Source organism: Mustela erminea, chromosome 6, assembly GCF_009829155.1.
Source record: "Mustela erminea isolate mMusErm1 chromosome 6, mMusErm1.Pri, whole genome shotgun sequence".
NCBI lineage: Eukaryota > Metazoa > Chordata > Mammalia > Carnivora > Mustelidae > Mustela > Mustela erminea.
Genome location: NC_045619.1, coordinates 6,656,484 through 6,935,621, shown reverse-complemented (window position 1 = coordinate 6,935,621; position 279,138 = coordinate 6,656,484). Strand labels below are relative to the sequence as shown.

General features: G+C 50.0%; 8 protein-coding genes, 3 long non-coding RNA genes and 2 pseudogenes across 37 annotated transcripts in view; 7 read left to right on the top strand and 6 right to left on the bottom strand.

Moving 5' to 3' along the window:
* Nucleotides 1–71,981, top strand: part of MEI1 (meiotic double-stranded break formation protein 1) — a 77,902-nt gene extending 5,921 nt beyond the window's left edge. The window contains exons 4-31 of one of the 13 annotated variants that reach the window (XM_032346110.1): nt 762–835; nt 2,166–2,271; nt 2,806–3,009; nt 4,626–4,756; nt 10,714–10,828; nt 11,539–11,655; nt 13,026–13,125; nt 13,248–13,382; nt 16,998–17,112; nt 17,988–18,079; nt 19,157–19,298; nt 22,116–22,227; nt 24,482–24,542; nt 25,548–25,566; nt 28,239–28,375; nt 34,656–34,803; nt 42,003–42,278; nt 48,365–48,530; nt 49,866–49,970; nt 51,669–51,779; nt 52,306–52,466; nt 56,280–56,361; nt 56,548–56,723; nt 67,917–67,998; nt 68,456–68,562; nt 70,612–70,743; nt 70,930–71,080; nt 71,779–71,981. In XM_032346110.1, coding sequence (XP_032202001.1) covers nt 762–835; nt 2,166–2,271; nt 2,806–3,009; nt 4,626–4,756; nt 10,714–10,828; nt 11,539–11,655; nt 13,026–13,125; nt 13,248–13,382; nt 16,998–17,112; nt 17,988–18,079; nt 19,157–19,298; nt 22,116–22,227; nt 24,482–24,542; nt 25,548–25,566; nt 28,239–28,375; nt 34,656–34,803; nt 42,003–42,278; nt 48,365–48,530; nt 49,866–49,970; nt 51,669–51,779; nt 52,306–52,466; nt 56,280–56,361; nt 56,548–56,723; nt 67,917–67,998; nt 68,456–68,562; nt 70,612–70,743; nt 70,930–71,080; nt 71,779–71,849 — 3,428 coding nt within the window. In that variant the 3' untranslated portion in view covers nt 71,850–71,981. Of the gene's footprint in view, nt 1–761; nt 836–2,165; nt 2,272–2,805; nt 3,010–4,625; nt 4,757–10,713; nt 10,829–11,538; nt 11,656–13,025; nt 13,126–13,247; nt 13,383–16,997; nt 17,113–17,987; nt 18,080–19,156; nt 19,299–22,115; nt 22,228–24,481; nt 24,543–25,547; nt 25,646–28,206; nt 28,376–34,655; nt 34,804–42,002; nt 42,279–48,364; nt 48,531–49,865; nt 49,971–51,668; nt 51,780–52,305; nt 52,467–56,279; nt 56,362–56,547; nt 56,724–67,916; nt 67,999–68,455; nt 68,563–70,611; nt 70,744–70,929; nt 71,081–71,778 lie in introns of those variants that run through there. The other 12 variants (XM_032346109.1, XM_032346107.1, XM_032346115.1 and 9 more) reach the window with 12 other exon arrangements.
* Nucleotides 21,399–29,016, bottom strand: LOC116592709. The gene is made up of 3 exons (XR_004286589.1): nt 28,998–29,016; nt 27,288–27,289; nt 21,399–21,479 (listed from the first exon to the last, which is right to left on the bottom strand). It is a non-coding gene; the product is annotated as an uncharacterized LOC116592709 (long non-coding RNA).
* On the top strand, nt 38,946–39,426 carry LOC116592707 (annotated as a pseudogene).
* Nucleotides 71,982–73,017: 1,036 nt separating the features above from the next.
* CCDC134 (coiled-coil domain containing 134) lies at nt 73,018–88,593 on the top strand. Its single transcript, XM_032346104.1, has 7 exons — nt 73,018–73,179; nt 74,920–75,038; nt 75,880–76,001; nt 76,200–76,284; nt 78,300–78,481; nt 78,765–78,836; nt 86,189–88,593. Exons 2-7 carry the CDS (start codon nt 74,936–74,938, stop codon nt 86,312–86,314), a joined length of 690 nt encoding a protein of 229 aa, XP_032201995.1. The 5' UTR covers nt 73,018–73,179; nt 74,920–74,935; the 3' UTR covers nt 86,315–88,593.
* A 3,004-nt stretch (nt 88,594–91,597) lies between these two features.
* On the top strand, nt 91,598–151,409 carry SREBF2 (sterol regulatory element binding transcription factor 2). Of its 2 annotated transcripts, XM_032346101.1 has the most exons (20): nt 91,598–91,997; nt 101,439–101,510; nt 116,768–117,226; nt 118,179–118,360; nt 119,046–119,192; nt 120,857–121,078; nt 122,319–122,433; nt 122,656–122,837; nt 125,141–125,333; nt 125,953–126,134; nt 128,385–128,664; nt 131,227–131,396; nt 138,983–139,151; nt 140,417–140,534; nt 141,316–141,425; nt 142,799–142,931; nt 145,349–145,517; nt 147,623–147,808; nt 149,249–149,360; nt 149,697–151,409. In XM_032346101.1, exons 1-20 carry the CDS (start codon nt 91,613–91,615, stop codon nt 149,915–149,917), a joined length of 3,807 nt encoding a protein of 1,268 aa, XP_032201992.1. In that variant the 5' UTR covers nt 91,598–91,612; the 3' UTR covers nt 149,918–151,409. The 2 variants fall into 2 exon arrangements, with proteins under 2 accessions (XP_032201992.1, XP_032201993.1); XM_032346102.1 differs by lacking the exon at nt 101,439–101,510.
* Nucleotides 151,410–153,188: 1,779 nt separating this feature from the next.
* SHISA8 (shisa family member 8) lies at nt 153,189–159,093 on the bottom strand. Its single transcript, XM_032346103.1, has 4 exons — nt 158,090–159,093; nt 155,559–155,689; nt 154,704–154,868; nt 153,189–154,243 (listed from the first exon to the last, which is right to left on the bottom strand). The coding sequence occupies exons 1-4, from the start codon at nt 158,623–158,625 to the stop codon at nt 153,849–153,851; spliced, it is 1,227 nt and encodes a 408-aa protein (XP_032201994.1). The 5' UTR covers nt 158,626–159,093; the 3' UTR covers nt 153,189–153,848.
* Nucleotides 159,094–168,058: 8,965 nt separating this feature from the next.
* Nucleotides 168,059–169,955, bottom strand: TNFRSF13C (TNF receptor superfamily member 13C). Of its 3 annotated transcripts, none has more exons than XM_032346092.1 (3): nt 169,713–169,955; nt 169,113–169,433; nt 168,059–168,747 (listed from the first exon to the last, which is right to left on the bottom strand). In XM_032346092.1, the coding sequence occupies exons 1-3, from the start codon at nt 169,855–169,857 to the stop codon at nt 168,566–168,568; spliced, it is 648 nt and encodes a 215-aa protein (XP_032201983.1). In that variant the 5' UTR covers nt 169,858–169,955; the 3' UTR covers nt 168,059–168,565. The 3 variants fall into 3 exon arrangements, with proteins under 3 accessions (XP_032201983.1, XP_032201984.1, XP_032201985.1); XM_032346093.1 differs by having other exon boundaries at nt 169,113–169,352; nt 169,713–169,951; XM_032346094.1 differs by having other exon boundaries at nt 169,113–169,349; nt 169,713–169,942.
* Nucleotides 169,956–170,050: 95 nt separating this feature from the next.
* CENPM (centromere protein M) lies at nt 170,051–188,683 on the bottom strand. Of its 5 annotated transcripts, none has more exons than XM_032346100.1 (6): nt 188,542–188,683; nt 187,924–188,003; nt 186,790–186,897; nt 184,425–184,504; nt 183,229–183,320; nt 170,051–170,673 (listed from the first exon to the last, which is right to left on the bottom strand). In XM_032346100.1, the coding sequence occupies exons 1-6, from the start codon at nt 188,596–188,598 to the stop codon at nt 170,566–170,568; spliced, it is 525 nt and encodes a 174-aa protein (XP_032201991.1). In that variant the 5' UTR covers nt 188,599–188,683; the 3' UTR covers nt 170,051–170,565. The 5 variants fall into 5 exon arrangements, with proteins under 5 accessions (XP_032201991.1, XP_032201988.1, XP_032201989.1 ...); XM_032346097.1 differs by lacking the exon at nt 170,051–170,673 and adding an exon at nt 177,994–178,811; XM_032346098.1 differs by lacking the exon at nt 170,051–170,673 and adding an exon at nt 177,994–178,811 and having other exon boundaries at nt 186,790–186,882.
* A 16,095-nt stretch (nt 188,684–204,778) lies between these two features.
* SEPTIN3 (septin 3) lies at nt 204,779–231,259 on the top strand. Of its 5 annotated transcripts, XM_032346074.1 has the most exons (12): nt 204,779–205,048; nt 208,490–209,897; nt 216,517–216,708; nt 220,119–220,247; nt 220,670–220,751; nt 221,702–221,839; nt 223,231–223,348; nt 224,247–224,342; nt 226,196–226,292; nt 227,357–227,408; nt 227,686–227,779; nt 229,921–231,259. In XM_032346074.1, exons 2-12 carry the CDS (start codon nt 208,577–208,579, stop codon nt 229,984–229,986), a joined length of 2,385 nt encoding a protein of 794 aa, XP_032201965.1. In that variant the 5' UTR covers nt 204,779–205,048; nt 208,490–208,576; the 3' UTR covers nt 229,987–231,259. The 5 variants fall into 5 exon arrangements, with proteins under 5 accessions (XP_032201965.1, XP_032201969.1, XP_032201968.1 ...); XM_032346078.1 differs by lacking the exons at nt 204,779–205,048; nt 208,490–209,897 and adding an exon at nt 211,723–211,746 and having other exon boundaries at nt 226,193–226,292; XM_032346077.1 differs by lacking the exons at nt 204,779–205,048; nt 208,490–209,897 and adding an exon at nt 211,753–211,996.
* On the top strand, nt 219,100–219,236 carry LOC116594520 (annotated as a pseudogene).
* A 986-nt stretch (nt 231,260–232,245) lies between the features above and the next one.
* Nucleotides 232,246–233,522, bottom strand: LOC116592695. 2 transcript variants are annotated; one of them, XR_004286585.1, is made up of 3 exons: nt 233,210–233,522; nt 232,653–232,781; nt 232,246–232,478 (listed from the first exon to the last, which is right to left on the bottom strand). It is a non-coding gene; the product is annotated as an uncharacterized LOC116592695 (long non-coding RNA). The 2 variants fall into 2 exon arrangements; XR_004286586.1 differs by lacking the exon at nt 233,210–233,522 and adding an exon at nt 232,903–233,073.
* On the top strand, nt 233,117–269,954 carry WBP2NL (WBP2 N-terminal like). Of its 3 annotated transcripts, XM_032346082.1 has the most exons (9): nt 233,117–233,248; nt 250,323–250,431; nt 250,691–250,832; nt 251,044–251,136; nt 256,399–256,506; nt 259,591–259,727; nt 259,816–260,096; nt 264,722–264,856; nt 269,884–269,953. In XM_032346082.1, the coding sequence occupies exons 1-7, from the start codon at nt 233,187–233,189 to the stop codon at nt 260,035–260,037; spliced, it is 873 nt and encodes a 290-aa protein (XP_032201973.1). In that variant the 5' UTR covers nt 233,117–233,186; the 3' UTR covers nt 260,038–260,096; nt 264,722–264,856; nt 269,884–269,953. The 3 variants fall into 3 exon arrangements, with proteins under 3 accessions (XP_032201973.1, XP_032201971.1, XP_032201972.1); XM_032346080.1 differs by having other exon boundaries at nt 259,591–260,096; nt 269,884–269,954; XM_032346081.1 differs by lacking the exon at nt 269,884–269,953 and adding an exon at nt 269,719–269,872 and having other exon boundaries at nt 259,591–260,096.
* Nucleotides 266,297–269,732, bottom strand: LOC116592696. The gene is made up of 3 exons (XR_004286587.1): nt 269,572–269,732; nt 269,093–269,262; nt 266,297–266,437 (listed from the first exon to the last, which is right to left on the bottom strand). It is a non-coding gene; the product is annotated as an uncharacterized LOC116592696 (long non-coding RNA).
* Nucleotides 269,955–279,138: the final 9,184 nt, after the last annotated feature.

The following is a 279,138-nucleotide window of genomic DNA, read 5'->3' as shown; positions in this document are numbered from 1 at the left end:
CTATGAAGTTGATACTATTATTATTTCCCACCAGAGGAATTAAGAGTCTTATTTAAGATGCTATAGTTAGTTGCTAGAAAAGGGAAATCTATACTATTGAGTGTGCCATAGTTCTGTTTTCTAGTATATAAAGGAGCAAACTGTGAGGAGGAAAAAAGTAGAGAGAGTATAAAATAGCAGTTTTCAACCTGAGCTTCAAAATAGACTCACCTGGGTAGCTTTAAAAATACCCAAATGCTTAGGCTCTTTCTCTAGAGCTTCTGATTTAATTTGTCTAGACTGGGAGTTGAGCATTAATATATTTTTTTGTTTTTTTTGTTTTGTTTTGTTTTGTTTTGTTTTTTAAAGATTTTATTTATTTATTTGACAGAGAGAGATTACAAGTAGGCAGAGAGGCAGAGAGAGAGGAGGAAGCAGGCTCCCTGCTGAGCAGAGAGCCCGATGCGGGACTCGATCCCAGGACCCTGAGATCATGACCCGAGCCGAAGGCAGCGGCTTAACCCACTGAGCCACCCAGGCGCCCTAATATATTTTTTTGAAACTTCCTAAGTAATTCTAATGTGCAGCCTAATTGTAAACCACTTATATAAAATGATAAAGAAGCCAGGAATCCTTTGGTTTAGATTCATACACACAGTTTAGGGATATAGAAAAGACTATACTGGTAACACAAACAAATGACTTTGAGTAGAAGGGCTATGAAAGGCGACGTGTGGGCCAGGAGTTGTCTTCTGGTTACTAATGCTATTGTGTCTGCTCAGTCCTTATCCAGCTTACAACTCAGCTGAAGTTAGAGCAGATCATTCATTGCCTGCTGGATGAGTGCCACAAAGAGGTCAGTAAATATCTGTGGGTTCTTGAGTACCCCTCAGAATCCTCAGAAATCAGAGCTGTGTGCAACCCTCTTTGGATAGATAGTTGGGGAGGTTGGAATACATAGAGAAAGGGATCTGCGTGATCAGTGAGTCAGTGGCAGAGCCAGAGCTCAGGCTTGGGCCTTCTGATCCTGGTCTGCTACTGTTTGTAGCTTCCCTCCTTCCCCTTTCAGTCTTCCAAACGCTGTGTTTGTGCAGTGAAGTCCCATCTTTCTGACATAATCACCCCATGGGTATTTTCCATGTCCAAGTACAACATAGATTTTCTTGATCAATTTAAGGAAATATGTTTACTATGTCTTGGCTTGCTTGGTGTTTTTATTTGGTTTGAATTGTATACAGTATTTTATACTAAAGTCATTTGTTTTTATCAGCATCTAAGGCAGGCACTGAGTAGGTATATTTAACCTGCCTCTTCTTCAAGGTAGTCAAAGATACCAATTTAATAAGTAGTTTTTGCACTATGTTTAAGATTTAGAAATAATATCAGAATCATTTTTTAAAATTTTTTACAAAAGGAAGATATATGTTTATTTTAACACCAAGAGCAAAATGCAATTATAAATTATACTAAATTATCATATTATAATTACTCTGCATGTGATTAATATATCAGGTTGAATTTATAATTATATATATCAATACTTATCACTATGACAGTGCCATTTAACCCTTTTGAGCACTTTCCATATGCTAGGCACTGTGTTAGGTGGTTTACATGCAGTATCTCATTTAGTCCTAACAACATTTTGAAGTTGGTACTATTATTATTTCCCACCAGAGTAATTAAGAGTCTTACTTAAGATGTTATAGTTAGTCACTAGAAAAGGGAAATATATACTATCAACTCTGCCTATAAACCATTAAGCATAGGGACTGGCAAATAGAGTTCAATAATGATTATGATAATGATAATGTATATATATATTTTTAAATTAAACTAAATTTAATTTTAATTTTTACTTTTATTTTTTTTCACTTAGCCAGAATTCTGTCTTTATGATGTTCCCAACTCTCACCCCCCAGTTTCTGGCTGTATAGGAGACAAAAAATATGCTAATTTTAATTCAGTTTAACTGTCATGTACTGAGCTAGATATGAGCACTCAGAGAGGAATCTGACTCTGAGCCTTTCTCCAGGGAGATAGACACTTATTTAAAGAGGCTAATTACTGATTGTATTGAGAGACACATACAATATAGGCTTTGGTCTGGATAGAGCAAGATACATTTTGGTGGGACATCTGTCCTGATCCTAATTTATGGAGTGGAATGTGTTCAATTTCTATAGCTGTGTAACATGCCCTCCATGAGAGGCAGCCTGGCCACCCTGACCCTTCTTGGCAAGTTGGTTGATGCCGTCCCTCCCCTGGCAGACAAACTTGTAATGGAGCACAGTGAGTGACCTCTGGGGAGGAGCTGCTACTACCCTTTTACCCGGTTTGATCACACTTCCATCTGGGTGGTCCATTCAGTATATACACCTGGGAAATCATTACTTTCCTTCTCTAGGATTTAATTTTCCCATCTGCAAAATGTACTCTATGTTGGCCAAGTTGAAAAAAGTATTTCTTGACTCTGATCTTGAGTCATTTTGATTCACTATGTTAGTACAAACTAATTAAATACTTATTTTGAACCTTCCTTTGGGTGAAAGGAAGAATTAGTTCTGCAATATAGAAGTATTTTTTTCTATCAGTAAAAAGCAAATAAATATCTCACAGACTGTTTACCCCAGGGTAAGTCACTGCACTTCTCTAAGATTTGGTTTTCCCTTCTAATTAAGTACCCAGAAATCATTTATTATGGGGGATTATAGGGTATTGCTATTACTACCCTATTGGGCATAGTAGTCTGGAGTGTCATACAGCAGTTGACATACAGCTGGCATACAATTGACATACAGCAGTTTCATACTATTTTATGGACAGGTGACCTGATGGAGCATCTGTTGAGAGGTTTAGTGTACCCCAATGAAGGGGTGCAAGCTTCTGTCTGTTACCTCTATGGGAAGCTGTACTCCTCACCAGTGGCTGCTGAGATACTTTCGGGCCATTTCCGGGAGAAGCTGTGTCCTCTCTTCCTTTCTACCCTGGATGGTGCCCAGACAAAGGAGCTACAGATCAACTGTTTGGGTAAGATGTAGGTTTGGAGAGAAAAGAAAGAACGCTTTTGAGGTTTTGCTCGAGGACTTGAGATGTTGGCTCTTTAGTGGTGGGGAAGTTTGGTGCCTTATAAAGGGTAGAAGTCATGGGTTTGGAACATAAGATCCACAGACTGTGAGACATGACTAGAGTTGGTGTGGCATCTTAAAAATTTTTGCCTTTGGGCGCATGGGTAACTCAGTTGATTAACCATCTGCCTTCTGCTCGGGTCCTGGGATTGGCTCCATGTTAGCTCCCTGCTCACTGGGGAGTCTGCTTCTTCCTCTCCCTCTGTCCCTCCCCCCACTCATTCTATCTCCCTCACACTCCCTCTCTCAAATACATAAATAGAATCTTACAAAAAGAAAAAAAGAATGTTGCCTTTGGAAGAAAAAGAAGAAAGTGGCACAACAATTTTCTACCTCTGGTTTTTACTGCCTGTCCAAGTGTGTCCTGTTTTTTGCTGCCAAGTTATTCTTCACATTGCACAGCTCGCATTCTCTCAGTTTCCTATTTGAAAAATCTTCTATGGTATCTCTGGCCTCCAGGGTGATGTGCAGGTATTTCTACTTGTTATTTGAGGCTCCTTAGGAGCCCCAGTGTACCCATTCAGCCTCTTCTGCTGCTTCCTTACTTAGGTACATAAGATCTATCAAATGCTTCTGAGTAGGGAGCTTTTGCTTTTTGAACAGAGCACATGGCCACTATGATTGGAGACTGGGCGAGGGCCTGTTCCTAAGCAGGATCTACAGGGAAAAACATAGTCTAAGTGACAATAGTTTCTTTTCACAGTTTAGGCCAAGAGCTCTGTTATGAACAGTCCAGTCACACATAGTGAGTATTCATTTTGGCCCAGGCTCTGGGCCAGGCTCTAGGGTCATAAAGATGACCAAACCCAAGATCTGTTCTGAAGCAGCTCATAGTCTAGCATAGAAAACAGACGTGGACAATTAGAGCCCAGTGTGGTAAGTGTTGCCATGGTGGTGGTATATAAAAGTGTGGGATTCTGTTCAACATTGGGTTAGAGGTCCTTGCCAGAACAATGAGGCAAGAAAAAGAAATAAAAGGCATCAAAATTAAGAAGGAAGAAATATAACTGTCTCTGCAGATGCCATTATTTTATATACAGAAACCCTAAAAACTTCACCAAAAGACTGTTAAAAACTAATAAATGAATTTAGTAAAGTCACAGGATATAAAATCAGTTTTTTTTTCTAAATGCTAATAGTGAATTATCTGAAAAAGAAGTTAAAACAATCCCATTTATAACAGCATTAAAAATAACAAAGTACTGGGACACCCGGGTGACTCGGTATGTTAAGTGCCTGACTTTGGCTCGGGTTATGATCTTACGGTTCTAGGAGCCTATAAGCTCTGTGTTGAGTGGGGAGTTTGCTTCTCCCTCTACCCCCCACCCCTACTGCTTGTGCTCTCTCAAATAAGTAAAATCTTAAAAAAAAAACCACAACAACAAACAACCCACAAAATACTTAGGAATGTTTAAGGAGACATGAAGAAGTTTCCAGAAGATGTCTGAGGGGCTTCCTTGGGTGTACTCTGGTACCCATACTCCTCTTGCCTCACCTCCCAAAACTTTCGTTTTTTAGGTTTGTTGAGGCAGCTGCTGAAGTATGATCTCTTTGTGTCCGTGATCATGAACAAGTCTGTGCTGGCGGACAGTACTGAGGGTGTTGAGGGGCCGCCAGGAGAGACCTCATTGCCTTTGGTGCTCAAAAAGGTGATTGTCCTGTGATTCCTGGTCTCTAGATTCAATAACAAGGGAAGCCAAATGGCTCCTGGCCCTTGAATTTCTACTCTCTAAGGTTTCCAAGGTGTTTTCTTCCTGGCCCAAACAATATGCTATTAGAGTACTGGAAGTACAGTTGACCCTTTAACAACCCAGGGGTTGGGGCACTGACTACCCCTCCATACAGTTGAAAATCCACATATAACTTCCAACTCTCCCAAAACTTAACTACTAATAGCCTGCTGTTGATCAGAACCCTTACTGATAACAATCAGTTAACACATATTTTGTATATCTATTATATTCTTTATTCTTACATTAAGGTAAGATAAAGGAAAGAAAATGTTATTAAATAATTCATAAGGAGGGTCACCTGGGTGGCTCAGTGGGTTAAGCCTCTGCCTTTGGCTTAGGTCATGATCTCAGGGTCCTGGGATGGAGCCCCACATTGGGCTGTTTGCTCTGCAGGGAGCCTGCTTCCTCCTCTCTCTCTGCCTGCCTCTCTGCCTACTTGTGATCTCTGTCAAATAAATAAAATCTTAAAAAAAAATTCATAAGGAGGAGAAAATATTTATAGTACTGTATGTATTATTGAAAAAAATCCATGTGTAAGTGGCCTGTGCAGTTCAAACCCATATTGCTCAGGGGTCAACTGTAGGTTTTATTTCAGTTGTGAGTTCTTATATACACATCTTCTCCTTAACATCTAGGTTGGCTGATAATGCAGAATACAGGCATCAACAGAAACAAAGCTATCTCGGTTATTTTAGGGATAAAGAACTTGCTAGAGCCCTCTTTCTCTGGACCCTGCATTCCTTGAGCATTATTAATCTGTCTCTTTCACCCCATACAACCCAGTGCTCCAGCCATATGTAACTTCTCCCTGGCCCTGCATGTGTCAGGACATCCTGTTTCTGTGCCTGTGTAGATGCTCTTCCCCTTTGCCTTAAAACCTTTCCCCTCTCCTTTGTCTATTGATTCCTCAAGGCCTGTAGGGTTCCCTTGTCCTCTTGGTTCCTTTAGGTAGAGTGTACCTTATGTCACAGCACTTACTTCACCGTATTGTGGTTGTTCTACTGGGAGTTTATTTAAGGCAAAACCTGATTTGGCTGTATCTCTCTGCAGTGCTCAGCACAGGGCTTGGCAGAACTACTTATCCTCATCTGATAATGGGGATATCACTAAATGACCAGATTGTGGGACTCCTTCTGCAGGAAGGAGGAGGAGCTCTGATCAGAAGCGGGAAAGGGCAGTTGGGGATAGATAAGGTAGGTATTAAAAAGCCAGCGTAAATTGCTCCTTCTTGTTTCTCTGGGATGCCTCTAGAAAGGTCCACTCAGGGCCTGTGAACTCTGAAGAGCAAGTCCTATGTCTCTGAACCAGAAGATCTCATATTAGGTTCTTTTCTGTGCTTATTTTGTTGCTCCATTAGGGAGTCCAAGGTAACATCTAGTTAAAACATTTGATCTCAGGCTCAGCAGGGCACAAGCTCTTATGTCCTCACAGTGCACCAACAAAGCACAATGGTGGCAGGGACAGAGATTAGAGCACTTCTCCAGGGGACCGGTCTTTGTAGAGATAGGAATCTTGGTTTCGGGTTCCTCTTCTCCTTTCACGTATGGAGACTGTTCCTCTCCTGACGATTTTGGATGATCAACATATTTTACTACAGCAACCAGCAAGGCTGCGGCTACGGTGAGATACGTGAGGCACTTGCCTCAGGTGTAAAATTTAAAGGGATGCTAAAAAAACTCAGCAATCAAGATAGATAGTATTTCAGTGCAGTATTTTTTTTTAATCAATGCAAAAAATTCATAATGAACAAAATAACAAAATTTTAAATAAAGAGAAGACTGACATGAATTCTTTTACGTCTGTTCTGGCATTTTTGTCAGAGTCTAATGCTACTCCTTCCTGTTTTGGCTGATAATCAATGTATTCTTCCAAAATTCAGGTCCCTAGATATATATTGTCAATGTTTGTGTCTCTGCTGTTGCAATGTTGATTCATTCATTCAGTCAGATACATACTGAGCACCAATTTGATATGTCAGTCACTGTGTTAGGCACTGGGAATATCGTGGTATATAAATAGATGAGTTCCTTGTCCTTGTATGGCCTAGTGGGGAAGGCAGGTTATGAACAAGTAAATAAAAAAGCAAAGTAACTCTTAATTTTGTACAAAGGAAATAAAGAGGAAATGAGATAGTGAGGGAGTCCAGGCATAAGCTGAGTGGTCAGGCAGGGCCTCTCTGAGGGTTGATGCTTGAGCTGACACTTGAAGAATTAAAGTAAGCCAGTGATCAATTATACCTCAGTGAAACTGAAAATAAACAAACTAACAAATGAATAAATAAAATAAGTAAGTAAGCCAGTGATATGAAGAACAGGTAGAAAAGCATTTCAGGCGGATAGAATAACAAATAAAGGCCAGAAGAAGGGGGACGTTTGATGTGTTCCAGAAGCAGACGGAGGCCAATGGGATGGATGGTGGGTAGAAAGTGAAGTGGCCAGAGATGAGTCTAGAGATTAAGCAGGGAAGATCGTGCAAGTCCTGATGAGTTATGGTAAATAATTAGGACTTTTTAAAAAAAGATTTTATTTATTTTACAGCGAGAGAAGGAATACAAGCAGGGGAAGTGAGAGAGGGAGAAGCAGGCTTCCCCCTGAGAAGGGATCTCAGTGCAGAGCTCAATCCCAGGACCCTGGGATCATGACCCAAGCCAAAGGCAGACGGTTAACAATTGAGCCACCCAGGCACCCTAGGCCTTTTTTCTTTTTAAAGATTTTATTTATTTATTTGACAAGGTGGTGGGGAGCAGACAGGACAAGCAGAGGGAGCAGGAGAGGAAGAAGCAGGCTCTCTGCTGAGCAGGGAGACTGACTGACATAGGGCTCAATCCCAGGACCCTGGGATCATGACCTGAGCTGAAAGCAGATGTTTAATTGACTGAGCCACCCAGGTGCCCCAATTAGGACTTTTTAGTCTATTTTAATTTTTCCTTTTTAAAATATTTATTCATTTGAGAGAGAGAGGGAGAGAAAGCACAAGCAGGGGGAGAGGGAGAGGGAGAGGGAGAAACAGACACCCCACTGAGCAGGGAGCCTGACACACGGCTTGATCCCAAGACCCTGGGACCATAACCTGAGCCAAAGGCAGATGCTCAAACATGAGAGCCACCCAGATGCCCATAGGATTTATTTATTTATTTATTTTTAAGATTTTATTTATTTATTTGACAGAGATTACAAGTAGGCAGAGAGGCAGGCAGAGAGAGAGAGAGAGAGGAGGAAGCAGGCTCTCCACTGAGCAGAGAGCCCAACGAGGGGCTCGACCCCAGGACCCTGGGATCATGACCTGAGCCAAAGGCAGAGACTTTAACCCACTGAGCCACCCAGGCTCCCCTTTATTTATTTATGTTTTAAAGATTTTATTTATTTATTTGACAGAGAGAGAGAGATCACAAGTAGACAGAGAGAGAGGAGGAAACAGGCTCCCTGCTGAGCAGAGAGTCTGATGAGGGGCTCAATCCCAAGACCCTAAGATCACAACCTGAGCCAAAGGCAGAGGCTTAACCCACTGAGCTACTCAGGTATCCCCTAGGATTTTTTTTAAAGGATAAATTTTCATAGTTAAGTTTGTGTATGATGGAAAAGTAGGACTGGAGTGTTTTTTTTTCAACATAATAAGGAATATGCACTTTAAACCAAGAATCATTGTTTTACTTAAGAGTTGAAGAGCATTTTTCTAAGATTTTTTTTTCACATTTTAGCAGCTCTGAAATTGGAAGACATTTTACCATCAATAGTGTGTCATAGTTTAATTATAGCTCTTTTTCTTTTAGTGGCATATAAAATAATGGTTTGCCGTACATCAATAGCATCTTGAAATACATGTCATTTCTTATATAAAAGAGAACAAGATAAAGATTAAGACTATTTAGAGACTCTTTCACCTACTAATAGCAAAGCTGGTCAATTGTGTTCTTTTTTAAGTCTGACATGACTGAGATGGGTTTATTTAAGCTTACAGCCCTCAGATAGGTCTCTACCAGGTATGAGCGTGACTTGGTCCTTTTCTTCTGAAGCTCTAAAACCAGACATACTCTCTTTTGTCTCATGTTATATGTTCTACTCACCATTTTCCCATAGGAGGCCAGTTTCTCCTACACTTGACACAGTTGCAGTTAACCCTTTCCCTGATTTTTTTTTTAAAGAAGGTTTTATTTTCTTTTTTTTAAAGATTTTATCTATTTATTAGAGAGCAAGTGTCTGGGAGGGAGAGGGATCTGCAGCAGACTGTACATTCAACGCAGAGCCCAGTGTGGGGCTCAGTCCCATCCCGTGAGATCATGACCTGAGCCAAAACCAAGTCGGATGCTTAACTGACAGAGGCACCCAGGTGTCCCCTTTCCTTGATTTCTGAAAGTGTCATGGGACTCCCAATAGGTATGGTGTTCAGTAGGAGTTTGGATGTTACTCAGAGTATAATGGAAATTCACTGAAATATTTTTTAAAAGATTTTTTTTAGGGGCGCCTGGGTGGCTCAGTGGTTTAAGCCTCTGCCTTCGGCTCAGGTCATGATCTCAGGGTCCTGGGATCGAGCCCTGCGTCGGGCTCTCTGCTCGGCGGGGAGTCTGCTTCCCCCTGCCTCTCTGCCTACTTGTGATCTCTCTCTGTCTATCAAATAAATAAATAAAAATCTTTAAAAAAAAAGATTTTATTTATTTATTTGACAGAGAGAGAGAGAGATCACAAGTAGGCAGAGAGGCAGGCAGAGAGAGAGAGGAGGAAGAAGCAGACTCCCTGCTGAGCAGAGAGCCCCATGCAGGACTCCATCCCAGGACCCTGAGACCATGACCTGAGCCAAAGGCAGAGGTTCAACCACTGAGCCACCCAGGCGCCCCAACACTGAAATATTTCGAGTAGAGAAATAACCTAATCTAAAACTTTAGTGGAGAGGCATTTCTCCTGTAGGAAGACTCCTAGATTTGGACGTGGCTGACCTGGGTTTCTGCCTTAGCTTTGCCACTTATTAACTGTGTGGCCTGGAGCGCGTGACTTAACCTCCATGAGCTTTAATTCCTCCTTCTGTGGGTTGAGAGTCTCCAAGACCACCCCTAGGTTCAATGATTGCTAGGAGGACTCAACAGATAGTCATACTCATGGCTCTTATTTAATACAGATGCAAAGCAAAAAGGATACAAAAAAAAATCAGCAAAGGGAAAAGGCCTATGTGGTAAAGTTCAGGAAAACTAGGTACAGGATTCTGAGTCCTCTCCCAGTGGAGTCAGACAAGGAGGCACTTTCTTCCTTTAGCAATGAATTGTGGCAACACATGTAAGATGGGGCCTGGCAGGGAAGCTCATTAGAGTCTCAGTGCCCAAAAATTTTATTGGGGGCTGACTAGTCACCTTGGTCCCCTCTACCTAGCACATACCAAAATTCCAGACTCACAGAAGGATGGCAGGTATTCAGCGTGTAGGCGCCAGTGTTTGTACAGAGAGTAGTCACAAAGTCACTATTATTGGTTCTGGGAGTGGCGGGTGCTCTCCTGAGATCCAGCTTCCCAAATCCATTCAGTGACAAACTTTGCAGACAGCCATTTCTAAGGATAACAGCCTCATGCCTGCATTGTTAGTTCTTTTCAGCACACTCCGTAAAGTGAGACTCACAGTAGAACGGTCCCTTGTTATCTTTCAGGCTTGTTGCAAGCTTCAAAACCAGATGAGGGCTGTGAAAATACTTTTGTCAATGAAGGCCCAAACCCTTCTTGGTGATGGCTTTAGTGTTCTTTGATGCCATTATGTTCTTTTGTTCTGTTTCCCACCCGCTGTTCTTCATAGAGACCCCAATCCTTAATCTGTAGCTTTCCCCAAGCACCACCCTTGTGTCTGATGCTGCATGGCCCTCTGTCACTATAGCACTTTTTGTTGCCTGTTTCTCCAGCTTCTCCTCTCTAGAGATGAGACTCTGCAGGTGGCCAGTGCCCACTGTATGACTGCAGTACTGGTCCACTCCCCACTGAAGCATGCCCCAGCCTTCATCCATGCCGACATCCCAGGTAGGGAGCTCCTTCTAATCTTCTCTTCTGAGGACCCCAGAGTTCTGACTGGAGACCCTGGAGTCACAGCAGCAGCAGCTGTCCTATTGGGTTTTTTTTTTTTTTTTTTTTTTGATAATGCGTACTGGAGAGAGAGGTTGATGGCAAGCTCAGTTGTACAGGATACACTCTGAGAATAAGGCCTCATTAAGTGAATCCTTTTGCTACAGATTCCTTATAATGACCTTGACCATCTAGGGGTAACACCTAGTGTGGAGTGATGGAAAGATGCCGCATTTAGGTCCTCAACTTGGCTGCTTCATGGATAAGGAAATTGAGGATCAGAGAAGGGAAATAATTGGTGTAAACTTATAAGGCTAGTCACAGGCAGAGAAGGCTATGCAGTCAAGCCTCTCTGGCTCTAAAAACTTTCTGCATCATGCTGTTACCCACCCTGGGCTTTAAGAGACCCGAGTTCCAGTCGAACCTCTGCCATTGACAATAGCTCTTTCTGGGTCTCAGTTTCCTCACCTGTTAAAAAGATGACGTTAGACCATAATCCTGAGGTTATTTTCCAGGTTTACCTGTGAATTCATGATCACATCTCATGGAGGGTGTGTGTGAACAGATGTAATAGGTGTGAGATACTGAGTAGTCCAAACCCCTACCTTTAGTGACGGGATCGTGGTCACATGACTGTCATTTATTGTTTTCTCCCCTCTCCCGGCCAGAGTTCCTCTTTGAGCACCTTTCCTCTTCCAGCGAAGTGCTTGTCTGGTCCAGCTACAACTGCTTGATACTTCTGGCAGAAGAGCCACTCTTCTTTTCCAAGTGCCACACGGTGTATGGTTGGTAGTGGGAGTCCTACACTAGCTCTGGTAGGGTGGTGGTCAGTACTTTTTTTTTTAAGTAGGCTCCATGCCCAGTATGGAGCCCAGTGCAGGACTTGAACTCATAACCCAGAGATCAAGACCTGAGCTGAGATTAAGAGTCAAATGTTTAACTAACTGAGCCATCCCACACACCCCCAGTGTGATCAGTACTTTGAAGGTTAGTAGCAGTAAGAAGGATGGGGGACTGGGGCGCCTGGGTGGCTCAATGGGTTAAGCCGCTGCCTTCGGCTCGGGTCATGATCTCAGGGTCCTGGGATCGAGTCCCGCATCAGGCTCTCTGCTCAGCGGGGAGCCTGCTTCCCTCTCTCTCTGCCTGCCTCTCCATCTACTTGTGATTTCTCTCTGTCAAATAAATACATAAAATCTTTAAAAAAAAAAAAAAAAAAAAGAAGGATGGGGGACTAGCTTACACCTTGGAGGCAGTGCTGGGTCTAGTCATTCCATCAGCCCAAACTCATTACCAGATTCCATATGCAAGCAGGGACATCCAGACAGTTCCCACTGCTGATTAGAAGAAGTCTCCTTGTTTGGCAAGAGAAAAGTACTCCTATTAGCCCCTGAATGAATTCCTCCTGTACCTTAAGAATAACTTTACTCAGCCTTGGATTCAGTCTTTTCCTGTCTCCCAGGTATGTGTCCATCAGGTTAGTCCCTAAGTTTAGCTGATTCATTCTTTCATAGTTTTTTGAAACTGTCCCTTCTTCCTTCCTGGTGGTATTTTTTTTTGTCTGGGACTTTTTACATCATGTCTGGATTTTTAGACTGGATACATTTGGTTATTCATTTTATATTCTATGTTCCTGTTCTGTGCCAGGCACCAGGCTGGGACTTAAGAGATTTAGTGATACCTAGAATGTGGTCCCTGTCCTCTGGAAGGGGAGAGAAATGCAAACAAGCCAATTAGGGCTCTGCCAAAGGGAAGTATAGGAGGTGTGGGAGCTCACTGGAGGCCCATAGCTCTGCCTGAATGGATTAGGGAAGGCTTCCAGGAGGAGTGGAGGTCTGACCCGCTTCTTTGAGAAGGAATGTAAGTGTGTCTAGCGGAAAAAGGGACAACTCAGTCAGTAGACATTTACTAAATACTTTAAGTACCAGGGCCTGTGCTATGGCTTGTGCTGAGTTTCGGGGAGACAGAGATGAATCAGAGAATGGCCTGCCCTTGAAGATCTCACAGTCCCATCCCCTCTGTTCAGTCGTGTCAGGGCCCCTCCATGAGGGGCCACCAGCAAATATGTGCTGTCCACAGCCTCTCACTTCTCCTGGGCAGGCAGTGAAGGAGCTACCAAGCACTGATTCCTGGCCTCTGTCATGTAATTTTGAGATAGGGATCGAGTCAGTGGTGAGGAGCCTACAGGGAAGCCTCCGGATGAACAACACAGAGCTGCATAAGCAGGGTCTGCTGCTTTTTGCTGAGATCCTGACTCGGTGAGCAAAGTGATGGGGTGTTGGGCCTGTAGGGGCCAGAGTGGAGAAGGAAAGAAGTGTTTGTTCCTGGCTGTGCCCATGATAGGCATTAACTTATTCATTGATCATTTACCATTTCTCAGGCAGCCAGAGGAGATTAAGCTGTTTACAAGCTCAGCCATGTGTAGAGATGCTGGCCGTGCTCTCCAAGAAGCAGTAAGCAGCCCTGTGCTGGAGGTGGCTGCTGAGGCAGTGAAGGCCATTTCTGCCTTTCTGAGGTGAGAGACCCAGGCAGACTGAACTTTCCACCTCTGTATGCCCCGTGGGCCAGGTCAAGCCAGGGAAGCTTCCAGGCAGTACTTGTCCTGTAGGTCAGGGAAATTTTCTTCAATTTTTTCTTTCCAATACTCTATTTACTATTTTGTCTTTCTGGAGCTGCTATTCAAATGTTGGATCTGGACTGGTCCTCTAATTTTCTTCGTTTTCTGACAGTTTTACATATTTTTGTCATTACGCAGTAGTTTCTGGGAAATTTTCTTGACTTTATCTTTCAACACTTCTACTGTGTATGTTATTTTTGCTTTCATATTTTTAATTTGGAAGAGTTCTTCCCAATTCCCTACATGTTTTTTTTTTTTTTTAAATTTTTAAAGTAAGCTTTACATCCAATGTGGGGCTGAACCTCATAATCCTGAAATCAAGAATCGCATGTTCCACTGACTGAGCCCGCCAGGTGCCCCACTTACATGTTTTCAAATAACATTTTATTCTGTTTGTTCCATGGATATAATTTTTTAAACATTTCAGTCTTCTGTTTTAGTCCAGAATTTCCCCCTTTTTCCTTTCTACAAATTTTTCTTTCTGCCTGAAATGCTCTTCCTTAAAATCTTTGCACCACTGGCTTCTTCCCATCATTCAGGTCACATTTAGAGCATCTTTCCCTAACTGACCTATTAGACTGTTATAGCACCTACCAAACATTTGAATAGTTCTTGTTTATTCATTCATTTTGTGTCTGTCCCCACCATAATATAATGTCCAAGTGATCAGGGACCATGTCAGTTTGCTCACTACTGTATGCCTCACTCCTGAAAGCGTATGAATGAAAGATGTTCAAAATAGATGGTAAGATTAAGTGATCCTAGGGTCAGGATGGTAAAGTATTCCTTAGCAAGATGCCTGATATCTTGAAAAAAAGTAATGGAGAAAACTTATATTTATTTATGAAATAACTTTTACTTTATTTCCATGTTTTCCAAAAATCTAACAAAGTAATATATTCAAATAATAAAAAATAAAATATTTATTTTTATAATGAAAAAGAACAGTTCCCTCTCCCAGTTTCTAAAGAAAACAAAATGTAACTCATTTTGGTTTTAGTTCTGGTGATTATCTCCCTGCACCTAAACAATGTGCTTATAATGCTGTCACTTTATCAATTTAGGACATTATTCATTGAGTCACCCATAAGAAAGACCAAGATTTAGATCCTATTATTTTGTCTTCTCTACATTTCTTTGGCATTTTTGCTAATTAATATTTAATGTCTTCAAATCTTTAAATGGTATACTTAAAACTTGTATTTCTTGTTCCCTCAACTTCAAGTAGTATCTTTGACTCCCTCCTTGATTAGCTGAGTATATTAGCATCCAACTTTTCCTTTCTCCTCCCCACCTTCTCCTTCTCAGTGTTAGTCAGCTGTACCTTTAATTTTACATGGTAAAGGTTGTTAATATTTATAGTCTCTTCTGTAACCTTATTTAAGTCTTTGTGATTTGATTGTAGGTGGGGTCTAAAAATGGAAACATAAAATAACATTTACATTACAATGACTTCAATCTGTCTCTTTTCCCCCTCTTCCCCCCCCTCCAACCCTGATCTGAATCTCTAAATCAGGGGGCATGAATCCCAGTGAGGGGGAGATGAGTTAACTGACAGGGTATCAAAGGCACAGAGGCAGAGCAGTGTCAGTTAGAGGTGCCCAGGTAGAACTGGAAGTCTCCCAGGAGGCCAGTGCTTTGGGGGATGTTTGAGCTGTGCTAAGAGGGATGAGAGAGATTTAGGTTTGTGAGTGGGAAAGTGTAGGGATCACTTAGGGTACAGTAGCTAGTCTGGCCAGCAGGTTGTGTGAAGGAGAGTAATACATGAAGAAGCTGGGAAAGCAGGTTGGGTCAGAATTGTGGAGAGTGCTAAGTAGAGGGCTGGTTATTAATCTTTAGATGATTTTATTTTTCATGTTAATTTCCCAGAATATTTACTGAAGTAGTCCCTCTGAAGTATAGTGGTTCACTGGGTCTCTGGAAAGCCCAACCGGAAGGAGGAACGAGGAATGAGAACTGCTGAAAAGAATTTAAAGAAGGTGGACCCAGGGCTTGACAATCTGTAGGACAGAAAGTTTAGAGCTTCTAGAAATGAAGAAGGAAAGGGGAAATCAAAGCTTAACTATAATACAGTGAACTGAGTGCCTGTTAGAAGGCTCAACAGATCACTCTCAGTGTTCCAAAAAGGCCCAGAGATGAGGGTTGACATAGGTTTCCCTTTAGTTACTGCACTGGATTGAATAGCATCCCTCTAAAAATTCATGCCCACCTATAACCTGTGAATGTTATAACCTTATCTGGAAATAGGGCCGTTGTAGAGACAACTGAATTAAAATGAGGTCATACAGTGTTGGCTGGTAAATCCAAAGACTGGTGCCCTTGTAAGGAGAGGGGGATTTGGACATACAGTGTAATAGACACAGGGAAGATGGCCTTGTGAAGAAGAGGCAGAAAGTGGAATGATGCAGCTCTGAGGCAAGGAATCACAAGGAATGCTGGCAACCACCAGTAGCAATGAGGCAGGACAGGATTCTTCCCTAGGGCCTTTAGAGGGAGCCAACACCTTGATTTTAGACTTCTATCTCCCAAAACTACAAGAAAATAAATTTCTGTCGTTTTAAGCCATGTGTTCTGTGATAATTTGTTATAGCATTCCTAGGAAACAAATATAGCTACTTTATACCCTGTCGAGTGGTTATTCATTCATTTAACATCTTTTTACATTTATCGTCAGTTTATAATGCATCTAGTTCTGTTCAGGTAAAATGAAAAAATATAGCTGGGCTGGTCTCTGGCCTCTTGGGGCTCACAGTTAGACTAATCTATGACTCTTGCCTCCCTGAATCCATGGAATATGAAAGTTCAGATGGACCCTAAGTGTTACTTTCCACATTTATGCCACACTCAGAATGATTAAATCTCCAAAACTAGTTTCTAGTCTTTGCTTATAATTTCTAAGAATGGGGAGCTTGCTCCACCTAGAATTTCCCCTTTACCTCTCTAGAATTTGACTCTTAGGAAGTTCTTCTCTATTCTGAAATAAAGTCTGAGTCCTGATAATATTTCCCTGTTGATCGTGGTTTTCCTTACCAAGGTAATAGCAAATTTGATCTCTCTTCCCCAAGAGAGCTTATTACTAATTTGAGGGTAGTGGCCATTACATGTCTTCATGCACCTTCAATTCTAGATAGTACTTCTTTCTCCTCCATGAGAAAGCCTTCTGTCTCCTTAATAACACCAGTGATAGTCTCAGCTGTCATTTACAAGGGCTTACTATCTATTCAGCATTGTCATAACTTCTTGGCATACATTATCTAATTTGATCCTTAAAATAATTCTATGAGGAAAGTGCTATTACCTCTCATTTAATAGATGGCAAAACTGAGGGCTAGGGAAAGTGAGGACTATGCAGTGTCACGCAGCTAGACAAGTGTTGGAGCAAGGATTTTTATTAGATCAGATCCTAGACTCATGTTCTGATTCATCACGCTGTCTCCCATTGCCTAAGAACATGCAGGTATCTTGGAATCCTCTTACCTTACCCGAAGCTTGCCTTTGTCTCTCTGGCTGCAGGAAGGACCATCAGAGTGTCCCACCTGTGCAGTACAGGGAACTGCGGGCCTTGCTTGAAGCCATGCTGAGCCGCTGTGCAGATTTTTCCCAGACCCCGCTGAACAGGAGGCCCCTGGTCAGTACGCTGCACGCAGCCTGTTTCTTCTGGAGATCATGCTATGAGGTGTTTTAAGAAGATAATTCCCTTACCTTTGTATGCCTCTTTATAACTTTTTCTCATGCAAAAACATCTATAATGAGATGTTATTTTTCTCCCCTAATGGCAGAGCTATGAATCTGCTTGATTGCTGTCCTCGTCTTTGCAGATTTGGACACTGAAGCCATAGGGTTAAATACTTTTTCTCTAAGGTCTGAAACTTGCGAGTGTCTGAGTTTGGATAGTAAATCCCAGGGTGTTTGTAACCAGATCTACTATACTATACCACTTTGTCTTTTATATCATCTAAGCAGTTATGGTAAACATGCTCACAAAATTATTTAAGGCTGGGTTCACTAGAATCTTGCAAAGTATCTGACCAATGTGCAATGTGTTGGAATTGTTGGCTTTTAAGGGCACACCACTTAAAATATCAGAAAGGATATGGGTAATGTGAATGCTGGTTATGTCTTTCAAAATTAACTTTGGAAATTAAGCTTATCATACCTGATGGAGTGGGATTTTTGTGTGTTTTGGAGCAACTGATATGGGCATTACAGCCAGTTAAGTTAATGTGCACCAGCTTGTGACAGCTTTCTGCATATAATAGAACAGAGCCAGTCCTGTGGTTCACAGGGAGACAGATAGCTAATGTTCCCCCTGCTGCCATTTTTTAAAGAGCTATTAGATGACTAGATTTGTGAGAATATAACCAAGATCCCCTGGGAAGTGTTAGGTGTATGGGAATGCCAGACTCCAGCGGGGAAGGAAGAGGTCTGTGGTCCTCCAAGCACAGTTTGGGACACAGAGTAGGTACTTGACTAATAGATGCTCCTCTCTCCTTCTCACTTCAGGGCCATGCCTCCAGCAGAGATTCAGAGAAGTCCATTCTTCGAAGGGGAAAGTTCCTTCTGAGCACTCTGGAGGGATTTAGAAATGCCTGCAGGTGAGGGACTGACCTTTTGTGGTCTGAGGCAGTATTATGGAGGGTGGAGGTGGAGAAGAATCAGACTGAGGATGAAGTTCTAGAAGCAACACTTGATTTCTTTCTTATTTTTTTAAAGATTTTATTTATTTATTTGACAGACAGAGATCTACAAGTAGGCAGAGAGGCAGGGGGAGAGAGAGAGGAGGAAGCAGGCTCCCCGTTGAGCAGAGAGCCTGATGCAGGGCTCGATCCCAGAACCCTGAGATCATGACCCAAGCCGAAGACATAGGCTTTAACCCACTGAGCCACTCAGGCGCCCCGCAACACTTGATTTCTGATGCTTTGCTGCATAATGAGAGCAGCTTGGCAGGGGCAGAGGTTGGGGATGTGTGTGTGTGTGTGTGTGTGTGTGTGTGTGTGTGTGTGTGTGTTTGTGTGCAGGGGTGTGTAGAGAAGGTTTGAGAAGGAGGAGTTAGAGTAGGAGGTCTCTAAAGATTCCCTCCTGGTGAAGTTTTTGTTGCCCTACAATGAGGTTCTGTCTCATTCAACTTTGTTACTCTTCCCAAATAACTTTGCCCAATAGGGAAACACCTATTTATAAACAAGCTGAATGCTTGTTGGACTAATTTAATTTACAGTAGCAAGTGTCTGTTGAGTCTACTCTATGTCAGGCCCGTGGCTAGACAGTGGGAGTAGACAGATAAGGTCAGATTGATTCCTGCCCCCAAGGAGCTTACAGTCTCTTACGGAAGAGGCAGTTTTGTGTATATATGTAGGAGTCATTAGGTTGTCACAAATCTGGGGAAGGCTTTCCCGGCAGAGACCAGCATCGTAAAGGCAAAGAGATGTGAAATAGCAAGTGGCATGGTGTGTTCAGGGAGGTACATGTGATAGGTCCTGTACTATGGGAGAGGGGGTCGGGAGTACACAGCTGCATGGGTGGCCAAGGACCGGGTGCTCTATCATTGAGGCCTCTTGAATTTTCTCTAATCTAATGATGGGGATACTTTCCCAGAATTTTAAGCTCTGGGAGGATGCCTCTGACCTTTATGTTGCATAGGTAGTAGTTGATACCCTCACATGTTGATTTCTTAGGTTGGCTGTGGAATTCCAGAGTGAGCCTTCAGCCCAGGAGAACCCATTCACAGCTCCCAGTGCTGAGAAGGAAGACACTTTGGAGGACTTCTCAGAATTTCTTCTCACTGCCTGTGACTCCCTTTGTATCCCCATGGTGATGGTAGGTTCCCCTGAGCCACAGATAGCATGAAGTTTGGGTAGGAGAGGGATGTGAGACTGAGCCAGGCCGAGAGACACAAGGTTGCGGGTACTCAGCTAGACCTTCTGAGGGTCTTAGTGCTATTGTTCTTCAGACACTTTTCCTTTGGTTTTAAAAACAAAGTGTAGGGGCACCTGACTGGCTCAGGCAGTGGAGTGTGCGATTCTTGGCCTTGGGGTTATGGGTTCAAGCCCCATATTGGGTGTAGAAATGACTTCAAAAATTTTTTTAATCTTAAAAAAAAAAAACCAAGCCCCCAAACCCCAAAGTGTGGTATTTCATTGTACATTAACAGATGCCTCTCAAGAAAAAGTAGAAAGCAGTAGTAATAGAATAAATAAGCAGTGTTTATGGAGTGATAGATGCTTCGTATTCATTACCTAATTTGGTCATCCCAGTGACTGTGTGAGATGGGTGCTATAACCACCTCAATTTAAAGATGGGGATTTCGGGGCTCCTGGGTGACTTAGTGGGTTAAGCCTCTGCCTTCGGCTCAGGTCATGATCTCAGGGTCCTGGGATCAAGCCCCGCAGGTCATGATCTCAGGGTCCTGGGATCAAGCCTCAGGTTATCTGCTGAGCAGGGAGCCTGCTTCCCTTCCTCTCTCTCTGCCTGCCTCTCTGCCTGCTTATGATCTCTGTCTGTCAAATAAATAAATAAAATCTTTAAAAAAATAAAAAAATAAAGATGGGGATGTCACATTCCAATAGTCATAAAGCAAGTGCATGACAGTGCTGAGATTCGAACCCATGTGTCCTTAGGATCAGTGAAGAACAGTGGTGAGGGTCTGTGATTCAGGCTTCACCAAGAACACACACGTATTCTGTAAATGAAATTTGGCCACTCTGAAGAGAGACCTGGTCCGAAAGAGCTTCGTTTTGAGCTGACTTGAGATGGAGGTTGTAGGAAGAGCTGGGTCCAGAGTGTCTGACTGCTTGGCTGACTTTGGGTGAGTCCTGTCTTCTTTGAGGTGAGCCTGCAGAGTGCCTTTTAGTCAGGGCACTTCTGTACACCTACTGGGAACAGTAGGTGGCAGCAGGGAGGCATCCTCTGGTTCTGGAGGTGGAGACCTCTTGGAAGAAGCCTTTGAGCCCGCATGCGTGGGTCTTCAGGTGGGTCACGTCAGGAGCCGTGGACTGCAAGCACGTTCTGATTGGCACTCACTAGCAGTAACACTTGGGCAGTTTACGTTGGTTCCTCATCTGCTCTGCCCTTTTCCTATACTTACAAAGTGTTGAGTCAGATCTGGAACTGGATAGACTCTAAATACCATACTTTGGCGTTTGGGGGCTTAGGGTATTTTTTTTTAAGATTTAAAAAATTTTTTGAAGTAATTGGTAGAATTATATTATTCTTGCTTTCTACTTTTCTATATTTTATACACTTTTCTTTAATGAGCATGTATTACATTTCTAAATAAAAACATTTTTTGTGGAGCGCCTGGGTGGCTCAGTGGGTTAAGCCTCTGCCTTCAGCTCAGGTCATGATCTCGGGGTCCTGGAATCGAGCCCCACATTGGGCTCTCTGCTTGGTGGGGAGCTTGCTTCTCCCTCTCTCTCTCTGCAGGCCTCTCTGCCTGCTTGTGATCTCTCTCTGTCAAATAAATAAATAAAATCTTTAAAAAATTTTTTTTTGTTTAAAAACCAAAGGAAATGTATCTATAAGAACCATGTCTCTGAGACCCCATCTTTTACAGGTAGGAAACTGAGACACTGAGAGGGGCAGGGTTAACTAACCCCTGGGCACGAAGTGACTTTGTGCAGAGCTTAATCTGGAACCCAGGTTTGTCTACTCTTAATCCAGAGCTCTGTCTGCTCTATCGGGCTGCCTCATGACTGGAGTATTCACAGAGGTCACATGAAAAATAAATGTGGGGCACTTGGGTGGCTCAGTTGGTTGGGCGACTGCCTTTGGCTCGGGTCATGATCCCACAGTCCCAGGACTGAGTCCCACATCGGGCTCCCTGCTTCGCAGGGAGTCTGCTTTACTTTCTGACCTCTCTCCTCTCATGCTCTCTCTCTCTTTCTCTTAAATAAATAAATAAAATCTTTTTAAAAAAAAAAAAAAAGGAAAAATAAATGTGAACAAGGTGCCTGGGTGGCTCAGTGGGTTAAAGCCTCTGCCTTCGGCTCAGGTCATGATCTCCGGGTCTTGGGATCGAGCCCGCATCAGACTCTCTGCTCAGCGGGGAGCCTGATTTCTCTCTCTGCCTGCTTCTCTGCCTACATGTGATCTCTGTCTGTCAAATAAATAAATAAAATCTTAAAAAAATAAATGTGAAGATAGTTTGCAAACTATATGATTATTATTGATGGCTATAGTCATAGAAACTTGGGTGTCAGTGAAGGGTGCCTGGCTGGCTCAGTCAGTAGAGCATGTGGCTCTTGATCTTAGGTCATGAGTTCAAGCCCTATGTTGGGTGTGGAGCCTATTTAAAAAACAAAAAAAAGAAAGAAACTTCACTCTGCATTATAGTTTAGGAAGTACTTTTTTACACACCAGATCTTATTTGTTTCTGGGAGCTAGGTCTTGTTATTACTGTTTTATTCCATTTGGTACAGAGAGACCCAGAGAGGTAATGTGTCTTATACAACTTATAAGTGGTGGATACAATCCTTGGATGCAGGCTTGTGATTTCAGGCTCCCTAGCTTTTCTTGTGCCCTTCAAGTGAAAGGGTTTAGTTTATTGTTGCTAGATTTGATGCCAGTTTTGCTGATGCTTTGTTCTTCAGAGGCTCAGTCCTGGTGGGCTGTGTTCTCCCTCCTGGTTCTTTGCAGAGGCACTCAGAGCAGGCCACCCACCCAGACTTGATGGAAGTTTTCCTCTCGATTCTGCACAGTCTCTTTGTCATCGCTCCCCACATGAAGGAGAAGTTCTCCAAGAAGCTCGGTAGGCATCAGGCAAGTGTGGAAGTCGGGAGGGAGGTGGGTGCCAGAGGATTCAAAGAGAGCATAACCTGTGGGCAGGAGGTTTATGTGATCACTCAGAGTCAATATCTATATTCTTCCCAGTGTTGAGTGGAAGGCAATACTATCCAACAACCAAAGGTACTTAAAGTAAATTCTCGGATTTATTGCTGTTTCTCTAAGAATATCAAGGAGGTTCCAGTTCCAGTCCCACAACACACGTCTTTCCACGTTGTTCTCCATACTTGATATTCCCTCAGACTTCTCAAGACGTTTAGCATCTCTGATGCCTGAGTGCTGAATGTCAGAAGTACCCCCAGTCATTGTGACACCTGAAAAACGTCCCATAGACTTCCAGATGCCTTCTGGGGGGGACTGGCACTCTGTGTGAAAGCTGCTGTCTAGCTGTACACTGAACTGCTTTCTTATAATTGAACCCCAGTGGTTCTTTTTTTTTTTTTAAGATTTTATTTATTTGAGAGAGAGGTAGTAAGAGAGAGCATGAGCAAGGAGAAGGTCAGAGAGAGAAGCAGACTCCCCGTGGAGCTGGGAGCCCGGTGTGGGACTCAATCCTGGGACTCCAGGATCATGACCTGAGCCGAAGGCAGTCGTCCAACCAACTGAGCCACCCAAGTGTCCCAAACCCTAGTGGTTCTTGATTCCTTCAGCCTTTTCCAGGCTTTCTTGCATCTATTTATTTTTTTCTCTCGCCAGTCATTTTTTCCCTCTCAAGTGTAAAGCTTCCTTTCTCACTTGTCCAGTTGTTACCTGTAAATACTTCAATCTGCTGAATAAGCCCAGGAGTCAGAGTTAGAGTCTCCTTTATTTTCCTTAGTATTAGTGATGGTGAGAATGGGAAGGGGAAAACAGCCCAAAGCAGAAAGGGAGTAATAATTAATAACTAATGACAACTAACATTTATTACACTCTTACTATTGTCAGACGCTGTTTGTTTGTGTGTTTGGTAGAGATAGAGATTGAGTGAGAGAGCATAAGCCAGGAGGAGAGGCAGATGCCCCGGATACTGGGGGTTTTTTCCCCTTAAGATTTATTTATTTATTTTAGAGCACAGGTGAACAGAAGGAGGGGACGAGGGGTGGAGGGAGAGGGAGATAGGCAGACTCCCTGCTGAGCAGAGAGCCTGCAGGTCTTGATCCCAGGACCTTGAAATCATGATCTGAGCTGAAATCAAGAGTCGGATGCTCAACTGACTGAGCCACCCAGGAACCCCTGTCACATAGTGTTTCAAGTGCTTTATACATATTAATTCATTTAGTTCTCAGAAAAACCCTAGAAAGTTTGTATTATGATTATCTTCATTCTACGAAGGAGCATACTGAAACTCAGAGAGGTTGAATAATTTACCCAAGATTGCACTAGAAGTGGTGTACCCAGGATTCAAACTCAGGGAATCTGACTCTGGAGCCTGCCTTCTGATTTTTTTTTTTTTTTTTTTGCTTCCTGAATTTTTATGCAATGCTTGCCTCTTATCATTATCATTTAAAGCCTTGCCCTTTCTTCCTGTCACATAGCATATAGTGGAAGGTCTACCACAGAGGAGTAGCCAGGGCTCAGTCATGGAGGGCTTTGTTGGCCATGTGAGAAATTTGGACTTTATCCTAGGAACTTTGAGTTTTAAAAAAGAGGAGTGATAGGCTCAGCTTTCTGTTTTAGAAAGATTCTTTTTGATTTGGTGTGAACCATGAGTTAGAGGGATGCAAGACTGGAGAAAATAATTCAGACTCTTGTATTTATTTATTAAAAAGATTTTATTTATTCATTTGTCATAGAGAAGCGAGAACAAGCACAGGCAGACAGAGTGGCAGGCAGAGGCAGAGGGAGAAGCAGGCTCCCTGCCAAGCAAGGAGCCTGATGTGGGACTCGATCCCAGGATGCTGGGATCATGACCTGAGCTGAAGGCAGCTTCTCAACCAACTGAGCCACCCAGGCATCCCTCAGACTCTTGTATTAACTCAGGTTGATGATAGGAACAAAGACAGTGTTGAGGGGTGTGAGACAGTTGGATGTGGGGCAGAAAGGAGAGGGAATAGCTCAGGGTAATGCCTTGGCTTGTGGCTGCCATCGAGGTGGATGGTGCTGATTTTTATTGAGAGAAGTCTCACTGGGAGAGGTTTTGATTTGGGAAGGCAGTAGAGGATGTGATCAGTATGGGCCGGGATGATGATGTAATAAATCTAGTTTAAACTGCTTTCTGCTTGTTTCCCACTTCTCTCAAGCTTCCTCATCTTTCATACGACTAACCCTGGAACTGAAGGCCAGATTCTGCAACAGCCTGAGGTATGTCTGCTCTCAGGGAAAATTGGTGGCCAAGGGGCCAGTGTCCTTGACTGGACAAGTGGAAATTTCTGACTGGTTTAGTCATTGAACTGTGAGGGGATTGACACAGTGTCAGAATTGCTCAGCAGCTGGTGGTATGAATCCGACATGCTTCTGTAGCTTTTATTTAGTCTGGTTCTGCTGAGACATTCATTCTGTGTGACACGTGGATGGGTACCTGTTACGTCAAAACTGGAAAGGCTCTTGGTGATCATTTGTCTAACCCCTCATTTTACAAATGGGGAACTGGAAGCCCTTGAGGGTATGAAAGAAGTGTCCACAGAGAGTCATGTCCTCATTGCTGCCAGCCCAGCATTTCCAGAGGAGAAACTCTCTTGTTCAAAATACAGACTTTAGTCTGTCTTGTTAATGTTTCTGAAGTAGCCTTTTCTTCCTTCCCATTTATGATTTGCCACCTGTCTCTGCATTTATTTGGCAGATCCCATTTGTTACTGCCTACAACCTGCAAGGCGACCACAGTGCGGTGTTTAGGTCTCCTTGCATATCTCTGAATAGAACACCAACTTTCAGGAGGGGATACAAATACAAGGATCCATCCAGATTCAAAGTCACAATTTTGGATGTGTGTAATTAAGGAGATCTTAATTACCTGTCTTGGGTTCAATAGCTTCCTTTCCCCCCTAGTACTCCCAAGCTCTTTCCTGGTCTAGGAGCACTTGTTTTTGTTGCTATGTTTTGTTAAGTCAGAGTTCAGTAGCCTTCCCTGACTTGTTTTTTCAACTTTGAATTTTAGTCAATGCCTATGTGTCAACATTATAGCTGTGGCAGCAGGTTCCATATTAATTATTCACAGCTACATCCAGATTTCTTCTTTCAGAGCCGTGGTTAGAATTTCATTGGGCTTTGGCACAAGGCAGTGGTGCCCCAGTGTATGGCAAGGATAATGCTGTCCCAGCCAAAGTCACAATGTCCTCTCTTGTTGTCTCTTCCTTTCCACCCTCTAAGTCACTCAGCCCTAAATCAGGTATGTTCCAATTTCCTCTACTGCATGAGCCTCAACCTCCTCTCAGCTCCAGAGAAGACAGGACCACCTTCCCAAGAAGGTAAGATGCTGCGGCTTGACCACTCCTCAGGTCCGTGGTGATCTTTTTACAGTCTGGATACCTTTGTTGATTGGCTGGGTAGTGAGTTAATATCACAGTAATTATGACCTCTTTGCTATAAGCTGCCAGAGGAATCACGGAATCATGGAATGGTAGAACTAGATACTAACACTTAGGGAGATGAGATAATAGAATTAGAAAACAAAAAAATCCAAGGTTGCTGGACCCTTAGACTCTAAGGGTTGAGGAAGACTCCAGAGCTTATCAAGTCCAGTTCCTCATCCAGGCCATCTCCTCTGTAACATCCCTTACAGCAGAACTTTCGCTCTCTGGTTGTTACCTCCAGAGACTTCTGTTCAAAATACTTGAATGGCCTGTTCCATTTCTTTGTTTCTTCATTCATGAAATATTTCTTGAGCATCTACTGTGTGCCAGGCTCTTTCCAGGTGCTGGTGATAGAGTCCTAACATCCTGTCCTCATAGAATGAGAGAGGTAGACAATAAACACATAGATTCAATGTCAAAAATGAATAGGGTCTATGAAAACAATAAAACTGGACAAAAGGATAGAGGATGGTGGAGGGAGAAGATACATGTTGGATATGTGGTCAGGGAAGGCCTCTGTGAGTAGGTGGCATGTTCGCAGAGGTCTGCGTAAGATAAAGGAGGCACATGGAAGAGTCTAGGCCGGAGGAATAGCAGATAGAGGGCTGAGAGCTGAAGTTTTTCCCTCTCCTGAAAGTCACTGAGCTTCTGCTACATGCCGGGAGGCCTCAGTGCTGCTGTGGATATGGTGATAATTACGACATGTTCTCTGCCCCCATGGAGTCCCTCTATCCTAGACTTCTTTTGGTATAACGTAAAACAATTTAATCATTGTCTTATTCATTCATTCATTCAGCAAATATGATACCTTCTTTGTGGTACTAGCTGTGTTTCCTCTTTTTACATTTATGAAGATGTGTCATGTCCCTCCACTTCCCAAACCTCACTCCTTCTTTTCCTTTTTCTCCAGCACTGTGCTGAGAGAGACCGAATCTCGGGTGAACATTTTCATTCCTTCCAACTGGCTTGGTTCCCAAGTCTCTCACTGTAGCAGCCACTCCTCTCCATGTGGTGTCCTGCTCTTTGCCTGTTAGGTGTGGTCTGACCTTCAGAGACACTAGCACAACCACTTCTGCCATGGTTGACGCCTAAGATTACGTTGGTAGCCGCGGCACAGCACCTGTTGTGCTCACTGTGCTAGTCCTCCTGCTGCCTACAGCATCCTCTTTTGGGGGAATAGGAGGAGCCCCACATATCTGCCTCCTTAGACAATGAGGCCTTGTCAAATCTGAGTACCAGGAAGAACAGCAGGCCTTACTAACATGCAGACTGCTTATATATCAGGAGAAAGGGTGGGTGGATGTGTGGAACTCTAGCATATTACTTTCATTTTTACAATAATGATTATAGTGTGCTTTGGTACAAAAATCACTAAACTTAGAATTAGGAGAACTGACCTGGCTCTGCTGTGCATATTCTCCATCCTCATCCTCCACATGGCCCTACGTCCACTGTACTGGCAGGACAGACCCTTCTCTTGACCTCTGACTTGGCCTCCTGCTTTCAGTTTCTTATCCTCCAATTGGTCTCCATCCACCGCTGGAAAGATCTCTCCAAAAATCAAGTCTTACCGTCCTAACACCCCAGCCTTCAGCTGGTGATCCCCAAAGATCAGTCTGTGGGACACTGTCAGCAGTGATGAAGGTTCCTCTGATCCATGGTGAAATGTAAAAAGTAAGGGTAATATAGTGAATTTTCTATAAAGTTGACTTTATTCAAGTTTAAGCTCTGAAGTCTTTTTCTTTATACTCCTGGTATTAAAATACCCTTTCTTTTCTGAAATAGAGATTTCATAGGAGATCTATTCTCAGGATAAAATCTAAATTCTTGACTCAGCATTCAAACTACAAATTACGTTACATCATTTTGGAACTCTCGACACTCCACATCTGTTCATCGCTGGTTTGGTCAGACGGAATTCCTTGCCGCACCCTGAACATGTCCCCTTAAGCCTCTGGGCCCCTGAACCCCTTTCTTCCCATGCCTAGGATTCTCTGCCCTCACTTTTCTGCCTGATTTCTGCATACCTTCCACAGTTCCCTCCTTTTTGAGCTTGTCCTCCCCACCCCAGGTGGTATGAGTCACGCTTGAATGGGACACTTGATCGCACGTCCTATTAACTGTCTGTCTCATTATCTGTCTTTTCTCAGCCACCAGCTCTGGGAGATAGGGCCTGTGTTTCACAGCCGGGCCCTGTCAATGAATGAATGAATCAAGGATTGTATCCATGTTCTTCCACAGTTTAGTGGAAGAACATCTTTAGTTCATCTTCATATCTTTAGTCTCTCCTGGAAGGTTGAAAGCTTTATAAAGGACTAGGAGACTCTGATTTCCTTTTATCCTGCATGAACCCTGCTACCCTGTGTAGTACCCTTCATGTAGGCAGGTATTTATGTGCTGATTACCTGCTCTTATGTGTTTTCTGTGTGGCTTTCTCCTGCCTCTTTCCTCTCCAGAACTCTCTGTAGCATCTGCCTTCCTGCAGCAGGGGCTGCCCCAGATAAGCAGCAGGAGCCCTGAAAGCCTCGCCTTCCTGTCAGATCGCCAGTATGTGGAGGGAACTGCTCGCCAGAGACAGTACAGCACCTTGCTCCTCTTCTACCTGGCCTACATCCATGAGGATAGGTCAGTGTTTGATGCCAGTGGCTGGCAGTGGATCCTGGGACCCACATCTGTAGCCCAGTTTAGTTTGATAAATATTCACAGAGGCATCTACTCCAAGCCTGGTGTTGGGCACTGGGGACACAGAGATAAGTGAGAAATGGGTTTTATTCCTGAGGGGCTCACATATTGGAGGAGGGCTAAGGCAGGTGGGTAGTTACAGTGTAGAGAGAAGAGGCCTAGAGTGCTAATTAGAATTTTTTGGTATCCTTAAAAAGTATTGTTTGTGCATAGAAAAAAAAAATAGTGGTTGGCTTTGGTTTTAAGAATTACTGAACAGAAATTATAAAAAAAAAAAAAAAAAAGAATTACTAAACAGGAGGTTCCTGGGTGGCTCAGTGGGTTAAAGCCTCTGCCTTCGACTCAGGTCATGGTCCCAGGGTCCTGGGATCAAGCCCCGAGTTGGGTTCGCTGCTCGGCAGGGAGCCTGCTTCCCTTCCTCTCTCTTTGCCTGCCTCTCTGCCTACTTGTGGTCTCTGTCAAATAAATGAATGGAATCTTTAAGGGAAAAAAAAAGAATTACTAAACGGGATTGCCTGGGTGGCTCAGTCAGTTAAGTGTCTGCCTTCAGCTCAGGTCATGATACCTGGGTGTTGGGATTGAGCTCTGGGTCCCTGGGGTAGGCCCCAGTGGGGAACCTGCTTCTCCCTTTCTTTCTGCTCCTCCTCTCCCTCTACCCCTCATTTCCCCTTTCCCCTTTCCTCTTGTACCTCCCCTCACCCCTCTCCTCCCTGCTGTTTGCACTAGCTCTCTCTCTCTCAAATAAATAAGTAAAATCTTTTAAAAATTTACTGTGCAGTTTAAGGGGCTCCAGGGTGGCACAATCCATTAAGCATCCAACTCTTGGTTTCAGCTCAGGTCATGATCTCAGGGTCCTGAGATAGAGTTCTGCATTGGGCTCTGTGCTAGGCATGGAGCCCTGCTTAAGATTCTCTCTCCCTCTCCCTTTGCCCCCTGCCGCCATCTCTTAAAAAAAAAACAAGCAAATTACTGTACAATTGATTAAAATTTCAAAATATAAAGACTGTTCCTTAAGCTTAAAAAATAATTGTATTGAGGTAAAATTCACACAACACAAAATTAATCATTTAAAGTTAACAGTTCAGTAGCATTTAGTATATTTGCAGTTGTGCAGCCACCACCTCTCTTGTTCCAAAATATTTCCATCACTCCAGAATAAAACCTCATACCCATTAAGCATTCACCCCTGTGGGTGAAGATGTCCAGCCTCATGTGTTATTAGTATCTGAGAGTTTAGTTGTTGTTTTTTTTTAAGATTCCCCATATAAGTAAGATCATAAAGTATTTTTCTTTCTCTATGACTTATTTCACTTAGCCTAATGCCCTAAGGTCAATCCATGTTGTTATAAATGGCAGGAATCCCCCCTTTTTTTTGCTGTATAGTATTCCACTGTATGTACGTATCATGTTTTCTTTATCTGTTCATCCACCAGAGGACATGCAGGTTTTTTCCATGTATTGGCCTTAGTAAATAGTGCTGCAGTGAACATTGTGGTGTGGATATCTTTTTGAGTTCAGAAGTAGAATTGCTGGATCATATGGTAGTTCTATTTTTAATTTTTTGAGGAAACTCCTTTCTTTTTTCCATAGTGAGTGCACCGATTTACATTCCTACCAACAGTGCCCATGTGTTCCCATTTCTCTACATCTTTGCCAACACTTGTTTTTTTCTTGTCTTTTTGGTAATTGCCATTTAACAGGTATAAGGTGATACCTCATTGTGGTTTTGATTTTTATTTCCTTGCTGATTAGTGATGTTGAGCATCTTTTCATGTACCTATTGTCCATCTGCATGTTTTCTTTGCAAAAATGTCTATTCAGATCCTCTATGCATTTTAAAATTGGACTTATTTTTTATTTTATTTTTTGCTATTGAGTTGTAGGAGTTCTTTGTATATTAACTTTTTAAAAAGATTTATTTATTTATTTACTTGACAGACAGATTACAAGTAGGCAGAGAGGCAGGCAGAGAGAGAGAGGGGTAAGCAGGCTGCCCGCCAAGCAGAGAGCTCGATGTAGGGCTCAATCCCAGGAACCTGAGATCATGACCTGAGCAGAAGGCAGAGGCTCAACCCACTGAGTCACCCAGGCACCCCTAGATACTAATTTTTGTCAGATATATGATTTGCAAAGATTTTTCTCCCATTCAATAAGTTGCCTTTTCATTTTGTTGATGGTTTCCTTTGCTTTGCTGACGCTTTTTAGTTTGAAAGAGCCGCATTTGTTTATTTTTGGTTTTGGTAGAAGCTCTAAAATAATCATCCCCCAAACAGATGTCAAGTAGCTTACTACCTATGTTTTCTTGTAGAAATTTTATGGTTTCAGGTCTTAATTCATGTCTTTAATCCATGTTGGTCAGTTTTCGTGTATGGTATAAGATAGTGATCCACTTTTATTTATTTATTTTTGCATGTGGCTGTGCAATTTTCCCAACACCATTTATTGAAGAGACTGTACTTTTCCCATTGTATATTTTTGGTACCTTTGTTGTAAATTAATTGACTGTATATGCATGGAGTTATTTCTGGGCTCTCTGTTCTGTTCCATTGGCCTATGTGTCTGTTTTTTTTTTTTTAAAGATTTTATTTATTTATTTGACAGAGAGAGATCACAAGTAGGCAGAGAGGCAGGCAGAGAGAGAGGAGGAAGCAGGCTCCCTGCTGAGCAGAGAGCCCGATGCGGGACTCGATCCCAGGACCCTGAGATCATGCCTGAGCCGAAGGCAGCGGCTTAACCCACTGAGCCACCCAGGCGCCCCTATGTGTCTGTTTTTATGGCAATACCATGCTGTTTTGATTATTGTCCATGTGATTCTTTGAATGTTTTTTTAAAAATTCATGTAAATATGCAAGTAAAATAGTTGCCAGCATTAACTACTATTAGGTGCCCTGTGTGAACTTGTCAATGCATCAAGAAACACACATATGCTTCTTTTTTCCCAGTATACAGAATGAGATATTATATAAAGTCTTCAATTGGCCCTTTATTTATTCTTTTAAAAAGATTTTATTTACTTATTTATTTTAAAAGATTTTATTTATTTATTTGACAGACAGAGATCACAAGTAGGCAGAGAGGCAGGCAGAGAGAGAGGGAAGCAGTCTCCCTGCTGAGCAGAGAGCCTGATGCGGGGCTTGATCCCAGGACCCTGGGATCATGACCCGAGCTGAAGGCAGAGGCTTTAGCCCACTGAGCCACCCAGGTGCCCCAAGATTTTATTTATTTATTTGACAGAGATCACAAGTAGGCAGAGAGGCAGGCAGAGAGAGAGGAGGAGGCAGGCTGAGCAGAGAGCCCGATGCGGGGGCTCGATCCCAGGATCCTGGGATCATGACCTGAGCCAAAGGCAGAGGCTTAACCCACTGAGCCACCCAGGGGCCCCTCAATTGGCCCTTTAACCTAACAATAGATCTTGGAGATCTCTTCATGTTAGCTCATGTATTAATACGTCTGCCTCATACTTTTAGTAGCTATACAATGTGTAAATTATACCTATCATCCATTTTATTTATATTTCTTAAATGAACATTTTACTTTGGGTAGTTATAGATTTATACAAAAGTTGTAAAGAATACAGAGAATTCTTCACTAATTTTCTCCTACTGTTAACATAACTACAGTACATTTATCAAACTAAGACACCAACCTGGTACATTAGTATTTTTTCCCAATTTTTTATTGTGGTAAAATACACAAACATAAAATTTATGTCTTAGCCATTTTTAGTGTACTGTTCAGGGTTACTAAGTGCATTAATATTGTTGGTCTACCATCACCACCATTGATCTCCAGAACTCTTTTCTTCTTGCAGAAGTAAAATTCTGTACTTATTGAGTAACTCTCCATTTCCCCTTACCAGCCCTTGGAAAGCACTATGCTACTTTCTGTCCCAATGGTTTTAACTACTCTAAGTGCTTCCTGTAAGTAGAATCACACAGTATATATCTTTCTGTGACTGGCTTATTTCACTTAATGCGTGTCCTCAAGATTCATCTCTCCTATAGCATGTCAGAATTTCCTTCCCTTTTTATGCTGAATAATGCTCCGTTGTATGTATATACCACATTCTGCTTACAGATTTGTCCATCAGTGAACACTCAGATTGCTTCTGCATTTTGGCTTTTGTGAATAATGGTGCTGTGAACTTGGGTGTACAAATATCAGTTTGAGAACCTGTTTTCAGTTCTTCTTTGTATGGACCCAGATTGTTGGAGCATCTGACAGTTATAGTTGTAATTTCTTGAGGAGATGCCATGCTCTTTTTCACAGCAGCTGTACTTTTTCACATTCCCACGAATGATGCACAAGGGTTCCAATTCCTCCACATTCTCATCAACTTCTTATTTTCTGCTTTTTGATGGTGGCCATCCTAATGGATGTGAGGTTATCACCTCATAGTTTTGATTTGCATTTCCCTAGTGATTAGTGATGTTGAGTATCTTCCCATGTGCTTATTGGACATCTGTATGTCTTCTGTGGGGAAATGTCTGTTCAAATCCTTTGCCCATTTTTGAATCAGCAAGTTTTATTGTTGTTATTGAGTTTTAAGAGTTTTCTATTTACTCTGGATATTAATTTCTCATTAGATACATGATTTGTAAATATTTTCTCCCATTCTGTGGGTTGCCTTTTTACTCTGTTGACAGTATCTTTTGATACATGGAAGTTAAAAACCTTCATCAGTCAATTTGTCTGTTTTTCGTGTTATTATCTGTGCCTTTCATGTCATATCCAAAAAAATCATTACCAAATCTGATGTTGTGAAGTTTTTGCTTTATGTTTTCTTTCAAGAGTTTTATAGTTTTAGCTCTGGACCCATTTGGGGTCTATATTCTTTTAGATCATGTTAGGTGAGGGAGTCACAGTCATTCTTTTGTATATCTAATTTTGCCAGGACCATTTCTTTTTTTTAAGATTTTTATTTATTGGGGCACCTGGGTGGCTCAGTGGGTTAAGCTGCTGCCTTCGGCTCAGGTCATGATCTCAGGGTGCTGGGATCGAGTCCCGCATCGGGCTCTCTGCTCAGCGGGGAGCCTGCTTCCCTCTGTCTCTCTCTGCCTGCCTCCCCATCTACTTGTAATTTCTCTCTGTCAAATAAATAAATAAATAAAATCTTTTAAAAAAAAAGATTTTTATTTATTTATTTGACAGATATATATGTATAGAGAGAGCACAAGTAGGCAGAGCAGCAGCCAGAGGGAGAGGGAGAAGCAGGCTCTCCACTGAGCGGGGGGTCCAATGTGGGGCTCAATCCCGGACCCTGGGATCATGATCCGAGTTGAAGGCAGCTGCTTAGCCAACTGAGCCACCCAGGCTCCCCGCCAGGACCATTTCTTGAAAAGCCTGTCCTTTCCCCCATTGAATGGTCTTGGCATTCTTGTTGAATTTCACTAATTTTTCATTTACTGTCCCTTTTCTGCTCTAGTACCTTATGTTGTGTTTAGTATTACCCAATTTAAAATGTTTAATTTTTTTAAGAACTTAATCTGATAGATGAGAGATATCCATGGTGGAAAATTGAAAAGATATAATAGGGTATATGCCTTTTGTATTTTACTAAAAAAAGTCATTCCCCTTCTCACCCCTATTACCCTTGCATGTACAAACATAGACGAATCCCTTCCCCAGAAACTAACCCACTGAACATACCAGTTTAATGATTAAGAGGAGTGGACTGTTGGCCAAAAAATGGATTGCTAAACCCCAGAAGTAGCATCCTTCTCTTTAATAGTGCTATTCTAGCTGGCAGACGCTTCATCTTCTTTTTTTTTTAAGATTTTATTTATTTATTTATTTGACATGCAGAGAGAGAAATCACAAGTAGGCAGAGAGGCAGGCAGAGAGAGCGGGGGAAGCAGGTTCTCCGCTGAGCAGGGAACCCGATGTGGGACTTGATCCCAGGACTCTGAGATCATGACCTGAGTTGAAGGCAGAGGCTTAACCCACTGAGCCACCTAGGCGCCCAGACACTTCATCTTCTAGTTGTGAGTGAGGAATCTCCGGCCCCTGACAGGGATTTGTACAAAGCATAGAATCTTGTGCTATGCATGTATGTCTAATTTTTGTAACTATATGTAGCATGTTCTTTGTGCAAGGTGTCATTAGGCCATTGACAGGTTGGGGCAGAAGGACAGAAGGCAGAGGGAGGATGTGGTAAGACAAGATGTGACAAGGCAGGATAGCCATCTCTGTCTTTTTCACTTAGACTCTCCTTGGTTGACAGGTTTGTCTCAGAGGCAGAATTGTTTGTGGCTGTGCAAAGCTTCCTCCTATCCCTGCAGGACCAGGGTGAGCGCCCCCCACTGGTGGTCTTCAGAGCCTCCATCTATCTGCTTGCAATCTGCCAGGACAAAGACGGTGCCCTAGATGAGGTATGGACAAAATACTTAGGGCCCTTCCTCTTCCTGCTCCACGCCATACATCAAGGCTCCTTGAGAGACCATGATGATATAGAGAGAGAAGGCAGGTGGCGGGGAGAGAGAGAGAGAGATAGAGAGGAAGAGAGGGAGAGGGAGAACCTTGATGGAATGGGGAGTGGGAGGAGGCTGACACATTGAGATTTAGTGAATTCTCTCAACAGTCCTGAGAGATAAGGATTATTATTTCCACTTTTTACAGGTAATAAAATCAAGGCTTAGGTTAAAGTAACTTTCTCTAGGTCACAAATTAATTGATGGGAGAGCCGGGACTCCAATTTAGACTTGATCACCTCCCAAGACACTTATCTTAGTACCACCTCTGGTTTGAGAAGGAGGAGAGCAGTGTGAGGTAGATCCTTCTGTTAACGGTTTACCAAACAAAGTGGGTTTCTGGGACCCAGAACATTGTTAATCAGGCTGATTTTGGATCGCTTTGTTGTATGTATACAAGTTTTCTCTTTCCAGATTCTTTATAAATTCTTATGGATCAAGGACTATATCTGATTGATCGCTAATCTTCCGCCTCTTTCACTGAAGATCGCTTCTCCTCCTTAGAGATGGACACTTCGACCTCAACCTAAGGATACTCTTTCTTCACTGGCTAATGTTTCGCCTCCTTTTTTTAAAGGGTTTTTAAAAATTTATTTAAGCAATCTCTACACCAACATGTGTCTCGAATGCGATCCTGAGATCAAGAGCCACATGCTTCTCCAACCGAGCCAGCAGGGCACCCCATTTTTTTTAATTCCTGTTGGGGCAAACATGATGTAAGCAGACCTGGTTTAATTTGAATGGAAGCAGTAAGTTGTAGTTGAAGTGCATGAGTTTTCAAGTAAGTTAGACCTAGATACACAATATTCCACTGTCTCTTTTTTGGAGATATTTAAAGCCATTTGTGATCATTGCCTACTATTAATTCATTAAGGGTTGCAAAAAAATAACACCTTAATTCTGTCATTCAGTCTTTGTTTATTAACTGGCATACTTGCATGAAAGGAAACTTCCTTTATCAACTACTCAGTTACTCTGAATGGTAGATTTTATAGGAAACATAGGTTGAATGTTTGGTTCTTTTAATTACAGTTTACAAGAAATGAACTGATTTTCTAGCATTCTACAAAAGGGACCAAAGAGATTTTTTTTTAGTGTCATTATGAATTCATGGATTTAAAAATATTTGATGTGTTTCAATCCACTCTAGTCATTACCCTTCTGAAGCTCCAATTGTCCTATCTTTGATCAGTGGAAGCCTATTCAGGGTAGATCCTGAGTGCTTTTGACACAACCCTAGTACTCTTTGGCAGAGTTTGGGTTTTCTACTATGACAAGATGCTTTAAGCTTGTATATACTTCCTGCTCTTCCATTTGCTTTTGAACCTACCCCAGTTAGGCTTTCAACTTTACCACATCTCTGGAAATGCACTTATCAAGGTCACCAGTAACAGATACATAAAGCCAGTAATCAATATTTGTCATTATCTTACTTGACCTATCAACAGCATCTGTTTTCTTTGAAACATTGCCTTTATTTGGCATCTAGAATGCTGTGTACTCCTGATTTCCTCCTACCTCTCTGGCGGTTCTGTCTCAGTGTCTTTTGCTGATTTTCTCTTATCTCCCTGACCTCCAAGTGTTGTCATGCCCCAGGGCTCAGCCTTTGATGCTTTTCTTTTCTCTTTAAATTTATTTCTTTAGTGATCTCATATAGTTGTATTTATACAACAATATTGTGTATTGTGTATTATGGCTTGATTCATGGCTGAATTAAAAAAGATGACTCTGGCTTCTAGGACGATAGACCAGAAGGGTACAGGGTGGAAGTGCAGAAGCCAGTTAGGAAGTTACAGCAATAATACGGACAAGAGATAGTAGAGGAGGTGGTGAAGAGTATTAACTTCAGATATATTTTGAAATGGAGCCAATAGAATCTTGGTGGATCAATATGAGTTGTAAGAATAAGAGAGAATAAAAGGATGTTTCCAAAGATTTTGGTTCTGATGGGGGCCAAAGAGTTGTACTGAAATACGAGAGGGAGTGAGCTGGAAAGAGAGAGGGGGTGGTGGTAAAGTGGCGTGCTGGAACTGGGATTATTGAGGAGCATGCAGTTCTTGGTAATGATAAAGCCTCGGGGCATGACCATGCACGGGCATGACTGGCTGAGGCAAGTGGAGGAGATTAGAAGGGAGAAAGAGAACTTAGAGGCCATGTTTTGGGAACTAGCGAGAGGGGAGCAAATATAGCCTTGATTGAGAGATTGTAGGGAAGACAGGTTTTTGGAAGAAGATCAAAGCAACTAGGTGAAGGGAACATTCAAAGAGGCACAGGACAAGGAATTTGCTGATAACTGAGTGAGTTCTGAAGGGCTCGGTGGAAGGGTTTTGGGAACTGGGAATGAGTAGGAAATGGGAATAGAAAAGGGCATGTTTTGAGCCAAATGGGATGATCTGGAAGTTCTGGGCTTCCTGAGGTGACTAATGTAAACAGGAGGAAAGGACATGATAGGAAAAGTCTGATAGTTTCAGGACAAATATTGGTGGTAAGATAGAATTTCAGGACCTCTCTCCATATCTACCAGTGGTGGTGTGGGAACTTCGAAGGAGCCCATAAAACTCTAGGCTTTCCCTCTAGGGTACGAATCCATAAATGACATATAACATGTTTTGCATGTTTAAAAATCATGTATAAATATACAAGTGGTAATTATAATCACAGCTTGATTTTTAACTCAATTCTGTTTTTCTATTTTTATATATTATTCATTTAGTATTTTTTGTTGTGGTAAAACACCCAAATAAGACTTATCATCTTAACCATTTTTGGTGTACAGTTCAGTGGCATTAAGTCCATTAGTTTTAGGCAAGTACCACCACTAGTCATGTCCAGAACTCTTTTCATCTTGTAAAACTGAAACTCTATACCCATTAAATAATAATTCCCCAATATGAATTGACCACTTGACATGTGTCACATGCCATCTGGCCTCCTGTCAGGGTTGGGGTGAATCAAACATGTTCCTTGCTCTCAGCACAGTTTGGCAGGAGAAGCAAAAAGGTCCTCTACAGGCAGGTAATAATAGCAATGAATGCTGTCCTGGAGCTGGAGGACTGACTGCTCGAGAGGTATGAAAACACACAGAGAAAGAGATTGTATCTGATTATGACATCAGGAGAGGCTTCATTGAGGAGAGAATTAAGATACAAAATGGACAGTTTCCCAGTCTAGCCCTTCAAGGAAGAAAGTCAGGTGTAGTGTGCCTTAGCTGAGTCATTTAGGAGACAGACTGGAGAGAAGCTCAAAAGGTAGACTTAAGTCTTTAACAATAATGCTCAAAAATGAAATTAGGAAAACAACTCCATTTATAATAGCATCAAGAAATAAAATACATTGGAATAAATTTAACAAAAGAAATATACTTCTGACTGCTGAACATTATAAAACATCATTGAAATTAAAGACCTAAACGAATAAAAAGACATCCTGTTTTCATGAATCAGAAGACTTAATAGCCAGTTAGAAGATTAAAAAAAAGTTCAGGGATACAACATACAGCATACTGACTAGAGCTGATGATTCTTTTTTGGGTATTTGGAAATTGCTGGGAAAGTAGAGCTTAAAAGTTCCGAACACAAGGAAAAAGACTTTGTAACTGTGTGAGGTGATGGATGTTAGCCAACCTTGTGATCATTTTACAGTATCTACATTTATCAAATCATTACATCGTGTACTTTAAGCTTACACAATGTTATATAGCAACTATATTTCAATAAAACTGGGGGGAAAAGACTTAATAGTGTTCAAATGGCAATAGTCCCCAAATTGATCTGTAGATTCAACACAGTTCCAATCAAAATCCCAGTTGCCCTTTTCTTCTTTCCTTCCTTCCTAAAATTCATATGGAAATGCAAGGGACCCAAAATAACCAAACAGTCTTGAAAAGAAGAATAAAGTTGAAGAGTTCACACTCCTTCATTTCAAACTAGAGGCATTAAGGGAGATGCTGGAGACCCAGGACCCAGAGCAGCTCTGAGGTGGTGAAAAATAGCTCTTCAAGTCCACAATAAAAAATGGCCTCCACTAAGACTACATTACAAAAAATGAGAAAGAAACAGAATGAAAAGACTGAAAAATTAGAAGAGGGAGAGCCTGAGAGTTTGTGGTGGATAAAATACTGGACCAATGTGTAGTGAATGGGAAGGTGCAGTATTTCCTGAAGTGGAAGGAATTTATAGACAGTACTTGGAAACCTGAAGGAAAGTTAGATTGTTCTGAGTTAATGGAAGTATTTCTTAGATCTCAAGAAGCTGGTTAAGAAAAAGATGGTACAAAAAAAAAATCTTTATCTGTCATTGAATCCGACAACAGCAAATCAGGCTTTGCCAGAGGTCTTGATCAGGCTGAAGAGTCAGTGCTACAGACAGCAGTGCAGACTTCATGGTTCTCATGAAATGTAGAGATTCAGATGAGGCAGACTTGGTGCTTGCAAAAGAGGCAAATATGAAGTGTTCTCAAATTGTAATTGCTTTTTATGAAGAGAGACTAACTTGGCATTCTTGTCCAGAAAATGAAGCTCAATAATTTTAAGAGGTTGTGTTGCTTTTTTATATATTTTTTTATATATGTACTTATGTGTGTGTATATGTATGTATGCATGTGTGTATATATGGGCCTTGGGTTTTTTATTTATTAGTGTGAAGAAATAACGTTCTAATGAAAAACCAGTTTGATAGGTTCTTTTTGAAGTATTGGGGGAGGGAGTTGGGGTTCTTTTGCATCTACTAGCACTGGTGACTTTGAACAAATATAAGCTTTCTGTAGTTGCTCCCTGCATCAGAAAATAATATTTGAGACCATGGTATATTATTCCCCTGCATTCAAGAACATCTTTTCTAGAGACCCCGGGGTGGCTCAGTTGTTGGTCAGCTGCCTTCAGCTCTAGGTCGTGATCCCAGGGTCCTGGGATTGAGCCCCAACGGCTCCCTGTTCCACTGGGAGCCTGCTCCTCCCTCTCCAACTTCCCCTGCTTGTGTTCCCTCTCTCGTCTCTCTCTCTCTGTCAAATAAATAAATAAAATCTTAAAAAAAAAAAAAAGAACACCTTTTCAAAATATTGGGCAAGTCTTCATAGTTGTTACTCAATCAGAATTTGTGTTTAAATCCCGTATGCCCAAGGACCATTCTGGGTTTTTTGTTTACTTGGGGGTTTTCAGTGTGTATACATAAAATTACATCGATAAATCGTTTCCTTCCCTCCCTCTCTATCTCCCAGCCAACTAGCTTTCTTTCTTCCTTCCTTCCTTCCTTCAATTCATTCTTTCACATTTACCAAAACAAAAACAGCATTTCATAACCATGGGTAAGCCCATGTTTCTGGGATGCCATCATTTTCAGCACTCTAAGAAATAAATCATTTAAAGTTAGATTGAAAATTCTTCTGAAACCTTAACCTTTCAAATTTTATAATTATTTGGGTAATTTAAATATAACGGAAGCAATTTAAATTGGACAATATAAAAGCAGCCATATCAGAATTCATATCCATATCTATAGTTAGAGAAATGCAAGTTTATTTACAAAACCTCTGAAAGGAAAATTTTTTTTTAAGATTTTATTTATTTGTCAGAGAGAGAGAGAGCGCGCGCACAGGCAGGCAGAGTGGTAGCAGAGGCACAGGGAGAAGCAGGCTCCCCGCCGAGCAAGGAGCCCGATTTGGGACTCGATCCCAGGATGCTGGGATCATGACCCGAGCCGAAGGCAGCCGCCCAACCAACTGAGCCACCCTGGCATCCCTGAAAGGAAACTCCTCACCCAAATGAGAAAACTAGATAAGTGCTGGTGTATTTTAATTAGGTAAACAAAACTTAGTTAAATGGACATTTAAAGTTTCCTTCTAGGGAACCATTCCTTTTCAAGAAGTTGAAATCTCTGTGCTGTATTGGATAAAAGGTCATGATTCAAGGAATGTCTAGACCTCATTCATGGAAACATAATCATAATCAGATGGTTAAAGATGTTGGCAGTTTAGGATCTTCTGGAATAAATGAGTGAATAGAATTCTGAAATCTAAATTCTTGACCTGCATGTTGTTTCTTTACCGCAGCTCATTCCTTGCATGTAGGCTCAGTCTTCTCAGTATTTGGGTTACTGGTTCTGCAGAAGCCAGGAAAAACAATAACTTTGTAGTAATCAGAATGTTATCCAACTATATATTGTACTTTATTGTGAATACTGGTAAATAGTCAAGAGTTTTATATTCCTTTTTTAAAAACCAGAATAAACAAGACTGTGTTTCTGACATAAAGATAGTCATCAAGATCAATGGAATAGACTTGACAGTCCAAAAAGAAACCCACATATTTTTTATAAGGATGCCAAGGCAATTTAGTGGAAGAAAGAATAGTCTTTTTCACAAACAGTGCTAGAACAATTGGATGTCCACATGCAGAAGTGTGAAGTTGGACCCTTATCTCATAATATAGACAAAATTAATTCAAAATGGATCAAAGACCTAAATGAAACAGCCCAAACTATGAAGTATAAAACTCTTAGAATTGCATATTAAGGATTAAACTTTGCTATATGTACAACGGGAGGAGGTAGGCTTTTGAGGGTTAATATATGATTCAACACACATGCCCTTTGCCCCCTCTGTGCCAGGTCCTATGCCAGGGGCACGGGTTAATCTGCGTCAGTTTCCTCAAGCAGCTCAAGTCTAGTGTGGGAGGTAGACACCTACACTGGTAATTACAACACTGCATAGTAAGTATCATTATAGAGCTGGGTTTTTCAACCCTGGCGCTATTAACATTTTGTACAACATAATTGTTTTCTGTTGGAGGCCGTCCTGTGCATTGTGAGATATTTAGCGGCATCCCTGTTCTCTCCCACTAGATGCCAGTAGCACTCCCTAAATCAAGAAAATAAAAAATGTAAACATTTCCAAAAATCTCCTGGGGAACAAAATCACTCTAATTTGAGAACCACTGTTACAGGGTGAGCACAATGAGTTTTCTTTCTCCTGGAGTACTGAAATGCCAAGCACATTTTTCCCTGTTACGTCTTGGCTATGTTTGTTGGGTTGTCTTGGGTCCTCTGCAAGATTTATTTAGTCCCTTTCTCTTCTTTCTTTCTTTCTTTTTTTTTCTTTGTCTCCAGTCTGTGGTCAGTGCCATCAGAAAATTTTTAGAGGACATCCCAGACCTGCACCTGGTTTATACCCACCACCCCCTCCTGCTCAGATTCTTCCTGTCGTATCCAGAGCTGATGAGTAGGTTTGGGCACCGTGTCCTGGAACTTTGGTTCTCCTGGGAAGAGAGCAGCTATGAGGAGCTGGATGATGTCCCCTCTGCTGGACAGTCCCCGCTTCCTGCCAGCTTAACAGCCCTGTTCCGCATGCTCAGAAGCAGCCCCAGCATCCTGCTCATTTTGCTAGTAGGTGACCACTTGCTGAGTGGTGGGCTCTTTCTCTCTCTCTGGGAGCTGGATTACTGGGGTCAGGAGGCAACTGCTGATGTTTGTGTCTGCCTCTGGATTTATCGACGTTTCCATGTGAACTGGCAGGCAGATGCCTGTTTTCTATGAATCCATACTCTTTTCTAAGTCTAATGGAAGTTTGTTCACTGAGAGATCTGGCCCTCTGTACTTCTCACGAGATAGAACTGTGAAATACTGACCCCAGTCACCATTCCCTCTCACCTCCCTGTCTTCTCGACATTAAACAAGGGCTTAATGTCAGAGGAGCCCCCTGGGGCATGTTAATGGAGATGGTTGATTATAGAGGGCTGTGCATTTTTTTTTTTTTTTTTTTTTTGCCATGACTCACAAGATAACATTATATGTGCAACACACTCCCTTGGGCAAACCCTAAGTAATCCCAAGTTGTCAGAAATTCCAGCGCTTTTTTTTTTTTAACGAATTAAGACATTCCTATAATTCCTATCAGGTATATCAGATAAGTCATCTAGCTGCCTATCATCTGCAATTTCTTTTTTAAAAGATTTTATTTATTCACTTGACAGAGATCACAAGTAGTCAGAGAGGCAGGCAGAGAGAGAGGAGGAAGGAGGCTCCCTGCTGAGCAGAGAGCCCGATGTGGGGCTCGATCCCAGGACTAACCCGAGCGGAAGGCAGAGGCCTTAACCCACTGAGCCCCCCAGGCGCCCCTCATCTGCAATTTCTAATACACTACCTTTAGCTCCATCTTTTCTTCATCCACTCAAGAAAGCATGTTGGAAAATAAGTTAATGAGAGTGACATAGTTTTATTATAGAGGTAACGGCTAGAATTTGTTATTTATTTAAAAAAGAAAATCATCTGCCCCATTTGACTTTTTTTTTTAGATTTTATTTATTTATTTATTTATTTTTATTTATTTGACCGAGAGAGAGACAGTGAGAGAGGGAACACAAGTAGGGGAGAGGGAGACGCAGGCTTCCTGCTGAGCAGGGAGCCCAGCGTGGGGCTTGAACAGGGAGCCTGATGTGGGGCTCGAACAGGGAGCCTGATGTGGGGCTCAAGCAGGGAGCCCGATGCGGGGCTTGATGTGGGGAGCCTGATGCGGGGCTTGATGCAGGGAGCCTGATGTGGGCCTCGATGCGGGGAGCCCGATGCGGTCCCATCCCGGGACCCTGGGATCATGTCCTGAGCCAAAGGCAGATGCTTAACACCTGAGCCACCCAGGCGCCCCCCTTTGACACTTGTATTCAGTGAGTGATTATTAGTGGCAGGTGCCCAACTGACTGCAGCATGGGAGACATTTAGTTTAAAACCACTGCTTTCAATGCCAACTCACCAACTTTGCCCTTCCCTAGTCCAGGAAGAATGACAGCCCGTTAGGGAAGAGTGGGGATTCCTTTGATGTTCTTAATCACCAACAAACATGGTTTATTGAGTTTTTTATTGGGCTGACTTTATTAGTGTGGTGAAAATGACACCTTCACGTTGTAGACCTCACTTCCTTAGGTACGTGCTTCTGTCCATAGTCACATATGCATGCACACGCTCCCCGCTCAGACTTCAGTCTTTGTCTTCCATCCCTGAGTTCTCAAATTCTTCCTTGGAAGAGGAGGAAAAGAGAAGGAATGGGCTAAAAATAAAGCTTCAGTTATAGAGGAGGAAGGCCAGGATGGGTGCCAGGAAGAGTAGCAATGGATGGAGTGAAGATACTGAATTTTCTTTGCGATGAAGCATTCAAGGATAGTTTCTCACACAGAGTAGGTACTTAAAAATATTTGCTGACCCGTTGAATCAGGGTTCTGGACAGAAGCCATTCTCTCTCTCTCAAAAAAAAGCAGATCTTCTGATAGAGATATTTATGGTACTTTTTTCTTTTTAAACAAAGAGATAGGTTTAGGTAGATTTCCCATAGGTCACAAAAGTTGAAATTAAAACCCAAATTTTGACTCCCTGTGTAATGTTCTTCCCAGTTAACTGAGCTAACTCTCAGAACAAGAGAGAAAACTACCCTGAACCAGTGTTCCATCTAACAGGAGAGCTCTTTATTTGAGCAACGGGATACAGGGAAGAACTGGACCTAGAGCCTGCCCCATAGGCCAGGGAGAGAATCAGACACAACAAACCAGTAGGACCTGTCCTAACAGTGTGGCAGTAAAGGTGAGGCAGAGTACCTGGTGGGCGGGGGGCAGAAAGATGTCATATATTGCAAAGGATTTGACAAGTGACAGTGTTGGGGAAGGGTCCTGCCAGGCCAGCACAGCAGCATGCAAGTTCTTACTGTGATTTAAGGACATTGAGTGGTCGGGTGATGTTTTGGAGCATGGAGGGTATGTCACAGGAGTTGAGGTTGAAGAAGCATAGGGAAGAGCAGGTTTTTAGAGGCCTTGAGTTTAGTTGTTCACTTTTTCTTTTATCATACATTTATTTTGTACTTACTAGGCACTAGTCATTCGGATTTGGTTGTTCCATTGCCACTGAGGAAATCGCAGATGCTTGTTTCATCTGTCACCGTATAGAGACTTCTAAAGCATCCCTGGGAAGGGAGAATCAAAGAGTGGTGAAGCTAGGAAGAAACCTCAGGTCATGACACTGGGCTATGGGAGTGGTAGAGTCTAAGCCCTGTAGGCTTACTTCTGATTGCTCCGGTTGTCTTCTGCTGGGACCCAGACGCTCACTGGTCCCTCCCTTCCCAACCCTTTCATGTTCATGTCCTTCCCTTTACAGCCAAACCCCTAGAAGTAGTTTTCTGCTCTCAAAACTGTCATCTCTTACTTATTCCTTCACCCATTGGCTTTTGCCCACATTGCTACTTGAAACTGTTCTTAGCAGGATCCACAGCAATGTTCTTGTGACTAATTACAGTGGACTTTTTGGTTCTCATCTTACATGACCTGTTGTTATTTCATGATTGTCCACTTTATTTTTTTTAACTTTTTTTTAAAGATTTTATTTGTTTATTTGACAGACAGAGATCACAAGTAGGCAGAGAGGCAGGCAGAGAGTGAGAGAGGGAAGCAGGCTCCCTGCTGAGCAGAGAGCCTGATGCGGGACTTGATCCCAGGACCCCGAGATCATGACCTGAGCCGAAGGCAGCGGCTTAACCCACTGAGCCACCCAGGCGCCCGATTGTCCACTTTTTATTGACACACTCTTGGTTTTGGCAATACCAGCTCTCTTAATTTTCCTCTTACCTCTCTTGGTGCTTCTCCCAGTCTCTTTCATAAAAAGTTTTCTTTCTGGCTAGTGCTTGGAAGTTGATGTGCCTCAAAGTTTTATCCTAGGTTCTCTTTTTACTCAGTGTCTTCTTTCTGGGCTGTGTCAATAATTCTCATGGATTTGGTTGCCGCCTGCTACATGCCGATGACCCAAATCTCTGTCTCCATCTGTGACCTTTCTCCTGAGCTCCAGACCCATGTAGCGAATCTTCTGTTTGACATTTCTGTCTAAAATGGAGCTCATTATCTTCCTCCCCCAAGTTTTCTTTCTCAGTCTGGGTCCTTCTAGGATGGTGATCCCTCCTTAGAGGAAGACTACCCTGCATCACTAGCTTTAAGGAGTGTAAGTACTTAAAGGAAATAAGCCAAAGAGAAAATGAATCTCAAGAGACCAAATTCTTTTTGTTTGTTTGTTTAAGATTTTATTTATTTATTTGTCAGAAAGAGAGAGAGAGAGAGCGAGAGAGCGTGCATACAAGCAGGCAGAGAGGTAGGCAGAGGCAGAGAGAGAAACAGGCTCCCTGCCGAGCAAGGAGCCCCATGCGGGACTCAATCCCAGGACCCTGGGATCATGACCTGAGCTGAAGGCAGTGGCTTAACCCACTGAACCACCCAGGCATCCTAAGACCAAATTCTTAGAGAGACTATGTCTCAGGCAGGCTGGGGCAGGCACTCCGCCCTTTATTGTGGTGACCCAGTTACTGTCCTTGGATGTGAACCACCCTCAGGAGCCTTGTGTTTTGCTCGCCTAGAGTTCAAAAAGAAAAATCTATCCCAAGGGCTAGATGCTACATAGGGACCTAGGAAGATGAAGACTTTTCTGAGCTTCAGTTTCCTTGTGTATAAATTAGAGATAACATGTAGATAAATATATGGGAATAATATGTGGAAAGAATATGTAGGGAAACACTCTTGTTATCCTGTACATAGTTAGACTTATCACTGAATCAGAGAGAGAATGGTAATCTCAGAACAGCTTATTAAGTTGCTCAAGGTCATATAACTAATAAAGGTCATGACTGTGATTGGAGCCTACAAGTTAATGAGCTTTTCACTAAATTAGATCCTGGAAACATCGGTGGTTAAAAAGAATAGCAAGGAACAACTTTGCTGTCTGTTTATACATATAATTCTTACCATTTCTCCCCAGCTTCTAGCCACAGGAGGGGAAAAGTGTCTAAAAATATGTGTTGGTACCAATTTCTGTTTTTGATATGGGTAATTAACAGCTGAAAACAAAGCTGTTAATTGCCACTCTTATCAATGGGTGGTCTTTCATGTAGGTTGTTTAAATGTGAAAAACAATGATGTCACAGAATCTCTGTTTCCTCCTTACTCATATCACCCTACTCCATCCCACTCAGAAATTTCTGGACAGCTCTGGGCAGGAGAGACTGCAGAATGGACCGTGTTCCATCCAGAGCCTTCTGCACTGACCCACACAGTGGGTTGCATTCTTTCTCCCTGGCATTCACCATAGCCACAGAAGGCTGTGTAGCCTTCTTCCTTTTGGACTGTTAAAATTTAACTCAGGGTCCTGAGGGACCAGCTCTCTAGCTAGGCAGCCAAGTGCTGGTGAAGGAGCAGGATCAGGGAATTGACCTTGGGCAAATCATACCCTGTAAAGTAAAATGGCTCTTGTAAATGAACTGAGAGTCTCCCTAGCCCTCCTATTCTGTGATCATCTCCTTCTAGAGAAGTTTTCTGAGTCCCTATATAAGGTGACAAAAATGAAGCCAAACTCATGCCTGTTTTTCCTTAACTCATAGCGTAGTAGATTTTATAGTGCCGCCGCTGTCTCAGCAGGCAGGCTACTTAATCTGCCTGTTTCCTCATTTGAAAAATTAGGGTGACACCTACCTAGAAGAGTTTTGAAGATACAAATAATCCATCAACAAACATCCAGCTGCAGTTTGAACACATCGCAGGACCTGACATTATTAGTCCATGGTTGAGCAATCGTTGTTGATTTATAGTTGTTTCTCTGGCAGCTGTGGGCGTTTGTGAAGAGCCAAGCCCAGATGCCCCGTGTCACCCAGTGATCAGCACATCTGGAGTTGTCTGGCTGGGTGCCCCGTAGCCATGTCTCTCTGTGTGTCAGCTGTCCTCCCTGGAAAGGGAATCTGTGAGTGACCTTGGCTGCATAGCACCCAGCATGTTAGCCTGTCCAAAGGAATTGGCTTGTTTGAGCTGGTAGGTGCCAGGAGCTATCAGTAGGATGGTCTCTGGAGTGGCTTCTGACTGGCTTTGCCTGTAACGTATACTCATTAAATAAAATAACTCTGAAAGCAAATAAAAAGCGATGTCCTTTCCTACCTTCTGAACCCAAGGCCTTTACAGCTTGGGGCAGAAATAGCCAGATGCCGTGGAAGAAAAGGGGCCTGACCTGGTCCTCGCTTCTCTTCCTGTGCCCTGAATCTGTCCTAACCCATCCTTTTCCTGCCCTGTGACATCTCCATCCCCCTCTCTTTTCCTCCCTTAAGGCACATTCAGGTCCCTTGTCTGAAATAACCTCTTCTTGACCCTAAAATTTACCTTTTCAGAGAGAGGCATCCTGGAAAGTAGAAACAACTTTGGGCTTGGAAGTAGATTCAAATCTTAGCCGTGCCACTTACTGGCTTGTGTGACCTTTGGCATACCACATAATCGCTCTGAGTCTCAGTTTCTTCCTATTTGGGATGGACCTTTTCAACAGATTAGTACATAATAGGTGACAAGCAAGGGAGTGCTCCCTTCCTCAGGTTCTGTGACACCATCATCCTGGGTCCTTCCCCAGTTTCTCTCTTTTTCCAACCTGTCCCCAACCGTGATGTCTTCTGAGCTCTGGCTTCCTTTTCTCCTGCTCAGGATCTCATCTATTCCAGCCCAGTGGACACAGCCCGCAAAGTAGTGATTGTCCTAAGGACCTTTTTGAGGAAGAATGAGGATGTCGAAGTGAGTGGTCTCATCCGAGGCCACTTCCTGCTGATCCTACAACAACTGTTGATGGAACATGGGGCCTCTCCCTCAGGAGGTTAGTCTGGAGCTGTCAGGGGCGTGTTTTGACCTTTAACTCAAGAGTGGGCATCTGTGCCCTGAAGAGGTCTGCTTCAGGAGAGAGTCAGAGTTTTCTCTGGAAAATAAAAGTCAGGCCAGTGTGGGAGCAAGCTAAACTTTACCTCCTTCCTCTCATCAGAGACTGAGCACTCAGCATACTTAATGTATGTGTGTGCGCGTATGGAGCACATGTGTTTATGTTTAATGTTTCTGCGTGTTTAGCATAAGTGGGTGTGTTCAGTCTATGCATGCATGTCCCCACCCAGCATGGCATGTGTTCAGAGCTGTTTCATAAGAATGGTAGCCCCCGTTTGGGAAGAAGAAAGCAGGAAATAATGGGGGAGGCCAGGAAGGCAGCAGAAGCCTGCAAAGGCTTGGAAGTGGGTGGATCTGAAATGTGTTAGAAGCTGCTAGTGAGATCCAGAAGGATAGTTTCCAAATCTGGAATGGGACTCCCCGGAGTCCCTGGAGTCCAGGAAGTTTGATGTTTGGTGCAGTTTAAAGACACTGAAAAGGTTGGTTTTGCTTTATCTTTTCCTATTTTTAAAAAGTTGAAATTTAAAATTTCCAAGCAAGTAAGAGGAAGTGGGAGGAGAACTGTAGTTCATTTGATCCAGTCCTGACTGAGCATGGAAGTTTTCAGATGAATTTAAGAGGGTCTAGAGGAGCTGAGTCCTTCCTTGGCAGGGAAGGATAAGTCACATCTAACTGATAATAATGTATAAGAGCCATAAGATTTCATGGAAACATAGTTGAAAAAATGTGGGCATTGAACTCAGATTTAAGTTCAAGTCTTGACCCTGCCACTAACTGGCTGTCAGAGCTTGGAGAAGTCACTCAGCCTCTCTGAGCTGGTTTCTTTTCTTTCTTTCTTTCTTTCTTTTTTTTATAATTTAAAGATTTTACTATTTATCTGACAGATCACAAGTAGGCAGAGAGGCAGGCAGAGAGAGAGGAGAAAGCAGGCTCCCCACTGATCAGAGAGCCCAATGTGGAGCTGGATCCCAGGACCATGACCTGAGCCAAAGGCAGAGGCTTTAACCCACTGAGCCACCCAGGTGCCCCTGAGCCTGTTTTCTTAACTGCAAAATAGAAATAGTCCCTATTTCACAAGGAGGATTAAGTGAAATATTAAATATCTGGTACCCAGCCCAGAGTTGGCACCCAGTTTGTCAGTTGCCCCTGTACTGAAGGAAGAAGGCAGGAGGTAGGAGTGAATCCCAGCAAACATTTACAGTGGGGTAGGACGTCTATTTGACCTTGAGGTGATCTGAGTATTAGGTCTCCTGACCAGCCCTCCTGTTCCTTGCAGCCTCAGGGAACCTGCCATTGCTCCTGAGCCTCCTTTCTTTAGTGCAGCTGAAGAACACATCAGAGCAAGAACTGGACAGCATGGCCATGAAGCTTCTTCACCAAGGTGCCTGGGCTTGGGACAGTGCCTGAGGGCCCAGGGCTAGGCATGCTCCTTTATTCCATCATTCAGCCTTTTGGAAGAAGCTAGTGGGTCACTGTTCCTGTGAGCTTCCTGCTGTGGGTGCTTTTAGATCTTTCTTTAATTGTACAGTGGGAGTGTTTGGGAAAAGAAACAAAAACGGAACATTGTATGACAGGCACGGCTCTGGAGTCAGGAATGCCTTGGTTTGTTTGTTCTCAGTCACTAGTTATGCAGCCTTGTGCAGTCACCTGGCTTTCGGTTCCTCACAAGTAAAACAGTAGTGCTTAGCTGATGTAGGGTTAAGATAAGGGAGAGCTAGAGGTCGAATACTCAAATGCTTGGCACACAGTAGATAGACCTCCAGTGCAGCTCTGTGCAGGCTCCCTTTTCTGGGCACAAGCTCAGTTCTCCCCCGCACTCCACAACTGACTCAGGATCTGATGATCCACGTCACAGTTCCCTAAGCCTCTTTCACCTGTACCCAGACCTCATCAGGACTTTCATTGCATTTCATTAATGCAGTTGCCACTGCATAGGTAGCATCCTTAGGAAGGTTTATTGAGGAAATACTGAAATCGATAGGAAAAATGGTGTGTCTTTAGTATCTGTGGACTGTCAGGTGCTCTGGCCACAGGTGAAGATGGTTCTTTCCTTGCCTGGAGCCCCAGCATCCTCATGAGATCAGTGTCAGACTTAAAAAGGGCCTTTAGGCCTGGCCTGGTGCTGGTCCTCCCAGCCGATCGGGTCACGTGTAACTCAGCTGGGAGGGAAGACTGGGACAAAATCAAACCTCTGTCAATAGGGCCTCTGGAGGGGATAATAATGACCTGAAACATACGTGTGAAGTATAATATACATTTATATATGATCCTTTTATTTGAGAGCATTGCGAGTAGAAGACGGGTGAGGAGAGGGCTGCTTATCTTGTTGGCCACAAGCCACTTAAAAGTCAAGTGTGATGTGGCCGCCAAAACAGTGAACGGAGACTTAGGTAGGTTTCATATTGAGGTGGTGTAGGCCAGGGAGCAAAGTGCCAAATCCCAGGAGGAAAGGGATATGTTCTGTAGATGTCTGCTCTACAGTGTAGTAACTACTCTGATGAGGGCTGGGGGAGCAATAGGCATCTAATCTTGCCATGAGAAGTTACAGAGGGCTTCATGGAGGAGGTGAACTTTGAGCTGAATCTCGATTGCTGAGTAGGAGTTAAGGAGTTAGCCAGATGTGAGGGTGATGTGAAAGAGAATATGGCAAATTCAGGGAACTTCACACTGATGTTGATGGAGTCCCCTGGAAAGGTGGTGAGTGCCCCATTGCTAGAAGATTTCAGAGGCTGGATCTTTTCCTGCTAGGGGTGGCAGGCTGACCTAGATGACCTCTGCAGACTCTCCAACCTGGAGTCTTCTCTGGCACCAGTGCTGTTACAGGATGCCTTTAGATCACATAAACTTGTGTAGTCTGTCCTGAGCTGCAGCTGTGGGCTGCTTGCCTTCAGGTTTGTTACTGTGTTCCTCTTCCTTGGCTGTATTACCAAGGACACTTAGTTTGAGCTTGGTCCCCAAGACTGACAGACTGACATCTGAAATTCTTATTAGAATAAGGCCATTATCTGTGAGAATTGTGAGTGCTGGTGTGCATTGAACCCATGAAGGGCTACATGATGGGGCCTGGGGACTCTTGCAGTGAGCAAGCTGTGTGGGAAATGCGGCCCCGCTGACGTGGACATCCTGCAGCCCGCCTTCAACTTCCTGTACTGGAGCCTTCATCAGACTACACCAAGCAGTCAGAAAAGAGGTGCTGAGGCCCCAGTGAGGCAATGAATAGGAGGGGTGCTGGGCAGTGTCTGTGGCCTTTGCTGCCTGTGGTTTTTTTCTGCTTGTGAAAATATATATCGGGAGGGGCGCTTGGGGTGCTCAGTTGTTAAGCGTCTGCCTTTGGCTCAGGTCATGATCCCAGAGTCCTGGGATGGAGGCCCACATCGGGCTCCCTGCTCTGCGGGAAGCCTGCTTCTCCCTCTCCCACTCCCCCTGCTTGTGTTCTCTCTCTTGCTATGTCTCTCTGTCAAATAAATAAATAAAATCTTAAAAACTATATATACATATGGGGAGGATGTCGCTGGGCCAGATGGTCATAAGATTCTTTCTGGTTCTGATAACCTGTGGTTCTAGAATGAAGCTGGAACCCATAGAGCCTAAAGCTGATCCTTTTGTTCATTTACCATGTGTGTGTGAAGTCCCCGGCAGGTGCTAACCATGATGCCAGCAGCCCTAGCAGGGGCTCCTGAGTAACTCATAGCCCTTACCCTGCCAATCATCTCCAGCTGCTGCAGTGCTCCTTAGTAGCACGGCCCTGATTGAGCTTCTGGAGAAGACTCTGGTACTCACCTGGACCAAGGGGGCCTCTCCCAGCACCACACTCCTTTGTTCCGCCTGGCTGCTCACTGCCTCCTTCTCTGCTCAGCAGCACGACGGCAGTCTGCAGGTGAGTCACTAGCCCGTGTGGCTCTGGGGCATGGGGTGGCACACAGAGGAGTGACAAAGTTCCTGAGTTCTGGTTCCCGCTCTTTGGCTTATTAGCTGGGTAACCTTGGCAAGATATTTAATCTCTGAGCTTCAGTGTCCTTGCCTACAGAATGGGGAAGAAGATGTCCATGGTTGTTGTCAGGTTGGTTTATATTAATTTATCATACATGGATAACCTTCATGCCGGGCTGTATTCTAGCCACAGAGGAATAAGAAATAAATACAGCACGTACCCCACACTTGGGAAACTTTGTATTGTAGTCTTTAAGCAAAGCTTTGAAAGGTAAGATTGTACCAGGCAGGGCGCCTGGGTGGCTCAGTGGGTTAAGCCGCTGCCTTCGGCTCAGGTCATGATCTCGGGGTCCTGGGATCAAGTCCCACATCGGGCTCTCTGCTCAGCGGGGAGCCTGCTTCCTCCTCTCTCTCTGCCTGCCTCTCTGCCTACTTGTGATCTCTCTCTGTCAAATAAATAAATGAAATCTTTAAAAAAAAAAAAGATTGTACCAGGCAAAGGCATTCCAGGTAAAGAGAGCAATTTGAAAAAAAGACACGAAGCTGCACAAATTTTGGACATGTGTACATATTTGGAGACTGGTGAGATACCATGTGACTAGAATGTAGGGACTGGCCTGTCACACTGGACAGGAAGGCAGAAGCCAGCCTGTGGCCTTACAGTGCTAGGTGGTAAGCCATGAAATGCCAGACATATGCAAGTTGTCGTTGTGATTGTTGGGAAAGGTGATTCAGGGAACAGGGGAACAGTGGACATATCCACAGAGCACCTCTTCCTCTCAATCCCTCCTCACCCCCTTGTATGGGACCTTCTCATCAGAGTGCCCTGCGTGAACTCCTGTATGGGCTGCTCCACATTCCTGTGTCTCCTTCCTAAGCCTGACTGCTGCTGGTGGATAGAAGCCATCTTCTAGCCTTTGAGGTGTCTTTGCCCTGTGCCCAGCACGGTGCCATTGAAGTGCCGGGCACATGCTCTTTTGTGTAGAAGTGAAGTCATTTTTAAAGTTTGGCCTCCAAAAACAAAAAACAAAAAACAACAAAAAAATAAAGTTTGTCCTCTAAAGTGGCATCAGGCTGTGGCAGATCTGTACTATAATAAGTCTTCTGGGGTTTGCCACAGCATTGATTGGGGACAGGAGCATTTTTTGCTTTTCTGTGTGAGGCTGTTGGGCCCACCTTTCCCCTGCAGTCACCTGCCTGTGTGGGAACCTGCACCGTGTCTCTGGCTCTCTGGTCTTCAGCTCACACCCAGCCAGTTACCTACTACCCACCTCCATTCTGAGTCCTCTCCACTGCCTTAATGGTTCGTTCTCCCCTCAGAAGTGGCCTGTTCGGCCTCCTGGTCCCTGGCCTTTCCCTTGCTCCAGATCTCCTGTCCCTGCAGCCAGTTTGGTTGCACTCTCCACAGGGCTGCTGAGACCCTGCTGACCTTGGTCCTTCTGCAGCCTTACTTTCTGCCATTCTACCCTTCTCTGTCCTCTGACCAACTGTTAGCTCCTCTCCAAATCGGCTCTGCTCTTTCTTTTTTTTTTTTTTAAGATTTTATTTATTTATTTGTCAGAGAGACGGAGAGCGAGAAAGAGAGCACAGGCAGGCAGAGGCAGAGGGAGAAGCTCTGCTCTTTCATATCTCCATACGGTTGATGATTTGACTGAGTGATTGATTCTTTTATTTTCAAAGATTTTATTTATTTGACAGAAAGAGACACAGCGAGAGAGGGGAACACAAGCAGGGGGAGTGGGAGAGAGAGAGAAGCAGGCTTCCCACCAAGCAGAGAACCTGACACAGGGCTTGATCCCAGGACCCTGGGATCATGACCTGAGCGAAAGGCAGACGCTTAATGACTGAGCCACCCAGACGCCCCTGAGTGATTGATTCTTTTTTTTTTTTTTAAGATTTAATTTATTTATTTGACAGAGAGAGAGAGAGATCACAAGTAGACAGAGAGGCAGGCAGGGGTTGGGGAGCAGGCTCCCCACCAAGCAGAGAGCCCGATGTGAGGCTCAATCTGAGTATCCTGAGATCATGACCCGAGCCGAAGGCAGAGGCTTAACCCACTGAGCCACCCAGGCGCCCCTGAGTCATTGATTCTTAATAGCCTTTATTTTTTTGAAGATTTTATTTTTTTGAAAGGGAGGAAGCCAGAGAGAGCACAAGCAAAAAAGTATGGAGGGGGAGGGGCAGAAGCAGGGGGAGAAGCAGGCTCCCCACTGAGCAGGGAGCCCAAAGCTGGGCTGGATCCCAGGACCCTGAGATCATGACCTGAGTCACCCAGGCACCCCTAATAGCCTTTATTTTATTTTATTAATTTATTTCTCTTTTAAACATTTTATTCATTAGCGAGAGAGAAAGCACAAGCAGGGGTTGAGGCAGAAGGAGAGGGAGAAGCAGACTTTCTGCTGAGCTGGGAGCCGGATGTGGGGCTTGATTTCAAGACCTGGAGATCATGACCTGAGCTGAAGGCAGGTGCTCAACCATCTGAGACACCCAGGCACCCCTATTTTATTTATTTTTTAACATTTTATCTCTTTATATTTTCAGTATATATGCTGCCAAAGCAAGCACTATTTATTTATTTTCAGAGAAGGAGAGCAAGAGCACACAAGCAGGGGGAACAGCAAGCAGAGGGAGAAGCAGGCTCTTCTGCTGACCAAGGAGCCCAATGTGGGACTCGATCCTAGAACCCTGGGATCATGGCCTTCTGCTGAAGGCAGCCGCTTAGCTGACTAAGCCACCCAGGTGTCCCAATAGCCTTTATTTTAAAGGTAGTTTTAGCTATACTGAAAGATTTAGCTAATATCACAGAGTTCCTGAATAACTCCTATACGGTTTCCTCTGTGAGCATCTTACATTAGTATGTCATCTCAATACCTTTGTACAAATTGGTTCTTCTGCCTAGAACCTGCTGATTCCACCAGCCATACATTTTTGACGAACTGCTTTGTTTCAGACTGTGATAGATCCAATACTGAAAGATTGAACTAATATCACAGAGTTCCGGAATAACTCCTATACGGTTTCCTCTGTGAGCATCTTACATTAGTATGTCATCTCAGTACCTTTGTACAAATTGGTTCTTCTGCCTAGAACCTGCTGATTCCACCAGCCAAACATTTTTGACAAACTGCTTTGTTTCAGACTGTGATAGATCCAAGCAGAGAAGTAATTCCTGCCTTGAAGCAGCGTATGTTCTGGATGAGGCAAGCAGAGCAGACTCAGCTTTGAACCCATGACTCCCAACTAACCCCTCAGTTTGGACAGTGCTTTGACTTTAAAGACACGTTCCCCCCTCAGCTGTTCTTCACAATAGTTCTGGAAGGAGTGAAAGCAGGCGGCATTGTTCCCGTTTCATACGTGAAGAAAGTGAGGCAGGCTGGGAGAGGAGCATTGGATTCCCCTTGGCCACATGGATAGCTAGTGGCAGAGCAGGGTTTTGAATCTGGGCTGTCTGGCTCTAGATCTAAGTTGGATGGTGGGCTGGAGTGGAGACTGAGTCACACATGAGGCCAGGGAGGTTCCCTGGTGGAAGGGTTCATTGACGATGGGGGAGATTTGGGAGAAGAAGGGTCCTCTATGTACAGGCTAATTTGCCTCCTCACATTCCTGAATCCAGGGCTGGTGGGCTCACAAGACTGTGTGGTCTCCTTTGTCCCTCTGGATGCAGTAGGTATGTGTGGGTACCTAGGAGCTATTGGGACCGGTTATTTTCTACTCAAGCTGCCAGAATGTGGGAGGTGTCCCCTTACCTCTGCCCTACCAGGTTCACCAGAAACTGTCCGTGGAACTGGACCAAGTATTGAAGGTCCTCAGCTTTCCAAAGAAAAAGGCTGCGCTGCTCTCAGGTATGGCCCCAGGGCACTCTAGCAGGAAAGGAAGAGCTTTTCCCTTAGACTGTGAGATGGGACCACTCTCCGCAGACCAGCCTGTGGTCACCCTATTATTATCTCCACTGTCTTCCCCCTGCCACAGAGCTAGGTGGGAGGTGAGGAAGGAGGAAGGAGCTGAGTATAAGGGGTTCTTGCTTTCAGCTGCCATCTTATGCTTCCTGCGGACAGCCCTGCAGCAAAACTTTTCCTCTGCCCTTGTGGCCCTGGTGCCTTCAGGGGCCCAGCCACCACCGGCCTCTGAGAACACTGTCCTAGCTCCACTGAGAATATCACAGGTGTTGTCCCTGGTCATTGGACTGCAGAACCTCTTGGTGCAGGTAAGGCCCTTGCTGAATGGGACCCTGTCAGTGGAGCCTGCTTCTCCCAGAACAACTGTAGGAAGAGGTAGCTGCTTGTCAGGAACCTGGTATTTCCTCCAGGATTGGGGGGATGGATTAATTGGGACTTTTAAAGTTATAGTGACAGAAATGAAACTCAAAATGGCTCATAACTGAGAAGGCCAGGGGTCAGCACTGGCTTCAGGCCCACCTGGATCCCATGGGCTCAGACAATGTCATCAGAACTCTGTCTCCATGTCTTGGTTCTGCATTTCTCATGGGATGGTAAGATAACCAATAGCAGCACCTTTCCAACAACAAGAGACTTTCTATTTCCTAGCAGTGGCCAGAACGGAATCTCATTAGCCTGGCTGGGGTAATGTGCCATTCACTGTGGCTGGGCCATCCGATGCTCTGATTGACCTGGCTTGGGCCAGTGCCCTCTCCTGTAGGCTGGGGCATATGGTCAGCTCTCCATAACTCTCGTAGAGTGAACATAAAAGAGGGATGGTTCTGCAAAGAAAACTGTTCACAGGGGCGCCTGGGTGGCTTAGTGGGTTAGGCCACTGCCCTCGGCTCAGGTCATGATCCCAGGGTCCTGGGATGGAGCCCCGCATTGGGCTCTGGCTCAGCAGGGCGCCTGCTTCCTCCTTTCTCTCTGCCTGCCTCTCTGCCTACTTGTGATCACTCTCTCTGTCAAATAAATAAATAAAATCTTTAAAAAAAAAAAAAAGGAAAAAAAAGTAAACTGTTCACAGAAAAAGGAGGAGTGAATTTCATGTAAGCCGAAACAGTAGATATCTACCTCATAGGGTTTTATGTTTCACAGCTCAGAGGACTTTTGGAGATCATTGTTTATCCAGCTTTCAAATGCTGGGAAGAGTGGTTGGGGCATGGAGATATGTCACTGTCTGCCTTTGAGGAGTGAGCATTTGGCTGTGGGCTGCCATGTAGACAAGAGGTGATAACACCATGTGGTCAGTTTGGGGCTAAAGGGACAACTGCACTGTGGGGGTCCCAGGTATAACTAATAGGCTGGTATAGGGTTAGTGCAGAGCTACCTGTCAGAGAAGGTTTCCTGAAGGAGGTGATTGAACTGGGCTGGAAAGACCACATGACTTGTCTTTCTTCCCCAAGGGCAGGGGGTTATCAGAAATGGCATTTATCTTGATGGCAGCACCATTTTGTTCTCTGGTATGGACTCATTCCCGGTTCCTGGCCTCCTGGCCTGTCTCCCACCCTTGATTCCCCGGGACTTTCTTCTAAGAAGGTTAGTGTGTATTATTTTCAAATAGGAGCCGGCCATCATAAGGTGACTGAAGCCCTAGATGTTTATGCTGTTTTAGTTAGACTTGGACTCTCTTTCCTTGCCCTTTGGAGCTTGTCCAAGGGAGACAGTCAGATCCAGTGTGATCTGATGGCAAGTCATTCATGGGACAAGAGGAGGGAGGTGCAGGGAGCCAGCAAATGAGTGAGACGAGTTGCAGAGACTTCTGGGGAAGGAAGGGGACCTTGATTTGAGTAGACTGTATTTGGTTATTGCACATTTATGATATGGCTGTTGATCGTGGGAGATTATATTCGAGGATTGGTCCCCACTGGACCTCTACACAGTATGGGGAAAGCTGGAAATGTAAGGAGATAGAGGATGCTCCAGGCCTGCGCTGCCTGTGCTCCGTGGCCCTGTGCTGGGTCTGTGGTTGCTGAGACTTGTCCTGCCAGCGTATCTGTGCACAGGGCACTTAGGCTCTCTGCTGTAAGTCCCCATTTCCATATCAGTCTTTCCCAGCTGTGAGCTCCTTAAAGGTAGGAACTATGTCTGACTAATCTTTGTGTCTTGTTCCCCTTGTGGGTTTAAAAAAATCAGAAATCAGATGAGAATCAAAACGTCAGCTTTATTTCTGGTAAACACTATAGGAGAATGTAGCTGGGACTTCAGATCATACTGGGCTTTTTTTTGGCCTGGAGTTTTTCATATACAGCAAGGTGAAAGACTTTTTGTGGGAGTCCAAATCTAACTAAAACAGCATACACCCACCACCTAGATTCTATCATTAGCATTTTAGTATACTTGCTTTATATCTATCCAAAAGAGCTTTTTTTCTTTTAATTAATTAATGTTTTTAAAAGAGAGATTTTATTTATTTATTTATTTATTTAAAGATTTTATTTATTTATTTGACAGACAGAGATCTGTCTGACAAGTAGGCAGAGAGGCAGGCAGAGAGAGAGGGGGAAGCAGGCTCCCCGCTGAGCAGAGAGCCTGATGCAGGGCTCAATCCCGGGATCCTGGGATCATGACCCGAGCTGAAGGCAGAGGCTTAACCCAATGAGCCACCCAGGTGCCCCTCAAAGAGAGCTTTTGAACCACCCTCTTTTCCCCCAGGCCATACCAGAAGCCCATAGGCAAGGAAATTATGTTTACATTATGGACACTTTGCCACCTGGCCATGATCTTAAGAGTTTAAGTTCATGGGAACATGACCTTTAATACCTTGATCTTGTCCTGCTGGCACATTAAATGTTAAGCTAACATTTTACCTATTAGATAAATCTCTCCTTTGGTGAGGAGGAGCCAGTTAAATGTGGGAGAAAAGGCAAATGCTTTCTCTCCAATGTTTTTGAAAAGGCCAAAGTTTCTATTTTAACATTCAGAACATAAGAGAAAAATTACTCCCTTATACTCAACATCCAGCATAAAGCCTTGCACCAAATTGGTATGTAATGTTTGTTGAATGAGTGAATGAGGACACAGAAATGAATACGTTATGGTTCTAGCCATTTAAGCACTCAGATAGTAGGAAATACTAATTACAATTAATGCCAAAATGACCTATTATTTGAATCAAGAAAGTCTCTACAGGAGAGTCGCATTCAAACCAGGCCTTGAGTGATGAAAAACTTTCCTCAAACCAGTAGCCTAAACACAAGGGGGTCAGTGACTTCCTGCAGCACCGTTACCCTTCAGCTCTCTGGCCCAAGAGCCTGGATGTCATTAGCCTGTGACACTCTTCTGTGCCTCCAGCAGTCTTTTTCTTTTTTAATCATGGTAAAATATTACATAACAAAATTAACCATTTTAATCATTTTCAAGTTACAGTTCTGTGGTAGTAAGTACGTTTACATTGTTGTACAGACACTACCACCTTCTTTCTCCAAAACTTCATCTTGTCAAACTGAAACTGTCCACATCAAACAGTAACTCCCCACTGCTCCCTCTCCCCATCCCTTGACAACCACCATTCTGCTTTCTGTCTCTATTTGACTATTTAACTATTCTAGGACCTCATATAAGTAGAATAATATACTATTTATCTCTCTGGAGGTTTTTGACTCTCCTCAGCAGTCCTGGGGAAGGTGAACCAACTGGAGTAACTCATGAATTCCTTATGAAGAGGCTACTGGGTCTGTGGGGGAGTTGCTCAGCCTCACAGTCACTGTCCCTGTCACAGCCTGGTGAACAGGACCGAGAAGCCCCTTCTTTCTTTCTCTCACTGACACATTCCTGAGAAATTCCCTGCCCTATTGTTTTCAGCCATAATGACCTTTCTGTCACTGCCCTTGACCCACGGAAGTATATGGAAGAGTCCTTTTTTTTCTCCGTCCTTCCCCTTACTCCAGGGCTGGAGCTAAACCTCCTTTGGCCCCTTCCATAGGTTTGCTGTTTAAAAATAGTTCTTCATTTGTTCAATCATTTATACATCCAGCAAACACTATTCCATAGAAATCCAAGGTCTCTCCAAGCAATCCAGGAGGTCTCATTCTCTCTCTCTCTCTCTCCTGAGCTCCTGGAATGGTTTATTCAACCCTGTAATAAGGGTGACATTTATCATATGTTATTATATGGTCAGTGGTCTGCATTTCTGTCTTCTGTAAAACTTTTAGGCAAAAGCTTCTGCTGCTTGCGGAGGTCAGAGGGAGCCTCACAGAGAAAGTGACATTGAATTCAGACTTAAACAGTGTCTAGGCAGAGGCAGAGGGAAGGGCATTGCAGGCAGGGAAGACAGCATGAGCAAAAGCACGTAATATAGAAGTGTGCAGTAGTGGGGGGGTGGCAAGAATTAGAAGATGACACTGAGGAGCTGGGCACAGACGACACCAGTCAGTGCCTTATGTGCCAGGCCAAGAAGTGTTGGGGGGAGCCATGAAGGGCTTCTATCAGATTGAGGGTTTTGTTTTTTTTTTTCATTTTATTACTTGTTCTTTTATTGAAAATCTTTAAAGAAATTCATATCACACGTGTTATATACAAAGTTAAGAAATAACATAATTTTGTTACATTTTTTTAATATCATGGAATGAAACACCTCTTTACCACATTTGGTTTTTTTTAACTAATGTGAATTTATATATTTTTTAAAGATTTTATTTATTTATTTGACAGGCAGAGATTACAAGTAGGCTGAGAGGTAGGCAGAGAGAGAGGAGGAAGCAGGGTCCCTGCTGAGCAGAGAGCCCCATGTGGGGCTCGATCCCAGGACCCTGGGATCATGACCTGAGTCGAAGGCAGAGGCTTTAACCCACTGAGCCACCCAGGCGCCCCTAATGTGAATTTATTATATAATTTTGTAGCTGATTATTACAGGTGAAGTCAGCTGATTTCTGTACTCCAGGTCTATGAGACTGAAAGCCAGGTTTTCCTATCTGAGCTCTTATCCATGGGTTTTATTAACATATAATGTATTATTTGTTTCAGGGGTACAGGTCTGTGATTCATCAGTCTTACACAATTCACAGTACTTACCGTAGCACGTAAGCTCCCCGATGTCCATCACTGGCCACCCCCATCCCTCCCTCCTACCTCCTCCCCTCCAGCAACCCTCAGTTTCCTCAGATTAAGAGTCTCTTGTGGTTTATTTCCCTCTCTGATTTTTTCTTGTTTCATATTTCCCTCCCTTCCCCTACGAGCCTCTGTCTTGTTTCTCAGATTCCTCATATCAGAGAGATCATATGATAATTGTCTTTCTCTGATTGACTTATTTCCTCTAGTTCCATCCATGTTGTTGCAAATGGCAAGATTTGGGGGGTTTTGATGGCTGCATAATATTCCATTGTATATATATACCACACCTTGTTTTTTAAGATTTTATTTATTTATTTGACAGAGAGAGGCATAGTGAGAGAGAGAGAGAGAACACAAGCAGAGGGAGTGGGGGAGGGAGGGAGAAGCAGGCTTCCTGCTGGGCAGGGAGCCTGATGCAGGGCTCGATCCCAGGACCCTGGAATCATGACCCAAGCCAAAGGCAGATGTTTAACGACTGAGCCACCCAGGCATCCATTCATCTGTTGATGGACTTTTAAGCTCTTTCCATAGTTTGACTACTGTTGTGGATAGTGCTGCTATAAACATTGGGGTGCATATGCCCCTTCAGATCACTACATTTGTATCTTTAGGATAAATACCCAGTAGTGCCATTGCTGGGTTGTAGTATAGCTCTATTTTCAATTTTTTGAGGAACCTCCATATGTTTTCCAGAGTGTCTGCACCATCTTGCATTCCCACCAACAGTATAGGAGGGTTCCCCTTTCTCTGCATCCTCACCAACAACTCTTGTTTCCTGACTTCTTAATTTCAGCCATTCTGACTCATGTGAGGTGGTAACTCACTGTGGTTTTGATTTGTATTTCCCTGATGCTGAGTGATGTTGAGCACTTTTTCATGTGTCTGTTGGCCATTTGAATGTCTTCTTTGCAGAAATGTCTGTTCATGTCTTCTGCCCATTTCTTGATTGAATTATTTGTTCTGTGGGTGTTGAGTTTGATAAGTTCTTTTTTTTTTTTAAAAGATTTTATTTATTTATTTGACAGACAGAGATCACAAGTAGGCGGAGAGGCAGGCTGAGAGGAAAAAGCAGGCTCTCCACTGAGCAGAGAGCCTGATGCATAGCTCTATCCCAGGACCCTGAGATCATGACCTGAGCTGAAGGCAGAGGCTTAACCCACTGAGCCACCAAGGCGCCATGATAAGTTCTTTATAGATTTTGGATACCAGTCCTTTATCTGATATCAGACTGAGTTTTTGATCACTGGCAACCCCAGTAGGGAAGAGGGGTAGGAGGGCAAAGCCTGAAGGCAAGGGGACTGTTGAGCAAGAGATTATTGCTGTGACTCAAGTAAATGACAGTGAGGTCCATTTCACACCCACTGGGATAGCTAAAAACAAAAGATAGATAATATCAAATGTTGTGAGAATGTAGAGTGAATGGAACCCTCACAGGTTGTTGATGGGAACGCAAAATGACACAGCTACTTTGGAAAACAGCCTGGAAGTGCTTCAAAAAGCTAAATGTGGAATTACCATATTACCCAACAATTCTACTCCCAGGTATTATGCCCAAGAAAATTGAAAGCATTTATCTACACAGATGCTTGTATACAGATGTTCATAGCAGTACTCTTCATAGTAGTTCCAAAGTACAAAGAACCCCAATGTTCGCCAGCTGATGAATGGATAAATAAATTGTATATACAAATGAATACTGTCTGGCCATAAAAAGTAATGAGGTAGGTAGTCACATGCTACAACATAGATGAACCTTGAAAACATACTCAGTGAAAGAAATCAGACATAAAAACAACGTATGATATGATTTCATTTAGATGAAATGTCCAAGATAGGCAAATCTGTAGAGACAGGAAGTAGATTAGTGGTTGCCTAGGACCAGGATTAGGGGGGCAGGGAACTGGGAATAACTGCTAATGAGTAATGAGGTTTCTCCTTGGGATGATGAAAATATTCTGGAATTAGATAGCTGCACAACTCTGTGAATATACTAAATGCTGATCTGTACCCTTAAAAGAATGAATTTTTTGGTTTATGGATTGTATCACATTAAAGCTGTTATTTTAAAAAGCGGTATCCAAGGGGAAAGAATGACAGTACTGCATAAGCTAGTGCGCTGAGTGCTGGTCCTCCTTGACGTCTCTGGGCCAAAGCAGCCACGTAGCATCAACACCGCTGATGGAGTACTGGGCAGCGTGTGGAGGATCTGCAGCTGTCTGTCTGACCGAGGTGGGCCAGTGCAGTGCAGTGGAAGGTGCATTGGCCAGAATCACAGAGATCTGCATTGTAGCCCCTGCGCAGCTCCTAACTCTGAAGGGTTAGCAAGTCAATTCAGTCTCTTATTGATTCTCAATTTCTCTATCTGCAAAACAAAAGGACTCTTTCAGCAGTAAGTGATTTGTGCCTCTTAGAACAGCTCCATTCCCCCTGGAATGGAGCACAGGAGAGATAATGTTGGTTGCAGTGAGAATGGACACAAGTGTCCAGGGTTCATCACGCTGGGTTACGTGGGGGAAAGAGGGCCCATTAGTAGCAGTGGAAGGGTCGGAAGAAGGGCTGTTGTCATTGGTGTGATTTGCATGGCACTGGAGTAGGGCAAAGACAGGCAAACTTTCCTTCTGCCTAGTTCTCAGAGGAACCACAGGACTAGAAATCTCTGAAGGTCTCCGGAGTAGAAATAAAGTAGGTTTATTCTGGTTTTCTTTGGAGATGGAGACCTTGGCCAGCAGGTGGAGCTGCAGGAAGACAGGCAGGGGCCTTTTTTCCTGGCCAGGACTCACAGAAGAGCAGGCCACTTTGGGAGGAATGGAGAAGAGTGTCTTGTGGCTGGGGGTCTCCAGCAAGAACGTCTGCTGGACTCCAGTCCAGCTGCTTCATCTCTGTGGAGGCTTGGGAAAGGGTAAGAGTGGGTGTGAGCAGGGAAGAGACAGTTATCCTTGTGCTCAAACTTGGCTTTGTGATTGGGGTGGGCATGGAATGTTGTTACCAGTTTGGAAATCAGTGAGGTTTTGATCTTGAGGATCATTCCTACTAGAGCAGAGGTTCATGTCAGGTTAATGTTCTCGGAGAGTGGAAGGTGGGGAGAACACTGACTGAGTGCCTACTCTGGGTAAGCACTTGACATATGTTGTTTATTCATTACAGTTCCTCTATAAGGGATCAGGGTTTTTTTTGTTGTTGTTTTGTTTTGTTTGTTTTTTTAAGTAGGCTTCATGCTCAGCGTGGAGCCCAGTGCAGGGCTGAGATCAAGAGTTGGATACTGAGCCACGCAGGTGCCCCTCATCTCAGTTTTATAGACAAGGAAACAGAGTCCAGAGATATTAAGTAACTTACCTGAGGTCACACACTTTTAGGTCAGAATTCAAGCCTAAGTCTTTTTGGCTACAAAATCCATTTTCGGTGTCTCAAGAAGTGCCTCTTGTGAATAGAAGCCATTGTTACCTGAGTAGTAGTACCTGGCTTTCCCAAGGCTCAGTGACCCCGGCTCCCCACACACCATTCAGCCAGTCCTCACTGGATATGTTAGGTAATATGGGCATGGGGTCAGAGAGTGGTACTGGGGCCACTTCTCCAGGTGGGGAAGCCAAAGTGTGCTGGCCTGTGGCTATGTGATCTTGCATACCTGGGAAGAGGCTAGAAATTCCCACTGGTTAAGAGTGAATTTTATTTTTTAAAAAGATTTTATTTATCTATTTGAGACAGAGAGAAGGAGAGGTAGCATGAGCAGGGGGAGGGGCAGAGGAAGAAGCAGTTTCCCTACCCAGGAGGCAGCCCGACAAGGGACTCGATTGGCTGGGATCATGACCTGAGCTGAAGGCAGATACTTAACTGACTGAGCCACCCAGGTGCCCCAAGAGTTAATTTTAGATTGGAGGAGAAAGGGCACAAAGCCTAGGGTTTTGTTCTAGACCTGCCATTTACTGATATGTATTGGTGTCTTCCAGTCAAGTATTTCTTCCCCCTGGACCTCATTATCTTAGCGCTAAAATAGGTGAGTGGATTAGCTCAAACACTTCAAGCTGTGTGCCTTGGAGGCCTAGGAGAAAACCCTGGAGTTGTTAAAAAAGGGGGGGTGTTTCCTCTGTTGTGCATTTCGTGAGGCTGCTCTCACCCATTATTGTTTACTCTGTGCCCAGCACTGGCTGAACACCGTATAGCCATTCTCATCCAACCCTCTCAGCAGCCCGGTAATTTTTTTTAATTGCACTCAGCAAGGGTAAGTTACCTTGGCTAGGGTCACATAGATGATAAGTGACTAAGCAAGGATGCCAATCTAAGTCTGTCCCATATTCTTTTTTTAATTTAAAATGTTTATTTTTTAAAAAAACACTTTATTTGGGACACCTGGGTGGCTCAGTTGGTTAAGCAGTTGTCTTTGGCTGGTTATGATCCCAGGGTCCTGGGAACCCTTGCTCAGAGGGGAGTCTGCTTCTCCTCCCTCTCCCTCTGCCTCTGTTCGATCTCTCTCTGGCTCTCTGACAAATAAAGAAATAAAAATAAAAAAAGAAAAAGATTTTAAAATATCAGTTTTTTTGAGATATAACTTATATGCAATAAAATTCACTGATTCTAAGTGTACAGTTCAATGACTTTTTTTTTCAGTTCAGTGACTTTTGACAAATAGTTTTATAAACACTACCACAACCATGATCGAGAACGTTTCCCTCACCCCAGAAAGTTCCCTTGTGCCATTTGTAGTCAATCTCTTCTCCTCATCCCTGTCCCTCAGTAAACACTAACCAGCTTTCTGTCACTGAATTTTCTGAATTCTGTCACTGAACTTTCTAGAATTCATACAAATGAAATCGTACAAAATGTGGTCTTGGGTGTTTAGCTTCTGTCACTTAGCTTAATGCTTTTGAGAGTCATTCATGCTGTCATGTGTGTCAGTACTAAATTTCTTTTTATTGGTGAGCAGTCTTCTATCATATGGCCATACCACAGCTGTTTACCCATTTACCTATTGATTTGGAACTTCCAGATTTTTGGCTATTATTCATAAAATTGTTGTTACTACTGAAGTACAAGTTTTTCTGTGGACATAGGATTTTATTTCTTGGGGGTACATATCTAGGAGTGGAATTGCTGGGTCAAACGACATACTTGGTTTCTAAGTGCGTAACAAGTTACCACAAATGTAATGGCTTAGCACCGCACGGTACTATCCCACAGTTCTCTCCATCAGAAGTCTGGGTGGGTTCGACCAAGTTCTTCATTCAGGGTCTCACAAGGCTGAAATCAAGGTGTTGGCCAGGCTGGGTGCTTATCTGGGGGATCTGGGGGAAAAAACCCATCTCTTCCTCTGGGGCCTCTCCCAGCTCTTTAAGGTTGCTCATGTTCCTCCGTATCCAGCCCCTCTGTCTTCAAACCACCCATGCATGCTGAGTCCTCACACCCCAGGCTCTCTGGTTCTGCCACCAGCCAGAAAAAACTGCTTTTCAAGGGCTGGTAGACGAGTTTGGGCCCAATCAATCCCTCTTTTGCCATATACCATAGCATAATCACAGGAGTAACATCTGCGAGCAGAGGTCATGAGAGAGTCTTAAAATTCTACCTACCATGTATGGTAAGTATATATTTATAAGAAACCATCAAACTTTTCCAAAATGACTTCACCATTTTACTTTCCCATCAAAAGTATATGAGAGTTCCAGTTGCTCCACATTCTGGCCAACATGGTATTGTCAGTCTTTTTAATTTTAGCTGTTGGTAAGTGTTGTAATGGTATCTCATGGTGGTTTTCATTTGCATTTTTCTAATGACTGATGATAATGAGATCATTTGGTATGCTTATTAGAGCATAAAATTTTGTTAGATGTAATGTTCTGCTTAAAAAAAAAAAAAAGGTGGAAACCTACTGGTTTAGATAAACTGTGAGGTTCTTATAGAGTCTATAATTTGTGAATCTCTTAGTAGAGCCCAGGGCTTAACTCCTTTTCTGAAAGTCTTCCTCTCTTCTTTTAAAAAATATTTTATTTATTTATTTGAGAGAGCAAGAGCAGGAGTGGGGCGGGAAGGGGGTGCACAGAGGAAAAGAGAGAAGTAAACTCCCTACTGAGCTGGGAGCCCAATGTGGACCTTGATTCCAGAACCCTGAGATAATGACCTGAGCCCAAGGCAGACACTTAACCATCTGAGCTACCCAGACACTGCTCCTTTTCTGAAAAGGTCTCTTAAATGTAGGCAGAATATAGGTAAATCATCAGTATAAGCACTTGGCTCTATGTGTGAGTTAGAGGTAAAAGCAACAGATATTTCTTGATTTTCTACATGGTTACAATCCCAAATCCGAAATTCTGAAATACAAATTGTTCTGAAAACCAGAATTTCTTTTCTTGGCTGGCATCAAAACTCATTGGTAGCAAAACCTGACACAAAGGGGTTTTATTTGTTCGTTTGTTTGTTTGCAGAAGGACCCTCTGTTGTCCTATGCCTGTGTTGGCTGCCTGGAAGCCTTGCTTGACTACCTGCATGCCCGGAGCCCAGACATCGGTAGAAACCTTCCCCATTCTTTGATGTTCCCATGGGGTGGCCAGCCCCTGCCATCCTTCTGTCCTAGACTCCCAACCTCTGTTTTTTGATACGCACTCATTTTGTTTAATTGTTTTCATAACATGCAAAGGCATTATAATGTCCATTATACAGATGAGGACACTGCAGTCCAGAGAGGTCAAGTAACCTGCCCAACCAAAGTCACAAAGCTCTGAAGTGGCACAGCCCTTCGTTCTGCTTCCCACAATAGTGGGATATGTGGTCTCCCTGAGCCAGGCAGCATAGGTGGCTAGAAGCGCAGGGAAGAAAGAAACTTCCAGTGGTCAATTTGTCCCAGGCCCTGCCACTAGCTAAGCAGCCCCTTTTTGAGACAATAAGAGAAAGTCCTCTTCAGCAATGTTCCAAGGCCTACAGAAAAGCAGCAGTAACAACCCAGGGTGACTGGTGTTTCCTATAGCATTCCATGTGGTCTCCCAGCCTTGGAATCGGTTTTTGCTGTTTACCCTCCTGGATGTTGGAGAGAGTTCCTTCCTCAGACCTGAGATCTTGAGGTTCATGACCCTGGTAAGTGCAGAATGGATGGTCCCGTGGTGTGAAGGATGTTATGAGCTGTGTGGTCCTGAAGAGGCCAGGTAGACGGGTAGAAAGCGGAGGGGCTGGGTGGGCCTTCACCGTCTAGGAGGGCTGCTCAGAGAATTCCTCTAAGTGCCCACATCTTCTCACCCCAAAAGACCCAGATACTCTTTTTTTTTTTTTAAGATTTTTATTTATTTACTTGACAGCTATATATGGACAGAGCAGAAGTATGCAGAGAGGCAGGGAGAGGGAGAAACAGGGTCCCCACTGAGCAGGGAACCCGACATGGGACCTAATCCCACGACCCCGGGATCACAACCCCAGATGAAGACAGGTGCACCCCAGATACTCTGGTGCACCCCAGATACTCTTTCTTTCTTTCTTTTTTTTTTTTTAAAGATTTTATTTTTATTTATCAGAGAGAGAGAGGGGGAGAGAGCGAGTACAGGCAGACAGAATGGCAGGCAGAGGCAGAGGGAGAAGCAGGCTCCCTGCTGAGCAAGGAGCCCGATGCGGGACTCGATCCCAGGACGCTGGGATCATGACCTGAGCCGAAGGCAGCTGCTTAACCAACTGAGCCACCCAGGCGTCCCGCAGATACTCTTTCTAATTCAATTGCACATGAAACATTGGCCCAGGCTTGTCTGCCACATCCAGATCCTGTGCTGGGGACCAAAGATGTCACCGAGCCAAATGTTCTACCTTTTAAGGGTCCCCCAGTCTAGAGAAGAAAATAGAAAAGGAAACTAATAGTTAAAACATGATGTTAATGAATACTGTTTTTCTGAAAATAAATTAATTTATAAAAAACAAAACAAAACAAAAAACATGATGTTATGGGGCGGCTGGGTTGGCTCAGTGGGTTAAGCCTCTGCCTTCGGCTCAGGTCATGATCCCAAGGTCCTGGGATTGGGCCCCTCATTGGGCTCTCTGTTCAGCAGGGAGCCTGCCTCCCCGTCTCTCTCTCTCTGCCTGCTTGTGATCTCTGTCAAATAAATAAGTAAAATCTTTAAAAAAAAACATGATGTTATTAGTGGCTCAGCAGAAGATATGCTAAGTGCCTGGCACACCATAAGTGCCCACTGAGTAAAGAACAGAGAACACTGAGTAAAGAACAAAGCTGTGAGCCTGTGAATGGTAGTGAAGTGGATCAGTGAATAAGGCAGTGATTGGTGTGGGAACACGGAGACGAGCACAGCTGACCACTGAATAACGTGGGGGTTAGGGGTGCTGACCCCGTTACAGTTAGAAATCTGCATATTAACTTTTGACTCCCCAAAACTTAACTACTAATAGCCCACTGTTGACTGGAAGCCTCACTGATAACATAAACTGTCAGTTAACACATATTTTTTGTGTTATGTGTACTAAATACTGATTTTTACAATAAAGGAAGCTAGTAAAAGAAAATGTTACTAAGAAAACCATAAAAATAAAAAACTTTAATAATACCGTATTTATTGAAAAAATTTGTGTCTAAGTGGACCTGTGCAGTTCACTCTCGCGTTGTTCAAAGGTTGACTATAATTGCTTCTGTCAGAGCCAGGAAGGAGAGGTGAATAAGGATGCAGTAAGCACTCAATTAATGCCTCTCCTGTTTTGATGAAATGGAAACATTCAGCAGGAAGGTAACATTTTAGCTGAGGTTTGAAGGATTAATAGGCAAAGAGGAGGAAAAGTGTTCCAGGCAGTGAAATGAAAATAGCAGGTCAACGAACACGTGGTGGTGTGTTTGGGTAACCATACACAGTCCTTTTTGGCCATGCGTGTTTTGTGCAGGTCCAAGGAGTGAGGGGAAGGGTACTGAAGAGGTCAGCAGGGCCAACTCTCTGAGTGTGTCACAGTGTGCCTAGTTTACACCTCTCGTCTATGACACAGCCCCACCTCTGCCCACCAACTCTGAGCTACTGAAGGCAGGGTTGTCTGGGCTTCAGATCTGTGCCCCCAGCCCAGGGCCAGACACAGCAGGGACACAGGAAATATCTGTGAAGAAGATGCCAAATCCCCGTGTGTTTGGGGCTTCTCTCCCTGGCCAAGCTCGTGCGGTTCCAGAGCAGCAGTGTCCTCTCTCACGAGGAGGTGGGTCATGTTCTGCAAGCCGCGGCTCTGGCTGACCTCTCTACCCTGTCGAACAACACACGCCAGGCTCTGCATGGCTTCCTCCTGCAGGTGGGTGGGAAGGGGATGCTGTGTAGCCACTGTAAGGCTAGACCCTCCACGCCGTCTTCTGTGCGGAGGGTGGTGGTTCTGGCCACAGCTGAGGGGAGATCAGAGTGCAGAGGGTGGAGGGTTGAGAGGGCCTGTGTGGAGTGGATGCTGAGAAGGACTGTATTCCCTGCCTTCTTCTCCCCCCAGGTCCAGAGCATGGGCCTCCTGGCTGATCACACCACGGCCCACACCCTGCAAGCCTCCCTAGAGGGCCTTACCCTGAGTAGCTCCTCCACCCAGCCACCCCTGGACATGCTGTATCCTTTCTTGCATCTGGGAGCCTTGGCCTGGGCAAGGTCACTCAGGCTATGGGAGGCTGTGGCATCATGCTTCAGAGGGGTGACACTGTCTACAGCCCTGTCCTTTAAAGCATCTGCTTCAGTGAGAATAATCGTGATAGCAATGACAACGGCTTACTCTTTTTAAGTTCCTACCAAGGACCACACACATTACTTGCACCATGTCTAATCCTCACAGAAGCTAGGGTGTTAACATAGATGTAACTTAGACCAGAGAGGTTAAATTATGTGCCCAGGATCACACAGTAATAGCATCAGGATCTGACCCCCATTTGTCTGCCTCCAAAGCCACATTACCAAACTCAGGAAGGAGCCAGTCCTTCCCCAAGAGCTTTGGAGAAAGTTGTGCAAATCCAGCAGATACAGGTTCTTCCCTCAGCCCAGTGGGGGGTGATGCCCCTGAGAAAGCCTGGGGCTGTGGGCAGTAGCTAGAGGCCCTCTGGGGGTGGTTGGGGTGCTCCAGAGACACTTCCGTCTGGGTGTTCAATCTGGTGCTTCATCCCCATCCCCGCTGGCTACCTCCCTGGCTCTCCTTCCCCTGTGCCTGAAACAGTTCCCTGGTGAATAGCAACTAGCTACCCTGGTGTTTGGGTCCCAGCTTTAGAACCCAGCCCGATCTTCCTAATGGCACCTCTGAGCACTGGAAGTGTAGTTCTCCCATGGGTGGCTCCACCTTTCTGCTGTTTTCCTCTCATGCTTTGCTGCCAGCTGCCTGGGAGGGGTGGCTGTATCCCTGTCCCACATCAGAGACTGACCTTCGTAACTTGAAGGCCCAGAAACAGAGAACTAAGACCTGGTGAAGAGAAAGGATTGTTGGGGAAATTGTTGGGGAAATGGATGACAACTGTAGCCATTAACTCCATTGTTGAAATGGAGTCAGGAAATAAAATGATACACTCACATGTCTCTGTGGACTCTCTAAAAACCTTTCCGACATGACTTGTCTTGTTACCCTGGAGCTGGTAACTGTCACTCAGACATGGACTGCTTCCGTAAGGAATGGATGGCCGCCTCAGGGACGGGGGGCTGAGATTTGTTCTGGTGACATGTAAAGAGCACCAGCCAGCTGCCTCAGTTGTACCCAGAAAAAAAAAAAAAAAAAACAGCCAGGCTATCCACGGGGCTGGAAGTGCAGAGAAAGGCCATGTGTATGGTACCCCTGTGATCCAAGTGCTCTAATCCAAGGTACTTTACCTGCCCCCTCACCTCACATGAAGGTGGAGAGGTGCAATTTCCAGGCAAGGAAGCTGAGCAGATCAAATCCTGTGCCTCGCTAGCCCAGCCCAGCTGTTCCCTGGCTAGAGCAGGTCCCTTGTGTTTTCCATGCGCCCTCCCCAGAGTTAGTATTTGATTACCGCGTGTGCAGTTCTTTTAAGGTCTGCTCTCCACAAATGTGCCTGCTTTTGTTCCCAACTCAGCCCGCTACGCCTCTGGCTCCTTGTCCGCTTGCCGAGCCCCCTGTCCCCCGTCCCCGACCTGGGTGCCGTAACTGGGCAGCCCACCCAGCTCCTCGGGTTTGGCCGTACAGACCATGCACAACACTGGTCTGAACTCCGTCCTAATGAACAGACAGGGAGGCCCCCGACGAACTAGGTTTAGAAGCTGGTGGACTGGAGAGGCGAGCAGGGGATGCACCAACTCCGCACTGCAGATGTCTTAAAAAAAAAAAAACAGTGCTAGTGGACCCACCAAACTGGTTGCGTCAACTACAGTTTAAAAGATACTGTCAGCTTATGAAAAGTTTCGGTCAGGGCCCCGGTCCGCTGACGCGCCCTTTGACTCGGGCCCAGACCCCACGCAGGCTTAACTTCCTCCAATCTGACCGTGACAGGGCGACAATCGCGCCCCGGTCACAAGGTGGGCGGGACAAGACTCGGGTTTGCCGCGCTGGGGACCGGGCGGGGCGGGGCCGGAAGTGAGGTCAGCGGAGCGGCCGTCGCGGCCCGCGCTCATTGGCGGGGGCGCGCTCGCAGGTTCCTGCGCTGCTGCTGGCGCCTAGTGTGAGCTTCCGCGCCTCTGCTGTTCGCCCCGTGGACCCCAGAGCCGGGCTGCACACCGACGTCCTATCCGCACGCCTCTGACCGCACTGACCTGCCTGGTAGGTGGGGCCGGGGGTCCAGGGAGGGCGGGCTCCTAGTGGGGCTGGGGGGCAGGGACCAAGGGCCCCCGAACCTGCTGCGGGGGCTAGCGGATGAGATTCTCGGCTCCGGAGTCTTCTCGTCGGAAGGACTCGTTGACTCCTCTAGGAGCCCCAAAAGCTCGGGTCAGCAAGCCGGGTCCGCGAGCCCACTACCGCCATGTCCCCCTCACAGAATGGGTTCAGAGCCTCGTACCCAGCCGGGAAGAGCGCTGGGAACGCACGGGACGGGGAGCGGGATTGAGAGGCAGGGTCAGTGGGAGTACAGTAGATAAAGCAGGATCCGCCTCCACGCCGTCTGCTTTTTCGGTTTCCCTTTCCCGCTTCTCTCCTGCTGCGGTCGTTACCAGCTGTCTGATTCCCCCTGGCTTTAAGTTCTGCCCTAGCCCGCCCGGGTCGTTCTCTTGAGTCTAGAGCGTGACGTTGGAAGGCAGGTGGTCCTGGGCGAACTTGGACTACTCCTTCCCGTCCTGGAAGCTTCAGTTGTCTCATCCTCAGGCACCAGGACGGTTCTCTGAATGACCTCTGCAGGCTCTGTCAATCACTGAGCGTCTTTCCCCTGGAGCAGGTGTCCTGCTAGTACAGTGGCAGCTTTGAGGTAGCCTTTGCTTATCTAGAATCTCATTAGCCTGGGAATAGCTGAGTGTCTTTGGACAATCACCTCACTTTTCTGTGTCTTGGTTTCCACATTGGTAAAATTGGGCAGCTGTCACCTGACCACTGTGTTTCATATTCCACCCTGTCAGCTCCCTTATCCTTTTGTGCTTGTTTTACAGGTTTATTGATTGTCCCTTTCCCCTACTGGGGACACAAGGACGATGAATGCAGTGATTTTTGTTTGTCTTAGACACCAGTGTATTCCCAGGTCTCAAACAGTGCCTTGAATGTGGAATTTAAAAATTAATTAGGGAATAGTGCTTGAGTAGGAACAGGTGTGGCTTGTGGTGCCTGTGGTTCCACAGTGAGTGAGTGGCAGGCAGCCTTCTTACCCAAGACTGTGCACTCTCCTTTCCTGCCCCAAAACCCTTCTTCCATTCTTTTTTTTTTTTTAAGAATTTATTTTTAAGTAATCTCTACACCCAGTGTGGGGCTCGAACTTAGAACCTCAAGATCAAGAGTTGCATGCCCACTGACAGAGCCAACCAGGTGTCCCCTTTCTGTTCTGATGACAGAAGTCAGAGAGGGAGGGAAACTGAAAGTTTTCACATCTCCCCTGACTGCCTGGGCTTCTGTAACTGGACATCTTCCTGGGGCCCAGGATGGGGTGTATTGAAAGGGAATGATAATGACCAGACCCCCCTTCCCCAGGCACAATGCCTCACCCAGTCCTTTCTCCCTACAGTAGGGAGAAACCTCTGTTTTACAGGTGAAAAAGCTGAGGCTCAGGCTGAGCAATTTGCCCCCGGGCCCACAGTCAGAGGCTGAGCCAGGGCTCCAGCCCAGAGCTCTAGACGCTGACCCTGTGCCCTAAGCGTTCCTATGTTGCCAATATTATCTATATATCCCTCCTACCATCCCACAGTGTTTATGGAGTGTCTGGTGGTCACAGGCTCCGGGCTGAGACTAGTGTTCCAGGGCTTCCCAAAGCTGGGTGCCTGGTATCTGGAGGCCATGGCATGTCGGGAAGTTGCTGTTCACCTGCACTCTTTATTTTATAAAACCAAGCTCTGGATCTCACCCCTCTCTGGGTTACTTTCCTAGTCCTAGGATCTTGGATATGGATCTTCTTCAGTTCCTGGCCTTCCTCTTTGTCCTGCTGTTGTCTGGGACAGGAGTCACAGGAACCCTGAAGACCTCCCTGGACCCGAGCCTGGAAATCTGTATCCTTTGCCATGGGAGGTGGTGTTAATAAGCTGTTTCTGAAGTTGTCTATAAACAGTCTTTCTGGACCCACAACCACTTGGATTTCAGGGTTGGAGCAGACCCAGTCTATGGGAATGGAAGAAAAGGTGAGGTGTTCTAACCAACACTTGATCGAGTCAGTTCTCTTCTAAACCTCAGTTTCCCCGTATGTTGAATGGAAAAAACAAGGCGTACTTGTTCTGAGGATTGTGCGTGTGCTTTGCATCTTATGGGGGAGACCCTAGGTGGAGACTTAGGCCCTGGCATCCTCAGCTACCTTGTCTGGGGCCAGACTCAGAGACACAAAGAAGAGTCAGGACCGGTCAGTCCGTGGCTTTGAGGAACTCACAGACCTCATGCTCTTCTCTTCAGTTGGCAGTTTTATGAACCATGGTTGGGGAAGAGGGTCAGGGAGAAACATGGTGGTGTGGCTTTTGAACTGGGTCTTGAGAGTACAAACTCATGGAGGGGTGGGGGGTGGTGGCATCCCAGGTGAAATGTACAGTGTAAGCAGAGAGGAGGTTCTGGAAATAGTGAATGGTTGCAGCAGGTGGCAGGAAGACCATAGGGAGGTTGGCAGGGAGCCAGGTGGTAAGGGTTGGATTCAGGGTGTCGGATATAGAATCTTACATGAAATGGATGCCTATGCCTCCCAGTTTGTCTCTTCCCTGGTGGTGGGGGACAAGGGGGGGTATCTCAGCCGTGGGCATCTCCGGCCCTTGCAGACACTTTCCGGTTGGGAATGGGCCCTCTGGACTGGGACCACTGGATCGTCCAGGCAGGAGTATGGGTGCCAGCCCTTAACTTCATGCTGCTCAGACAAGAAGATGTTTGAGGTGAAACGGCGAGAACAGCTGTTGGCACTAAAAAACCTGGCACAGCTAAACGATGTCCACCAGCAGTACAAGATTCTTGACGTCATGCTCAAGGGGCTCTTTAAGGTGCGTGTGGGCGTGGGGCAGCTCACGGCAGGCCCAGTCTTTGATCTGGGCACTGAAGGATGGGTAGGAGCTCCCTAAGGGCCTGGTGTTCAGGGAAGGGGGACTGTATGCACAAAAGATTTGAAATAGGGTTTAAATAAATAGGGCCATCTGTGAAGGGCTCTGCCAAGCCACTCAGCCTGGGTGGGGTTCCCTCAGGTGCTGGAGGACTCGCGGACAGTGCTCATTGCTGCAGATGTGCTCCCAGATGGGCCCTTCCCCCAGGACGAGAAACTGAAGGATGGTATGGTCTTCCCAATCTTACTCCCCACTCCTCCCCACCACCTTGACCTTCCCTAGCTGCTCCTTCCCTCCTATTCTCAACGCTTTTTTTCTCTGGAAGTATCCGCTTAGAACACCTTCCAAGGGGTCCCCTTGGGTATATGGATAATTAAACCATATTTCTCTGGTCATTTCTGGGCTTCAGAGCCAGTTTCTGGATATAGTTCTTTGTACTGTCCTGTGCTGGGGGCAAGGGAAACAGGGAGAAGCCTCTGCCTATGACCCCACCTTAGGGATTCTTGCCTTTTCTACCATCCTGACCCTTGCGGTAGAGAAGGCAAGGGTTGTTCCCGTTTATAGGAAAAAAAAAACCTAAATTCTATTGAAGAGAATGGCCAGTGGGGGCAAGTCAGAGTGCTCTTTACTGCTGTTTGAAAGCCTCAACCCCCTTAAATCCTTTTTGAGATAGGATGGGAAGAATACACAAGTAAAATAATGTCCTGTGTCCCTTCATCCACTCTTCTAAGAATTCTCCTGGGGTAATTCCTCCTCCCCATGTTAACCGATCATAGTCTAACAATCAAACTTGTTAGATTACACTGTCTGAGAGAGGATGGAAATAGCATTTATATATCAGATGGGGGGCACTCTACAAACACCACCTCGGGTCTCCACTCTAACTCTGAGGAAGGTACTATAGCCCCCGTTTTCCAGATAAAAAGAGAACAAGGGGTTTGCTCTTGCAAACCTGTAACCTAAGCTAACTCCTGAGTTCTTTGAGATTTAAGGCTGTTCTGAAACCCAGAGGTTTCTGTTCACCAGACTTGGACCCAACCTGGCATATCTTTGGAGGAGTCTGCTTATCTCTCTGTGTGTCCTGGCTGATGCTGGGAGAGTTGCCTGGGCCTTATCTGCAGGGATGGCTCAAACAGGAACTTCAGCGGGGCTGGGAGTATTCGATTTCATGGTAGCCTAGATGGGGGGAACCTCCCGCCACAACCACTACGGACACACTGACTTAGTCTGAATTGTTGACCAGAGGAAGGACGTTAGTGGGAAAACTGGTGAAATTCAGATAAGGTCTAATGATTAGTATCGATGTTAATTCCCTTGTTTAGATAGCTGTACAATGGTTACGTAAGATGATGACATTAGGGGAAACCAAGTCAAGGAATTTTGTGATGGAAGTCTAAAGTTATTTTAATATACATCTCAGGAGGCATTTGGAATAAAATAAAGGGGTGCCTAGGTGGCTTAGATGGTTAAGCATCTGCCTTGGGCCCAGGTCATGACCTCAGGGTGCTGGGATTGAGTCCTGCCTCGGGCTCCCTGCTCAGTGGGGAGTCTGCTTCTCCTCCCTCTGCCTGTACCCTGAGCTCATTTGTATGCATGCTCTCTCTCTCTCTCTCTCTCTCTCTCACACTCTCAAATAAATAAATAAAAACCTTTTTAAAAAATAAAAATAATATAAAATTGGAAAGATTTTTAAAAAAGAGCAAAAAGCCCCTCCTGTGCTCCCCAGTGATCCTAACAGACCTGCCCTTCACATGCAGTGTAGTTGTGTTAACACTGGGGCCTGGCTCTGGGTATCTGGAGGTCAAGTTGGGGAAGTCAGACCCAGCCACGCCCCACATGACACATGGGTCTTCATGTGCAAAATAGCACCCACCCCTCTGGTCCCCACCACAAATGAGATACAGGGGACAGAGCATGGCCCTTGGAGTCAGACCTGGGTTTGCAGCCCACCTTTGCCACTCACCCACCATCTGAGCCTCAGTTTCCCGTCTGTACAGAAGGAACAGCAGCCACATCTCCCTGGAGGTAGTTTTGAGTTTTGACTACCTAGTGGTCACTGGTGGACATAAAGCCTTTATAGCAGGCACTGCACACGTGGTCAGCCCCTGCAGAGAGCGGGCACTGTTCCCTTCTCTGATGAGTAGGCTTAGTGGGCTTCGGTTCCCTGAGGGGTGGCTGGGGTGGCCAGGCAGGCAGGAGAAGGACGTCTGCCCAGGCCACTCATCAGGATCCTCTCGCCAGCTTTCTCGCAAGTAGTGGAGAACACGGCCTTCTTCGGTGACGTGGTGCTGCGCTTCCCGAGGATTGTGCACCACTACTTTGACCACAATTCCAACTGGAACCTCCTCATCCGCTGGGGCATCAGCTTCTGCAACCAGTCGGGCGTGTTTGACCAGGGCCCCCACGCGCCCATCCTTAGCCTGGTAAGGACTGGCTGCAGCAGAGGAGGTGCGGGGGCCCTCTGCCTGGTGGTGTACCGCGAACCTCGCATCTCTGCCTTCAGTGGCGCTCGAATGTCAGCCCCAGGTTGTGGTTTCTGTGATGAGGCTCAGGGCACCCTGAGATCCTGTCTCAAGGGGTTCTGTGCTGACCTGGGTCTGTTCCACATCTGCCTAAGCCTTGGGCCTGGGTCCCACCGTGGAGGGAGTGGCCGTGGATAAGGAGTCAGGAGAAGGCAAAGGATGACTAACTCTTCCTCATCCACAGATGGCCCAGGAGCTGGGGATCAGCGAGAAAGACTCTGACTTCCAGAACCCATTTAAAGTAGACCGCCCAGAGGTAAGCTGCTGGAACCGATGGCCGTGTCTACTCTGCCTCTGCGGGGTCATGGGCAGCCAGGTCATGTAGGGGCTGGGGCACCTTGAGTGGAGCACGAGGGCTTTCGACTTGGAGCCAGACTAGTTTGGGTCTGGATGCACGTACCATCACTCGTTCCTTGGTACCTTTGGGCAAGCTGCTGCCCCTGTCCTAGCCTCAGGCTCCCTGTCTTTTCATGGGGTACAGACCCCAGCTGTCGGGGGGCAGTCAGAAGCTGTGAACGCACCATCCCTGTGTACACTAGGCATCCAACATCAGGTGGACACCGGGGAGGTCAGGCCCTGTTTCTCTGCCCTTGAGCCTCTGAGTGCTCAGCCTGGCTTCTGTCTCACATTCCTGCATATGCTTTCATCCTAGGGAGCTGAGGTGGGCTCTGAGGGCTGAGGCTGCAGGGTAGGGTCACAGATGGGGACACATAGCAGGGAGAGGAAATCAGAGGTGACAGGGCAGGGCAGCAGGGGCAGGAAAGGCTGGAGGACTGGACTTGTTAAATCACAGCCTCTCCTCTGGTACAGGGTGGAGTGTCAGGGTCCATGAGGGTCTAGGACTTTAGCAGCTCCTGCTTCATGGATGCTGATGGGTCAGAGACATCAGAGTTCATTGCAGCAAAAGCAATATGTAGGCTGTTGGCCTGGTCATGTGGGCTCCCCTTGTTCCCCAAGTCACCCAGGGATGACCCAGGAGCCCAGGCAGATACCATGCTGTGGTGGGTTTGCATGAAGCTGAAGAATACTAAGTTTGGGATATTCACGGCCACAGCCTTCAGAATGAATAGAAGCAGACCTGCTCTTTGGGGGAAGTCATCATGTCACCCTTCCAGGTTGTTCTCTGCAAGCTGTCCTGACAGAAGGCCCAGACAGAGTGATCAGGGCTCTGCTTTCTTGGGGAACCCGGTAGAATATGCAGGGATGCTCAGGGCCTTGGTCGATTGCCTCCCCCATAGTTCACCCCACAGCCCTCTTGGCTTAACTTAAATTTCCGCATGAACATGCGGTTCAGTTCTGATTGATCTCGGAGGTAGAGGCTAGCATCACATATGTTCAGTTTGTCGCGTACGGCCATTGGATTAAGGCTGCCATCAGCAGGACACTAAGCAGCGGGATGAAGCCAGCCTGCTGTGTTGATCTCAAGCCCCCAGTGTCACAGACTCAGCCAGCTATGATAAGTCTTGCGCGGGCCAGTAGGTCTGAGACGAGTCAGTTACCCATTACCATCCACGCAAGAGTTTAGACTGACCTGCTGATCTTTGATGTTATTGTCAGTAATTACAGGGAGCAGTAGATGGACCCAGAGCAATCCTTGTCCCCAATAAAGGGACATTCTTTTTTTTCTTTATTTTAGAATGTGTGTACATGCTTGTGCTAGTGGGTAGGGGGTGGGGTGGGCAGAGGGAGAGAGAGAATCTTTTTTTTTTTTTTTTTAAAGATTTTATTTATTTTTTTTTTTGACAGACAGAGATCACAAGTAGGCAGAGAGGCAGCCAGAGAGAGAGGGGGAAGCAGGCTCTCCGCTGAGCAGAGAGACCTATGCAGGGCTCGATCCCAAGACCCTGAGATCATGACTTGAGCCGAGGGCAGGAGCTTAACCCACTGAGCCACCCAGGCGCCCCAAGAGAGAGAGAAAATCTTGAGGCGGCTCCACACCCAGCATGGAGCCTGACATGGGGCTTTGGGCTCCATCTCACACCCTTGAGATCATGTCCTGAGCCGAAATCGAGAGTTGGTTCCTTAACCGACTGAGCCACCCAAGTGCCCCAGTAAAGAGACATTTCATGGCCCACTGTCTCCCACACGTTACTACTTGATTTGAGTCACCATTATATTATTGGCCTGAGCCCTGAGGGCAACGTCCCTACGGAGCTGCAGCCTCAGTTGCCCTATTGGCATAATGGAAGGTCACTCAGGCGTCGGGAGAAGCAGATGCATGTGTATCTGTCAGATTCAAACAGGCTGTGCTGCTGAGTATGTCTGCACAGGGTCCCTTTGGGAGTTGCCTTTGATGGCATCAGGCAGGCGCATTAGAGTAGTTCACTACTGACCATGTCCCTGTGAGTTTTCCTGTCACAGGGTTGAGAGTGAGACATCCAACAGCTGATTAGATTGTCAGCTGCAGCTGCCCCTCAGCTTGGGCAGACGCTAGGGTTGTTTGCCAGGTGGTGGTGCTGGATCTGAGAGACCAAGAGGAGTAATTGTTCCCTCCCCAGATGCTAAGATTGCTGCCACAAGGTCAGGATGTCACTTCCCAGGACATGTAATTTCACTTTTCTCCAGTCATCTGCTACTCTCACCTGGACCTTTGTTTTATTCAGAAGGGTCAGCTATGAATGGGACAAGGGCATTTTTACAAAACAATCAGAAACACATTGTATCTTCCATCTTGGGCCACATGGGCCACCGTAGAGGTACTTGGAGGGAGCATACTCAACCGAATGGTCGTTATCCTAATGATCTCAGGACCTGCTATCCCAACCAGCTCCTCTAGGTAGTAAAGCCAGAAATATGGAGCCCCCTGCCCCGTGCCCATCCACAGCGGCAGGTTTGCTGCCGCTTCCGGCACAATCCAGTACAACTGGGCAGCGGAGTCTTGCTCAGTGTTTTGATTCTGGTTGGTCTCATCAGAGAGTGGGCCTTAGGATGGACAACTGACCAACTGAGCTGGACTGTTAAACCGTCCACCACAGTTTGTTTCCATGGTTTGTGGCCCCAGAGAGGAATGGTTGATCTGCCCGTCTGTTGTCTTCTAAGTGGCAGGCCAGATGACTAGGACGCTAATGACAGTCGGTAGAAATACACTGTGCGTGGTGTTCAGAGTGCCATCTAAGCGAGGGTGGTGGCTTCACGTTTGGATCAATATCTGACTGGCCCTGATGGCATTTAGTCTTCCAGCATTGTCACTGGGACTGGATGGCCAGTAGACACCAGTGTCTGGGGTTCCCGAAAGCATCCCCAAGTTTGATGAGGACTGAGTGTGTGGTTGTGCTTGTGGCTGTAATTTATTACAGCAAAAGGATACAGCACAAAATCGGGAGAGGGAGAAGACTCATAGGGTGAAGTTTGAGGGAAACCAGGTGCCGACCTGCACGAGCCCTCTCCCAGTGGAGTTCCCCAGGAGCATACGTGGGACACGTGAGAAATTGCCTGTCAGGGAGGCTCATTAAAGACTCAGCTCGGGGTGCCTGGGTTGTTCAGTCGGTTAAGCATCTGTGTTTGGCTCAGGTCATGATTCCAAGGTCCTGGGATTGAGCCCGGTGTCGGGCTCCTTGCTCAGCAGGGAGAAAGGAGCTTCTCCCTCTCCCTCTGCTGCTCCCCCTGCTTGTGCTCTCTCTCTTTCTAATAAATAAATAAAATCTTTAAAGAAAAAATAAAAAAGACTCCGTGCCCAGAGTTTTTATTGGGAGCTGGTCACTTAAGCACCCTCTGCCTAGTACATTCTAGAACTCCCAGGAGGAAAGCAGGTGTCAGCATAAACCACATTGTTTACAAAGTAGGCTCAGTGCGCCACTCATTGATTAGGGCAGTGGGAGCCTCCCCCACCAAATCCAGGTTTCCAGACACTAGCCAAGATCCCAGCTTAGAAGCAGTCCTTTTGAAGACTAGCAGTGAGGCCAGCTATGTTAACTCTTCTGGATGGCACCATTAGCTCTTAATGTAGGTGAACGATCAGTGGACCCAGCATGAGTATTTAGGGGAACCTTTGAGTCAAGGGCCCCCTTGAACCAGTGGCTTTGCTTCAGGCGGCAGAATGGGGGATGGGGGTTTCCCTACCAGGGTTGCTGCTATCACCCTGTCACGTAACGTCCCTCGAGCTTGTCTGCTTCCGTGGCGACCCTGATAAATGGTCGGTGTAAGAACAGTCAGGGCATACCCAGCAAGAATATGCAGGGACACTCAAGGTCATGGCAGATTGCCTTTCCCAGGGAGGGGCACCCACAGAGAAGCCTTATAGCTGTGACACCAGCTCTCCTTGCCCCGTAGGTCATGAATGCCTCTGGCACAGGAGGAGGGTGAGACCATGAACCAGAGGGAACAGGTTCTAGGGTAGATGTCCTAGTGTGCTCTGCTTGGAAATAAGCATAGCAGCAACATCTGTGCCTTACTTGTCATTGGCTGAGGACGGTCTCAAGCTTTGACTCACTGTTTGGCCTCCAGTGTGGACCTGTGCCAGCAGCAGCAGCTCCCCGCATGCACTTCCTATGCCAGGGAGTACTGTGGGAATCCTCGCCTGCTGCTCACGTACCTGTCACTGAACAACCCCGCTGCCCCTGTCCAGACAGGGCTGGCCCTCTCCCTGCTCTTCCTGTGCTTATGGTCTGTTGGGGAAGGCAGCAGGGAAACAGTCCTGATCTTGCGTGATCACCACACTAGGGGAGGAGGGAAGCATGGTGAGCTGTGGAACTGCTAACAGGGAACCTGACCCTGCTGCAGCAGGTGGGAGGTGGAGATAAATAAGACTCTGGGATAAATAAGACTTGAGGGGTGGACCAGCCTGGGGAGGACCTTCCAGGCAGAGGGACTAGTTAGTTGAACCAAGGCTCAGAGGCCTAGCACCTGCATTTATCATTCCGTGAGCATCTCCTAAATCCCAGCCACTAAAGAAGCCACCGACTAGCCCTGCTCTCCTGGGACAGAGTCGATAAAAAACATATAATATAGTAGGTGGTGAAAAAAAAGCAGGGGAATATGGGTAAGGATTCAGGGATAAGGTCCGTGGAGATATAATTGCTACTTCATGTGACTCAGGCACAGAAGGTCTTACTGAAAAGACCCGAACAAGGCGAGGGAGCCAGCCGTCTGTCTGGGGGAAGAACATTCCAAGCTGAAAGAGCAGCAAGTGCAAAGGTCCTGAGTTAGAAGCATATTTGGGGGAGGGGAGGATGTGAGAAGATAAGGTCAGAGTAGGCCAGATCACAAGACCCTTTGCGGTGGGGGGGGGGGGGGTTCTTCTCAGGGGCTTTGGCATTTCCTCTGAGACACATGGAGAGTGGGGTAATGGGCTCTGACTAACTCCCTTTAAGGGATCAGCCTGGCTGTTGTGTGGGGGTAGTTTAGGGGACCAGGGTGGGAACAGGGACACTCATGAGGCTACTGTGCTTGTGCTTGTGCATGTGGGAGTTAACGGTGGCTTAAACCAGGGTGACAACAGTGAGGGTGGCGAGATTCTGGTTGTTTAGAAGACAGAGCCAATAAGATTTGCTAAGGAAGCAGATGTGGCATGAGAGAGTCATTAAGAAGGACTAGAAGACTGGGGCGCCTGGGTGGCTCAGTGGGTTAAAGCCTCTGCCTTTGGCCTAGGTCATGATCCCAGGGTCCTGGGATCGAGCCCTGCGTCAGGCTCTCTGTTTAATGGGGAGCCTGCTTCCTCCTCTCTCTGCCTGCCTCTCTGCCTGCTTGTGATCTCTGTCTGTCAAGTAAATAAATAAAAATCTTTAAAAAAAAAAAAAAAGAAGAAGAAGAAGAAGAAGAAGGACTAGAAGACTTTCAGCCTGCACACATTGGAAGAAGGGGGTGCTGTTTTCTAAAATGGGCAGACTGTGGTGGGACCGGGTTGAGGCCTGGATTGTAGATCAGATCTTTGTTTCTGGACGTGGTGAGCATCTGAATGAAGATGTCAAGGAGGCGATTGGAAATTCGACTCTAGATTGGGGGTTGAAGCTCCGGCTACAAATGCGAGTCATGCTGTGAAGGAAGGTACAGAGAGCCACGGCACAGGTCCTGTCCCATCACCCCAGGGCAGATAGAGCAGTGACCGGAGGGCTGAGGTCTGGGATGTGCCTGCAGGTAGATGTGGGAGCACGGGGGGGGGGGGGGGGGGGGGGGGCAGCAAAGAAGTCCCAGAATGACAGTCAGCGTGAGAGTAGAAACCGGGAGAGGATTGTTTCCTGGAGACCCTGTGAGGAGAGCGTAGCAAAGAGGGAGTGAGCAGCTTGTAGAATCTGCTGGAAGGCTGAGAAGCATGAGGCCTGAGAACCGGCCCCTGCATTTAGGATCATGGCCAGTAGCCATCAGAGATCCTAATACAAGCTGTTTTGGTGGAGTGGTCGGGACAAAGATCAGATTCGAGAGAGTGAGAGGCAAGGAGGTGGGCACGGCAAGCGCCGACTTCCTTCGAGGAGCTTCCTTTTCAAGGGGCGCAGACCAGTGGGAGAGTAGCTGCAGGGGGTGTGGATTCCGGGGGAAGTTTTCATCTGGTGGGAGAGACCAGGCGTGTTGACGGGGACAGCATGTCAGCCGGGAAGAGCTGGTGGTGCAAGGCCAGGAGCATGTCAGCCGGTGGGGAGAGGATCTGGCACCCAGGGGAAGGGTCGGCCTTGCCTCCAAGAGCAGCGTGGGCACAGAAGCAGCTGGGTTGGTGTGGAGGTGGGAGCTTGTGGACGTTGTCTGGTCAGTGCCTCTGTCCTCTGGCGATGGGGTTAGCGATAGGAGAGATGGAGAGAAGTAGGTGAGTTTGAGACAAACTTAGGAGGTACCATGAGCTGGGCCTTGGCCAAGGACTCTGTGCAGAAGGGGAGAGGTGGGGGTGCGGAACCCTGCTGTTGGCGAGGACAGGGACACTGGAAGAGGACTGGGTTTTGGGGAGATGGAGTCATGGCAAGTCTGGGGCACATCGGGGACATCCTAGCGGCCTTTAGATACGGAGATGCTGGTTTGAGCGGTAACTGACACCTAACAGAAGCCAGGGCTTCAGATGAGCGGGTCTGCGGAGAGCAGAGTGCCTCCCCTGAGGTCCTCCTCCCACCCTGGCTCGCCCTGGCTTCCTCTCTCCTTGCCAGGACCACCGTGCATGCACCCCGGAAGCCGTGAGCCTGGGCACTACCATCTTCTTTTCCACCCCCTTTCAGGCTCTGCCAGTGTGATGTCTGGCGCGCCGCTTCCTATGGCTGTACTCCCATTGCCTGGGCTTCTCTGCAGCTTGTTCCCCGGCAGTGGGACGTCTGTGGTCTCCTGCTCTCGCTGGCTGCCTTCCCCCTTCAGGGGTGTGGCGGGGGAGGGGGTGTCTGTGGTTGTCGGGGGCACTCAACCCCCTCACCCCGAGAGGAGGAGCCCCATGTAGGTTCACACCTCAGCACCTGCCCCTCTGCCTGGAATGTCCTTTTCTTCGCTCACCCTGTCTGCTTGGGGAGCTCCTGGTTATGTTTTTTTAGACCCTCTGAACAGCTTTCCCCAGGCTCATTGAACTGTCTCCTTGTCCGCGGGCTCCCTGAGGGCAGAGCGTGTGTCTAGGCCATCTTCCTGCTGCCACAAGCCCATAGCAGCCTGGCTCAGCGCAGACTCTTCACTGCTGGTAGACTAAACCAGACTGCTCTGTTCTCTCAGTTCATTTCCAGCACCGACCCTTTCCAGAAGGCCCTGAGGGAGGAGGAGAAACGCAGGAAGAAAGAAGAGAAGCGGAAAGAGATCCGAAAGGGCCCGCGGATCTCAAGATCCCAGTCGGAGTTATAGCCGGGAGCAGCCCAGGGCTCAGGAGGAGACCAGTCTGGAGGAAGAGACAGAGGCATCGACTGGTGGTGAGAGCTGGCCCATGTGAACGGGGAGGGGGCGTTTGCTCAGCCCCCGTGGTGCCGGCTCTGCGCCCTAACAGAAGTGACTGGGCCACACAGGGCTGGGTTTCCTTCCAGGGGCCTCCCTGGAGAGGGTGCCAGTGGGGTCTTCAGAGGATGCCATGCTGCAGATCAAACCATCTCCAGATGCCGGGGGAGGCTGGAAGGATCCCGGGCTGGACTCTCCCTTTGGGTCTGGACCACTGGCCAGCTGGCTGCCACCCTTCATGAGAAGGCAGCAGCATCGGGCTCTAAGCCACTTGTAGAAGTGCTGTGCCTGCTGCCGGTCCCACCGTGGCACTGAGCTGCCGGGCACAGGTCGCAGCCCTCTGCAAAGACAAAGTAAAAGCCAGCAAATCCTCTGGGCTAATGGAGGCTGGTTTGGGCCCCAGGGAGCTGGGAACCCTTTCATGGGGCAGGGACCTGGCAAAACAGTGAAGCAGGGGCTTGGTTTAGGTCTCCTCTACCCTTCAAAGCACTGTCCTTCATGAAGAAGCGTCCCGGGGTTTAGCCAGGGACTTTAGAGCAACATGATCTCTGTCATCAGATACTGGCGACAGTCCATGAACAGGTGCAGGGTAGAATCAATGTGTTGGCTCTGACAACCCTAGGAGGCCCTTGGGCTATGGGTAGGGGATGTGGCGACAGGCTGTAGCTCTGCAGGACGCTGTGCTTTGTCATGGCTGGGCTGCCCCAGGCTGGATTGGTCAGAGGGCTCCCCATGGCAGAGACCAGGGGACACAGAGCAGGGAATTAGGCCCTGAATGGGCAGCTACCCTTTAATCATGTCCCTCCCAGGCAGAGGAAGGAGAGGCTCTGGTGGGGATTCCAATTCAGTCTCTGACTTGCCAAGCTAGGTCGGCGTCTTTAAAGGGGAGAGACACATGACCATCCCAGAACCCTCCAGCACCCCCACACTGACAGAGTCCAAGAGAGACAGGAGTTTGTCTCAGCCCCTATACTTGCTAAGTGACCCTGGCGCAGCCCTTCTCTGCGCTGTGGCTTCATTAGCAAAACGGATTTGACAATGTCTGAACCCTCTCTTCTGCCCTAAACTGCTTCTCTGAGGCCGGGGCCCAGCTCCTCAGGGACAGATGTTTTCTAATGGTTTTTCTATCATCCTTTAGGTTTGCTGAGCATCTCTGTAGGCACAACAAAAGAGAGGGGCCCCATCTTAACCCCTCTTCACCTCTGTCCCATCTGGCGCCCCTATCCTTCTAGGCTCTCCATCTTGGATAATTCCTTTGTCTCCATCCTCAGATGGGCCCAAGTTTTCCCATCTGACACCTTCAAAGAAAGAAACGGAACAACTCTGCTCTACCTTTCTCTTTCTCTTTGATGCCACTAGTAACTGTGGTTACTAGTTCCGGAAACTCTGCCTCAAGTCTTAACTGCAGGCAGAGCCTTCCCACTTCCTTGTCAGGAGGTGTAAAGGCCCCAGGGCACTTGTCCTTCTTCCTTGCACCAGGGTTGGGTCCTGTGGGCAATGTGCCATCAACCAGATGCACCAGCCTGCATGGGAGTTGTGCTGATGGAGGTGGAGGCCACTGTGACCAGAGGGAGCAGTGGGGCAGGGGGTGGGTTGGTTCTAGTAACCAGACTAGACTAATGCCAGGGGTGTCCAGTGGTGGCAACAATGACATCTTTAGTGGTGTTTTCAGCGTGTTCTTGGATATTGTTCCTGTTTGCTGAGCTTCCAGGTCCAATCTGAGGCACCCCTGGAGGGTCTGGGAGCCCCCTGTATCCTCAGAGGCAGGGTTTTTCAACAGTGGCACTATTTACATTTCGGGCCAGATAATTCTTTGTTGTGTATAAGAGAATGGGTGTTCTATGTGTTGAAGGATACTAGTAGCATTCTAAGCTTCTGCCTACCAGATGCTAGTAGCAGTCTCCAGACATTACTAGATGACCCCACGGGCAAAATCTCCCTGGTCCACAGCCCTTGTCCCTCCTTATCCCAGCCCCACATCTTCCTCCTGCTGTCCTGTCACTGCTCCCAGAGAGATGTTGTTGGAACCTCTTTGAGATGATCCTTCCAGGCTTCTGGGCTGCCATGCTGTCCTGGTTCTCTGTCCTAAGTCTGAGTCTGCTCTGTCTCTTCCTGATTCTTCCTCTTTCCTCACCTGCCCCTTAAGTGAAGGTTTTTTGTTTTTTGTTTTTAAGATTTTATTTATTTGTGAGAGAGCATAAGAGCATGAGCAGAGGGAGGGACAGAGCAGAAGCAGACTTCCCACCGATCAGGGACTTTGATGCAGGGACTCCATCCCAGGACCCCAAGATCATGACCTGAGCCAAAGGCAGATGCTAAACTGACTGAGCCATCTAGGTACCCCCAAAGCATTTTTTTTTTTAAAGCTTAGTCTCTCCTCTCTGCTCTTTTCTTTTTGGGAGCTGCCTCTTCTGAGACCCCAAAGCTGATGGTACTTGCCCTCTTGCCACTGATAACACTCTGTCCTCATGTTTCAGCTTATCCAAAAGCAAACTTGTTTTACCATCCCCAAGCCTAATCTCTCTGTCAAACTGTGGGGTACACATTCTTGCCTAATCCTGGACGAAGTGACAACTACATCCTGAAAGATTGGGGGAGGAGGGAGAAAGTGACAGGCACTCTGAGCAGAGGCCTAAAAAGGGAGGCATCGAAGGTAGTGAATGAGAAAGCATATTCAAAGTTCACTTCTCTGCCCTGTAGTGATTGCCCCGTCTGTGGTAGATCTCTGGATATATGGTTGCCCGGTCCGTCCCTTTCCAGGTGAAGAACCCAGGTCCTGAGGAGTGACTTGTCTAAGGCTGCTCCATCCCCGAGAGTCGGACTCTGTTCTCCCACCCAGGGCACGGTGCCAACTGGAGGCGATGTTCAGTGAGTTGGGACCCAGGGCCATAGGGAGAATGCCAGTGTTTTGCTAAAGATGGGTGTGGTGTAGTCAGCTTTCTTCTGCAGTTTCTATAATTTTTTTAAAAAAGGTTTTAAAATTTATTTATTTGACAGACAGAGATCCCAGGTAGGCAGAGAGGCAGGCAGAGAGAGAGATGGGAAGCAGGCTCCCTGGCGAGCAGAGAGCCCGACGCGGGGCTCGATCCCAGGACCCTGGGATCACAACCTGAGCCAAAGGCAGAGGCTTTAACCCACTGAGCCACCCAGGTGCCCCTCTTCTGTAGTTTCTACTGAGCCTTCATTTGTTTCTCCTCCGGCCATTTTATTAGCACTGCAGCCCCTGGGCAGGTTCAGAGAGGAGCTGTGGGGACAACGCGGAGTGACAGGTGCTGTGCCCACTCACCTGACCCCCTGCTGCTCAGTCAGCCCTCTGCAGTGGCTTATTGAAGCTCTGGGTTGGGAGAGCACCAGACCGAAGTGAGTTACAGTAGGCGGGCAGACAGTCACCTCTCAGTGTGTGGGGGCCCTGTGAGAGGACTTGTCGAAGGTGGCACTGCCCAAGTCAGTGCTTGATCCCAAGCAGAGTAGCAGGGTCTGGTTTTCCATTTCAGGGTAAGACTAATTTGTATAGTCTGCATGTGAACAGTGAAGAAACATTGTCCTTTTTCCCCCAAAAATAAGTCACTGTTCTTTCTTATGTTAGACATGTTCATTAGAAGAAGTAATTTAAACAGTACTAAAATACCAAGAAGAAATAAAATTCAGCCTAAATCCAGCCACTCAGTAATCATGACGGACTCTCGGCTGTTGGGCCTCTAGCCCTTTAGCCCTTAATGTGAATACAGAGATCGCTGTTTTTTCAGTTACCATGGCTCTCGCGTATGGGCACGTTCTGTATATGTCAGGCCTTATCCCAAGTGCTCACTGGCCGCAGCAGCTCCTCCTGCCTCAGGGCCTTTGTCCTATCATCTGTTGCCCTGGCTACACCACATGTGATTCTTAAGAATTTTAGATTAAAAAAAAAAAGAATTTTAGATTTTATCTTAAATGTCTGAATCCTTGTTAGTTGCCTCACACCCAGTACTTTCCCTTGATTACTTGTACTGTTGTCTGCTTTTCACATTTGTTTAATGTCTGTTCTCATCACTACTGGAAGCTCCCTGAGGGCAGGAATTGCCTCTTTTTTGCCTGTCAGAAATGTTCAATAAATACTATGAAACGAATGTGCAAATGATTTCATTTAATCTTCCAAACTGAGAGGGCCCTATTTTCCCTGCATTTTAGAGATTTCAAAACTGAGGCTTAGAGCAGTTAAGTAGGCAGCCCAAGGTCACACTGCGTAGGTGGGTCCGCGTGTTTGCCCCCCAGGGTCTGTGTGCTCACCTCTGAACCCAGAGCAACAGCAATCTCTTAAGAAACCTACTTTTCCTTTTTAACAGTATACTGTGAGAGTTGTCCATAGGGAGACATTTACGTGCCCAATCTTGGCTGATGCCATGGTATCCCACTGTGTGGATGTACTGTGTTCATCCTCCGTTATGAGGCTTCCCAGCTCGCCCCAGTTACGGGGAGGACTGTGTGATGACCGTCTTTGAACTTAATATTTGCGCACTTGTTTGAGCGCTCATACTTTTATTCCGTAGGGTGCACTCCTGTTAGTCTGCACAGGTGTTTACGTCGCGACCAGCTGCAATATGGGGCAAGGAGGTGCTTGAAGGAGCGGGAATCTGCGGGCGGCGGGCTGCGCGTCAGAATCTTTGCGGCACCGTGAAAAGGCTCCTGTCCGGGTTACACCCCGGGGAGCCTGTGGTCCCGGGCGCTAGCACTGCTGCTGAACGTCTGCAGGCGTTTCTGAGCTACCCCCGCGAGGGCCGCCGGAGTTGGCGCGTGGCTGCGACAGGTGCAAAGGCGCGGAGGTTGTAGAACGCAGTCCGCGGCCCGCGCCCAGCCTCCATTTCCACCTTAGTAAGGGGCTTGCGAGGAACGCGACTTGAATGATCCAGACCCCTCCGGGCCGCAGTGTTGGTGGGCCAGGTTTGATTCTACCCGCTCTCCCAGGCAGACTGGGCGGGGGAGCAGCTGGAAAGATGACGTAATGTGCTCAGAGCTCGCTCCGGGGGCGACCGGCAAGCGGGGGCGGAGAGTGTTAACCCTTCAACCCCCAGCCGCTGGATGGAATAGCCTGTAGAGGCAGACCCAACGGAAAAGTGAGCGGCGCCTTTAAGCCTGGGGAGGAAGGTTGGGCTGAGGACCCAGAGGCGGCTTTTTGCATTTGCTAGGAGCCCGCGAGGGGTGGGGCCTCGCTATGCAAATCTAAGCTGCTGATCGATGACGCGCCATCACCCCACGCGCCGCTTCGCGAGCCGATTGGCCACGAAGAGCCTGGTCCCATTGACAACAAACAAGGGGGCGCGCGGCCTGTGGGCGGGGCCGCAGGGGGCGCGGGTTGGGGCGGGGGAATCCCGCCCCGCCCCTCCCGCGCGGCGCAAACATGGCGGCGGCTGGCACCGGCCGGTGAGGCGGTACCGGGAGGAGGCTGTCGGGTGTCATGGGCGGTGGCGGCGGCACCGCCCCCGCATCTCCCTGAGCGGGACGGTTGGGGGGGCCTCCGTGCCGAGCCGGGCGATGGACGAGAGCGGAGAGCTGGGCGGTCTGGAGACCATGGAGACGCTCACAGAGCTGGGCGACGAGCTGACCCTGGGGGACATCGACGGTGAGTGGTGGGTGGGTGGGTGGGTGGGAGTGCGGGGGCGCGCGGGGAGGAAGGGGTTACGGCAGCGCGCGGGTGCGCGTGCGCCCACCCCCCGCGGCCCTGGCTAGCGCGGGAAGAATCAGCACGCGCGGTCGGCCCGGCAGAACCCATCCCTTTGGAGCGCTCCGGGTTGGGCCCCCGCCCGGCTCTCGGTTCTGCGGCGCCGCGTGTCCGGAAGCAGAGCGGGGGTCGTGGGATCCGAGCGCTGAGGCGGGGGCGTCGCAAGTGTCCCGAGGGAGCGGCCTGAGGAGAGCGGACGGCCTCCGCCTCCCTCGCGCGCCTACACGCGCCGCCCGGGGTCCCGCTCTTCCGTCGCTTGAGCTCCGCATCGCACCTGTCACTCCCGGCCCGTCTGCGGGGGCAGCTGTGGGATCCCCGAAACCGGGTCCCCAGGTTCTGCGCTCTCATCTCTGGTCTTCCCAGCGTTGACCCGCGGCCAGGTCTCCCGGCGCTCAGGGAAACTTTGGGCAGGGAGCGGCTGCAGAAGCAAGTTGCTGATGAAGCGAGCGGTGGCGGCGGTGTGTGGGCGCTTCTCCCCGGGATGGAGACCCGGGCGCTCCTGCTGTCGCGCTGCAAAGGGAATTGAGCAGCGAGAATTTTGAGTTGTGGCCCTTCGGGGGACAGGCTGGGGAGCGGGTAGCCTTTGTTCAGGCGACCTTTATAGCGAAGTGGAAGAGCTGGTAGGAGTCCAGGGATTCTCCCTTTCGTGTTCTCATTTTTGCGACCATGGGAACCCAAAGTTTGGAGAGGGTCAGCTGCTTGCCCAAGGTCAACCAGCTGGTTTGAGAGCCCATTTCCTGGGCTAGTGTTTGTGTCACTGTATCAGGCTTTCACCTACCTGATCTTGGGGGTGAGGAGTTCAATGAACAGGTTAATAACCATAATAGTAACTCTCAGGAGCTGGGCTCTTTTGATGTTCTGATTCCCAGAGTACTGTTTTACTTACTCCTCACTACAGTCCCATGGAAGACTGAGGCCAGATGTTTGCTTGTCTAAGGTCACTCACCTTAGATTGCCCAGAACCCATGCTCTTAACCACTAACTCAAGTGCATTGCGCTTTTGAGTTTATAAAGTACAGTCATGTCCAAGATTTCATTACGGGCCTGCAGGCAGAAACGGCGGCTCCATCCCCATTGTACAGATGAAGACACTGAGGCAGCAGAAGATTCTCTTCCAGGGGAAGAGATAAGTGGCAGCAGCTAATTGAAAAGGATCTGCTTCTGTGACATTTAACCCCTTGGCTTGTCCTTGCCTTCTGTTTCTGGTCTTCCTGGCAGTGAACTAAGACCCTTTATTGAAGCACCAGGTCTAACCACAGATTTTTCCACTACGTGCTTCTAGATACAGAGATGTGTGTTAACAAATGGAGAAGAGTGGTTCTTGAAACTCAACAAGGGCCGCTAACGTGTTTTGAGCATTTATGTGGCAGGCACCGTGTTAAGCACTCCTACACATTAATGTTCCCAGTCCTTAACAGTTTCATCAGGTAGATAACGTCTGTTATACTGCTCTCATCACCTTTGAGATCCTGAAACAGAGGTTCAACATGGTTCGTTAACTTACCCAAGGTTACCTAGCCAGTAGGAACATCTGACTAAGGCTGCCCATCAGCAAGCTCCCATGAAGAAATTCCTGTGCATTTTGACTTCTCATTCCATAACTGATTCCTGTTTATCTTAATTTGTAATGTGTTAAATTTCCTAATGGTTAAGTATTAGCCTTTCCCCTGTAGATTTCTGAGTAAAATATATATTCTGGAAAAGACCACAGTGCTTTAATGGCTTCGCAGGTCCCCATACCAGACTGGGGAAAAAAATGACTCCCTGTCTTACAACGGTCAGCAAGCATTCAAGTGCCAGCTCTGGTCTCTGAGCTGTAGGGAACATGAAAGATAGGAAAGAGAATTTTATGGCCTCATGGAACTTAAGATCAATAACAATAAAACTGTAATGCTGAGTAGAGAATGGCTTACAGTAAGTGAAAGTCAACATTGAAGGAGCTTGGTAAAGACTGCCACACCAGGAAGACGACTCCAAGGAGGTAGCCTTTCATCGGGGTCTTGGAGCACAAGAAGGGTTGAGTGGGCTGAAGGCCAGTGATCTACAGCTACAAATATCCCTGTATTCTTACACATCCATTCCCCAGAATGTCAGCTCCATGAGGGCCCGGTCGTTCTGTTGGCTTCGGCTATGTTTCTTGCACTTAGAACTAAGTATTTGTGGAATGCCTGAATGAATTTAGTGACCTTGGGCTAGGGAGGATTCTAAGCTGTACTAGACACAGCCCCTGGGGTTGGGTTGGATCAGTTGCTTCTAGGAGCCAGTCATATAGGGAAGAGACTGGATATGAATACATACACTTACTTTGTGTGTGTGGTGGGCGGGGGTGGGGGGGTGGGGGGGGGTGGGGGGGTTGATATTTGCAACCTGGAGCTCTCATGCTTATCTCCAGGAAGTCCAGGAGGGCAAGAGTACTTCACTGGGCAACATCATTCTTGCTGTAATCCATGAGGGCCCTTCAAGGATGTGAGTCCAAGGAGGCCACATGCATTCATTTATTCAGCGCATCTCTTCGGTGTGATGGACAGAGTGCCGAGGGTCGCTTTGAACAAGACATACTCGATCTCTTCTCTCTCAGGGAACTTAAATTCTTGAGGGAGGAAACAAGCTGAGCAAATAACTGAAATGAACACTTCTGGCAGGACACATGAAAATAAAATAGGGGCACCTGCGTGGCTCGGTGGGTTAAAGCCTCTGCCTTCAGCTCAGGTCATGGGCCTAGGGTCCTAGGATCCAGCCCCACATCAGACTCTCTGCTCAGCGGGGTGCCTGCTTCCCCCCTCTCTCTCTGCCTGCCTACTTGTGATCTGTGTCTGTGAGGTAAAAAAATAAAATCTTAAAAAAAAAAAAAAAAATAGGGATGCCCGGTGGCTCAGTTGGTTAAGTGTCTGCTTTCAGTTCAGGTCATCATCCTAGAGTCCTGGGATCAATACCTGCCATCAGGCTTCCTGCTCAGCAGGGAGTCTGCTTCTTGCTCTGCCTGCTGCTCGTGCTCTCTCTCTCTCTCACTCTGATAAATAAATAAAAAAGTAAATAAACAAACAAACCCATGTTATAGAGAATAACCAGGGCAGATTAATTTAGACGGGGTAGGCAAGGGAGGCCTCTTGGTGGAGAGATGTGTCCTCTCTTTTTATATATATATATATTTTTTTTTTTTTTTAAGATTTTTTGTATTTATTTATCAGAGGGGGGGGGGGAGAGCGAGCACAGGCAGACAGAATGGCAGGCAGAGGCAGAGGGAGAAGCAGGCTCCCCGCTGAGCAAGGAGCCCGATGTGGGACTCGATCCCAGGATGCTGGGATCATGACCTGAGCCGAAGGCAGCTGCTTAACCAACTGAGCCACCCAGGCGTCCCCTGTCCTCTCTTTTTAAAGGGATACCCAAGTTGGGATTTTTATGTGATATATCGACATTTTAAAATGTTGGCTTAAAGTGGGTTTTGTTTGTTTTTTAAACATACTGTAGGGCCAACAAAGAAACCTGTTGTGTTACTTCATCTCCGGGGCCTTGTTTCATCGCAGGATGCTCTGTTGTCCCAGGTCCCAGGCCCCTGATGATAGATTATCTAGAGCACTTTCTTTGATGGCAGATAGCTGTGTTATGAGAAAGTGCCTTATGTATTGTGATAAAGCAGGTCTTCTGGAAACGCAAAAAGGTGAGATATTTTTCCACTGGAATCAGGAAAGGCACAGTGACGGAGGTGTCCTTCTCTTGAGTCCCAGAAGGGTGGGTGGCAGCATCAGCAAGACAAGCACATGGCAGAGAAGGATCAAGCTGCCTTGGAGACAAAGGGTTACTGGTGAGTTCTGGGACTCTATGGTGTGTGTAAGGGAAAGGTAGAAGATAAGTTCTGAAAGGTGAATTGGAGCCAAACCGGACATTCTTCATACCTGATGCGTATGTATTGTGGAACGCGGAGAGGGAGTCGCTGAGTGAGTATGGTGATGACACGTTCAACACGGATTTGAGGAACATTTAAGTGTGGTGATGGGCAAAGAAGATTGGAGTCAGGGAGACCAGCCAGGGGGAGCTGCAGGCATCCGGGTATGAAATGATGATAAAGAGGGCGATGGGGTTGGGAAGGAAGTGGCCACTATGCAAGTTGTTGGACATAACAGGATGGGGCCTCAGCAAAGACCTCACCTTGAAGGCAGAGCAGAGGCGGAGTTCTAAGATCCCATCCTGGCTTCGATCCTGGGGCATTGGGCAAGTTCCGAAGCCAGCAGGAAGAGCTAGTTTGGGGAGATGATAAACACTTGCCTTAACTGGGCAGAAATTGAGGTGCTGGTGGCTGGGAAATCCACTAGGAGATCAGAGGCCAGTACTCAGGAGAAGGTCAAACTGGGGATAGAGACTGAGGAGTAGTCACTGGAGGTGAGAGAAGGTAGAACTGGGAGGTCCGATCAGGTGAGGAAAGTGTAATAAAAACTACGGGAAGGAGAGCTTTTCAGGGAGTGGTTAGTGGATGATGGGGGTAGTGGCGCAGAGGACATTGGGGATGACAAGTCCACGAAAGAAGTCCTGGGATTTGGCAATTAGAAGGTCAGCATTTGACAGAGCAGTCAGATGAAGGGGTCCAAGTCTATATAAGCCAGAAAGAAGTCAGGAGTGCGTGGGTGATGGCAATCAGAGACAGCTGTTTCCTTTGGAGGAGGTCGAAGAAACTTTTCAGTGAGCTCATTTAACTTTCTGTCTTTGGGATTTGCCCTGTTCTAAACACTTCGCCCAAATGGAATCCTACATCGTGTGGAGACATCATGTTTCATGTATCCATCAGTCAGTTGATGGACATCTGGGCTGTTTCCACTTTTCGGCTGTTACAGATGAAGCAGCTAGGAACATTTGTGTGCAAGTTTTAGTTTGGGTGGAGGTTTTAATTTCTCTTGGGTTTGTATTTTTCCCTGGGCTTATAATAGCACTAGTTACTCACTAGCTTACTTTCCATGTCCTGGCAGTTAATTCAGCCCTAATTCTTGGAACGGAAACTCTCAGTAGGGTATTAGTTGCTTTTATCCTCTTGTCACCGTCTCTTCTGAAGCCCTCCCTTTTTGCCCCATCTGATGTTTGTCTGGCTCTACCATCCCACACTTATCATGGGATTACTTTAGCCATTACCCTGGGGGTGATATTGAGGCCCCTGTTCCCTAGTTGTTGTTTTTTTTTTTTTTACACCCTAGTTTTGATAGAGCTCATCCTCTGGTAGCTTCCTGGGGAAGAGTACATGAGAGGTAAATTTAGGGTGAGGGGGCCTTGTGTGTCTTAAAATATCTTTATTCTAACCTCACGCCAATTTGATAGTTTGGGTGAGTTTAGAATTTTAGTTTGCACCTAGTTTTATATCAGAAGTTTGAAGGCCTTGCCTAATTGTCGTCTCACCTCTGGTAGTTGAGAACTTGGATAGCATTTGCTTCCTGATCCTTTTGTGCCACCTGTTTTCACTTCTGGACGGTTATAGGATCTTTATCCTTGGTGTTCTGAGTTCCTTGGTGACATACACTGATGTGACTGAACTGTCAGTCACTGTACCTACTTGGGGGGCTCTGGAGGGCTCACTGTGTCAGACACGTGCCTTCATGCAGACCTCCTCATTCCCAGCCTGCTGAGGAACTTCCAGTTCCTGAGCCTTTGAGTAGCACCACCTTGTCCTCTGCTGTCTCTCCCTGCGGTCTGTGCCATCTCTGGCAGAGAGCGGGACACTACCTAGCATTGAACAGGTGCTCTGTAAAGGTGTGTCTCATGAAGGCTGGCCCTTCAAGCTCAGGGTGTTGTGTGGGCCCCCAGCCACGTGTCCCCATCAATGGGGAGTTTGGAGTGGCCGACCTGATGAGCCAGGCTGGTGTGTGGGGAGGGTGTGGCCAGCGCAGCCCTAGGAGGCTAAGGTAGGTGCCCAGAGAGGTGGAAAGCGACTGCACATTTCTCCAGTGAGTCATGGTTGGGGAAACTGCTCATTGAGGTGAAGCGCAGGTCTGCTTTTTACCCATGTGCAGATCTTTTTCAGGACATACACTTTGTTTTGACACTTGACTCTATATCACTGTTGCTCATGTATGGGTTGAAAGAGCTACTGTTGCTCACAGCTTATTTGCTTTCTACCTGATTTTAGCTCCTGATCTCAGCTAGTTCCATTTCTTGGGACATAAAAGTTTTTTGGGATTGCTCAGACCACTGAACCAGTCTCCTTGGGTTTCTCCTCCCTGGATCTCTTCGGCTGTGCCCTTGACAGACACTGTTCTGCATTCACACCCAGGTCTTGGGCCTGTTATTGAACAGTCTTTTCTGTCATTCTCCTACTCAGCTCATGTATTGGCATTTAAAAATATGTATTTTTGTGTCTATATCCACTGGATCTTTTCTCTCCTTCAGTTCACAGTTTAAAAAGTTCTTGAACAACTTGATTCAAAAAGGGCTTTCTGACTATCAGACTGTTTGTATCTTCTGGATTCTGGCTGAACTTTATTAATGTGTGCACAAAATGTTACATTTTCACGTACGGGTTCCTAGGTGTTGAAAGAGTTGACGTGGGATAGCCGTATAGTCCAGCGTAATCCACCCAAATAGGCAGGCCTTTGCACCTCCACCTCCCGTGGGACGTTTGGATCATTTGCATCTTTCCATCAGCATAAATTCTATTGTTCTGAACAGGTAGGAGCAAGTTATTTCAGAGTCCATCTGTTGGTGCCTGTTTCCCAACGAGGACCTTACATCACTAGGTGGGTTAGAGCTCCTACACACCACCATCCGTGGCCCTTCCAGTTTGGAAACTCTCCAGTACTAAACATGACTGTGATTACTGTGCTGGCTGTCACTTACTTGGAAAAGATCATTATTTCTTCAAAAAGGCAATGGGTTCACATGGCGAAATACAAATCTGTGAGAGGGGAGCGTGAAAAGTCATGCTCCCGGGCCTGCCCCCATCTGCTTAGCACCCACCGGCTCTACTTCCTTGCAAGTAATTCATTTTGTAGTTTATTTCTTTTTTGTTTTTTTTTTTTTTTAAGATTTTATTTATTTATTTGACAGAGAGAAATCACAAGTAGATGGAGAGGCAGGCAGAGAGAGAGAGAGGGAAGCAGGCTCCCCGCTGAGCAGAGAGCCCGATGCGGGACTCGATCCCAGGACCCTGAGATCATGACCCGAGCCGAAGGCAGCGGCTTAACCCACTGAGCCACCCAGGCGCCCCCATTTTGTAGTTTCTTTTACCTTCTTCAGAACTTCCTTAATACAAATATAAGAGATAAATGTAGATTTTTATATTTGCTGCCTTTTTAATTTCTGCACAAATAGGTAGCGTGCGACAAGCTTTGTTCTTCTGCACCTTCGCCTTTTCACTTAACTGTGTGTATTGGAGATCTTTCCAGTCTTCACTGCTGCGCGATTTTCCATGGCACGGGTGCCGGTCAACGCATTCATCCAATCCCTTTTTGATGGACATTTGAGAGTTTTTTCCAGGCCTGCTATTAAGAACAATGCTGGGGCACCTGGGTGGCTCTATTGGTTAAGTATTCAATTCTTTTTTTTTTTTTTTTTTTTAAGATTTTATTTATTTATTATTTATTGGACAGACAGAGATCACAAGTAGGCAGAGAGGCAGGCAGAAAGAGAGGAGGAAGCAGGCTCCCTGCTGGGCAGAGAGCCCGATGCGGGGCTCCATCCCAGGACCCTGGGATCATGACCTGAGCCAAAGGCAGAGGCTTTAACCCACTGAGCCACCCAGGCGCCCCAAGCATTCAACTCTTGATCTCACGGGTCTTGATCTGAGGGTTTTGAGATCAGGCTTTGAGTTGGGTTCCACTCGGGATATGGAGCTTACTTAAAAAATAAAAAAATAAAAAAACCCAAAACAGTGCTCCAGTAACTGGCTTCATAAATTCATAATTTCACGCATGTGCAGGTGTAAGTGTGGGATAAATGAGGGAAAGTGGGATTGCTGGGTCCAGGTGGGGGTGGGAATATCTACATTGGATGCCACAGAACCAAAGGGTATCAAACGTCTAAAAGGAAGGGGCAGGCACTAACATTCTGTTCTGGCCCGTGTGTTTGCAGTTTTGAGAAATCCAAGGAAGCTGCTGTCCACAGTGGATGTACCACTTTACACCACCATCAGTGTGTGGAAGAGGGTCTGATTCCCCTCAGTGTGCTGGCAGAGTCCAGAACCCTGGTCCCTTTATTCCGCCTGCCTTTGCCAAACGTGCCATTTCAAAGCTCACGCCACTCCCTGCGCTCCCAGTAATACACACATGCAGACCCCTTTGTCCCAGCTTCGTCGTGCCTCACTTGACTTTTCTGTATTCGAGACCACTGGACAGTCCATGGGTAGTGACCAGCTTTCTGAATGATCACCTCCTGGGTCTCAGATGTTCCCTTTGCTTGTCCAGGACCCCATGCTTGTGAACTCCGCCACTTTCGGTTTCTTGGAGTGATCCTTCATCGGGTTTGCTTGCTCTCTTTTCTTTTAAAATCACTCCTTGGGGTGCCTGGGTGGCTCAGACTGTTGAGCGTCCGACGCTCTCTCAGCTCAGGTCGTGATTTTCAGGGTTCTGGGTTTGGGACCCCGTGTTGGACTCCATGCGTAGCATGGAGCCTCCTATTAAAAAATGCTCCTTAATGTGGAGCAGTTCCTTATTTTCAGCTCTCCACTTTGGGGCACTTGAAAAATGATTTCTTGTTTTACATTGTTTTGCTGGGACTCTCTTCTCTGTCTGGGCTCTCTTTAATGTAGCTTCACAGTGGCAGCCCATGGAGCCCTGAAATTTCAGTGTGTCCTCTTAGAAAACATTTTGGGGACTTGCCCTCACTATAAACGGTGTTCTGGAAGTTGCTTCCTTTCGCTGTAATTCTCTTAAGACTACTTTTCACCAAAATCATCGGACATTTTAGGGAGTACCCCTTGTTCTGAATAGCTCCGTTCTCCTATTACCTTCCTTTGAACTTTAAAAGTCATTGGTGTTCTCTAGGATAAAGTGACTAATCTTTTTCTTTATTAGTTATTGACTGTCCCCACAGTCGCCTTTACTTTTCTGTCCTTCACCTGGTTTTGCAGTCGCTGTGTCTAGGCAGGCATGCAGTTGGGATCTTTACAGGACCTGTGTTATGCCGGGGTCTGGGCACAGCACTGGTGGGGTAAACAAGCAAGTGTGTTTGGCCCTTTACCTACATTGCCTCCTAATGTGGTTTTGCTTTTAATCCTTCCTCCCAGTTCTGTGGTGTGCTACAGACAAGAAACGGGCCCAGATTACACAATTTGTAAGTGATAGAATGATGACCTCACTCCAGACATGTCTAACTCCAAAACCCGTGTACTTTTCCTATATCTTGTGCTACATCTCTGTCTGATGTCATTGGACTTCCTGGTTGCAAACGCAAGCTGGTGTGGTGGACGAAGGCCAGAGAGACCCTGGATCCTCTGCTTAGGTACACATTTAGGGACATGTGTTTATCATGAGGGGTCTGCCGTGGACTTGAACTTCAGGTGACTTCCCCCAGGGTCCTGCAGCACTTCTCTGAGCCTTAGTTTCTGCTATAAGGTAGGGACTGGAGATGTCTACGTCACAGGTGCTGCAAGAAGAGAACAAAGCACATAGAAGGAAGAGGACAGGAACTGACATGCCCTTTTGACTGTATCTGAGAATGAAAGAGGAACTTCACTTCGCAAGTTGACTCTTGGGACCAAAGGGCCCTTTTTGTAATACAGTTTTGGAATGTTTATTTCTTCCTTTTGAAAGGGCTTTTGTAGGTGTGGTGCGCGGGACACAAAGGAGCAGTCACAGAGTACAGGGTAAAATGTTCCATTTTCGGACCACAGGATTCAAGGGTTAAATTTGGTTGACATTGTGGATTTGAGGGGGGGGGCGGTCATTGTGGAATTTTTTAGAGTAGCAGGATCCCAGAGACTGGAGCCTTCAGGTAAGGCTCTCTGGGGAACTTCTGTTTAGAAACTAATCCTAAACCATTGACTGGCTTGGAAACTGGAAAAGCACAGCCCTTTCTGCAGTACTTAGGCCCTTTGGAATTGCTAAAGAGTATGTGTCAGAATGTCCCTTATAATCTGGTTTCCGCATCTGGCGGGTGGAACTGGTCTGTTGGGTTCAGAGTCTGGTTTGGACCAGTGGTGAAAAGCCGGCTGCGAACCAGATGTAGAGCTGCCTTGTTCAACTGCTGTCTGCCCGGCTGGGGCCTTTACCATCCCACAGCAACAGGGGGAGACCGTGCTTCCGGCTAAGTGTGAAATTTATGGTGAAGCCTTGTAATTTACAAAAGTTGGGCATTTGTCTTCCTGACAGTGCTGTGAGGTAGATGGCTTACTTTTTATGCCCATTTTGCAGATGAGACACTGAAACAGAGAGATAAAATGAATTGCCCAAGATTTCCCATGCTGATGGGAGTTGGGAGTTGAATTTGGGGCTTCTAACATGGGTGCCCATACTCTTTCCTTCCCTGTGGGAATGAGGTGGAAGGTATCCTGACTCAGGAAGCCTGTCTTAGGAGACCCTGCTCTGGTCAGAAGTCTTTAAAAATTTTTTTTGAAACAACTTTTTAGGGGCGCCTGGGTGGCTCAGTGGGTTAAAGCCTCTGCCTTCAGCTCAGGTCATGATTCCAGGGTCCTGGGATCGAGCCCCGCATCGGGCTCTCTGCTCAGCAGGGAGCCTGCTTCCCTTCCTCTCTCTCTCTGCCTGCCTCTCTGCCTACTTGTGATCTCTGTCTGTCAAATAAATAAAATCTTTAAAAAAAAAAAAAACCACAAAACTTTTTAAACTTGTTCAGACCAGTTCAGCACGAATGAGTATCCACTATATTCACAGCAGTGTTAGACTCTTTGGGGTATTGGATATGAAGAAAACTGTCCCCACTTTCAGGGAGCTGACCTCTGAACAGCCGGATTTACAAAGTGAAATGCAGCAGAGACCATGGCAGAGATACAAACTCCAAGGGTTTTTTTGAGCACTGGCGAAGGGAATTAGCAAGATCTTCACAGGGACTTTAGCATTTGAGCCAACATGTGAAGGATGAGTGAATAGAACTTTAGAAAGGAAAAGTGTCAGGGTGTTCATTTTTGACAGAATTGGAGCAGAGTTGGGAATAATTTGGCATGTTCTGGGAACATGTGATTCAGCGTGGCCAGAGTACAGTAGAGAACTAAGGTTCTCAAACAGCGAAGTGTCTGAGAACCCACAGGTCTAGGGTGGCATCCAGGAGGGGCACCTAAGGAGTGGAGCGGTGGGATCAGAGGTTTCTTGTGGAGGCGCCTTGCAAGCTGGGCTCTTAAGCTAAGGGGGCGGGAGAGAGGAGTCGTGTTCCAGGCTCAGGGAACAGCCCTTTCGAAAGGCACTTGGGCGTGTGGGGTTGGCAGGCTACCATCCTGATAACTGTTGTTCCTTATCTTCCTCAAACACGGTTTTGGTCTGGTCCCTCCCTCTGCTGCGTCTGTGTGCTCTCTCTATCAGTCAGGAGTCTTGGTGATAAGCAGCTGAAACTGCCTCTGGCTAGCGTGAACGGAAGAGTTTACTGGAAGGACAATGGCACACGAACTGACCAGAAAAACAACAGAGCCAAGCTTGGAAAACGGGCCAGAACCAAGGGATGCTCAGCTGCAGAGCTTAGCTAAGGCGAGCCCTGGGGCTGCTGGGGGAGAACCCCGCTGCTTTCGGTGGCAAGAGTCATGCCCCTGATTGGGGGTCTGCGAGAATCCAGGCTGATTGGCAGAAAGCCTGACCTCCCACCAAGACCACCCAGTGGGGGTTCTCCACAAGGAATATCAGGGTCCTGGGGGGATGGTCAGCCAGATGACAGACAAACAACAAAAGTGGCAAATGTCCACTACATTTTCTGTGCCTCCCCTGGCCTCCACAAGAAGAGCCAAATGCCTTAGGGTGCCGTTAAGGCCTTTCCCAGCTTAATTGTAAGCAACAGCATCTGCCCTCTCTCTTCACACTCTCTCCATTTCAGCTGCTCGCCGGGCATTTCCTGGTGCTGTGGTTTTGTTCAGCCCGTTTCCTTTGCCTGCAGTAACCTTCCTTCTCTCTGACTCTTAAAACTCTTCGTCCCCTGCCTTCCAGCTCGGATCAGTCCTGTCTCTACTCCCTGACGGCCCTCTCTTTGTGAGGCGCTTGGCCATTCTTGTCCTTACCACACTGGATGGGAGTTGGTTGGCTTTCTCTGTCTTCACTGGGAGACGGGAGGTGGGAGGAGGACCAGCCCTTGTGAGTCCTGGCTCTGGGCCGGGTCCCAGGCGAGGTGCTCAGTGGCCTCCAGCGCCTCGCAGGGTAACCCACGGGTGTGGTGCAGGTGGGGGGGGGTGGGGGGTGTTGGTAGCATGACTTAATAACCTGCTTTGCAAGTATTTGTTTTGTCCTTAGTCTTAGGGAGCTTTGAGGGTGGCCGTGAGCGGAAGGATGGCATGGTGGGTTATTGGGGTCTTTCACCTCTGCCTGGCTGGCTTTGGGACTGAGCAGGGTTGAGATCCCCTGCTGTGGAGACTCTGCACCTGGGAGAGTCGGGAGGGTGGTTGCGCCTGATTTTGTGGACACTTGGTCACCTGGCGCTGTGCAGTGTGATGCCCTTGTCTTCCAGAACAGGACGGTGTGGGATGGGTTCCTGGGAGTCTCACTCTCCATCTTGCTCACCTTTCTGTCTCTTTCCAGGAGAGGGAAAGTCTTGCCTTGCCGTGCAGGGAGGGGCAAGTGACTAGCCGGAAATGCAGGCGGACCAGAGCTGACAGTCCTTCCCCTTCTCAGTGGGGGGTGTTGGCTCTCTTTCCTGAGTGAGGCACTTACGAAGCATCTCCCTGCTGCGGGGGTCTGTCTGGTGAATTCCCTTCGGTGATAGAACCAATGCATCTGTGCGGCGTGGTGGCTGAGAACTTGACCTCAGATTCCAGCTCCACCACCTGACTGGGTGACGTTAGACAAGCAGCTTAACCTCTCTGTGCCTCTTTTACCTTGTCTGTGAAGTGGAGGTGATAATGGTGTCAAAGTGTTGTGGAGATTAACTGAGGGAATCTGTGCAAAGTGCTTAGCACAACTGCTGACAACTAGTAAGAGTTTGGTAAATGTTAACAATTAGATACTATTTTTATTAGCACTGCCACTAATTGGCTCAGGTTTTTTCTTCTTAATTGTTCTCAAAGTCTCTTCTTTTTTTTTTTTTTTTAAGATTTTATTTATTTATTTGACAGAGAGAGATCACAAGTAGATGGAGAGGCAGGCAGAGAGAGAGATAGAGGGAAGCAGGCTCCCTGCTGAGCAGAGAGCCCGATGCGGGACTCGATCCCAGGCCCTGAGATCATGACCTGAGCTGAAGGCAGTGGCTTAACCCACTGAGCCACCCAGGTGCCCCTCAAAGTCTCTTCTTAACCTCTTCCTAAGAGCAGGCATTTTAAAGTAATAGGTGGAGTAAGAGGAACGGCCTTTCAAAGTGGGGCGCCAGCAGTCTGATGCCTCTAACTCGGTGTTGAGTAAGGGCTGCCTGGGCCCCAGGGTGGGGCGCTTGCCCGGTGTCCAACCTGGTTGCTGACTGCAGGGTTCTGAGCCCCGGCCGGAGGCTGGGCATGCGCAGGGAGGACATTCCGGAGAGGAAGGCCTGCAGTGTGGTTTTCGGGGACTTCTGGGGCAGGGCACTTGTGAGAAGAGCACAGGCTTGGGAAGAGGAAGGGGAGACTGCCACTCACTCAGCCACCTGCCTGCGACCATGTGCAGGCCATCCCCTCTTTGGACTTGGATTTATTTCTTCCCGTGTAACCACCGCCACTTCTCACGAACTTTTATGTCGGCCCTGTTCTCCGCGCTTTACACACACTAACTCTTTTTTCAAAGAGTAGCTGAAACTGCTGCCTCACAGGGAGATTGGAAGGTTACATACCGCAGTATGTGGGCGCGTGCCGGCGAGAACCACTGGGGGGCAGTGCTAATGGGGTTCTTCTCCAGTGGCGGAAAAATGTTTAAACTTCGCATATAAATATGTACTCACACACAAACAGTAGATAAATAGTAGTAAAAATCAACTACAAAAGATTCTTGGGGCGCCTGGTTTGCTCAGTGGGTTAAGCCTCTACCTTCGGCTCAGGCCATGATCCTAGGGTCCTGGGATAGAGCCCTGCATCCGGCTCCCTGCTCTGTGGAGAGACTGACCCTCTCCTCCTGCCTGCCTCTCTGCCTACTTGTGCTTTCTCTCCATCAAATAAATAAATAAGGGGCGCCTGGGTGGCTCAGTGGGTTAAGCCGCTGCCTTCGGCTCAGGTCATGATCTCAGGGTCCTGAGATCGAGTCCCGCATCGGGCTCTCTGCTCAGCGGGGAGCCTGCTTCCCCCTCTCTCTCTCTGCCTGCCTCTCCGTCTACTTGTGATTTCTCTCTGTCAAATAAATAAATAAATAAATAATAAAATCTTTAAAATAAATAAATAAATAAAATCTTTAAAAAGAAAGAACATGTACCTCTTGAAGGCTTTTAATTTTGTGTTTGGCACATAACAAACGCAGTTAATGTTTGTTGAATGCATGTCTTAACTGATGTGTCTTTATTTGTTTTGTATTTTTCAAAAGATTGAAAGAGACTTCTAGAAAAAGCAGAAAGTCTCATTTGGAGAATAAATGTAATCATTTGAGTAGGAAGGAATGCTCACAGAATACAAATAGGCAGGCAAAAATATCTCTCCCCTGTTCCCCCAGTGAGTCAGTTACATGCATGCTAACCCTGAGATTTTTTAATCTTCCATTAGCATTGAACTTAATATTGGAAATAATGAGATGGATTACATAAGCACCCCCATCTATACCACACCCCTCAATTCTCCTTACTTTATTGTCACTCCATGTCTCTCTCGCATCTCTCTCCCAAGTTGTGATGAGCACAAACGTAAAATCCAGGCAATGTTGTTTTATAGGGAAAATAGTATGCATAGAGGAGAGATTCAGATAAACCAAAATCTGATCTCAAATCAAATCTCGGTTCAGCCACTTTGTAATCTTATGAGGGGACTCAGGCAAGTAATTTAATTTCTTTGAATCTTATTTTCCTCATTTATTAAGCAAAGGAGTAATACTGGTCTTAGAGTTTATATAAAGTACTAAGTAGGTATCAGTGAGAGCTATTATTATGTTGTCCATCTAGAATCACTGTGAAGTAATTTCTTTTTTTTTTTTTTAAGATTTTATTGATTTGACAGACAGAGATAACAAGCAGGCAGAGAGAGAGAGAGGGAAGCAGGCTCCCTGCTGGGCAGAGAGCCCGATGCGGGACTCGATCCCAGGACCCTGAGATCATGACCTGAGCTGAAGGCAGTGGCTTAACCCACTGAGCCACCCAGGTGCCCTGTGAAAGTAATTTTAGTCATAACCACCTGTGTACTTTTAAATAATACATAAATGTGATCTCTGATTCTCTTCATTAGTTGATGAAGTTCTCCAAGTTTTGTTTCAGCTATTTTGATATTATCCTCACAAGTCAGAATTCACTTTTTTTTTTTTTAAAGATTTTATTTATTTATTTGAGAGCGAGACAGTGAGAGAGAGCATGAGCGAGGAGAAGGTCAGAGAGCGAAGCAGACTCCCCATGGAGCTGGGAGCCTGGGGGAGCCCGATCCCAGGACTCGATCCCGGGACTCCGGGATCATGACCTGAGCCGAAGGCAGTCGTCCAACCAACTAAGCCACCCAGGCGTCCCAGAATTCACTCTTAAGTATGTGCCCAGAATACTTAATGTGTTTGTGATGTTGTGGGGTTCTGGGGAAGCCAGCAGCCTCCCCTGTACAAACTAGCAGGAGCAACTACTGGGCCAGAGAGGCTCCCCTTCCTAGAGCATTGTTGGACTACTTGCTATGGTATTTCCTTCTTTGATAAGGAGAAAGACCAGGTTCATCAGCATGAGCTGATCATGCTGACAGAACCTGACATGATTTGACCCTGACTACCTGCCCAGTCCGGGGTCCTGCCAGTTGCGCATTCTCCTCAGCAGCCCACTGTGCTAGCTCTATGCTTCCAAGCCTGGGCTTGTGAGATCCCTGGGCCTAGAATTCACATTGGGTGCCCATCAGCCTTAGTCTAGCTCCCTCAAGAAGCTGCTCCACTTACACCTGCCCTGTGTCCTCCTTGCTGCTGTGATTATGTCACTTTGACTAACTCATTGAGGTCAAGGAGGTTTTTTTATCATCTCTCTAGGCCAGCACACAGTGGGTGCTCAACAGGCTTAAATCCTTTTGCATTTACATACCCACTTCACCAAAAGTAGAAGCTTTACAGAAATTGCAGATTTGTCCAGATTTTCCAGGATAACCTGGATTTCAAAAATATCTTGTCCCATTGTGAGGTGATATGTCCCTTCTAGTTTTGGTTCAGAAAGCATAATTGCCATTTTGACAGATTGCGTGAAAGTTGCTTTGGGAAGCACTTCAGGGAACTGATGCCAGTTTTTTAAACTGCCAGAGTGGTTAATGGTTGAAGAGGTACAGGGGAGTGGAAGATTTTGTCCATGCACTTGTGAATTACAAAATATCAAAAAAACATTTAAAAATATAACTTACTATATTTAATGTGGCAAACTAAAAACGTTTATATGTGAAAAACCTACTCTTATACTAAGACATCATCAGCACATATCAGAGATTTATTAACATTATTAGTGAAAAAACCATCAAGATGACAAAGCTGGGGATGCCTGGGTGGCTCAGTTGGTTAAGCAGCTGCCTTCGGCTCAGGTCATGATCCCAGCGTCCTGGGATCGAGTCCCACATCGGGCTCCTTGCTCAGCAGGGAGCCTGCTTCTCCCTCTGCCTCTGCCTGCCATTCTGTCTGCCTGTGCTCGCTCTCTCCCCCTCTATCTCTCTGATAAATAAATAAAATCTTTAAAAAAAAAATGACAAAGCTGGGTCAAAGGAAAAGGTAAAAGAGGTATTTATGTAGTTTTTTAAAAAAGGATGCAGGAATAAGATTGCAAATTTAGTTGCAAAACTGGTTACTGTCTTACAGGGCAATAAAAATAAAGCTTTCGAGTTTATCTTTTTTAAAATTGTTCACAGCTTACCAGTTTTCTATTACATGAACATCTAACTTTACAGAATGTGGGTCTGATCTGTGGTAAATAGAAAGTCAGACAAATTTATGTTTCTAGAGCATCAGATGACCTTGATGTAGTCAGCATAGACATGGCTACCTCTAGTATGACTCTAAAAGGACATTTTTTCTTTTGCCTTATTTTTAAGTTTCAGATAATCCCCTCTTTTCTTCTTTTTCTTTTCTTCTTTTTATTTTTTTTTCAGAGAGTGTGTGCTGGTGTCCTTTGGGAGTGGGGTGGCAGAGAGAGAGAGAGAGAGACTTAAAAGCAATCCCATGCCCAGTGCAGAGGCAGGGCTCAGTCTCACTACCCCGAGACCGGAACTGACACCAAGAGCGGAATGCTTAACCAGCTGAGCCACCAGGCTCCCCTCAGATAATTTTTCTTAACAAATAAATCACAGCTGGTTTCAAGAGCTCAAAGATGGCCGGACTGAGGTAGAGAAGAGTCCCGGTGGAGAGTAATCCTGAAGTGGTTTTGAAATGGAATTGTGAAACTCAGATGGGAAGAGAGGGTGGAAAGAGCAGGAAAGGTGGGGCACGGGAGTCACAGAGAAGGCTCTGTTCCCTAACCGCGCCAAAGGCATGTGCAGAAAGGGGTGTGGGTATTTTCCCCAGGTGAATGATGAGCTAAGGTGAGTGGGAAGTGAAATCCCTTGGAGTGGGAGGGAGCAGTCGGTAGGAAGCTTTGACGCTTGTGTTTTAGAGATTTGATTTGATTTGAAAGACTGTTGGACCAACAAGATACTCAAAGACGACAGTTGTTACTGGGTAGGAGGTTGCGGTTGAAATCAAGGCAGAGTATGGAAGTTAAGCGAGGAAACTCTGCTACCGTGAAGGGAGACCTGCCAGAAGTTCATAGTAAACTTCTGGCAGAGGAAAGAAGCAGAAAGAGCAGTTGAAGGTCGTGCTGAAGATCATTGTTCTGGTTGAAACTGGGAGCTGCTCTGGGAATCTGCTGTGCGGGACAGAGGAGGCAGGACTGGCCAGCTCAGCTGGGACTCAGGCTGCCCCTAACAGCCAGCCGGGTAGGCAGGGAGAGAGCCAAACAGAGCAGACCAGAATGCCATTTGAGAATGACTCCGCTTCCTTTTGTGCTTTCTTTGTCTCTTAATTTTCATCTATCTCGTTACGTAATATTTGATACATGCAGAGATACATTAGTGTGTGTTATGCAACACACGTGTTTGAGAACCCCACCTCCCTGCCCAATTTTCCTTTGTGGTTTCTTTGTAAGTAAAAAGAGTTTACTCATCCCTCGCCTAAAACATAGGATGCCTGAGTCACTAGTTTGCCATCCGGTGTCATTCAGCCCTCCTCCGGACTCCCTGTCCCCCAAGAAGGTGACCCAGAATTCCCTTTAAGAACATGATGCTATCCCTGTGCTATGAGCTTCTTAGCAAATGGGCCCCCTGGTGTTTGGAATGGTTTTAGGCACCAGTTTGCCTGTTAACCATTGTCCCTATGCTCCTTACAGTCTTGCATTTCAGGGTTTCTGCGCAGAAGGGTGTAGTTGACAGCCCAGCTTCTGAACTGCTCTTCTGGTGACCTGAGGGGGGATAACTAATTTTTCAGGTCCCGAGAAAGCAGTGGGGATTACACATAGCAAAATGGTGGAGAAAAGAAAAGTTACCTCACTATTGACCCTCAGGCTTGATACTAGTCTGCATTTGATTTTTTTTTTAAGATTTTATTTATTTATTTGACAGGCAGAGATCACAAGTAGGCAGAGAGGCAGGCAGAGAGAGAGGAGGAAGCAGGCTCCCTGCTGAGCAGAGAGCCCGACCACTGAGCCACCCAGGTGCCCCTTTTTTTAAAAACAAATCCTAGGGAAGGGTAGGAAGGAAGAAGGGAAGATAGGATCATCAGCTTGAATTCAGGATACTTGTTTCTTTCTTTCTTTCTTTTTATTTTTTCCAGGATACTTGTTTCTTAAGAAGCTTGCTTGTTGGGAATAAACTTTTGTGCTTATCTCCCTCTCAGTCAGTGGTTGTGGTCCATCTGACTCCCAGCAGCCTACAGACATCACATACCACATTTATTCAGTTTTCTTATGTTGTTGGGCAGGTCTGATGTGGGGCAAGATTAAATAAACAACACTCCATGAAGAAGGTTTAGGTGACTATCCTAATCTTGGGGATGCGGGACCTTTTCAGTATAACACAAAAACCATGTAATATCATTACACAGTATTAGCATTTGTGTATAGGCAGTTCTGCTGTAACGCAACGTATCTGTTCCTAAAAATCCCCACACTGAGCAAAATTGTAATGCAAACCACAGCGTGTGAGGGAGGTGGGGTTTGGGTAACAACACGCAAAATCTTCAGCGGTAACAAAAAGAAAATAAAAAGACTGGAAGCTAAGAACCTAATAAAACAGCTCAGTTTACAGATTCTTAGTGGGTAAGAAACACAGAAATACCCCAACAGATAGGATCCCTTACCTTAAAAAAGACCTAAGGTTTGCTCGTGGAAGTGGGCGTTAGAAGTTCTAGCTTCCGAGCTCCTGTGTAGTGATGGGCGGAGGGCAGTCTACAGTCAATGGGAAGTTCTGGTCCCGATGTGGATGGTTGTGGTTTGTAACACGTGCAGTGAGCTGACGAAGCTGGCGGATGTTTGAGTTCTGCGCCTTTGCTCATTTCGTGTAGTCCTGTGTGGCTCATTTCAGCTGGGAATGTTTTTGCATTTTCTAGTGTTTCTCTCATGCATAAGTAAACAAAAAATTCACGATAGGCCCAGATTGTTCCCTGATAAATCCAAATGCACTGGAACAAATTCAAATTTTCAAAACAAGAGTCCAAGCAAAACTGACTGTCAAAAACCCTGCCACGAATAGCATGAGCTAGGCATTCCCGAGGGCCAGGCCCTGTGCCTTGGAGTCCATGCGCTCTCAGCGTCCCCGCCAAGTGGGTGTAATTTCAGCCTCATTTTATAGGTGAGAAAACTATGGCCCAGAGAAGTAAAACTTTAAGTTATAGGGCTAGGGCATGATAACTTAACCCTCTGCCATTTTTTTTTCTCAGCAACTTTGTCTTTTTAAAGATTTTATTTATTTATTTGAGAGAGATTAAGAGAGAAGAGCACACAGGAGCAGGGCGCAAGGGAAAGGAAGGGGAACAGAAGGAGAGGGAGAAACTCCCCACTGAGCAGGCAGCCTGATTTGGGGGTGGGGTGCTTCATCCCAGGACCCTGAGATCTTGACCTGAGCCTGGACTTAACTGACTGAGCCACCCACGTGCCCCTCTTTTTTCTCAACAAATTTAAAGAAAAATAAAGTGGATTGTATGTCAACTGTACATCAATAAAAAAGAATAACATTGTGGCGGATATTTGCACATATATAAGGAGGATATACCCACAGTGTATGAAATTAAAAAGAAACAAGTAGCCCAATAGAAAAATGCACAAAGGTCAAGAGCAGGCAATTTACAAAGGGAGAAATACAAATGGCCAGTAAAATTGGCAGGGAGACATCCAGCCTCATTTAGCGCTCATTCATGCGAGCCAAAACAGTTTGATGTCATTCTTTCCCCACCGCCTGAATGACAGAAACAGATGTGGGGAAATGCTGGCAGAAGCATAGATTGGTATAGCCTCCCCGAAGCACATAAACCCGTCCTTTGACCCCGCCATCAATTTCTAGAAGTTTATCCCAATCATCAGATCAGTGGGAAAAGATTTTTCTAAGAGTTGTTAACACTGGGGGCACCTGGGTGGCGCAGTCGGTTAAGCGTCCAACTCCTGCTTTTGGCTCATGTCCTCAGGGTTGTGAGATCGAGCCCCACATCGGGCTCCGTGCTGCTTGAGATTCTCCATTCCTCTCTCCCCTCCATAAATAAAGCTTAAAAAAAAAAAAAAAAAAAGAAAGAAAGAAACAAAAGTTGTTAATGCTAAAAAATGGAAAATAGCCGTCTGTCATCACTAAGTGGTGAAATTCTAGGGTGTCAGTACCACATGTTACGATGCATACTTCGGGACTCCCCCAGAGAACGCTGTGGTAGCCATAATGGCTGACACGGAACACTCCCCATGTCTTACTGAATAAGGGGGGCAGGGGGCAACAGAGCCTCTTCAGTGTGATCCCACTTTTGTAAAACTGTCCTTACAAATGTGCGTACCTGCGCGTGCAAGCAAGCCTTGCTCTTGGGAAGGACACATCGAAACATCGACAGTAGATGTCTCAGGGAGGTGGAATTGCGGATTTTTTTTCCTTTTAACTTTTTTCTAAATTTTTTCCATAGTGTGACTTTTATGATTTTAAAAAAGAAAGTTATTTTAGAACATTATCTGACACAAGGCAGTAACAAAATACAAAATCTAAGAAGAATAAATGACCTTTGTGACGTCTCTTAGAGCCTATCTGGGCCAGGTAGCAGATGCCCAGTGAAGGATTGTTGCCTGACTGACTATGCAGTTTGGAGACTGTGTTACCTCATTTGGGGCTTTAAGCTCTGTATCCCTGGCCAGAATTAATCTGCCCAGATTTTGGGTCACCTTACTCTCAGGTGGATGCTGCTAGCTGGGCCAGGCAAAGTGCTTGGTGGTTGCAAGCTCCTCAAAGTGCACATGAACTTGGGGTCTCTGGATGAGGCTCTGGATGGTTGCAGTGCACAGGTGACAGCCGCATCGTCTGATTTGGGCTATGAGCTTGAGCTTTTAAAGAGATCAAAACCCAAGTGTAGTTTCTTGAGGCCCAACTTACTTTATTAAGCAGACTTACCCCTTACTTTAAGCAGCAGCTAAAAAATGGGACTGTGGCTTGTTTGGGGAAGGTAACCACTGGTAGCACCCTGCCAGGTAAGCTCAGGTTTGCAGGCCTAGGGGGCCTCCCAGGAGGCCGGAGTCTGGCCCTCCACTCTAGGGACCGCAGCTCGTCGTGCAGGATCTGGAACGTCATTTTCAAAGCCCCATAAAACCTGTGCCTTCTCCCATGCCTCTCTTTTCAGGGTTTCATGGCCCCCGGCGGCAATGAGAGCCAGTGTCATTGTGGCACTCCAGTGATTGGAGCAGCAAACACAGACATTAGGATTCTCCCACGGGGCGCAGCGTGGAGCGTTAGCGCAAAACTGCACCCAGGGTGGGCTTTCCGCGCATCCGTTCTCCTGGCCTCGTTCTGGCTGGCAGGGCGTCCCCTCCTCTGTCACTGCAGACCAGATGGGGTCCCGGGAAGGCCCAGCGTGCCCTGCTGGAGCGGGGGCTCAGGGAGCCTCTTCCCATTACTTCTTCCTTCAAATGCTTGGTCTTAAGGGGCCCCTCTGCGCCGCTCAGCCCCACGCTTCTCCGCCTGGCTGCAGATAACACCGCTGGAGCTTGTCGTGTGTGGGTTGGAAAGGATTTATTTTTTTAATTTAAACCACCGCTTCCCATCTGCCTACACACTCTTAACCTGCTTTGTGAACAAGCTTTGTGACCTCTGCTGGTTATTTCGCTGTGCCAGCCCATGTCTTTCTCCATGAAAGGTTTTGGAGAACACTCGACCAGGGAGATAAGTGGAGTGAAGTGCCCAGGAGCTCGGTGCTCCGCAGTGACCACTAAGGGCGACCTTTACAAAGGTCTGCCTCTCACCAAGCACTCTGCACAAATGACTCTATCAATCCCCACAACAAAGAAGCCACGTGTTCTTAAGGCAGCCTTCTGTGGTGAGGAAACCAGGGTGTGAGAGGTGACTTGCCCACGTTCACATGGCTGTGTAGGTGGCACCTTGAGACCCAGCTGGTGCCAGTCTGTGCCCTGTCTGCCAAGCCTCTGGCCTCTGTTGCCTTGTGCCCTCCTTAGCTTTCCATGGATTGAAACAGTCAATCAGGGAGAGATGTTTTTTGGGCTCACAAAGCAGGCCTCTGTGTTGATCCCCCGAGTAAGAACTTTATGGGAATTCTGGAAAGCTCAACAGATTCTTCGGTTCCTCTTAAGCATTTCCTTAAAACTTTGCAATGTGCCCATTTCTCCTCCCCACACACAGCAGGCTGAGTGTCAGGGGGACACAGCAGTGTTGAGGTGTTGGTAAATAATACTGCCGCACAGTGTAGTCTTTCATCTGGTGAGATGCTGTTTTGCCAGCAGGTTGAACTGATCAAACGCTGGAAGTACTAACTGCTGAGCTTCAGCCACCCGAGGAAGCTCCCCCAGGAGCTTTCTGCTTGCCTGACCTAAGGCTCTTCATAGCCCAGACCCATTACTGTGAATGCACGCGCGCGCGCGCACACACACGCACACAAACACGCACACACACATACACACACACACACACACACAGAGTGTTAGAGACCTGGGATGGTGGGAGGGACTTGGTGGTGGAGGTTTGAGGGAATGAGAAGAGGTGGTGTTCTTTTTGGTTTGGGGTATTTTGGTGGCTAAGTCAGAGCATCGTGTTTCCTTGAATGTTTAGCTAAGGAGGAGGGTGTACACTTTGGGATCAAGCAGTAGCTTCTTGGGAATGTATTAGAGAGGAAAGGGGAAGGAATGGAAGCAACATGAAGAACCGTAGGTCTGAAAATAGCTGCCACGCTATTTCAGCTGCCTCTGAAGCCGAGGCCCCAGACTTCGAATGCGGACCAGCTCTGTGGGGAGGCAAGAGTCATGAGAGACGAGTTTTAGTTGTCGATTAAGTTGGGTTTTGGTAAATTTCAGGGAGGATGACGTAGGGGAAGAGGCCCTGGAGGCAGGCTTGAGGCCCTTTGGGCTGGGGACTTAGGGCTCCTACTTGGAACATAATCCAGAAGGGGGCCATGGTCTCCAGGTGGACACATCCCTCTGGTCCCACAGACTCCTTGCTCAGAGAGAAGGGCCCAGCCGAAGAGGGCCAGAGTGGGCCCCCTCTAAAGCATGGGGGCTCTGGCCCAGCCTTTCGGCAGTGAGTGCCCTGTGGTACAGTGGGAGAAAGTTCAGCTGGGAGACAGAGAACTGGTTCTAATCCTCGCTGTGTCCTGATGAGCTGGAGGACCTTGGACAAGTTATTTTCCTGTTCTGGGCTTCAATTATGTTTCCATCCATTCCACCCTAAAGTGCCTAACTCAGAGGCCATCAGCTTCATCATCCTTGAGTGTTCCTGCTGGTACCAGCAGTGCCCAGGGCTATGTCCTTTTTGGAGAGAAGGCTGGGGGCCTGCCTGTGGTGAGCAGAAAATGCTGCCTAGGCTGAGAGCGGATTGAGGTCTGGCACGACTTTGCAGCCAGACCCCTCCTGACCCCTGCACTCGGGCCCTGTCCGGGGGAGCAGTGCTGAGACTGGAGGTGGCCCCACACCTGAGGCTGCTGAACTCAGCAACTCCCGCTTTCCACCCCAGGGTCCCCAGTTGTGAAATGAGACGGGCAGTAACCTCCAAAAGCAATACTCACCTGCCAGAGAGGGAGCTTCTGTTTGGCCTGATATAATCAGGAAAGTTGGTGGAAAGGGCCTGGAGGTAGGGTGGGGAGAGAAGAACTTCGAAGACGGGACGTCCTGTGCCCTTGTCCCTTGGCTGTCTAAGCCCATTGGTTGCCTCCTGAGAGGTCCAAGAGGGTTTCCTGACCCACTTCTGCTCTGGTCCCGGGAATGCTTTTTGCTTTGCATGCCTCCATTTCTTAAGCAAATTTGGAAGTTAATAAATCTTTTGTATGGCAATAAAATTACTCCTTTTTGTTTATTCACAGAGATGCTGCAGTTTGTCAGCAATCAAGTTGGAGAGTTCCCTGACTTGTTCTCAGAGCAGCTGTGTAGCTCCTTCCCCGGTGGTGGTGGCGGCGGCGGCAGTGGCGGTGGCGGAGGCAGCGGGGGCAGCAGCAGTGGTGGCAGCAGCAGCAGTGGGGGGGCCGGAGCGGGGGACCCCTCGATGCAGCAGCGGTCCTTCAGCCAGGTCCCTCTGCCTGCCTTCTCTCCCTCGGCCGCCTCCCCCCAGGCGCCAGCCCTGCAAGTCAAGGTCCCCCCCAGCACGGTGCCCACCCCGCCTCGGGCCGCTCCCGTGCTCCAGCCTCGCCCCCAGCCCCCGCCGCCGCCCCCCACACAGCTGCCGCCGCAGACAGTGATGATCACCCCGACATTCAGCACCGCTCCCCAGACCAGGATCATCCAGCAGCCTTTGCTGTACCAGAACGCAGCCACCAGCTTCCAAGGTGATTCAGAAGTCAGAGAGCAGAGTGATTGGTTGCTTCAGAAGTTTCTGTGCCAGTTTGCAGACGCTTCTGAGGTCAAGGGTTCTGCCCTCTTTGGGGATGACCGAGTCTGAATGAGTTTGGGGTCACTGGCGGCAAGGACAGGAATAGTTCACACTCTGTGTGTCCTCAGACACCCTAGTAGCTGTCATGCCTGCTTCGAGAACCCTTGGTGGAAGCGTCTAACGAGCAGAGTAGACACAGGGCCGCGCTGGTAACTAGAGCTAGAGGCTTGAGTGAGACGAGTCCGGAGACTTACCCAAACACCAGCCAGATCCTGGCGCCCGGAGCTGGAGAACCATTCATTCAGCAAACACCTCTTGAGCCACCGCAGAGAGTATGACTTAGAGCAGGGGCTCCGGCTCTGCACAGCAGGCCTCGCGCGGGCCTCAGTGTGTGTGAGTGACCCTCTGTGTCATGTTACACCCTGTGCCCGTGTGGCCGGGAGCCCTGAGCGGGATATTCTGAAGCTCAAGGGATCTGACAGTTCTCCAGTGAGCTGCTGAGGGCTTAGGGGCTGCGGAGAGGCAGCAAAGCAAAAAAGCGGAGTTGGTCATCCCAGAGTGCGCTTTCTCTTCCTTCCAGGAGAAGGAATGAAGCCTGGTGCGATTGTAGGTTCCTTGGATTCCGAATTCCCTTGCTGGGTGCAGTCATTGGCCGATTAGCTGCCGGCACCTCCACCCCAGCACTCAGAGTAATAAAACAATCTGTTCCCGTTCCCTCAGAAATTGATGCAGCCCTCATGGAATGTTCTTGTTATCTAGACCAGCCTGTGAATGGCTGTGCACATCTTCTTCAGCAGCAGGTGGGGAGTCGGGATCGCTCTGAGGCACCCCCCCTCCTCACTTGTTGCTGAACCCACGGTGACGGTACATTTCTCCTCCGTGTGACTTTTCCCTCCTCTTTTCCCAAGTTCTTCAGCCTCAAGTCCAAAGCCTGGTGACATCCTCCCAGGTGCAGCCGGTCACCATCCAGCAGCAGGTGCAGACGGTGCAGGCCCAGCGGGTGCTGACGCAGACGGCCAATGGCACGCTGCAGACGCTCGCCCCGGCCACGGTGCAGACGGTCGCTGCCCCCCAGGTGCAGCAGGTCCCGGTAGGTGGCCGCTGAGAAGTCGGGGGGCCCAGGTAGAGGCTGGGAGCCGGCCTTTGGTCGAAGAGGTGGTCAGCGTACTACGAAGGAACAGCAGCATGTAAGGGAGCAGCATTTAGGGTGCCTGGGAGGCGCCCCTGAGCCGGGTGTGGAGACCTGGCTGAGACCGCCTCTGTGGATACACGCCGGCCCGCACGCAGACTCAGTCAGTGGAGGTGGTTTATTCTAGTGACACATAGAACGGGCATTAAACTGGAAGGAGATGTGCCAAGATGTTTATAAGTCACGTATTATAGTGGACTGTAGTCACTAACAAGGTCATTTATCTTTGAAAAAAAAAAAAAAAATTCCAGGTTTTTTCCTTTCTGCGTCTCAGCCATGTTCCTGGCTTTCCTGAGTTTGTCCAAAATCAGACCCCCTTCCTGTCCTCTGTCTCCGCCCCCCCAACTCTGCCCCGCCAGGCCCTGGCATTGCTTTTCTCAAATCCTTCCAGTCTTAAAACCTAAGACCCTTCAGCTCGACTCTTTCTCCCTCTCAACCCCGCCATCAAGCTGTGTTCTCAGTTTGAGGAAAATGTTACATATTTTTTTTTCATTCTTTCCTGGAGGGAGTCTGTGCAGTAAGAAGCGAAGGCAAAATAGGCAAATAATACCGCCTGCCTTTCTCCTTTTCTTCCTTCTCCGTCCAGGTCCTGGTACAGCCTCAGATCATCAAGACAGATTCCCTTGTTTTGACCACACTAAAGACAGATGGCAGCCCTGTCATGGCCGCGGTCCAGAACCCAGCCCTCACCGCCCTCACCACCCCCATCCAGACAGCTGCCCTTCAAGTACCAGTAAGAGCCGCCTTCCTTCCTGCCCTCCCCCCTCCACCCCTTCCTTTCTTGGAGTTGTTGGAGATGTTCACAAAACTTCTACAGAACGGACAGGGGCAGAACCCCTGTGGAATGTGTCAGATTGCAAATACCGCTCCCTTTTAGAGTTTTTTTTCCCCCCCCTTGAGAAGTACCATCAGTGCATGCAGTGTGGGAGTACTGGGGACTCTGAGGGAGGAGAGAGGAGTAGCGGAGTATCCCTGGTTCCTGGGTAACGGCTTCACCCAGGGCTGTCTGCTTCTAGGTCCCGCTGATGGGGGTTTGGCTTCTGAAAGAGCCCAGGCCCACCAGGCAAGGAGGGGCTGCAAGGCGAGGGACAGGGACGGCCCGGTCCTTGGGCTGCAGGGTCGCAGCCACATCAGCGGCTTGTAGCAAAAGAGTGCGAGGGAGTGAGAGGTGATCAGAATTTGAGAGTAAGCTTTATTCGTAAGAGCCAAAAAGTGGGAACAACCCACATGTCCAAAAAGAACCGTTGCTATATACAACTGCTGAACCTCAGAATTAGTACGTTGAGCAAAAGATGCCTGTCCCAGAGGAGCTCACGCTGGGGATGCCGGTACATGAAGTTCGAGAAGGGGCAGAATGAAGCTGTGGTGTTAGAGGTCAGAGCAGTGATCGCAAGTTGGGGAAGGGGCAGGTGGGACTGGGAAGAGGTACCAGCAAGCTTTGTAAGGGGATAGAAATGGTCTCTGTCTTGGTCTGGGTTGTCTTGGTTACACACGTGATATCCATACGTAAAAATGCATCAAGTTGGGGCACCTGGGTGGCTCAGTGGGTTAAGCCTCTGCCTTCAGCTCAGGTCATGATCTCAGGATCCTGGGGTCAAGCCCTGAGTCGGGCTCTCTGCTCAGCGGGGAGCCTGCTTCCCCCTCTCTCTCTGCCTGCCTCTCTGCCTACTTGTGATCTCTCTCTCTGTCAAATAAATAAATAAAATCTTTTTTAAAAAATGCATCAAGCTGTACACTTAAAATGTGTGCTTTTTATTATGTGAGAATTACTTCTTAATGATTAATGAAGATCACTGGCCATTTGGATATTGAGGCCATTTATTGAAGAAAATAAAACTAAAATTGGTAAAAATAGAAATGGGGAGAGAGCAGATTTGAGGAGAAAAGGGGGAGCCTCTACAGTTGGCCTGTTTATCTACTGGGATGGCTCTAGCCCTTCTTCTGCCCTTGTGCTTTTTGATAGCCAAATTATATAAGGAAATACAGCAAGTGACTTCACTGTCATGTGAGAGGAAAAGATATATCCTGCACCAAGAGAAGGCTTTCCTTGAGGCCAGAATGATACGGTGCAGTGTACGTGAGTTCACAGGTGGCTCATAGTTTGCTTGCAAAACAGGAATCCTATGACTTGTTTCGGGTGCCCTTAGATCAAAGGTTAAAACATACTTACCCACGTTAATCCCATTGTGGTGTGATTTGTTGACAGTGGTTCTGAAGGGAGTGTAAGAGCTCAGGTACCGTGGCTTCTGAAGCTTCGTGGGGCCTGATTTGGTTCAGCCACAAAGAGTGTCAGACCAGGCAATGGTACAAGGCCAAGGCCAGCAGGTCTCTGTTCTGGGATTGCTTTACTCCAACTAGCCACGGGGTAATTCTGCCCTGTGTCTCTGCCTGTTCTAGACTCTGGTGGGCAGCAGTGGGACCATTTTGACCACAATGCCTGTGATGATGGGACAGGAGAAAGTGCCCATTAAGCAGGTGCCTGGGGGGGTCAAGCAACTGGAGCCCCCCAAAGAAGGAGAAAGGCGAACGACCCACAACATCATCGAGAAGCGGTACCGCTCCTCTATCAATGACAAAATCATCGAGTTGAAGGACCTGGTCATGGGGACAGATGCCAAGGTGGGTGCCGAGCAGCGACCATTTCATGTGCCATCGTCTCCCGTCTCTCTGTCTTGGCCATAGGAATTTAGGAGAATCCACGTCCAAGTGCGTGAGCGTAAGGATGGTTAGCGGCGCTTTCTTATTAAAGCTTCTTGGGTTTGTGGTTTTTTTCCCAAGATTATAAAATATTAACCACCATAAGGGAACTGGTGGGGGTTGGTAAGGCAGCAGCCTGCCTGGACCTTGGCTCTGCAGTGACCACAGGTTCCAGTAGCACAGGCGGAGGGATCCGTGCTGCAAGATGGCGGCCAGGTGCGGGGCTGGGTGTGCCTTGGCGTCGGCTGGTGGCTTTGCTGACACAGGTTCGGTTGTGTTCGCGAGTGGTTAGCAATAGTTCTACCTTTTTAGGGAAGAGAGAAGATGGAGATTGGGTCTTTAACCAGCAGCAAATAGAGGGAATAGATTGTTCGTTGTTTCAGGTATTTCAGTGAATTTATCTTCTGTCACATAGATTTTTTTTTTTTTAAACCCGTTATCTGTTTATCTTCATCATCTCTGTTTTGAAAGACAATTTTTTTTTCTTTATTAGCGTATAGACCGGAACTGTGCTAATTGAACTTTCCTTAAGATAGTTAGCCAACAGGGACGCCTGGGTGGCTCAGTTGGTTAAGCAGCTGCCTTCGGCTCAGGTCATGATCCCAGGGTCCTGGGATCGAGTCCCACATCGGGCTCCTTGCTCGGCAGGGAGCCTGCTTCTCCCTCTGCCTCTGCCTGCCTCTCTGTCTGCCTGTGCTCGCTCGCGCTCTCTCCCTCTGTCTCTGAAAAATAAATAAAATCTTTAAAAAAAAAAAAAAAAAAGATAGTTAGCCAACAATGCTCTGGTATTTTTGTTGTTTGCTTTCTTTAAAGTTTGTTTTGGTTCTAGGGTTATTCTAAGAGGAGTACTAGCTAATCGTCTGTGTTTCGAGTGTCACTGTGCACCAGACTGGGGAGGGGGGCTCCTCTCCGTACGGGTATTATTTCATCTTGCCCTCACTGCACACCTGTGACTCATATATAGACATTATCCCCATTTTAAGGACAAGAAAAGCGGGGTTCAGAGATCCTGAGTGACTTGTCCTGGGTCGCACAGCTAACCAGTGAGCGAGCCAGCATCGCAGCCTGGAGCCTTGCTTTCACCCACAGGCTCTGGGCCTCAGCCCTCTCACTGTGTAGCCTGCCGGGATGCCACTGTGTTTTCACTCCTCTTCCTTCCCAGATGCACAAGTCTGGCGTCCTGAGGAAGGCCATCGACTACATCAAGTACTTGCAGCAGGTCAATCATAAACTGCGCCAGGAGAACATGGTGCTAAAGCTGGCGAATCAGAAAAACAGTGAGTGTGCTCATCGAAAGAAGGGTTATCAGACCTTCTGCTTGTAGAAGTCCTGTGCTGGGCCCTGCGGAGGGCCCAAGGCCGTGTACAAGGCACCTTCGGGGGTGAACGGGAGAAAGGACCGTGGGCCCCTCCCCCAGCCCAGCCCTGGCCTAGGCACCAGCGCGGGGTTGGGGGGCTCTGGAGAAACAGACCATTTGTCAGATGCGGTTTTCTTTGCAGAGCTCCTGAAGGGCATCGACCTAGGCAGCCTGGTGGACAATGACGTGGAGCTGAAGATTGATGACTTTAATCAGAATGTCCTTCTGATGTCCCCTCCGGCCTCTGACTCGGGGTCCCAAGCTGGCTTCTCCCCTTACTCCATCGACTCGGAGCCAGGAAGCCCTTTGTTGGATGATGCAAAGGTATGAGCTTTAGAAATCCTCTGACCCCTGGACTCTCTCCCATCTCTCCCAACTGAACTGTGGAGACGCTGCCAAGGGGGGGCCAGGCCAGGCGTGGAGAGGCCCAGGGAAGGAGAATAGGAATTCTATGACGTTAGGTCCTGCTGCGTCCCCCACAAAATCCGCTTAACTGGTTCAATGTCGTCCATTTTAAGTGGTCCTTGGTGCAGGAGCCCGTCTGAGAGGAGTAAGGGCCAAATCCAGAACAGGAACACACAGCAGCTGGCGCGCTGCCTGCGGCGCCTCGTTACATTCCTCATTTTTAGCGGGCCTGGCAAGACCATTGTTTGAGGTTGTTGAGTCGGTATAGGGCAAGGCTGCCTCTGGGTCCTCTTCTGGAAATGATTCTAATTTGCAGCCTGACAAGTAACATTCCAACCAAGGGCCATTAATCGTCCAAGAAAGCCCCTGGTGATTGTGGTTTAATGGAATTAGCCAAAAGAGGCTCGAGCCTAATGATCTAGCCCTCGGAACTGGAGGAGCCTACTGGCAAGTTCCCATTTCGAAAACACAAACTTCCCTTCTAGCCTGTTTTGGGTCAAACTGTTTGGAGTATCGTACCTAATTTTACTGAGGAGGCTCTATTCTTGAAGTACTTTATAAATGTGGTTCTGTTTGGTAACAGAAGGCCATGTGACATATACATTGAATTAGCTAGGCATCTGTCATCAGAAGAAATTTTCAGATGGCTTTAAAATGTTGAAAAGGAGGGGCACCTAGTGGCTCCCTTGCTTAAGCATCGGTCTTTAAGCTCAGGTCATGACCTCGGAGTCTTGGGATCAGCCCCTCATCGGGCCCCCTGCCAGACAGGGAGACTTTTTATCTCTGCCTCTCCCTACTGCTCATTCTCTCTCCTCTCTCTCAAATAAATAAAATCTTTAAAAATAAATATTGAAGGGGCGCCTGGGTGACTCAGTGGGTTAAACCTCTGCCTTCGGCTTGGGTCATGATCCCGGGGTCCTGGGATCGAGCCCCACATCGGGCTTTCTGCTCTGCGGGGAGCTTGCTTCCTCCTCTCTCTGCCTGCCTCTCTGCCTACTTGTGATCTCTGTCGTCAAATAAATAAATAAAATCTTTTTAAAAATAAATAAAGAAATAAAGAAATATTGAAAAGAGAGTGGTGTGCTATGTGTGCACTGAGAGTTGAAGGAGACCTGGTCCCAGGCTTCCTCTCTGCCTCTGTGGGCGGCTCCCTAGGCAGGCAGGGCTCCTGCCTCCAGCCCTCCCTCCGTAAGACAGGGAGGGGTAAAAAAGCAGTGCTGCAGTTCTACAGCAGGCAAAGTCCTGTAAATAGATTCATACTGAAGTTGTATGGTCTTTTTTTATTTTAAGATTTTATTTATTTGAGAGAAAGAGCACAAGCAGGTAGGGTAGGGGGAGAGGGCCAGGAGGAGACGGGGAAGCAGGCTCCCCATTGAGCAGAGAGCCCAATGTGGGCCTCAAATCCAGGACCCTGGGACCATGACCTGAGCCAAAGGCAGATGCTTAACCGACTGAGCCACCCAGGCGCCCCAGTTGTATGGTCTGTAATCAGTTCTTCTGATGTTTATTTATTTGTTTTTCAAGATTTTTATTTTTTTGAGAGAGAGAGCCCGAGCAAGGTGAAGGGCAGAGGGGGAAGCAGACTCCCCACTCAGCAGGGAGCCTGATGCGGGGCTCCATTCCAGATCTCAGGGATCGTGACCCGAGTTGAAGGCAGATGCCTAACCTACTGAGCCACCCAGGCGCCCCTGTTGATGCTGAATTTACATGCTTAGATAAAGCAGCTGTTCTATAGTAGCATAAGGCACTAGCGTATAGTATGAAGAGTTCACTTATGTAACTGTCACTATAATCAAGATATAGAACATTTCCATCTCCACAAAGTTCCTTCGTACACCGTGGCTGGTAGTTCCCGCATCCCTCTCCAGCGCCAGACAACTACTGATCTGCTTTCTGTTGCTTTAGATTAGATTAGCTTGCCTGTTGTGGAATTATACAGAACCCTGCAGAATATTTTCTTGTGTGCTCTGTTTTATGAGCAGGACTCCTGTGCCTTTGGTCTTCAGAACATGTTCTTGTCCCAGGTGGCAAGAGGACGAGTGTGCCAGTGTTTGAGAAGCAGCCGAAGAGCTGCGGGCTTCTTCCTTGCCTCCTGCTCTCTTCCTGTCTGACTTCGTAGTCTTGAATTTAAATCTCACAGTCTGACTCCAGTACATGTAAAAGTAAAATGCTGTTAAAACCCCACGCAGTATTCATTCCAACCTCTCGGCCCTGCTTTGAAGGTCAAGGATGAGCCGGACTCTCCGCCAGTAGCGCTGGGCATGGTGGATCGCTCTCGAATTCTGCTGTGTGTCCTCACCTTCCTCTGCCTCTCCTTCAACCCCCTGACCGCCCTGCTGCAGTGGGGAGGGGCCCACGGCTCTGACCAGCACCCGTACTCAGGCTCCGGCCGCAGCATCCTGTCCCTTGAGTCAGGTAGGTAGAGGGCCTGTTGTATCCCCCAAGCACGGGTGGGCTGCTGCGGCAGGGGACAGGCCCCGTGTGTGCACTCGGCTCGGCTTGTCCACTGGGTCCCAGAGGGCTTTTGTACTGGGCCTGCCAGGGACTGGCATAAGTCACATTTTGGAAGTAACAGGGCAAGTCCGAGTTCAGTCAGTAAGAACAAAAGAAATAGGAACCCACACTGCTGTTACCATTGGGCTTGGGGATCTGGGGAGGGTAGGTGTCCCTGTTTGAAGGAGGATGTGGCAATTTTGCCCAAGTCTTAAAACCCATGGTCTCACCCCACCTTGACTAACAAGGATTTTTGTTATCTTTGCTATCTAGCTGTGGCTCCTGTCTCCATAGTGACAAGGGCTGCAGGGTCCCTATTTAGGGTACAGGACTGTCCCACATTTGCCTGGGGTGCGGAATAAGGCTATGTCTTATCCCTACGGAAAGCATTCAGACACTGTTACTACATGAATCCATCTTGTTCTCCATGCTCCCGAAAATGAGGTGGAGGGCTCTAACCTGTTAGATGCGGGGGTCAGTTGGGGGGCCTGCCGTCCCCTCAGACTGCTCTCGTGGGCTCCGCTGAGACGTGCCTCTTCAGGTTCTGGAGGCTGGTTTGACTGGATGATGCCAACACTCCTCTTATGGCTGGTGAATGGTGTGATCGTCCTGAGCGTCTTCGTGAAGCTGCTGGTCCACGGGGAACCGGTGATCCGGCCCCATTCACGCCCCTCGGTCACCTTCTGGAGACATCGGAAGCAGGCAGATCTGGACCTCGCCAGGGTAAGGTCTGCAGCTAATAACTCAACGACTTCTGCTGAGCACCCCGGTGTGTGAAGTGCTGAGGTGGGTGCTTGTGGGCGGCAGGAAAGGACACGAGATAACCCGCGGTGTGTGTTACCACAGAGGAAGAGGAGGGTGCTCTGGGAGCTGCGGCAGAAGGGACGAGTTGGGCCAGGGGAACCTGGGGCTTGAGCCGAGCAGTTGGGGCAGGGATGACCTTCCAGGTGGAGAGGTCATGAGTAGATGGGCTACTTGGGGACCAGCAGGCAGACAGGTATGTCTGGAGTATAGGATACATTTGGGACAGATGAGGGCTAAAGCTGGTCATGTATCTCGGGCCCAGATTGGAGAGATCGTTGATGAGTAACTGATCTGGGGCTTTTTTTCCCCCTAGTTCTCTGGAGAACCAGGAAGGTTTTTGAGCAGGGACGTTAGCTGAAGGTTTATGGGAAAGATTCTGGGGCATCTCACAGCATCGAAGGAAAAGTTCAAGGTCACTTGTCAGAGGAACAAGAGCGGGAACAGTCCTCCGCTGCAGTACAACATGGGCCGACTCTCCCATGGGCTGGTGGTGGTGGGCTGTAGTGCCCACCGGGGAGAATCTGATCGAGTAGCCTGGAGCTGCCAGCCAGGCCGAGAGCTGTGGCTCCCGGACTATAGGTGTGGTGGTTGGAGGCTTACCGCCTGAAGCAGGCCTGTTCCCAGAAGAACAGCATTCCAAGATGTATATCCTAGAGGCATGTTCAGGTCTGTGTTTCATGATGGTCGTTTTGGCAGCTGCAGGAAGGATGGGCTGCGGGAAGGGGCCCGGAAGCAAGTGAGGGGCTCTGGGGATAGACTGGATCGGAGGCGGCGAGAGCCTGGCATTGAAAGGAAAGACTGATTCAGGAAATGCTGAAGATAGGACGTGGAGTGGAAGTGACGTGGCCTTGACTCCGGGGCAGGGGAGGCTGGAGCTGTGGTGGCCTCTGTCTGAGCTGTGCTGCTCGAAGGTACAGTGAGAGGGTCCTGGGAGGGAGAAGGGCCGGGGGCAGGGTTGAGGTGCCTCTGGAACCCGCCCATCAGCCAGAGAGGGCTGCTCCCCTTGTACCAGTCGATCCACTTCCTGCGATGGCGCCGGCAGGAAGTGCAGCTGTGCCCCCTGCAGGACGGGAGAAGGCGGAGGGTGGTTTCCTTCTGGTTGCTGGTCATGAGAGAAAGAGATCTTCGCCACAGGCCCACAGACTCTCCATTGGACCCTCTCAGGTTGGCATAGAGTAGTTTATCGAGATCCTTGGTTCTAGTCGTGTAGCCAGGTGATTGTCTAAGATGGTGGCTCTCAGACTTAAGCAGGCAACAGAATCACCTGGAGGTGATCAGAACCCCAGAGCTGCTGATTCAGCAGGTGTGGGGAGAGGGGGCTAGAGCACCAAGGATTTGCATTTCCAGCAAGATCCCAGGGGCTGATGCTGCTGGTCCCTAGGAACCACACTTTGAGAACCAAAAAGCCTAAAAAGCCATATAAGCCTGAAAGATCATCATTTAAATCCATCTTCTCATCTTATGTGTAAAACTTCTGTGGGAGGGGCGCCTGGGTGGCTCAGTGGGTTAAAGCCTCTGCCTTCAGCTCAGGTCATGATCCCAGGGTCCTGGGATCGAGCCCCACATCGGGCTCTCTGCTCAGCAGGGAGCCTGCTTCCCCCTCTCTCTCTGCCTGCCTCTCTGCCTACTTGTGATCTTTGTCTGTCAAATAAATAAATTTTTAAAATCTTAAAAAAAAAAAAAAAAGCTACGGTAGGAAATTTTCAATAGTGTTTGCTCAAAGATAGACCACAGTACAATCGCAATTTAGTAAAAAGGCCAAGAGAAAATGCATGAAAATGTCAGTAACCATGGGAGGTAAGCTTACAGGTGATTTCTTCTTACCTTTTCATTGCTTTCTGAATTTTCCCACACTCTTCAGTGATCATGTGTTATTCTGATCACCTAGGGAGTGAAGGGAAAGTAAAAATTTTTGTGGTGCAGTCGGCTAGGTGTCTGACCCTTGGTTTCCGCTCAGGTCATGGGCTCAGGGTCATGAGACAAGACGCTGCATTGAGCCTGCCTCTCGGCATTCAGCAGAGAGCGTCTGCTGAAGACTCACTCCCTCTGTCCCTGCCCCCCTCTCTAAAATAAATAAGTACATCTTAAAAAATAAAAAAGGAAACCAAAATGAAAATGCCACAGTGAGATCGCAGTGAACGACCCCCCCACCCACTTGCTGCCTTACAGGGGGATTTTGCGGCTGCCGCGGCCAACCTGCAGACCTGCCTGTCGGTGCTGGGCCGGGCCCTGCCCACATCCCGCCTGGACCTGGCCTGCAGCCTCTCCTGGAACGTGATTCGCTACAGCCTACAGAAGCTGCGCCTGGTGCGCTGGCTGCTGAGGAAGGTCTTCCAGCGCCGGCGGGCCGCCCCTCCGGCCACCGCAGCGGGCTTCGAGGACGAAGCGAAGGCCAGCGCCCGGGACGCGGCCCTGGCCTACCACAGGCTGCACCAGCTGCACATCACAGGTGAGGGGCGCTGCCCCTGCCCAGCAGGCCCCCCGGGCCGTCTCCCCACCCCGGGCCTGGTTTGCCTGCTCTCTGCCCCGGCCAAAGCCGTTTTCATGCTGCTCTCCTAGAACACCCGGACAGACCGCCCACATCCCTGGCTAAAGACATGGCTCGTTACCGTAGCTCATCGGTTTAAGGCACACACACATGCGTTTTCACATTAACCTCTGTACACTTGGGCCGTGTCCTTTACACAGTGGCTGGTGTGCCAGAGTTGGCTCTCTTTTTTCCTTAGTGGTACTTAAATTAATAGTAGACTTAAAACAGATGTCACCATAGATTCAGTGAAATGTCGTCCATTTCATTCAGCAAACTCCTGCCCTGATAACTGGCAGCCAGGTCTGCAAGTGAGTTCCGATTTTGGGTGGTGGAGGTAGCGGAAGGCCTGGTTTCAGTTGCAGGGCGGGGGTTACTGTTGAGGGTTTCAGGAAGGGCTTTCTGGAAGGTCTCGGCTTTGCATGACAAGATGGTTCTCCAGCCACGTGGAAGGGGGTGTGCCTTCCAGGCAGCGGGATGACTCTTGGGAAGAAGAGCTTGGTGGGCTTAGAGCCAGCCGGGCAAGGGGAGGGGGCGGTGACAGAGCCAGGCAATGATGACGTCATCAGATTCTGAAGTGAGCAGATTCGCGCTGCCGGCAGGTAGAAGGTGGGCGGGCAGCGGATGAAGGCTGGCATCGTGGAGGCCAGATGGGGGCAGATGCAGCTGGAGACCGGGGGGCGGTGGGGTGGCGAGAACAGGTGGAGAGAGAGCAGAAGCTCGCATTGACCAGAATTGGGGGCCCAGTGGACATGAGGGGTCATGAAAAGAGCGGTGAGGACGGTTCCCCGGCTTCTTGATGAGAGTCTGGGGGAATGGTGTTGCTGCCAGCAAAGGTGAGGGGGAAAGGCTGGGCAGCAGTTTTCCAGGGAGAAGGGAGGAGTTTGGTTTTGGACACTTGCCTGTGAGAACTGGAGGGAAATGACGCGTGGCGGTGGGCGAGCTGGACCCGTGGCCCGAGAAGGGGGCTTGGTCTTTGACCTTCAGTGAGAATGAAAGCCGAGGTTGCTCATGAGAGGCCTTTGGAAGGGGACCCTCAAGGAACCCAGAAAAACATCACATTATCATGGGCAGGCCAGGGGCAGGAGTCGGGCGAAGGCTGTCCGGGAGGTTTGGTGCTGGGGACCGAAATCAGGGCTCAAGAAGGGAGGTTGCTACGGGGATAACCGCTGAAGGTCAGAAAGCAGCAGTGGGGTGTGGTAACAGGAAGGTGGTGGACATGCCCCGGGGAGGGAGCTTCGGCCCAGAAACGGGGCGCTAGCAGGCCCCAGGCGTGGAGTGAATGGGAGATGAGACCCGTGGGGCCAGCCATGGGGTTTTAACACCTGGGATCACGGTAGAGTTCTGGCAGCGGGTCCCGTCCGCAGACCCGGCTTCGTTCTAATCTCCCCTCTCAGAGTACGCTCAGGGCATGGCACCAGCTCCCTCCCAGCTCTCTGCTCAGGAGGCTTCGTCCTCCCAGCTGTCTTGTTCTGGAGAATTCCACCTGGGGTGCGTCGCTCATTCCCTGCACATTTGCTGAGCGCTCTGTGGGCCTGGCTTTATTCAAGGCACGGAAAGGACAAGTGACTAAAACCTGGTCCTGTCATTGCCCTCCACCTTCCCTCCCCTGAAGAGAGAAAGCCAGATGGTGTCTCCTGGGGGAGAGCGACACCTGATGTCCATGCAGAACAAAGTGTAGGGGCTAACAGAAAGATGGGGGAGGCAGGGTGGCCCTGGATAAAGAATGTAGGGCTGACCAGGTCAGGGCTCGGCCACTGTCCGGACTGTTGACATGGGTCCCCCTGAAGCACAGCATCCCCGAGCAAAGCTGGCTTGTCCTGGCCCCCGCCCGGCCCTGTAGCAAGGACCAAAGCCAGCAACAGTGTGACAGCCTCATGGCCTTGATGGGCCCTCATGGCCCACAAAGGGGCACTTCCGCCCCTGACTTCAGGGTCACACCACGTAACTGCAACCCTCACACAGAGTGTGTAGGAAAACATTCCTAGCCTTCCACGTGCTAACCAAGATGTGTCCAACGGCATTGCCATTTTGTTACTTACTCCTCAAAAAGGATGTATTAGATATTATGCGTTCTTTTACAATGAAAATAAATTCACATCATTTTTTTTTCTTGTTGTTTTTTCAATTTTTACTACCTTTCTCCATGTTTGGAGACGCAAGATGTTTCCCAGAACATGGTTGTGTCTGGAAAGTGTCGCAGTGCCTACCTCTGAGTCCTGTGCAGCCACCTGCAAACAGCCATGGGCCACATGTGAGGCACTTGACATGCATTTCCTCTCGGCCCCAATAGCCTGTGAGGTAGAAAGGAACAGACAGCTCCTCGCTCACAGAGTCTAGCATCTGAGCCGGGAGCATCTGATGACAGAGTTCAAATACTTTCTCTAGTCCTTGTGCTCTTGCTCTGATTACACTGGAGAACACAGAAAAAAAGCTGGGTTTGGAGGAATCTGTCAACTCAGTGCCTGTTTCTGCCTGCCACAGGGAAGCTTCCTGCAGGGTCTGCCTGCTCTGATGTACACATGGCTTTGTGCGCCGTGAACTTGGCCGAATGCGCAGAAGAGAAAATCCCACCGAGCACGTTGGTTGAGATCCATCTGACGGCCGCTATGGGGCTCAAGACCCGGTGTGGGGGCAAGCTAGGCTTCCTGGCGGTGAGTACCCTGCGGCTCCCTCCTGCAGACCAGTGGGAGGCGCCTCTCCCTGGCCAGGAGCTGAGATGCAGAAACAGGTGTGGGCTCTGCCTTCGGGGGCCGACTACCTAGACGGGTAGATACTGAGTCAGTGGGTCATTTCACAAATATTGAGGCACGAAACAAAGCCGGCCCACAAGATAACAAAAGCCCTCCTGGCCCTTAATAAGCATAAGCAGGACATTTTAGTGCCTGAAATGAGAAGAGGGACTCGGTGAGGCGGTGACCCACGTTCTCGGGGGTTGAATACATTACCCTTCTGTTCTTCGAGTGGCCATAAAAATTCTTGAGATATTTATGGTTGTGTCTCCTAGTGTTTTTATTCACACAAAATGTAGTTAGTGCGTATCTTCTATTACTCTCAGTCCAGAAACAGAAAACAGTGCACGTCTTCAAGGAGTTCAGGTCAGACCCGGGGCAGGAACAGACAGCTATTATCAGGCGCCAGCATTGTGCCCGGCATGGGGCCAGCCTTGGGAGTTCACAGTCCTTGTTATCAGCTGGTTCCCCACGTCTGCTGACCTCGGGCTTTCTCTTACTCCAGCAGAAAGAGACGTTTTGTTCGGTGCCCACGTTGAGTAGGCTGCTGAGTACATGCGCTGTGTTCAGCAGAGAGCGAGCACATCTCCGTTTGCTGCTGTAGCTCAGTCGTGGCACTGAGGAGCTGATGAATAGGAATGTGCCCTTTGGGGACACTGAGGTTTCCTGAAGTGTGTCACCCTTGTCTAGGTGACAGAGGAACAGGAAAGCCCCATGTACTTTCTGTGTCTCAACCCTATTTCAGCGACCTTAGGTAAGATGTTCATTCAGGGGGCACCTGGGTGGCTCTGGGTCAAGCCTCTGCCTTCGGCTCAGGTCGTGGTTTCGTGGTCCTGGGATCAAGCCCCACATCTGGATCTCTGCTCAGTGGGGAGACTGCTTCTCTCTCTCCCTCTGCCTGCCTCTCTTTCTACTTGTGATCTCTGTCTCTGTCAAATAAATAAATAAAATCTTTAAAAAAAGAAGAAGTAGAACTTCCCATTACCCCCAGAAGCTTTTGCAGGCTTTCACTCACACTGCCCCCTACAGAGGTAACCATTATTCTGAATTCTGGCACCATAAGTTAATCTTCCTCTTATTTGTTATTTCTGTAAACTTTTTATTGAAGTATAGTATGCGCGGAGAAAAGTACACAAATCATAAATAACAGTTCAGTGACTTCAGAGAGCAAATACACTCACACAGCCAGCAGACAGATCGAGAACAGAGCATGACCAGGACCCCAGAAGCATCTCTTGCAGTCAGCAAACTCCCCCTACCTACCCCCAAGGCCTCCAGCCACGGTAGCCACCATCCCGGTCACTAGGTGTTTGTGTCTGTTGGGACTTTATGAAAGGAGAGTCGCACAGTAGGTACTGTGTGTGTCCAGCTGCTTTTGTGCAGGGTTGTGTGCAAGATTTGTTTGTCTTGCTGCACACAGTGAGATCGTCCATCCTATGGTGAGACCTAGAGATGGACTTTTTTGAGTTTCCTGTTTGTGGTTATCATGAACAGTGCTGCTGTGAACGTCACTGTCCATCCTGTGGTGAGTGCGTGATTGCATTTGTAGGGACGGTGCCGCCAGGTCAGTGGCTCCAATGGTGTTCAGCTTTAGTAGACCGTGCCCGGCAGTTTTCCCGAGCAGCTGCACCGGTTTCCACTCCATTAGCAGTGTAGGAAAGAGAGTTCCGGTCCCGCCTCCTCGCCAAACACATGATCCCATCATTCGTGGCCCTTCTGATATCTCTGGTATCTCATAGTTTTCATTTGTAATTTCCAGGGAATTAACAAGGTTGAGTACCTTTTCGTTGGCCATTTGGATAATCTCTTTTGTGAAAACCACGTTCAAGTCTTATACCTGTTTATTTGCAATGTCTGTCTTTTTTTTTTTTTTTTTAAAGATTTTATTTATTTATTTGACAGAGATCACAAGCAGGCAGAGAGGCAGGCAGAGAGAGAGGAGGAAGCAGGCTCCCTGCTAAGCAGAGAGCCCGATGCAGGGCTCAATCCCAGGACCCTGGGATCATGACCTGAGCTGAAGGCAGAGGCTTAACCCACTGAGCCACCCAGGCACCCAGCAATCTTCTTCTTCTTCTTCTTCTTCTTCTTCTTATTATTATTATTATTATTATTATTATTTTAAAGGTTTTATTTATTTATTTGACAGGCAGAGAGGCAGGCAGAGAAAGAGGAAGGGAAGCAGGCTCCCTGCTGATCAGAGACCCTGATGCAGGGCTCGATCCCAGGATGCTGGGATCATGACCTGAGCCGAAGGCAGAGGCTTTAACCCACTGAGCCACCCAGGCGCCCATGTCTGTCTTTTTATTGATTGAAGTTCTTTATTCTGACTTTGATCCTTTGTGGGATATGCTTTTTGCATGTATCTCCTTCTATGGCTTGCCCGGTCTCTCTCTTTTAAAGATTTATTTATTTTAAGACTAACTTACTTATTTGAGAGAGGGGGAGCACAAGCAGCAGGAGGGGCAGAGGGGGAGAGAGAATCTCAAGCAGACTCTGTGCTAAGATCATGACCTCAGCCAAAACCAAGAGTCAGATGCTTAACCCACTGAGCCACCCAGGCGCCCCTATTTCTTTCTTTTAGAAAGAGAGTGTCTGGATTGGGGGCCGGGGAGAGAATCTCAAGCAGACTCCATGCTGAGCACGGACTGAGCTCAGTCTCAGAACCCAAGACAGAGCCAAGAGTCAGACCCTCAGCTGACTGAGCCGCACAGGGGCCCCACCTAGTCTCTCTCTTCCAGTGTCAGTTGATGAGCACAAGTTCTTAATATTCACGAAATCAGACGATTAGGCTTTTCCATTACAGTTAGTGACTTGACGTCCTGTGCAGTGAATCTTTGCCCTGTCTCAGTCGTGAAGACGCTCTACTGTATTTCTTATTTCCAGACCCAAGCCCAAATCCACCTGGAGTTGACTTTTTTGTGTGAGGTGGAGATGTAAGATCTACTTTATTTTTCCATATGCAAATCTCCCTGCCCCCAGACTCTGTTATTAAAATGACTATCCTTGGGACACCTAGGTGGCTCAGTCGGTTAAGCCGCTGCCTTCGGCTCAGGTCGTGATCCCAGGATCTTTGGATCGAGTCCCGCATCAGGCTCCTTGTCCAGCAGGGAGCCTGCTTCTCTCTCTGCCTCTGCCTGCCACTCTGCCTGCTTGTGCTCTCTCTCTCTGACAAATAAATAAATAAAATCTTAAAAAATAAATAAATAAAATGACTGTTCTTGCCCCACAGCACCAAGTGGCACTTCTGTCATAAATCAAGTGCCCATGTATAATGAGTCTGCTTCTGGATGCTCCAGTATGTTCCATTATGCCAACACCACATGCCCCTAGTGGCTGAATCTTCTAATATGTCTTGATATCCGGAGTGTCAGCCCTGTAGCTTTAGTGACTAGGTTTTGCTCTTTTACCTTTCCGTGTAAATGTTGGGATCATCGTATCATCCCAGAAGCCCCACTGGTGTTTTGATTGTCCTTACTGCCAAGACGAAGCTGCGCTTCTGAGGGACTCAGCCCACTTGAGGAGGGTGTGTGCGTGGCAGCCGAGGATCAGAAAGATGGTGCCCTTGAAACTGCCCCTGCTGGGGCACCTAGGTGGCTTAGTCAGTTAAGCGGCTGCCTTTGGCTCCAGTCATGATCCCAGAGTCCTGGGATCGAGCCCTGCACCGGGCTTCCTGCACACTGGTGAGTCTGCTTTCCCTGTTCTGCCACTTGCTTTTTTCCAGGCAAACAGTGAGTCTTGAGCCTTTGTCTTTGTGGCCTCCTTACTCCACGGAGGCTCCTGCACCGCAGCGTGGTTGCTGGGGGGCATCTGGTTGCTTCCCATATTTGCAGTTACGGTGCTACGGGCCATTTCCCCTCACGCTGTCCTCACCTCCTTGTCCAAATCTCTCCTGAGGTGAAATCTCTAGAAGTGGTGGTGTGTGCTCTGAGGGCATTAATGTCTGGAACACCATCAGTATGGCCATAGTTGGGTTTTCAGTAAGGCTGAGCCTAGGAGAGGAACTGATTTCTAGGAAAGGAACCACCCCTTTCATGGATTGGTGTCTCTTGAGAGGGGCCAGACTCAGAGACAGTCCTTCCCTGAAGGGGGTGGGGGAAGCAGGCTTCCGGCTGGAAGAGAGCCCGATGCGGGACTCCATCCCAGGACCCTGAGATCATGACCCGAGTCGGAGGCAGAGGCTTAACCCACTGAGCCACCCAGGCGCCCCAGTCGAATATATTTAGCTGGCAAATGAGTCGGGCTTTGAGAGCAAGCAGAGGGCTGGCCTCTGAAAATGATTTAGACCAGAGATTTCCAATCTTTCTCACTTCACGGCACCCTTTGAGTCTTAGTAATTTTTTCATGGTTGCCCTGGGCTAAAAGAAATACCTAACAGTTCTGTTTATTAATTAGGTACAGACATCTTAATACACATTTATGTCTTAACAGTTTAGTAGTTATTGAAGAAATAGATACAAAGTTGAAAGAAGAAATAGTATTTTTTTTTCTTGATAACAAATATTACTGATCACTGGGGTACATGGACCTGTTGGGTGTCACATACCTTCTCAGACTTTGAAAGCAGAATAATACCACCACCAACTTCTGATTTTCAGACAGTGCTTCCTTTTATTTATTTATTTATTTATTCAAAGATTATTTACTTATTTATTAGAGCAAGCGAGTGAGTGAGCAGAAAGTACAGAGGGAGAGGGAGATGCAGACTCCCGCTGAGCAGAGAGCCCGACGTGGGGCTCCATCCCAGATCTCTGGGATCGTGACCTGAGCCGAAGGCAGATGCTTAACCGACTGAGCCACTCAGGCGCCCCCAGTGCTTGCTTTTTATTACAATAGCCTTTTAAAACTCAGCTTCATGAAGATATGACATCCAGAGGGAGATCGTGCAGTCTCACATCGAGACTTCAAACTACCACTTCGTAGTTCACGTGGTGTCGGACTCGTGTTGGGAGTGGCTGTATTTACTTCAGAAATGTGAACTTTCCGGGGTGCCCCTGCACGTTCCCTGGGTGCTTTGGGGTGCCTCGGCACACAGTTTGAGAACTATGGGGTGAGCCTGGTGTGGGAGGGACACTGTGGAACTGGGCCTGGCCAGGAACTGCAGGGTGGCTCTCAGGATCTGAGCAGTTCTGAGTCTCCTGCCACAGCTGCTCGGTTTGGCGGTTAGCAGATGAGTTAGAGGGGACCAGGCTCCTAGGCCGCAGCCAGGGGGGATTCTGTCTGTAAAATTTAGGGAGATTATCGTAGGGTGATAATGCCAAGAAAATTAAAAGAGCAACAGAAATCACTCTTTCAGTTTGCCTCCTAGAAATTATACTGTGGATGATTGTACCCCAGGATTTATATGTCTTAGTTAATACAAACTGCTAAACTCCAGCTCTCACACACACACACACATACTGAGATGTCTTAGAACTGAGGTTTTTCTGCAGTATTAAGCTTACAAATATATTCTAACTTAATGATTTTCTAAGTCATTCTTTGGGTTCCTTTTGCAAAACCGCCTAACGAGGCTTTGTTTTTGCTTTTCTTGCTAATATTTGAGATTTTCTGAGGGACCAGTTGTTTTTTATTGTTATTTTGTTTTTAAAAAGATTGTATTTATTCATTTGTGAGAGAGAGAGAGGGAGCATGAGCGGGGGGAATGGGAGAGGAAGAAGCAGACTCCCCGCTGAGCAGGGAGCCTGATGCGGCACTCGATCCCAGGACCCCCCGATCATGACCTGAGCCAAAAGTAGACACTTAACCGACTGAGCCACCCAGGCGCCCCGGGACCAGTCGTTCTCAGTTTCCCCTGGAGTGGCGCTGTGCTCCCTTGCTGATGAAGCAGCCCAGAGAAGCTTCTCTGACTTCAGACACCTTGGGATTGCCAGCGCCCCACGCCCAAACTCTTGGCCCCATTCAGGCTCCTCCACTGCAGTTACAGGCTCAGATTCTGCAGCGCTTTGTTCAGGGTCAGGTGAAGGTCATGGGGTTCCTCTGCATTTGTTCTCCTGTATCCCATCTCGAATATAGCGGTCAGCAAAGAGGAGGGAAGGTCATGAGTGCTGCTGGCCCCGCGATTAGAGACTCCGGGGAAGTGCTGTGATTGTGTTGGGGGATCTCTGTAGGGCAGTTGGGCCAGGCCATCCAGGCCATTTTCTCTCCGATTCAGGCAGCACACTCCAGATGCACCCTCCACCGCCCCCATGAGAGTCTGTCATCTTGGTCTGTGTTCCCCAAGTAGCACTTCGGTGGTGCTATTTCTGACCCTGGCATTCAAGTCGTCTGAAGCTGTTACATTAGCTGAGGGCTGCTTAGAGCCCAGTAAAGGTCAGAACCATCAGACTGAACCAGACAGGGAGGCGCTGCCCTCATTGTGGAGGCAGGGGCGGAAGTGTGAAGGTTAAGTCCGGGAGCCTGTCCCAGTGGCCCCTCAGGGTTTCCTGAGCTCTGGGTCTTGTGCTTCTCCCTCCGTCCCGTCTTTCTCGGCTCAGCTTCTCGTCCACATTAGCCCGCACTGAGTGGGCCTATGGGTTGGAAATCGTGGCTTTTAGAGTAAAAATACCATCTCTCACTAAATGACGGAATTTCTGAAAACATGGCGGGACGCACGCCTGCAGCTCTTCCTGGAGGCCTGGAGTGATGAGACCCCGCAGGCGGGGGGCCTGGGAGACGAGGGCGCTGACTTCGAAGGGCCCAGCAGAGCGGCTCTCAGAGTCTCGCCCAGTCTTCGCTCACAGGCTGGTGTTCCCGTCAGGGGATCCTCTAGGCCTGGTGCCGCGGTCTCTTTAGGGGACTAGATAAAGCCCTTGCAAAGCCAGCTTTGGGGGGAAGGACAGCAGCCGTAGACACGCGTGCCTGCGTGGATCCTTGGTCGAGCCTGGGTGCTACCCCGTCATTCTAGTGTTTTCCAGCGTTGACGGTGACAAAAATAACAGTTCCTAGCTGCTTGCTATGTGCCTTTTCTCTACTCTTAATACTCAGAGGTTAAAGAGATGAAAAACCAGTCAAAGCAGAATACTCTTTTGCCTCAAAATATTCTTAAGGATAATTAAAATGTCGGATCAGGAAAAGTCCCAGGATCTGGTGGTTGGCAGGGGTGGGGGGGGTGCTGGCTTGGCCCTGCGAGGCCCTCACAGGGCTGAGGGTGGACACACAGCTGCAGAGCCTCCATGACCTCTCCTCTGCGAACTTCCCCTCCTCACCTCTGCAGGCTGAACACCAGCAGGGCCAGAGGGAGATTGCACGAGGGTGAGGCCAACCGAGCAGGGCAGGGTGCAACAGGGGCTTCCCACGTGCCCTGAAACCTTGCCCCCAGCTCTTGCCAGTCACCAAGTCGAACTGGGTCCCCCAGAGCCACTTGCCCTGATTTTGGTGGCGTTTACTTCCATGGAGGTGAGGGGCCTGGCACCCCTGCTTGTCGTTCCCCAGCCTGCCTCCACCACAGTGGTACTTTCCGATGGCCCCATGGTGGCTGCAGCTGGCATTCTGCCACCCTGGAATCACCCCTGGTCCTTGTCCTTCTGCAGAGCTACTTCCTCAGTAGAGCCCAGAGCCTGTGTGGCCCGGAGCGCAGCGCGGTCCCCGACTCACTGCGCTGGCTGTGTCACCCCCTGGGCCAGAAGTTTTTCATGGAGCGGAGCTGGTCGGTGAAGTCAGCTGCCAAGGAGAGCCTCTACTGTGCTCAGAGGAACCCAGGTGAGCATTTGGCAGCCACTGGGGATTGGTGAAAGCCACGAGAGCCTCCAGGACTTCAGGGGGACCGTGCTCCAAACACACGGGGACACAGGTGGTCTCAGTCTCGTTCTCAAAGCTTAGGGACGTCACAAACCTGGCTGGCCGCTGAGCTAGGTTTGCAGCTCGCCTCTCTCTGACATTCAGAGCCCGTGGCCCTTACCTCCATCACATTGTTCTGGGTGCTTTGGAGACCCAAAGGATGAGTGGAGCTGCTGTTCACTGGCCGCAGCCCCCCGGTTCCCCTGGAAAGCAGTCGTATACGGAGCAGTTCGAAAACAGGAGGCGACGGGCAGTCATCAAGTGCTCAGAGTGTTGGCGGGGACAGGCCCCCAGGCATGGAGATGCTGGCTTGCTGTCCCTGGTGTCTGACAGTGATTGGAGGCGACTTGTCCCACTCTCAGACTTGAGCGGCCAATGGCTTTCTGCTCCCTGCGTGCTCTCCCCTCTCTAAAGTGGGCGCATGGGGAGAGTGGGGCGTGTTCTGCAGATAAATGCCCCGGGCGCGAGCTTCCACTATCTTTTTTTCAAAAATAATCACTGTGGCTCAAGTGTAACGATGGTGCGCAACACCAAAAAGAAAGGATAAAAGTTAAAGTCATCCTGAATCTCAGCTCCGTCCCCACAGTCTGCGTTGTCTACACTGCAGACTTCCATAGGCTTTCTCACCTCGTGGGGGCTCCATTTCTAGGCCCTGTTGCCCAGAATGTGTTCCCCATCCTTGTCAGGTGGCAGCCCCCACCCCTGCATGGGACAGGAGGGAAGGGGCCGCTGCCACCCTGCTTCGGGCCTGCCAGTTGGGAACTTGGCCGTGACAGCTGTTGCAAGCAATACGAGGCCACTTGTTTAATCAGCGCAGCCAGACCATCATTGGCCACAAAGTTCTGGGAAACAGGAGCATGTCATGTCAAGGCGGCGGCCACCACTTTGTTGTCCTCTGCTGACTGTCCACCTTCCCGTTTCTGTTTCCTGCTGAGGCTTGTTGCCCCAACCTTGAATGGAAGTTGAGCACTGCCAGGAGACACCGCACTGCCCCACCTCACGTCCCCCTACCTTCCAGCTATTGAATAGGGCGCTTTGGGGCTTTGCTGGAGAAGGGGGTGCAGTTCCCGTTCAGACAGGAGAGCTGTTTCTGGGCTTCCTCTGCCCATCCTCTGTGTTCTCAGCAAAGCCAGAATGGCCTTATGAGAACATCCTCTGACTCTTTTGGCCTTTCTCCTCTTTTTCAGCGGACCCCATTGCCCAGGTCCACCAGGCGTTCTGCAGGAACCTGCTGGAGCGAGCTGTGGAGTCGCTGGTGAAGCCTCAGGCCAAGAAGAAGGCTGGAGACCAGGACGAAGAAAGCTGGTAATGCCCCCAGGACGGGCCCCTGCCTCAGGCATCCGCGAGGCCCACACTCCTGGCAGGAAACAAGCCCCAGTGTAGGGTCTGCGGGGCAGTCAAATGAGTCCTTGGTGTTTATTTCCCAAACCTGGCAGCCCCACGAGAGTCCCGTGGGAGCTCTGACCTGACCTCTTTACCCTTTACCCCCAGACCGAGCATGCGAGATTTGACGAGGTTGCTGTGGGGGTGGGGAGGGATGGCCTGTCAGAGACCTAGGAACGGAATGTGGGGCGCCGAGCCGAAGGCAGACGTCTGGGGGATGTGTGCCGAGCAATTTCTTATTCCTACAGAGCAGTGGGGCGCTGTCTTGTCTCCTCAGAGTAAGACCTGCAGAGCAGACAGGTGTCCAAGTCACTGTCCCACAGAGCCCAGGCCCCAGCTGGAGTGTACCTGAGCGGGGAATGGAGGCCAGTCCTGCCCCATGACGTCAACATCATCGATGACTAGTGGGAGGAAAGGACTTGGGAACTAGGCCTTCAGGGGAGGAGTCCGGTTTTGCTGGACAAGGAATGAAAGGGAATGGCTAGATCATCAGGAGCTGCCCAGGGACACGTGAGGAAGGCAGGCCTGTGGAGACTGGGAATGGCGTTGGGGGCGGGGCTCAGGGTGTGCCTGGTGCGATGCGAGAGAAGGGACCAGAACCAGAATGGTCACTGGGTCTTGGAACTGGAGCCTGGAGGCCAGGCATGAGGGAGGGCCGTCTGTCCATTCTGACGTACACTGGGACTGTTTCTTTTCTTTCTAGTGAATTTTCTAATGCTCTGGAGTACCTGAAATTACTTAATTCTTTTGTGGACTCCGTGGGGATTGTGACCCCACCCTTCTCCAGCAGCTCCGTGCTCAAGTCAGCCCTTGGTAAGCGTCCGCAGGTCGGCTCTGCAGGCCTCGTGTTGCCAGATTCCCTCCTTCCCGGGACCGTTGGTCCCAGGGGCTCTGGGGCAGCTACGAGTGTGTGCTGGAGAATCTTCTCTCTTTCTGAGGCATGTGTCTGTGACTCGCATGTAGCCCCAGCTCATAGGTGCCCCCAGCTGGGTGGCATTGAGAGGACAGGAAGTCCTGATTCTGGAAGTGGGATGACGAGCAGTGGGATATCTTTCCTGGGCCCCGGCCGAGTGGGGCAGGAGCTTTCCCCAACACCCAGACTGAGCAGCAATGATCCAGACACCGGGGGCTGGTGGTGGCTCACTCTTGGATGGCCAGGGGCCCCAAGGCTGCTTTTGGGTCTGACACACTCTGCTGTAGAGACTTTCATCCGGGCAGCTGCCCATTGGTCGAGCCAGTGCAGCCCGCTGACTGAGCTGGCACCAGGACATTCTTTGCTTCTGTCCGTAGACTGCTGTCAGGATGATGGCGTGGCAGGTGTTTCTGATGCTGCTGGGGGAGGGGGCTGCCAGACTCTCTGCTGGCCATTCTCCCTGGGGAGGAAAGATTCCAGAAAAGCAACCGCCCCTGGTCCCTGACCCCTGACCCTGTGGACTGTCTTAAGTAAAGCACAGGCTCTTCCGCCTTTTATCTTACGCTCTGCTCCCCAACCCCCCACCCGACATGGCGAGACCACCGGCAGCAGAGAAGACTTGAGTCTCTGAGAGGAAAAGACTAAAGATTCTAACAAGAGCCTTTTATTGCGAACATTTGGGAAGCCCCATTTTTCATGACTGCTGGAGGAGATTCAGGTTGTTTCCAACATTTTTCTTAAAAACTGTACTACATGGGGCGCCCAGGTGGCTCAGCCGGTTGAGCATCCAACTCTGGATTTTGGCTCAGGTCATGATCGCAGGGGCTGAGCTCGCTCCGCAGGTGTCTGCGTCAGATTCACCCTCTGCCCCTGCTCTCTGCTCGCGCACTTGCTCTCTCTCTGTCTCTCTCTCTCTTTCACTCTCAAATAAGTAAATCTTTCTAAAAAATTACACTCCAGTGCACACCTTTGTTATTCTTTTTTTTTTTCCCTCTATCTGGGGCCAGTTTTTTTGAGACAGGTTGCCCAGAATGGGATTACTACCTTATTAGGAGTGAACATCTTTAAGGCACTTGATACAGGTTGCCAGACACTTTCCAAAGATAGTGCTGGCTCATGTCCCACCAGAACTGTATAAGGGGACAATCCAAAGGTCCCCAGCCCACGGCCAGAAGGTAACGGCTCGTGCTCACAGGAACTAGGTGCCAGCAGCCAGGCTGAGCGCCGTTGGTCTGTGGGTGCTGGAGTCACATTTGGTTCTCTTCCCTTCTAGGTCCAGATGTCATCTGTCGGTGGTGGACGTCTGCCATCACGGTGGCCATCAGCTGGCTCCAGGGAGACGACGCGGCTGTACGCACTCATTTTACTGAAGTAGAGCGTGTCCCCAAAGCCCTGGAAGTGACAGAGTGCGTAAGCCCCCTTGACCGGTTACTTGCTTCTGCCCGGGGCACTCCCCGAGGCCCGCGTGCCAGGCTCACTGCTCCGTGTCAGCGGGAGCGAGCAGGTCTGAGTGGTCATTTGAGTGGTCACCGGGGTGAACGGTCAGGCAGCCGGGGGACTACATGGTAGATGGGGGGAGAGAGCGAGAGGCAGGAGAGGGCGGCGCGGAGAAACCGAGCTCGGCAAGCGCCCAGTCTGTGCCGTGTTGCCCCGGCGGCTGTCCGCGGACTCCCGGCGCCACCTGCCCCGGCCCCCGCGGAGCCACAGGCTGCAGGGAGAGCAGCGCGGCTGCCGGCGTCTTCGGAAGCTGCGGGTGAAGCCAGGCCGTGTGGTGATGGCTCAGGGCTCGGGAGGGCTCGAGAATCCTCTCGTGGGCTGGTGTGGTATCGTTTCCTTCCAGCCGTCTCTTATCCCTGCGTCAGCTCTGTCACTCAGAGGGCCCTGGGCCTGTAGCATAACCAGAGAAGCTTTTGACCTTCCTGTTGGGGGACTCAGCGCTGCCTCTTGGGGAGGGGCATTTGGCCCATAGTGACACGACCCTGCCCGCCGACACTCTGGCTGTTGCTGGCTCCGCGTCCCTAGCATCTTCTGCAACTCTGGAGAAGTAGTAAATTGCTCCAAGACAGAAAAGCCCCATCAGGTCTGGTCCTCAGAGCCAGGGCTAAAACATTTCCTGTCAAGCAGACCAGGAACCAGGAGAGCAGGAAGGAGCCGAGAAAAGTAGGTCTAGGCAGGTTCTCTGAGGTAGGTCTGATACCCCCATTTCATTCAGGAAACCTGTTTTTTAAGCACCTGAGCAGTCTGCACCCGCCTGGTGCTCTGCCCTGCAGGTGTGCCCTCCCAGCCGGGGTGGCTGAGGACACGGCAGGTCCGCCATCCGGGGGCCCCGCGTGTAAGCAGCAGAGCCCTGGCATCCGCTCAGACCCTCAGTAGACGCTCCTCCCCCTGAATTCAGTCCCTCTGGGGTCCCTCTTCACGGATGATGATGTTCTGGGGCCCCCTTGCAGCCCCAGCCTCTCCAGCCTCTCCCCGATCTGTTCTGTGAAAAGAAGCTATGTGCCTCGAGAGAGTTGAACACCCAGCTTCTGAGGGAATGGCCCCTCAGAGGGGAGCTGCATATAATAGAGTCCATACATCATGCCACCATGGGTGGCAGCAAATGGGATTATGGCCACTTTCCAGATGAGGAAACTGAGGCACAGATGGTTTGTCAGGTGCTCTTTAGTGGCGTTCCCGGTGGGTGAGCCTGGGTCTCCGATTCTTTCCTCGCCGACACACGCCCTGTTCCCAGGTCTCCCTCCCCTTTCCTGGTTCCATTGTTTATTGCGTAGATGCTTAACTGAGGGCCCTCTTGGTGGCAGTGCGTTCTAGGCTCTGAGAGGCAGCAGGGAACAAGAGTACCAGTTGCGGCCACAAGCAGGCAATAGTGGCCAGGCCTGCACGGCCACTTCTGTGGGCAGTTGGCGCGACTGCCTTCACCAGGCTTCCTTCTGGGAAGCGGCCAGCATGTCTCTTCACCCAGAGGGGTTTTGGGCCAGAGGGAGGGAGGCCCGCCTCCCGCAGGTTGGTGTTAGGGTGACCAGAGGTGGGTACAAAGGGCCTGACCCCGTGGGCGGTCAGAGGAGGCTGGGAGAGGGCAGGACAGGAGGAGACAGCCCAGGGGCCACAGAGGATGGACTAAGTCTCAGGAGACAAGTTGGTAGAAGGGGCGCTCCCCTGCGTCCACGTCAGCAGAGGCACAGAAGTAGGAAAGGAAAAGGCGGTGGGCCCCGGGTGCCTGCCGCCTGGAGCAGTCGGAAGCAGGTGGGGCCCGGAGCATGGCTTGGCTGAGTGGGGCCTGCCCTCTCTCTGCTCCCTCTGTTTCCTTTCCACTGTCATGCTGGCCCCTGGAGATTCTCCCGTTCATCAGAGACTCAGGGCCTTTGCACGTGTTGCTTCTCTGCCTGGAATCCTCTCTAGAAACCCACACAGCTCACTCCTATGTTTCCTCGGGTCTCTGCTAAAATGTCCCTTTCCCAGAGAGGACATCTTTGACCACCCTCCCTCATAAGATGCTGCCTTCTTCCTCTGCTTGGCTTTCCTTCCTGGCACATCTGCTGCCTGTGCTTGCCTCTTCCGTGGTCAGTGCATGTTCTCTCTGACTCATCTAGAAAGTGAGCACCCGCAGGCAGGTGCTCGGCTTGCTCATGGCTGCGTCGCCAGGCCTGGGGCTCTGCCGCCCCATCCCAAATGGAGGAAATGCTGTGGGGGTGGGGAGCTCCTCCACCCCCATTCAGGGCCGGCATTTCGGATCTGGAGCCATTGTGGCAGCACAGGCCCCGCCTCCTGGTGCCCCAGCGATGCCCACTGACCTCCCACCCCTCCCCTTCCTTTCCGTGCCCAGGAGCCCTCTGGTGAAGGCCGTCTTGCACACCTGCAGAGCCATGCACACCTCACTCTCTGGGAAGGCAGATGGGTCGCAGAGTGCCTTCTGCCACTGCGAGCGGGCCAGCGGCCACCTCTGGAGCAGCCTCAACGTGAGCGGGGCCACCGGCGACCTCCCCCTCAACCACGTGAGTGGGGGTTTGTCTGGCCCCTCAGGGAGATGGGCGGCTGTGGCGGGGAGGGACGCACTGGCCCACCGAGTTCACGCGGCCCGTGGGGCCATCCAAAAGACAAACCAGGCCAGCAGGTGCTTGTCCCACAGGCATCGCCTCTGGGCCCAGTCGGGGTCCCTTGTCAGCCTTCAGGGAAGCGTGTCTCCGCCTGTGCTTCGGCTGGGTTCCCTGAGTCCCAGACCCTGCCGGCCAGGGCTCTGCGCTTCCCCTGGGCAGCTGGCGCAGGGTGCCCAGGTCGGCCTTCGAGGGGCTGCCCACCCGTGCCTGCACACGGCCCCAACCCGCCGACCGCCCCGGGCATCTCCGCGGCCCCACGTACGCCTCCGAGCGGGCAGCTGCGGTGCATTGTAGTTGCATTGCATGTTCCGGCCGTACCCGTGCAATGTTTCCACAGTGCATCCCAGAGGCCCGCCTGGCCCTCGGGACGCTGCCTGCCCGTGCCCCCTCCCAGAGCCCCTGCTGTCCCTGCAGGATTGCCCGTCCCACCGGAGGGGTGGGGAGGGCAAGGGAGGGGGGCCCCACAATGAGAAGTGAAGCGTCGTCTGCTCCCTCAGAAGCCTGGTTTCCACTGCACAAAGGGAGGGATGAGCTGTGGCCTGGAGCGTTCGGCTCTGAGACCCTCACTGAGGCTTGGTCCCCAGCGGCTGGCCGGTGGCCTCCGGTACTGAGGCGAGCCCAGGAAGCGTGCCGGCCCTGCAGGACGGGCAGGGTGCAGAGAGGGCCCAAGAGCAGAGCCCACGGGGGAGCCACTGCTCACTTTGTGCCCCTCCTCCATGGTCTCCGGTGGAGTTCGTCGTCGTGAGAGAAGCAGATGGTCTCAGCTGGGTTTGGGGAACAGGAGAGAGGCCGTGGCGCCTTTGGGGCTGGGGTGCCTCGGTGGTAGTTCTCTGGGAGAATGGGCCGAGAAGGAGGAGATGCCGTGGAGCCTGGCATCTCTCAAAGGACAGAATCCAGCCCCAGGCTGCTCCCGTCCACAGGTGCTCCCCCTGACGCTCGCGCCTTAGAAATGTCAGGTTCTGTTTGAAGAGGAAGGCTTCCTCCTTGTCCCCGGTGGCTGTTGGCAGCCAGAAAATACTGTGGCAAAGGGTCAGGACACAGAGCAGGGGCAAGGCAGGGTCCAGGGTGGGTCCAGTGCCCTGGCGAAGGGGCGAGAAGGGGAACATCCTGGGGGCGTCCGTCTGAACCGGAGGACCGCGTGTGACCCTGCTCAGAAAGGACTGGGCTGTCTCCTCATTGTCACTGCTCTCTTGTGCTGATGGGAGCCAGGCAGGTGGCCCAGCCTCGTGGGTGTCGTGCAGACGACAGTACATGAGGCCCCACTTGTGCGGGGTCCGTGCACCAGCGGCTGGCGTTGACAGTGACTCCCAAGGCCGGGCACGGGACACACACACACACACACACACACACACACACACACAGTGCTCTCATACAACACAAACAGCCTTCGGTGCCCACTTCGCGGATGAGGAGACTGAGGCTGGGAGGTTCAGTCGTGTGCTAGTCGGTGGCAAAACCACAGGTGGTTTAAGTTTGTGGGTCTAAACCCCGGCGTTCAGCTGCTCCGTGGTTCTGCCTTCTCGCACGCCTGTGTCCCCAGCCCCAGGGACCACCTGGGCTGAGCCTTGGCTGCCTTGATGGGAGCCTCTCCTTTCCTTCCTCCATCTCCTGGCCATCCTTCCGTTTCAGGGGCCAGGGCCATGGCGCCTTCTGGGAGTTTCACTGGCCAGGCCGCCCGCAGGGGGCTCCTGTGGTGTGGGAGGAACCTGTGCCTCCCTTCCTGCCCCTGCCACGTGTGTCCCTGACACACAAGCTAGCCCCTGCCCGGGCCTCCCTTCCCCACCTGCGGCCACAGAGAGGACCAGATGCCGGGAACGCAAGCTCACCCTTGAGCCGCTCTCTTGTTCCCTGTGGCGTGTCTTCCAGGCCGCTGCCCCCCTGGGACCCTCCACTCCTCTGGGCACTACTGAGTGTGGGGCTGAGGAGCCGCCTGATCCACGCGGGGATCGCTGTCCCCTCAGCAGGCCCGTCACCTGTCTCCTCCCTCGGGGCTCACTCCACAGGTGGTCCAGCTGCTGACCTGTGACCTGCTGCTGTCGCTGAGGACGGCTCTCTGGCAGAAGCAGGCAGGAGCCAGCCAGGCCCTGGGCGAGACATACCACGCGTCGGGGGCTGAACTGGCCGGTTTCCAGCGGGACCTGGGCAGCCTGCGCCGGCTGGCTCATGGCTTCCGCCCAGCCTACCGCAAGGTGAGGCCAGGGTGCCCGGCAGGGGCGGGCGGGGGTGGGGGGCCTGGAACCCGGTGGGGCGCCAGGGTGGGGTTGTGGAGTTGGTCAACTCTGAGGTCTGCCGGCTCGCCTGTCAAGCGCCAGACCTGGGGCCGGGGATCCCCTGCTCCTGCCTGTGTTAGGTGAGTCCCTGCTGGGCACCCGGCCCTCGGGCATGGCGGCGGTGAGCGGCCCGGTGGTCGCGGGCGGAGGCCGGCACAGAGCGCCTCTCACCCACGCAGTGCGAGGACGGGCGGACCCCCTGGCCCTGGGATGGCTGGGGGACACGGAGAGAGCTCTACTCTGGTTTTTCTCACTGGGGTCAGAGTGACCGAATCTCCCTAGAACTTCATTTAATTGATTTTCGGAGCCCCTGGGGGCTTTGGTTCTGCTGCCTGACTGCACGGAAGATCCCTTGCTGATGGCCGCGGGATCTGAGGAGGCTCCGAGGGCAGTCGTATTAATTGGGCTTATTGGACCCAAATAACTTTCTTGTTTTATTTTTATTGCTAATTAGAGTAATGTACTCAACATATTTTTGCCTGAATTACTTTCTAAAAACTCAAGTTTGAGAAGGCCAGAAGTGTCCGTGAGGGGGGAAGGGCACGAAAAAGCCAGGCTGCCTTCCCCTGGGCCCTCACGGGTCACACTGTGACTCCTCCTGCATGCGGTGAGCCAGGATGGCCAGTGGACAAAACCCATTGGTCACCGGTGACCCACCCTCCAGCGGGGAAAAGAGGACGTGTGCCCCCAGCGTTCGGGGCCCCTTGGTCTGCTCGGGGCCTGGCTGGCATCAAAGGCCTCGTCGTGAAGCACCATTTCCATCCTGCCCCCCACACTGCTGACACTCCTTAGTGGTCCCCCTTCCCTGTGGCCTCCCGTGGCCTTCCTGGGTGGCACTCAAGACCCTTCCCACGATGGAGATACAGAGTATAAAGGAGCCTTGAGATCCCAAGAAATTATAGGCCTACGCCTTGCCTCCCATTCCCCAGTGACTCGAATTTACAGAAGAGCAGCACTTCGTGGCCTCTATTTTTGAAGAAACTGAGGGAAATGGGACCCAGCCCCCTGGCTGCTGCTGCCTCACTTCAGCCTGATCTCGGGCGGGAGGCAGCCCCCCCCAACCCCCACAGGACCCGAGGCTACACCCAGGCGCCTCAGCTTCCAGCCCGGGGGCGTGTCCGTGCGCTCTTAGTCCTTTGCCTCTTTCTGGGCTCAGTCTCACTCTGTCCCCCGCCAGCCGGCCTGCACCCTGCTCCCCACTCCTGCTGCTGCTCCCAGTGGCCTGCTGGGCCTGGAGGTCAGAGGACAGAGGTGGCTTCCACGGGGAGAGCAGCGAAGGGCCATGGTGGGGTGGCTGCTGAGATGGCGGGAGACGCGTCCGCTGGGGCTGGAACAGGCATGTCCCCTGCCCCTTCCCAGGTGTTCCTGCATGAAGCCACCGTGCGCCTGATGGCGGGAGCCAGCCCCACCCGCACTCACCAGCTGCTGGAGCACAGTCTGCGCCGGCGCACGGCCCAGAGCACCAAGCATGGTGAGTCGGCCGCGGGCACCCCTGCGCTGGGCCGGGGAGGAGCCCAGAGCACCGTAGGGCTGCTGTGCCTCAGGAGCAGGGAGAGGGGGGCGGGGGCCCCGGAGGCACACCTGAGGGGTACATCTCAGCCCCACCCCCGAACTCTAGGCGGGGTGCTAGCCGAGTGCCCTGCGGGTCATTGTGAACCAGGGAGGGCACCAGCACGCACCCCATTGGCGGGGCGGGGGGCAGGGGAGTCTGAGGTTCAGTAAATGAGCCCCAGCAAGCCCTCGGAACAGCCCCTGTGCGCTGGAGGCCTCCCAGTGAGGGCTTCCTCCTCGTGTCTCGCTCCCGCAGGAGAGGCGGACGCCTGGCCCGGCCAGCGAGAGCGGGCCACCGCCATCCTGCTGGCCTGCCGCCACCTTCCCCTGTCCTTCCTGTCCTCTCCGGGCCAGCGGGCAGTGCTGCTGGCCGAGGCGGCCCGCACCCTGGAGAAGGCGGGTGACCGGCGCTCGTGCAACGACTGCCAGCAAATGATTGTCAAGTTGGGGGGCGGCACAGCTATTGCCGCATCCTGACCCCTGGCCTCGCCCACGGCAGCCCCCCTGCCCCCTCGCCCTCCTCCCTCTGTCTCCGGGGTCTCTCTCCCTGCCCTCCGTCTAGCTGTCTCTCTCCCTGCTCCCTGTGGGAACTGTGGGGTGAGCCTGGTCTCCTGAGCTGTCGCCTGCCAAGGCATTGGACCACCTCAACCTGGTAGGCCCCTTGGGCCGAGCCCCAGAATCTGCTGCGGAGAGAGGCCCGTGGGTCTGGGAGAGGAAAGCCTAGGGAGCTCCCTGACTGGAAAGCAGCGGGGGGGCTCCCAGTGTGCTTGGCCTTCGCCTCGGGCCCTCCACCCTCCCCAGCTCTGCTCTCCCGAACATCCCCCTTTCCTGCTGCTGCTTTTTTATCAGGCTTTCCCCGTGGGGACATAGGTCTCTGGGCACCAGAGCACTTCACCCTTGGCACTGGGCCCAGCTCGCCCCCTTCCTCCTTTTTATACAGATGTTTTTATATCCGCGGGCTGGGGTTTGCCGAGATTCGGGGCTGAGCTGCTGCGGCATCTTGATTTCTCTCCTTGAGTCTGTGTCCCCTCCCCTGTGCCTGACAAAGCCAGTTCGTTGTTCTCCCTTCATTACACAGGACAGCCAGGGAAGGAGGGAGCCCGGCCCTGGGGAGGCAAGTGGGAGGCAGGGGCAGGCTTGGGGTTGCATGAAATAATGTCGGCATTATTTTTTAATTTTTTAAAAAATAAATGGTATCTTATTTAATTGTCCTGTTCCTTCCCGCTCCCCCACCCCCTGGGACGCCAGCCCAAGTTCAGAGTAGGCCCAGGGGGCTGAAAGAGATGAAGCTACTCATCGGGCCTGAGGACCGGGGCCTCCAGTGTGAGCTCTCAACTCCCGCCCTCCCTAGCTCCTACCTCCACTGTCTATTTTTACCCCTAACTCTTGACCTGAAAATAAGCCGGGGTTGCAGGGACCAGCCCCCAGCCCCTCCCCATCCCTTTCTGGGGAGGACACTAGGACTCATGCCCCCTGCCTTGACAGGGGCCCTGGGAGGGAAAAGTGCTCCCTTTTCTGGATGCGCCTGGCTTGGTGCCTCCCCTGAGGCCGTTTCTACCAGGACCCAAGGACTGCCTGAGACCCCAGAGTCCGCTGCAAGGCCGAGAGGGGCTGCCATCCCTCGCTCCCTGCCTGTGCTGGGGGGTCCAGCTGGGGTGCACACAGCAGGGCTCCCCCTGACTCCAAGTGCAGGCTGGAATGGCTCAGCTTGGAACCTACCCCCTTTCTGTCTCTGCTGCCCACACACACTCTGATTTGTGGCTCCTGCCCCCTGCCCCCCGCCCCGACCCCCAGGTGAGCCAGCCCTTGTGTCATGTGTATATACCGTGCCTTTTCTCATTATTGTTTAGGGGTGGGAGGGGGTGTTTTTTTCACAGAAAAGGGGATACACCTGTGGTTTCCTTGATACGAAGTCATTCACTGTGTCCTGGATGTAGGTTATTCAATAAACACAGATTGGTACCACCCAGCAGGAGGTGTGTGAGGGTCTGTCGTGTGACCGCCGTGATGACCAGCCGGGCGACTGCGTGGCTTGGCTTCTGGTGGGTCAGGGGCTGAGGACAGCCTCTCCCTCTCTGCTGAGAGGCCCCTGGAAGGTTCCAGACGGGAGGACCTTCCTCGCCCCCCACACACACCAGCCCCTTCCTTCTGATGCCCACTCCCTGGTACATGCTCCCGGGGCTGGGACAGAGCCTGGGGTGTATACAAGGGCGGCTGGAGGTACTGCTGGAGGCAGAGGTCCCTGTGGCCAGGACACGGCTGGCTGCTCACAGCAGCAGTGGTTTTGGAATTGGGGTGCTAAGCCCGTATGTGTCCACTCCTCGAGGATACATCTCTCCCCTTCTGGGGGTGCTCCTGTTGGCTTTCCCCTTCCCGGCCCACCGGATGGACTTCCCATCCAAGGCCAGCTCCCTCCCATACTTCCCAGCTGGGTCACCTGGGGCAGAACCTCACCTCCGCTCCCACATGTGGACGACAGGGATGACAGTCCCCTCCTTTGACAAAGTCCCCATAGACCTGTTGGCCAGTTTCAGTGATAGGATAGGTACCTTTACAGTTAAGTGCTCTGTGCACCTGCCGAGGGGCAAGACCACTGGGAGTGGTGGGTGGGAAGGGGAGGAGTCCGAAGTGGCCTGGGGGACTAGCCCAGATCTGTGACCTGGCCCGGCTGAGAAATGAGCCACTCCCCTCTTTGAAGGGCAGTCACAGCAGGCCACACCGTCCCAAGGGCCGGAGCAGCCAGGAGAGGCCCAGCTGCAGCATTTTCGGTGGTGGCCCTGCCGGTAGCCGCAGCCTGCCCCCCCACCGATGGAGTAGGGGCCTTGGGACTGCAAATGCCCCCACCTCCCAGCAAAGCCCAGTAGGCCTGTGTCACCAGGGTGGGTGGCTGTGGGTGGCCCGTGCGCCTGGGAACCTGTGCCTTTTGTGAGTCTCCGCAGGCTCCGTGACTCAGCACCCACCCTCCTCCCCAGCTCTCCGCACAGCTGCAGGATAAGCTGGGGGCACCCCACCCCCAGTTGAGGGTGTGAGGACCGGCTCCCCTACAAGCCACAGGGGTCCTCACTGCAGGCAGGACTCTTGGCTCTGTTAGGTCCTGCGGCTTCTGGGCCTGGGATTCCTCAGAAGCCAGGAGAGTGAGGTGGGCTCTCCTCCAGGTGAGGGGCTGGGGGCTGGGGGCTGGGGGCCGTCCGGGGAGCCCTGCCTATAGGGGGAAGATTGACAAGCTACTCATGTCTCAAAACCTCAGTTTCCTCATTTTTAAAGGCACACACCCATAAAGCAGCTGTAAGGGTTAAGAGACTCAGCAACAGATGGTGACCGTTGTTACTAACAGTGTACCATGCCTAGGCTACACGGGAGGGAAACTGAGGCCCAACTGGTTGGTTTTGATCATGTTCCACAGTGAGGGGCATAATCCAGACCTCAACCTCCCCAACAGTCCGTGGCGCAAAGAAACTCGTCCAGCCAGGCTGCTGGCCATGCCGAGACACAGCGAGGTACCCAGGCTTGCCCAGCAGGAAGGGGGGAGAGCTGGCCGAGCCGAGCATGTGTGAGCACCCCCAGTGGGGACACTGCCAAGGCTCTGTGTCCAGCATCCCCATTCGCTCTCCCCCCAGAGCAGCTACTGGGAGGAGGCTCCCCCATCCTGAGCACCAGCTGTCTGCTTGGCCCGCTGCCCACACCCATTAGGGGGGTGGCCCTGGACCAAGCTGGCCAAGTGGCCTGCAAGCCAGGTGCCGGCTCAGGGCCAGATTATGTCAATGAGGATCGGCCGGGCTCAACCAACTAAAGACGGAGAGTGAGTGAGTGGCTGGAGGGGGGACACCTCCAGGAAGGGCATGGACCCTCCGTGGGGCCTCGGGGCCCCGACAGGCCTCTCCCCTGCGCTCTGGAGCCCTGTGATGGCTCGGGCACAACTCCCACGGCTCCCACTGGTGCGGACATTAAGCTTGGCACTCAACCCTGACTACCCTCTCCAGCCACCTCTCCCTGGCTCCCAGAACACGCGCCCGAAGCTCTCAGGAGCCGTCCTTTGCTCTTGCACATGCTGTGCCCTCTGCTCGGACCGCCGTCTGTCCAGTCAATGACCAATGCTTCCACCATCAGTGCCTCTCACCGCCAAGCTGGAGCTCCTTTATTCTCAGGGATGGGAGCCACAGAAAAGGCTTTATTTACATGAGGAACCCGGGCCCTAGGACCCCGAGAACAGAGCCACTGGCTTTACGCATTGGGCCCCTTCTTAGCCCTGCAAGCTCCACGGCCCCAGTCCAGTTTGGGCGGGCAAAAGGAAAGGCTGGCCTTCCACGGGCGGCGCCCCTCCTCCCCCGGAACCCGCCCAAGGCGCCCCCCAAGGCAGACGAGGGCTCCCGGAGATGCGATGGCTCAGGAGAACCAGCGGCCCTCGGCTTCACACGGTGACCTCGGCTTTGCTGTTGGTGCTCAGGTGCCGGGGTCCGCGGCCCGCGCTGCCGTAAAGGCCAGGGGGCTGCGGGTTGAAGGCCTCGGGGAGCTTCTCCACGCTGAACTGGCGCCGGGGCACATGGCCGGGCCGCCGGGGTGCGGGGGAGGCCTGAGCCGCCAGGTGGCCGCGGGGGACGGGCCGGGCCTGGCGGCTGGCGACCCAGGCCTTGTAGTGGCCCGACCGGGCAAGGCCGGCGGGGGGCGCATAGCCCGGCGGGGCCCAGGGGCAGGCGTCGAGCAGCGCGGGCAAGTCCTCGCGCGGCCGCGGGACTCGCGCCGGGAGGGTCAGCGGGGCAGAGTCGGTCGCGGGAAAACGCTGGTAGAAGTCCTGTGAGGTGGCTTCTGCGGGGACAGCGGGGGCGAGCCAGAGAGCGAGGTCAGCCCCCGGAGGCGGGGCCCGAGCGACTCCGGGGATGGGGTAGGGAGAGGCCAGGCTTCAGGGGCGGGGCCTCAGCTTCTTTGGGCGGAACGGGGCGGGGTCATGCCTCGGGGGCGGGGCCCCGGCGGCTTGCGGGCGGGACAGGCCCGGGACCTGCCTCGGGGACTCGGCGGGTCTCCACGCCCCGGGCTCGGCTGCCGCCCTGGGGGATTAACCAGGTGGCCTGGTGAGGGGACCGGAGGTCGAGGCGCGGGAGCCGACCGGCTCCGTAGGCGCGATAAGGGAGCCGACTGGAGCGCCGACCCGCAAGGCTGGGAACCGCGGAACTGCAACCGGGACCCCGAGCCTTGCTGTAATCTGGGAGCTTATTTACCGGGGGTGCAGCGCCCGGCGCTCCCCGCACAGGGCTCCCCGGCCACTCACCTGCGGCCTTGAGCCCGCCTGCCTTGAGAGTGGCGCCTGCCTTCAGGGTGGCATACTTGGCGAAGTCGGGCTGCAGGGTCATGTTGCCACCGCCCTGCAGCCTGGGGCCGCGCGGGGGTCCCGGTGTTGCTGACCCCAGGGGCACGTTGTTGGGGCGCTTCTTATCTGGAACGGGAAAGGGAAGGTGAGACCCGGCCTGCTGGCTGGAGGACACCCTCCACCAGCACTAGCACTCTTTGTCCTCGCCCCAACTGCAGTTCAAGGAGAGCGGGTGTGGTGGCTGCTTCCGGGAGGAGAGAGGAACGGACTCTCCAGCGCCTGGGGCAGGGGCCTGGCCCCGTGGATGACAGCAGCCAGCCCTGAGCGGCTGCGGCCCAGTGGATGACTCCCCAGCATGTTCAGCCTGGGCCAGGCGCTGAGTCCCAGGACCTGCTTCTCATGAGACGGAGTTAAGGTCTGAGAATCAGAACCCATGGGGGGGGGGGGGGCGGTGTTGTCTCACCAACAAGAGACCAAGAGGGAGGCTCTAGCCTGGAGAAAAAGGCCCACAGGAGTCCACAGTTTGGTGCCAGGCAGTCCCCCTGGGTATGGAGCCAAGGCCTAGAGCCACAGCCTGAGCCAGGGATCCCTGAGTCTGGACCCTTCCTCACCGAGTCCCTGTGACTAGAAGTTGCAGGACACCAAGTGGGTCTCCCTTCACCAAGGGGAGCTGACCGGCGTGCCCAGCCCCCACTCACACACCTGCAGAGGCCACAGCTCATTCTAGTCGCCATACAGTCAGCTAAGAGCCTCTTCCCTCTCAGCCCCTGCCTTCTGCTGCTCCCAGGCCCTGTGCCCGTCCCCCAGCTTACACACCTGTGTGGTTGGGGGAGCTCCGGGGGAGACCATCACCCATCTGCACCTGGACACAGCTGCCCAGAGGTGGGCCCAAGGGTGGAGGCAGTGGCTCCTGGGTGTCCGGCTGCTTCAGAAGTTCTGTGAGTGTCCTGTGGGGAAGAGGGATGGGTTAGCCCTCCCCACCCCCTCCTTCCCCACCTGCCAGGCGGGGCCTATCCAAGGTCAGCCGCCACACTCTGTCTCTCTTTCAACCTCTATGGGCCTCCCTTCTGTCCTGTGGTTGATCTCACACATCTAGTTTCCACATCTGGTTTCCCCAACCTGGCCACTTCCAGGGCAGATCAGGAAAACTCTAACGGGGTCACCCTGTTTCTCAAAGACTCCCCTGCTCCCAAGGTCCATTCATCAGGACCCGCAGGGTTGGGCCTCCTCGGCCCACGAAACCTCTGCAGGTGTATCAGGTATACCAGGCCCCTGGATTTGGCCTGCACCGGCTCTGGCGCCCTGTGCCAACAATTCTCCTCCATCTCCTTTGGCAAAATTCCTACTCATTCTTCAAACCCCACCAGAATCCCTCCTCTTCCAGGAAGCCTTCTTTACCTGCCAACCTAACTCCCTTCCTGCAGCAGGGGCTTCTGCTGGGTCCTGGGACAAAGCTGTCACACAGGCACAGAGGGGAGGACAAATAGATAAAAGGGTAGGAGGAGCCAGGAGATCCCACAGTGGCAGCCCCGCACCCAAGACTCTGTGACCTTGGGCGTCCACCTCCCTGGTACCAGGACACCCAGTCCCACCCAGGTGTGATGGCTTCTGACTGAGCCTTCCCTGCAGACAGCCAGACCCGGCCTCCCACCCAGCTGCCTTTGGTGCCCAGAATCCATGGTTTTCTTCTGGCACCGTCTGGTCCTCCCTCCTTCTGGGGCTGGGGGCTCAAATGGCTGAAGCACAGGGAAGCACACTAGAGGGGGGCCCCCTGGGGTAGGCGCTGTTTGGCTGCAAAGTGGCAAGAGCTGATCGTCACGCCCCGCCCACTCCTTGGCTGCTTGCCCCAGGGGTCGCGCCTCGGCACCAGCTCTCCCAAGCACCTGAGTGATTGTCATGCAGGGGCGGGGGGGGGGGCAGGGGTCCAGCACACAGCCACACAAGAGCTTAAGCTGGGCTCCAGACCTCCCCGGAGAAGCAAAAACAGGGCACATGGGAGCTGGAGGCCAGACAGAGGAAGGGACTGGCCTAGGCCACACAGCACATCCCGGGTAGCCATATCTTTCCGAAGCATCACCAGACCCGCTTCCCCGTGCCCTGTGGAGAAGTGTGCTCTAGGGGCAACGTGTCCGCTAGGTGGCCCAGCCACCACCCCCCCTGCACCCTCACGGCCCTCAGCTCCACTGCCCCACACTCAGTCAAGGCGCTGTCTTCTCCTTGCCCAGCATGAGGGGCTCCAAGCTCAGGACCGGCCCCCACCGCATCCAGGACCCAGGATGAGCGCCTCAGGGTTGCCACAGAGCCAGGGTTCCACTCCCAGCTCTGCCCTGCAGCTGTCCAGGAGACAGGGGTGCTGGGGAGTGCCTAGGAAGCCCTCATCCCCTGCCCCTGAAGTCTAGGAGGCGGAAAGCATCCACACCTGGCCTACCCAGGCATAGGGGCGTCTCTCTATTGTCACCTCTAATACCAGCCTGTCGCATACCCAAGGGAGCCCAGATCTGGGTGAGGAGGGCACAGGCCCCAACACATGGGGGGGCACGTGAGCATGTCAGGGTGGGGGTAGAGTTCCAGGGCAAGGACACGGAGTCCCCATTAGAGCCGAGACCCCACTTGTAGACCCCACTTCCCACAAAGCTCAGACTCAGTTAGCACCTGTCCTGGCCTCAGCAACAACGAATCTCTGTCCCCCACATTTCCAGCGCCTTCCTACACCCAGAGAGACGCTGACCCCTGTCAGGGAAGGGATGCGTTGTGTATGGAGTGGAGCGGGGTGGCGGGTGGCGGGAGGCCTTCTCCCCAGGGAAAGAAGGTCAGGCCTGAGTCACAACTATGGGGGTGGGGGGGAAGGGAGGGGGGAGTGGGGAGAGAAGCAGGAGGCGAGAGACCTAAGAGGGCTACAGAAAATGCCCCTTCCCTTCCCTCCGATGGGGGACCGGGACGCCCAATGCTACATCAGCCTACGCTACCCCGCACTAGTAGGTCTCAGGCTCCAGGCCCCGTCTCTGGGGTGCGCGGTCGTGGTGCCCTCTGTCCAGGGCGACCAGCCCTCCCGCCCACTCCGGAGGAGGCGGGAGCCGCGGGGGAGGAGGGCTCAGCACCCAGCTCCCTCCGGAAGGTCAAGGGGAGACGGTATCAGCTGTCTCCCTCCACGAAGTGGGGATGGGGGAGTACCAGACCTGGAGACAGGAACAGGAAGGAAAACCCAGGAGGAGGGGGCTGCCGAGAGGACGAGAGTTTCCAGACGGGCGGGAAGGATGAAGGAAGGCGAGGGGGCGCCCACCGGTCGGGAAGGCCCGTCCAGGCGCGGCGGGCGGGGGACCCCGGGCCCGGGGCTGGCGCGCGCTCACCTGGTCACCGTGCGCCGCGCGCGCGGGCTGTGCGCCCTCTCCAGGCCCAGGCGCGCCCCGATGCCGGCCAGCACGAGCAGCGCAGCGACGCCGCACACCGCGTAGACGGCCGTGTGGCTGCGCTCGCGGCCCGGGTCCCGGGGCGCGGCGGCGTCGCGGGCACGCGCGGGTGGCCGGCCCGTCTGCACCCAGGCCGGCGTGTCGTAGTTGGAGCAGCGGCTCTGATCGAGGCGCCGCGGCCCGTCGTGGCAGCAGAAGCGGTAGCCGCACGTGCCGCAGCAGAAGCTGTAGGCGCCGGAGCTGCAGTTGAAGGGCGGGTCCCACTGGCCCATCACGTCGTAGTAGCCGCGGCAGCGGTCGCCCCCGGCCGGGGCCGCCGTGCCGGGCTCCTCCGCGGGCTCCTGCGCCTCGGGGGCCCCCGCGCGGCCCGACGGCGGCCGCGCCAGCAGCAGCGCCAGCCCGAGCGCGAGCCGGAGCCCCAGCGGGCCGCCGCCGCCGCCGCCGCCCCGCAGCCCCCGCGCCCCGGCCCGCTCCATCGGGCCCGCGCCTTCGGCTACAGCGGCCCGCGCATGGCGGCGCGCCGCGGCTCCCTGCCGACCGGCCTCCGGGCCGGCTCCTCCGCGCCCTCCGGGACCGCGCGGGCCCCGCCGCCCGGGCGCCGGCTGCGGCGGACGCCTCCTCGGCTGTCACCTTCCTCCTCGGACCCCGGAGCCGGGTGGCCACGGCCCAGAGCTCGCGGGGCCGCCCCTCCGGTGGGCGCGTCCCCCGCCGACTCACTTCGGAGCCGAGCCCGCGGTCCTCGCTCCGGGACGCCCCCCGGGGCCGGGCGGCCAGTCCTCGCCCGCGCGCGGTCCCCGGCCTCTCCCCGGCCCGGCGGGCGTGAGTGGCCCGGGCCTAGCGGGGGCGGCGGGCCGCCCGACTCCGCTGCCTTCCCGCCGCCCGCTCCGCGCAGCCCGCGCTCTGGCTGCGGCTCGGGCTCCGCGCGGGCTCGGGCGGGCGGGGGAGGGAGTGAGCGAGGGGAGGAGGGCGGGCGGGCGCGAGGCAGAGCCGGGGGAGGAGCGCGGCCGCCGCGAGGGGAGGGAGGGGGCGCGGCAGGGCCCGCACCGCCGGGTCGCCCCCGCGGGGACCCTCCCCGAGGACCTCCCCGAAACATTCCTCGGAACTGGGGGCTCCAGGGCCTTCAGCTGATGCTCTCAGGACTGTTACTTCGGACGCAGGCCCGCGGGAGTGCGCCTCGGGTGTACAGGTGCGGGGACTTAGGGGACAGAGAGTCCCGGGAGGGTCGTTGGCGCTCCCACCCCCTCCTCCTCCTTCCCATCCTCTCCGTCAGTTCTGGCCGGGACAGAGTGTGACAGGTGGCAGGTCCTTTCCCCACTCTGCGCCTCGATTTTCCCGCCCTTCGAATGGGAAGGAAACCCCGAGCAGAGCCGCGCCACAGAGCCAAATACAGGTTGTCTCTGTGCCGCCTGGAGCGCAGCGTTACCCCTGGGCCGTGCGCCCTGGTCCCCAAACCTCTTGGACCCCGGATTGGGGCCCTGGGGTGTCCCCATTTCTACGCATGGCCTGGTCCGCGTCCTCCCGGGATCTCTTGGCTATCCCAGGTGTGGGGGGGGAGATTAGGCTGGACCCTGACTCGGCTGCGGGGGGCGGGCCGGGCCAGGGGGCGGGGCCAGCGGCGGACCCTCCGCTCTGCCCCACCAAGGTCGCTCAGGTGCCCCCAGCCAGCCCCCGGAGAAGGGGGAGGAAGGCGGTTCGGAACTTGGGCTTAGCACGGAGACGTTCTATGGTGTTTTCGAAGCTGAGTTTAACTGGAAAATGTGACCGGTCCGGGGCGCCTTGCTTCTCTCTGCCTCAGTTTCTCATCTTAACAACAAAAACTCTTCGGGGAGGGGGAGGTGGGTGGTGGGCAGATTCATAATCCATCCCTTCCCGGAGGCAGGGGCCAGTATGGTGCCTCCCACTATCCAGAGGGGAGCACCAGGAGAGCAAGGGCTGGGCGTCCTCTGCACCCCAGTGCTCCCAAACCGCGCTGTATCTGCTGCATGCATGAATGAATGAATGAACGAATGATGTGACTTTAGCGTCTAGTTTTTGTAAGATTTGGGCTCCTAGGGTTCTCCCTGCTCCCCTTGGCATGTTGTGTTCACTCAGCGACTGGGATCAGCTTATAAAAATGGAGGAAGCAGAGGGAGAAGGAGAAGGATTTACATTTAAAGGAGGATCAAGTCCGCGTGTTGTGGAGATGAGGGGCTGACAGGCTAATTTCAGGTATTAATGCCTAGAGGCCCTCCCTCCTCGGGGTCATTCCTCCGGCCCAGTCCAGAGATAGCCGGCTCCCTCCTCTTCCCCCTGCAACACTCTTCTGATCCGTCTCAGAAGACCCTACCCCGTTAGAAGACTATCACAATTTTAGAGCCAAAGAAAATAGATGAGCAAAGCAATGAAGTGAAATTGCCTTAATCCCATCACCAGGGACAACTGAGGCTAAAATAAGCCCCACTTTACATACTGTTTTTTAGTGACTCGTTTTTTAGTTTACTTTGTGCTGTCAAACTTTCCATTTGTTATTCTGTTTAGAACTTAGTTGCTATATTCCTGGTGCAGCCATTCTAGGTCCCTGGGGGCCCGGGTCGGGGGTGTTGTTCTAGAAAGGAACTCCATGGCACAAACTGTCCGGTTTGTATCAGTGTCCCCACCATGCCCTGCAGTTTACCAGGGCTCTCAGGGGGGCTGCTTCTTCCCTTTTCTCACCCTATGGCTGGACACTAGGTTTAAGAGGCTTGTCTCTGTCCCCCTGGGACTGTGGCCTCATCCCAGGTAGGATGGCCTTACTGCGCCCAGAGCTTCCAGTGCTCCACCCTGGGTTATGTCCCTTCCCCGGCCCCCCCCTTCTTTTTTTTTTTTTAATATTTTATTTATTTATTTGACAGAGGGAGAAAGATCACAAGTAGGCAGAGCAGCAGGCAGGGTCGGGGGAAGCAGGCTCCCTGATGTGCAGAAAGCCCCATGTGGGGCTCCATCCCAGGACCCTGAGGTCATGACCTGGGCCAAAGGCAGAGGCTTAACACACTAAGCCACCCAGGTGCCCCCTGGGGCCCCTCTCTTATCCCACTGTCCTGGCACCATTGGGGGCCCCGCTGAGATTCCAGCCCCTGTTACTGCCATCAGGTCCACTTATATATATATACGTGTATATAATATATGGTTATAGATCATATATATCATACATAGGTCATATATATTATATACACATGATATATATGATCGTTTGTCCACTGAAGGAGCTGGATCCCAAATTACAGCCCCTCGCCCCCCCAGCGGATGTCCAGCCTCTAGCTCCTCCCCACATCCAAGGCTTCCTCCTGGTCTCAGTCTGGCTCAGTGGTCAGCCAGTAACCATAGATGCCCACATCTACCAGGCCATAAGACAGACTTATGCCCTCTCAATATTAACACAAAGCCTGGGGGCAGGCGGTTGGGAGGGGAACAAACGCAGAGACAGATCAGGGCTGACTGACTGAACCTGGGATCTGGCCATTCATTCGGCTGGCGCTGCCCCTCAGGTGCCTGGCCATTTGCTGACCATCTGGAAATGGAACTGCCCAGCTAAGGAGTGACCCCTTGGCCCAGGTTACCCTCCCTGGACCCTAGGGTCTTTCTCCTCAGTAAGGTACCAGAGCGCCCGTCTCTCGGCTCCTCTGCCTGCCCCCCCAAGCCTGTGTCACCAAAAATCGCCCATTGATCCAGGCTTAAAATAACCCCTGGCATCTGCAGCAGGCCCCACGGGGCGGGCAGAGGAGCCGTGTCTCTGTGCCTGAAGGGCACCCGCCCCGCCCCCAGCTCTGAGCGCTGGCAGCTTGAGTGTGAGGGTGTCTGCGTGTGCTTCTGAATATGAGTGAGAGTGCATGTCTGGGGGCAGCCTCTTTATGAGCCCTTCCTTCCACCATGGACAAGTGCGTGCACGTGTGTGTGTGTGTTGGTGTGCGTATCCCAGGGCATCCTTCATGGTTGAGTCCTTGCCTGGTGCCTGGCTCTGGCTGTGCAAGGCTCAGGGGGTCCTGAAAGGTCATGGACATTAGGGAAAGCCCGGCAGGGGTCTCAGTGTCCCCATTTTATTTTTTTAAGATTTTATTTATTTATTTGACAGACAGAGATCACAAGTAGGCAGAGAGGCAGGCAGAGAGAGAGCAGAGAGCTGAGCAGAGAGCCCGATGTGAGGCTCGATCCCAAGACCCTGAGATCATGACCTGAGCTAAAGGCAGAGGCTTAACCCTCTGAGCCACCCAGGTGCCCCCAGTGTCCCATTTTAGACTGAAGGTCAGTGACCAGTCTGCCCAGCCCTGGGCCAGGGAATTTGGGATTTCCTAGAGACAAACCCAAGACCCAGAGAGCGGAAATGGCTTGCTGTAACTGGCGCACAGCCAGGAAGGACCAGGGTCTGACTTGGAACTTGAACTATGAGCCTCAAGCCTATTTCTGACCAGTTTATTTATTTATTTATTTATTTATTTATTTATTTTAAAGATTTTATTTATTTATTTGACAGACAGAGATCACAAGTAGGCAGAGAGGCAGGCAGAGAGAGAGAGGAGGAAGCAGGCTCTCCGCGGAGCAGACAGCCCGATGTGGGGCTCAATCATGACCTGAGCCGAAGGCAGAGGCTTTAACCCACTGAGCCACCCAGGCGCCCCTATTTCTGACCAGTTTAATACAAAAAAGAGAGCCGTGGGAAGTTCTGGCCCAGAGGCCAGTCAAGTGTTCCTACAACCCCATAACACACTCCATGCCTGACGATGCCTGATGTGCCCCGACTCCTACAGGAGCCCCCTGTTCCCAGCCTGTTCCCAGCCCCTCACAAGGAAGGCTCCTACTTATCCTTCATTTTGGAGACAGACTAAGGCGGGTTGGGATTCCTGCTCTAATAGGACAAGCCAATCTTTCGAGGCCTGTTTTCTTTCAGCTAGCACCTCTCTGGCCGGGCTGCAGGGAGAAGCCAGTCCCCCCCAAAACCCCATGGAGAAACACGCAGGTACAAGCTGTCCAGTGGGAGCTCCCACCTCCAAGGCGCTGAGACAGTGATTGCCATGGTGGGTGCCGTCCGTAAGCCTCCACGGTCCCGTTCCCAAGCCCATTTTGCTCCCATTTCTTCCGTGATAGAGGGCTGCCCAAAAAGCAGCGATTCTAGAGAAAGATGGACTCCCTGCTGGCACCGATGCCTATGCCAGTGCCGGGAGCAGGTCGGGAGGGGAGGGCCCGTGGCTCCTTTGTCTCCCTGAGAGGCAGCTTGTGACTCAGGCTCCAGCTGCCTGTGGGAGGGAGGGGGCACCCAGGCGGAGGTCCTGAGGGAGCAACATGGCGGAGGGGAGGGGTGCTGGGAGCGGGGGCTTAGCCTCCAGTCCCAAATCCTGGAGCACCCTCTCCCCGGATCTCCCCTCCCCTGCCTCAGGGAGTCGCGCTGCAGGCATCACAGCTGGAATTCCCTGATTAACAGCCGCCCCCCCCCCCCCACCTTCCAAAGGCCCCGGTGAATATGCAGATCTGGACTGGCCACTAAGTCCCTACGACGGGAATAGATTCAGAGAGGACAGAGCTCAGCGGAGGCCACACAGCGCGTCCCCCAACCCGCCCCCGTCCCCGGCCTGCCGATTCCTGGACACGATTCTGAGGTCAGCTCCCAGCGCACAGCGGTTTTTGCGCCCCTCGACAGAGACGCCTCGCTCCCAAGCCGGGGCCATGCCCTGCATCTGGCCCCGGACGCTCGTGAGGACCGAAACCCCGCGTGAGGGTTTGGAGAAGGTTCTGGTGGTCTTGGTCCCGCCTCTCGTCGGGGGCCGCCCTTTCTCTCCTCGCCCCTAGGCCTTCAACCCCCTCCTTCTACTTGCCCCGGCCCCGCCCCTTTCCGACTCCCCGGGGGCTCGGTGTCCTTCAGCCCCGCCTCCCTCCCGACCCCGCCCGCAGCCGCGCCCCCAGCCCGGTCCCCGCCCGCTCGGTCCTGCGGCCCCGCTCCCGCCGCTCCGCGGCTGCAGGTCCAGGTGCCTCCTGCTGGGCTGAGCGCGGAAGCTGCGGAGCTAGACTTTCGCCTGCCCCGGAGTCCTCTCCTGGATCTCAGATTCTCTGCGGCTCAGGAGAGGTGGAGGCGATGTTCCGGGACCCCCTGTAGCCTTGCCTGGGCAGCTTCCCCGCCCTACAGAGTCCCGGGAAAGAGGGTGGGCCTGGAACAGGGACATCTGTGCCCTCCCCGCTCCTCCCCGACCCTCCTTCCGCGGGACCCCGGGCCGTCGTTCCTACCCCACCCCCACCGCCACCCGCGGGTCGGGACCTGGCCGCTGGGGAGGAGGTAGAGACCCGAGGGAGGCAGATTCCTGCTCTGGGTGGGCAAAAATGGAACCTCAGCCGCCCCCAAAAAAGCAAATGGGAGTGAGCTCGCACCCTGTGCCCAGAGGAGTGCCAGAGGGGTCTGGTGAGACACTAAATGGTGGGGTTGGAGAAGCACCTGGGGTTCCCTGAGGAGGGATGGATGCCTCCCAGGAGCCGATGGACAGGCAGGAGCGCAGGCAAGGTTGTGACACAGCCCCACCGGGCACTCTGAGGTCAGGGTACCCACCTCTCCAGCTTGCCGCCCCAGGGCCCTGCTTCTTGACCCTTTTGTGCCCGCCCTCTCCTCTGCACCTTTGCACACAGTCCCCTGGACCAGGAATGCCTATTCTCCGCTCCATTCCAGCAGGAAAAGTGGGCAAGGCTCAGGGCATACTTCCTATGGTCGAAAGCACTTCCTAGATGCTGGTCAGTCAACCCCCGTGCCTGGGGCAGGGATGGCCCTGTCCTGTCGTTATGTCCCACTCCTTCTCTCCCATTGAACCAGGACCTAATGGCAGGGCCCGAGGCTGACCTCCAAGCATTGCCCAGAATGGCGCTGGCCCAGAGCAGGTGTATTTGGATCTGGTGTGTGACCAGTGGAGCAGTAAACAAATGGCGAGTGGCAGGACCAGCTCTGGGAAACTCACTTTCCAGAGGAATTTCCGAGGGCTGGTGACTCCAGAAGTGTCTCCATCCCAGGGAAAGGAGGAGACGGAGGCACCCTAGGGTACTTGTACTTGCCACATGACCTCTTTGATCTCCGAAGGGGGCTTGGCCCTTGGGCTCCATTTCGGAGATGAGGAGGCAGGCTCCGAGGGAAGGCCTGTGTGGGGCTGTCCTTGCCGAGAGACCTCGGAGGCAAGGGGTCAGGTGTCTCCTCCAGGGCCTCCCCTGCTGGGCCGCCCCACCCCCACCCTGACCCCAGAGCCTAGGGCTGCTGGGCAGGAAGTGAAAGGTGCCTGCAGGAAGCCCCAGGAGGAACTGAGACTTGAGCCAGCCCTGCCTCCACCTGCCCGGGGCCCTGGGGACCTCAGGGAAACCAGAGCCTCCTTCAGGAAAAACTGGGCCAGAAACCCAGGCTGGGGGGAGGGGAAGCTGCTTCCCTAGATCCCCACCCCAACCAGCAGTTCTTCCAGAGTCTATCTTGGGTCCCTTTTAAAGCAAAAAGAGACCAGTTGGGGAGAAACATCTTTGAGGAGTGACGAAAGCAAGTAGTCAAGCCCGGAATGGATTCCTGGAGTCCGTCGCCCTCAAGGAGGGCACCTGGGCCTTCTGGACAGGGGCGCCGGGCAGGGGCCGAGCCTCTCTAGCCCAGCTCCACCACGGTGGGCAGACTGTAGCTTGGGCCAGATCCTCTCACTCACCTCCAGGGCCTCTTTTTTCCTATCTGCAAAATGGGACATCTAATCCCTGTTGGCGGACATGAACTGGTCCAGATTTTTAGGAAACCAATTCAACCCACAGGGGCCATAAAAAAACTCAGGCAAAGGTTTAGGTCAAGGAGGCAGTGCCACCTCAGCTACAGTAGTAAAAGCTCAAAACAACCCAGTACTCAGGTGGAAGCCTTTACAAATGTTGAAAATCTTGTTGGTGAAGTGTTGAAAGACCAGACAAAACTCATCAAATATGACAGCCACGGTACGAATTTATGTGTGTAAAATGATTACAGTCACTCGGGCTTATGGGTCATTTCTCCATGGCCTCCACCCTGGATCGCTGCCCTGAATTTTCCAAAGCGTTTACAAAGTATTTGTCTCGGTTTTTTTCTAATAAAAAAAACCCACAAAAACAAAAACTTTTTAAAAAGCGAACAAGGGATGCCTGGGGGGCTCAGTCGGTTGGCGTCTGACTTGGGCTCAGGTCATGATCTCAGGGTCCTGAGTTGGTGTCCGAGCTCCATGGGGGGGCTCCCTGCTCAGTGGGGAGTCCGCTTCTCCCTCCCCCTCTGCCCTTGCTCCACACTCATCCTCTCTGTCTCTCTCCAATGAATAAATAAAACCTTAAAAAAAAAAGAAAAAAGCAAACAAATACCCACGCCCCTCCTCCAGGTGCTGTCCATAAGATCAAAAGCTGTGACTTCATTGAAGGCTTCTTAGAAAACACTTCCTGGGACACAGAGCCAGAGACTGAAACCCCCTGAGTGGTGGGGTCCTTTCCCCGGGGGCTGGGGGACACTGGCCCCCTCGTTGCCCACGCCTCCCCCCGCCTCTGCTCCTGGTTCTTCTCCAAGGAAACTCCCTTCTGTTATTTGCCAAGTCTTCTCCCTCTCTGGGTCTCAGTTTCCTTATCTGTAAAATGGGGTGTGGACAAGGATCTTTTCAGGTTCTTTCAAGTCCTTCTCCTCGGACAGCAGACAGCGACCGGCCTGGAGAAATACTTTGCATCCAACACCTCCCCACCCCCACCCCCCGGCCCCAATTTTTCAGAAATGGAAACCGAGACCAGAGGGGAAGCTGGGGTGTGGCTGGGACACAGTGGTGCCAGAGGTTTGCATGTCTGGACCCCAGAGGGGTTTTACCTCCAGGGCCCAGCCCCCTGCTCTGGTACAAAAGGTGAGTGGGAGGCAGAGGGGGGACAGGAACAGCATAGGCTCTCCAGTACCCAGATGGAGTGGAGTGGAGGTCTGGGCCCATGCTGGGCCAGCTTCCCACCCTCCTGCCCACTGCCAGCCACCTGACCTTGCCCCAGCCACCTGGCAGCTTGCAGAGAGGGGCATCTGGGATGAATTCAGGGAGGGAGTGGCTTAGGAAGAGTTAAATTGGGTATCAGGGTGCTGGGGGCTCCAGGCCATCTTCTGGGCTGAGAAGCCAGTGGCCAGGAAGAGTGGGTATCTGCCAGGAGGCTCTGCTGGGCAGCTCAGGGAGAAGTGGGCAGAAAGGCATCAGATGCATGGAACAGAACATGACCAAGGCCCTACAGTGGGACAAATGGGACCCAAAACTCCATCTTCTACTTCGTAGTCATGTTCCTTCAGAGGGTGCTAACCTGTGACAAGTTCCAAGGACTGTCCAGGACAGAGTCCGGGTCAGGAGGTTCTAACTCTGTAGGAGAGCCGGCAGGAGATGCAGTGCTTGACCGAGTACGGCGTGGTCCACAACTCGAGGAGATGGTCTCAGTCCCAGGCCCCAGAGCAAGGGGCACTGCTGTCAGAGGAGCAATTCCCCTGGGAGATTGGGTGACCCCGGGGGCTGGCACAGAATGGCCGAGTGACCATAGCACTTGGGGCCCAGTGCTTCAGGAGGGTAGGCCACGGAGAGAGGGAGCTCAAGGGACATCAGGTCCAGCTGGTTCAAGGCCACAGGTCTGCTCTGGCTTCTGAACAAAGGAGCCCCTTGGTGGTCCTGGGCCTTTCCCTGTGTACAGCTGAGCGCGCCTCAGAGACAGCTGGGACTCCAGGTGGCCTCTGAGAGAGAGGCTCGGCAGCGTGCCTTCAGCGTGAGCCCGCAGTCCAGCCCCAGGGGGGCTGGAGACTTCCTCCCAAGGGCAAGCCTGGGGCTCTGGAAGGTGCTACCAGGGTGAAAAATGGCATCGCAGGTCCTAGAAGGTTGGGCCAAGCTCAGGGTTGGCCCTCAGGTACAGATATCTGAGAATTAGCACAATCCAGGCTCTTTGTGACAATCAGAATCATTGTGTATTAAATCCTGAAGCAAACCTGTGGGCTGGTTACTCCTTGCTACCATTTGCATCGGTTAGAAGCAGGACAGCTGGGAGCGCACGTATTAAAGAGATCCGTCCCCGGCTGTAAATTAAGCGTCCTCCTACCAGATCCTTCTCCTAGATCCATTCTGGTGGATGGTGGCTTCCCTGCACTTAGAGAAAAACCTCCTACGCCATGTGCCCCAGCCACTCAAAAGCATGGGAGCTCAGCCACAACCTTCGAGGGCCGCCAAAGATGGTCTGGTTTTAAGCCAAATGCTATGGTGCGGTAGGGCCGCCACGCCTGCCGTCTGAGGTCTGTAGTCTGTGGCTCTGCGGGGTTAGCAGGGGAGCAGCGTGGTTCCCAGAAAAGGGGCAGGTGGGCACGGGAGTGGGGGGTGTGTGAAGAGCCGAATCCAACCTCCAAGCCCCTGGCTGACGGCCCACTGGGGGGACAGGGGCCACCTCCTGCCCCCTCCGACGCTACTGCTGCTCCGGGCCGGCTGTCTTGGTGGTCACCAGCTCAGTGGAGCCCAGCTCTGTGGCTGGCACAGGGACACTGTGGGCAGGTGGGGTGTTGGCTGTGTCTTCTCTGGTTGGAGGCCAGATGGGAGCGGTGGCATCAAGGGGTCCCGGGGGGAGGATGGTGACATGGTCCAGGGTCTCTGGTGGGGGGAGGTGGGGAATGCAAGGTCAGGATTGCGTCACAGCCCTTCCCCACCCCTGCGCGGGAAGCCTCACTGGAGGGAGAGCTCTGGACGGAGCCATTAGTCCCGAAGCTCCTTGGCAGGGGTGCGGAGGGGTGGCAGGTCATGGGGCCTCGGGACAGGAAGTGCAGAGCGGGCTGGCAAAATGGGAAGTGCGGGGGAAGGGAGAAGCGGGGGAGCCTTGGCTCTCGGGGCTCCGAGGGCTCCGGGAAGCCTGCGTCGTGTCCCTCCCGGGGGAATCGACCCGAGGCCTTCAGCGCCCGCCCCAGAGCACGGCCCCCGCTGCAGGCTCCCTCCCAGCTCCCAGGCCCCGCGTTACTTACCGCCGGGTTGCGGCTCCGGAGTCCCTGGGGGAGCCCCCGCGCGCAGCCGCCGCCGCCGCCACCCGCAGCCCAGCAGGCCCACCAGGACCAGGGCCAGCGCCAGGCCCAGCAGCGCGGGGGCGCCGAAGAGCAGCGCGGGCAGCGGCAGCGCCGCCTCGGCCTCCGCCGCGCCCCCCGGGCCCACCGACTCCTGCGGCTGCAGCGCCGTCCCGGGCGCCGGGCTGCTGCTGGCCCCCACTGCTGGGGGAAGGGACGGAGAGGGAGGGCAGGGGGAGGAGGGAAGAGACGGCGGGGGAGGGGAAGGGTCGGAGGGAGGCGAGGCTGGGCCAGGGAGGCGAGAGGGGGCCGGGAGGGTGGACAGGGGGTGGGGAAGACAGGGAGCGGTGAGCGCCACGTGGGGACCGCAGGTCCCCATGCAGGCCCCCTGCTTACAGCCCCCCATCAAACTGGTCACCGCGCCCCTTCCCCATCGTGGGGCCGGGAGGGGGGTAGAGACCATGCTTGCTGCTCCTGGGTGCCAGCGGGGCTGGTAGGGGGACCCTCTCTCCCCCCACCAGGACGGCCCTGCTCCCCAGCTGGCCCGACTGGGCGGGCTCTTACCCGGTCTCGGTTCTGGCGTCCGGAAGAGATTGCAGGCCACGCAGTTTCGGACCAGAGGGTCAAAGCACTGGGCCTGGACGCACTGTGTGGGGGCCGGGCTGTCCCTGCCCCTCCTGTTCCTGGCCTCTCTCCTCTTGCTGCCCATGTTGCCTCACACCCCGCACACGGAGTCCGGCTTCAGCTGTCGGGAGGAGGAAACCGGGAGGGGCCGCCACCCACTGTGCCCCGCCCCACCCTCCTGCCTGCTGGGGTGGGACCACTGTCCCCCGGGGCCCCAAGGCCCTGCACCCCCTACCTTCTCTTTCTACCTGCGGTTCCTCCGTTCAACCGCTCAACCATCACCCCCAGACGCTGGCTGGGCGGGCCTGTGCTGGGCTCTGGGACATGCTGGGGTGCAGACCTGGGCCTGCTCTTGGCCGATAGAGGTTGGACCCCCATAGTCAGGACAGAGACCTCGGGGTGGCCTCCTCTGTCCTGCTCCCCAAGGGCCAGCCCCAGCCCCAGACAGCCCCCACCAGCTACACCCGCCCCTGGGGCTCCCTCCTGCCCTTCCTTCCCAGGCAGAGCTGGGTCCTTTTATCGGCTGCTTCCTGAGCGCCCAGTCTCCCAGGGAAAGACAGTGTCTCCCAGCAGCAGCCACGGAGGGGGACAGGAAGGCTTGGTCAAGGAGGCAACGCTGAGAAGGTGTTTGCCAGAGGCAGTGAGGTCTAGGGCAGCGGGGCGGAGGAGGACAGAGCAGGAGCCCAGAGAGTGCTGGGTCGGAGGGCAGGGCTGGGACCTCGGTGGAGGGTTATGGAGTTCGACCCTGGCTGAGGGCACCAGGGGACTCTGCGGGGCTCTGAGCGGACAGTGCCTAGTCGGAGCTGCGCGACTGGTAGCAACCTCTGGCAGGAGCAGAGGGCACCGCCGGGGGAGGGGGCGGGTAGCCGAGGGTCCAAGGGCTCACAGCTGTCTCCAGATCCTGGAAAGGAGGGAGACTTAGATCAACAGATGAACAGACAGACAGACCAAGGCCCAGTGGGCGGCCGGCCCATCCCAGCTCCTCCCCAGGCTATGTGTGTCCCCGCCTGCTGGCCTCCGCATCTCAGAGGTCCCCTCTGTCTGTCCTTCCTCTCCAGTGTTTGGGTTTCCCCACTTGACTGTCCCCCTCGGTCTCTCAGATTGAGTCTCAGACACACACACAAGCCTTCCTGACCTCTGCTGCCCTGGCCCTGGGGACAGGGGTTGGCGGCGAGCCCCAGCACGGCGGACACCGTGGGCCACACCAGACCCCTATGCGGTCAGGGCTGGGGATCCAGGGGACAGCAGGGGCTTGGGCACCGGAGTAGATCTTCAGCAGCTGCAGGGGGGAGAGAAACTTCCAGGCAGAGAGACTGGTAAGGGCAAAGGCAAAGAGAGCTAAGAGGGGACACTTATGGGACGCTTACTCTGGGGACCTGCCGGCGGCTACTGCCTGGGGGGTTGCTGGGGAGGCAGGGAGCCTGAGGCTGCAGAGGCGCTGGGCCCCGGGGAGCCCCAGGAGGTACGTGAGTGCAGGGAGCTGTGCTTCCTAAGGACCCTCTCTCTCTGGCTACTGTGGGGTTGGAGATAGGACACCAGGGCCCAGGGCAGGGGAACCATCTCGAAGTTGTTTAGGAGGAAAGAGTGATGCTGTGGAGTGAGGGGAGCGAGGCTGGGCCCCAGGTTTCTGGCCTCGAGGAGCCCTGGCCCACTGCCTCTCCGGCCCCTGCCCACGGGCCAACAACTCCCCTGGCAGGAAGGTGTAGGCGTCAGGCAGCTGCAAAGGAGAAGTGGGTCTGGGGCGGTGGGTGTGGGTGTGAGTGTGGGTGTGTGGTGAGGGCGTGGGGGGGCCTGGAGCCTGGAGGGGAGCGGCGGCAGAGCCCCCACCCCCATCCCTGGCAGAGCTGTTACGACCTGTCACCCTGAGGACTGCAGAGCCCTTACATGGGACCGGGCGCCTCACTGAACCGTCATTCCATCGGCCGAGCAGACTGAGTCTTGCGGGAACTGGGAGTGAGGAACCCGTCCCTGGGAGAAGGTGGGCCCGTAGGGCCAGTCTGGGGTCACTTGAAGGAGCCACTTCTGCGCAGGCTGGGCAGGCCCGTCTCACTGGGGCCTGCACTGGCTCCCGCAGAAAGCAGGGGACGTGGCCTTCAGGGGCGCCAGTCAGAGCGGGGAGAGGGACTGTTTCCCGGGGGCCGCCTGGGAGCCGAACAGGCCACGTGCCCAGGACAAAGCAGCAACGGTGAAAGGCGTGTGATTCGTGTCAGCGGCGCGGGCAGGTGCCCGACCCCACACGCACCTTCTCACCGCCACTTCTGAACGGGAGGCGGAGGGAGGCCTCGAGTCTCGACCTCACAGTTAAGAGAAATCTCCCCGACAGACCAGCATGATAAATGCTCGTTAAATTCTCAGTGTATTCCTTATTTTGGTTCACATCTCTGAAGTGACGATTAATTTCTTTATTCATGTTCTCTCCATCACTTTTTTTTTTTTTTGAAGATTTTATTTATTTGACGGTGGGAACAGGAGCTGGGGGAGTGGGAGAGGGGAAAGGCAGGCTCCCCGCTGAGCAAGGAGCCTCATGTGGGCTCGATCCCAGCACCCCAGCATCATGACCTGAGCTGAAGGCAAACGCTTAACCGGCTGAGCCACCCAGGTGCCCCATTATTATTTTTTTTAAGTAATTGCTACACCCAGCGTGGGGCTCGAACTCAGGACCCGAGATCAAGAGTCTTACACTCTACTGACTGAACCAGCTAGGCACTTGATAGTTTCTATTTTTATTTTATTTTATTTTATTTTATTTTATTTTATTTTTATTTATTACTCTGGTATCATGGCCTCAAAGGTACTAAGTAGAAAAGAAGGGAATTAAAAAAAAAAAGATTTTATTTATTTGACACAGAGAGAGATCACAAGTAGGCAGAGAGGCAGGCAGAGAGAAAGGGAGGAAGCAGGCTCCCTGCTGAGCAGAAAGCCCGATGTGGGACTCGATCCCAGGACCCTGAGATCCTGCCTGAGCTGAAAGTAGAGGCTTAACCCACTGAGCCACCCAGGCGCCCCAAGAAGGGACTTTGTTGCTGAAAAACCCACCTAACGAACGTCTCAGTGTTCTCACGTTTTCGCTTCCTGGTGAATTGTTTTACAAAGATAATTAATCTGGGGTCCGTCAGGGAAAAGGGAGTCTCCCATGATCTTTGTCCCTCGAGTTTCCCTCAAGACACTCCCCCAATAGGTCTGACACAGGCGGTATCTTGACAACCGGTTTCAAGGTGGCGAAGCAGGGGCTCTGTGGGGCGAGGAATGACCCAGCGCGTCCCGGGAGCCGGGACAGGGCCCGTGCCGGGCCGGCTGTGAAGCGTGGCCTGCGCCCTTCATGCCTCGGGGACGGGGTGGGGGAAAGGAGGAAACTCTGCCACTTGGACAAGCTCGGTGATAAGCGGGGACAGTCCCGGGGGACAGAGCCCCCCCCCCGAACTAGATGTGAAAGTGCTTGGAGACCCAGGGCGCACTCCTTACGTAAAAATTATTTTTATTTGCAATTCTGTGAGTAATACCTGAACACATTCTCACAAAAAAACCCTCACACAACACAGCAGTGTGAGTAAGATGGGGCATCCCCTGCTGTCCCGGGGGCGGCTGTCCTCCCTTTGGACTTTTCCCTCCCTCCTGTTTTGTGCCTTTACACTCTCAGGTAAGCGTCTGCAGAAAAGCAGGGTTTGTGATTCATGAAAAGGGGCCACACAGTGTGAGCTGTTCTGGGGGCTTCCCGGCCCGCCTCAGCCCTCAGCCGCGTGGGCCCCTCCTTCATCTTTTGTCATATTTTGTCCCGGGAGTGGTCAGGGGCCCCAGAACGGGGACTCCCTTGTCTTTCTCCTGTACCTAGCGCTGACACACAGGGCCCTGCTACGAAGTCCCCCTCCCCGAGGAATGTGGGGACCCTGGGACGAGGGGCAGGAGAGACAGAGGCTCCATACAAAGCCGTCCGAGGTGGGGAGCCCCTGGCCCTCCGCCCTCCACTCCAGACTCTCCAAGGGCAGGTGAGGCCTTTCCATGATGTGGTTCTGGAAACCCTGTCCAGGTTTTCACAGGCCCAGGCTTCCTAGCCTTAGGCTAACCTCATCTCCCTGCCCCCCACTATGCACACATACACACGCACGTACACTTACACGCACATGTGCACGCACACACATAAATGTGCACACATACCCACACACAGTCCAGCATCCCTGGGGGCCGTGGCCCAGGGCAGCCCAGCCATTCTCAGCCCAGCCTTGGGATGGGGGACACAGTCCCCGCTGCCTGGGGGCTAGACCTGTGGGAGCCTCCCCCCGCGTTGCAGGGACAAGGGCCGCGGGCTCTGGGCCTCCCTGCAGGCTCTCGGCCTGTCTGACTGGTGCACAGGCCGTCTCTGTGAGCAGACGCCGCCATTCGTTCAGCAAATACTTTCGGAGACTCGCTCTGCACCAGGCACTGTTCTCGGTGCTGGACAGAGGGCAGGGAGCCCCAGAGACAAAATCCAAACGGGGAAACCGTGCAGTAGGTGAGGGTGAGCAGTGCTGGGGAGACAAATTCAGGAGGGAAGGGTGTCAGGGAGGGCCCGGGAGTCAGGCCGGGCCTGGTGAGATTTCCCAACAGAGGGAGAGTGACCCCCGCAGCCAGGATGTCCCGGGAGGAGCGGACAAGGCCTGGGGAATGGCACAGTGACCAGGAGAGCGGCAGGGCCCAGGACTGCCTGACCACCTGCTGGCCCGGGCCCTGCGGGAGCCCAGACCTCAGCCCTGTGGGGTTCCCGCTTCACAAAGAGGAGAGCAGGCTCAGGAGGATGGGGGACGGGGCAGGCAGCCCCTCAGTCCGAGCTCTCCCACCGCGGCTCCCAGGACACACGCAGCGGCGGAGTCCCCTCCCGGTCAGCAGGTGGAGGGCAGGTCAGGTGCAGCCCTCGGGGGGCCCGTGGTCAAACACGGCCGGGGACGGCCGGGTGCGGAGAGTCCTCAGGCCTCGCAGGGCTGCTACGTAGCCAGACCAGGCACTCCCCCCAGTGTGAACTCCCAGGGGCCCCCAGATGCCTTTGGCATTCCTCCGGGTGTAAGAGGGTGGCCCCTAGAAGGGAGGCTGTTTCCTGGCTTCTTGCCTGGGTCAGGGCCACTGGGACTCCCTACTCTCCCCCCCTCCCAGAGCTGGTCCTCAGCAGCCCGCAGCCCACAGGTCACACTCAGGGGGGACGCAGAGGTGGGCAGGTCCTGACAACCCCCACACTGTCCTCACTCCTCACCCCCCACCCCTCAAGTCTCCAGGGGTCTACGAGCAGCCTTCCCACACTGAGTCTCTGCTGCGCCCGTGCGGCCCCAGGGGAGACAGAGGGAAGGAGAGCAAGGCGGCAGCTGTGCCCTGTGGAGAGGGTCCCTCTCTGCTGGAGCCCTTCGGGGAGGCCCGGCCGGCAGTAGGGGCGGGAGGGGAGGGGCCGGCTGTGGCAGGCCGTTCCCTCCAGAACGCCCCGGCACTCCACCTTGCCCGCCGCGCCGCACGGCACGGGCAGCCAGCCCTGTCTGTGCAGGGCATACACAGGGCACGCACAGGGTCGGGCTCTTTGGTTTCTCTGAGACCCATGAGAACCTCAGAGGCTGTGGGCACAGGAAGACAGGAAGTGAGCTGCCCCAGGTCCCACGCAGGTTGGCCACAGACCCCACGTCAGTGAGACTCAAGGGCTGGGCCCTTTCCCACTGCACCACTTCCCCTCTGTGGCCAGGTCGCCCTGGCAGAGCCCCAGACCGAGGCTGCCCCTGCCTCCGCTTGCCGAGGGCTGAAGGAGACACCGGTGCCTGCTGCTGAGCCCCCTCCTCACTGGGGAGGCTCAGCCTCCTTGGCCAGGGTCGGAAATAGCATTAGATCCGAGCCAGGACACAGGCCCAGGCGGTCTCCCAGCGAAGGAACGGGAGCCCCATGGGGTGTGCCCAAGGAACAAAAGAGCCTGTGGGCTGACCAAGCCTGGCCCCGTCAGTGGGGCCCAAACCGCACTCTTTCCTCCGTGCGCCCAGACAGCACGGAGCCGGCTGCTCGAAGGTCCAGCAGAAAACCATCTCCTACAGGGGCCTCAGCCCGCACCCATAACCGCCTCTGCTGTGACCATCTTATGACCAAGGCCAACCTGAGAGTTCTGACACTGGTTGGAAGTTTTGTGTTTAGGATAATGGCTTCTTGGAGCACCTGGGTGGCTCAGTTGGTTAAGAGTCTGCCTTGGGCTCAGGTCATGATCCCAGGATCCCAGAGTCCCACGTCAGGCTCCCTGCTCAGCGGGGAGCCTGCTTCTCTCCCTCCCTGCCACTCCCCCTGCTCTGTCAAATAAAATCTTTAAAAATAAATAAATAAAATAAAATAATGGCTTCTTCTCAGTCCTGAGGCCACCTGGGGAGAAAGGCATTCATTAGCCTAATCACATTCTACAAACAAGGAAACTGAGGCTTGTGAACATAAAGGGACCTGCCTCAGGTCACAAGATCCCTAAGAAGCCTGGCACAGCCTCTCCTAGCTGCCCCCACCCCACCGCAGCATCAGGCAGCCATTCCAGGCACCCTTGGGGTGGAAAGACTGGCCTTCCATTACTTCCCTTGCTTGAACTGCCTCCCAGCGTCCCTGGCCTCCGGACAGTACAGAGTGGCTACACTCCCCAGCCGGGGGGGGGGGGGGGGGACAGGCCTAGGAGGGCTGCTGACTGCCTTTCGGGGGCTGCTCAGCTCTGTGGTGAGGCAGAGGCAGGCTCCCGGGTCCTGGGCCCCTGCCAAGCTCGCTGGAGCTGGCAGCAGTGACAGCCTTGAGTTCCCCCAGCGCTTGGAAGGCTCTCAGATCCTTGGCTGGGGTGCGATGCCACTTCTCTTGTTAAATGGCACCAGGTGGCAGAGAAAACATGGCACAGGGACCAGAGAGTGTGGGGGGGGGGTAGAAGTGTGCCCCATGCTGCCCGGGGGAAGGCGAAGGGGGAGGGGGAGGGGCGCCCCTCGTCTCCAACAAAGGGACGGGGCTCAGGAAAGGCAGCGAGGCCGTGTCTGCGCTGCCTTCCTCTCCTGCCTGGATACCCGCTCCATTGGCTCCCAGAGACCTCCCCTACTGTCACCCCCTCCCCACACTGCCCTACAAAGCCCCACCTTTCCAGCCCAGGCTGGTTCCTAGGAGGCACCGGGGCCTCTGAGGATCCTGCCCATCCCCTCAGAGACTAGCGCGCACTTTCACCTCTCACCTCGGCCTCGTCCTTCAACCCTGGACACAGCAACCTCACCCCGGAAGCCGGCCTCCCTTCCCCAGCACCGAGGAGCCCCACATTTGCAGTGGTCCTCTTTCTCGTTCGGGCGGTGCTCCTACCCTGCTCCTCGCCCTCTCCTCTTGCCCCTGTCCTGAGGTGTGGACCCCAGCACGCGGGAGCGGCTCCTTGAGACTGCCCTTCCTGACAGCTGCTTTCTCAGGCACAAGGCCTGCATGTCCACCACTTCTGTGTGGACAGCCAGGGCCTGCCCAGCAAAAATGCCCGAACCTTTGTCCAACCATTAGGCACCTAAGAAAACAACTGGAGGGAAGAGCAGGGGAGGGGCTGGAGGTTGGTCGCCTGATTAGTTGTGCGATGTGGACACGCCTCCGGCCGTAGCATGCTCGCATGAGCGGAAGTAGGGAGATAGTATTGACCTCGCAGGTCTGCCAGGGGACACAGGAGTGGCCATGTGAGGACAATAAAGTGTGCGGCGCCCCGCTGTGTCACGGACACTAGGGACCTCAGACGGAATCATCACAGCTGAGGTTCTCAGTGGGTCCTCCGGGTTGGCCTGTAACCAGCCAGCCGTCTGGCTGCTGGACCTACTGAGCACTAGGGGTGCAGCGCTGGGCCAGGCCTGAGCAGGAGCCTGTGGCGGGGAGAAAGGCAGGCATCCCCTCACGATTTTCAAGCTGGCCCCACTTCATGGAGAGCAGGGGCTCCAGGTGTGACGGCAAAGTTGAAGCAGAGGCCTGAGTTTGGAGGCAGGTCCCTGCATGAGCCAAATGGGGGCGGGGTGGGGGCACCATCATGGTCTAAGGGAGCCCAGACCCGCTCTCCTGCGGTCTCCTCCACCAGCGTGTGCCCAGCTGGCCACCAGGCAGCGGCAGGAGCCCCGGCTGGCTGACCGGATTTCTGGATTCCAACCCTGGCACTTCTGCAAATTCTCATTAGACCCAGAGGAGAAGGGGAGCCACGGTCACGGCACAACCTCTGGCCAGCCCTCCAGACAGCCTTTCTCACATAATTCCCACGAACGTATCAATTCATAAACAGTGTAATTCCTGGGTTTGCACCAGCTTTTGAACCCAGCTCTGTGGGATTTCACACAATAGGTACCGTTCACCGAGCGCTTAGCTGGAACCGGGCAAGGCCTTTCTACAAGGGATCATGGGATACACGGAACACACATGGAGGGAGCCCTACAGTGGCAGGCCTGTCATTTCATTCGGTCCTAACCAACGTGACAACGTCTCAGTAGAACGATCTCCATTATGCACCTGGGGAAACTGAGGGTCTATGAGGCCACAGCGGGCTCTGTGAGGATGGCAGGGCTAGGATGTGGGGTCAGATGGGGTCGCAGAGTCCAAGCCCCCCGGCCCGACCCTCATAACTGTCCGGGTTCAGTGTCCTCATCTGCACAATCGAGGTGGTGGAGAAGACCAGGGGTTTTCAGACTTATTTTTAAGCCGTGGATGCTTCGTTCAAAGGAAGCCTGAGGCGGTGGGGCAGCCCGGCAGGTGGATGAAGACACAGGGCTCCGCTGGCGTGAGCACGGCGGGGCGGGGGCTGCCGTCCCACCAGCGGGGCTCCCGAGTCTGGGCCGTGCAGGGAGCCGACCCCAGACCCAGAGCCGGGCTGCGGCAACAGAGGAGTCCCCCGCCCCAGACCCCAGGCCCTGGGGAGGGGTAACTCAGTCGGGCGGACTGCAGGCCTCACAGGTCCTCCAGGGTGGGGTTCTCGGAGCTCCGCAGCAGGGACAGCAGGTTCAGGGCCGAGACACCAGGCACGTGGCCGGCACAGATCTGCAGCATTCGCACCAGCCGCTGTGCGACCGGGACTCGGAAGCCGTCCACCTGCGAGGGAGAGCGGAGGATGGGGGTGGGCGGAAGCTGAGAGCGGGGGCCGGATTCGGGCACCACGGCCCATCATGGCCAGGCCCCTGTCCACAGCCCGCCTCACCCAGCAGCTTCCAACTGCTCTGGCTTACGGAGCCCTCAGAGGTCCTCCAGGGACCAGGGATGCCGCAGACAGTGACCCCTCCTCCAAAGGAGGCGAGGCCTAGCAAGCAGGGCTGGCCAAGGCAGGTGAAGGGTCTAGTGGTCTCCAGGCTGGGATCTGAACCAGACCCAGCTCCAACCGACATCCAGGAGGCAGAGGCCCTGAAGACCCTTTTACCTGGGCGTGGAAAAGAGGAGTGGACAGAGAGTGGCCCTCACAGGGACAGGGAGGTCCCACCAACAGGGTTCCTTGAACAGGGCTTTGGAGGGCAGGGGCCCAAAGGTGCCATGGGGTGCGGTCAGGTAGGGCTGGCAACTCTGTCCCCGGGCCTGGCGCCAGCAAGCAGCAAAGGAGATGCGACATCAGTGCCTGACGAAGGCCACCTGATGCTCGGTCGCCCTGTCCTGCCAACAGGCTCCGTGGGCACATCGTCGTCGTCGTCCTCTAACTGGGGAAGGGGTTTTGCCATCCGACCAGTCACCCTCACCAGGGACCAGGCACCCTCAGTGCTGCCTGTGCTCCTATCTTTGTCACTTGTGACTCCTTAATCCAAACCCAGAGGCAGCCGTCATTCTCACCGAGTCTCTCATCAGACCCTGGTCAGCCACAGTGCTCCGGTCTCCAGAATGCTCCTCACCAGCCCCCAGGATGCCACACTCGCCCCCTCCACACACACATCTAAGTTCTAAGTGCTGCCCCTGGCCTTGGCCTTTGCAAGGCTCCTCCCCACACACACTCCCTGGGAACCTCATCCAGTTCCGTGATCTAAAACCATCTCACTACCCACGATGCCCAAATTACACCTCCAGACCCTCTGAACATCAGACACACGTACGTGGCTGCCTACTCGATTTCTGGGTAGACGGCTGACAGACACCCCGATCTGATTAGCATGTCTCCGGTGCAGTCCCCGAGGGTCCGCCCAACCTGTCCCCACTGCAGTCACCCCATCTCAGCCAAGGGCACCTCCATCCTAACAGCGGCCCAGCTGAAAACCCCGGGGCCATCCTCTGTTTTCTCCTACGTCTCAAACCCCGGCCACCGGCACAGTCGGTTGGCTCCACCCTGGAAAATGGCCCAGTGGTACAGGCCATCCTGCCTCCCCCTTCCCTGGGCAGCAGGAGCCCAGGCCACTCCTAACTCTTCCAGAAACAGCCCCCGGGGCCGCCTCCTCACTTCTGCCCTTGCTTCTCTTCCATTTACTCTCCTCCCAACAGCTGGAGGGATCCATTTAAACTTGCATCACATAAATAGAAAACAAAACTAAATAAAACCCGTATGGGGCCCTCCCCGCCCCCACCCCTGCACCCTCCCTGCAGCTCCCGTCTTACGCAGCCTGAAAGTCACCACCCGTACTAAGACCCACGAGGCCCTCCTGCTCTGGGGACGCGGTCACTACGACACAGCCACCACTACCCTGCCCTATGCTGTGCTCTGGTCTTCAGCCCCCCGGGGGGGACCCTGGGCACACAGGCAAGGCGCACGCGCCAGGCCTTCGCACGTGGTCCTCCGGCCTCCTCCCTCCAGCCGTCTCAGCACCTGCCTTCCTGTCGCCTTCAGGTCTGTCAAGGTCCCATTCACAGTCACTCCTGTCAAGCCCACCAACCTTCACCACTTTACCACCCAACACACCACACTTTCTAGCACCCACACCTTTGACTGCTTTGCTCCCGTCGTGACAACAGAGCTGGGGTTTTCCTCTTCCTTCTTGACTCTTTTGTTTTATGCTGCATGGCTAGTGCCTAGAACAACGCTTAGCTCACTGGAGGTACCAAAGAAGTCTTTGTTGAGGGGCGCCTGGGTGGCTCAGTGGGTTAAGCCTCTGCCTTCGGCTCAGGTCATGGTCTCAGGGTCCTGGGATCGAGCCCCACATCGGGCTCTCTGCTCAGCAGGGAGCCTGCTTCCCTTCCTCTCTCTCTCTCTGCCTGCCTCTCTGCCTACTTGTGATCTCTGTCTGTCAAATAAATAAATAAAATCTTAAAAAAAAAAAAAAAAAAAAAAGAAGTCTTTGTTGACGAAATACGCTCCCTCTGAGATCTGTGGCCTTCGCCCCCAAGTATAGCTCCGAGCTGCTGCTGCTGTCCCTCAGGCTCCCCGGCTGGCCTCCTGCAGCAGCCTCGTCCCTGGCCGGGCCTCCTCCAATCCACACACCACACTCCGGAGCTGTGGCCCAAGTCTGACTACCCCAGGCTGCTGCGTCACCTGCAGGGAGGAACGCCTTCATCCCACCGCCAGGCTTCCAGGTCTCGGCAAGTCCTTCTGCCGTGGCACACGGGGCCCGCGGTCGAGCTCCCCTGATTCTGCGGGGGCAGCCGCAACGCCTGGCCCATCTTCGTGCTTAGGTAGCAGCCCCGGGCCCTATCAGCAGTGCTCGGAAATACAGGCACTGGGTCAATGCCCTGGCTTCTGGAATGTGTTTCTTTATGTGTAGAACAGGACTGAAAATTCCTGCCGGGCAAGGCCTTAAAATACAGCGAGGCGCAAACTCAGGTATGTGGAGGGGTGTGTTCGGCAAAGGACAACACAGGTATGAGGAGTGATGAATGTCCAAACACCGGCTGCTTCTTCCGAAGGAATGCCAGCTTGAGCTGGGGGCAGGCCAGCGGCTGCCTGGGAACCGGCCATCACAGGCCTCTTCCTGGAGTCAGGCTCCCGGAGACCCCAGGACCTGGTGTGGCCTGCCACCTACTGGCCACACAGGGAACTGCACCGCACGGCGCAAGGTCCTGAGCACCACAGCAGGACCGCCTAAGGTTTGAGGTACCGGGGCTGTGGAGCAAAGATTATGGTTCCCCTTTGGAGGGAAGGGATGGCGGCTGCATGTAGGGGAAGTGACCTGTGCAAAGCCACACAGTCAGCAGGTTAAGAAGGGAAGGAGACAACGGCTTGCAAATCTGCTGCCTCTCCCGTAGAACTTACTAGCTGCATGACTGAGCAAGTCGCCTCTCCTCTCTAGGTCTTGGGTTTCTGGGGTATGTTGTAAGAAAAGCCTGGAAGGGCAGGCACTTCGGGCATGGCACAGGCCTCACGGTCCTATCTGACATCAGCGTGCTGACTTAAACAGTCACCCAATACGAAAACTGAATCCGTGACAGAGCAGTGCGTCAGTCTGCATTGATGCACTGAGTCAGGAGACCTGCCCCTCCCCTGACGAGATGGAACATGTGCTGTTTCTGCTGGAACAGACCCAGCCCCTGCTACTACTGCCGACCTCTCCTGCCCATACTCATAAAGCTAAATTTCACTAGAGCTTAGTGGGAAAAAAGCAAGTATTTTTTTTTTTTCTCAGACAAGTTCACAGAGTCCCTGAATTCTACTCAGACCAGAGGGGTCCACAAACCTGTGAGTAAGAGCCCCAGGGCTGGGTGCTGATAATGGGCAGGGTGCTGACTCGGTTCTCTCTGCGTTACGTCACTTGGCTTTTTGGGAACAGGAGCAAGACCCAGAGCAGAGCAGAAATGGACCTCAAAACTAATAAACACACCCCACAATTAACTGAGCAGGTCTGGTACATGGGTGGGGTGGTCCAGGCCCTGGGAGTCCTCTGCTGACCACCCAGAGGAAGCGGCTGCTGAGCACTTTTAGCAAAAAGTCAGGATTCATACTGCAGGAAGAGAAGCAGAGAGCAAAATGTATCAGCAAAACTGCTCTGTCAGGCTCATAATTCGGATGAGAAACCCCAACAGAAGTGAGCTGGGACAGAACCGACACCATGCACACCCTCCAACCCTGCACCCACCCACTGCCCGGCCACCGCCGCTGCCTGTTGGATGCGCTGCCCCGTGCTGGGACCAGACCAGGCCTGTAGTCCAGGGGCATAAGGGGGGCAGTGGGCATTCTGACTGCAGGGGGACACGCAGCAGCCCTGATTAAGGAAACAGACAAGATGCCTGGCCTCCCGGCACTGACAGCCCGGCAGGAGAGTAAGACGGTAACGAGGACCCACACGCACATACGCGAGACTTGGTTATGAGAGAAAACAAAGCAACGCAAGGCACAAGCCGTAGCGCCTGGCATCTCGGAGGAGCTCGGGTTGAATGTGTATCATCGCCCTGCTTTGCATTTGTGCCCCCCACTGCTTAGGCTGACTGTTGTACTCGAGGCACAGTGAGCCATGAAGCCAGGATTCAGATCAGGATTTTGTGTCTTCACATCAGGATCCCCTTGCTCGAGCACTTAATGACCCTCGGGCGTTCCCGACACACCCACGGAGCACACACCCACGGAGCGCTGACAGCCCTCTCCCTGCGCCCCCGCGACCAGCGTCCTCACCTCCGGGTCACAGAAGAGCAGGGGGCTCCGGTAGGTGCGGGCCAGCCTCACGACGGTGCTCCGGTGAACGCTGCAGTGGCTCTCCCGGCCAGCTGCAAAGAAGCCGTGAGTGTGGCGGGCTGAATGTCTGCCTCAGCGGCCGTGAGCCAGGAGGCACTGGGCAAACTCAATCATCACCCCCTCTCCGGGCCTCAGTTGCCTGTTCAACCTGCTTTTCGTCAAATTAGAACATACTTTGTTCTCAAGCTGGGAGGCCTTGGAGAGAGCGTGCTCTAGAAACATGAGTTTCTTCATCTCGAAGATGAGGATGGGAACAGCCCCCAGGACTACAGAGATTCGACGAATTAATCTATAGGGAATTCATCAATGCTTACTGAGCATAATCTGTACCAGCCGCCGCACAGCCTGGGGAGTTCACAGTTCAGCTGGCTGGGGGCAGACGGTGCGGACGGACGCACCGGTGGAGGAGGGAGGGCGGGGGGTCTACGGGACGGACTCCCGGGGCCCGGACTGCAGGGCCGGTCAGGGAGCTGTCCCCCAGAGATGGGAAATGGGGGTTAGCGAGGCAAACAGAAAAGAGCATTCACGGGAAGCGGTAGGATATAATCATTAAGGATGTGGTAGGACTATTGGCTGTACCGCTTTTTAGCGATGGGCCTCGGGCAGGTTACTACACCACACGGAGTTTCCTCAGCTGTAACACGTAACAGCATGTGCCTCAAAGGGTTGAGTGTGGTGAAGATGAAGTACAGAGAAATGACGCCGTCTGGATACAGGGCGTGCTGGGGGAAGGCCAGCTACTGTCAGTTCCGCTGTTAATACGACAGTCTCCGGAAGAGCAGGATTTGCTCAGAGAACTGTAAGCCGAGCCCAAGAACGGGAGAGTGACAGGAGGATGAGCCCAGACAGGAAGGCGGAAGGCCAGACTTTGTCCTCACGGGAGCTGGGATTTTACTCTGAAAGCCACGGGGAGTCCCCAGCTAACTCTCCGGAATGATCTCAGTGGAATGACCTGCTCAGATCTGCTTTCGGAGAGACGGGCAACAGGGCAGATTGTGAAGCTCACGTACTTCCTTCTTTCCACCGTTCCTCCCCACCCTGCCGCCGCCCCAGGCCCCGGGGATCTGCGCGGCTTCAGTGAGAAGTCTCCCTGGGGAGGTGGGGGTGGGGAAGGGGGCGTGGCGGAATGGACTTACCGCCTGTGGCAAGGAAGCCCACCTTCCCCAGGAAGAAGGTGGCGTCCACGTGGCGCAGGGACTCCTCCACATTCCGGAGGCTGATGAGAGAAGACACAGGACAGACCTTACCACTGAGAAGGCAGAAGGCCTTCCTCATCCCAGAGGGGCCGGAGAAGGAGATGTAAGAGGAAACACCACTAGGGGAATATTTTGTCTTTCACTTTAAGGACATTTCATTACAATGACTCAAGCCTCTAGAACAATCCAACAGTAAATATGGAGGTGATCAGTAAAGAGTAAGTGTCCCTCTCTAGCACCACCCTTCTGTCTCAACAACCCAGGGGTTACTGCTGCCCCCAGTTTGGGGTATAATTCCATTTGCATATGAATTTCTCATACACAAATACAGGCAGTGATATGTATAAGCATGTAGTTGGGTTTGGTTGGGTTCAACCTGTGACATTTTTTGGAACGACCACCCCGTATCACAATCTATTTTCTAGGTGATATATGCTTACATGGTCTCCAGTTTCTCATCATGACAAGGTTGCCGCATGAACATTCTTCCACATGTGTTCTCACACATGTAGACAAATGTTTCTGTGGGGAAGATGCTAGACCCAGAGTGGCTGGGACACAATATGTGTCTTTCTAAAATGTACCTAGGTCGGGGGTGCCTGGGTGGCTCAGTCAGTTGAACATCTGACTCTGTCTGACTCTTGATGCTTTCAGCTCAGGTCATGATCTCAGGGCCCTGGGATAGAGCCCTGTGTTGGGTTCCATGGGACTGAGTACGAAGCCTGCTTGAGATTCTCTCTCTCCTTCTCCCTCTGCCCACCCCCACTTGTGCACACACACTCTCTCTCTCTCTCTCTCAAAAAAAAAAATGTACCTAGGTATTGTATAATTGCTTTCCAATAAGGTGACAATATTTATAGTCATATCAAGTGTACGAAAACAATCTTCTCCTCTAGGAAAAGGGAACTTTGACCCGCTGAGCCAAGGGTTTCATTCATTGGTGTCCAAGGAGGGATAAAGAATCTGTTGATTCCTGGCCAAAAAGCCATCTTGGTCAGGAGAACCAAGCCAAGGTTTCAGCCTGAATGAGCAAGGCCTGAAGCAAACAGTAAGGATAGCTCTCTGCCCTGATGTGTGACTGTAGAGCAGAATCTCCCCAGAGATCTCACCCAAAGAGCAGCAGATCTGCTGAGTCAGGACCTCTGATAATCATGGCAGATCTCAGCCCTTTCTCTGCATCACCATGGGCTCTAGCCACTGCTCACCTGTTCCCCCTAGCCGGACAGCAGGTCTGAATTTGATCCTGCCGCTGGGTGTTTGTGTTTGGTAGCTCTATGTCCCTGGTCCTAGTGTTTCCACCCCAGCCTTCCCTTAACCCCCACCTCATGACTGGGTGTGTTTCAGATTCTGTGCTAGAGGTGCACCCCGCCTACCCTCAGTTGGCTATCCCCCAAGAGGGAGAGCAGACCTTCTACCATATTCCCCAGGTTTACTGCGGTCCTGTCCCCCAGGGCAGCTGGCACCACAGGGAGGCCAGGCACCCAGCATCACCATCACTCACGTTCCCCTGGCTACAGCCTCCCACTACCCTGGGCTCCTGACCCTGGACTGGCCTTCTCAGTCCTGAACACACACCTTGTGTTCCTCCTACCCATTACATTAACCTTCTTCATCTGGAACCTTCTGCTGACTCTCATTTTTACCGGGCTAGTTTGTCCTGGTCACCTCTAGCAGAAAGTCTACCCTGCCCTGAGTCCCGAGTCAGAGGTCTTGTTGGGACTCTCATAGCCCAACGCATTCTTCCTTTACAGGACCAATGCCAGATACTGTAATCATCTGTTCAGGAGTCTGGCTTCCTCCCCCAGAGGGCTGGGAACACCTTGGGGTGGGGGGGTCTGCTTCATTCATGTCTGGGTCTGCCATCAGGGATACAGAGAAGGCTGCAGAAAGCATTAGATAAATGACCGATGCCACCGCTGGAGTTTATCAGTGTCTTTATTTTTTATTTTTAAAATTTTATTTGAGAGAGAGAGAGAGCAAGTGCATGGTGGAGAGGAGCAGAGGGAGGAGGACAGAGTATCTCAGGCAGACCCACGTGGAGCACAGTCCCAGGACCCTGAGATCATGACCTGAGCCAAAATCAAGAGTCCGATGCTTGAACCGACTGAGCCATGCAGGTGCCCCTTAATCAGTGTCTTTAAAATATCATTCACTTGCCACTAGCTCCGTATCCTCACCCTCTGGGCTAGCCCCAGGCAGCCTCTCCTTGTGTCCCCTGCTTCCCATCACAAGTGATGTCACCATCCCAGTACATCCCTAAGCCAGGTCTACCTGAGCCCTGATGTCCCCACTCTCTGGCTCTCACCTGTATTTGCTGTGAAGGTTGACCACGAACATGATCAGGTCAATTCGGGGCCGATTCATGTTGGAGGGCAGAGGGAGGGACCTTGCCAGGTGGCTGAAAAATGAGAAACTGTAGGATAAAGATCCACATCACAGGGACCTTTCGCATGCTGCCCGCCCTGGGGTAAGAGGCTGTTGAGGGCTCCTCACCTATTCCCCCCCATGCTCTTGTGGACTAGACTCCTCAGGTGAGCATAGGGGCAGGGCAGAGCTGGTCCCATCTAGACTGACCTCTACTGCCAGAAGGTAGCTCTGTCTGGTAACCACCTTGGCAAGAGGAAGTCGGGAGAGAAGATGGCACGGGGCTAGCCCGCTACACTGCATGCTGGGAGGGAGATCAGGCTCAGAAGAGGGGTGTTAGCCTGTGCGGATTAGGGGTTAAGGCTGAACCTCTCTGGAGGGTAATGGAAGTGGGCTCAAATCTCAGGCTGCCCGTGACCAGCTATGTGACCTTGGGTAAGTCACCCTCATCACTCGTCTGAGCTTGTTCCCTCATCAGGTTCTTTCAAATGCTGGAAGGGGGTTGATTCTCCCCGTGAGGGTGTTTCCCTTTCCCATGGAGGAACTCCCAGTGGACTGGGATCCTTCTCCGTCAACATGAGCCCCTGGAGCTTGTCCAGCAGGGACAATGACACCCACATACATCCCGTCACTTGATTCCCACCAGCAGCTGTTTCCACTCTCCCCCAGTTAAAAAAAGAAAAACAAGATACTACTTCTTTAGTCAACTTTTCTCGACATCTGGGGGGTATCTGAACTTTCCTCTATGCCAAGTACTGCTCAAGCCACCGGGGATTCCGTAGGGAAAAAAGTCAAAGTCCCTGACCTCAAGGGGCCGACCGAGGGGTCCGTGGGGCTGGCAGCCCCGAAACGAGAAAACGAACAGGTGCACAAAGACATCCTCTGTGGTCACAAGAGCTGCAGGAAAACAGGGGTGCGTGACAGAGAGCGACGGAGGGTCCCTTGGCTGGGCACGGATCGCGCCTCTGGGCCTGGCCCCACGTGCGCCCGCCTCTCTGGCTCCCCGCTCGCGCTCCTGGGCCCACCGTTGAGGCCACCGCAGAGCCATCGGACACCCCCGGCCTCGGCTACTTACACCTTCAGCTCCGAGGCGCAGTCCTCCTTGAGCATCGAGTCGGCCAGCTGCTGCAGAAGAGCGTCTTCCGTGCCCACCAGCTGCCCGGCAGAGAAGGCGGCCTCCTGAGGCCCGGGCGCCGCAGACCCGCCGCGGGGCCCGGGCAGCGGGCCACACACCGAACGCCGCGCGGCTCCCGGATTCCGGCTGTCGCGCGCACGGCGCCGTCTACCGACAGGGCTCGGCCGGGCACGGGTGGAGGGCCCAGTGCTGGCCGCGCAGCAGTCCTTCCCTCGCAGGACCGTCCCCCGGACCGCGGGACCCAGCGACCCCGGGAACCACTTCGCCCGCTCCGCGAGGAACTCAGCCTCCCGGGACCCTCCCCAGTCTCCCCGCCCAGCAGCTCCACCAATCAGAAACGGGGAAAGAGCCCGCCGCGCACGTATTGGTGGGGGCGTCCTTCAGCCTCAGCGGGCGACCACTCCCATTGGTTCGGAGTGTGGCTGTCCCGCCCACCACACCCCAGCCTGAAAGGCGCGCTCCAGACCCTGACAGAGCGCTCAGGAGCCGGCAGCTGAGGCGCAGCCAAAGAGGGAAGGAGGGAAGGCGGGCGGGGGAAGCGGAGCAGCTGACGCCTACCAAGATGGTGGCCGTGTTCAGGCCCGGCTGCTTGTCCAGTGGCCGCAACACCGACATCCCAGTCACGCAAAGAACCTCCGCTCCTGTCCCGCGCGCGGATCTTTCAAACCGCTGAGGTCCGCCCTGAAGCGAGAGACCGAGGGGCACGTGACCCTCATCTGGGCGGGGCTTCGCGGGGAGGGGCGGAGTCCTCTTAAAGGAACCCCGACCTCCTTTTTTGAGTGGGGAGCTCCAGCTCTGGCCTCAGGCTCCTAAAGTACAGTCCCTGGGACAGGCCTTTTATTTCCCGCCCGGAGGAAGAAGGCATTCAGTGTTTCGTTTTCGTTCGCTCGTGCTCATTCATCATACTCTTGATTCCTTCCAAGCCTGCCCCTCCCACGTCTTCCCTGACTCAGCTCAGAACAAAACCTTAAGGCCACTCTTGGCTCCTCTTTTCACATCCCACATCCAATCCATAAGTAAGCTTGTGGGTTTCAGACTTAAAATGCATCCAGAAGCTGACCACTTCTCACCACCGCCACCGCCACCACCAGGACAAGCTACCGTCATCTCTCACCCCAGACTCGCGTAACAACCTTCTTATTGGGTCCCCGCTTCCTCCCCAGGGGGGCTCTTCTCCATGCAGCAATCAGAGCCATCTTTTTTTTTTTTTTTTTAAGATTTTATTTATTTATTTATTTATTTGACAGACAGAGATCACAAGTAGGTAGAGAGATCGGCAGAGGTAGAGAGGGGGAAGCAGGCTCCCGGTTGAGGGGAGAGCCGGATGCGGGGGCTTGATCCCAGGGCCCTGAGATCATAACCTGAGCTGAAGGAGGATGCTTAATTGACTGAGCCACCCAGGTGCTCCTAATTTTTAATTTTTAATTAAAAAATACTTAGAGGGGCTTTTCTTAACAATCCCTATCTAAAGTAGCAAGTCTTGGGGAGGCTGGCTGGCTCAGCTGGTAGAACTTGCCACTCTTGATCTTGGGGTTGTGAGTTCAAGCCCCACCTTGGGAGTAGAGTGTACTTAAATTAATAATAAATCATCCAAAAAAAAAAAAAAAAAAAACAACCCTCCATTACCTTAAAAAAAAAAAAAAAAGCAAATCTCCCACATACTCCCTGTCTTCTTTTTCTGCTCTATTTTTCTCAACAGCACTCATCTCCACTTCGCATGTGGTCAAGAACTGCACAGCCTCTGAGACTGTACCATATTTACAAACAAACTGTTACTGTTTATTATTGTTTAGTAATAGTGTGTTACTGTTTCATGGATGAAACTCCTGGGTAAGAGACAAAGGATTTTGTCTAGTTTGTTTCCTATTACTCATGGTATAAACAGTAGCAGGTGTGTTTGTGTTACCCCATGTCCCCTGAGCCCTGTGAAGGACCCACCATGGACCCTTATACACTTCATGCATAGGACAGCAGTATAGAAGGGGACTAGACATTCACTCCTTTCACAGCAAGCAGCATACGGTTCTTTGTCCGGGGCATGGGGGAGATGTCACCTCCTCCTTCAAGGTTGCTTGCTGCAAACACAACCTTGAGAAATCAATCCTCTGGGTAAAGAGCTTTCAGGGCCTTGCTCCCTTGGCATTCCTGGCAGGAGCCCGCAGGGAAGTGCACCACCCTGGCCCATTGCTTCTCCCAACAGTTACATGATTACTTGTGCGTTGTCTTTTCAGCTACAGCAAAAGACACAGGAGAGCGGAGACTTTGTCATTTTGCCTGTCTGGGCCTTTTAAAAGTGTCTGACCCCGTGGGAGTTGCTGCTGATTATTTGTTGAATGAATGGATGAATTTGCATCCATTGATTAATTCTCAGCAGGGGTTCTTTCATCATTTCCTAGGGCAGACCCTTCACCCCACCTTGAGAATACAGATGAGTCAGGCATTGTCTATCAGCTCTGGAGTGGGGGGAGCCAGACCCTGATCACGCAGGTGTGCTCCCTGCTGTGGTGTCTGGGGCAGCAGAGCCATACTCCCGGTCTAACCTACATCCTTCTCACTGCAGGCCAAACTGTATCTTGCTTAGAAAGAGCTGGAAGTATATGGCTTCATGGAGTTCCTGCCCCAGTTCCTGATTGTTGCTACATGGGGTGTGGAAGGGACTCCCCAAAAGTCCGATGGTAATGAGTACTCTGAACATTAAGTAAGGTGAGCTAGGGGATGGAGATGGACAGGAAGAAGCTATTTTGGGTCAGGGGAGGCTTTTGTCAGCAGGTCATGTTTAAGCAGATGCCTGAATTCAGTGAGAGAAGAGCCAATTAAGGATATGGACCAGGCTTCAGACAGGAGTAGCAGCAGATGCTAAGACCCAGAGAGGGGAGCATCCCTGACAAGGGAGGCCAGGGGCTGAAGCAGATGGAGTCAGGAGACAGTGGGGAGAGGGGAGGCTGCAGAGGTCACTGAAGCCCTCTGAGTGCCCCAGAGAGACCCTGGCCCCCGTAGCACTAGCTAGAAGGGGCTGAGCTGAGACCCATTCAATCAGCAGGTGCTGAGTGCCTGCCTCGGGCCAGGTTTGGTGCTGTGCGCTAGTGACCCAGGTACCAGAGATGCCATCCTTGCTCGGTGGTGGTTGGACCAATTACAACAGCCAAAGCAGCCCAGTTGGTGAGAGCCACCCCAGGGAGCCCCGGGGGCCCAGATGCATGTAGGGTCCCTGGGGAGACACCGCTACACTTGCTGCGGAGGAAACGGTTGGCTGAGATGTGAAAGTGAGCTGGGGCTTGTCCCTTGGGCAGTGCAGTAGAAAGGAGCTGAGTGTGGGATTCATACAGCGATGAAGGGAGGGGATGGGCCAAAAGGCCAGACCCAGGCCTGGAGGTTCTAATATCAAGAACACGTGGAACTGGCAGGGCCATCAGACACCCTCTGGGACAGTGTTTTTCAGATTGGCTTCTGTGGAGCTCCGGGGAGATGCCTCAGGGATATGCTATAAGAAGCAAGGGGAAGCTGCATGGGGAGGGCCCAGAAACCCCATCCCATTGTTTAACAGAAGCAGCTTTATTCTCTGTTGTTTTTTTGTTTTTGTTTTTGTTTTTTTTAAGATTTTATTTATTTGACAGAGAGAAATCACAAGTAGATGGAGAGGCAGGCAGAGAGAGAGAGAGAGGGAAGCAGGCTCCCTGCTGAGCAGAGAGCCCGATGCGGGCCTCGATCCCAGGACCCTGAGATCATGACCTGAGCCGAAGGCAGCGGCTTAACCCACTGAGCCACCCAGGCGCCCTATTCTCTGTTTTATACTGAGCTTCCCAGTATGCTTTTTTTTGAAGATTTTATTTATTTATTTGACAGAGATCACAAGTAGGCAGAGAGGAAGGCTGAGAGAGAGAGAGGAGGAAGCAGGCTCCCTGCTGAGCAGAGAGCCTGATGAGGGTCTCTATCCCACATGATCCCACAACCCTGGGATCATGACCTAAGCCAAAGGCAGAGGCTTTAACCCACTGAGCCACCCAGGCACCCCCAATATGTTTGTGTGTGAATAAAGAATCATATGGCTAAAACAATCTCTGAAGGCCATTGATCACATTTTTTACGGCTTTATCATAGTATAATTGACATAGGTAAGCTACACATAGTTAAAGTCTATGGTTTGGTAAGTTTTTTTGTTTTTTTTTTTTTAAAGATTTATTTATTTATTTGACACAGAGAGAGCACAGCAGGGGAAGCAGCAGGCAGAGGGAGAGGGAGAAGCAGACTTCCCACTGAGCAGGGAGCCCTACACAGGGCTTGACCCCAGGACCCTGGGATCATGACCTGAGCCGAAGGCAGACGCTTAACGACTGAGCCAGCCAGGCGTCCTGTGGTTTGATAAGTATTGACCAGTGTGTCCTCCTAGGAAGCCACCACCACCATCAGTGTAATGCACATGTCCGTTATCTCCGAAGGTTTCTCATACCTCTCCCCTAACTCCTCTCTGTCCTCCAACTCCAGACTGTTGAGAAGCACTGAGGAGTCTATGCTCACAATAGTCCCATACTGGAAACACCCCAAATATCCTTCGGTGGTCGACAGATAAACCAGCTGTGGTATACTGACCCATGGAGCAGCATCAGTTGAGCATCAAAATGATTGTGTTGAGCGACAGACGCCAGACACAAAAGTACATAATGTATGAGTCCGTTTACATTAAATACAAATATAGGAAAACCTAATTTACAGTGATAGATATCAGTGGGTACCTTTGGGAAGCGGGTATTGACTGGCAACAGGCAGGAGGGAACCCTCTGGGGAGATGGAAATCTCCTAGACATTGATCAAAGCTGTATACACAAGTAAACACTCACCACTTAAGATTCGCATTTTACTGGGCACCTGGGTGGCTCAGTGGGTTAAGCCGCTGCCTTCGGCTCAGGTCATGATCTCGGGGTCCTGGGATCGAGTCCCTCATCGGGGTCTCTGCTCAGCGGGAAGCCTGCTTCCCTCTCTCTCTCTCTCTGCCTGCCTCTCTACTTGTGATCTCTGTCTGTCAAATAAATAAATAAAATCTTTAAAAAAAAAAAAAAAAGATTCGCATTTTGCTCAATGAGTAGCCGGTCTCATTACAATTCCCCCTCTGACTGCAAACTCACTCCCCTTGCCATATATATCTGGAGAGGACCCACCACCCTTAAAGGGGTCCAGATGGTCCCAGAGCTGGCAGGGTGTCTGTGGGGTGGGGGACCCTGGGTCCTGAAGGCATCTCTCCCAATGACCTTTCCGACCTGCCTATCCTCAGATTTCCGGGAATGGACTCCCTGAGGAAGTGTTTCCTTGAAACTGCTTTCCCTCCTTATAGGCCTCTGGGGCTGCTCTCTACTCTAAGGCAGTAGGCACTGATGTTTATGGAGTGCACACTGGGAGCCTGACGCTTTGCTGACACTCTGTTTATGGCACAGGTGGGAGGACCCAGGCTTGGGAGGTGGACCCCTTACCCCACCCCCACTCCCTAACTTCATCACTGAGAAGCTGGGTGACTTAGAGGGAGAAGGTAAGAAGCCTCACCTCTGAGCTGTAGCTGCCTCATCCCAGATGGGCTCTCAACGCCAGTCCAGCTGGAGGACAGAATGAAGCAGTGTGGGGGGCCATGCCTGGGACATTGGGGTACTCACTGCCCGGCAGTCAACAACCATGTGAGGCTGTATCTCAGCCAGGGCAACTTTGGGGCTGATGAGGCAGAACCTGAAGAGGCAGCCTCTGTGTGGGGACCTGAAGGCCAGACTAGGGCTCTGACTCTGGCATTGTCATTTTCTTGCTGTGTGACCTTGGATGACGGATAAATGAACTACTATGCATAAAACACTGAAAGCAGTGTCTACATTGGACCTAAGTGTCCAGAGTCTCCGCCTTGGTTCTTTCCTCTACAATATAGGATTCTCATTGGCTCTACTAGTCACTACTTCTGTGTACCCACCCGCTGGCTGGGGACACTCATCTCTCCCTACCCGCAAACCGCAAGCCTCCAAACCCTTCTATTTATCTCAGCTGGGGTCCCCTCCTCTCCAGGCTCAGCAGACACGGGACCCAGCAGCCTGCTAGGTGGTTCCCATCCATCCCCGAATTCTCTCAACCCTGTCCTGACTGTCATTTCTGTACCACGTGCACAGTGCGAGGGATCCAGAAGGGAAGGCTGGTTGCCAGGGCAACGGAGGATAAAGCCCTTGTTCTGCCAGTCTGCTGATTGGCTGAGACACGTCCCGCCTCCCACCATCCTGAGGGTGGGGGGCAGAGGGAAGGGTCTTGATGGGCAGGGAGAGGTACCAGTGTGCCTTGCCAGCAGGGGACTTCCCCCTCCTGGCCCGGTCAGAGCCCCCAGGGCCTGAGGAGCTCAGTCTCCCACGGGGGACACTGGCTTCGCCCTTCCTCTGCCTCCAGCACCCACGGCGGCTGCAAATGGCAGTGTGTCTGGGGACAGCAGCTGCGACAGTCTGCAAGCCAACGCTGAGCTGCTCAGGCTGAGGTGGTGCGCTCAGCACAGAGCCCCCCTGGACAGGCATCGGCAGGGCATGAGGTGGGTCTGCGGGCATTTGGGGGAGGGGAAGGGGGCACCTGCCAATGGTTTGGGAGGCAGGAAGCTGGGCTCTACAGCCCTCAACCCTCACACTGTCCTGGATGGGACTTTGGCTAGAATGGGGCTGGAAAATTCCTTATAGATCATCTGGTAACCCTTCTCCCACCTCGTCACGGTGCGTGGGGAACCTTGAAGCCCAGAGGGGGGTAAGGTGTGGCCCAAGGTCACAAAGAAGCCCAGCGAGTGATTTGTTTCAGCTAGGTTAGTCCCTGAGAATCCAGGAGAAGGTCCAGGGGTCCTCAGTCTGCCTGGGAATGCCTGGGGTTTTGTTCACAGGGATGGAGAGGTTGGGGGACTCTAAACCTTGCTCCATTGAGCCACACCACTGCAGCCCAAGTGACTTTGGCTCTGCCCAAGTCCTTCATTCTCATGTTTAAGCTTCAAGGGGACTGGGGTTCCTGCCTGTGGCTGGGGGGGTGCGGCACGAATACTTGGCCTCAGTCAAGTTCATATGGAGCAGCCTTCCTGCTTGGGGTCCCTCTTCCTGACTTCCTGTCAACCCAGCTGCACCAAAGAAATTTTGAGCGCTCTCTTTGGCTCTCCAGAAAGGCAGATGCTTAGGAGAGAATGGCTAAGCCCTCTTCATTTTATTTCTCCATGAGTATGGCACCTTGAGACACTGTCTGTGCTTCAGAGGGGCCAGTGGGGACCCTGGGGGTCAGGGGCAGGCATCGGGATGGATGTGGGACTGGTAAGCAGCATCTCTTTGTCCGGGGGTCACAGCCCACCTTGAAGACCCACCAGGAAGTAGTAGGACAAGAGGGGCTGGAGTTTGGAGAGAGAGGTCTGAGGAGCTGGAGCTTCTCTTTAGCTTGTCCTGGAGTCGTTCCATTCATCCCATTTCTTCCTTCCCCAGAAGCCGAGGTGGGTCCCTGCTCATTTCATTCTGCTCAGGTGTCCTTTACCCATTCTGGAGGACTCAAACCTCAGGCCATCTCTGGGCCTTTGGGGCCCACCCAGCTCTTAGTCACCTTCCAACCCAGGGCAAGTTAGTGAACCCCTCTGGGCCTCAGTAAAATGTAGACACCTACCCCACAGGCCTCGTGATTTGTGAACACGCCCTAACAGGGATCTCCTCTCCTGGCAGGCAGACGTGGGGCTCCTCACCCTTCCCCAATTTTTACTCCTCAAGAAGGGTTTGAGGGTGGGTTAAATGGGTCCTTTTCTATCCCATTCCTGGAAAAGATGGTCTGGCTTTTGAAAAATGAGTAGGAGCCTACCGCATGAACATGGTACAGAGGACATCCCAGGGAAAATGAAAATGAAAAGGGCATCTGCATCCTATGAAAGATGGAGACTGTATGACACGCAGGGACACACAGGTGACTGACGAACAGTTCCATAGGATGGCACATGGGCGGGGAGAGGAGGATGGGGAGGTTGGCAGAGCACAGCTGTGAGTACCTTTGGGCCATTCTAAGGGGTCTCGGTATATGGAAACTTCGTGAAGCACCTTATATCTGCCACCTTCCATTTTCCTGCTTTCCTGCCCCCGGTGGGCTGGAAATAACAAGTAAGACAAGGGCTGATTCAGGACCATGCAGCTTGGTCCTAAATGCTCTTTAGGTCTTACTTTGTCAAACATTCACAGTGACCTTAAGAAATGGATCCTACTCCTGTCCCCATTTTACAGATAAGGAAACTGAGGCTCAGAGAGTAAGAACAAGGAACTATAGAGCACGTATCATGGGCCAGGCATTAAATCTGAGTATTTTACATAAATCAACCCACTGAACCGTCACAGCAGCTCCCCGATCCAGGTACTATCTTCATGCCCAGTTTACAAATGTGGAAACCCAAGGCCCAAGTTTTGGGGGCGGTGTTCACAGTCTTGTAATTACAAAACTGGGCATAGGCCTGAGTTCGAGAGACTGCGCAGACCCTGTTGCCATCAACACGGTCCCCTGGGGATGGGGGTTTGTTCAGACGGCTCTTGCAAATCACACCCAGCCAGGATGTGCCCCGGCTGGGGACCCACTCATCTGTGAGGGTCTGGCAAGAGGGTGGGGGGCAGAGGGCAACAGCTGCCACTGCAGGGTCAGGGCCGGGAGGGGTGGCTCAGGGGAGGCATGGCCCCAGCGGTCCTTCACTGAGCCCTCGGAATCCCCCCCCCACCCCAGGCAACTTGCCTGAGGGCACCCTGGCCTGTGAGGGATGGAGCCAGGTCCTGCCCTCAGCTCTAAGCGGCCTTTGTGAAGGGTGAGTAGGTCCCAGGAGGGCCCCTGTGAGGGGGGCAGCTCTGTTCTTAGCCCCCCGCAGGGGACAAGCCGGCGAGTCCCCGCTCTCCACTCTCCTGGGCCTCAGCCTTCCCAGCTGTAAGGTGATGCTCCGACCTTCCGGCCCTGGGAAGCCGGCGCGGGTCCCTCCGGGCTGGCAGGTGGGACCAGGGGCGCCTCCGCCAAGCACTCACCGCCCGTGTCTCGGCAGCTGAGGCCGCCGCGATGCCGCACTTCTTGGACTGGTTCGTGCCCGTCTACCTGGTCATCTCTGTGCTCATCCTCGTGGGCTTCGGCGCCTGCATCTACTACTTCGAGCCCGGCCTGCAGGAGGCGCACAAGTGGCGCATGCAGCGCCCCCTGGTGGACCGTGACCTCCGCAAGACCCTGATGGTCAGAGACAACTTGGCCTTTGGAGGGCCAGAGGTCTGAGTGGACCCCGGCGCGTGGCCGCGTCGCCCAGCCTGCCGACCCCGGGGCAGACAGGACAACCCCTGGTCCTCCAGGCCATCCTTCTTCAGCCTGGACCCTCCCAGCAGAGGCTTCCGGGTCTTCTGGGGGGACCCTGGCTGCACCTGTTAAGATGGGGAACCTGGACACCTTAAGGTGTCACTGCTGCCCTCCCCAGCTCTGGGTTTAATTCCCCACTGACCCCCAGTGCCTTTGTGCTGCCCAGCTCTCTTGCCCCTCATCTGTAGCCAGGCACCGCTGTCCCTGCCTGTCCTGAGCCTTGAGAGAGTCCCACTTCCCCACTGAATTCCTGGTGATGCTCAACGGCCCAAGGCCACCCAGGCACCCACCCTAGCTTCACATGGCCGACTTCAAAGCAGACCCAAGGAAAAGTCCCTAACCCGACCCAGCCCCCACCCCTCTGGACTCAGGCTTGGCACTGAGCGAATGTGATGGGGTGGCAGGGTGTACGACCACAGAGGAGGGAGGGGTGTCTGTGTGTGTGTGTGTGTGTGTGTGTGTGTGCATGAGAGATAGAGAGTATGTCTGGCGGGGAGCGGAGAGGCATGTGGAGGAGAGGAGATGCAGGGGTGTGTGTGTGACAGGCAGAGTGGGAGGCGGTGGGGATAGGGCGAGCTAGTGAGCAGCCCCGGCGGCCACCAGCAGCAGCTCCCATTTCTGTCCCTCTGCCAAACTTTTCTGTATCTCCCCTTCCCCAAGGCCCCTGCTTTCCCCTCCCTCCCTGCCCTGTACCGCTCCTTCAGATACTGCCCCCCTCCCCGCACCCACCCTGCCCACCCTAGCCCCACCAGGGAGCCGCCCTCCTGTGTGATTGGCAGTCTGTCTCACTCTCTTCCTCTGGAGCGCCCCTCTTAGTTTCTTGCAATAAAAAAGACTTCATGACTATTTTTGTGGGACTCTCTCCTTTCCTGAAGGGCGGATCATGTCTGTCATGTCACTGGATCTTCAGAAAAAACTATGATAGTGCAATATTCCCCTTTTTAGGGATGGGGACACCTGTCTCAGAGAAAGTAGCTAAAGCAGTTTCTCAGCGTTCCTGATGTGGTGGGCCAGATCATTCTTTGCTGTGGGAGGCTGTCCTGTGTGTTGTGGGAAAATGGGCATCTCTGGTTTCCATTCACTGGAAACCAGTACCTCTCACCCCCTCCCCCTAATCAGGACAGCTGAAGCTGTTAGCTGAATACATGAGGTCAAGTGCCACTGAGACTAAGAGTTCAGTCACAGAAACGCAAAACAAATGCCTTAAACCAAGGCACAGTTCTCAGGAAGGTTGTTGGGAGCTAGTCTGATGGCCGGGTCCCCGGATGTTCAGGGGCACGAGTTGCCTCTCTCTGGCTGCTTTGCTGTGCCTGGGATGTGGCCCAGGGTGGCAAAATCCAGGGGCCTCATCTGCACCTAGAGCAGCAAGGTGGAAGGAAGTGTGTCCCCTCCCTTGAGGGACACTCGGGGATGGCCATACCCCCCATGACCTTATATCCTACTGGTCAGTACTTGGTCATATGGCAGTTTCTAGCTACAAAGGGAGACTGGAAAGTATATTCTCTCATTTTTATTTTTTAAAGATTTTATTTATTTATTTGAGACAGAGTGAGAGAGAACAAGCACGGGGTAGGGGCAGAGGCAGGGGAGAAGCAGACTCCCTGCTGAGCAGGGAGCCTGATCCCAGGACCCTGAGATCATGACCAGAGATGAAGGCAGATGCTTAAGCAACTAAGCCACCCAGGCCCCCCTGGGAAGTATATTCTTTTTTTTTTTTTTTTAAGATTTTATTTATTTATATGACAAGTAGGCAGAGAGGCAGGCAGAGAGAGAGAGGAGGAAGCAGGCTTCCCGCCGAGCAGAGATCCCGATGAGGGACTCGATCCCAGGACCCTCAGATCATGACCTGAGCTGAAGGCAGAGGCTTAAGCCACTGAGCCGCCCAGGCGCCCCGGGAAGTATATTCCTTAGTTGGGTGGCTGTGTGTCCATTTACGAAGTCTGCCTCCTTGAGAGGGGGAGAACACGGACACAAGTACCATTCCATTGTCATAAGGTTTTTCTTTTTTTTTCCTCCAAGATTTTATTTCTTTCTTTGTCAGAGAGAGAGAGACAGACAGAGAGACAGAGAGCACAAGCAGGGGGAGCAGCAGGCAAAGGAAGAAGCAGGCTCTCCACTGAGCAGGGAGCCCGACCCGGAACTTGATCCCAGGACCCTGGGATCATGCCCTGAGCGGAACACAGGAGCTTAAGCGCCTGTGACTTAAGTGACTGAGCCACTCACGCATCCCCCATTGTCGTAGGGGTTGGTCGAGGCTGCAGGGCGCAGGCTGAGATTTCAGCCGGATCCCCTGCCCCCCAGAGCAGGGCTCCTCTGGAGGCTGGGGCTGCTCTTCCGCTATGGGACAAACCCAGGTCTTGCCTACCCTGGGTTGCAGAACCCGGCCAGGGGGAGGCCCAAGAGGCACCCGAGGCTCACACCCAAGTGCCTCCTCCAATTCTGTGCCCCTGGGGCCTCTCTGGCCTCCCCCAGCCCGGCCCTGCTGCATCCGATTGTGGAGATCTTCCCCACATGCTCTGGTCCCAGGCGGCTGGCCTCACTACCCCTCACTGTGTGCTTCTTGCAGGCACAAGACGCCAACATGGAATCAGCTGAAGTAAAAGGGTTTGGGTCGGGACTCAGGCTTTTTGGACCATGGTGTTCAAGGATGTCCCCAGGACCTGCCATCTCTCTGTCTCCCTAGGTCCTAATTTCCTTTGTGGGGGCTGCATTTCCGGCCGACTTTCTGCTGCTGGCGGTCAAGTTCCCCTGGTAGTCCTAGGCTCCCGCAGCCTTCAGCACCTTGATTCCAGGATGGAGCAGGCATCTTGTTCCAGCAAAAGCTCAGGGTGTGGACTCCCATTGCCCTCAGCACCCCCCCCCCCCGCCCCTGGAGGCACATGAACTCAGGGCATGGGGCGCCCCGATTTCCAGCCCCACTGGCCCCCACTGCTGGACCCAGGTGGAGATGGCCTACTGATCACATGGTCCCAGGAGGGCTGGGGCGGGCAGGGGCAGTTGGGAACAGGTCTTGGGAGGAAGAGAGAGGGACTGAAGATGTCCTATTAAGAGGCGGAAACAAAGGACACCTGGGTGGCTCAGTTGGTTGGATGACTGCCTTCCCCTCAGGTCATGATCCCGGAGTCCTGCGATCAAGTCCCGGGATCGAGTCCCGCATCAGGCTCCCAGCTCCCCGGGGAGTCTGCTTCTCCCTCTGACTTTCTCCTTGCTCATGCTCTCTCTCACTGTCTTTCTCTCAAGTAAATAAATAAAAAAAAAAGAGAAGGAAACAAGTGTGGAGAGATGTTAGTCACCCAGGCTACCCAGAAGGCTGGACTGGCTGAGCCTGCAAGGGCCTCAGGCTAAATCTGGCCTGCTGCCAAATTTGGTTTGTCCAACACAGCGTTTTGGGGGAAAATGCAAATTAATTGGCAACATTTATAAGTCAGGAGATTTCGCCTGAGAAATCTCTTTTTCTGACTCCTCTTTAAAAATAAAACTTCTGGCCACACTGGATTCGAAGTGTGAACGCGTTCAAGGTTATAAACCCGTAATCTCCGCAGGGAGGGTGTTGACCGTGATGGGCGATGGCCAGTCCTCCTCACAGCTGCCTCTGCCGAGGAAGGCAGCAGAGCTTCTCATCCTGGGGCTGCTGAAGAGGAAGGAGCCTGGGGCTCAGAGAGGGTAAGGGGTTCTTGCCAGCCTTGTGCTTAAACTTGGGCCCTTTCCCAGTTCCCACAGCTTCTTACATAAATGCTTATTTACATCTGCTCTTTCCATAAAGAATGCAAGAAGGTTTCAGTTAAAGAAGCCACACACCTAGGGGCGAAAAGGAAACATTCGGACTGACTGTTCCCGTGATACTACTGTCTCTGAGCTTCCCGGCAGCCAGAGGGAAAGAGGACACACCTAGAAGTCGTTTTATTCTTGTTAAGTGATAGAAGGAAGAGAAAAGGACTCTTTGTGAAAGACAAATTTCTGGCTCTAGAGACTAAAAAGAAATGTCTCAAATGGGATATTAACACAACAGACTATCCTTGGCATTTTTTTGGGAAGGGGGAGGGTTGACTCAGACAGCAGAGCCTAAGGAAACAGGCCATTGTCCATGAAGACAGATTTTTCCTTCTGCCAGGCCATGCCAAAGGACTATACTGGGAGCAACCTGGGGTCGGGACCTGACCATAAATCCTAGAAAACTGTTCATTTATATCGCACGTTCTTGGGCAAGCTTCCTTAGCTCGCAGACATACATCAGAATCCAGCCAGCATTTCTGTGCACCAGGCACTGAAAAATCACAGATGACCGAAGCCCAGATGAATGTCCCCCGCCAGTGCCTGGCCTCGTGCTCAGCCCAGGGCAGGTTTTCCGTAGATGGCGCATTGTTTCTGTATCTCTCCTGCCCTGCCTGCCCCCTGGGCTGTGGCAAATGTCGAAGGAGCTAGTTGGCAAGTAAGCACCCTATAAATACTGTGTGTCCTACAGATATCCTCCCGAACCCCATGGAAGCCTGTCACATACCTGCTCTACCCAGCACTAGCCCTGCCACCAAGAATGCAATGACAAAGAAGATAGAGTCTCTGAATTAAAAGAGCTCACAAGCTGGAGGGGACAGATGTGTAAACAAATGACACAAGTGTCACCGCAGCAAGGAGATGTGTGAGAAACTGAAAACAGAACCGAAGACTCTTGGGGTGGGGCTTTGTGAAGGAAAGCTTCCTGGAGGACATAACGACTCATCTGGGTTTTGAAGGCTGAATGAGAGTTTTCCCTGTAAAGGGAAGAGCAGTCAGTAAGTGCAGAGCCTTGGAGGTTAGGGGGAACCCTTTACTCTCTGAAAAGTGTGAGGGGTGTCATGTGGTTGAAGTCTAGAATATTGGTGAGTGGTGGGAAGGGAGACTGAATGACCAGAAGGTGGATTTTCACATAAGGTTAGATCTAGGAAGAGAATCAGATGATTTTCCAGTTGCTACCTCCTCCAAGAAGCCCTCCCTGATTCCACCAGCAGCTTTCCCCATTACAGCCCTAATCTTGTGCTGTGATTTTGTTTATGTGTCGGTGGAGAGCAGCAATGGCATCTCCTCATCTCAGCCCACAGCCTGCTTGGCACTGGGCAAGGCCTCCGTGAAAGCATGCTTGTTGGATGAATGGGCTGGTCTCTTTGGAAGTCTTGCTAGGGGCTACCCATCTGCTTAGCTACTGAGATTTTAGAAAGGCTTAGAGGCTTCCTGGGGGCCAGGGTGGAGGTGGGGAAACTGTTGTGCTGGTTTTTTAATGCCTTGGGATGTTTTGCAGAGTCCCAAAAGCTTCCCTTTCCTACCATCTGGGAGCTGTCAGGAGATGGTGGGTGTGTCTGGGCCAGGCCCAGAACAGGATGGGAGGCAGGAATGTGCAGGGTCCCTGCGTAGGAATGGTTGCAATGTTCGGACTCTTGGCCCCGGGTTGGGGAGTGCGGCACTGGCTTCTCATTGTTCCGCCCCCTCGGCTCTCCACTTGGGTCGGGCAGGAAGGGCTTGGAAAAGCCAGAGACTAGCTTCAGGAGGAAGGCAGAGGCTTCAGGGTCCCTCAACAGATAATCACGCTGTCAACACTGTTACAGAGGGGCAAAGCCCCTTCTCTGCCCCCTACAGTAGGAAGGGCTCAGAATTTGGAGACCTGGATGGCAAGCCACGGGTTTGTTGTGTGAGTTTCCTCAAGTCCAAGTCTGCCTCCCTCTGTATCTGCAGCTGGAAGCAGGTGGAGCTGATGCGGAAGTCACAGGAAATCATGAGGGCAAAGAAAAAAAGGAACCAGAATGACGAGGCTACAGTTTTAGTGGCTAACCTGGATTGAATTCACTGCACTTCTCACTATATACCTACAACTGTGCAAGTGGGTCATCGGTCCTGTTCATCAACTATTTCTGGCTCTTCCGCTCTCACACACAGTAGGGTTAACTTCCCTACCTCCTTGTGGTGGGTGGGACCATGTGACTAATTCTGGGATCAGAAGTGAGTCCAGGCCAGGGGTGTGTGGGTGGCTCAGGCAGTTAAGCGTCTGACTCTTGATCTCAGCTCAGGTCTTGATCTCAGGGTCTTGAGTCTGCGCCTGGACCTGGGCCCAGTGTGGGGCCCAGTGTGGAGCCTACTGAGAAGGAGGAGGAGGGGGAGGAGGAAGAGGAGGAGGAGAGAGTCTAAGACAAAGCATTTCATTGCTAGTGCACACTTCACCCCTCTGTCTGTCTGTCACGATGACCAGAAAGGCTCCAGAAGGTGGCTGCTCCATCACCCTGGGTCCCAGGAAGATGACACAGAGCAGAGCCTCTGTGGATCCCAAACCACAGTGGACATGAGAAACGAATGAGAAGGAAACCTTTGTTGTTACAAGGCCCTCGGGTTTTGGAACTGTTTGTTATTGCAGTATAATTTAACCCATCCTGACCGATAGCATTTCCATTTTTACAGGTGAAGAAACTGGAGCTCGGAGACTGGTGACCTGTTCAAAAATCACACAGCGGGAGCAAATCCAAGACGGGGATTCTAGAGCCCGCATCGCTTGTCTGGGAGGCCACCACAATGATGTTTTGCTTGGGTCAATGTTTGTCCTCTGAGGCTACTTCCAGGGCCTTGAGGATCATTCCTTTGCGGAGAAAGAACAGCGGCGGAGACATGAGGTCATTGCCACTGCCGACCACTAGAGGGCAGCTGAACCCAGGCTGTAATTACTGGGCAGGCAGTGCCCTCCAGGTGCACCCCCCCAATCCTGGAGGACAGAGCCGGGCAGATGGGCTTGGGAGATACAGACTTGAGCCAGACTCAGGCCTGACTCTCAAGTCCCTAAGATCCTGGCAGGGAGCCAGGTGGAGGAATGCTAGATCTTTAAGCTGGAAGAGCCCACGTGAAGGCACCTGGGATGTATTTGCAAAGGAAACCGAGGGCCGGAAGCCCAAGCGATCTGATAGAAGCTGTGTAATGACTCATTTGCCAAAGTGGGGGAGAGAATCCAGGACTCCTGACTCCTACTCAGGGCTTCCTCATCTCAAAAATGATGTAATCCAGTGGGGGTGACCAGTAAGGGCTCCCCCTACCCAATCTGTCCTGGCAGAACTGTGCTGTCCCCTCCCCCAGCCACCTATATTCTTCCTCAAACTGGGCTGGTCTCCAGAACAAGAAGGGAGGGGGAGGAACCCCAGGCCCCTCCCCTCCCCCACCCAGGGGGCTTCCAGTAGGTGTTGCCCCAGTAACCAGAGCGCAGCCAAGTGTGAAAACTTAGAAGTTGAAAAGGGAGAGAGTGGACGAAGAGGGGAAGGTCAGAGTCCACACGGTCACCAATCACTCCGTCATTTCATTCATTCACTCGTCCGTTCATTCATTCATTCAGCTGATGCTTGCCAGGGCCTCGGACCCAGAGAAAATAAGTTCCCCTGTGGCTAGCGGCTGTCACACTGGATGGCACAGATATAGAACATTTCCATTATCGTAGAACGTTCTATTGGCCAGCACAGCTCCAGGAGCTCACTCGCTAAGGAGGGCAATCCCCAGGAAAATCGACCAGACCGCACTGCGTTTATGGGTGGCGGTGTGCTCATCAGCCAAAAGCAGGTGACAAGGCAAAGACTACAGGAGGCACCGAGAGCAGGCTTAGCCTAGTTCCTGGCTCAGGGGGAGTGCTCAAAGGATGTCCTGTATTGTCATTGCTGTATTACTGTAAGGACCTGTTTACATACCCATCTTCTTGAGCAGCCGGCGAGCTCCTTCCCAGCCTCGGCACAGTGCCTGGCATATAGTAAGTGTCCAGTAAATGGTAGCTCTGATTAGCACGATCACTGTTATTACTGTTGCTATGACAGGGGCAGAAGAAGACACCCAGCCCACAGGCTGGGGCTTCCAGGCCCAGACCTGGGTCATCTTCATGTCCTCAGGGCCTTGGGACAGGGTCCAGCTGGAGTGGGGAAGGGCTCAAGGAATTGCTGAAGCAGACAGCCCTGGCTTTAGCTTCTGGGAACTCGAGCTTGACCCAGAAAAGTTCTCAGGTGGGTGGACGAGATAGCTGGGGGTCGCAGAGCTAAACGGGGGCGTGGAAGCAATGCAGAGAGAAGTGTGGCCGTATTTGGAGTGTCCTTAATTGGCTCCAAGAGCTCTAATCATTTGGTTTACAGGATAAAACTGCATGGGTTCCCGTGCGAGAGGACTAGCTATGCTGAGGGAAACTTTGGAGGGAACCGGGAGACGTCTCTCAGGGGTCAGAGTCTCTGGGAGACAGAGTAGATTTAAATTTGGGGAGGGCAGGCAACAGGGCATGGCCCTCCCCCAGGATGCCCTTGAGTCCAGGGCAGCCCAGCCTGGCCTTAGGAGCCTCCCGAGGCCCTTCAGGATTCCAGAGGCTCAGAACAGCCATTCACGGACGCCCACTCCTGAGAAGCCAGCCCCTCCCTGCCCTGGAGCCCAGGCCAGCTGTGGATGTGGCTGGTGGGACAGGTCAGGAGAGGGCTGTGCCCTAGGCCTGGGGACGATGGCTTGGAGGCTGAGCAGAAGCCCATGAGGGGACCAGAGGGAAGAGGGCCCTGAGCTGGTCACAGTAGCCATCTGGGCACAGAGGAGGGCTTACCGGACTGAAAAGCGCTGGACTTTTCTTGTTCTCTGATCAAGGCAGGTGGGTATGTGTGTGTGTGTGTGTGTGTGTGTGTATGTGGAAAGGGAGTGGATGGGAGTGGATAAATGACGGGAGATAGGCTCAGTGAGGGGGTGGGGGGCTGGCGACATTGGACCAAGCGGATCTCAGAGATCCTATCTTTGGGCCTGCCCTCTCCGTGTGGGCATGCACACCGAGGGTAGATATTTGTGGGTGAGGCCAGCATGTGCCCAGGTGTGCGTGGTTGGGAATAAGGCCAGGGCCTTAGGGCAGGGCCATAGGGCTGTGCTGAGTTGGGGGTGATGGAGGCTGGCGCAGTCTTGGGTACAAACATGTGGCTGGAGAAGGGCTGGGGTATCACTGTGAAGACCCCTTGCTCCAGCCCTTAGAGACCTGGCTTTAGGGTCAGCCCCTCTCCTGAGAACCCCTTCCGACCAGCCCCGGCCTGCCCTGCCTGCTATGTTGAAAGCAACAGGAACAACTTCAGTCCAGCAGGGAAATTATCCAGAGCCCAGAGTGTGCGCTAGCTGGCCATCTGGGGGTCTTGGAGCCCACCTTGGGGGACAGCTCATCCACAGACGATCAGCCAGCGTCCTCGACCCGTCCGCTCCCCTCCTGCTGGTCTGCTGTGTCTACCGCCGTGCTGGGCAGCCTTCTCCAGCTCCGCGCCAGCCACAGAGTTTCAACCGTGGGTGTCCCTGCCACTTCTCATCCCTCTGTTCCCTGGCACGGGAGTGACTCTTCCCACCGGCCAATCTGACTGGGTCATTTTCCTGGGCCGAGCATCACTGTGGCCTGGCCTGGGCCTGATCACTACATCTGTGGCCTTATACCAGCCTCGCCCGCCCCCCCAACACCCTAGGAGTCCCACAGTTGATTTTCAGGCAGATAGCATCCCTCCCCTTGGGGGCTTCTGTGGGAGCCACCCGGCCTCCAGGCCAGCCTCCCTCCTCTGAGGCCAACGCCCACGTCCAGCTTAGCTGGGCCGGCTTCGCTGCCTGGCTCCGCTGGGGATGGCAGGTTCCCCAGGGGCAGGGACTGTGGCTAGTTCACTGTGAGCCCTTGTCACTTGGCTTCCCGAGCCTCCCCCATCACCGTGGCCCTCTTCAGCTCCGGCTGATTCCGGCTCTGGCAGCAGGCCAGCCCAGGGCTCTTTCCTGGTCTTGGGCAGAAGCCCCAGAGGCAGACGCTGTTCCCAAGCCAAACAGGTCATCCCTCAGCCTCCCACCGGGATGCCTGAACTCCTGTGAGTGCTGTGGGTGGGAACCCAGAGCCCTCTGGCCCCTCCTGGAGAAGACAGACAGACAGGCTTCCGATAACCACTGTCCCTTCAGACCTGGCAGTGTTTTTTGTTTGTTTGTTTGTTTGCTTCTTGTTTTTTGTTTCTAAGTAAGCTTCTTGCCTAATATGGGGTTCAAATACAGAACCCCAACATCAAGAGTTGTGTGCTCTACTGACTGTACTGACTGAGACAGCCAGGCGCCCATGACCTCTAGGCATTTGTGTTTTGGATAAGTAGTATAAAACTCAAGCCATTGAGGATGCCACAGTTTTATATCCCGATATATTAAAATTTTTTTGTCAATATTCTTTTCTTTTTTTTAAAGATTTTATTTATTTATTTGACAGACAGAGATCACAAGTAGGCAGAGAGGCAGGCAGAGAAAGAGAGAGAGAGGGAAGCAGGCTCCCTGCTGAGCAGAGAGCCCGATGTGGGGCTCGATCCCAGGACCCTGAGATCATGACCTGAGCCGAAGGCAGCGGCTTAACCCACTGAGCCACCCAGGCGCCCCTGTCAATATATTTCTTGAAAGATATTTCTGTTGTCTCATTGTTAACAAATTATATTTAGAGATTAAGCTATACACACACACACACACACACACACACACACACACACACATCTATTTATTTATTTATTTATTTATTTATTACAGATTTTGTTTGTTTATTTGACAGACAGAGATCACAAGTAGACAGAGAGGCAGGCAGAGAGAGAGAGAGGGAAGCAGGCTCCCTGCTGAGCAGAGAGCCCGATTCGGGACTCAATCCCAGGACCCTGAGATCATGACCTGAGCCGAAGGCAGCGGCTTAACCCACTGAGCCACCCAGGTGCCCTATTTATTTATTTTTTAAAGATTTTATTTATTTGACAGACAGAGATCACAAGTAGGCAGAGAGGCAGGCAGAAAGAGAGAGAGAGAGAGGGAAGCAGGCTCCCTGCTGAGCAGAGAGCCCGATGCGGGGCTCAATCCCAGGACCCTGAGATCATGACCTGAGCCGAAGGCAGAGGCTTTAACTCACTGAGCCACCCAGGTGCCCTGCTTTACCTATGTATTTAGCAATTTTTTCCATTGTTATATTTCTACCAGTTATATGGTGAATAGTTTTTAAAACTATTTCGTACCTTACTGACTGCATAATATGAAAATGATAAATCAGGCTTTACCCAACAATTACTCTGTAACATTTCATAGGATTTAAGTATTTTGCACTTTAAAATACTGTCTTGTTTTATAAGACCTTGGCAAACACTGACAACTGCAAATAAATTTGCTACTTAGTAAAGAAATTTTTATACTCTTTATTAACTAGGAATCAAAGAAATGCAAGCAGAGCCCCTCACCCCCCGCTTGGCGCCTTCTCTCTGTTGATTGCCTCAGGAGAAGACGGAAGACCCGGATGGACCACAATTTTGAGATGCAGCAGCATGGCTCCCTCAACCCCACAACCCCTCTCTCCCACAGCCACCTGCTGGGGCGCCCTGCCCGCCCCTCAAAGCTCTCTGGAGGGGTGTCTCCCCTCGTCCCTGTCCTCAGGAAAACCATTCGTCTGGATACCTTTCCTCAAAGCCATATCCCACAGGCTTCCGGCCGACCAGGCCCTGGAGCCAGGGCCCGGACTGTGCCCCCACAGGAGACTGTGCCCCGGAAGCTCAGCTCCATCTCCTTAACACTCCGGCAGAACAGCCAGGCATGGCCCCTGAGTCCCCTACCTTCTCACTGGGAAGAGCTGCCCACCCCGGGCAAGGAGCCTGCCACCCATGGAGGAGGGAGGCTGCTCAGCCCAGGCTCACGATCTCTGACCCAAGTGCCGGGGGGCAGAGTCCACTCTGAGGGCCCAGGGAACCCAGGTCTGGCCAAACCCAGCAGGATGCCCATAGTGGAGAAGCCTCTGGTGAGTTCCTACCTGGCCCTACCATTTCAATCCCGGTTAGCCCAGAAATCACCAGGTCCCGCAGGGCCAGGCCTGGTGGGTCAGAAGCATCCTGTCCCAGGGACGGCCCATGCGATTACCAGAGCATCTCCAGGAAGAGGCAAGCCCCGGGCCAGGGGTATCCCGAGACCCCGGCTGCATCTGCAAAGGGCCACCTCTACCATGGGTTCTGCGACGACCATGGATTTGGCTACCCTGGACACAACCAGGCTAGGCACAGGCAGACGTTTAGGCACAACGGTCACCTACAGACCTAACTTGACTGTCCATTCAGCTACACCAAACACATCCGGACGGGATCCAGACATGGAGTCGCCTGCTCTGGGCACCAAGCTGGATGCAGCCGTGGACTTTGCTATAGCAGACCCAACTGAGCCAAGCACAGTCATGGATTTGGTGACCCCAGAGCCAGACAAGCCTGGTGAAGCCATAGCTACAGCAGGTCCAGCCAAGCCAGATCCAACCACAGAAGGCACAGCCGTGGATTTGGTGGTACCAGACCCAGTCAAGCTGGGCACAGCCGGGACACATGCAGCCACGGCTCTGGCTAGAGGAAATACAGCCCAGCCGGACAGAGCTCCAGATTCTTTGGCTTTGGACACAAGCAAGCTGGGCACCGCCATGGGGGAGATCACACTGGACAGAGTCATTAACCTGACCATATCAGCCACCTACCCGCTGAGGCCAAGCAGAAACACAGCCCCATCGTGGGTCCATGCTACTGCAGATGCTGCCAGGGACCGGCCTGCAGAGGCTGGCACACTGGACCGAGCCAGAGAAACCAAAGGTAAATGCAAAGGGCTTGGCTGGGGATGTACAGGGGTGTTGTGGGGGGTCAGAGTGCGTTGGCTTGGAGATGAATAGGTGGGGAAAAGGAGGTAGGACTGTAAGGTCAGGGGTGAATGTGCTGAGGGAAAAGACATGGAGACCAAGGCGTGGAACACAGGGGAAGCACCGTAAGCTGGGTCCCCGGGGCTGGTGAGAGGTGAGGTTGAGGGAAGTCACCAGAAGGGAAGTTTCCAGGGGTGACTTGTGCAGGAGCCATTGCGCTGAGTCCTTCCTTTAGCGTCTTCCGTGGTGGAGTAATCAGGTGATCTACAGGTGAGTCCAGCTTTCAAAGCGAACCACCTCTATGGAAATACAGACTCGCACGTCAAGAAGCTGTGATTTGTCCAACAGCCGTCCCTACAGTGACTCTCTAGATAGGCACAGTAACCTCACCTGAGACCTTCTAAATGATGCACATTCAGCCTTTCAGGAAGGTATCTGTTGCTGGAAAGGTGCCCCACCTGACCTGTTCTTCCTTGGTCCCTTACCCCCAGCCCTTTTGTCCTGAAAGGTAAGTTGGAGACTTGTATGCATAGAAGTCCTGCATACAGTACGCAGAGAACTGTAAATAGGTCAACATAAGGGCTAAAAGTTCATTCTGTCTCGGAGAAACCTGGGTTTCTTCCTTTTCCTCATCTTTCACTCTCTCTCCAACCAGTCTATTTCCAACTCTGATGATCTATTTCAACGGCACTTGGCTGGCTGTCTCCTACTCTTCCACACTCTGCCCCTGCCATGCCACAGTCCCACCCTCCCTTCCCCCACCCCCACCCCACACTCCAGGGTTGTGGGGGGGGTTCTCTGTTCCCCATGCAGCTGTCCCAGGGACTCAGGGATGTGATGGTGGCTCTTTATGTTAACAGTCACTGGTGACTCACCACCGGCTTCCCTCAAAGTCCAGCTCCTTCGCCCAGCTTCCGAGACTTTGATCTTTCCCAGTCTCCAGCTTTGTATTTCCATCTGGAATTTTCGAGTTGTCCACCAGCACCATGCACTCTCCCCTCTGGGTCTGCTCACCTCTGCTGCCCCTGACCACAGAGCGCCCTTCCGCTCTTCCCTCCCCCGACCATTTGCCTTTCTGTCTTAGCCCTCAGCTTCCCCATGAACTCTTCCAAAATCCCTCTCCCTGGGATGAGCGCCTCACAGCACCCAGTACTCTCTGCGTACCCCAGCCCCCAGCTATCTCCCCCACTAGGCCTAGAAGAGTCATCCTCATTCCTGTGCCCCCAGGGCCTGGCAATGAGCTGTCTTTAATGTTGACTGAATGCATGGACATTTTTTTCTGATGGGTAAATTGAGGCTCAGGAAAGTTCCTGACCACCTCAAGGTCATAGGGCTCATCATCCAGAAGCCAGGCCTGGAACCTGGGCCCCTGACTCAGGGCTCCGCAGGCGCCGGCGCCCGGGCAGAAAAGCGCTGAGCCCGCGCAACATCCCCACCGGCGCGTGACCCGCGCGCGCACCGCGACTCGCCGCTGTCACCGATCCTCCGCGCCCCCGCCCCGCCCCAGCTTGCAGGGTAAGAGGCGGGGAGCGGGACGTGGGGTGCGGACAGGGATCGAGACTGGGATGCGGGCACCTCCCCCGGCGCGGCATCCGGAGCGGCAGACACAGCGCCCCCGCGCGCCTCCCGGGCCGCCTGCAGCCGGGACCCGGTACCCGCTCCCGCGTGCGGGCGGGCGGAGAGCGGGTGCGGGCGCGGGCGCCGTGGGAGGGGGAGGGGCTCTCGGCGGGGCCGGCAGGCGCGCGGGTCACGTGGTGAGGGTGGCAGCGGCAGCGGCGGCGGCGGCGGCAGCGGCGGCGGCATCGGTACGCGCGGGCAGGGGCAGCGGCGCCAAGCGAGCCGAAGCGAGGTCCCCGGCGGGCGCGGCGGCGCGGGGCGCAGGGGCGGCGCGGCGGGGCCGCGGGCCGGGCGGGTGGGCGGAGAGCGCGGAGGGGCGAGGCCCGGCTGCAGGGGCCGCTCTGCCCAGGGGGAGCCCGCGCCCCGCTCAGCCTTGCAGCCCCGCGCCCTGAGCATCTCCCCGGAGGAACGGAGACAAAGGAGGATTCATGTCCAAAGGTAGGGCGGCTGGCCGGGCCACCGGCGCCCGCTGGGAGAAGGCTGCGGCCCCGAAAACCCCGGCTGGAGGTGCTGCCAGAGGGAGGGTTGCTGCGCGGAGGAGCCCACGCGCGGTGACATATGCACGGACACACGCACACACCCCAGGGGATACATGCCCGGAGAAACGCACACATGGGATCGCGGGGAGTTCTAGAGGCCCACGGAGGTACGAGCAGGGACCCAGATGCGCACAGAAAACCCCACGCTAGGGCACACGCATACACATGCACACCACGCACAGGTATCGGGGCCACGGACAGCCAGATAAGAGACCTGTGCGCTGACACATAGGCCCCTTCCCCCACACACAGGCGCACACTGAGACAGGCACCAGCTGGTGGTCTCCAAGGGAACTCATTGGCCTCCAGAGAACTGGGATGGGGGAAGGGGGTGTCCCAGGGCCCTTTGCAACTGTGAATGGGAAAGGATCGAGATGTCCTAGGTGATTCGTTTTCTAAGAGCGGGGCTGGAGCTGCGGTGGTCTGGAATTGGTCTGGAATTGCCTCTGCCGGTGGGGGTGGGGTCTTGGAGGCTACTAGGGCTGGGAGCAGGGTAAGATCTCCAGCCCTGGAAGGGAGGAAGAGACCCCTCCCACCCCACCCCTCGCCGAGCCGAGGAGGCAGGTGCTATTCCGGAAAGATCCCCTCCCCCTGCTGCCACCTTCCCAACAGAGGGGTGGGGTCCCTGGGCCAGACAAAGACAAAGCCATTATTTGCCCGTGTAAAAGAAAGCGCTGGGGTCCTTGCTTGGCACGGGGAGGGGGCGTGCTGTTTCTATGGGGGCCTCAGCCAGAGCTGAGTCAGGTGGACAGTGAATCTCCCTAGAGCATTGATGGGGCAGGTGGCACCTGGCAGGGGGTGACCAGACAGACCCCTCACCTCTCCAGAAAGCCTGGGAGAGCTGGGAGCTTAGGAGGACCCCAAAGGACCATCTAGGCAGGGTGGCACTTGAGCTATATCCTACTGTGACCTTCATCGTTAGCTCATCCCACCCTTAGGGAACCCCTGTCCAATCCCTGTAGCAGGGAGAGAGAGGGTTGCTCTTAACAGAGTCTGCTCCCTTGACCATGGCCTACCGAGGAGCCATTTGCTGGCTGGTGGCGGGGGGTGGGGGGGTCAGCTGGTCTGCAAAGGGAGCAGCCTGTGAGGGAGAAGAAAAGTGATGGTTCTAAAGTGACATCTGGCTCCCTGCGAGGCATCTGTCCATCCGTCCATCCAACCATCCATCCATTGACATCTGCCTCCTTGCCAGGCATCTGTCCATCCATCCATCCATCCATCCATCCATCCCTGAGTCCATTGCTGAGTGCCTGTGTTATGTTAGGTTCAATGGGGCACAGAGATCAATGAGACACGACCCCTTCCCTGAAGAAGGATGGGCCTGTGTTCAATGCCAGCTAATTTGTATCCATGCTTTGTATAACTTTCACAACAACCTGGCAACGTAGGTAATGTGCCCATTTTCCTCAGGAGAAAACTGAGGTTCACAGAGGTCATCCAGCTGGGAGTTAAGCCTGGGCCAGATGCCCATCTGGGGTTGGCATGGTAGGACCAGGGCTGCTTTCTGGGCTAGGGATGGAGCTATGGAATTCCTCTCCAGAGCAGCATCGTCCTGTGTCCTGGGAATGGTGTGCTTCTCAGGCACCCTCACCACACAGTGGACCCTTGGGGGCAAGGACCTTGTCTGGGGTCCAAAAGTATCTTTGGCATGAAGTCTAGGGTTGGCTGGAGTAGGTTTCCATTTGGCAGCACATGGAATGTCCTGGAAGCGGGGTGCCCGGTGGCTCCATTGTTAAAGCGTCTGCCTTTGGCTCAGGTCATGATTCCAGGGTCCTGGGATCGAGTCCCACATCAGGCTCCCTGCTTAGTGGGAAGCCTGCTTCTCCCTCTCCCACTCCCCATGCTTGTGTTCCCTCTCTCTCTGTGTCTCTCTCTGTCAAATAAATAAATAAAAATCTTAAAAGAAAAATGTCCTGAAAGAGATGGAGTGAAGGAATGAACCTGATGGGTACAGAGTACGGGAGGCCAAGGAAGCATAGAAGAGGGCCATGCGTTCAGGTAGGAAAGCAGAGGCTTTTCTAGAGGTAGGCCTTGAGCCCAGTGGTGAAGAAGGAGTAGGTGTCAGCCAGGGGCTGGAGTGGCCAAGGGCCGTCCAGCAGAGGTTGTGGCATAGTGACCCACCACGTGTTTGCCGTGTGCGTGGCTCACGGGTGGTTGCGGGTAGCATGTGGCTGGCATGTAATCGGCCCAGGGTTGGGAGAGGGTGACTTGCCAGCAGACAGGCCCCACGGTGTGTGCACGGGTGCGAGGAGGTGCTTGCTGGTTCTAGAAGTTGCCCGGGAATCTGGGGGGCGGCCCCCTTCTGGCAACCAGTGTCCGTCTTTTGGGAAGGCTGTTTTAGGATGCTGCCATCGACGGGCTCGAGCTGAGCCAGCCATAGGGAGGGCATCCCCTTTTCAAGGATACTAACAAAATCTCCCGAAAATAAATACAAGGCTCACTTTCCAAGTCTGTAAGTATGGGACACCCCCCTGCCCTCCGATGGATCTGTCTCACACCATGGCTTGTGAGAACTAGTGGGCTTGGCTGTAGAGGCATGGGGGGAAGTGGCCTGGGCCAGCCGTGGCGGCAGCTGGGCAGGGAAAACGGGGCGCGGCCCCCCCCACCCCGGTGCAGGTGTGCTGAGGGAGGCCCGAGAGCCACGTGCAGAGAGTGGAGGAGCAGGCCAGGCTGTGAGAGTCAGCTGCCCCAGGGCTGAGCCAATCTTGCGGCCGCCTGGAGCCGTCTGGCTGGCAACAGCTTCCTGGGAAGCAGGAGGGAGCCACGCCAGGCCCTGGGGAGGTCCCAAGGCTTTGTCAGATTTGGCTGTGCCTGGGAGTGACAAGGAAAGAACAGCTTCCCATTGGGAGAGAGAGAGTCTTGCCAGGACTGGTGGCCGGACCAGGTGGCGGGGGTACAAGAACAGACTCCTGGCTGAGTCTGGGGGTGGGGGAGGGAGGCCCTCCTGTCCCCTCCCCCTCTTGCCCATCTGCTGCTCCATCAGCTCTCCCTGGGAGCCTGAGACTCTGCAGGAACCCCAGGATTCCAGAATGGCAGCGCTGGAAGGGGTCCTGGAGAGAGCGCAGAGTCCGATAACTATGTTGTGTAATTAGCATCGCTTGCCCACGCCCCACCTCATTTGCCCTCTGGACAAGCTGGTGAACTTGAAAGGGGCACAGGGGGCAAGAGGGTCTTGAAGTGTGAAGGTTTATGCCGCTGCTTCTGGGCATCGTAGCTCACGTGATGTTCATTGCAGCCTTAATCACGATCCTAGCTTATAGATGAGGACCCAGGCTCGGGGGCGGGGAGTGGTGATTTGCCCAAGTCCACACATCTGGCAAGTAGCAAGGCCAGGCTCGGTCCATGTCACCACATATACCCATTTTATGGATGGGAAAGTGGAGGTGTTCTATACTGAAGCCTGCCCTGGGGGACATTGGCCCCATGAGGAAATGCACAGATTTCCCTTGTGCGCGAACATGCCTGTGACCTGCCAGACCCAGAGGGATGTTGGCCTTTCCCTTCTAGGGAATGGCTCTGTCCTTAGCCTCCCCTTTCTTTTGCCACCCACCATCCCAAGAACACACTGTGTCATCGTAGGCAAGTGGCTGCTGCAGGCTGGCTGTGTCTCATCCCCTCCCCACTGGTCAAAAGGAGAGACTAATTCTTCCCACAGATTTAAAACTATGACTAGGATGGTGTCGGGCTTCTCAAGGCATAGACACCCCGACTTTGCAGTGGTGCTTATGGAACAGAGGGGACACTGAGGCTGGGGGCAAGAGTGATGCTCCTGTAGTGTGAGGGGGGAGCCCTGTTTGCTTCTATAAGACAAAGCAACTGAGGTCAGTGACAGTCAATAGAAGTTAGGTCCAGTATCCTAAAAGGTCTTAGCCCTTTATTTGAGGAGGCAGAACTCAGGTCAGAATAACCCCAGACATATCTTAGATCGGTGGTTCTCCACTAGGGTTATGCTGTCTCCAGGGGACATTTGGCACTGTGTACAAATACTTTTGGTTGTCACAACTGGCATCTAATAGAGGTCAGGGGGGCCACTGCACATCCTACAGTGCATGGAACCGCCCCCTCCCCCAGTAATTACCCAGACCCAAATGTCTACAGGGCCAAGGTGAAGTCCCTGGATTAGATGCATAGATGCGCTTTGGGGCAGCGAGTACACACCAGAAAGTGCCCCAGCAGCTGGAGAGGCTGGGCACTGATCCTGATCTGGCATTTAACTTGCTCTGTGTCTTGGGGAAGTCCTACTCCCCTGCCCCCCAGGCCTCAGTCTCTCCATCTGTGACATGAGGGACTCATGCTGGATGGCACCTGAGGTCCCTTCCAGTCCCAACTCTGTAGGAATCTGTATCAAGAGACTAATACTATGGCGTCCACACGACTTCTGTTTTCCCCCAGCCCACCTCTCCCCCTTCGGCTTTGCAGGGCTCCCAGAGACCAGGACGGACGCAGCCATGTCAGAGCTGGTGCCTGAGCCCAGGCCTAAGCCGGCAGTGCCCATGAAACCGGTCAGCATCAACTCCAACCTGCTCGGCTACATTGGCATTGACACCATCATTGAGCAGATGCGCAAGAAAACCATGAAGACAGGTTTCGACTTCAACATCATGGTGGTCGGTATGCAAGGCTGTGGGGTCACTGAAGGCCATGCTGGTGGGCAGCACCGAGGATCCTGTCTCCATCCCTAGGCTGGACCTTGGCCCTGGCTTTCCTGGGATAAGCTCTTTCCAGGAGGAGAGATTTCACTATGTTGATCACAAAAGCCTGACTCTCTTCTCCCCAGAAGACTGGCTAATCCAGGGGTGGGAACTGTGCATAAATGGTCCGCCTGGCCCCAATACCAGTACGGTGGACACAGGCAGCCTCTTAGCCCTACTCAGCCAGTTTTTAGGTGTGTGGCACAGGGAAATCATCAGTGTCTTTTCCACTGGTATCAGATGGAGGGTGGTCTTCTTTCTGATCTTCTGTAGTGCTTGAAACCTTAAAGAGCATTTGCAGGACATTGATTGGTCACTAAGTGGTGTCACCAGGTCACAGCATTTAAGAGCAGGAAGGGACCTTTGCCTGATATTAGTGAGATATTTACTCAATTGCTGAAACAGGGACCTGGACATCTTTCTTTCTCCCTTATTTCATTCCATCAGCCATCAGGACCTGCCAGTTTTCCCTTGTAAATCTCTCTGAAGTCTGCCCATGTCTTTCTTTCTCTGCTGTGACCCCTCCAAGCTAAGCTAGGCCTCCCACCTAGATTGCCACAGCTCCCTGACTCAGTGCTGCCCAAAGAGAAGGAGGTGGTTGGAGTTTAAATCATCTAGAAAGTCTTGCTGTTAAGAAAAAAAAAATCAGGTGAACTAAATAGTGTGTTCAGTGTTATGGCCAATATATCTTCTGGGGCAAATTTCTTACCTCAAGAGTGAGTAGCAACTGGTTCAGGGACCATGGCCCCGGGCCACACTCTGGCATTGACCCTCCTGCTCCTCTGCCTTCTTTCTGTTTCAAACCATTGTTCACCAGTGACTGAATAATTTTCCCAACCTGCAGAACTCATCAGGTCCCCCATCCTGCTTAAAACCCTTCAGTAGATTTAAGGGCTTAAACTCCTAGCCTGGCCTGGTGCTCTCTCTCCATTCACTTCTTTTTTTTTTTTTTTTTTTTAAAGATTTTATTTATTTATTTGACAGAGAGAGATCACAAGTAGGTAGAGAGGCAAGCAGAGAGAGAGAGAGAGAGAGGGAAGCAGGCTCCCTGCTGAGCAGAGAGCCCGATATGGGACTCGATCCCAGGACCCTGAGATCATGACCCGAGCCGAAGGCAGCGGCTTAACCCACTGAGCCACCCAGGCGCCCCTCTCCATTCACTTCTTACCACTAACCATGTAGCATTCTACTCTTCACTGGTAAGTTCTGGACTCGGAGTGTTCTTTCCAGCCTCTGAACCTTTGACTGTTCCCTCTGTCTAGAACCCCATTCCAGCTTCTCAGGGGTCTTTCAAAGTTTCTCTGCAGGTTTCGACTTAGTTGTTGCTTCTTCCAAGAAGCCCTCCTTTATTATTCCAGAGAGACTGGATTACATTCCCTTCAGTCTGCTGCCGTAATACCTTGTGGTTCCCTCTTTCATGGTGATTATGGCGACATATCATAATTACCCGCTTGTGTTTTGGTCTTCCTCACACTAAATGACTTTTTTTTATTTTTAAAGATTTTTATGTATTTATTTGACAGACAGAGATCACAAGTAGGCAGACAGGCAGGCAGAGATAGAGTGGGAAGCAGGCTCCCCGCTGAGCAGAGAGCCCGATGCGGGGCTCGATCCCAGGACCCCAAGATCACGACCTGAGCCGAAGGCGGAGGCTTTAACCCACTGAGCCACCCAGGCGCCCCCTAAACGGCTTCTTGAGGGTAAAGATGTTGTCTTGTTTGCCTCTCTGCCTCCAATTCCAGCACAGCACTTAGCACTCAAGAGTACTTACTGAGCAAATAACCTCAGAAATTATCCAGACCGGGAACAGCAAGGAGTAGCTGTGCAGGCTTCTTCTCTCCCCAGCAGCGCCACAGGGAGAGACATTGCTGGTCAGTCCCAGCTCACATTCAGGACTGAGCCCACAAGTAGCCTTTTTAACATATTGGCCTGGGTGGCTACTATTGATTGATCAGTTGGAATGAGACATGCCCCTTATCTGCTATCCCTGGTCTCATCCAGTTCCCTCCCTTGCCATCACTTGTCAGTAAGGAAACTAGAAGAGTGAACACGGCTAGTCCCAGGTGTTCAGGGAAACAGCAGTGTTGGGTCTGGAGCTTTTGGGTCTCATCAGCCTCCCAGTATACCACAGGCATGTTCTAGACCAGCACTTCTGACTTTACTGTGTATGTCATTCATCTGGGAGAGTCCTGTCAAAGGGCAGATTCTGAATGAAAGGGCCTGGGCGGAGCCTGGGATCCTGCATTTCCTGCAAGGGTGCAGGTGACGCTGGTGCCACTGGGCAGATGTAGGGCTTGTGTGATCCTCATGCATCGCTTCTCGGCCTTTTGGCTAAGATCAAGTGTAGCATCTGATCCTCATGCACGTTCAAGTTTGAGAAGCGCGGCTTGGACCAGTGGTTTTCAAGCGCCTTTTAGTTGCAGAACTCCTCCTTGGAAGGAAATCTTCTCTGGATTCTGCAGACTTGTGTAAAACAGGTCAAAATGGGGTGCCCAGGTGGCTCAGTCAGTAAAGCATGTGACTCTTGATCTTTGGGTCCTAAGTTCAAACTCCCAAGTTCGGAGTGGAACATATTAAAAAAAAAAAAAAAAAAGAAAGAAAGAAAAAGACGGGTCCAAAGGGAGTGCTCACGAGGGAAGTGGAGGAGAGGGAGCGGCCCTGGCTGGTCAGCTGCCCCCTCCTCTCTCGGTGCCCTCTTGGGCATTTTTCTGGCATAAGGTACTAACAGCAGCACTAGAACGAAGAGTGGACACAGAACCAGGGGGTTCCTTGGGTTCAAGGCTCTGGTCTTGCCTTTCTTAGTTATGTGACCTTGCACACATTTTATGTCAATCTCTCTGGGACCACTTGAGCTGGGGATAAGGAAAGTTCTGCTAGGGGATTCCCAGGGCTGTGGGATTCAAAGGCAGATTTGGCTAACAGATGTGAAAGTCTCGGATTCACTGAGGCAGCCTAGGAGGACAAAGTAGTTCTGTCATTCCGTTTAGTATTCGTAAAGTCTAAAAGCTGAAGTCCAGCAGGCACAAAACAAGAAATCGCTGCACTAGACAAAGGCAGAAGTTGTTTCCCCTCCCCACGGTCCTGGGGCTCCAGGAAGGAGAGAACGTGGAAATCCAACTGATGTTTCCCCAAGTCCCTCTCTGGTAGCAGGGAAGCATTCCCATCTGCCTGCTCTCTCACCCAGTCCTCTGCTTCCCCCCTGGGCGGTGAAGAGGGGGCAGGGCCTGGATCCAGGCTGTAGAATTCTGTAAGCTCGTAGGAGAGACGGCAGGCTCAGGAGGTAGACACGGGTCTTCCCCACCGTGTCATCCTCCTCCTGTCTCGTGGCAGGTCAGAGTGGACTGGGCAAGTCAACGCTGGTCAACACACTCTTCAAATCCCAGGTGAGCCGCAAGGCCTCCAGCTGGAACCGGGAGGAGAAGATTCCCAAGACCGTGGAGATCAAAGCTATTGGGCACGGTGAGGACCAGGCGGGGACCCCTGTGGCCCCTGTTCGGAAGGCTCTCTGCTAGGGAGGGAGAGATGGGCCTACTGGGAAATGAGACAAATGGAAAGCAATCTCAAGACAGAAGAGAACGGAGGCCTAAGGTCTGTAGAACCAACTCCTTGGTCTAGAAAAGATGGGGGGGGATTAGAAATGGAGCTTGAGCTGAATGGTAGAGCATGGGTGGGATTCAAGCAGCAAGAAGCAGGGAAGGCATGCTAGGTGCAGGGAACAGCATGAACAGAGCTGCCGAAGTGGAAAGACCCTGAGATTGACTTTTCCCGTAATTGGTCCTGAAGAAGGAAGGAGCCTGGGTCTCCCTGGATGGTAGCCAGCAGCATAGCCAGCATCAGCCCGACGATTGACATCCCTGGTGCCTTTTCTGTTCACCCTCTAGTGATAGAGGAAGGCGGGGTCAAAATGAAGCTGACCGTCATTGACACTCCGGGCTTCGGAGACCAGATCAACAATGAAAACTGGTATATGTCTGCCTGCCTGTGAGATTTCTGCCCTGAAGACGCTGACCACGGTGCAGATTCCTTCATATTGAGAACCATCTGTGCCCTCCATGCTGAGGGGCTAAGTGGGAAGGCGAGCTAAAGGATAGGAGATGGGGTCTTTGTGAAGAGCCCCAGGAAAGGGCCAAAGCAGAGGGAATTTTGGCTGTGGGATTGCCTGGAGGTGGCAGCAGGGCAGGGCAGACCCAAGGGGACCTGTGGCAAACATCTAGGCTGACCTGAAGTCTGTGGCCGAGCGTGGCCTGTAGGCAGTGTCATAACCCTTCATGACTAGAGGACACATGGGAATTTCCAGGAGGAGAACACCTCCGGGAATTCACAGAGCAAAGCAGCCATCAGCATCCCGCCAAGGATGTAGATGGAAAGCTGCAGGCGGAGATTTGCTCCTAGATAGGGACAGAGACCGACCATGGTTCCTCTGTGAGGATGCTGGGGTCTGCCGCACACAAGGCAGGATCGCCAAACAACACAACTTGGAACAATCTTCGAAAAGCGACTGCTTGTCCTCTCCCCTGGTTATAGGCATGCCCCTTAAAGGAGAAAGGTAGTGATAGCGTTGACAATGGTCACGATAATGTGTTGTGGCTGTGTTGAATACTTTCTATGTGCCGTTGCTGTGTTAAATAGTCCTTAATCCCTCCAGGCACGCATTGGTACTCAAAGAGGGGCTGAGACTTCTGCAGAGCCCCCTAGCTAATAAGGAATGGAGGTGGGGAGAGCGTGTGCTACCCTCTGGGGTGAGATGGGGTTCTGCAAGTTCTTCTGGCCCAGTCAGAGGACCAGGTCCCCGTGGGAGTTCTGGCGTTGCTTAACAAGGAAAGCTATCCATGGGGCCTGAGGGAGAGTGGCCAACAGGCCTTTCTTTCTGGGACATCCATCTGCTTTCTTCCCATCTGCCCCTCCACCCCCAGCTGGGAGCCCATTGAGAAGTACATCAATGAACAGTACGAGAAGTTCCTGAAGGAGGAGGTCAACATCGCCAGGAAGAAACGGATCCCCGACACTCGCGTCCACTGCTGCCTCTACTTCATCTCCCCCACGGGACACTCGTACGTACCAGTCCCTCCCCCCATGGCTGTGGCTCACTCTGGTTCGTGTCAGCTGTGTGCGCTCTGTCATGGAGAATCAACACCCCCAGATGGGCCCTGCTGCCATCAGGGCCCTGTGATCGCCTGGACTTTCCCCCAGAGAGTGTGACTTTCCTACCAGGAGAGTAAAGCTGACCGAGCCCAGCCCCCTTGTTGCCCACTGGTGTTCTAGCACAACTGTGCCAGTGGGGGGTGGTGGTCTGCATGTGAGCCCAGAGGGCTCCTCATCTATACAGGAGATCTGCTTTACACAAGGCTGGGGTTGGGGGGAGGGGTGGGCAGCAAGAAGAATGAAATGGGGAGGGGCAGGGCGACTAGATCAGGTGGGCGTTTGGGGGGGGCATGGGGTCCAGCTGTAGGCACTTGGTGAGTGGGCCTCCCAGCATGTCTAGAGATGAAGGCTGGTGATGAGCAGGTGTGCAGGGAAGCCCAGTTGTGAGTGGCAGATGGGCCGAGTGCCGGTGAGCGCCAGTGTGGGATGGAGAGATCCCGGTGGGCAAGCAGGCGAGCTTCCATAACTTACTACTACGCCTAACTGCTGGGCCAGGGTTCAGTTCTTGAGCGGACGACGTGAGCCAGGCGGTGTCCCAATTTTGGAAGAACCTGGGTACTCAGCAGGTGTTTGATGGTGGGGTCTAGGAACTCAATAAAAAGATTAGCTTTATTGCTCCCTAGAATGTGGACTCATGGTAGAGCAAGCCCGCAGATAGCCTGACTTAGTAAGTCACCAGACTGGGAACTAGAGCTGGACCGGGGGGGCCCCAGAGCCCAGGGTGAGGGCCAAAGCCCCCAGCTAGGCCCTGCAGGACTAACCGTGGGCTGGGAGAAGGCCCATCAGAGGGGCTGTCCTGGGTGCCTGGCTGGCTCAGTCCGTGGGGCAGGCGACTCTCAATCAGGGGGGCTGTGAGTTCAAGCCCTGTGTTGGGCATGGAGATTACTTAAAAAAAAGTGCTGTCCTATATAGATAATAAGATATATCAGTAACCATGACACAAGGGCTTAAAGGGACATAAAGGCAGAGACGACAGTCCACAGCTATTCCCAAGAGAAAAAGATCCCCATGGCAGGAATGCTGTCCTGAAGGAGCTGTTCGAGCAGGGCTGCGGGAGGGGCGGGATTTGAAGCGAAGGGGAGACCCTGTGGTCTCTGCCCTGTGGGGGCAGACGGTTGCAGCCTGTTCCGCAGGCAGTGAGACTCTGGGAGCGTGTCATGGAGGAGAAGGAGCAGCCCCTTGGCCTCAGCCAGGTTCCCCGCCCAGTCCCTTCCGTCCCAAGGGTGGCCCTGGCGTGGTGGCCATGGCGGAGTGGGGGAGGGCAAGGTGGCTCTGACACCCCACCTTCTCTGCGCCCCAGCTTGCGACCCCTCGATCTGGAGTTCATGAAGCACCTCAGCAAAGTTGTGAACATCATTCCGGTCATTGCTAAGGCTGACACCATGACCCTGGAGGAGAAGTCTGAATTCAAGCAAAGGGTGAGAAGGCCCCTCCTCCTTTTCCTGTCCCCACCCTTCCTTCCCTACCTCCGCTCCAAGCCGGGTCCTATCCTTGGTCATTATAGCCCCCCTTCCCACTCAGCTCCCGCTGAACCATTCAAGAGGCTAGGCTGGCTGTGTCAAGGACCAATGTTAAAGACAAATTAGTAGCCTCAAGCTGCCTCCTTCCCACCCTCCAAACTTTTTGGAGAAGACCGTTGAACACATAAATCACCATGCAACTGGAAAGCACTCCTTGATGTTAGTTAGCGTGCTTGAGGGGCTAGAATAATTAATCACCTGTCCGCTAGTCTTTATTAGTGTCTTCTATAAGCTCGTCCCCATGCTGGATGAACAGGGACAGAAGTGGGGTCTTCGAAAAGACATTTGCTGCCTTTGAGAAACTTGTAATCAGGTAGAGCACTGGGGAGTTGCTGGACAGCTTCCTGGAGGAGGTGAGACTTAAGCCAAGCTTCGAGAAAGGACAGACCAGACAGGCTTGGGGTTGAGTCTCAACTCTCTTCCCTGCAAACAGCAATGTGACATACGTCAGCATGAGCACTGCCCTTGGGGAATCCCTACTCGGCAGTGCTGCTTGTCTAAACCCTAAGCTTCTGGACCCTGAGATGAGCAAGCCGTACCCCCCAGATTCTTCCTTGTCTCAGCCTGGGCTGTAGCAGCTGGATGACTGGGGCTGCCATTTAAGATCTTCCTGCTGCTCAGAGCCTTGGAGATCAGAGATGACTGGATTAGCAAAGGCTGCACTCATCCCTCTGACTTCAGTGCGCACGCGCGCGCGCGCACACACACGTGCACGCGCATCACTGCCCCCGCCCCCCCGCCCGCCCCGCCAGTTATCCCGACACTTGGCTACCTTGCTTCTCTTCCTTGCCTCTAGGTCCGAAAGGAGCTTGAAGTGAATGGCATTGAGTTTTACCCCCAGAAGGAATTTGATGAGGATTTGGAGGACAAGACAGAGAATGACAAAATCCGGGTGGGTGCCCAGGGCTCTGTTCGGCACACAAATGTCCCCCTTGGTACCAGTGGGATGTGGATTGTGTCCCCCTTCTGTCTTGCCACCTGCTTTTCCCCCTTTGAACCCTCTGCCCCACCTTGCCTGACCCAGATAAGAAGCGATATGGATGAGGGGAAGAGCCCTGGCCAGGACTGTGAACCCTGAACCCAGAGAGCCAAGGTTCGCATCCATCCCCGGGCTACCCCAAAAGCCTCTTCTCCCCGCACAGGGCCTGGAAAAACAGGGTGTGGTTGATGGAAGAGCGTGGGCAGAAAGAACATCAAGCTGGGGTCCAAGGTGTCTGTGCTCTAGTCAGAGCCCTGCCTCAGTTTCCCCTCTATAAGATGCAGAGTTCAGGCTAGGGGAGTGGCTTATAGGCATTTTTTCCCCCTAGAGGAACTCTTTTAAAAAATTAAACATTAGACAGAACTCTTGTTGAAATATAAAACATGAAAACAGAGCTGCTCTGGCTCAGGGATGTGGGCACAGAGCACTGTCTTCTCAGCTATCCCTGGGGCATCTCCTGGGGATCTTTTCTTTTTCTTTTTTAAATTTACTTCACAAGTAGGCAGAGAGAGAGAAAGGAGGAAGCAGGCTCCCTGCTGAGCAGAGAGCCCGATGTGGGGCTCGATCCCAGGACACTGAGATCATGACCCGAGCCGAAGACAGAGGCTTTAACCCACTGAGCCACCCAGGTGCCCCTCTCCTGCGGATCTTAAGGCTTCTTGGGATTTCTACAATCCCTCTCTCAATTCCAAACTTTGACAGTTCTGGGATTTTACATCAGAATGCTGAGTTCCAGTCCAGGCTTTTCTACGCACCACTATGACCTGAGACAAACCACTTGCTTTGGTCTGGAGTCTCCTCTTCTGGCGGGGGTGGGGGGGGGTGGCGGATAATCCACCCAAAGCCCCTTATCTGATGTAGCTGAGAGAGGTAGTGGGTCAGTTAATTGAGAAAATCCACTGAAGAAAAGAAATCGCTTTAAAAAAATGGTATATGCAAATCTTTTTTTTTTTTTTAAGATATTTATTTATTTATTTATTTGACAGAGACACAAGTAGGCAGAGAGGCAGGCAGAGAGAGAGGAGGAAGCAGGCTCCCTGCCGAACAGAGAGCCCGATGCGGGGCTCAATCCCAGGACCCCAGGATCATGACCCGAGCCGAAGGCAGAGGCTTAACCCACTGAGCCACCCAGGTGCCCCGTTGTATGCAAATCTTTGATGTTTTTAAGACTTTCTCAAGTCTTTCTGAAACACTCAGCCTGATTTTCAGAGAAACCATTCTCCATGGTCACACATCCTTGGCTTAAATCATAGTTTTTCCAAGAGCAAGTGGAACGCACATCAGGCAAATGGATTTGGGAATATATACAACCCACTGCGGGGGAACAGAGGAGCCTACAGAGCTCCAAAAGTGGAGGGTGGCGGACACGGACCTCTGCTTGCAGGTTTAATGGGAGGTAGCGTAAAACATGTAACTTGGCTATCCCGTGGGTGCGTATCCCTAAAGAGCGGTCGTTCTGTCCTAGCTTTTCCAAACCAAACCAAATACGTTAAAACTCCCTAAAAAATACAAAGCTTTTTCTGGTTGAAGGAAAGCCGACCTACCGAGGTTAACCCGCCAGACAGGGAGGGATGCGGCCAGGGCTGGACCCAGAACTTCAGAGTCCCTTTTAAGAGACACGCGCCTTGCCCTTGCCCATCGGGGGATCACGGAATGGGCAGTGGAAGTGTGTAGTTCAAGGCCAGAGGCCCAGGACCCTTGGGCATCCTGGCCGTGGCGGCCGGGATGGCAGGAGGCTGACATGCATGTGTGTGCTTTGTCAGCAGGAAAGCATGCCGTTCGCTGTCGTGGGAAGCGACAAGGAGTACCAAGTGAATGGGAAGCGTGTCCTCGGCAGAAAAACTCCCTGGGGGATCATTGAAGGTAATTCAGTGCCTCTTCTTGAAGAACTGGCCGTTGCGGGTACGTTATGCTTACTTACTCAGCCTCTAGAGTTCAGGGCACTGTCCTGGCACGTCGGATACGACACGAATGCCAGCCAGACCCTGCTGTAAGGAGCTTACAGTCTAACTGGGAAGATGAGTGTCAGAGGCAGGCGGCGGTCAAGGCCGGTTTAACACCTGACTGGGAGGCCCTGACCCATGCGTCAAAGGAGTGAAGGACATGGAGAGACTAAAAAGCACTGGAAAACCGCAGAAAGGTTTTCACATGAACGTGGACGTGATTCGACGAACCACTGAAGGGTGTTTCGGAGGTGGTCGTTTTCGTTTTGTTGTGAATGTATGTGACCTTGAGAAGGTCAATAACGATTCTGGAAGGTTTCAAAGAATTGCTTCAGTGATCTTGTTCAAGCATGCCCACCCTCTGTGGGGAGCAGGGGAGGCGTGCCTGTCCTCAGAATGTTAGCCCCCGAGGGTCTCGAGCCTCAGACAGGGGAAGGGTCTTGCTGAAGATCACATGACTTGTTAGCGGATGAAACTGGGATTTTAGAGCCGGAGGTCAAGGCCACAGCTGAGTTGATTTTAATTCCCAAACCAAGTTTGTGCCACTGGATCACATTGTTTCTCGTTTGCCGATGACCCTATGTTGAGATTTTTTTTTTTTAATGGCATTTTCTCATCTACCTTGAACTAGAATCATTTATGAGGATGTCTGTCCTGTCCATTAGATCGTGGGACTAGAGCCTTCGTGTCCTAGTCCCCTTCTCCCACAACGCGTGGCAGACGGCTTGCAGAGAGTAGGTACTCAAATCTGTATTGAGTTAGAGTCACCATATAGCGTGTGACCTTTTCTAAGGTGGCTCAGCTGTTACGTTTGGTGTGTGTTACTCTCTTCTAGTCAGGTCATAAGCTCCTTGAGGATAGGAATTGTGTCTGAGGCCTTGGGCCAGTTTTTAGAAGCCCTGTGTGACCTGAACAACAGAAGTGAGCCTGCTGGGTGTTGCTGCATTAGTGGAATGACCACCTGTTGTTCTGTTTTGTTCACAGTGGAAAACCTCAACCACTGTGAGTTTGCCTTGCTCCGAGACTTTGTCATCAGGTGAGATGCGCCCGTTCCCTCAGAGGGTGGCTTTACTTGTTGGTCAGGAGGCCATCCCTTCAGGTCTACTTCCTCTGACAGAGCGCTCTGCGCCCCGTTCCTCGTCCCATCATGAAGCAGAAGGGGCCAAAGAAGTATTTTTATTTTCTCTCTGGCCTGGGTCCCAGTCATTGGGCCTAGGCCATGGGCGTGAAGCACGGGCCTCAGGTGTGGGTCCGTCTCTTCCTCCTCCCGCCCATAACCGCACCCCTCTCTCTCCTCACCCCGTGTCCTTCAGGACCCACCTCCAGGACCTCAAGGAAGTGACACACAACATCCACTACGAGACCTACAGGGCCAAGCGGCTCAATGACAATGGAGGCCTCCCTCCGGTGAGCGTGGACACAGAGGAAAGCCACGACAGTAACCCCTGACGGCCCTTTCTCTGTATCATCACACATCCTTGCTTTTCCACACACACATCCCAGTACCACCACCGACCACCTTCTTGCTTTCTACTCTGTCCCGCAGGCCTGTCTGGTGTTTGTGGAGTTTGTCTACAGTGTGTGTGTGCGTGTGTGTGTGTGTGTGTGTGTGTGTGAGAGAGAGAGAGAGTGTGTGTGTGTGTGTGTGTGTGTGTGTGTGTGTACCTGCGCAGGGGTGAGGTATTTTCACTGCCTTCCCTGGAAGGTCCCTTGTAAGTTTGGTTCCTCCATGGCTGTCCAGTATCTGTCTCCTTTCCTTGTGTCCCAGAACCAAGCTGTGCGCCTCACTCAAGAGGTTTTGGGGGAGGTTTCACTTAAAAATGATGGGGAACAAGTGAGCCCGCGGGTAACTCTTTCTTATCTCTGAACCGCCCACAACGGGGATGGCAGAGACTCTCGAAGGACAGCTTTGGAGCTGGACCTGGTGGGGGAGGGGGTGGGAGGTGGGCGTCTAGGGTAAGGCTGGGCCTTCCTAGGAGTGGGAAGGTCGAAGGAGAGCAGAGTAGGTGGGAGCTGGGCTCCTGCAGAAAAGCGAAGTGGGGAAGAGAGCTCCACCCTTCAGTGTGTGTCGTCTCCACTGTCTCCACTGTCTCCACTGTCGGAAACCCACCACCTGTCCCCGTCCGTCCTGGTTGCAGTCCGCTGCCTTCCACGCGCGCTTCGCCTCACTCCCCTCTGCTCCCAGCTTCTCCCCCTTCCCGCCTTCCTTCATCCTGCCCCTCTCTGTGACTTCCTCCGCTCGCTCTGGGTCTAACCCGTCTTAGCTACATTCCTATATGTAGGATATATGCCCCAAAAGGCCTTCAGGCCACCTTAAAATAAAATCACAGCCAACCACGTGACAGTGCCCACCGGGATTACGAGAGAAATCAGACCCACAGAGGCGAGAGGGAAAGTTTCCACAGCGCATGGCGGACCCGTGTGGGCCCAGGCAGAGGAGGAAACACGGCGAGTTACCCAGTTCCCAGTATCTGGTTCGAGAAGCACATGCGCTGGTCCAGTGAGACCACCTTTGGGCACTGAGTTCTAGGAGAATTAGGTCTAAAGATGTCTCAAGAGCAGTACACAATCTTTGCCTTTCTCTGTGGTTTGGCTTCGGAGGCAAATGTGAGACAAACACCTCACTTTTCTCCATCAGGGCTCTTCCTCCCCCAGAAGTTGGCTTCTCTACTGCTGGCTTCTCATTCATGCTTGACCCTCTCTGGGCTTCTGTTCTCTCTCACTGTGCATGTCTGTCTGTCTGTCTGTCTCTGCTTTTCCTCGCTTTCCCCCTCCTGACTCCTGCAGACATTCCTAACGAAACTCACAATCATACAGTCAGCCTTTTCTTGCCATTCCCTTCAGCTCTGCATTAAGGCCTAGATTTCCCCCATTGGTTTTACAAACGAGTTCCTCTTCCTCCTCTAGTCTGTAAGGTGGCTGAAACTTGGGGCTGGGGAAACAGTTTAGCCTTAGGTAAGGGAAAACACCAACTAGCTGCCGTTTACAATGACCTCATACAACCTCCTGTTCCACCTCCGGGCCCAGCGCTCGGTGTTTTACTGGTCCACGACAAATCCCAGCATTTCTAGTCTCTTATCACTCAGGTGCTAGGAAAACACATAGACTTCAGATCAAGATTCAGTGGGCCAGGAGAAAGAGGTGGGTGAACCCTAAAACCAGACTCAAAACCTATGGTCTCGGTCTTTCTTGGAGGAGGCTCTTTACCAGTGCAATACACATAGTCCCGCACCCACAAAGTCACTGCAGGGTAAGCACCTAGCAGGATAGGACAGCAGCAGGGTTAAAGCACAGAGGTTGCTACATTTCAACAGGAGAGGGACCCATGGGGTATATGGTGGGCAGTCATGTATGCAGACGCGGGACTGGCCACCTAAGGCTGGCAGGGGAGGTCTAGTGGGGGGGGGCGGGCATTGGAGAAGCTGAGTAGAGAATGATGCTTGGCACCCCTACAACTTGATGTCAGCCTCTTCGGAGAAGCTGTGTTATGTGTCTGCTGCCAGCTGCTAGTCTCCACACCCTCAACCGTTCTCAACCCCCTCCTGCAGGGAGAAGGCCTCCTGGGCACTGTCCTTCCACCTGTGCCGGCCACCCCCTGCCCCACTGCTGAATGAAGGCCATTTCAAGCACTGCTTCTCCCTCCATTCCTCCCAGCTCTTATTGCTGCCGGGCTATGCCCTTTTTTAGAGCTGTGCTTGCCCAGCCCACCACCACCACAGCCCCCCGTCAGCTCTCAGCAGCTCGGAGGGGCCAGCTGTCTCTTTAGGACAGTTGCTTTCTCCCTGTATCCAAACCCCTCCCTGCTCCCAGTGGAATGGAGTTCTCGCCAGCCCAGCCCTCCTCCATCGTCTGTATCAGCCGGTCCCAGCCCATCTGTAGGGGGAAAGAACTCATCAAGAGCTCCTTCTGCCCTTGGACACCCATACCAGCTACTTGTCACCATCTCCGAAGGGAAATGGCATTGCTCCCTGTCCATTCATCTGCATGAGCTACTCTTGGCTTCCTTCAAGGGTCAAGAAAGCAACTTTTCTGCTTGTCAGATTTGTGGATGTCAGCCGTGTGAGCCCCAGTGTGGGACAAGGGTGTCTCCTTCATTGCTTACAGCTTATTTCTAATGATGGGTCACTATGGATGTGGGGGGAGCCAGGCCTAGGGTCATTTTAAAATAAAAACCACCACTTGTAGCTGGCCCAGAGTTCAGCTTCACACTCACCCCACCCTGTAAGGCAGCCACTTAGAGTGGTTTTCCTGGAGAGACATCTCTGGAATTGACTTCCTTACCCTCAAACTTTAAAAAAGAACCAAACACAGACATAAACCTCCAGAAACCCGTGGGATGTGAACTCTGGGAAGAAACAACAAAAAGCACCCTTCTGTCCACTTAGCAATAAGAGGGATCTCTTCCCACCTACCCTGACTACTCCTGCTACCTGCTACCCTGACCTTCACCCTGCTAATGTGAGTAATGAATTAGCCTGGCCTCAGTTGGTCACTGTAGGCTAGTGGAAAATACCCAGTGGAGGGCAAAGCCCCCCATCAGATGCATGAATGTTTGCGAATGTTGGCTGCCACTGCCCCACATACTATGTCTTTATGGGATCCCCCTCCCCGCCCACCTCCGCCATCTCTACCTGGACACTACTTTCTCAAAGGCTGGTGACTTGTGGGCCATTCATCTACAACTAAGTCCTGATGGAGCAAGAGGCCCAAGCCTAGGGGATGCAAGAACGACCCGTTTCTTAAATGTTACCAGTCCCAGCCAACCTTTGGGTGACATTATGGTTAAATTTCCCAATTGAAAACAAGCCAACAGACACTCCAACTGGTTGTATAAATGTTGCTAGACTTTATGTGTTGTACAACTAAACATTGCTGTTTGAACAAGAACTGTCTGGCCTGTGTTTCATTTGTGCTCCTCACTCCTTGGCCGAATCAGCCATTACAGGGTGGAGGGTGAGACAGGGACCATCTTGGTAAGAAGCAGCCACAGGAATCATAGGTGGGAAACATTTCGTGAGATCAGTTTGTCTTCAGTTGGCTTGAGGTTGGACTTCAGTCATTATTCCACGGAGTTTTGTGTTTAGAAGGAGTGATGGAGCTATCATGTTAGACCTTCAGGGACACTGTTCTGTATAGACCGTCTCCTCCAATGTAAACAAGGTTTATTTTCATTTAACGAATTCCCTAGATTTTCCCTCCTTTCTCCAGAAGGCATAAAACCCAATTCTATGAAAGGAGTGGGCCCTTCGTGCCTGAAGACCTGCCTACTGTACAGTGAATGCTTAAAGAGTTAAGAATTTACATCTAAAGCACTAGCTGGTCTCTTGTCTTTTCAAACTTAAACTTCCTCCCTTTGAGGTTCCTAATCTCTTTTGTAGCTAACAAATAACACAACTTTGTCTCTGTCTTTCTGAATTTGAATGTGATGGCCATAAATAATTGTGTTTGGGGCCTTAATATTCTGTAGGGTGAATGCAAGGTCTAGAAGAGTAGTGGGGAGTCATTCAGGTAGAATGATGCAGACCAGGGGCAGAGTGGCAATGCCACACCAAGATGGACAGATGTGGGAAGATTTGAGTGATAGAGTAGTTCTGCCAACTTAAAAATCACAACTAAGAGAAAACAGTTCTTTTAGTTCAATTCTTTGATACAGATATGGACACTGAAGTCCAGAAAGCATAGCTGTCTTGCCCAAAGTTGCACGCTTAGTTACCATTGCAAGAGGAGTGCTCTATCTCGATGCTTTTCTACAGCTTCACAGCATTCCTATTGTATTGCATTGTTCCAATAGTCTTGTGTTTAAAAAAAAAAAAAAATCAGCTTGGGACACCTGGCTGGCTGAGTCCCTAGAGCATGTGACTCTTGATCCCCAGGTCATGAATTCAAGCCCTATGTTGGGTGTAGAGATTACTTACAAAAAGGAAAAAAAATAAAAAAAGGCTTATAACCGATGACACATCTTTCTTTGGCAACTGTTTTTTCTCAGTGGTATATTTAAAAATGATGCATCTTATAACTCGCAGCATCTTAAACTTGGAGAAATACGGTAATCTTGAAGCTGTTACCATTCCTTTGCTTGAAGCCCTTTGGTGCTGTTTTGCGAATTCTAAAGGAAATAAGAATATGGACAACAGTTTAGTCTTCAAAGCGATCCCAATATAACGTATTCCACCAGATCCTCCCAGTCACCGGTCCAAGGAGACCGCGCAGGTAGGATGGTTGACACGGGCTCTCTGAATCTTGGGGCCCGCACAGACACCCCCGGACCCAGCTCACGCACCCTTTCCTGGAGGCTGCCTCATAAGAAACCGGCTCAGATTCCAGGCTTTTTCTGGTGGGGAAAAGTTATGCTCGCCCTAGGAGAAGCGAGAAATCCTTCTGGATCCTTCCTCCACAGGGCGTTAGCCTCCTGACCGGGCCAGGAAAGATGCAGGAAAACCCTGCTTGTGAGTCCATTCCCGCGGGCAGCAGAGCAGCCATGCCCGGGCTACGACGCAGGGACCAAGAGGCGGATCCAGGAGGCCACTCACCTGCCTCTCAACCTTCCGCTGAGGGAAGCGGGGTCAGTTCCCCCGGTCCGTTCCCCCGTCCGCTCCCTTCCCCGCCCGCTCCCCCGCAGCGGGCATCCCAACCTAGACACCTCCGGGTTCTCGGACCACCGCCCCTCACGTGACCAGCCCCTTCGCCCATTCACCCCCCCACCCTCGTCCTTGCGCCATAATCTCCGCCCTCCCCTTCAAAGCCCCGCCCCCCGGCCTGGCGCAGGCCCCGCCCCTTCCCATCTGAGGGGCGGCAGGAGGGGGCCTGGAGAAAGATGGCAGTGAATCAGAGTCATACCGAGAACCGCCGCGGGGCCATCATCCCTTTTGGCGAAAGGTGCCTGAAGGGAAGCCGGGGGACGGGGAGGGGGCCTGTTAGAGCCGGGAGGAAGCCGGCGGGTGGGGCCGGCGGCTTGCAGACTCTCAGCCAATGGGGACCTTTCCCGCCTTTTCCGGGCACCACAGGCGGAGCCCCGCCCCCTCCGTTTGAGCGCGCGCGCCCCCGCAGGCGTTTAGGGGCTCAGAGGTGGCGGAGGCTGGAGCTCGTGGCCTCGGTCAGGTGAATGGGCGGGTGCGCGGTGCGAGGCGCTCGTCGCCTCAGGAGAAAGGCGGGAGTGTCGCACCGCCCCTTGGGGTCGCGTGCGGCTGCCGTTGGGAGCGCAGGACCTCCGCGGGGTGACGGCGGCCGGGCGAGGGGTGAGGGGAAGCGGTGGGCGCACCCCTGCGGGGCTCCCGGAACGCCGCGGCGGAAGAGGCGGCAGTGCGGCCCACTCTGACCGTCCCGCGCTGCGAGGGCCTCGCTCGCCCTCAGAACCTCCTGAAGCCCCGTTTCCATTCGCCCCCACGGGGGCGGGGGGCTGACTGCGCTTCCTTCACGGTAAAGATGCGGACCGGACCCCTCGGGAGGCGGACGCTGGCTGCGCGGCGCTTCCGGGTCCGCGCGGGGGCCGGCCCGCCTCTAGCTCCGCGTCCCACCTCGTGCCTCGCCTCCACGCCGCTCCTCTGCTCGGTTCCTCCCGCCGGGCTCTCCAGACTCCTGCGCGGTGTCCCCCCGGCTCGTGTCTCGGCTCCGACTGGCCCTCGGTCTTCTTTGCTGTCGGGTAGCGGGAGATTCTGACACCCAGTGCTGTGCTCCGGGGGGGACTGCGCGTTTGTCGGGAAGATCCGCTCAGACAGTACCGAGTGCTGATGTCCAGATGTGTTTCCTCTGCTTCCTCCCCGAGAAGATGTTGTTGACAGATTCCTTCTTGCGGTGGAGACCGTCGGTCTTCCGTTGCAGTAGGAGGTGATGATGGCCGGCCGCGTGCGAGGTCTCCCGGCTCACCCGCCCAGAGCGCTTTGACCTGAGCGCAGGTGCCTCTGTGCCCTGCAGTCACTTCTGATCTCGGGTTTGGGCATCTTCTCGCTGAGCGTCGGGTCTGTCCCACTGCTTTTCTGTGTGTGGCTCGGAAGCAGGGCATGAAGCACGTTTTAAAAGATTGTAACAGAAACACTGATTTCATGGTCGTTCGAGTTACCTTGATGGGGTCCATTCTGAGCTCTTGAATGCTTGATCATCGCCCAACAGCTGTAAGAGCTTCGTACTCATCCCTGCTCTATCTACAATGAGGATCAGCAGTGTTTCCCTTATTTCTCCGGGAATTCCTCAAACTGAAACAAAGAGAAGTAAATTGCTTGCCCCGGGAGAGCTTGGATTGGGGTCTGATCGTCGCAACTCCAGGTGTCCCTTAGAAAGCAAAAGGACTGCTTCTCTGCCTTGTCCTCATCAGAGAACACCCACTCTGTCAGTGCTCTGGCTTCTTGGGTAGAAACTACGATATTTCTTTATTTTTATTTAATTCAATTTTTTAAAATTTGATCATAGTTGACACACAGTGTAACATTAATTTCAGGTGGACGACACAGTGACTGGGCTGCTCTGTAAATGATGCTAGGCTCACCCTAAATAGTCACCATCTGTCACCATACAAAACAGCTTACAGTACTACAGTACCACTGACTGTTCCCTGTGCCGTTCCCTTTTATTCCAAACCTGGAAGGCTGTGTCTCCCATTCCCCTTCATCCATTTTACTCAACAGCGACCCCCCCACACCTTCCTTCTGGCAACCATGAGTTCACCCTCTGTGTTTATTCTTTTTGGGTGTTTATTCGTTTTGTTTTTTAGATTTCATGTATAATTGAAATTATATGGTATTCTTTGATTTATTCCACTTAGTGTAATACACTTGATCCATCCATATTGTTGCAAGTGGCCCCAAAAAATAAAAAATCCCATTCTTTTTTATGGCTGCATAATATTCGTGTGTGTGTTTGTGTGTGTGTGTGTGTATCACATCTTCCTTATCTAATTTTCTATGGAGGAACACTTATGTTACTTCCATATCTTGGCTGCTGTAAATAATGCTGCAGTAAACATAGGGGTGCATATATCTTTTCAAATCAGTGTTTTCATTTTCTTTAGGTAAATACCCAGTAGTAGAATCACTGGATCGTATGGTATTTCTGTTTTTAATTTTCTGAGAAAACTCCACACTGTTTTCCACACTGTCTGTATCAATTTACATTCCTGCCGAGAGTGCACAAGTGTTCTTTTTCCTCTACATCCTCTCCACCACTTGCTTTTGTCTTTTTGATGTTAGCCATTCTGACAGGTGTAAAGTGAGCTTTCATTGTGGTTTTGATTTGCATTTCCCTGATGATGAGTGATGTTGAGCATCTTTTCATGTGTCTTTTGGCCATCTGTATCTCTTATTTGTAAAAAAATGTCTATTCAGTTCCTCTGCTCATTTTTAAATGGGATGGTTTGAGGTTCTTTTGGTGATGATAGAAACTACTTTTTAAAACAAGGTTGAGAAGAAAATTCGTTCTTTTGTCTATTCAGAATACCCATTTGGGAATTTTATCACACTGTAGCTGTGTTCTGGGGAGGTTGCTTTTTTTTCCCCCCCAGCTAAGTTATAATTGAACATATAGGACTCTACTGGTAAATAGGGAAGACACTGAGTTTTCTTTTTTTAACCAATATTCTAAAATTGTGCAGATAGTACCATATGTGTTTATTGTAGAAAAACTAGAAAAAAAATTAAATTACCCCAGATTCCAACATCCAGTGCTTTTTACATTTTGGTATGTATCCTTCTGCACTTCCTCCCAGGGAAATATGAGCGACACCCCCCACACCTGAGACTGCTTTGTAATTCGTTTTCGTCACTTACCAATGTATTGGGAATGCTCTCCAGTATCAATACCTATATCATTATTTTCAAAGACTGGTATTCCAGTATTCATGAGTCTTTGTTCAAGCTCCTCTCCGGGATGTTCAGGGTATAATTTGTCATTGCTATAAACATTGCTTCAGTGAACACTTTTGACGACTTATCTTTGCCCACCTGTCGCAATGTTTCTTGGGGATAAGTTCCTGAAAGTGGAACAATGGAATCAGAGGATACAGACTTTTATTTTATTTTTTATTTTTTATTTTTTTTTAAAGATTTTATTTATTTATTTATTTAACAGACAGAGACAAGTAGACAGAGAGGCAGGCAGAGAGAGAGGGGGAAGCAGGCTCCCTGCTGAGCAGAGAGCCCGATGCGGGGCTCGATCCCAGGACCCTGGGATCATGACCTGAGCCGAAGGCAGAGGCTTAACCCACTGAGCCACCCAGGCACCCCCAGAGGTTACAGACTTTAAAAAAAAAAATAAGGGCGCCTGGGTGGCTCAGTGGGTTAAGCCGCTCCCTTCAGCTCGGGTCATGATCTCAGGGTCCTGAGATCGAGTCCCGCATCGGGCTCTCTGCTCAGCGGGGAGCCTGCTTCCTCCTCTCTCTCTCTCTGCCTCTCTGCCTACTTGTGATCTCTGTCTGTCAAATAAATAAATAAAAAATCTTTAAAAAAAGAATAAAATGTATTTTTAAAAATATATTAAAATTCTGTCAAAAATATTTTAAATTAAACAAATGTATGTTGAAAGATATATTTTTGCAAAGTCACCCTATAGAATTTTTTTTAAAGATTTTATTTATTTATTTTGACAGAGAGAGATCTGAGTAGACAGAGTAGCAGGCAGAGAGAGAGAGAGGGAAGCAGGCTCCTTGCTGAGCAGAGAGCCCGATTTGGGGCTCGATCCCAGGACTCTGGGATCATGACCTATGACCTGAGCCAAAGGCAGAGGCTTTAACCCACTGAGCCACCCAGGTGCCCCAGATTTTATTTATTTATTTGATAGACAGCAGTCACAAGTAGCCAGAGAGGCAGGCAGAGAGAGAGGAGGAAGCAGGCCCCCCGCTGAACAGAGAGTCTGATGCGGGGCCCAATCCCAGGACCCTGGGATCACGACCCAAGCTGAAGGCCTAGAAGATTTAACCCACCAAGCCACCCAGGCACACGATATACTCATTTTTTTTTTTTAAAGATTTTATTTATTTATTTGACAGAGATCACAAGTAGGCAGAGAGGCAGGCAGAGAGAGGAGGAAACAGGCTCCCCGCTGAGCAGAGAGCCCGAAGTGGGGCTCGATCCCAGGACCCTGGGATCATGACCTGAGCCGAAGGCAGAGGCTTTAACCCACTGAGCCACCCAGGCGCCCAACGATATACTCATTTTTAAAAGAAAGATTTTAGTTATTTATTTGACAGAGGGCAAAGCAGGGGTAGTGGCAAAGGGAGAGGGAGAAACAGGCTCCCTACCGGGCAGGGAGCCCCATGTGGGGCTCCATCCCTGGATCCTGGGATCATGACCTGAGCCAAAGGCAGAAGCCCAACCCGCTGAGCCACCCAGGCGCCCTTTCAATATACTCATTAAGTATAGCCATCATGCCTACTATACGTTGGATCTCTAAACTTATTCATCCTACATCACTACGAATCTGTACCTTTTGACCACCATCTCCCCATTTCCCCCATTCCCTGAGTCCCTGGTAGCCACCATTCTACTTTTTGCTTCTATGCATTTGACTTTTTTTTCCTTAAGATTCTACATATAAGTGAGATCATACAGTACTTATCTTTCTTCAGGTTATTTCAGTTAGCACAGTGTTCTCAAGGTTCATTCATGTTGTAGCATGTGACAGGATTTCCTTCTTTTTTTTTTTTAAATTAATTTATTTATTTGACAGACAGAGATCACAAGTAGGCAGAGAGGCAGGCAGAGAGAGAGAAGAGGAAGCAGGCTCTCTGCGGAGCAGACAACCGATGCGGGGCTCGATCCCAGGACCCTGGGATCATGACCTGAGCCGAAGGCAGAGGCTTTAACCCACTGAGCCACCCAGGCGCCCCCAGGATTTCCTTCTTATGACTGAATGATATGTATATATAAATACCACATCTTCTTCATCCGTTCATTCATTGACCGACAAGTAGGTTGTTTCTCTCTCTTGGATATTGGGTCTAATCCTGCTGTGAACATAGGAGTGCATGTTATCTCTTTGATACCCTATTTTCATTTCCTTTGGATATGTACCCGGAAGTGAGATTGCTGGATCATATGATAGTTCTATTTTTATTACGTTGATTGATATTCATATGTTGAACCATTCTGTGTTCTAGGAATAAATCCCACTTGGTTATGTGTATAGTCCTTTCAATGTACTGTTATACTCAGTTTGCTAGTATTTTGTTTAGGATTTTTGCATCAGTGTTTTTTGGAGATGTTAATCCATAGTTTTCTTGTCTTGTATCTTTTTCTAGCTTTGACATCATGGTATGCTGGCCTCAGAGAAGGACTTTGGAAGTGCTCCCTTCTCTTCAGTTTTTGGGCAGATTTTCTGGGGGATCAGTGTTAGGTATTCTTTTAGGGTTTGGTGAATTGTCCAGTGTAGCCCTCCAATTCTGGGCTTTTCTTTGCTGGAAGTTCTTGGTTACTGATTCAGTGTTTTTACTTATTATTGGTTTGTTCAGGTTTTCTATTTATTAATGAATTAGCTCCTAGGAATTTGTCCATTTCTTCTAGGTTATCCAATATGTTGGCATACAATTTTTCATAGTATTGTCTTATCCTTTTTTTTTTTCCTGTGGCTTCCGTTGTAATGTCCTTTCTTTCATTTCTGATTTTGGTAATTTGAGTCATCTCTTTTTTTAAGTAGTTAATGGAGCCAAGGATTTGTCAGTTTCATTGATTAAAAAAATGACTTAGTTTCACTGATTTTTTTTCTGTTGCTTTTGTATTCTCTTTTTTGTTTATGTCAGCTCTAATCTTTATTTCCTTCCTTCTACTAACTTTGGGTTTGGTTTGTTCTTTAGTTTCTCGAGGTGTAAAGTTAGGTTGTTACCTGGAGACAGAATAGTGTTTGATATCCTTAGCCAAATGGGCTGTGAAATTTATTTATTTATTTTTTTAAAGATTTTGTTTATTTGGGGGCGCCTGGGTGGCTCAGTGGGTTAGGCCTCTGCCTTCAGCTCAAGTCATGATCTCAGGGTCCTGGGATCGAGTCCCAAGTCAGGCTCTCGCTTGGTGGGGAGCCTGCTTCCTCCTCTCTCTGTCAAACAAATAAATAAACTCTTTTTTTTTTTTAAAGATTTAAAAAATCTATTTTAAAAAGATTAAAAAAAAAAGAGTTTATTTATTTATTTGACAGGGAGAGGGACGCAGCAGGAGAGGGAACACAAGGAGCGGGAATAGGAGAGGGGGAGGCAGGCTTCCTGCTGAGCAGGGAGTCCTCCTACATGGGGCTTGATCCCCATGACCCAAGCTGAAGGCAGATGCCCAGCAACTGAGCCACCCTGGCACCCTGGTGCTGTGAAATTTCATTTGCAGTTTTTACCTCTTTTTTAGAAATTTGTTGTTTCCACATTATAACATTTACCAACATGATGAAAATTCATTCTTTGTTTCACTGTACTGTACTTTTCACTGAAATTTTGCAGTCACTACATGCTTGTAGGACAGTGGTTCTTGGTCTGGGGTGATTTTGCACCCAGGGGACATTTTGGTTTTCACAATTTGGTGTGGAGGTGGGTTTCTACTGATATTTGGTGGCGAGAGACAAGGGGTGCTGCCAAACAATCTACAAAGCACAGCCCAGAACAACAAATAATTATCCAACCCAGTCAATAGTGCCAAGATTGAGAAACCCCGTGTATTATATGCTGACCCAAGGACATGACAGAATGAAATTGCAAAGAGTACTCCTGCCTCCTGAATATTTCAACATGTCTAGAGCCAAATTTATGTCCCTACTTCCCAATAAGCTTCTTTTTCTGGCTTCCCTATTTCTTTGGAGGCAAAGATCACCTTTGATTTCTCATGACTTTTTGTCTCCCAGATCCAATGAATTACCAAACTCATGGGATTCTTTCTTCACAGTTTTTAAAATTTGATTAATTGATTTATTGAGGTTTTACACTTAATATACAAACCTACTTTTTTACTGAGGTAAAGTTCATATAACAAAATTTGCCATTTTAACCATTTAAAAAAATGGTTTTATTTTATAGAATTAAGACATATGATGGAGTTCTTAGCATAGAAATATCTTTCTTCTCAGACACAAGGTATCATTCTTTCCTTTTTTAAGATTTTGTTTATTTATTTGACAGATCAAAGTAGGCAGAGAGGCAGGCAGAGGAAAAGAGGGGGAAGCAGGCTCCCCACTGAGCAGAGAGCCTGATGCAGGGCTGGATCCTAGGACCCTGGGATCATGACCTGAGCTGAAGGCAGAGGCTTTAACACACTGAGCCACCCAGGCACCCCCCACCATTTTAACCATTTTAAAATGTACAATTCAGAGGCTTTTAGTATAGTCACAGTATCATGCAATCACTACCCTTGTCTAATTCCAGAACATTTTCATCACCCCAAAAGAAACTGTATTTATTAAGGAGTCGCTCAACATTCCTCACTCAACCCAGCTTCTAAGAAACTATGATCAAAAGAACAGCCAGACAGAAGATAATAAAACAATAGAGGATCTCAACAACACTGTTGGACCCAACTGGCCCTAATAGACACGTGCAAAACCCTCCACCCAACAACACATAATATACATCCTGGGCTTTTTTTTTTTTTTAAGAGTTTATTCATTTGACAGAAATCACAAGTGGGCAGGGAGGCAGGTAGAGAGAGAGGTGGGGGAAGCAGGCTACCCACTGAGGAGAGAGCCTGACACGGGGCTCGATCCCAGGACCCTGAGACCAGGACCCGAGCTGAAGGCAGAGGCTTATTTAACCCACTGAGCCACTTAGGTGCCCCATCCTGGGCTTTTTTGTTGGAATTTTTTTGGTTACTGATTCAATCTGTTATAGTTCTATTCAGATTTTCTTTCTTATTTTTTTAAAAAAGATTTAATTTATTTATTTGACACAGAGAGACACAGCAAGAGAGGGAACACAAGCAGAGGGAGTGGGAGAGGGAGAAGCAGGCTTCCCGCTGAGTAGGGAGCCTGATGCAGGGCTTGATCCTAGGACACTGGGATCATGACCTGAGCCAAAGGCAGCTACTTAATGACTAAACCACCCAGGTGCCCCATTTTCTTTCTTTAGTCCATTTTGGTTGTCTCTAGGAATTTATCTGTTTCAAATAGATTATCTAATTTTTTTAAAAGATTTTATTTATTTGACAGAGATCACAAGTAGGCAGAGAGGCAGGCAGAGAGAGAGGAAAGGAAAGCAGGCTCCCTGCTGAGCAGAGAGCCTACTGCGGGGCTCCATTCCAGGACCCTGGGATCATGACCTGAGCCAAAGGCAGAGGCTTTAACCCACTGAGCCACCCAGGTGCCCCAGATTATCTAATTTGTTGGCATGTAATTTTTCATATATTCGCTCATAATCCTTTTTTTCCCTATAAATTCTGTGATAACATCCCCACTTTTATTTCAAATTTTAGTAATTTAGGTTTTCTTTCTTTTTTTCTTAGTCTAGGTAAAAGTTGGTCAATTTTGCTTAAAGGATAAAGAATAAAATTTTGGTTTTATTGATTCTTTTGTTTCTATTCTTTATGTTCACTATAATCTTTATTATTTCCTTCCTTCTGCTAGCTTTGGGTTTAGTTTGGTCTTGTTTTTATAGTTTTCTAGTGTGGAAAATTAGATTATTGGTTTGCTGTTCTTAAAAAAATTGCAAGCATTGGGGCGCCTGGGTGGCCCAGTAGGTTAAGCCTCTGCCTTCGGCTCAGGTCATGGTCTCAGGGTCCTGGGATCGAGTCCTGCATAGGGCTCTCTGCTCAGCGGGTAGCCTGCTTCCCCTCCTCTCTCTGCCTGCCTCTTTGCCTACTTGTGCTCTCTGTCTGTCAAATAAATAAATAAAATTTTTTTTAAAAATTGCAAGCATTAAAAACTATATATTTCCTTCTTCAGCACCACTTTTTTTTTTTTTAAGATTTTATTTATTTATCAGATAGAGATCACAAGTAGGCAGAGAGGCAGGCAGAGAGAGAAGGGGAAAAGGGGAAGCAGGCTCCCCGCTGAGCAGAGAGCCCCATGCGGGGCTTGATCCCAGGATCCTGGGATCATGACCCGAGCCGAAGGCAGAGGCTCTAACCCACTGAGCCACCCAGGCGCCCCATCTTCAGCACCACTTTTGCTGCATCTCGAAAGTTCTGTGTGTTTTCATTTTTATTCATCTAAAAATTTCTAATTTCTAGTGATTCAGTTCTGTTTTCTAATTTCACTTGTGATATCTTTTTTGTTTTTTTTGTTTTTTTTTTTTTAAAGATTTTATTTATTTATTCGACAGAGAGAGATCACAAGTAGGCAGAGAGGCAGGCAGAGAGAGAGAGAGGAGGAAGCAGGCTCCCTGCTGAGCAGAGAGCCCGATGCGGGACTCGATCCCAGGACCCTGAGATCATGACCTGAGCCGAAGGCAGCGGCTTAACCCACTGAGCCACCCAGGCGCCCTGATATCTTTTTTGAATCATTAGTTGTTTAAGAACATTTTGTTTAATTTTCACGTATTTGTTAATTTGTCAGGTTCCCTCTGTTATAATTTCATTCCATTGTGGTCAGAAAAGATACTCAATATGATTACAGTCTTCATAAATTTAGTGAGACTTGTTTTGTTGCCGAACATATAATCTGTCTTACACAATGTTTCATGTGTATTTGAGAAGAATGTGTATTCTACCTTTGTGGCTGAAGTGTCCTTATGTTAGGTCTAGTTGACTTTTATTAAATGTATTCATGTTTACATTTGTAATGTCTTTTTGATGATTGGCCCTTTTATCACGATATAGTACTGTCTCACAATAATTTTTGTTTTAAAGTCCATTTTTTGGGGCACCTGTGTGGCTCAGTGGGTTAAAGCCTCTGCTTTTGGCTCAGGGCATGATCTCAGGGTCCTGGGATCCAGCCTGCATCAGGCTCCCTGCTCAGTGGGGAGCCTGCTTCTCTTCCTCTCTCTCTGCCTGCCTGTCTACTTGTGATCTCTGTCAAATAAATAAATAAAATCTTTAAAAAAATAAATAAAGTCCATTTTTTTCTGATATCAGTATAGCTCCTGCAGCTCTCTTTTGGCTACTGTTTCATGGAATATCTTTTTTCTTCCTTTCTCTTTAAACCTATTTGTGTCTTTGGATCTAAAGGAAGTCTTTTGTAGACAGCGTATACTTGTATCATACTTTAAAAATGTGTATTTTGCCAATCTCTGACTTTTAGTTGGAGAGTTTGATTCACTTATACCTAATATAATTATAAGGAAGGAATTAACTTCTGCTCCTTTGCTATTTGTTTCCTCTATGTTTTAGTTCCTTCATTAATGCCTTCCTTTGTGTTCAATAGATATTTCCTAATATACTATCTTGATTCCCTCCTTATTTCTTTTACTGTTTGTGTTTTAGTTACTCTCTTTGTGGTTGTCCTGAATATAACATTTAACATCTTGATTTATAACACTAGTTCAAATTAATACCAATTTAGTTGTTTTTTAGAGATTTTATTTATTTACTTGAGACAGAAAGAGAGCAAATAAGAGAGAAAGAGAGCATGAGTTGGAACAGAGGGAAAGGGGTAAGCAGATTCCCCACTGAGCAGGGAGCCCTACACAGGTCTTGACCCCAGGACCCTGGGATCATGATCTGAGCCAAAGACAGACACTTAACTGACTGAGCCACCCATGTGCCCCAATACCAAATTTTAATTCTATGCAAAAAAATTGTTCCTATATAGTCTGTCCCCTTACACAATTATTGCCTCAGTTTACATTTTTATACATTGGGTACTGATCACTGTAGATTTACAATTATTATTTTATGCAGTTGCCTTTTAATTCATATAGGAAGAAATGAAGAGTTCCAAACCAAAAATACATTAATACTGACTTTTATGTTTACCTATGTAGTTAGCTTTACCAGTGTTCTCTTGTTTATTTGTAAGGGTTTAATTTACTGTCTGTGTCTTTTTATTTTTGTTTTTTAAGAGAAAGTTTGGGGAGGGACAGAGGGAGAGAAAGAGGCAGGGGAAGAGAGAATCCCAAGCAGGGGCCACACATAGCATGGAGCCTGATGTGGGGCTCAGTTTCACAACCCTGAGATCATAACCTGAGCTGAAATCAAGAGTTGACTCTTTTTTTTTTTTTTAAGATTTTATTTATTTATTTGACAGACAGAGATCACAAGTAGGGAGAGAGGCAGGCAGAGAGAGAGAGAAAGGGAAGCAGGCTCCCCACTGAGCAGAGAGCCCGATGCGGGGCTCGATCCCAGGACCCTGAGATCATGACCCGAGCCGAAGGCAGAGGCTTAACCCACTGAGCCACCCAGGTGCCCCTCAAGAGTTGACTCTTAACTGACAGCCTTCCAAGTCCCCCCGCCCCACCCCAGAGTCTTTTTATTTCAGGCTGAAGGACTTCCTTTGGCATTTCTTATAGTTCAGATCTGCTTGTGATGAATTCTCAGTTTTTGTTTACTTGGTAATATTTTAATTTCTCCTTAATTTTTGAGGGATGGGTTTTCCTAGATACAGAATTTTTGGTTGACAGATTTTTTTTTTCCTTTTAGCACTTTGCATATGTCATCCCACTAGCCTCCATAGTTTTTTTCTTTTCTTTAAAGATTTTATTTATTTGAGGGGTGCCTGAGTGGCTCAGTCCATTAAGCATCTGTCTTTGGCTTGGGTCATGGTCCCAGGGTCCTGGGATTGAGTTTCATGTTGGACTTCCTGCTCAGTGGGGAGTCTGCTTCTCCCTCTCCCTCTACCCCTCCCCCCTGCTCATGCTCTCTCTCTTTCCTGCTCTCTCTCAAATAAATAAATAAATAAAAATCTTTAAAACGTTTTTAAAAATAATAATAAAAAAAGATTTTATTTCTTTGGGAGAGTGAGAGAAAGCACAAGCAGGGGGAGGGGCACAGGTACAGGGGCAAACAGACTCTACACTGAGCAGGGAGCCCAATGTGGGGCTCAATCCCAGGATCCTGGGATCAGGACCTGAGCCAAAGGCAGCCACTTAATCAACCAAGCCACCCAGGCACCCCTGCCTCCCTAGTTTTTTATGAAAAGTCAGCTATTTGTCTTATTGAGGGTTCTTTGTAAACGATGATCATTTTTTCTTGCTGCTTTTGAGTCTCTGTATCTGGTTTTCAGCTGTTTGATTATAATATGTCTTGGTGTGGGTCTTTTTGAGTTTATCCTAGTAGGAGCTTATTGGATATGTAGATTTATGTATTTCATTAAATTGGAGGAATTTTGGCCATTTTTTCTTCAAATTTTTTTTAAAGATTTTATTTATTTATTTATTTGACAGAGAGAAATCACAAGTAGGCAGAGAGAGAGAGGAGGAAGCAGGCTCCCTGCTGAGCAGAGAGCCCGATGTGGGACTCCATCCCAGGACCCTGAGATCACGACCTGAGCCGAAGGCAGCGGCTTAACCCACTGAGCCACCCAGGCGCCCTCTTCAAATATTTTTTATGTCCCCTTTTTTTTCTCCTATCCTTCGGGCAGTCTCATTATGCATTTGGTTGTAAGCTTGATTTTGTCCCACAGGTCGATTAGACTCTGTTCATTTTTCTTCATTCTTTTTTTCTGTTACTTGGGTAGTAACTGTTATTTTTAATTGACCTATCTTCAGGTTCACTGATTCTTTCCTTTGCCTGCTGAAATCTGCCATTAAGCCCACCACTATTGAATTTTTCACTTTACTTATTGTAATCTCCATCTTCAGAATTTCTATTTGTTTCATTTTTCTATCTCTTTATTGATATTCTCAACTTTTTGAAACATTGTTCTCATTATTTCCTTTGGTTATTTTAGACATGGTTTCCTTTAGCTCTTTAAGCATACTTAAAACAGTTTATTTAAAGTCTTGGTTTTGTGGGTTGCCTTGCTGGTTCAGTCAGTAGAGCACGGGATCCTTGATCTTTGGGTTGGGAGTTTGAGCACCACGTTGTACTTAAGAGTTTCACCTAACAGACAAACAAACAAATAACATCTTTTTTTAGTTAATCCAATGTGTGGGCTTCCTCAGTACAGTTTCTATTAGTTTGATTGTCTAATGTTCCTAGAAAAACCTATGGGCCATACTTACTTGTTTATTTGCAAGCCTCGTGATTTTTTATTGTTGTTGAAAACTGGACATTCTGAATATTATAATTTGGCAAATCTGAAAATCAGATTTTCTGTCTTAGGGTACATTGTTGCTGCTTGTTGTAGTTATTGTTTAATAGCTTTCTGAATTATAAATTTTATAAAGTTTGTACTCTTTGTCAAATGTGGTCACTGAAGTCTCTTTTATGTTAACTTAGTTGCCAACTAGTGATTTGACTATTTCCTTATAAATCTGTACCAAAATAATAATAATAATAATAATAAAACCTTCCTGCCTTTGCAGATGGGGTCTGCCTGTATGTTTAGAGCATGTTTTTGTCACTCAGCTATGTAGTTTACAGCTCTGTCTTAGCTTTCACTTCCTGCTTGAGAAGAGCCTTACTGTCAACCAGAGGTAAAAGTTTTGGGCCTTCTCAGTTTTCTTCTGAGCATGAATTCAGCCCTGGGCAGATATGCGTATGGCTTTCTAGAGTTCCATGAATATGTCAGAGCTTTTCAAAGCTGTTATTCACTAAAGCATCTCATCAGCCTTTCCTCCCTAACTTTTCAGTTTTGTTATTTGCACTAAGTATTGTCTTTGCCCCAGACAGCAGCAACTAATACATTTACCTTGAACTGTTTTTGATAAATGCACCCTGGGTAGTCACCTGGGTAGTGCCTAAATTAGGCACACATCCTTTGAGCCAGCCCCTCAGGGAGCTACCAGACAAGTTAAAACAACCACAATTCTTTGAGAATAAGGTGTGTTCTGCTCTCTTTGGTACTTGGCACTTAGACTAGGAACATGGGTTATTTTATTTTTTACATTTATTCAGAAATAGTCTGCTTCACCAGAGTTTCATTGGGAGAGGGAGAAGTGGGCTTCCCACTGAGCAGGGGGCTTGATACAGGGCTTGGTTCCAGGACCCTGGGATCATGACCTGAGCCAAAGGCAGACAGTTAATTACTGAACCACCCAGGCACCCTGGAATGTGGGTTATTTTTAAGGCTGTTGTCAAACTGGGGATTGGAGGATGGTACCAGGGTAAGTTAAAGTGTCAAAAAGCTCTCTTACTGAGACTCAGCTATTTTTTTTTTTAAAGATTATTTATTTATTTATTTATTTGAGAGACAGAGATCACAAGCAGGCAGAGAGGCAGGCAGAGAGAGAGGAAGGGAAGCAGGCTCTCTAGTGAGCAGAGAGCCCGACATGGGGCTCGATCCCACGACCCTGGGATCAGGACCCGAGCCGAAGGCAGAGGCTTTAACCCACTGAGCCACCCAGGCCCCCCTCAGCTATTTTTTTCTTGATTAAACATTATCTTAGTTGCTATAAGGTTTTGGTTTGATTCCAGAGTTCTGAACTGAGTTTTGGAGTTCCCTATTTTTTTTTTTTAAGATTTATTTATTTATTTGAGAAAGAAAGAGAGGAGATACAGAGGGAAAGGGAGAGAGTGTCCTAAGATGACTCCTCACTGAGTGGGGACCCTGACTCAGGACACAATCCCAGACCCTGAGGCCACAACCTGACCCCAACCAAGTCCAACATTCAACAAGTTGCACCACCCAGGCACCCCTGGAATTCCCTATTTTTTCTGACATTTTTGCTGGCATCTTATATTTTCATTGTATATTAAAAAGCCCTTTTTATCACCACACCACCACCCCAGTTCCAGTTCTTATTGTGGCACATCAGGAATATTTTAGGGTTTCTTTTTTTTTTTTTTTTTTAAGATTTTATTTATTTATTTGAGGGAGAATGAGTGAGAGAGAGCATGAGAGAGGAGAAGGTCAGAGGGAGAAGCAGACTCCCCAAGGAGCTGGGAGCCCGATGCAGGACTCTGATCCTGGAAGTCCGGGATCATGACCTGAGCCAAAGGTAGTTGCTCAACCAACTGAGCCACCCAGCGCCCTATTTTAGGGATTCTTTTTTTTTTTAAGGTCGTCTCCATACCCAGCATAGAACTTGAATTCATGACCCCAAGATCAAGAGCTGCATGCTCTACTGACTGAGCCAGCACAGTACCCCTTAGGGATTCTTATACCTCTCATATACCCCCCTCCTTGATCATGTGACTAGCCTGCTGAGACAGGTGTAGCTCACAGTTTCTCCTTGCCTATTAAATAGTGTCTCCAAGCTCTAGTTTCAGCATGACTTTCCAGCTCTATCTCACTCTTCTCCCCACCCCAACACTCCCATGCTGTTTTGCTGAATCCACACAGGTAGCCGGCTCCCAAGTGTGCAGTTCGCTTCCCACTGCATACACCATGGATGTTGCTCTTGCATCTCCATACATGCTGTTTGCTCCCTATCCGGACTGTACCCTGCCTTCAACTCTGCCTCCTGAAACACTGTCCATATCTTAAGAATCAGCTCATACTTCGATCTTTCTATAAAGTCATTTTTAATCACTTTGACCGAAGCTAATCTCTCCTTCCACTAAACTGCTATGACATTTTTGTGCCAGTAATGTGATGTATGTCATATTAGTACTTGCTGTATTATTTATTTATTTATTATTATTATTTTTAAAGATTTTATTTATTTATTTGACAGACAGAGATCACAAGTAGACAGAGAGGCAGGCAGGGAGAGAGGAAGGGAAGCAGGTTCCCCACTGAGCAGAGCGCCCAATGTGGGGCTCGATCCCAGGACCCTGAGATCATGACTCTGAGATCATGACCCACTAAGCCACCCAGGCACCCCAATACTTACTCTGTTATTTGTATTCATGTTTTCATTCCCGCATTCTGTCCATAAATATTTAGTAGCACCCACTGTTTGCTAGAGCTACAGTGGAAAGACATTGTCCTTAATGATCATAGTTAAGACATTGAACAAATGAGCATGTATGTATTATAGTAATTACTGAGAAAGAGAAGAAACCCGTTAGGATTCTGTGAGTGAGAATAGGATGAGTCCAAGTTTCTCAGGTTAATAGTGAGGGGAGAACATGACAGGAAGAGGACACAACATGCCTGAGAAATCTGAAGCCCATTGTGTGCCTTACCGTCTCTATAAGAGTCAGAGAAACATTTCCATTACCACAGTGCTTTATACTTACTGCACATAAAGAATAAAAATTAGTGGGCTGCCTGGGTGGTTCAGTGGGTTAAACCTCTGCCTTCAGCTTAGGTCATGATCTCAGGGTCCTGGGATCAAGTCCTGCATCGGGCTCTCTGCTAGGCAGGGAGCCTGCTTCCTCCTCTCTCTCTCTCTCTCTGCTTGCCTCTCTGCCTACTTGTGATCTAGCTCTCTGTCAAATAAATAAAAAAATATTTTAAAAAAATTAGTGAGATGGTAAGAAGATTAAGAAGAAGAAGAATGTAAATTAGATAAGAAAAAAAAAGAACCTGGAGCACTGGGGTGGCTCAGTCAGTTAAGCCTCTGACCCTTGGTTTCAGCTCAGGTCACCATCTGAGGATCCTGAGATCAAGCCCCACGTAGGGCTCCCAACTCAGTGAGGAGTCTGCTTCCCTTCTCCCTCTCCCTCCACCCCTCCCCCTGCCTGTGCATGCTTTCTCTCTAAAATAAATAAATAAATCTTTAAAACATTTAAAAAATTTTTTATTAACATAAAATGTATTATTAGCCCTAGGGGTACAGATCTGTGAATCGCCAGTTTACACACTTCACAGTACTTACCATAGCATATACCCTCCGCAATGTCCGTAACCCAACCACCCTCTCCCTACCCCCCTACCCCTGGCAACCCTCATTTTGTAATAAATAAATGAATCTTAAAAAAAAAGAAAAAAGAGAAACCGGTGATAAAATGGGAGAATAAGTGAGCAGTCAGAGATTAATATCATTTAATTTCCTTTCAATTTCAATAAAATAATGGCAATAACAGCAGCAGATAATGTTTTTCGAGTGCTTACTCTGGGCTAGGAACTATGCTAAAAGCTTTATGTGTGTCATTTTATATAACTTTGAAATTGAGTGGTGTCTGCCCTTTCTTTTCTGCAGTGTCTTGACTCAGTGTCAGGATGTAGAACTCTCCTTCCCACAGCAACCAGAGGGATCCAGTGTCTTCTGTGGTACAAAGAGAGGAACAGTGTTTCTTACTTCATACCGGGTAATTCTACTTCTTCTTTGATCAGATTAACTGCACATTTGTTTTCCTTAAAATGGAGAGAGGGTAAACGTTGACTTTCAAAGTGTTTTAAAACATTCACACTTTTATGATTTTCCATGTTGAAGAATATGGAAGAAAATGGGTGATGTTTCCCAATTAGGCCAGGACGTCAAAGCAGCCTTGACCTTAGAATTGCTCTGCTATGTCTCAACCTGTGGACAAACTGTAGTCCTTCTCTGAAATTTCTTTCCTCTCATAGGTGATCTTCGTGACTTCACACACAGTCAATGACTCCATGTGTTCTTTTATGATGCCATTTGATCTGATGAGTAACTGCACCGTTGAACAACCAGTCTTTACCCCCAACTTCATTAAAGGAATCATTCAGGCAGCCCCAGATGGTAAGTGGTCCCCCCTCAGAAGTGGTTTTTTGTTTGTTTTTTGTTTTTTCTCAAAAGCTTCCAGAAGATTTAAGATTCAGACTTGGCTCATGCTGGAATTCAAAAAAAGCTGCCCCGCTCCTTTGGGTAGTGCTTCTCTGTCTGTCTGGGGCGGTCCTCTCTGGCCAGTGGTGCCAGCACCTTAGTGAGCGTGTGTCATTGCTTCCCCCAGGTGGCTGGGAAGGACAGGCTACCTTTAAATTAGCCTTCAGAAAAGGAGGTGCCATCGAATTTGCCCAGATGATGATGAAAGCTGCCTCTGCTGGTGAGCACTGCTAATAAGGATTCTAAATGCTGTGGGGGGTTTGAGGCCTGTGGAGGTGAAGTAGGACTGTTACCCACCCGGTCAAGACTTTGGCCTCCGAGGTCAAGCAGTTCGTAGCTGCACGTGTATTCTGCAGGCATTTCCTGAGCCTCCCTACCATGGGACACATACCACACTACAGGCTGGGAGCAAGATTAGTCAGTCCCTCCTTGTCTTAAAGGAGTTTGCAGTCTACCAGGAGCTTGTACTCAGACACCTGAATGACTAATTTTACCTGATAATCTCGTCCATTTAAATGCTGGTCTCCTGGGACGCCTGGGTGGCTCAGTTGGTTGGACGACTGCCTTCGGCTCAGGTCATGATCCCGGAGTCCCGGGATCGAGTCCCGCATCGGGCTCCCAGCTCCATGGGGAGTCTGCTTCTCTCTCTGACCTTCTCCTCGCTCATGCTCTCTCTCACTGTCTCTCTCTCAAATAAATAAATAAAATCTAAAAAAAAAAAAAGGTATAAAAAAAAATGCTGGTCTCCTATCATTAAGTCGTCTCATTTTCAGCTCTGGAAGCCCCAGTTGCGCGAGTTCTTTTTCCTCTGTTGTGCCTTTCTGTCTTTTCTCCTCTCTGGCTTTGCCTTTGCTTCTCTTAGCTGTAGTTCCCATTCTCATGAGAAGAGGGAAGAGGTATTGTCAAGTGCCACAGCACTGATCTAAAGTATGTACCAGATAACTCTTTTTGGACTGTGAATACAAATAATCCTTTTACGGGGTACCTGGCTGGCTCAGGGGTTGTGAGTTCAAGTCCCATGTTGGGTGCAGAGCCTACTAAAAAAAAAAAAAAATAAATCCCTTAATGATATATTTTTATTTAACCTAGCCTCATTTCATACCCCTCCTCTCTCACCTTTTGTACTCCAATCTAATTGGACTTCTGTGTGCCTTGTTCTCTCATCTCTGCGCCTTCATGTTATTTGTTCTTTCTGGTAATTTTATTTACTTATCTATCTATCTATTTTTATTTTTTAAGTAAACTCTGTACCCAATATGGGGCTTGAACTCATGACCCCAAGATCAAGAGTCACCTGCTCTTCTGACTGAGCCCACTAGGTGCCCTGAAATTTGCTCTATTTGGAATGTTCTTTCTCTTTCTCTGTGCCTCTACCTCCAACTCCAATCTCGTTGAGATGAACACCATCTAGTTGAGATGGACATATGCAAATATGCCATAACAGAGGCATGGACAAAATGCTGGGGACACAGAAGAATGGAATGAACGTTCTAGCTCAGAAGACTGATTGGATTATGATACTATAAACCATAGTGAAGAATGCAGGAGACAGTCTATGTTGGAGTTCAATTTTAGATATACTAATATTTACTGAACATTTACCATATAGTGGGCAGTGTTCCAGACCCTTTACATGTGTCAGTATTTGTTTTTTTTTTTGTTTTTGTTCTTTAAATTTTTTAAAAAGGCTTTATTTATTTATTTGACAGAGATCACAAGTAGGCAGAGAGGCAGGCAGAGAGAGAGGAGGAAGCAGGCTTCCCGCTGAGCAGAGTGCCCAATGCAGGGCTCAATCCCAAGATCCTGGGATCATGACCTGCGCCGAAGGCAGAGGCTTAACCCACTGAGCCACCCAGGTGCCCCTACATGTGTCAGTATTTGTAACCCTCACAAAAACTTATGATGTAGCTATAGTCATTATCCCAGTTGATAACAGGAGAAACTGAGCCAGTGATGGTTATACATTGTCTCAAGACTGTACAGATAGAGAGCAATGGAGCTAGAATCTAAACCCTAAACCTCTTCTTGCTATTTTTCTGAACTTTTTAAAGAAAAATAATCTTATTTATGGAAAAGTTGCAAGAATATTGCAACAAGGGCTGCCTCAGTGGCTCAGTGGGTTAAGCCTCTGTCGGGCTCTCTGACTGGCAGGGAGCCTGCTTCCCCCTCTCTCTCTGCCTGCCTCTCTGCCTACTTGTGATCTGTCTCTCTCTCTCTCTGTCAAATAAATAAATAAAATATTTTTTAAAAATATTGCAACAAACTCTCATGGACCATTCATCTAGATTCACCCATTATTAACATTTTCTCATCTTTGCTTTTTCTTGTTCTTTTTTTGCTTTGTTTCTACTTAAGTATTTGGGAATAAGTCACAAAGATCATTTCCTTCATCCCTAAGTATTTGGATATAAATCTCCTAGGAGCAAGGGTATTCTCTTATCTACCTTCAGTCTGCTTTTCAAATTCAGGAAATGTAACATGGAAACAATGCTGTTAATATTTGGTTTATATTCAAATTCAAATGTTTAACCCATTACTGTTCCTAATTCTAATAGCACATTTCCCCCCCCAGTCAGGATCTAATCCCAGATTACACATTGAATTTAGTTGTCCTGTATCTTTGGTCTCCTTTAATCTGGACTCAGCCTTTCTTGATGTTGACATTTTAAAGAGAATACAGGCTTATTGTTTTGTAGAATGTCCCTTAATTTGGGTTTGTCTGTTTCCTCATGCTTAGATGCACATCATGCATTTTAAATGGCAGGAATACGATACAAGTGATGTTTTATTTTTTTTTATCCTATATTCTTCATTCCTCCATATTATTAAATGTGAGGCACATTGGAATGCTAGTGGTCAGTGGATTTGCAGCTCAGAGCTTCAAAGATGAACTGTATCTTCTAGAGACTGGTTTAGAAATCCTCAGCACGCAGGTCATCTCTGGAGCCATGTGAGTGATAGGATCCTTCAGTGACTTACGAATGGTATTCCAAGAGTCCTCAACAGCTCAGGGATGGAGGGAGGGGTGACCTTAATGAAGAATGCAAAGGGGCTGACTGAGGTAGGAGGAGAATTGAGTTTATTGTGCTAGAGGTCAAGGAAGGACAGTTTCAGGCGTTACGGAGTGATCATTTGTCAGCTGCTACAGAGATGTTTGATAAAATGAAGACTGAAGGATGTGCATTGCATGTGGAAATTTGAGTTTGTTGGTGCTCTTAGTAAGAGAGAAATGCTAAAGAAGACAGGTGGCAGAAAAGCCATATATAAGAAATTGAGGAGTAAGAAATTGTTTTACTGTTACCTTTAAGATACAGTGCAAAAATACAAAGGCCAAGGAGCTCACACGCTGTACCCAACCAATAGCTCTTCATCGTCCAAAGGGCAGACAGCATCTGGAAGCCTGACACTGGGTAACAAGGTGTCCTGGCAGACAGAGCACAGCCTGTGGAATCCAGAGTCGGGGGCCACTTGGAAGTCTGGCTCCTCTTTTTCACCAGTGTCTGCAGAACTCAGAATAACTGCATATTGGTTCTTGAGTTCCTTCTTATTTTTGGCCTCACAGTACTGAGGGGGCTTATTTTTAAGATTATGGACCAAGGATCAGGCAACTTGAGGGGATCCTCTCTGTGCTCTCATTAAGATCTGCTTCTTGGGGGCGCCTGGGTGGCTCAGTTGGTTGACCATCTGCTTTTGGCTCAGGTCATGATCCTGGATCCTGGGTCCTGGGTTTGAGCCCCACATTGGACTCCCGAGGGGAGCCTGCCTTTCTCCCACTCCCTCTGCTTGTGTTCCCTCTATCGCTGTGTCTTTCTCTGTCAAATAAATAAATAAAAATCTTAAAAAAAAAAAAAAAAAGATCTGCTTCTTGGCCTGCAAAGCTACGGAGTCTCAGCAGTTATATAGCTACTTGGGAAGAGTTTAGGCAACATATGTGAGCTTGGCCCATTGTTTTCTGGGTCTGATTATATCATGGCTTAGGTGTGGGAGCCTACCCCCGCTCCCCCAGTAAGAACGTAAGATTGTGAGATGGGCTTCTTTCAGGTCTTTCGAATTAACTACCCATCATGCTTCATGATCTGATTCTTTGACCCTTTGCAGAAGTCTCTTCCCCTCTACAGAGCTGACTTGTTGGGGCTCTTTGATTCTTGTTTTTACCAAATACATGTTGAGTACCTGTTGTTTGCCAAACTCTATATGAGATGATTAAGAACACAAGAGTAAACAAGGCGAACATAGCCCCTAACTTTGTTAAACTTAGTCTAGTGAGAGTCATACAAGAAATAAGCAAACAGGGGTGCTGTGGTGGCTCAGTCGGTGAAGCATCTACGTCAGGTCATGATCCTCGGGTCCTGGGATGGAGCCCCGCATTGGGCTCCTTGCCCGGCAGGTAGCCTGTTTCTCCCCCGACCTCTGCCTGCCACTCTGCCTACTTGTGTGAGCTCGCTCTCTCTCTCTCTCTCTCTATATATATATATATATATCTGTCAAATAAATAAATAAAATCTTTTGAAAAAAGAAAAAAATGAGCAAACATATAAGTTAATAAAGTAATCACTTCTGGGAAGGATATTAATAGGATATTGACAAGGAGGATAGTAGGGGTAAAGAGGACAACTTCAGATTTATAATGAATTAGTTAAGATAATGCTATCTCTTGAAACAGAAAAATCCCAAATTATCCGTAGCTTAAGGCAGTAAATATTACTGCTTATGTAAAGGACAATCAGCAAGGATAATATGGGGCTCTGAACCACATAGCCATTTAGGGGCCCAGAGTACTAGGGTCTTTGCCATCTTTAACACATGGCTTCCACAGCCCCTCTGGATAGCTGGCAGGGAGGGAAAGAGACTAAATATTTCACCTGGGAAGCTTGCACCAGGGAAGTTCTGGAAGCGGTGTACCTTACTTCTGGTCACATGCCATAGGCCAGAAATAGAGCAGTAGGCCGATAATGGCTCCCAAAGATATATCCATGTCCTAACCCTCAGAATCCGTGGATGTTGCCTTGTTTGGAAAAAAAAAAAATCCCTGCAGATGTAATTAATTTAAGGATCTTGAGATGAGGAGATTACTCTTGCTTATCCAGGTGGGCCTCAAATGCCATCACAAGGGTCCTTATAAGAGAGTCCTTATAAGAGGAAGATAATCAAGAAGCGCTTTCTTTCTTCTGTATCACGTTGCCATTACATTGGCTTCCATGGTTGTGTCTTACCAACTAGATGGAATCCTCACTTGGATTCTGAATATTTTTTATGGTAAGTGCTGTGCTAGGCCCTGGATAAGCACAGGCAAATAAGACACAATCTCTGCCCTCACGAAACATGCAGTTCAGGACAAGGGAGGTATATATTTTTTATCTGGTATCCTGGGAGCATTTTTGGACACATATGTGAGATGATGGTTGATAATTTATTAATTATTTGGTTGATAGCTGCTTAAAAGAATTAAAAAGTCCCTATTTTGCCAAACTTGTCTTCTCAGCTGCCAGGGGAGTTCCACTTGGAAGTCTAAACTACTGGTTCAGCTCTCCAGGACTGTACGTAGTTACTGGGCAGGGGGGCATGTGCTCCCAACAGATGCCTTGTCCAGGTAAGGAGTGACAGGGAAGTTCTCCTTGGGTGGTGGAAAAATATGCCAAGGGCTCTAAGATCCATTCATTGCTAGTTTGCCTGCAACTCTGCTATAGGAGAAAGAGGAGAAGTTTAGAGAATTGGAAATGGAGTCCATGACTTTGTTTCGAGACTGAAGCCCCGTGGCAGGTCAGCAATGACTGGGCTTCAGTTTGAGGCTTACTTTTAACTGTCATGTACACATACGGAGCAGACACGGACGACTCCTGCTAACAGGAACCGTCACTTCCTGCTTATAGCCTGAGTCAAAAAAGGTGCTCCTCCCATCTCACCCAAGTGTAGCCATCATGCTCGTGCTGGGCCCTCCAACCTCACTGAGGACTCCAGCTTCATGCCCTGTGGCCTTTAACAGTTGTGCCTGTCCACAGTGATTCTCAAATGTGGTCCACAGCCTGCAGGTGGGCCACAAAGGGTCTCCTAACAGGCCATCAACAGGCCCCAAAAGGTAGTCCTTTCTTGGGTTCTCCTTGGAACATGACATACATGTCTACAGATTTTAGTTTTGTGTACAACTGATGTCACAAAATTACATCTTTATAGTTGTGTGGCTAAAAATATAATCTAATAATTCTTTTAAATGCATTAATCTCTGAGAGGTGCCTGGGTAGCTTAGTCAGTTAAGCCTCTGACTCTTGGTTTCAGCTCAGACTGTGATCTCCGGGTCATGAGATCGAGCCCTGTGTCAGGCTCTGCACTCAGCCGTGACTCTTCTTGAGATTCTTTCCCTCTCCTTGTCCCTCCCCCTTTGCTCCTTCCTCCACTTTCATGCTCTTTCTCTTCTTAATAAACAAATAAAATCTTTAAAACAAATAAATAAATGCATTAGTCTCTTAAATTATGTAGAAAACAAAAAATGGAATTACAAGCTGTTATTATAAAATATTAGCTTTTGTAATTGCCCAGTGATTCAGCTTTAGTGAGGTCTTTATCCCTATAAAGTTGGCTTTAAGTTATTGTCTGGTGTCCTTTCACTTCACCTTGCAGGGCTACCTTAAGCACTTCTTACCCAGTAAGAATGAACTCCTTCAGCTTTTGTGTATCTGGGAACATCTTCATTTCTCTCTCACTCTTGAAGGAGTTTTGCCAAATAGAGGATTCTCGTTTGACAGTTTATCTCTGGCCTCTAAAGTTTCTGATGGGAAATCTGCTGAGGATCCCTTGTATGCTTCTCTCTCGCTGCTTTCAAGACTCTCCCTTTGTCTCTGTCTTTTGAAAGTTTAATTAGAATGTATCTCAGTGTTTGTTTCTTTAAGTTCATCTTACTTGAAGTTTATTGAGCTTCTGGATGTTTATATTCATGTTTTCATCAAATTTGAGAAATTTATAGTCACTATTTGTTCAAATATTTGCTCTGTCCCTTTTTCTCCTCCTCCTGGGACTTCCTTCTGGTCTGCTTGATGGTGTTCCACAGGTCCCTCAAGCTCTGTTACTCTCAAGCCCTGTTCACTCTTCTTCAGTGTTTGGTTTTGTGTGTGTGTGTGTGTGTGTGTGTTTCCTATTCCTCAACCTCTATTGTTTCCCTCGTTTTATCTTCAAGTTAATGGATTTATTCTTCTGCCTACTCCAATCTGAATTTGAATCCCTCTAGTGATTTTTTCATTTCAGTTGCTGTACTGTTCAGCTTCAGAATTTCTTTTTGGCTTCTTGTGAAGTTCTCCATTTCTGCTGGTATTTGTATTTGATGCATACATCATTTTCTTGACTTCCTCCACATTTTCCTTTCGTTTTTTTTTTTTTAAAGATTATATTTATTTATTTGACAGACAGAGATCACAAGTAGGCAGAGAGGCAGGCAGAGAGAGAGGAGGAAGCAGGCTCCCTGCTGAGCAGAGAGCCCGATGTGGGACTCGATCCCAGGACCCTGAGATCATGACCTGAGCCGAAGGCAGCGGCTTAACCCACTGAGCCACCCAGGCGCCCCTCCTTTCGTTTTTAAAGAACCTTTAAGACCATTCTTTTAAAGTTTTTTCTAGTTATCTCAAACATAAATGTGGATTACAGCGAAGTAACTTGACAACTGTCCACTCATTGACTCAGTTAAACCACTTTGGAAATGTAGCCAAGAAAATAAATAAAGTCCAGGTTTATTGCAATATGAGTTAGAAAATTGAAAATGGTGTATCTGGGTGGTGCAGTTAATTGTTAGACTCTTGGTTTTGGCTTAGGTGATGATCTCAGGGTCCTTGGATCTGGTCTGTGTTCAGTGTGAAGTCTGCTTAAGACTTGCTCCCTCTCCCCTTCCCTGCTCCTATGCTTTCTCTTTCTCTCTCTCAAATAAATAAATAAATAAAACCTAAAAAAAAAGAAAGTTGGAAACAACATGCTCTCCTGCAGCAGGGAAATTAAGTAGCACCTATCCATGTGATAAAATGTTGTCTAGCTTTTAATGTATGAAATATGCTAATAATGTAAAGAAAATTTTTATAATGTCAAGTAAAAAGAGCCAGATAAAAAAATGTAACAGATTCTACAAAGAAATACACCAGAATATTAAATTTTTGTCTTTGAGAGTGGATTATAGACGATTTTTGAAGTTCATCTTTTCAGGGTGCGTGGGTGGCTCAGTTGCTAAGCCTCTGCCATTAGCTCAGGTCATGCTCCCAGGGTCCTGGGATTGAGCCCTGCCTGCTCCTCCCTCTGCCACTCCCCCTGCCACTCCTCTCTCTCTCACTGTGTCTCTCTCTGCCAAATAAATAAAATCTTTTAAAAAAATAAAATTCATCTTTTCTTTATTTTCTAAATACATACCCCTCATTCAGCATGTATTGCTTTCTTCATACTCAAAATTTATTAAATAAAATAATCTTTGAGCACAACTATAAGTATTGTAGAGCTATAACTGTAACCTTATTTTCATGTTAACTTGAACCCCTCCAAAACAGGAAATGATAAAGCCTTCATCCAGTGGTGGCTGAAGGATCTGGCTTTAGCATTATTCTGCCCGAATTCTTTTCCTGTGTCAGTTCGCTTCTTCTTCCTTCTTACCTACTCTTTGTCCACTCTAAAAAATGGGTAACTGATTTTTTTTTTTTTTCCTTCTCAGCCTACCCATTTGTTGTCTATGGACCCCCGCAGGCAGGATACGGACCGGCTCAGGCGGGATACGGGTCCCCGCAGGCGGGATACACAGCCGCACAGGCGGGATACGGACCCTCACCAGCGGTGTATGGAACTCCACAGGTGGGATACGGACCCCCACAAGCAGGATACGGGCCCTCACCTGCAGGATACAGACCCCTACCTGGAGTATTCGGAACACCCCCTGCAGGATACGGATCCCTACCAGCTGGAAATGAAGCTTCATTGGCCGGAAATGAAAACCCACCCGCGGCAAATGAAGCCCCGCCTCCGGCATACGGAATTTCACCTGTCGGAACTAGAGCTGGGTCTAGCAGATTTATGGCAGCGCAGCCTGCTGGGTATGAGCCTTCTCTTCCCGCTCCTTCATCTTCTGAGTCCCATCTACAATCTTTTAGGAAATAACCATTGAAGACTCACCAAGCAAAGTGGCACTCAAAAACCGATGTCAGGATAAGAAGGTGGACTCAGGTATGTGATTAAAGGCATGTGTGAAGTAGCGAGGCACCCTGAGGGAGGGCAGTCTTAGGGGAAGGATAAAGCTGTACTTCCGTGCCTAGACTTCAGAAGCTGGGTCAGCCCTTGATTAGATGGGCTAGAGGAGAAGTAGAATTAGAGCTAATTCCCTGATAATTTGGTTGACATTGGGCTGCATTTTTTAACATATGTGAGGGTGGAAAAATCTTCCTGCCTTTCTCCTCTACCCCACTCAAGAAACATTTATTATGCTGTTTGCCAGGCCCTAAAATATGTTAGAAATATCAAGTTGAACACAGCATTATTTATATTATTGAAAGGATGGAACAACCTAAATTTCCAATAGTGAGAGAGAATTTCATAAATCATGGTACATCCTTATAGTGGAATATTATGTGGCCATTGAAAATGATATCTGGATGTAGGAAAAACCTTCTTTTTATTTTTTTTTAAAAGATTTTATTTATTTATCAGAGAGAGAGAGAGAGAGAGCACAGGCAGACAGAATGGCAGGCAGAGCGAGAAGCAGGCTCCCTGACGAGCAAGGAGCCCGATGTGGGACTCGATCCCAGGACGCTGGGATCATGACCTGAGCCGAAGGCAGCTGCTTGACCAACTGAGCCACCCAGGTGTCCCAGGAAAAACCTTCTTTAAGATCAAAAACAATGGGACCACCTGGGTGGTTCAGTGGGTTAAGTCTCTGCCTTCGGCTCAGGTCATGGTCTCAGTGTCCTGGGATCGAGCCCCACATCAGGCTCTCTGCTCAGCAGGGAGCCTGCTTCCCCCGCCCCCGCCTGCCTCTCTGCCTACTTGTGATCTCTCTGTCATATAAATAAATAAAATCTTTTTAAAAAAAAAAGATCAAAAACAATGAAACAATAGAGGAAAGCAGTGATAAGTTTGATGATATCAAAATTTGGGACTTCCATATGACCAAAATTAAAAGCTAGGAAATAGAATAGGAGAAAGTTAATCTCCAACATGTGTGTTAAACAAATAATTTATAGTCAGAATATATGAAGAAATGGACCTCACTTCAAATCTACCTGGTACGAGGGCCCCTGGGTGGCTCAGTTAAGCATTTGACTCTTGGTTTCGGCTCAGGTCATGATCTCAGGGTTATGAGATCAAGCCCCCACACCCCACAACAAGTCAGACTCTGCACTCAGAACATTTTTTTTTTTTTAAGATTTTAGTTATTTATTTATTTAACAGACAGAGATCACAAGTAGGCAGAGAGGCAGGCAGAGAGAGAGGAGGAAGCAGGCTCCCCGCTGAGCAGAGAGCCCGATGCGAGGCTCGATCCCAGGACCCTGGGAGAGGCTTTAACCCACTGAGCCACCCAGGCACCCCTGCACTCAGAACTTTTTGATGACAAGTCAATCAAAAAGAAAAAATGGACAAAAGATGTAAATTCCCAATTAACTGAGGCAATAGAGTGGCTCAGAAACATTTGAAAAGATGTTTATTCAACTTGATTAGTGTTAGGAAAATGCAACATAGCACGAGAACTTTATCTACAAAGATTTACAAATATTGAAAAGATTGAAAAACTTAAGTGTTGAGAAGGAACACATGTGAGGGAAAGGTTATTTGATATAAAACTAGTGAGAGTGTAAATTGGTATGAATTTTTAGAAGGAAATTTGGCAGTACCTTTTAAAAGTTAAAAGGTACCTACTCTCAATTTAGTAGTTTCACTTCTTAGTATGTGTTCCTGAGAAATGTTTGTAATGTGTGCAAAGATGTGTGTAGGCAGATGTTATTACATTGTATCTAACATCACAGAATTAGAAACTCCTAGTAAATATTTACATAAACTATGATATATCTAAGCTACATGCTTAAAAATTTCTGTCTTAATGTTAAATGAGAAAGGCAAGTTGTAGAGGTTATATACTACAGTGATTTTCAATCCCATCAGACTGAATGCCCACATAACAAATAGTTGGTAATGTCTCCTTTATATCACTGGAGTGAAATTTGTAGACACTGTGTGTGATTCCACACCATTTCAACCAAAATCCATATATAATACCATAAATGTGATATAGAGAAATAATAGAAAACTAGTTTGTAGTAAAATTTTAAGTATTTAATATATAAAGGCTCAAATCCCACCGTACTAGAAGACCACAAAGTAGTCAGGTGCTCAACCCGGGATATAGATTCACCAAATTTGTAAATTCTGGGGACACCAACTGATCCTTGTATGTTGCAGTTGTGACTTGAATACCATGCTGGCGATGCCACTGGCAATGTCATTTTCCAAAATAACCAATTGTTTTTTGTTTTTTTTTAAATTTTTTATTTTTTATAAACATATATTTTTATCCCCAGGGGTACAGGTCTGTGAATCGCCAGGTTTACACACTTCACAGCACTCACCAAAGCACATACTCTCCCCAATGTCCATAACCCCACCCCCCTTCTCCCAACCCCCCTCCCCCCAGCAACCCTCAGTTTGTTTTGTGAGATTAAGAGTCACTTATGGTTTGTCTCCCTCCCAATCCCATCTTCAAAATAACCAATTCTTGACAAATTTCCAAATAAAAGATTTAGTTTTTCCTTGATTTACATAGTGGTTGAATTCCTGAAAAGTTCTGTATGTATTAAAATCGTGTGAAACAGGGTTAGGATCTAGGCTTAAATGATTACAACAAGCCCATGTTTCACCTGTATCAATGGCCAGAGACTCATTTGTTTGTTGTGAGGAACCGCCCTGTACTTTTCAGGATGTCTAGTATGCTTGACCCCTCACCTAGCAAATACCAACTGTGGCCTCTAACTGTGATAACCAGAAATGCCCCCACTTATGTCATAATTGCCCCCTGGGGGTCAATGCCTTCCCTGCTGAGAACTCATTCTAGACTATTCCAAGGTTTTCAGCCTCTTAAGGCTCACTCTTAACCCCTACTTTGACCAACTCCCTGATTTAATTGGCCTTTTCTTGCTTGTTTTCAGGTCATCAAGCCACCTAAAAATGGTGTCTTAAAAATATTATGTCAAGTGTTTTTAGATATATAGGAGAAGGGTTTCAGGAACTGTAGTGCACAATATTACCAGAACCAGAAGACATTTAAATCATATATTTTTTCTATGTATATTTTGTATGTAGCTGAAAACATGTTGTACATACAGTTTCACCTGATACTTTATATTTTCATAGGGTTTTTTAAATGGCTTTGAGGTATAATTGATACATTAAAAATTGTATATATTTAATGTACTTTAAAAAAAGATTTTATTTATTTATTTGATAGAACAGTAGGGGGAGCAGCAGGCAGAGGGAGAGGGAGAAGCAGGCTCCTGGGAGCCCTACACGGGGCTTGACGCCAGGACCTAGGGATCGTGACCTGAGCCGAAGTCAGCTGCTTAATGACTGAGCCACCCAGGAACTCCTTAATGTATAGTTTAATGAGTTTCATAGGCTTTTAAGAATTCTTCATAATATTGTTAGTGGTTACATGATATTCTGACAGGGTTGCACCATTACATATTTTCTCGATACTTATTTTAAGATATTTTAGTTGTTTCCAGGTTTTTGCTGTTACAAACAACATTGCAATTAACTCCTCTTATAGAGAGCTTTTAAAAAAAATCTTGGATTATTTCCTTAAAAGAGGTTAGAGTTACTGATTGATCTTCGTTGTAACAATCAGGAAACCAGATGCTCCTATGTTGCCAAGGATAGTCTTTCCTAAGGAAGTGGTGGGTGTTAATGGGTCTTAAGTGAAAAGGAGGTTTATGGAGTCATATATATTTGAAAAAGCCCGGTGAACAGATTTCTTTACTTTATGATTTCTCAGCACCTGAATATACTAATGAACATAAATCCCCTAGAGGGAGAGAATTTCAAAATATACATATTTTTAAAAAAAATTTTTTTTAAGATTTTATTTATTTATTTGACAGAGAGAGAGATCACAAGTAGGCAGAGTGGCAGGTAGAGAGGGGGGAAGCAGGCTCCCTGACAGCAGAGCCCGATGCAGGGCTCGATCCCAGGACCCTGAGATCATGAGCTGAGGCAAAGGCAGAGGCTTAACCCACTGAACCACCCAGGCGCCCCTATACACATTTTTTCAAAATAATTTGACCTTAGACTATTTTATTCACTAAACATTTTGGAAAAACTATTACTCAGTGGAACAAACATTGAGAAACACTTTCTGGAATGAGGGGATATTAGAATTAAAGTCCTGTAAGTCTCTGGAATATGCTAGCCCTTGAAACTCTTTCCAGCAATGAGACAAGTCACGGACCATTCTTTCCCTTCCAAGAAAAAGAGTTTCATGTCCAGTTTGTAGACAGCAGGGGATCTTCTTGAAGAAGGCAAATGTTGATATAGAAAGTAGCTCCAGATTCCTCTCTGAAATTACTGGCATGGAGTCACGGGGCTCGAAGCTGGCGTGTCAGTAGCACGAGGGGTTGACAGTATGCTCAGACAACTGTCATGAAGGGAAGAAGTACAAAGGGAAACCATAGATAGAACCCTTTTCTAAAGGTTCCACATAGATAACTTAGATCATATGGATCTTAAATGTGGGTCACAGGTTCCAGATCTCTTTCTCTTAAAATCTTTTTGAGGAAAGTGATAGGATTTTTTTTTTTTTCTTTCAGGGGTTTCTTCTTTTCTCACTTCTAAACCTCTCTACATGGGCAGAAGTGACAAGATGAAGAGGGAGAGATTCTACAAACCAGAGCAGGAATAGGGTTTCCCTCATTCAGCTTTTCAGTTTCTGCTGGAGTGTGATGGTAAGTTGGGAATAGGGTCAAGGGGTGAGACCTCTTTTATGCCAGGATAGTTCTCTAAATAACTAATGTCTGGCAGACATACTCTGGGCTTAGAATTCTAAAAGAGTAGCAACTAGAGTTTGTCTTCTGCTCTTCATTCTAGGTTTTTTTTTAGAGATGGATTGATTTGAGAGAGAGAGCATGTGTGAGTGGGAGGAGGGGCCGAGGGGAAGAATCCTCAAGCAGGTTCCTCGCAGAGTGCAGAGTCTAACTTGGCATGGGGTGGGGAGGGGCTTGATCTCATAACCCTGAGATTATGACCTGAGCCAAAGCCAAGAGTCAAATGCCTAATTGAGCCACCCAGGGGCCCCTGTACCAGGTGAATTTGAAGTGAGGTCCAGTGACCTAGAAGGACTCGTAAGTCCAAGTCTCCTGGAGGTGGAATTCCGTAATGTTCTCCCCTGCGAAGGGAACCTGTTCACCTGTTTCACCAGGCTGCCCGAATACAACCAACGGTTGTGGTTGTATAGAGATGGAACCAAGGAGAGCCACAGTTTGGATCCATTTGGGGCTATGTGACAGACCTACTACTCTTAGCTCCTACTACCTGGTGCAGCTGTTCCCCCGAAGACTCAGAGTCTTTCTATAGGAAGCACATCCCAGGCTCTCTGCTCAGCGAGGAGCCTGCTTCCCCCCTCTCTCTGCCTGCCTCTCTGCCTGCTTGTGATCTCTCTCTCTGTCAAATAAATAAATAAAATCTTTAAAAAAAAAAAAAGCACATCCTATTAAAAGAGCTTTGGGTCCTGTGTATCCAAAGGGATCTGATTTTGTGCCGCCTATCACAAGTCCAGTGAGAGTTCAGCTAGACCTCTTATGTGCTGAAAGCACTAACGCTGGGTCAGTCAGCTCCCCACTGACAATTTTTTAAAAGTTTTTTTTTTTTTTTTTTTATTTGAGAGAGAGAGAGTATACAAGTTGGGAGGGGACCGAGAGGGAAAAACAGACTCGCCGCTGAGCAAGGAGCCTAACATAGGGCTCCTAGGGCTGATCACAGGATCCTGAGATCATGACATGAGCCCAAGGCAGACGCTTAATGGACTGAACCACCCAGACACCCCTCCACTGACATTTTGGATGCTTCCTTCCTGACTCACTCCCTGAACTGTGGATTCTATCTTCTTCCTGTCTCTTCCCCAGCTGCAATACAGAAACTGCTCTTGCTGTCTATACTTTGTCTCCTCATTTCCTATTAGAAATATAAAGGGAAAGGAAGAAGGCCTTTTATCTCTGCAGTATCTGCTAGTGGACCCACAAAATAAGCATCTAAATATTCTCTCTTTTTTAAAAAAGATTTTATTTATTTAATTGACAAAGAGACACAGTGAGAGCAGGAACAGAAGCAGGGGAGGTGGGAAACGGAAAGCAGGCTTCCCACCAAGGAGGGAGCCTGAAGCAGTGCCGATCTCAGGACCTTGGGATCATGATGCAAACCGAAGGCAACCGCTTAACCACTGAGCCACCAGGGGCCCCCTAAATAGTCTTTTTCCTGGATGAGTGGATGCTTGTCAGCCTGCTGCTGCAGAGCCTTCTGGCTTGACTGTCCTGTGGAATCAAGAGGAAAATGTAGAGTGGGTGGGATTTTCCAGTCCATAGATTAACATATGCAGGAAATATTGCATGTCTTTGTTATCCCTTAATTTAGTTCTGTTATCAAGATCCCCCCCACCATCTGCCTTGCTGGTGGATTCCCCCAAACTCCTGAGATGATGCAAAAGTATCCAGATCTCGTGTGGCATCAAGACTCCGGGAAGTCCCTTCCAGGCATCAGATTACTTCTGAAAGAGCTACCCAGTCCTGGTCCCATTAAGTCTGATAGCTCGTTTGTTCCCTCATGTCCCTGGAATCTTGGGTGGGTCCTGGCGGCTGGGTGCCAGAGGTCCAATTCCATGTACCATGTCACCCCTGAGCCCTGGGGAGCAAGACTCCAGTGCCTCTCCTGGAGAGGCTCCAGTTCTTTCCCAACCTCTCAGATTCTCCAGCACCCCCATCCCTTCTACTTCTTGAGCAGCTGTTATCCTAATCTCAGGATTTGGGTTTCCACAGAAGATTATAATAGAGAGCCTTTGCCTTTATGCTGACTTGGCTTTTATTACCAACTGCCTGGCTGCTTGCTTGAAATCATGTATATGTGACTATGTATAGGATGTAAAGACCCGGGGCGCCTGGGTGGCTCAGTTGGTTGGACGACTGCTCAGGTCATGATCCTGGAGTCCCGGGATCGAGTCCCGCATCGGGCTCCCAGCTCCACGGGGAGTCTGCTTCTCCCTCTGACCTTCTCCTCACTCATGCTCTCTCTTACTGTCTCTCTCTCAAATAAATAAATAGAATCTTTAAAAAAAAAAAAAAAAAGGATGTAAAGACCCAATTCAAATTCATACTGCACAGGTGCCCTAGCCATCTGGTAAGAAGTAAAACATGTGGCATCCATCCCAACCTTTACGTGGAGTGCCTTTAGGAGAGGGAGATAGTGTGGCACACTCGACCATGGACTGCTGGAGGATAAACTTTTTGAAGATTCTTTTTTTTTTAAAGATTTTATTTATTTATTTATTTGACAGACAGAGATCACAAGTAGGCAGAGAGGCAGGCAGAGAGAGAGAGGAGGGAGCAGGCTCCCCGCTGAGCAGAGAGCCCGATGTGGGGCTCGATCCCAGGACCCTGGGATCATGACCTGAGCCGAAGGCAGAGGCTTTAACCCACTGAGCCACCCAGGCGCCCCTTTTTGAAGATTCTTAAATGGCTCAAGAAGAAGGGATTCAGTCTAAGGGAGAGGATCTATAGATTCGACCAGCCATTTGATTAGCTATGCATTTAGTAGCTAATGTTTAAAAATTTTGTATAACATTTAGTAATGAGCACTTATTATTAAAAATAAAACAGGTTTTTAATTGAACTGAGTATTAATAAGTAGCTACTAATATTGAACACAGTTGTTAAATTCTTTTTAAGGTCTAAATAGTCATTTGACAAATCTCTAGCCCCAAAGCCACTGGGGCTAGATTTTTGCGTTGTGAGAAAAAGCAGGGACACTTTCATCCTCCATCTCCAAGAGAGGTAATAGTCATCTCCTGAGTTTGGTGAGAAGTTACCAGAACGTGCCTTGCTCCTCCTCTTTCACCATGTACGTGTTTAGAATGCTTTCGACCTACGCCTCTCCCCGCTCCGATACTATGATAATTTTGGCTGCCTGGCGAAGTTCTGTTCATCTGCTCAGTCCCAACTCAAAGGCTCTATGAAAAATTCCTGAACTTCCCAACCAAATTCAGATGTTATTTCTTCTCCTGTCCCACTCTGGTTTGTGCATGACTCCATTAGAGAGCACTTACAGAGTAAATTGTCATTGCTGGTTTATATGTCTGTCTCTGCCCTGAACTGTGAGTTCTCTGAGGACATTTATTGGGCCATTACTCCTAGTGCTGTAGAGAGGGGACAAAGTTGTTTAAAATATTGTCCCTGTCTTCTAAGAACTTACTGATCAGTGCTTTAGGGCAAAAAGAGAACCAGTTGTCAGGTAATTGTTCGCCTCATTCTGCCACTCTTCTGTAGGATTCAGGGAAAAGAATTTCTGGTTATTGTTTTAGTATAGATTTTATTATTTAGGTATGATAAGGCCAATGGATCAGGAGACAGCTGCTGTTGAGAAGATAATCTGTTACACTTATAGATGCAAAGGCAGTGGCATGCCACGCCACGGGCGCCACTAAGGAAAGCACCAGGGGTGAGGGAAACTGTACCAGAGTCTTTACTGTGGTTTCCATGGGAAGGAATAGGCGAGGCAGGGTAAGCAGGTTTAGGATTGCACAGTTTCAGTAATTTCAGTGGGCTCAGGGTCAGAGAGGCTGTCCCTGTTTGTCCAGTACCAGGCCCAGGGATGATTAGAGCAGGTAGAGCCTCATAAAAGAGGTGGTTGGGGGAATGGCTCCAGAATGGTTTGCTTCCTTTTGAAAGGCACGTTTTCTGGCAGCTTGTTTACCGTCTTTAGAAACTGGCTAACCTTGAGAGGGGCAGCCCCTTTAGGGGTAGCAAGTCCCCTGATGTCCAAGAATCAGACTACAGAAAATAAAAGATATGATTAATACAGTGATAAAACTAGGTCCCTGGCCTTCCTCAATGGGTTCCCTAATGCTGGGTGGAATCTCTCAAAAAAACAGGGTGAAAAGTTCTTTCTTTTGAGTACTCCCCTTCCAGAATAATTACCCTTCTTCTGAGCTTGCATTGTTCCTGGTGAAAACCTGTACCAAACCTATTGGGATTGCTTGCGTGCCCATCTCCTCCATGACCTGTGATCTCCTTGAGAACAGAGCCTGTGTCACATTGCAGGGACACTTAGCAGAAGGTGTTGCACAGAGTGGGTGTCCAGTAAACATCTGTTGAAGGAATAAGGATGTGAAAAATTGTGTTTCTTGATTCATCATGTACACACACATCACATATATACACCATTAAGTTCTGGCCACCAGTTGAAGAGTATAATTTGCAGGATGAGTTTTGTTTGGCAGGCTGTTAGAGAGGATTAGAATTTCAGATTTTAGAGAAAGCTGTCCCTTCTCTGTCTGCTTGAGTTGAACAGTCCTGAAGGCATGGTTATGTTTCACCTCTTCCTACCTCACAGCCATGGTTTATATGGTTCCTACTGGCCAAAGCCACTGCTGGCAAGGTGGTCCCATAGAACTTACCTGGTGTCAAGGGTCTTTGGAAGTGAATTAATGATCATTACTAAAGGTGAGTGCCTGGCAGCGTGCTAAGGCACTTCATAAGCATGTCTCACTTCATCCCCACAGTAATTCAGTGAGGTGGGGACTGTTCATTTCCTCATTTTACAGCTAAGCACACTAAAGCTTGGCGACCTCGGGAAACCAAAGAAGCCACACCTGTGGAGTGGTGGACACAGAACATGAACTCAGGCTGAACATGAACTCCAGAGCCTATGACTCTAACTCCTGACTGAGGAGCCCACCTCCTAGCATCATCCTCTTTTCATCCCACAGGTGCCAGGCAGTAGGAGGTGTTTCCTTGCATGTGGTACCTCAATCCTCTCCGCACATCTGTGAGGTCCTGGTAAGCTCAGAGTCCCTTCCTGGTTGTGGGCTTACAATCCCTGGTGGTCGGAGGGCATCCAGTATGGTCTAGTAGGTCAAAGAGGGCTCAGATTTCTCACAGGGCCAGAAGATTTGTTCTAGATCCTCTGCTGCCTTGTAACTGGGGTGTGGGGGTTGGGGAGCCCAAGGCTAGCTGCCCTCAAGTCAGCTAAGCTGGTGCAGGAAAAAGGGAACCCTGAAATCTTTGGTTTTTTTCCTTGGCCTCTTGCCCTCATCACAGGCCTGCGTCAATGGCCTTAGTGATGCCCCTGAGTGAAGAGTATGTAGAACAGACTGGAGGTGAAGAGTTTGAGACAGTCAGTAATTATGTCAGAGGGCTGGCCCATTTCTGAACTAAGCAAGCACGCTGCTAGGCACTTTCCAGGCATAACCTAGCAGGGTAAGGACTTGGTCTCCAGTCTCAGAGTGTGAGAAGCGGAGCAGAGAGGGAGGCAGACTGCCTAAAGCACACAGCTGGCTAGTGAGTGACAGGGCGGGGTCCGAGCTAGGCTTTGCTTCTCGTTGGCACACACTCTTTTATTGAATTGCCTTTTGTGTTCCATCTTTGAGCAATTGGGATATCAGTGACCAGACAGAAGTCCCTGCTCTTGTGGAGCGTCCACTGTAGTGATACTGAGATGCAGTCACTACATTAGTTATGTGATATAAGTGGGCATCTCCTACTCAAACTGCAGGAGAAGCAAAGACACAGAAGTTGGTAAGAGTTACAGAAAAGTACAGAGCGAGGTGTGGGAGATCGGGAATGCCAGGGGGTGGCAGAGGGAGCAGACTTCAGCGGAACCTTGTCAAGTAGGTAATGTCTGAGTGAAGACTGGAAGGATGAAGGAGCTGAGGGAGCTAGCCATGCAGATACTTGCGGTAGAATGTTCCAGACAGGAAACAGCTAGTGTAGAGGCAGCTTAATTCCAGGGTGACTCAAGACATAGGTGAATGTGAGAAGACTTTTCTCAAGGAAGGAAAAAGCTTGAAAACGGATTGCAAACCAACTGGAGAGAGAGATCTGAACCAGTCCACGTAATACAGCTTGGGGATGGAGACTGATTTCTAGATTCTCGTTAGAAAACAGGCCTTCTTCCTCCTGCCTATGTCCTGAGGAGAAAAAAGAAGCTAATGTAACCGAAGAGGCGGGAGTCACCCTGGCTTTACATCCTTGATTAAAGTCTGCTTGCTGTCGCAACACCTCTGCCGTGCCGTTGGTCTCTCTGTTCCTGAGAGCGTCTGTGATACGCACTGCCTGTTGCTGGTCCCGCGGGACCACCCTGGGTAGCTTGGACATGCCTGGACTCTTAGTTTCCTGGCTGAGCTCTGCACTTGTCTTGCTTCAATGGTTCATTGTCTGGTTCTGAGACAGATGCATCTTTTTAGTGTTGATGTCTCTGAATCCCCTGGATGGAGTACTTGCCTAAACCAGGGAAGCCTGCCCTCTGACTCTCCACAGAGAGGAGGGCCGCGATAAATTGTTGCGAGAGCCGTGGGCTGACCGCGTGTTCACTGTGCTGCCCAATATTGTGCTCTCAGCTTCCTAAGGATCAGTTCAGGTCAAGGATCTACTGAGGCAGCTTTACGCCAGCTCTGTGCTCTGAGGGATCTGACATGCCCTGATCGGAGGCTACACAGACTGCTCCAGAGAGAGAGAGTTTTACTGTGTTTTGCAAGTGTCCACTCTGTGCTGGACCCCACCCACCCATGAACTCTAGACTGGTAGCAGATGAGGACTCCACCCTCCGTGTGGTCTCCCTGGGGAGGTTGTCGGGCTCTCTCTTACCTTGCTCAGATGGTCTTAATTTCCTTGGTCCTCATACCTCTGTTTGGGCATTGATGCACCTCAGTTTGGGACTATTTCAGAAATATTTCCACTTGAGGGGCACCTGGGTGGCTCAGTGGGTTAAAGCCTCTGCTTTTGGCTCAGGTCATGATCCCAGGGTCCTGGAATCAAGCCCCGCATCAGGCTCTCTGCTCTGCAGGGAGCCTGCTTCCTCCTCTCTCTGTCTGCCTCTCTGCCTACTTGTGATCTTTGTCTGTCGAATAAACAAATAAAATCTTTAAAAAAACTTTTTTTCAAGAGGGCCTGCCATTTTTGTGAGTGTTGACTCCAGGAGTCCTGCCAAATCCCCCACAGTAGAGAGTGAAAAAAAATCCTTTTGTGCTTCCAGCAGGAAGAATAGAAAACTAGCTATATTAAAAATACACCCAGAGCATTATGTTCTCCTTAACATGGACTACCCTTAAGAGAAATTCTTAACTAGAGCCTAACTGACCCAGAGAAGGGAAACACCCAAGGCCAGCACTTTAGCCTTTCTGCCTTAACTAAGGGGGTGGGGGAACCCAGTGACTGAGAAGCACTTATGGAGGTAAAAGCCCATGGGCTCATTAAAAGACTGACACCTAATCATAGGACTATAGGATGCTTCCCTTCCCCCAACACCTTACCACCACATCTGCATCTGCATAATAACAAGATTGCAAATGAAAGACCAGCACGTCTCAGACCTTATTTAAGATGTCTCTAGGGGTCCTGGGATCGAGTCCCGCGTCGTGCTCTCTGCTTGGCAGGGAGCCAGCTTCCTCCTCTCTCTCTCTCTCTCTGCCTGCCTCTATGCCTACTTGTGATCTCTCTCTGTCAAATAAATAAATAAAATCTTTAAAAAAAAAAAAAAAAAAAAAAAAAAAAAAAAAGATGTCTCTAGGGAAATACAAAGACAAGGGGGCGGGGGGTTAAAAATAAGAACACCAGAGGAAATTCATCTCTGACAACCTGTGGCTATAGTAAACAGTGAACACAGACTAGCTCCAAACCAGATAAACCTAAAGTTGCACACTTGAGGCCTATATTCTTCTATCTCGTTTACAAAGTATATCATGTCTGGTTTTCAGCATAAAACTGCAAGTCATACCAGAAGACAAAAAACCACAACTTGGACAGAGCTGTCATCAGAACCAGACTCATAAATGGCAAAGATGTTGCAATTACCAGAGAGGGAATTTAAAACAACTGATTAGTATGCTATGAGCTTTAATGGAAGAAATAGACAACATTCAAGAACAGATGGAAACTCCAAGAAACAATCAAAGGAAATGCTAGAAACAAAACAAAATAAAACATTGTAACAAATGAAGCATACCTTTGATGAGGTCATCACTGAACTGGACATGGCCAAGGAAAGAATGAGTTTGAATATATATCACTAGTAATCTGCAAAACTGAAAAGAGAGAAAGGAATGAAAAATATGGAGCAAAACACCCAAGAACTGTGGGACAATTACAAAATGTTTAGCATACATGTAAAGAAGAAAAAAGATAGAAACAAAAGAAATAATGACTGAGAATTTTCCAAAATTAATGACAGAAAAGAAACCACAAATCTAGGAACCTTAAAGGATACTAAAAAGGATAAATACAAAAAAAATCTACAACTGGGCATATCATATTGAACTGGGGCGGGGAGGGGGGGAACCCTGAAGACAGAAGGAAAATATTGAACGAAGCCAGAAGGGGAAAAGCTTACCTATAAAGGAACAAGGACAAGAATTACATCAGACTTCTCTTCAGAAACCGTACCAGGAAAGAGTGCAGTGTAATATTTAAAGCCTTCAAAGAAAAATAATGTAGAATTCTATATTCAGTCAAATTATCCTTCAAAAACAAGAAATACTTTCTCAAAGAAAAATTGGGGAATTTGTCACCAACAGAGCTACCTTGCAATAAATGTTAAAGAAGCTTTTAGAGAGAAAATGTTATACATTAGAAATCTGGATCTACAGACAGAAGCGAAGAGTGCTGGAGACTGAATAAATGAAGGTAAAATGAAATCCTTTAGTCTTCTTAACTGATCTGACATAACAGTTTGTTCAAAGTATTGGTAAGAACAACAACAAGGTGTTCAGTGTTACAGCTTATGGATAAGTGAAATGAATGATGACAGTGTTAGAAGGAGGAGTTGGAAATACTCGGTTCCGAGGTATTTGCTCTGTGAAGCAGTATAATGCTACGTGAAAGAGGACTTGGATTAGTAGTAAATGGGTATGGCAAACTCTAGAGGAACCACTTTAAAATGTTAGAAAAAAATAGTATTAATGACATTGTAAGAGAGAGAAAATGGAATCACGTAAAATGCTTCATTAAAACCAAAAAAAGGCAGAAAAAGTATAGAAAGCAAAAAAATTAAGAAAAAAAAACACGGACAATGGATAGAGGACAGTAAAAAACACAATAGATATTGATCCAATGCGATCAATAATCATTTTGAATGATTTAATACACAAATCAAAAGACAGAGACTGTCAAGAAAGGATTAAAAAAACAAAACCCAACTATATATTGGCTACAAGAAACCCACTCTAAGTATAAAGACACAGATAGATTAAGAGGAAAGGGATAGAAAAAGTTTTGGGGTTTAGTTGCACAACAATGTGAATATACTTAACACCATTGAACTTAAAAATGGTTGAGATGGTAAATTTTATGTGTATTTTACCACAAGTTTTTTAAAAAGAAAAAAGGATAGAGTAAGATATACTTTGCTAACACAAACCAAAAGAAAGCCAGGTAGCCATACTAATTTCAAAGCTGACTTCAGAGCAAAGAAATTTATCTGTGAGAAGGAGGGTCATTATATAATGGTAAAAGGGTTAATTCTCCAAGAAGATATAGCAATCCTTAATACAAAATTACCTAACAGAGGACCAAAATATATGAGACAAAAACAGAACTATAAGGAGAAATAGATAAATCCACTAATACAGTTGGAGAATTCAACACCCCTGTATTACTGACAGATCCAGCAGGCAGAAAATCAGGATGTAGTTGAACTAAACAAGCACTATCAAATGAGTAGATCTAATTGATAGAGAATACCTCATCAAGTAATAGCAGAATATGCCTTCTTCTCAAGCTCACGTGGAACATTCACCTAGACCACATTCTGGGACACAAAACACAACAAATCAAAAAAGTATAGAAATCATACAAAGTATACTCTTAAACTGAAATGAAATTAAACAAGTCAAGAAGAGAAAGATAGGGGGGAAATCCCCCAATATTTGAATGTTAAACAACATATTCTAAATAACACATGGGTCAAAGAGATCTCAAAAAAGGAAAAAAATTACATATATATGTACATATGTATATACATGTATATATATACACATATATATATAATTTTAAAGATTTTTTATTTGAGAGAGAGACTCCTTAAGCAGACTCCTTGCTGAGTGCGGAGCCCAATGTGGGACTTGATCCCAGAACCCTGAGATTATGACTTGAGCTGAAATCAAGAGCCAGCTGCTTAACTGACTGAGCTATCCAGGCACCCCAAAGTCAAAATATATTTGAACCAAATTAAGCTCAATACAACTTATCAAAACTGTGCAATGTAGTAAAAGATCTAATATCACTAACCTCAGCTTTTACCTTAGGATACTAGAGAAAAACCAGTTTAAATCCAAAGTAAACAGAAGAAAAGAAATTAAGACAGAAATCAGTAGAATTGAAAAGAGAGTCAGTAGAGAAAAACAAAACCAAAATTGGTTCTTTGAAGAAAATTGATAAAATTGTAAGCCTCTAGCTTGGTTAACTAAGAAAAAAGAAGACAAATTTCTAATATCAGAAATGAAAAGGGGGGTGGACAAAATGGGGGAAGGGGAGAGGAAATACAGGTCTCCAGTTACAGAATGAGTAAGTCAGGAGAAAAAAAGCAGAGCACAAGGGTGGGGTGCCTGGGAGGCTCTGTGAGTTAGGCATCTGCCTTCAGCTCGGGTCATGATCCTGGAGTCCTGGGATGGAGCCGCGCACTGAGGTCCTTGCTTGTGGGGAGCCTGCTTCTCCCTCTCCTCCCCACCTGTGCTCTCTCTTTCCCGCTCAAAAAAAAAAAAAATCTCTAAAAATATTAAAATAAAAAGCAGAGCACAAGGAACAGTCAATGATATTGTATTAACGATGTAATGGGACAGATGGTAACTATATTGGCCAACATCGAGTAGTATATAAACTTGTCAAATCACTAAGTTATACACTTGAAACGAATGTAATGTGTGTCAGCTGTACTCAAAAAAGTAGAATAACTAAAAAAAAAAAACTGGAGCAATCACTACTGATCCCATAGACATTAAAAGGATAATAAGGAATATTACAAATACCTCTATACCCACAAATATGTTAACCTAGATGAAAGGGACCAATCTATCAAAACAGTCTACCAAAAGGCATAGTCCGCCAATCTATACAATTTATCAAAACTCACAAAGAAAAATAGAACATTTGAATAGGGCTTTATCTATTAAATAAATTGAGTCTATAATTAATAGCCTTCCAGAAAAGAAAGCACTAGGCCCAGATGGGTTAACTAGTGTATGGTACCAAACATTTAAGGAAGAACAATATTTTCTGTTCCAGAAATAGAAACAGATGGCATACTTCTTAAATCATTCTATGCAACCAGCATTAACCTTCTATCAAAACCAGATAGATACTACAAGGAGACTACAAATTAATATCTCTCATAAACATGGATGCAAAGATCCTCAAAAAAATTACCAAGATGAATTCAACAATATGAAAAAAAGAATTCTACACATGACTGAGTGGAATTTATTCCAGGTGTGGAAGTCTGCCTTTTTAAAAAGATTTTATTTATTTATTTGACAGAGAGAGAGAGAAAGAGATCACAAGGAGGCAGGCAGAGAGAGGAGGAAGTGCTCCCTGCCGAGCAGAGAGCCCAATGCAGGGCTCAATCCCAGGACCCTGAGATCATGACCTGAGCCGAAGGCAGAGGCTTAACCCTCTAAGCCACCCAAGAGCCCTGGAAGGCTGATTTAATATTTAAAAATTAATTAATGTAATCCATCATATCAGTGGGCTAAAAAATGTATGATTATGTCAGTAAATGCAGAAAAAGCATTTGACAAAATCCAACACTCATTCATGATAAAATAGCTCAGTAAACTAGGATTAGAGAAAATTTGTCAACTTGATAAAGAACATCTACCAAAAAACCTATAGCTAGGGGTGCCTGGGTGGCTCAGTCAGTTAGGCATCCAATTCTTAATATCAACTCAGGTTATGATCTTGGGGTTATAAGACTGAGCCCCACGTCAGGCTCTATGCTGGGCATGGAGCCTGCTTGAGATTCTCTCTCCCTCTCCTTCCCCTCTCCCCTCTTTTTCAAAAAAGAAAAGAAAACAAAAAACCTACATCAAACTCAGCAATGAACAACTAGATGCTTTGCTGCCAAGCTCAGAAAGAAGGAAAGGCTGTCCCCTCACCACCGGGGCTGCTACTGCAAGCCCTGGATAATGCAATAAGATAAGAGAAAGAAATAAATTATATACAGATTGGGAAGGAAGAAATAAAACTCTGTTTCCAGATGACATGATTATCTATGTAGAAAATCTGAAAGAAATGACCAGAAAACCAAAACCAAACCAAACCAAACCCTCCTGAAATTAGTAAGTGATTGTAGCAAAGTTGCAGGATACAAGATTAATATACAAGTCAGTTGTTATCTTATATACCATTGGTAAATTATTGGAATTTGAAATTTAAAACACAATCCCATTGTGGGGGTGCCTGGATGGCTTTAGTTGGTTGAATGGTTGACTCTTGATTTCTACTTAGGTCATGATCTCAGGGTCCTGGATCAAGCGAGCCCTTAGCAGACTCTGTGCTCAACCGGGAGTCCACATTAAGGATCCTATCTCTCCCTCTGTCCCTCACCGCACTCACTTGCTCTCTCTCTCTCACTCTCTCTCAAATAAATAAATAAATGTTAAAAACACACACACACACACACACACACACACACACACACACACAATACCACTGGGGCACCTGCGTGGCTCAGTCAGTTGGGTGTCTGATTCTTGGTTTTGGCTCGGGTCATGATCTCATAGGTCTTGGGATTGAGCCCTGTGTCAGACTCCCTGCTGGATGATGTGTGTTTGTGAGGTATGCTGAAGAATTCTCTCCCCCTGCCCCACCCCTTTCTTCAAATAAATAAATAAATCTTTTTATGGGACTGACACGCTGCCTACTGTGCTAAGAAGGCACTAATAAATAAATCTTTTTAAAAGACAAACACAATACTGTTTACCAAATAAAAGGAAATACTTAGGTATACATTTTACAAAATACGTACAAGATTTATACTGGGTAAAACTACAAAACTCTGATGAAAGAAATTCTAAATGAGAGATTCTATATACAAGGATAGGAAGAATCAATATTGTCAAGATGTCTGTTCTTCCAGTTTGATCTATAGATTCAACATAATCCTAATAAAAATTCTAGCAAGTTGGGGTGCCTGGGTGGCTCAGTTGGTTGGGCATCTGACTTTGGCTCAGATCATGATCCCAAGGTCCTGGGATCAAGCCCCACATCGGGCTCTCTGCTCTGCGGGAAACCTGCTTCTCCCTCTCCCATGCGCCCCCCCACTTGTGTTTCCTCTCTCACTGTCTCTGTCAAATAAATAAATAAATAAAATCTTTTTAAAAATTCTAGCAAGTTATTTTGTGGATATCAGCAAATTGATCCTAAATTTTATATGGAGAAGTAAAAGATCATGAGTAGCCAACACAATGTTGAAGAACTAAAACAAATTTGGAAACTGCCTCTATCCAACTTCAAGAACTGCTGTAAAGCTACAGTAACCAAGACTGTGGTATTGACAAAAGAATGGACAGACCACACAAATATAGTGAACTGATCTTTAAAAAGGAAACGAAGACAATTCAGTGGAGAAATGATAGTGTTTCCAATGAATGGCCCTAGAACACTGGACATGCACATGCAAAAAAAAAAGTCTAAAGGCAGACTTTTCACAAAAATTAACTCAATATGCATCAAAGACGTAAATGTGAAGTGCTAAGCTATATACTCCTAGAAGATCATTTGGAAAATATCTAATGACCTTCACTTCTGTAATGAATTTTTAGAAAATAACACCAAAAAGTACCATCCGTGAAAGAAAACATTGGTAAGTTGGATTTCACTGAAATGGAAAGTTTCTCTTTAAAGGCACTGTTAAGGGAATGAAAAGACAAACCACAGACTGGGAGAAAATATTTGGAAAACACACATCTGGTAAAGGACTGATTTCTAAAATATACAAAAAACTCATACAACTGAACAATAAGAATGACCCAATT

Bases quoted from the DNA above. Each gene is read 5' to 3' on its own strand.
- WBP2NL (XM_032346080.1), top strand. From the start codon at position 233,187: ATGGCAGTGAATCAGAGTCATACCGAGAACCGCCGCGGGGCCATCATC. The intron at 233,249-250,322 runs GTGCCTGAAGGG...TCTTTTCTGCAG, and splicing joins ATCATCCCTTTTGGCGAAAG to TGTCTTGACTCAGTGTCAGG. The intron at 250,432-250,690 runs GTAATTCTACTT...TTCCTCTCATAG, and splicing joins TGTTTCTTACTTCATACCGG to GTGATCTTCGTGACTTCACA.
- SREBF2 (XM_032346101.1), top strand. From the start codon at position 91,613: ATGACGCGCCATCACCCCACGCGCCGCTTCGCGAGCCGATTGGCCACG. The intron at 131,397-138,982 runs GTGAGTACCCTG...GTCCTTCTGCAG, and splicing joins GCAAGCTAGGCTTCCTGGCG to AGCTACTTCCTCAGTAGAGC. The intron at 141,426-142,798 runs GTAAGCGTCCGC...CTTCCCTTCTAG, and splicing joins CGTGCTCAAGTCAGCCCTTG to GTCCAGATGTCATCTGTCGG.
- SHISA8 (XM_032346103.1), bottom strand. From the start codon at position 158,625: ATGGAGCGGGCCGGGGCGCGGGGGCTGCGGGGCGGCGGCGGCGGCGGC. The intron at 154,869-155,558 runs GTGTGTAAGCTG...TTCCCGTTCCAG, and splicing joins GAGCTCCCCCAACCACACAG to ATAAGAAGCGCCCCAACAAC. The intron at 154,244-154,703 runs GTGAGTGGCCGG...CTGTCCCCGCAG, and splicing joins AGGCGGGCTCAAGGCCGCAG to AAGCCACCTCACAGGACTTC.
- CENPM (XM_032346095.1), bottom strand. From the start codon at position 188,598: ATGTCGGTGTTGCGGCCACTGGACAAGCAGCCGGGCCTGAACACGGCC. The intron at 188,004-188,541 runs GTAGGCGTCAGC...TCTGCCGGGCAG, and splicing joins TGAACACGGCCACCATCTTG to CTGGTGGGCACGGAAGACGC. The intron at 184,505-186,789 runs GTGAGAGCCAGA...TTCTCTCATCAG, and splicing joins AACCTTCACAGCAAATACAG to CCTCCGGAATGTGGAGGAGT.
- CCDC134 (XM_032346104.1), top strand. From the start codon at position 74,936: ATGGATCTTCTTCAGTTCCTGGCCTTCCTCTTTGTCCTGCTGTTGTCT. The intron at 76,002-76,199 runs GTGCGTGTGGGC...GGGTTCCCTCAG, and splicing joins TGCTCAAGGGGCTCTTTAAG to GTGCTGGAGGACTCGCGGAC. The intron at 78,837-86,188 runs GTAAGCTGCTGG...CTGTTCTCTCAG, and splicing joins TTAAAGTAGACCGCCCAGAG to TTCATTTCCAGCACCGACCC.
- SEPTIN3 (XM_032346074.1), top strand. From the start codon at position 208,577: ATGGACCACAATTTTGAGATGCAGCAGCATGGCTCCCTCAACCCCACA. The intron at 223,349-224,246 runs GTGAGAAGGCCC...CCTTGCCTCTAG, and splicing joins AGTCTGAATTCAAGCAAAGG to GTCCGAAAGGAGCTTGAAGT. The intron at 227,409-227,685 runs GTGAGATGCGCC...CGTGTCCTTCAG, and splicing joins CTCCGAGACTTTGTCATCAG to GACCCACCTCCAGGACCTCA.
- TNFRSF13C (XM_032346092.1), bottom strand. From the start codon at position 169,857: ATGGGCAGCAAGAGGAGAGAGGCCAGGAACAGGAGGGGCAGGGACAGC. The intron at 169,434-169,712 runs GTAAGAGCCCGC...TCCCTGGCCCAG, and splicing joins GACGCCAGAACCGAGACCGG to CCTCGCCTCCCTCCGACCCT. The intron at 168,748-169,112 runs GTAAGTAACGCG...TCCCCCCACCAG, and splicing joins TCCGGAGCCGCAACCCGGCG to AGACCCTGGACCATGTCACC.